Genomic DNA, 246,071 nt, shown 5'->3' with positions numbered 1-246,071 from the left:
CTTCTTTCTTAAGAAGAGAAAAGAAAAGAATTAACCAAAAGAAAATTAGAAAAATACGATATTTGGAAATTCATGAAATACGTTCTAAATAACTGATGTGTTAAAGAAGAAACTCTTGTGGAAATCACTTAGTATGCAGAAATGCAAAATAATGACAATATACTACCATATCACAAACACTCTTTAGATATTTATAGCCTTAAATGGTCGTGTTAGAGAGAAATAAAGGCTGAAGATTAAAGATCCAACCTTTTGCAACTTAAGTTGCAAAAAGGACAAAAGAAATCCAAAGAAGCTGAAACCTTACTTCATGCGCTGGAACAAGCATTCATTTTCCGTGAACCAGGCCCTTGGATCCAGTAGAGCCTCAAGTTGCAAGTTGGCAACCCGCTCATTGTGAGTCAACGTGAGAAAAGGCACTCTTCATTCTACCCCTTGATTCCAGAACCTGTATATTCTGGTTATTGGTACAATGCATAGACTGCATCCCCGGAGGAAGAAGAATGTCCTATCCCTGAATGTTGTTCCCAAGATGGTGCCAGGGCTGAGGTTTTAATGGGGCATTCCAAACATTTACCTGGCTGACTACTTTTGGATGGTCTGGTATATGGTAGAACTAGTGGATTCCGTTATTAGGTACCCACGGTTATGTGTCATTCAAATTCAAGGAAGATCGGGCATTCGGTGAGCCTTCACGGTGGTGCTGGCAGAGACACTTCAGGCAGTGAATTACATCCACGTGTGGAATAGGCATAAACTATAGTAAGAATGAATCACTGTCCCCTCCAGAATAGAAGAGATCAGATGTAATCAATTTGCCACCAAGAGGCTGGCTGTTTTCCTCCAAGGGATGGTACCACGTGGCACAGTTGCTGACATGGTAAATGTTAAGTTAGATCAGCCTTGGACAGACGGGGCCCATGCTGTCAATCACACAAGCAATGGAGTTAGACAGAGCCTAGCTGATATCCACCAGATATGTCATCCCGTCCACATGGCTGCTGAGTGCATCTTCTGATGTGGATGCTTTTGGTGGGCCCTGACTTGAAACACAAAGATACACATATCTTGTGCTCATGCACACAGGTTCATCCTCCTCCTCAGACCCCTTTGTCTCTAATCTTCCCATCTTACTCCTTCTAGGTCCCTGACCTACTAGACAAACTACTCACTCATCACAGCTCAGGAGTCCATACACATACCTACTTTAGACCTCTTCTCTTGAAATACAAAATATATGTGGACAAAACTTGTTTCCTGCCATACCAGTAAACTATAAAGGTTGCCTGCCATCAGACCATCAGCCTCTGCACAGTCCTCCCTGAGGGGAATTCTTCAGGATGGAGAAAAATAGACACTGGCTTTAGATAGTTAAGATGCATATCAAACGAATGATTTCAATGATGCAGACCCTTGCATCTTCCCATACATAGAAAAGCACTAAATTCATTAAGTTGTCTGTTTTTTTGTGATTAGCTGCAATTTTTTGATGTTCAGCTACATGGGTTTGGTTTTCTTTTTTTTTTTTTTTGCGGTACGCGGGCCTCTCACTGTTGTGGCCTCTCCCATTGCGGAGCACAGGCTCCGGAAGCGCAGGCTCAGTGGCCATGGCTCACGGGCCCAGCTGCTCCACGGCATGTGGGATCTTCCCGGCCTGGGGCACGAACCCGTGTCCCCTGCATCGGCAGGTGGACTCTCAACCACTGCACCACCAGGGAAGCCCTGGTTTTCTTTTTTTTTCTCCAACAAAAAATCCTAAATATCCTGGCTCCTCTTACCTCACTGGAACAGTTGCTCAGAGCTCTCTGAGAGGCTGTCTCCTGTGCTACAGACCTCAGTATGGCCCCCGAATAAAACATAATTTCAGGTTGTATGTTTTGTTTTTTGTTGTTGTTTTTCAGTCACTATACACTATTCACAGCGCTGATTGCTGGGAAGATTTCTCCTCATTGCTATTTTTAAGGCCACCTTGAGTAGAGCTGTAATGTGGTAGCAATCCATTTCAGCTCACACTAAGAAGGCCCAAGATTTTCTCTCATCAGTTGATCAGACAGATCCCCTGAGGTTATATGCATGAGCTGAGAGAATGGTGTCAGTGCAACAGAGGTGGATGACATAAGGATCTGGACCATTTATCCATTTAACTTACTTGTGTTCTCTGGACCTGTTCATTTCCCTTATATGATGAACTGTTGCTGCAACTTGAAAGGCAGCTCCAGTTGCAAAGTCATCGGATGCCCCACGATCAATTTCAAAGTCCCTTTTAGGGCTCAGTGGCATTACAGGAGCTGCTTGCTTCTCAAATGAATGGCAAATAGTTCTTTGTTACAGAAGGTAGAACCTCGTTCCAGATCCCTAGAGGTCTGTGCTGTAGACCTCCTACTGGACCTTCCTGAGACTCCGCATGTCATCTTTACCTATCAAGGATACCTGGGCACCACAGGTCCTGCTAAGTTGCAGTGGCCAAGGAGCAGGCAATTTGCCCTATGTTCTGGATCTACTGCAAATCTCCTCTTGCTCTGGACATTATTTGAACTAGGAAATAAATGAATCAGTGCTGTATTGCCAATGTGGTGTATGATGCCTCAAATCCAAAGAGCTCCAAAAAATACTATTTTTCTTTTTTTATACTGTTTGTCCCTTTCATAGTGATAGGGGGTACATAAAGTGCAGCATCTTGTCCCAAACCAGTGGACCTCTAAAGATTTCACCAATGTGGCAAAGACTTTGAATTTTGAGGGAGTCTTTTTTTCCCACTAGTTGGCATCTGGGCATCCAGAGTACTTATCATATTTTGTTCAACAAAGTTCAGTTAGTATCATGTTCTGTAGAATATCAAGATGATCAAGGTCTCTGTGGATAATATTGTAACAGAAAGCAGGAGAATTAATATAGCACTGGGGCTAGACAGTCGATGTATTCTTCTGGCCTTCCCACATATAAACAAAATGACTTTGAGCCTTTTTAATGATGGAGATTGACAAGAATGCATTTACCAGATCAATAGCTTCATACCAAGTGCCAAAATCTGTATTGATCTGTTCAGGTAAAGATCCAGCTCAGCGAGACTTGGTCCAGTGGCTAAGACTCTGCGCTCCCAATGCAGGGGGCCTGGGTTCGATCCCTAGTCAGGGAACTAGATCCCACATGCTGCAACTAGGAGTTCACATGACACAACTAAAGACCCCACATGCCGCGACTAAGACCCAGCGCAGCCAAATAAAGAAAGAAAGAAAAGATCCGGCTCAGCAACTACAATTGGGACTATCACTTGGTTAAGTTGATGGAAATCCACAGCCATCCACCATAATCTGGTTTTTTTTTGTGTGTGTGTGGTACGCGGGCCTCTCACTGTTGTGGCCTCTCCCGTTGCGGAGCACAGGCTCTGGACGCGCAGGCTCAGCGGCCATGGCTTACGGGCCCAGCCGCTCCGCAGCATGTGGGATCTTCCCGGACCGGGGCACGAACCCGTGTCCCCTGCATCAGCAGGCGGCCTGTCAACCACTGAGCCACCAGGGAAGCCCTATCTGTTTTTTTTTTTCATATTCATGAGAACCAAATAGGTATATGATAGGGAGTCCTGCATCTTTTAGTCTGATATAGGTGCTAATCTCTGCAATTCCACCCGTTAGGATATTATTCTTTATGTACTGTCTTGTCACTACACCCTAGGCTTTCCCTAACATAATTGGTGAGGGAACCAATATGTTAGTTCTGCTACCTGTTAATCCATTACAGTTAGGAGATGTAACTGCAGGATGGATCTGTGGGCCCAGGAGACCCACAGTGAGACAAACATGAGTCAGGATTTCATTTATTACCTTTCATCTCTCAGCTTCATTCCAGCCAGGGGAACCACAGTGGCATTTCAGATCCCCTGGTATTGGTGTCCCCTCAGAACCCAGTATTCCACAGCCCTCGAGAAATCTAGGAATTCCCTTTTCTGTAGTGGACAGTTTCTCTAGAAAATGGCCATGAGTCCCTTTAAGGAGGAACTAGAGGAATATTGTGCATATTTGCAGTGGCCTTACCAAGTCCTTCCCCACAGGGAACTGGACTGCCCATCTGGCAGTCTGAGAACTGACTCAGATCTAGGAACTGGGTGAGAACTTGTGATCTTCCACTGTAGTAAAGGCCATCAGGCTTCAGCTCCCCAGCTTCCCATGTTTTCTGGTTATACAACCAAACAATATTCAAATGCTGTCATATCTCTTTCCCAAAGACACGATGGATCATTAGTCATCGCCACAGATCTCTGTGTATCAAGATACCCTGGTTGCTACCTCAAGCTTGCTGCCCATTCCAGTAATTATGTCCACATTTCTGACAGTGAAGTAACCCCACCTGCCTCTGCTTTTTCAGAATCCTGTTATTCCCAGTAACACAAGGCAGTCCAGTTCAGTGGTACCATGTCTTAGCATCACCCCAGCCTATGGAGGACCCCACCACTGAATTTCTCATTGCTACCAGAAGCTCCCTCACCAGTGCGCTTTGTATTACACCAGGAGTTAAAGGCCATGATGTCTGCAACTTATTCTCAAATTGTTCAGGGAAAAAAAAAGTTAAGAACATACAGAGAGAGAGAGAGAACAAGCAATAAAGCAAATGAGGCAAAATGTTAGCAATAAGTAAATCTGAGTAAAGGATATACGGGTGTTTGGTTTGTTTTGTTTTACTTTTTGGTATGCAGGATCTTAGTTCCCTGACCAGGGCTCGAACCCGTGTCTCCTGCATTGGCAGGTGGATTCTTAACCACTGTGCAACCAGGGAAGCCCAGGAGATTTTTGTAATAGAGTGGCACACAGTAGTTTCCAGACAATTTCTGGTTACATTTCCTTTCTTTTTTTTTTTTTTTTTTTTTTTTTTTTTTTTTTTTTCTTTTTGCGGTATGTGGGCCTCTCACTGTTGTGGCCTCTCCCGTTGCGGAGCACAGGCTCCGGATGCGCAGGCCCAGCGGCCATGGCTCACGGGCCCAGCCGCTCCGCGGCATATGGGATCCTCCCAGACCGGGGCACGAACCCGTATCCCCTGCATCGGCAGGCGGACTCTTAACCACTGCGCCACCAGGGAGGCCCACATTTCCTTTCTAATTTTTAATGCATCTCTTTTAACTTTTTACTTTCTTTTTCCTTAATCAGGCTCCTGAGGAAGCAACTTGGAATTCATCCTTTTAAGCCTTTTTTTTTTTGCTTTTTTATTTCCTGTTTCATTAACATCAGATTTTAATTTTATTTATTCCTCCTTTCTGCTTTTTGTACCTCAAGAGCTCAGACTTGGACCAAGCAAAATCTTTTTTCCATAATACTGTCATCACTATTCTATGCATGACCTGCTTTATTTATTTTGTTATTTAAAATATAATAGAATAAACCCATGCACAGTCTGTGTCCAACTTCAGAACTAGAAAGAATAAACTGTATCTCTATGATCTTGAGCCGTTTAAGTTAAGGTGTTATCAACTGGATTGTACTTTAAATCATTAAGTTGTGTCTCAGATTTTTTTTTTTAGAAAAGTCAATCTTTTTTTAAAAAAATTATTTATTTAATTTATTTATTTTTGGCCGCGTTAGGTCTTAGTTGCTGCACGCGGGATTTCTCTAGTTGCAGCGAGCAAGGAGGGCTACTCTTCATTGCCGTGCATTGGCTTCTCATTGCGGTGCCTTCTGTTGTTGCAGAGCACGGGCTCTAGGCACACGGGCTTCAGTAGTTGTGGCTCGTGGGCTCTAGAGCGCAGGCTCAGTAGTTGTGGCGCATGGGCTTAGTTGCTCTGTGGCATGTGGGATCTTCTCGGACCAGGGATTGAACCTGTGTCCCCGGCATTGGCAGGCGGATTCTTAACCACTGCTCCACCAGGGAAGCCCAGAAAAGTCAATCTTTTTGGACTGTAGATGAAAATAAAAGGATGACAACATGGCCTGAATGACTGTTATCAAGAAGTTCTTCCCTAAAGCTTTTTATACTTTACATGTTCACTGATTTTCCTCCAATTTTTTATTTTGGAAAACTTCAAACCTACAAAATGTTGCAAAAATAATACAGTATATCCCTTACCTTGATGTATCATTAACCTTTTGATACATTTGTTCTCTCTAGATAGATATGTTTATATATAGTATGTATATATGTGTACATATGTATAAATATACCTATGTGAATGATAGGTATAGGTGTATATGTATATACCTATAGTTATAGGTATATACATATATACACTCACATTTCTTTTCTGAACTGTTTGAGAATAAGTTGCATTTATTATGAGACTTCACCCCTAGATACTGTAACGTGTATCTCCTAAAGAATTCTTATATAATTCTCATATATTAAGCAACTTTTTTTTTTTTTGGCCACACCGCACGGCTTGTGGGATCCTAGTTCCCCAACCAGGGATCAAACCCCGGGCCCAAGGCAGTGAGAGCTCGGAGTCCTAACCACTGGACTGCCAGGGAATTCCCTATAATTCTCATATATTAACTCAATATCATTATCAAACCCAAGGCACTTAACATTTATTGTCTCATATACAGTCCATATTCAAATATCCCCAATTATCCCAATAATGGCTTAGAGATGGATGGCCCAAACAATGTCTCTTTAGCACCAGTCCCTGGACTTTTTCTGTCTTTCATGACACTGATGTTTTTGAAGAGTCCAAGACAGTCATTTTGCTGACTGCCTCTCGGTGTGGATCAGCCTGAGGTTCCCTCTTTCAAGTGGGGCCACAAGTGAGATGCTTATGGCACTGCTGTGGAAACATCCAGAAGTGGAATGTGGCCTCTGAGGAGGACAGGGACAGAGAAGACTCTCTAAGGGACTCTGGGCTGAGCTCAGGTCTGAATGATGAGAAGGAATCAACTAAGCACACTGGCCATGGCGAGCAGGAGCCCTCCAGGCCCAGGTGCAATGACATGGCCGTGAGAAAGAGTGAGGGGGCCAAAGGAAATGACAGACAAGCTTGGGAAGATGACGCCTTTAGTTCTGGATGGTGAGTGTTCCCTTGGAAAATCTGAGAAAAGTCCATGTCGTCGGGGGAAGCCTGTGGCAGAGGCCTGGGCTGAAGGAAACCATCTCTGACCCAATGAATTGTTTGCAATTCTCTATAAGAAATGTCACTGCAGAGAGCAGAGAATAGAAGAGGCCTGGTTCAAGCCTTGAAGAATACCGCCAGGAGTGGGAGTAGGTGGAGGGATGGCCAGAGAGGCAGGAGGAGGCCTGCAAAGCGTGTCCAGAAAGACAAGGGAAGACGAGTTTCAGGGAATGGTTAAGAGAGCAAGGTTAAAGGTTAATACTGACACTTGTTAAAATGGTAAAAAAAGGCTTTCCTCAGGACTGTTGCAATAGGAGTACTGCAATAGGGCAGAGAGATCCGAGTCAACGCTGAATACAAAGACAAGGGGGATTTAGAGCCAAGGGCAGCACTAAGGGCTCAGTGGATGGAAAATGACTAAGGGGAGACTTCAAGGAATTCTTGCAAAACTGACCTAACAGAATTGTTGCTAAGGCAGGTGAAGGACTTAGACGTCAAAGGTGGGGCATGAGGAACTTGATCAGATGTCAAAGATGAGGGAATTCTTCCTAAACCAATATAGCAGGATCCTTTGCTGAGACTGGGTTGGGCAGACCAGACACAGGATGGCGGCCAAGGTTGAGACCTAATCAAAAAGAGGGCCTGGGGGAAACTGACTCAAGTTTGATCAAGCAGAGAGTCTTGTCAGAAGGCAACCCGTCAAGAACGGCCAAGAGGAGGACTGAAAAGTGCTCACTGCATGTGGAGGTCACTGCGGCCTTAGCAAGAGCTGTGAAGAGTTTGAGGATCCTTTGCATATAGTTCTATGTATATATGGGCTGGAAACACTTAATTTTAAATATAACTCATTTTTTATATCCATAAAAGGAAATATTATGTAGCCATAAAAAGAACAAGAGAGGGCTTCCCTGGTGGCGCAGTGGTTGAGTCTGCCTGCCGATGCAGGGTACGTGGGTTCGTGCCCCGGTCCGGGAAGATCCCACATGCCGCGGAGCGGCTGGGCCCGTGGGCCATGGCCGCTGAGCCTGCTCGTCCAAAGCCTGTGCTCCGCAACGGGAGAGGCCACAACAGTGAGAGGCCTGCGTACCACAAAAAAAAAAAAAAAAAAAAAAAAGAAGGCCAAGTACTGGCACTGCGTTCCCCTCATGCTAGCATTGGTCATTTAAAATAGTGAATATTAAATATGTGGGCTCCACATCTAACCCACAGAATGCCCACCCCAAATCTTAATGTTCTGTGTATCAAATATCCACCTCATGTGTACTATGAAAGTTTTATTTATGCCCCATTATCAAGTCGAAAGAATGTAAATAGTCAAATTATAAAAAGCTCATGACCTGCATATTTCCAGATGTGAATGGCAGTATATCTACATAGGAAATAAATGGCAATCCTATCTACCTATATAAAAAAAAAATAGACTATCTCCAGATTTGCATACTCACCACTATAAGAAGAGGTAGGCAGTTTTAAGGTTTCACAATCAGTTGTCAGAAAAACAGCAGTTATTCCTGCGGTATCTTGTTAGCATCTGACTCAAATTATTTTTAGATTGCATGATTTAGAAGACATTATAAACCCACCAAGAATTCGTAATTATGCTGAGATGGTTCCATCATTAACCCCAGAATCACTATCAGAAAGAGTAACGATGTGATGTAGGAAGAAGCTAATCAACCTGACTAAAAATATGCTCACCTTCAGAAAAACGATCTGGTCATCTGGAAAAATCACAGCTACAACCTGCGAACACGCCCACGTGGGATACTGATTCGGCCAAGACACACTATTTCTAAGCAGGAGAACCATGAGATCAGGGTGAATCAAGGCCATTTCCGAGGGGCAGCCTATACATTTCCAGACTGACCTTGGGCAGCATAATTGGTCCAATTCCTCTCAAAGGCAGTTTCATACAATCCTACCCACATCAACCCAAAGTTTGACATTAACTCAAAAAACCGAAGAGCATATTGGAGCAGAAGTGGACAGGTGTGTAAACTCTAGCACACTCTTATTGCTGTATTAAGTGTGACGGTGAGCACATTCCACCCACAACAGTGTCGTTCCAGGAAGCAGGGTAGGAGTAGTGGCACCTTAGAAAAGAGGCTATTCATTGCACAATTAATAGAAAAGTGAAAACGTTTCCAGATCTACAATAAGCCTGTATCCAAAGGAGTCTTTTACATCAGTGACGTGTTGGACTTTGAATTCTGTGCTACAGCTTTGTAATGGACTCACTCTGGCCTGCTGGCCTGGGTACGGCTTGCTTCCTGCCTGTTGAAGGGCGAATGTGCTACACACAGCTAGGATGGTTTCTACTGAGTGGTAAGATTCACACGATCATTCCTTGGGCGAAGTCTGATGCAGATGACGATAAAGTGGTTTCTTGGTCAGCAATTGCAATTTCTTTCTTTTAAAGTCAGTGGGTTTCTCGTATAGTTCTATTACAATTGGCCCAGGTTTAATTTCATCCATCTCCATGAAAGGAAAACACTTGGTGCTGGTAAACCTTTTTTTTAGGCTTGTAGTGTTTGAATTCAAAGAAAATAGCTGCACCTTTGGTTAATTTTTCAACATGCTTCTGGAGCTCAATGTCCACATTAAAATGAACATACATATCTTCTTCTCTTGAAGCCACTGGAGTCTCTTGCACAGGAGTTAAATCTTTGTCACTCAGATCTTTTACACTAACTGTGATATAGGGATCAATGCATTGCCCAGCATCTTTCAGGCCAATTTTCTCGATTCTGATAATGAGTAACGTCACTCCTGGTTCTGATGGCAACCTTGGTAATAAAGTACAGGGAACTCTTAGCAGGAAAGGCCTCAGGAGACCCTGCTCTAGCACCACCCTCGTCTTCATCTTCTTCAAATCCCAAATTCTCTTCTTCACCAGGTGCTAAAATTCTTAAGGGGACAGGCTGAACGTCAAATGGGAATTCTTTATTACATGTAAGAATATTCTTTAGGAGTGGTTCTAGCTTCTTCAGATCCTCCAGTTTAAATTCTTCTTGGGACCGTGTGGACTGTAAAGCTGCACTTCGTAATTCCAAGCATGTTGCCATTTTGCCTGTGGTCTTCTTTTGTTCTTCGCTGAATTCAGAATTGCTGTGCTGAGCTTGGGCCTCTTTTTGTAGGTGTCTTGCTAATATCTGATACTCCTCTATCGCCTCCACCAGCTGGCCCCAAGAGTCGAAGTCGGGGCCTCTCCCAAAGCTGGCACCCCAGCGCTGCAGCAGACTTCGGGTCACCTCCAACATGGCCGGTCCCCACCGCGTCCCCTCCCGCCCCTACCCCAGCGAGGCTGGGCTCTAGGGCGCCATCCTGCCCGGGCCTGGCCCCGACATTAACAGGGCCAGGAGGAACCGCCAGGCCACCGCCACCACCCGCCAAGGAGCCGCCCAAGCCCATCTGCCGCCCAAGCCGAACTTTGCGGCTCTGAAGCCTTGACTGGAATTCTGCGTCCTCAGAACCCTGAGCGTTATCCGCTCACGCAGCCCCTTCCGCACGCACACGCGTCTCCCCAACACCGCCGTCCGTCCCTCCCCACACGCTTCCCCCGCCTTCACGCCCACCACTTCTCACTGGCCTCCTGGGTTGAATGTAGCCATTCTTTGCGAAGGGAGTCAAGCATTTTGAAGGCATTCTTGTCATTTCAATACCTCCACCAATGGTGGCTATGATGGGGTGTGGTGATGGCATCAGTAGTGACAGGCAGCAAAGGTGGTCAGGATGACGCTGGCTGCTGCTGGAGCAGCGGCAGCTGTGGCCACAGGTGGCGGCCACGGAAGTGAACCCAGTGGGTGAAGCAGGCAAGGCAGCTGGTCTTTGCTGGAGAGATTCCTCTCCACCAGAGCCCACTCTGCCTGGTGTGTGTGGCAAGCGGGAAGTGGCAGGGAATTAAAAATCCATCCCCTTGGGACTCCCCTGGTGGTCCAGCGGTTAACACTCTGCGCTTCCACTGCAGGGGGCACGGGTTCGACCCCTGGTCAGGGAACCAAAATCCCGCAGGCCAAACTAAAAAAAACAAAAGACCCCACGAGAAACAAAAAACCCATCCCCTTACGTAGCCCTCCACCAAATGTAGGGTGTACAAAGGCCCTCACCATGAGAGTGGGAAGCCTACTTCCACTGCTTCCCAGAGTTGCCCAGAAAATGAAGCTGTTGCCCACAGGGATACCTTGCTTGAAAATGCACCTCTGATGGGCTGCCTTCCCTTCCCTGCCTCACTTCCCACAGCTCTACCAGTGCTTTCTGGGATCATCTCCCAAACCCTTGTCTCAAAGTCTGTTTCTGGGGGAATCCAAGCTAAGAGAATGCATCATAAGCCAGGGATTCAAGCACATATGGCACATTAACAAAAACTGACCACATGCCAAGCCAGAAAGTCTAAACAGATTTCAAAAGACTGAAATCATATGAAATATGTTCTCAACCCAATTGCAATTAGGCAAGATAACTAGAAAAATCCCCATATGTTTAGAAATTTAAAAATTCAATTTTAAACGTCTAAATAATCTGAGATCAATGAAAAAAGCAAAATAGCCATGCTTTGGGGAAAAAGTGCATATATTAGAAAAGGGAAAAGGCTGAAAATCAGTGAGCTAAACATTCAAAAAGGTAGAAAACAGAAAATTAAATCCAAGGAAAGAAGGTAATAATAAAGAAGAGATTTAAAAATAAATATATGAAATAGAGAGCACCAACAAAGCCAAAAGCAGATTCTGTGAAAAGATTAATATTGATAAACTCCTGTCAAGACTCATCAAGAAAAAAAGGAAGAGGACACAAATAACCAATGTCAGAAATGAAAAGGGGGGGAGTTCCCTGGTGGTCCAGTGGTTAGGACTCCACACCCTCACTGCCGAGGGCCCAGGTGGGAACTAAGATCCCACAAGCCACATGGCTCAGCCAAAAGAAGAAAAGAGAGAAATGAAAAAGGGGCCTTTGTTACAGGTTTGACAGACCTTAAGATAATATGAGGACATTAAGAACAAATTGATGACAATTTAAAAATTCAGATCATGTGAAAAATTCTTAGAAAAATACATTTTACCCAAACAGATGCAAGAATAGAAACTATGAAGTTTTTATGGGTAAATATGGGCAAAAATTCTTTGCAGGCAAATGCCATCAAGAGGTGGAGTCCCTTCCCCTTCCAGGGCCTTTAATCTGGGTTGGCCTCATGACTTACTTCAACTAGTAGAATGTGGTAAATGCAGTGACTTTGTTTCCATTTTTGCTCTCGTGGACCCCTGGGACCCATCGTGTAAGGAAGCTGGTCTATCCTAGTGGAAGAGAGGCCTGTTAGAGATGTTCTACAACGTCGTCTCCACCTCCATTTTGTCTGCTCTTATCACTTCTTACAGTCACATGGAGGGAACCCCACGCTAGCTTACTCAAGTAAAGACAGGTTGGCTGAAAACATACATAGAAATCTGAGGGCTCAATCCACAGCCCAAGGAAACTGGAGCTGGGAACAGAAAGTCACCAGGACCCAAGCAGCCCTTTCAGGGACCACAGGAACTCATCACAATCCTCTCTCCACAACCTGGGTTTTCTTGTTTGGGCCACATGGCATCCAAGGGCCCCTGCAACCCTGACTGCATAGGACTCCCACCCTGGCTGCTAAGCCAACCAACAACTTCCTTTGTTTTAGTTGTCAAATCCCCAGGGGAGACTCCCAGCTCATTTTTCCAAGCCAGAGCACAAGCCTTAGATTTCAAAGGGCCAGTCCGGTCAGCGCTGACCAGTCACTTCCAGCTTCTGTAAGTCAGGATTACGCTCCAGGGAAGAGCAGCTTATCTGAATGGTGAAGCTGGGTGCAGGCTCTGGGCGCTCTCTGCACGCTTGCCTGTCTACCCTCTGCCCCTTAGGACCTGCCCCTGCAGGAAGACGGATCAACCAGCTGTGCCCACGGAGCCTGTAATCCTGCAGAGAAACATTAAGAAGCTGCGGCAGCCACTGCTGGTACCTACCCGATCCACTCAGCACCCTCCTGTGTGCTGAGGGCTGCTCACTTGACTTCCCACTGCTCTCTGCTCAGGGCCCTCTCTTGGTGGCAGGAGGGCACTCGACCACGCATAGGGCAGTCAACGCCCATGAAAACATCCCTCAATGTCAGATAGGGAGTTGGTGTACGTACACCCCAACTTCCTTGCCCCTGGGATGGGGGAACTGAGGTATGTTCTGTGCCGTCTCCCAGAAGTCCCAGGTGGGACCGAACCTCAGTTGCCCACAGCAGTGACCAGCTTGATAATGCACCTTTTATTGGCTGCCTTCCTCTCTGTCACACCTCTCCACTTCCCTACAAGTATTCCTGGAATCATGCCCCCAGATACTACCTGCACTAAAATTCTCCGGGTTGGACTCTGGAAGGATGCAAACCAAGACAGAAGAGAAGACCAGTGCAGCAAACTCTAAGCCACATCCGTCAATGCAGCTGTTTTCAATACAAAAGCCAGTGTTTTCACCTGCATTGCCTCATGCCCATGTCTATTGCTCAACTGGTTCTGAACTAAGGAGGGAAGGAGGTGTGTTATTTATTGCCCCCCAAGCCTCAAGGAAACACTCAATGAAGACTTGTAAATGCTACAATTAAGGTGAGAAGGAGCCCTTCTCCGTATCCATGCAGCAGGAGACAGGAAATGGATGTTGGCAGAGCTGAGGGGGGAAGAGGGGTCGCCTTAACCCTGGTGAGCAGACAGAGCAGCTTGCCCCGTGCCCCCGGCCCCACCTTGGCACACTAGGTGAAGCTGGGGAACAGGGCCCCGCAGGTGGTGAAGGCAGGAACCAAAGTCTGGTATAGTCTTTATTTATTGTGAGTCTTGATGTCCAGGGAAGCCAGGCCCATGTCCACAGCCCTCAGGACTCCACCTGGCCATTCTTCAGGGGTGCAGGCATCAAGTCCAGTCACTCATGTCCAGTTCTCCTACGGTCTGAAGGGTCCTCAGGAGGCAGGAAGTGGCTGTGCCTGCAGAAAAAAGCCACATCAACACCTACTAGCACCTCTTGTGTACCTGGCCCTGGGACCACTGCTGGCGAGATTAGGCAGACACAGCAGAGGCTGCCCTTGCAGAGCTCACAGCCTGGAGGGAGAGGGTGTCAGGTGATGACCTCGGGTGCAGCGAGCCATCACTGGGAGCAGGGAAGGCAGCTTTCTGCTGGGTTTACACAGCACCTGCTGTGTGCCCAGCACTGTGACAGGCACTAGGGACCCAGCAGTGGATGCAACAGACACACATCTCTGACCCCAGGGAGGGACAGAAAACAAATGCACAAAAACGTGTCAGCGGGTAAATCCTACGAAGAAAACTGCATCAGGGTAAAGAGCAGAGGTGTGTGGACCGGGAGGTACAAGCGGCGCTTTACGCTGTCAGCTGCGCTAACATGAGATGTCTTTATACAGTGTTTTACGGGATGAGCCTGTGTGTTTGCTATTTTGGAGACCAGAGAAGAGAGGAGGCCTGAATTTCACTGCCCCCAATCGGAGAGGGAAAGCTGCAGCTGGGGTGCCATTACCGGGAAGGGGAAGGCAGTCAGGAGGACCTGGGTGCGGGGTTAATGACTCTGAGTGAGCTGGAAAACCACAGGCTTTAAAGGGGACAGATGTGACCCCATTTCCGTTTTTAAAAGCTCCTTTGGCTACCAGCGGGGAGACAGAGAGTAGCAGGGGGGCAGGGCAGGGGTGACCCCAGGAAAACCAGGGAGAGCCTTGGCTGCTCATTCCGGGAGGGAGGGAGCAACTGGCCCTAAGATAGGAAGGTGGGGTCTTTGTTCAGATGCTCAAAAAACTTGAAAGAAGTATCACCAAAATATAATTAATAAACTAGCATGAACAGTATGCAGTCTTTACTGAGTATTTTCTGAAAAGAATTAAAAGTCCATCTCACTGGTGTCTGCTCTTGGAACCTGAACCTTTCACTTATCTGTACCTTATTAAAAAACAAACAAACCAATGTCTACAGGGCCTGGTAGAGGGGCATTTCTCCAGTCTTTAGCCAAGAACTCCTCCGAAACAGGCGATGGGAGGGAAGCAGTTACCAGGCAGTAAAATATAAGCCATAGTGGAGGGAGCTCAGGGATCTTGGGACGATGGAGATGGGCCATGACGGGATTTTCTGAGGGAGGTGACGTCGAAGCTGGGATAAGAATTAGCCAGATGGCATGGGAAGGGCAATCCAGGCAGAGGGAAAGTGAGATAAAAGCCTGGCAGCAGGAGAGACCGGCATTCGAGTAGCTGCATGTTCACTGGGGCACGAAACACAGAGCTTGAGGTGGATGTTGGGTAGAGGCAGGGCCAGAGGCCATGTCCTGCAGGGCCCGAGAGGCTGTGCCGGGGTGTAGACTTGGCCTGGTCAATGTGAGCCATGAAGCAGTACACAGACAGAGTTCCTTTGGGATCACTCTGGGACCTTCACAGAGAACGGACTGAAGGAGTTAAGACAGACAGCATGGAGGTCCAAGAGAAGGCTTCTCTTCTGGATGCAAACAGAGAAGATGGGGCCCCAGGAACCGAGAGAGGGGCAAATGAGAGGGGGTTGAGAGGGAGCTGGTGAAAGATGTGACTTTTGCCTTTGGAGCTTGCAGGCCAGTGGGAGAGACAGTAAACATCTAAACCAGCCATTCTCAACCTTTTTTTAAAAAAAATTATTGCCCCCCACAAGGAGTCTTTTTAGACATTTTTTAAAAATTGCACCCATCCATGACACTTTAATACCATAGATATATAGTGTATATCTGTTTAGGTACTGTATACATTAAAAACAGTTAAGACTTTTTTGCCCCATCCTTACCCCCATTGCCCGGACAGCTGAGAGGCAGTGAGGGCGAGAAAGGGAGAGAGGGTAAGGGAGGAGGTGGATCAGGTCAGCCTGGGGAAGACCACAGAGAACCAGCAGGAGCCTGGGACTTTGTTCTCAGTGTGGATGAGAAGTCACCGAAGAGCTTTAAGCAAAGGTGTAATGTGACTCGTTTTCAGTTCCTAAATGTTCTCTCTGGCCACCGCATGGAGGCAAGGCAAGAGGGGATTCAGGGAGACCAGGGAGAAGGCTGGGGCAGGTACCTTGGCTGTGGAGGCGGGGAGGAGACGGCTGGACTAAAGCAGGGACTATGGAGTGGGTAAGAGGGGAACACGTTCTGATGTTCTGGAAGTGGGATGCATGGTAAAGGTCTGCGTGGGGTGGAGGCTGACTCCAAGGTCTCTACTCTGAGCAGCTAGGAAGATGAAGGGGTGGGATGAAGTGCTGAGCCGCTGTCTTACCTCTGCGGTAGAGGGGGTGTGTGTCGGCTGCACCTGCTCAGCACACTGCAGGAAGCGGCGCACATGTTCTGCACAGTTGCCCACGGCTGCCTCATTCTGTCTAAGACATTCCTCAAAGGCCTCAAAAGGCTCCGCACAGGCCTGGCGGATCTGCCGGATGACTGGGCTGCAGAGGAACGGCATTTCAGGCCCGGGGAGACTTCCACCCCACTGCCCCCCCCGCCCCCCCCCCCACCTGCCCCTTACTTGCCCACACTCACTGGGCGGACGTGCACTGAGCAATGCTCATCTTAAGGTGGTGACAGTCTCGTTGCCATGACTCAGGCTTGGCTGCCACACACTGGCCATACTGCTCCAGCTCGCGGCCACAGTAGCGAGCAGTGATCTCCAGGGCCGCCTGCCTGTGGGACGTGACAGTCTGAGGATAATTCCAGGCAGCAGGCAAGAAAGGGAGTTCTGATCTGAGTCTGGGGTGGCACCCCATGGGGTCTTGGGCAAATCTCAGAGTCTGAAGGGTCCTGGGATAGGGCCAGGGAGGTTTTGAGGTAAGGCATGAGCCTTGGGGGCTGTGGAGCAGGCTGGAAGCTTCTGGGGAGATAGTGGAGGTCCTGAAAAAAAGGTCTGATTATTCCAAGGCAGGCTGTGGAGGTCCTGGAAGAAGGGTCTGGGAGTCTGGGCATCCCCCAGTTTAGGCTTGGGAATCATGCAGAGAAGGCTGAGGGCCTTAGAAGTAACACCTAGAGTCTTCCGAGAGAACCTGGGAGCCCTAAATGAGTTCGAAGGCCCTAAAAGTGAAGGTTAGAGGTCCAAGGGGTGAGGTCTTGGGTCCTGGGGAAGGGTCTCTTGACCAAAGGGTCTTAGAGAAGAGACCTGAAGACAGGGGTACTGAAAGTGAGACTTGAGGCCCTGGGGCAGGTTTGGGGGTCCTGAGGTGGGTCTCAGGGTCCTAGGGGCATCATCTGGAAGCCCTGGGTGAGGCTGGGGCTCTGGGGTAAATCTGGAGGGTCCTACAAATAAGTTCTTCAAGTTCTTGGGAACAAGGTCTGGAACTTCAGCGTGAGATCAGTGGTGTCTAAGAACAAGTCTGTGGGCCCTATAGGTGAGATCTGAGATACTCGACAGACCCGGAAGTTCCAAAAGGTAAAGTCAGATGATCCAGGGGGAGGAACCTGGAGCTCTAAAAGGACGGCTCTAGGAGTCCTAGAGGTCCTGGGAGAAGTCTGGAGTCGTAGGGTTGCAGGGTGAGGGACGAGACCCGGGGTTTTGGGGGGCAAGGCTTGGGGTGTTGCGAGACTGGACCTGAAAGTCCTCCGTTATCACCCGAAAGAGGGGCGGAGCCTAAACGCGCAGAGGGCGGGGCCTGAACACGCGCAGAACTGAGGCTCGTGAAGGACAGCGCTGAATCCTGAGGCTCGGATCTCCAGGGAACAGAGAGGCCAATCCTTCTTCCCGGAGTCCTGGCCTAAGTCCAGATCACTGGGGAAGAGAAAGAATACGGGGGCAGGTACGGGGTAGGGGCTCCCGCTACTCACATCTTGAGGCCGAGGCCGGAGGAGGATCAATGAGGGAGGATAGCCCCGCCTTTTCCGGTATCAGGTTGTCATGGCGGCGCCCAGCCCAGCCGTCCTTGCCTCGTATTTTCCCGGTCGCAGAGCAGACAGGCAGCCCCGTCCCCTTTAGGCCCAACCCGTCATGGCGGCGCCCTACTTCTCCTTCCGGCCCCGACCTCTAATGGTGGCGCCTTGCGTAGCCACTTTCCGGCCCCAGCCGGCTCGGTACTTTGTGCCCTTCCATTTCCGGCTGGCCCTGGCGGCACCGGGAATTCACCGGAAGTACTGGGAAGAATCGCGGTACCTCCGCTCTAAGGCGAGTGCGGCGCCGGTGTGCGCCGCTCCTGTACTTGGCCGCAGCCGCACGCGCTTTTAGCCGCCTTACTGGAGCTGGTGGCCAGCGGCTGCCGCTGCTGCGACCCCTCAACATGCTGCTGTTCGCGGCTTGGTTGGGTGCTGTTGCTGCGGGCTGCTGGGCGCCCGGACACGGAACCTGATACTTGATGCCCCGCTGCATCTTCTGCTCTGCGCGTGCGCTCACTAGCCTCTGGGGACGCTGGTTGTACGCGAGGCGGAGCGGGCGGGAAGGGGGTCACCCCGGGAACAGAAGGAGGCCTGGACCTCTCGTCTACTCAGCCTGGGTTACCCAGACCGTGTCCCCTACACCTTGGCATAAATTATGAAGCCAAGGCGGCCGTGAGTTTTAGTCTTGGCTCCCTGCCACAGTGGGGAAGTTACTTCTCTGTAATTCATCATATGACAACGTTTCCGCCTCCTCGGCTGTCTTCAGGTATGAGGCTTCGTGTGAGTATCCCTTGGTCAGAGAACTGAGCGTCAGTCCTGCTGTCTTGTGTGCAGAGCTTTTTCCAGAGCCAGGGTGAGCCAAAATGAACATAAAATGTAGTTAATCATAGTGGCTTAGAGGAACAAGAGCCATTTGTGAGCAAGTGACAATTGCTTGGAGTCTCAGTACGTTACCGAACTGAAACAGCACAGGTCAGATGGGACTGGAACCCATGGGCTGGGACTCGAACCCACTGTCTTTTCATTGAGATCGCACACCTGGTTATCAGGACTTAAAGAAGCTCAGGTTTTTTCTGTCTGGTTGCCGAAAGAATTCAGTGAGACACAGTGATAGGAAAGAAGTGGATTTATTTAGAGAGATACACTCTGTAAGCAGAATGCAATCCATCTCAAAAGGGGTGAGTGGCCCGGAAATATGGGGTGGTTAGTTTTTATGGGCTGGGTAATTTCTTAGGCAAGTGGGAGGAGTATTCTAACTACTTAGGGGAAGGGGCGGGGATTTCCAGGAGTTGGGTCCCTGCCCACTTATTGACCGCCTGTGGTCAGCCTCAGAACTGTCCTGACACCTGTGGGCATGTCATTTGCATATGCTAGTATATAATGAGGTTCAGAGTCTCCTGGAAGTTGAATCTTCCTCCATCTTGGGCCTAATCGGTTCTAGCCAGTTGTTGTCATACCTGCAACGGCTCTGTCATTCTTTTACTTTTTTTTATTTGTTTGTTTTGGCCACGACACACAGCTTGAGGGATCTTAGTTCCCTGACCAGGGATTGAACCCAGGCCCAGGGCAGTGAAAGCGCCAAGTCCTAACAACTGGACTGCCAGGGAGTTCCCAGGGAAACGTTTTTAAAGACAGTGTGAGGGAGCAGGGTTGTGGGGTGTGTGATCAGCTCCAGACATTCTTCTCATTGGTTGGTGGGAGTCATTATCATCAGCTTTCTGGTTCCAACCAGTCTGGGGTCTACGTGCCTCCATCTGGTGAGGGTTTCAGTATGTGCAAAACAGCTCAAAGGGCACGGCTCAGAATATTATCTGTAGTCCCTGAGGAGGAACTAAAGGGCCTTGACTTTGTTTAATGGCTAAACTATTATTATTTTGTCTTGTTTGACTGTTTTCCTTTCTGCATTTTCTCACTTCTCTGATTTCAAGTTGTTTTTTTTTTTGCGGTACGTGGCCTCTCACTGTTGTGGCCTCTCCCATTGCGGAGCACAGGCTCCAGACGCGCAGGCTCAGCGGCCATGGCTCACGGGCCCAGCTGCTCCGCGGCATGTGGGATCTTCCCGGACCGGGGCACGAACCCATGTCCCCTGCATCGGCAGGCGGACTCTCAACCACTGTGCCACCAGGGAAGCCCCCACTTCTCTGATTAAATTTACTTTTTGGAACTTGGGGAAGGCCCAGGAGGCTAAAGTTTTTCTACAGACAGAAGGTAGGCAGAGGACATGGGGAGGAGGTGTGTTCTGGGAGGGCCCCAAAGGGTCCTGCTTGGTTGCAAGTGTGCTCGTCTGTAAAATGGGGATGATAACAGTGAAATTCTTCACATAAGATATAGTATATTTGAGCGTTTTAGCATGGAGCCTGGAAGAGAGGAAGGGAACAGCGTCAGCATCTCTTCTCTTTGGCTTCATATGTAGACTAAATTCTCAAGTTTTCCCTTCCTGGGAGAGTGAAACCTTAACCTGTCCCATGCCCTCCCCCTGAGTCTTATCCCAAAGTCCAGGTAATATGCTTCCTCCAGGGAAGGGTTTCAAACGTTTGACACTCATGCCTCCAAACTTCTAGTTGCCTTTTGGCCTGTGGCTCAAGAGTGTAACTTCCTCTCTAGGAATCAAAGGTAAGGGGGACCCAAGTGACCCTAGGGTTTGGAGCGAAGCAGATGTGGGCTTGAACCTGAGATCTCGGACAGAGTACTTCTCTCTGTTTCAGTTTCCTTGTAACAGATGTTTCAGGATTTCCTGGTGAGTAGAAACTGAGATGACATATGCAAAGCACCTGGTATGGAGCACTTTTATTTTCTTTCTAGCCTTATCAGAGTTTATGTTGACCTAAAACAAATAGGCTGCCAGTTTCTTCTCCAGCAAAAGTGGGTTTATTCGAGATCAGTAAAGAAATACAGTTAACAGGTCTGCAACCATAGCAAGCCAGATGCAAGTCCCAGCATAGCAAGGAGAGGAGAGCTCTTTTAAAGAGGGGCAAAGGAAATGGGGAGGACTGTAGTAAAGAGAGCCCATTGGAGGGATTGGGAGTTTGAAGTTTAGCGGCATTTTATTGGCTAAGTCCTGACAGTCTCCTTGGCTGAGCTCTTGCTAGGGAAGAAGAGGAGCCTCCTCCTGTTGGGTTCAGTTATGTGTGAGGGTGTGAGTGCGCCCCCTTCTGACCTCCCGACTCTTGTTTTAATTTTGGTTCTGTTTATTACTTTTTACAATGATTGTTGTATATATTTGTTGGCTTATTTTCTGCCTACTTCAAAGCCCTGTGAAGCCCATGAGAGAAGGGGCTTTGTATCTGTATCATGGTCACTGCTGGCTACCCCACAGCATGGGGCCTGGCCAAGTAATAGTGGAATGAATGAAACAGCGTGCTCATAGGATTGCATGAGGATAATGATGAAATAAAATTGTTTTTAAGGCAGGACAAGAAAATATTTAAACATAAAATTCTCAAAATAAAAAAAGGAAAGCAAAATTCTCTCTCTGCCCATTTGAGCCACTACCCTCTCCCTTTCATTGTGCATTGGGCATCTGCATTGTACCTCAACTAGATCCCCTAAGAAGATACAGGAAAAAAAAAAAAAAAAAAAAAAAGAAGATACCGAAATGCCTACTTGACAAAGAGAAAACAAAAAGCGATTTCCTCCTGGCACCAGCAAAGTAACTCCTAGGAGATAACATTCCTTTCGCAATCCTGTAAGCAATCACGATGACCCACTACTCTCCTTGTTGGACTGTGTAAACTGTCAATATGTTACTTTGATGTATAAGCCTTTGTCTCAAAAATTTATATAACAAAGCAGTTATACTCCAATGAAGTTGTAAAATAATTAAAAATTTAAAAAATAATAAAATAAAAATAAATTTATATAACTGTGCCTTGACCTCTGACAAGCAGAACAGTCCTCAGAACTTCCTGAAAGACTGTCTCCTGGGTTATAACCCTCAGCTTGGCTTGAGTAAAATTTTCCATGTCTTAGATTGATCACTGATTAATTTTTTGTTGACCGTAACATGAGATCCAGTTATTCACTGTTGACGAAAAACTGATCAGTTGATCTAAGAGAGAATTGGAAATTTTTATTTTATTCTTAAAAAATATTTATTTATTTATTTAGGTTGTGCCAGGTCTTAGTTGCGGCAGGCGGGCTCCTTAGTTGTGGCATGTGAACTCTTAGTTGAGGCATGCAGGAGGGATCTAGTTCCCTGACCAGGTATTGAACCCAGGCCCCCTGCATTGGGAGCGTGGAGTCTTACCCACTGTGCCACCAGGGAAGTCCCTGGAAAATTTTATTTGAGGCAAATTTGAAGATAATAACCTGGGAGGAGCATCTCAGAAAGTTCTGAGAACTGTTCCACCCTTTAGAAGTCAAGACACAGTTTATATAAGTTTTCTGAGACAGAGGGCTGTACGTTAAATGATGTATTATTGACAGTTTACATAATTCCAGATTTGAGCACCATCACAGTGGGTCGTGTGACCCTTTATAAGATCAAGAAGGAATGTACTTTTTTAAGGAGTTGTCTTATTTATGCTAGGAGAATGTTGCTGTTTACGGTTGAGTAGGTATTTCTGCTGAGGGGGGAGGTTTGGTCAATGCATAATGCAGATGCACAATGCACAGTGCGGTGGGGAGAGGGGAGGCCAAAGGGCAGAGAAGAATTTTTATATTCACATTTTTCTTGGGCTTCCCTGGTGGCGCAGTGGTTAGAATCCACCTGCCAATGCAGGGGACCCAGGTTCTATCCCTGGTCCAGGAAGATCCCACATGTCGCAGAGCAAGTATGCCCATGCGCCACAACTACTGAGCCCACAGGCCACAACTACTGAAGCCCGCATGCTCTAGGGCCCGCATGCCGCAGCTACTGAGCCCACGTGCTGCAACTACTGAAGCCCGCATGCCTAGAGCCTGTGCTCTGTGACAAGAGAAGCCACCGCAATGAGAAGCCTGCACACCACAATGAAGAGTAGCCCCCGCTCACCGCAACTAGAGAAAGCCTGTGCACAGCAATGAAGATCCACACAGCCAAAAAAAAAAATTTTTTTTCTTGTCATAAATATGAACTTTATTTCACACACTAATATGATACTTATTAAGTGCCGTGTATGTGCCAGGAACTGTTCTGCCAGCTGGGGAGACAGCAGTGGATAAAAGAGACCAAAAATTATACTGATAAAAAGTTAAAGAAGACAGTTCAGGTGATACAAATTTTAACACGTCATGAAGCAGACCGTCTCCAGAGAACCACAACATGGGGTGGAGGGCAGGAGGCTTTTATAGGATAAAGAATAAAGAACAAGGAAGAGAGAAACAGAAAATATCTGATAGGCTCAGGCCACATATTCAACCTTGTTTGAGGTGAGAAGGAAGAAGGAAATAAGCCCAGAGTTGGCTTGGCATTTGGGGATTGGCTAACTGGACATACTGTGCTGGTCAAGTGGAGCATTACAGGGATTTGAAAGTTACTTAAGTTTCGGTTTGCAGGCCTGGCACCCAGGGCTGAATTGGCTCTATCTTGAGCCTGTAAAGTTTTATTTCAACAGTACCAGAGTGGAACTTAACATTCTAATGGGAGAAACAGACAGTCATCACAGTAAATAAGAAAAGCATATACTGAATGAGTGATGAATGGTAAAGAGGATGATCAAACTGGGAAGGGACTGGGAAGTGTTGAGAGAGTGACAACTTTCTCGGTAGAATGTCCAGGGAAGGTGTGATGATATGATTATAATAAACATAATATTTGGTCTTCATCCACTGTTCAGCACAGAGCTCCTGAAACCCTTGGCATTTCCTACGAAATGAGAGCAACAAAGGAGTCTTTTGTTCTGCTAATGAGGTGACTTTGGGGCCACACCTAAGGATGGGGGCTGGTTGCTAGGAGAAACAACCCTGTGATTAGATGGTTGGAGCTTTCAGTCTCACCCTCCTGACTTCTGGGGAGAGGGAAGGGGCCAGAGGTTTAATCAGTTATATATGGCCAATGATTTAATTACTCATGCCTATGTAATGAAGCCTCCATAAAAACCCAAAAGGAAGGGGTTTGGAGAACTTCCAGGTTGATGAACATGTGCAGATGCGGGAGAGTGGCCTGTTGCAGAACTTGGAAGCTTCATTCAAGCCCTTTCCCCATACCTTGACCTATGCGCCTCTTCCATCTGGCTGTTCTGAGTTATATCCTCAGTTATATCCTTGGTCATATAGCAAGTTAAAATGTTTTTTTCTGAGTTCTGCGAGCCACTCTAGCAACTTCATTGATCAAAAGGAGGGGACTGTTGAAACCTCCAGTCTGTCGCCAGTTGGTCAGAAGCACAGGTGACGACCTGGACTCAGGATTGCCCTCTGAAGTGTGTGTGGGTACGGGGGGCAACGGAAGACAGTCTTGTAGGACTGAGCCCTTAACCTGTGGAATCTGATGCTATCTCTCGGTAGATGGAGAAACTCTGCCCTAATGGGTTAACAGAAACTGGTGACTAACAGAAATTCTTGAGCTTGTCTTACAGAACAGCAGGTAAGGGAACAGCGTGTTGAAAAAGTTTGCTTGGGGCTTCCCTGGTGGCACAATGGTTAAGAATCCGCCTGCCAATGCAGGGGACACGAGTTCGAGCCCTGGTCCGGGAAGATCCCACATGCCACGGAGCAACTAAGCCCTTGTGCCACAACTGCTGAGCCTGCACTCTAGAGCCTGCGAGCCACAACTACTGAAGCCTGTGTGCCTAGAGCCTGTGCTCCCCAACAAGAGAAGCCACCGCAATGAGAAGCCCGCGCACCACAGTGAAGAGTAGTCCCCGCTCACAGCAACTAGAGAAAGCCTGCCTGCAGTGAGAGACCAACATAGCCAAAAATAAATAAATAAAATAAATAAATTTTAAAAAGTTGGCGTGCCCAACGCACAGTGAGGCTAAATGAACCGAAACATTGAAGTTTGGAGCAAAGAAAGGTTTATTGCAGGACCAAGCAAGGAGAACGGTGCCTTGTGCTCAAAAACCCCGAACTCCCCAATGGTCTGGGGGGAGAAGTTTTTATATTCAAAATTTGGGTTGAGGGCTGCAGGGTGTGTGACTTCCTTCTGATGGAACTTTTAGTTCCTGCTTTTGCCCCTCCTTTTTTGTTTGTTTGCTTGCTGTGCTGTGCGGCCTGTGGGATCTTAGTTCACTCACCAGGGATCAAACCCAGGCCATGGCAGGAGTCCCAACCGCTGGACCACCAGGGAATTCCCCTGCTTTTGCCCCTTCTGAAATGATTAATTGCTTGGGTCTCTTTTCTGAAACTTGAGAAACTAAGACGGAGGTGGGGGAACATGGAGGGACCTGCAACTGGGACGGCCCTGCAGGGCTCCGCTCAATTTCATTAAGACTGGTCGAGACCACTGACCCTAAAACTGGGCCTGCACAAGTGTCAGATGAACGACTTTTTGATATCAGAGGGCTGGAAACTCCACCCTCAGATCATGCTAATGATCTGAACTAACTTTTGAACATGGATCTCATGAAGAAGCATGTAATTCAGATATGCCTGAGCAGAACACCTCCCTTTTCCCTACCTGCAGCAACCCTTTCCCCATGCCTAACTGAGGCCACTCTGCTGCTTTTCTTTTTTTTTTAATTAATTTAGTTAGTTAGTTTTGGCTGTGTTGGGTCTTTGTTGCTGCGCGCGGGCTTTCTCTAGTTGCGGTGAGCAGGGGCTACTCTTTGTTGCTGCGTGCGGGCTTTCTCTAGTTGCGGCGAGCAGGGTCTACTCTTTGTTGCGGTGTACAGGCTTCTCATTGCAGTGGCTTCTCTTGTTCTAGACCATGGGCTCCAGTCACACAGGCCCAGTAGTTGTGGTGCACGGACTTAGTTGCTCCGTGGCATGTGGGATCTTCCCGGTCCAGGGCTCGAACCCGTGTCCCCCACATTAGCAGGAGGACTCTCAACCACTGCACCACCAGGGAAACCCCTTTTTAAAAAAATTTATTTATTTTATTTTATTTATTTTGGGCTATGTTGTGTCTTTGTTGCTGCGCGCGGACTTTCTCTAGTTGTGGCGAGCAGGGGCTACTCATTGTTGCGGTGCGCGGGCTTCTCATTGCAGTGGCTTCTCTTTGTTGCACAGCACGGGCTCTAGGTGCACGGGCCTCAGTAGTTGCAGCACATGGGCTCAGTAGTTGTGACTCGCAGGCCCTAGAGCACAAGTTCAGTAGTTGTGGCACGTGGGCTTAGTTGCTCCATGGCATGTGGGATCTTCCCGGACCAGGGATTGAACCCATGTCCCCTGCGTTGGCAGGTGGATTCTTTAACCACTGTGCCACCAGGGGAGTCCCACCCTGCTTCTTTATCCCATAAATATCCCTTTGGGGAGGCAGCTCTGAGACTTGTTCCGCCATCTCCTTGCTTGGCTGCCTTGTGAGTAAACTCTTTGCTGCAAACCTCGGCATCTCAGTGCTTGGCTTGCTGCGTGTTGGGAAAATGAACCGAGCTTGGTAACAATAGGATCGGAATTCAGTTGAATTATAGGACAGCCAGCTGGTATCTGGAGAATTGCTTGGTGGTGGGGAACACTCCACCCTTTGGAATTGGGTGCAGAACTTTAGAAGACCTCCGTGAGAGAGTACCATTGAGCAGAGGCCTAAGAGGGGGTGGGAGGAGCCGCAGGGACAAGTGTCCAGGCAGAGAGAACAGCCAGTGCAAAGGCCCTTACCTGAGGTGGGAACGTGCAGGATGCGTTCAAGGACCACGAGGCCGGGCCAGTGTAGCTGGAGCAGAGGGAGCCACGTGGCGAATGAAGAGGGAGATAGGGCAGCAGCAGGAGGCCGCATGGGTGAGGCCTTCCAGGCCATTATAAGGACTGGCTCATACACTGAGTGAGATGGTGGATGGGGCCCTGGATTCTGCTTTTAGTGAGCTTCCCAAGGTAAGTCTACCCATAATAGTGTTTGAGGTTTCAGTGAGAAGCCAGAGAGGCAGAAAGGAAGCCCTTCCTTTAGGCCAGTTCATCTAGAATGGAGGTCCTAGTATTGCTGCCCTCTGAGGAGTGTCCTAGAAGCAGAAACACTCAAAAACAGATACACAAAAACAACTCCCCCTTGAATTAAAGATTCATTTAGGTTGGGCTTCCCTGGTGGCACAGCGGTTAAGAATCCGCCTGCCAAGGCAGGGGACACGGGTTCGAGCCCTGGTCCGGGAGGATCCCACGTGCCGCGGAGCAGCTAAGCTGGTGCACCACAACTCCCGAGCCCGTGTGATGCAACTACTGAAGCCTGCGCGCCTAGAGCCTGTGCTCCACAACGAGAGAAGCCACCGCAACAAAGAGTAACCCCTGCTTGCCGCCATTAGAGAAAGCCCACGCACAGCAACGAGGACCCAATGCAGCCAAAAATAAATAAATAGATAAATTTATTTTTAAAAAAGATTCATCTAGGTTAAAAAGTACCTATTCAAAAATGCAGGCCCCTCTGAGCATGGTTCATGATTGCTTTCTTTCTGACGCTTAGCTGAGAATAGCACTGAGAATTGGGGGAGATTGAGAGGGAGAGGAAGAATCCACTGTTTGATTTCATGTGAGATTTGCACATTTCAGCAGGAAGGGAGAAAGGTGTGGTGAAAGGAACGGGATAGGGGAGCAGGTTGTCTGGAAGGGGACTGGCCAGGGAAAGAGGGAAGGGGTCAGGGCACATCAGGGTTTTGTTTTTTTTGTTCCCCTCTCCCCCCAGCTTTAATGAGGTATGTATGACACATGAAAATTATATTTGTATGGTGTGCAATGTGATGTTTCAATATAGTTTAGATTGTGAAATGCTTACCACAACTAAGCTGATTAACGTGTCCATCACCTTGAAACCACACTCATTCTCGGATGGAACTTGAACCCAGCCAGAACTCAGATTGGGACTTGAACCCATGACCCCTTACTTAGGAGGGGACTCGAGCCCCTGTCTTTTCATTAAAACTGCTCACCTGGTGTCAGGACTTACTGAAGCTCAGGTTCTTTTGTTTTGATGCAGAAAGAATTCAGCGTGAGGTAAAGTGGCATTCAAGGAGTTTATTAGCATAGGACAGTTGTGAGAGAGACAAGCGGGCAGGCAAGGGAGCGCAGCCCCAGGAGCAAAGAGGGCTCCATTTTTATAATCAAAGAAAAAGTGGGGAGGGGAGACCACCTTTTTCCTCATTCCTGGGTAGACATCAAGGCTTACATCATTAGTTCCTCCTTTAACCCTATATGGTCTGAGACCGTCATGGTGCTATTTGAATCCTATGTATATTAGGGTGGTGACATATACTAAAATATGGTAATTCATCTCAGGTTTCCGTATAATGTCCCCTTTCACCTAGTTTCTTCACCCTTTCACCTGTACAAAGTCCTGTCTTGGCTACATGCAGAAGTGATACTTTTCGAGGACCATTAACTCCCCGACTTCATGTAACAAGATATAGACCCCGTATCTATAGTCTTGTGGGTTTTTTGTTGTTTTTTTGGCCACGCCACATGGCTTCTGGAATCTTAGCTCCCCGACCAGGGATTGAACCCGGGCCCTCAGCAGTGAAAGTGCAGAGCCCTAACCACTGGACCACCAGGGAGTTCCCTATTGTCTTGTGTTTTAGCTGTCAGGAGTTGTGGCTTGAGTGTGCCTGGCACTTGAATGCGCCTGGTGTTCCTTCAAGGTCGAGTAGATTGTTGCTAGATCACTGGATCCTTTTCTTGAGTGTCGTTAGCTTACAGGAGTCTCCCAGACTCTCTTAAAATTCCCTTTCTACCTTTAATCCCCTAGTGGGGTTTCTAAACCAACCATTTAATTATCCTTCTCTGTCCCTAGCAGCCTCACGTAGTTACCATTGTGTGTGTGTGATGAGAACATTTGAGATCCACTCTCTTGGCAGATGTCAGGGACGTCATACATTATTGCTAACTGTGCTCACCGTGCTGTATGTTAGGTTTCTGGGACTCATTCATCCTATACCTGGGTTTGTGCCCTTTGACCCACGTCCCCCCACCTCCCCCACTCCCTGGGCCTGGCTACGCTGCTCCTGTGAGTTTGACTTTTTAATTTATTTATTTAAATTATGTTTTAGCTCCACAGAGTTTGTTTTTATTAATTTATTGATCCATTTATTTTTGGCTGCGTTGGGTCTTCGTTGCTGCGCGCCAGCTTTCTTTAGTTGCAGCGAGTGGGGGCCACTCTTCATTGCGGTGCGCGGGCCTCTGACTGCAGCGGCCTCTCTTGTTGCGGAGCACAGGCTCGGGGCACACGGGCTTCCGCAATTGTGGCGCGCGGGCTTAGTTGCTCTGCGGCATGTGGGATCCTCCAGGACCAGCGCTTGTACCCACGTCCCCTGCATTGGCAGGCGGATTCCTAACCACTGCGCCCCCAGGGGGGTTTTACTTGTTTAGATTCCACATATCAAGTAGATCACGCAGTGTTTGCTCCGTGAAATAAGCTAGACACAGGAAGACATAATGCCTTCCAGGGAGCGCGTGTCGGAGTTGGTGAGGGGCAGGGTTGTGTGGTGGGAGGATGCACTTGTAGACTGACCCGGAGAGAGTTTTAGTTCAGGGCTTCGATCCCTGGCCAGACTGAGGGCCGTCACGGATGGCAGCACAGACATGACTTTGACCAGATGATCTCCGACCTGGCAGCAAAGTGAGTGCTGACCCTCGATCCCTTGAAGGGGCTGTGAGGCAGCCTGTGATGGTGCCTGGGCGTACAGGTGGTTTCCTGACGGGGTGTTACGAGAAGGCTCTGTAGACCAGGAGAGGGTCTGGTCTCTTGGTCCCACGGGCTCCTCTCCTCTTGGGTGGCTTCACCCACCACCCTCAACTCTTGGGCTTCCTTCTGTCTTTTCTGGAAGCTCTGCACTCCTGATCTTAGGTTGTAGGGCATGTTGGAGGGGAGGCAAATCCTGAGGAGCCCCGCGCACGTAAAGTCTCCCGGTGTGAGGACAGCGGTGAGCGGATACACCCTGCCAGCCACCTTCCACCTTTTCTCAGTGACGTGGAACTTCAGGGCCTCCCCTCCTGTGGAAGGAGTGGCACAGGAACTTGTTAGAGGAAACCACGTGCTCTGAGGGGGTCTCTTGCCCCCTTTTCTCCATCGTAGGCCCTTTAGTTTAAAAATCGGAACTGTGATCAATTCCACCCTCAGTGGGGACTTCCCTGGTGGTCCATTCGTAAAGAATCCACCTTCCAATGCAGGGGACGTGGGTTCGATTCCTGGTCAGGGAACCAAGATCCCACATGCTGCGGGGCAACGAAGCCTGTGCGCCACAACTCCTGAGCCTGCGTGCCACAACTAGAGAGCCCGCGCGCTGCAACTACAGAGCCCACACACGTCAACTAGAGCCCGCGTGCCGCAAACCATAGAGCCTACGCACCCTGGAGCCCATGCGCCACAACAAGAGAGAGAAAAACCCGCACGCCACAACTAGAGAGAAGCCCGAGCGCCGCAACAAAAAGATCCCGCACGCCACAACGAAGAGCCGACACAGACAAAAGAAAGTCCATCCTCCACTCCAGCTGCTGGATTCCAGCCGTCTGCCAGTCTAGGCAGGGCCGGGAGGCCTGAAGGAGGGTATACCTGCGGGTTCCTGCCGTGCTCTCAGGTCTGTATTAAGGTGCTGGGCAGGGGAGGTTTTGGGGAAGAGGTGGAAGCTGTGACTGTGGCCTTCCTGAGTGACGGCAGGCACGCTGCAGGTGAGAGGAGGACGCGGCGCCCTCGTGAGGCCGGACTCAGACTTCTGCCCCCTGGGAGCAGGGGAGCAGCTCCCTCCTGGGGGCCAGTCTTAGACAAGACCTCGGCCGCCCACCCACGGTAGCTCCTTCCCTCGTGCACTGGGCCGGGAGCTGCTGGGGCTCCCGTGGGCCCGGCCCCCTCCTCAGCACTGCCCGAGCCTTCCTTACCCGCCGCAGGTTCACGGGGTGCGAGGCTCAGGAGAGGTGTGGTTTTACCAGCTGCAGCTGATGAATGGGTCCCAGCACCCAACGCCTTCCTCCAGGTCCTCCAGAGCTGTGGGCCAAAAGGAGGCCAAAGGAGGCGCACAGAAACCGGTCACAGATGCAGGGCATTGCCCTTTTTTTTTTTTTTTTTTCTTTTTCTTTTCTTTTTTTTGGCTGTGCTGCAAGGCTTGCAAGATCTTAGTTCCCTAACCAGGGACTGAACCTGGGCCCTTGCTGGTGAAAGTGCAGAGTCCTAACCACTGGACTGCCAGGGAATTCCCTCTGCTTTGCCTTTAAAGTGCATTTGATGTTTCAAACAGAACTTGGCACCTCGTGGGAAGGAAAAAGGAAGCATGGGAAGGGTTCATTAGGTGGTTTGGTTCTCTGACAGCCAGTCTGGGCCCCTTCACCTCCCCCTCACTGATCCCCATGGAGGTACCTAAATTTCACTTTTAGAGCCCATGCTATTCAACGGTGTGCTCCACCAGGCACTGAGCTTCGGCTGTGTACGTTTCCTGAGGTTGTTGAACAGTCTGCCACAAACTAGGTAGGCAGAAATGTGTTCTCTCACAGCTCAGGCCAGAAGTCCAGAATCAGGGTGCTGGCAGGTAGATTCCTTCGGGAGACTGGGAGAATCTGTTCCAGGCTCGTTTCCAGCTTCTGGTGGTTGCCGGCAGTTCTTGGCCCTCCTCGGCTAGTAGACACATCACGGCAGTCCTGAGATGTGGCCTCTTTTACAAGACAGATGGGAAGGAGTCGCAAGTGGTTTCTCATTAGGAACGTAGATGAAAGAAAGCTCGTATCTTGACTGCCAGAGGGATTGAGTGCTGTGAATCTACCCCATAGATTTGTCTTTGTCTCCAAGTGGGCTGGGCCTGGAGGTCTGACTTCTAGCAGGACCCAGGGATGGGTACTGCCAGAAACCAAAATCTGTCATTCAATTGTGTATTTACTTCTTTCATCTAGGGTACTCATAATAGGGCTTCCCTGGTGGCGCAGTGGTTGAGAGTCCGCCTGCCGATGCAGGGGACACGGGTTCGTTCCCCGGTCCGGGAAGATCCCACATGCTGCAGAGCGGCTGGGCCTGTGAGCCATGGCCACTGAGCCCACGCGTCCGGAGCCTGTGCTCCGCAACGGGAGAGGCCCGTGTACCACAAAAAAAAAAAAAAAAAAAAAAAAAAAGGTACTCATAATAAATTTTTCAATTATGCAACACTTCATTCATGGTTATGAGTAACTTGTTCAGTTTTACATTTAGCTCTATCTTCCCATTGAAGATATTTTTCTCCGCTTTTCATGGAGTTGCATAAAATATTAATTCAATCTTTTGAGTATATTTTTCCTTTAAGTAGATTTTTTGCTTGTTCTATTCATTTATTGAGATTATATACCTATATATATTTACACATATGAATTTCACACACACACAGATCTTGTATATACCATTCTTACTTGAGTAAATACATTAATTTGGGCTCACCAACACTCCACTCAGATACAAATCATCATCAGTGCTGCATATGGCAGTTTGTTTCAGCAGACACCCGTTTGTTCTGCCAGCAATCCATTCACAGGGGAAAACCTTTCTTTCAGGCTCATTTCTAAATCCTTCCTTTTAATAGGTACAAGTGCTTATATTCTCATACTCCAGATCCATCATTTGTGTTCACAAACACTTCATTTATAGATAAAAACACATCACTCGTTCTCATTAGATACACTCGTTGTTACACCAACATTCAACTCAGAGATAAGTAACCTACCATTCAGTGTTGTGTACACTACTTTTGAGTAGGTATAGTCCTTTCCATTCTAACCACATTTTATTCCAGGGACCCACAATATGCATTGTATATAGGTGTTTCCTTTCTGTAGACACCTTCTTTTGTTTCTGTTTTCTACCAACATTCCATGTATAGATATATTTTGCTTCATTCTCCTTTGTGTATAAATCCTTCCTTTCAGTAGTTATGTTCATTTAGATTCATAAACTCTTCATTCAGGGAGATATAAAAGTATGACTCAATTATGTATATGGAAATGTCTTATGTTAATATATTACTGTTCTGCCAACATTCCATTCATAGAGATACACAGCATATAATTGTGTGTATAGTTTTTCCCATTCTATAATAGTTTATTCTAAAAAATACCATTCATTCTTATGTTCAGGTATTTCCTTTGAGTAGGTAATTTTGTTTTATACAAACTGTCCATTCATAGATATACTTCATATCATTCCGTGTTGAGTATAGCTCTTTTGGGATATTTTTGTTCTAGTCACATATAGAATTCAGTCTTGAGTTGTATTTTTCTATGTGTTTTAGCAGCCATTCACTCATAGACACGTTACACACACCATTCAGTTTTACCGCTCTTTCCTTCAATAAATACATCATTTTTTGTTATACCAAGACCCAGTTTCTAGAGACACATATCAATCTTTTGAACAACTGTTTTTATGGGGCGATACATTCATCTGTGTTCTATCCATAGTCCATAGGGTAGATATCAAGTTCAGTGTTCTTACCATAAAAACACCAAGAAACAAAACAAAAACGACAACCCACAGGAGCACAAGGAAGCTTTTGGAGGTGACATTTATTACCAGGGTTGTGGTGATCATTCACAAGTGTATGCATATGTTCAAACGCACCAAATTATATACATTAAATAGGTGCAGTTTTTTGTTTTTGTGTTTGTTTTTTTTATAATAGTGTTTATTTTTACTTGTTGACAGTTTGCTTTATTTATTTATTTATTTTTGGCTGTGTTGGGTCTTCGTTTCTGTGCGAGGGCTTTCTCTAGTTGTGGAGAGCGGGGGCCACTCTTCATCGCGGTGCGCAGGCCTCTCACTATCGCGGCCTCTCTTGTTGCGGAGCACAGGCTCCAGACGCGCAGGCTCAGTAATTTTGGCTCACGGGCCCAGCTGCTCCACGGCATGTGGGATCCTCCCAGACCAGGGCACGAACCCGTGTCCCCTGCATCGGCAGGCAGACTCTCAACCACTGCGCCACCAGGGAAGCCCCAATAGGTGCAGTTTTTGGTATAACCATTACACTTCAAAACTTAAACATTTTTCTACCTTTGTTTTTACTTTAATACAAAATTACATCTGTATGGCTTAAACTCACATTGTTGATGTATATTGGACAGCTCTGCTCTACATGGACAGATAAATGCTTGACAGGCTCTGCCTGCGGAAAGCAGGATATGAAGAACCTGGGGCTGGAAAGACTTTTCCCGGAATATCCTTCTATTTATCAGTGTATACTTTTTTTTTTTTTTTTTTTTTTTTGCGGTACGTGGGCCTCTTCCGTTGCGGAGCACAGGCTCCGGATGCACAGGCTCCGCGGCCGTGGTTCACGGGCCCAGCCGCTCCGCGGCATGTGGGATCTTCCTGGACCGGGGCACGAACCCATGTCCCCCTGCATCGGCAGGTGGACTCTCAACCACTGCGCCACCAGGGAAGCCCTCAGTGTTTCATTTTTAAAGAGCAACAAGTAGACTGAAAATCATCTTCAGTAGTTATTATACCAGAGCAACTCAGAAACTGTGCATTCTTAGTTGCCAGGTCTTGGTTGAGAACTCTTAACCTTGAAAAACTCCAGAGTAACTATTAACAGCTCCAATGAACTACAGTTTCATTTTGTTTTCATCGGATAGCAATCTTGACCCAAAAGGCCAGCGTCGGGCCTCCCTGGTGGCGCAAGTGGTTGAGAGTCCGCCTGCCGATGCAGGGGATACGGGTTCGTGCCCCAGTCTGGGAGGATCCCATATGCCGCGGAGCGGCTGGGCCCGTGAGCCATGGCCGCTGAGCCTGCGCATCCGGAGCCTGTGCTCCGCAACGGGGGAGGCCACAACAGTGAGAGGCCCGCATACCGCAAAAAAAAAAAAAAAAAAAAAAAAAAAAGGCCAGCGTCAAGTTAAACGATATCCAGTTTCACTTTGATGTTCATAGCTGCCAGTTCAGCTACAAAATACCGAAAGACGTAAGGCACAGAAACAGTATCGATGGTGTCACTGCGATGACACAGAGCACAGCTGTACTTCCTGTTGCGCATGGTGGACCACGATGGGGGTGGCTTCTCCAACAGCGGGGAGAGCAAACTACCACACTTCACACACACGTGGGCTACAGACCGATCCGAGCAGTTGAAGAGCCGGTCGTGAAGGAGGAAAGATGTACCGTGAGCTAAAAGAGCATCCCGCTCCATCTCCCCAAAACGGATTCCACCCTGGACATTTCTTCCCCCGATGGGCTGGTTAGTGACTTTGTCTCTGGCTCCTGTTGTCCTAACTTGGAATTTGTCTGACACCATGTGGCGTAAGCGTTGGTAATAAACCACACCTATGAAGATGTCTGCATCCAGCTCTAGCCCACTGATGCCACTATACAACCTCTCAGTGCCATAGTAGTTGTAGCCAGCAGCCTTCAGCATCTCACCAAAGTATTCCAGGGCCGAGTTCTCCTCTGAGAAGATGAAGGGCGTGGCATCATGGCAGAGACCGTGTAAAGCTGCAGACTTCCCTGCCATACTCTCAATCAACATCCCGATGGTCATGCGGGATGGAAAACCGTGAGGGTTGAACAGAATGTCCGGGACCATCCCACTCTCGGTGAATGGCATGTCCTCAACTGGCCACAGTCTGCTCAAGATGCCCTTCTGCCCGTGACGACTGGCAAATTTATCCCCGATAGTGGGGTTCCGAGGGACTCTCATCGTGATGCAAACACACTTGAATTTGCCATTTCCAGTGTCATTACTGCACACTTTGATGTTATCCACAATACAATTTTCTTTACTCCTAGGAAAAAATAAACCAGACATAATGTCAAAATGTATAGAGATACCAAGGTTTACTGATACATTTAGTGCTTCATAAAGGATATTTGCAAAACTTACTCTCACCTCTATTCTCCAATACACATAGAGCTGGTATCCCTAAAAGTATTTATGAATGGGGCTGGTGATTCTGTTCACTATAGAACTGAGTCCATCTGAAAGAATACTAGCAAGAAAGGCAGCTGAAGACCTACTACTGAAACCAATTTTACAGTTGTAAAATAAGCTTAAAATTTTATTTTTATCAAGAGGTATGATGAACTCAACATTTTAGCTAGGAAACATTACTAACAACATGTCCGAGAGAGATGCTCAAGTTTGAATAATAGAGTTTTAAAACAAATCACAGCTAACTGATCAATTGCAGTGGACTGACAAGTAGAAGAACAAAGGCGGTACGACAGACCACAGAGCTCTCTCGTTTAAGAAACGTCCGTTCAGTTAATAACTAAGCTACCACTTACGTTTTCTCCAAAAATTCTCCTGTTGAAAAATAACTTGCATTGACCTCCAGCAATTTCACTCAGAAACAGCCTTTAAAAAACAGCACTGGTTATGCGAACTTACTTATAGTACATCACAAAGCTTTCCCCGGTGTTGAGGTTTAGGTAGCTGTAATACGGCTCTCCATACTGCAGTTGTGCTCCAATATATGGCAATCCGTCATCATCCAACTTCTGCAGAATCCGTGGGTCACCAGGTTTGACTCCAAACACCAGACTATCATCTCCTTGTTTGATTTTTTCAGACAGATCTATATATTCGGACTTGTAGACACTTCCATGGGCAAAGCCTCGTTCCCAAGAGGCCTTATTCACAATCTGTGAAGTCAAAGAATCATTAAGAGACTGAGACCAAATGAGAGTTTTCAAAATAAACCCGGTTAGAATTACAACTGGTTTAGGCATTTGATTTTAAAACTATCCACATTTCCTAAATCACCTATGCTAACTATTAAAATCCAGGCACATATAAAGGTAGATATTTCCAAGACTACTTTACATTCATTCAACATCTACTCATACTATGCACTCAAATAGGCAGGCTATATGCATATGAATATTTAGTGACATCCCTCAAGACTTGTCACTTTTTTTTTTTTAATGCGGTACGCAGGCCTCTCACTGTTGTGGCCTCTCCCGTTGCTGAGCAGAGGCTCCGGACGCCCAGGCTCAGCGGCCACGGCTCACGGGCCCAGCCGCTCCGCGGCATGTGGGATCTTCCCGGACCAGGGCACGAACCCGTGTCCCCTGCATCGGCAGGCGGACTCTCAACCACTGCGCCACCAGGGAAGCCCAAGGCTTGTCATTTTAACTTAGACCAGGAGTTAACTATTTAACAGAACAGTCATGCACCAAATACTAGGCACTCGGGCACACAAGAAATACTCCTTCAGTAATCTGATGGTAAACAAAAAAGTTAAAAATGAAAAAGGATGGAACTACATCTCTTGGTAAAACTTACCATGGCATCTTCCATATCATAGCCAGTGTAAGAAATAACAGCAACAATGGCATTTGTCCCAATTGGATAGTTATCCATGTCATAATAATCATACATGTATGGTCTCACTAAAGGGCTCTGTGGAGTCTGAAGACGATACAGTTTATTATCTGACCGGTCTTGAAAAGTGAGGAGTGGAAAGCCCATAGTCTGCTTACCTACAAAGGGAAAAAAATTAGTATTTGGTTTTTTCCTCCTTGATTATAAAGGTGACATATAAAATTGGAAACTAAATATTCATCATAGGGGAATGAATAAGTAATCATGCTGGTTATGTTTACTACAGACTAATACTTGGGGTGAAAATGAAGTAGACAAATGTGTATCAACGTGACCCATGAAAACAATGCTGAATGAGAAAAAGTACAGAATGACATTTAATAGGATGCATTCATGTACATTCGCCACACATCCCAAACAATTCTAGACCTAGTTTATGGACACACATGTAATGTAATAAAAGCATAAAAAGGGGATGTAAAGGATATATACAAACTACAGGATATTACTACTCCTGGGGGAAGAGATGGATGACAGTAACTACTATCTAATTAGATTACTTTCTTACACACACACAGACACACAGACACAGTAAGATGTTGGTATTTGTAAATTATGCACAGTGAGATAGGTACGGGGGGGCAGGTAAGACGCTTCTTTGTACTACCACCTTACAGTACAGAGAATCAACTCAAAACGATTTTAAAAACTAAAATAAATAACTATATACACAGGAATTTTTTTTAAAAAGGGAGACTTCCAGTTTCCAGTATAGAGAGATACTCCTACAATATCAAGCCCAACATGTTAAGTATAAAATCCAGAAAAGAAAATCAACTACATACATATACACACTACCTGAAAGCACTGAAATGTAATAAAAAATAGAAATTAGAGAGGGATTAACATTTGGACAAAAGGAACTTCAGAGTGAATTTCCAGTTTTTTCGGTTTTTAATGTCTTGTTTCTTGTTTTTAATTTTTTGCCTGATGGCTCAGTCAGTGTAGTGGCTAAAGCTCAGAAACCCACAGTCTTATTGGCTTGAAGAATCAAGGAATAGAGTTCAGAGCATGACAGTAATTGGAAATGTAAGGGGGGTAATTTCAGAAAGGAGAGAACCATAAAGGGAGAGGCTTACATTCTGCATATAAACTGAGTCCACATCTTTGGTGGACTCTGTCCAGCACTGTGTGCAGTGGACAGATGTGGGCAGCCTCCCTAAGGTAAAACAACAGCTGTTCAGCTAGCTTCCAGTAATCTAAAAACCAGCCCTCTTCTGAGGAACAGAAGAGAATCTAGTCTTTACAACATATTTTCTGTCCACAATCCAATCCAATATTATTAGACATACAAAGAAACAGGAAAACATGCCCAAGACTCAAGAAATATGCAATCAATGGAGACTGACCCTGAGATGACCCAAATGTTGGAACTGGCAGACAATGATTTAAAAATACCTGTTATAACTCTGCTCATGTAATGGAAAATATGTTCACGATGAATGAAGATAAGACTCTCAGATAAAACAGACACTATAAAAATGAAACAAATGGAAGCTCTAAGCTAAAAAATTAAGTTTCTGAAATAAAAATGCACTAGATGACAGTGAATATGATAGATCAATAAAAATGATCCAATCTGAAGAAAAAATGACTGAAAAAAGAACAAAAATCCAGTGGCTTATGGGACAATACTAAAAGGCATAACATATATGATGCATAACTGAAGTCTCAGGAGATGAGAGAACGAGGCAGAAGCAATATTTTTAGAAATAATGGCAGAAAACCATACAGATCTAATTTTTTAAAACAGATTTAAGGGACTTCCCTGGTGGCGCAGTGGTTAAGAATCCACCTGCCAACGCAGGGGACACGGGTTTGAGCCCTGGTCCAGGAAAATCCCACATGCCGTGGAGCAGCTAAGCCTGTGTGCCACAACTACTGAGCCTGTGCTCTAGAGCCTGTGAGCCACAACTACTGAGCCCACGGGCCACAACTACTGAAGCCTGAGCGCCTAGGGTGTGTGCTCCACAAGAGAAACCACCGCAATGAGAAGCCCACGCACCTCAACAAAGAGTAGCCCCCGCTCACCCCAACTAGAGAAAGCCCGCTCGCAGCAACGAAGACCCAACACAGCCAAAAATAAAAAATAAATTAATTAATTAAAAAAAAAAATACAAGCCCTCTTCTGTGCCTACCACCACCTTCCCCTCCACCTTACCCATCTGGCACTGGTACATGTTTCTCGGACTCTGGTTGTGATCAGAGAAGGGGATGAAGTTGGCGATCACACTCAACAGGCTGTGAGGGAAGAGCTCCTGGTGGGTGGTGACGCCAGGCACAACCTCATCCTCAAAGATGGCAACGTTCATGAAGATCTGGAAAAGAGGAAGGACGAGGAAGTTCCAGGCACGAAACAACTGTGACTGCTGACACGGATTAGCTCTATCTCTCAGAGTTTAGTTCTCACAGACTTGAAAGAAAAACTTCCCACCCAGTATCGTGAACACTGAAGGGATCCACAGTTAGAAATACCACATGCCTTACACACTTCATTCTAAATCTACCCTGGTCCAACTGTGAAGGGAGAGAGGAAGGAGGAACATTTTTTTTTAAAGTAGCACAAAGCCCAGAGTTCTGCAACTGCAGAAATGTAGGCAAAGATTGAGTGCGGTTCTAACGGAATGTTTCAGTCTCACCACCCGAGGCAGAGGTGGCTGCCAAGGAACGTGGGGAGTTGAGCGGGATGGCAAAGGCAAGTAATGTGACTGCCAGCCCTCTCTCAAGCTTGATGAGCGTGAAAACTGCTCCATGCTGGTCACAGAAGAGGCAGAAAATAAGCTTTGACTTTCTGTCAAATGCCCCAACTGTAATGATAACAGCAACACTTTTAAAAAAGAAATAGTTACTAAGTCTCTGAAATTGCATACTATACAATCACACATAGTCTATGTACCTGTTCCATAGTTCCAATTAGTTCTTCTTTGCCCAATTCCAAGTTCTGCACAGGCCGCACCAGTCTACAAGGAGTGGTAAAAAGGTACAATCCTGGGTACAGACTTGGTTTTCCTGTCATGGGGATCAGGACCACCTCCATCCAGGGAGGAATTCTTTTTTCTCTCAAAACCTGTTCTCAATTAAAAAAAAAAAAAAAAAAAAAAGAGTTCAATTAAGAATAAATGAAGTATTTTACATCTATCTCCCCTGCCACCCAGGAGGTGGGTATAGTGGAGAAGCAGATCAAATGTGAAAAGCAACATCTTTAGAATTAAATCAGTTTTGCAGGTAACAAACCTAGTGCCCTGCCAGTCTCAACCCCACACAGATGGCTGTTCACCCCATATCCAGAGTTGGCAAAAGCCCTACTTTCTTGGGGGCTCAGTCCCAGTATCAGGCAAACTGCGTACAACTGAGACTGGGGAAAAGGTAAACCAAGAATGTGTGTGTAGACATACTAAATGAAATTCTATCCTCTGATGTCTAAAACATAGATTACTGGGGACTTCCCTGGTGGTCCAGTGTCTAAGACTCTGCGCTCCCACTGCAGAGGGCTCAGGTTCGATCCCTGGTCAGGGAACTAGATCCCACATGCCACAAGTAAGAGGCCACATGCCGCAACTAAAAGGTCACATGCCGCAACTAAAAGATCCTGCATGCCACAACGAAGATCCCATGTGCCTCGACTAAGAACCGGCGCAGCCAAATAAATAAATACTAAAACTATAAATAAATAAATAATATACAGATTACTGGTGTTATTTTAAAATGTATTCAGTGAAAAGGTCCTTGCACCTGGGACTTAAAAAACAAGCAAAAAAACCTTCTGTGAACTCCTGGGTGAAAGGAGATACACAAACTAAAATGACAGAAATGTGAAAAAATAACAAAACCAGTATAGCAGAACTTATGGCGATTCACAGTTAAATTATCAATAAAATGAAAGAATGAAAATAAATGAATTAATTCTTAGCTCAAAAGCTAAAACAACAAAACAAAAAAAGTACAAGAAATCAAACGGAAAGTAAAACCTGGAATTAATGAGGCAGAGTACAGAAAAACGTTGAAATTAACAAATCAAACAAGTCTCAGTTCTTAAAGTAACAGGACCCACTGCTTGATCTAATCAAAAGGGGGGATGAATATATTGAGTAAAAAATGGCAAAGGGGGGAAAAAAACATCGGAACAAAATTTTAAGTCCATGGGTCGCTTCGCATATCTCTCTGAAACCAAGATGAAATGAATAAAATTCAGGTTACCGTAACAGGCGGCGGCAGAGGTGAAAAGATTAAAGACCAACTTCTATATCAGAAATACAGGTATCAAGGAGCTATCCCCAAAGAAAGCACTGGAGCCGGATGATTTCACAGGTGAATTCTACAAGACCTAAGACCAGATGACCCGATGCTGCACAAACTGTTTCGGAGCACTGAAAACTAAGGAAAACTTTCTAATTCTTTCTGTAAAGCAGAAATTTGTAAATGTTGATTATAAAAAATCTTAAGTAAAATATTAGCCTTTAAGAAAGTATTAGTATCTATTAAGTATTAAAATAATGACCAAGTGGGATTTATTCCAGGAATGTAAGACTCATTACTCATCATTATTATTAGAGAATGATCACTGTTAGGGAATGAATTAATATAATACACTTAATGCGTCCAAGGGGAAAATCTCACAGTATTTTCTCCATGGATGCCAAAAAATTAAACATAGAATTACCATATGATTCAGCAATTCCACTTCTAGGTATACACCCAAAAGAACTGTGTGTGTGTACACACACACGCAGGACTATTATTCAGCCATAAAAAGGAATGAAATTCCAACGCATGTTACAGAACAGATGAACTGTGAAAACATTATGCTAAGTGAAATAAGCCAGACACAAAAGGACAAATGTTGTATGGTTTATTATGTACCACTTACACGAGGTACCTAGCAAAGTTAAATTCATGAACAAAGTCGAATAGTGGTTACCAGAAACTGGGGAAACAGGGAATGGGGAGTTACTCTTGAATGGGTAGAGGTTCAGTCTGGGATGATGAAAAAGTTTGGAAGATGGATAATGGTGATGGTTGCACAACAATACGAATGTACTTAATGTCACTGAACTGTACACTTGAAAACTGTTAAAATGATCAATTTTCTTCTATATATTTACAAAACAACCCAGGGACCAGTCCAGAGTAGTTCCCACTGGCCAAATCTGATACAATTTGAGCATCAAAATAAATGATCGTAAGAGAACACTCATGAAATAAAATAAGCATCTATAAATCCATGCTAATAAATGAACACATAAATAAATGGGAACAGGAAAACTCTACCTTACATAATAGCAACTAGTAAACATAGAACAAATGATGGCATTAGAAAACAACCATGTGGCAACCATTACAGTAATAAGTAACTCAGCAAAGAATCATCAATGGAATGGTAATAAATTTGCAAAGAATTCATCAACTAGTGGGTGAAAATTTGATGAGGAAAAGGGCTTTCACAGAGCTTCCAAATCTCTCTCTACATATTACTTATTACAGAAAAAATTAGTAATAGTACAGCAGACTTAATCTAAAGAAGAGAATCTTAAAGTGATCAAAGTTAATGTCACCAGCCAGAAGACCAGCCAACATCAAGTGCCTCCTGAAAAGATACCCTGAATCTCATCATAAGAAAGCTACATAAAACAACAGTGTCTACAAAACTGGCCTGTACTCTTGGAAAAAAAAAAAAAAAAAAAAAGAGTCAGACATTAAAGGCTGAGGAACTGTTCTAGATTAAAGGAGAAGAAACAGGCCAACTACATGTAACACATGATTCTGGACTTGGTCCCAGACAAGGAAGAAAAAAACTAGCTATAAAGGACGTTATTCAAGACATAATGGAATAATCTGAGTATCAGCTGTGGATTCCACCAACCTGACCTTCCCTAATTCTGGTAAGTGCACTGTGGTCAATGAAGAGAAAATCCTTGTTCTTGGAAAATCTTCATGGAAAAGGGGACACATCTGTACACTGCTCTCAAAACGTTCAGAACTAAGATGTACACAGTATTTAGAAAAAGCATACAAATGCTAAAGCACAGGGGGCAAAACCAACTAAACAGGGCAGAGCGTATACTACAAATTGGTCCTACTGCCAAACTAAGGGACATTATCTAAGCAACAGACTCTTATTAGGAGGAAATTTTAAAGATTAGTTTATTCAAAGAGTCATTCTACTTGACTTTTTTTTTTTGCGGTACGCAGGTCTCTCACTGTTGTGGCCTCTCCTGTTGCGGAGCACAGGCTCTGGACGCGCAGGCTCAGCAGCCATGGCCCACGGGCCCAGCCACTCCGCGGCATGTGGGATCTTCCCAGACCGGGGCACGAACCCGTGTCCCCTGCATTGGCAGGCAGACTCTCAACCACTGCGCCACCAGGGAAGCCCTCTACTTGACTTTTAAAAAAATGTATTTCAAGGTATCTCAAGACCCAGAATGCAACAAGTTATGACTTATATCTTGTATAGTTTCAATATTACTTGAAATATAAAGTCCATATTTCAAGGTCCCCTATATGCCACTAGTATTTACCAAGAAAAAAAAAAGTTTAAAATGTGTTAGATTAGTAGACTAGGGCCTCAATGGAACCACCAAAAAAAAAGTACAGGTCAAATACCTGTCACTGACCCAAACTGATGACGTCAGTACAAGGCAAGACGCTGCCACCAGAGAGAATGTATGGGCACTTTTGTAATTAGCTTCTGACCTCCAGACCCCTTGACACTCGAGAATGCCCTGAGGCTACCTCAACAACTAGAAAATGACTGAAAACCTAAGACGGAAGCACAGAACAATTCACAGAGACTCAAGATCACCTTAAAATGTCGGAGAGAATCGACAATGCCAGGAACGAGCTCCTTATCCACCCAGCCAACCATGACACCGTCCAGCAGGACAGGGTAGCACTCGCTGTACGGCCGATGTGGAACTCCATCAACTGGAGTGACGCCTGGTGAAGCGAGGAAACGGAATGATCACATCAGGATGCTTTTCCCAACATTTAACTTTCCCTCCAGGTTCAACAATGCTTCATCATTTTAGCTGTCTAGTCATCTTGTCTCTAAACCGGAATGTTTTTGTATTGCCTGAGTAGGTATCTAAATCATTTCAGCAAGGACCCCCCACATCTACTGTCTCTAATTGCCGGTGAGGAGAGTAGCAGGGGGACAGGGGTTTAAGGGAGGCTTTTCCCTGTACACCTTTTGTATTTTGATTTCTGAGTCATGTAAACATATTAACTTTTTTCCAAAAATCTAATTACATTCGATCCTCATTGTTCACATATCACAAATTTGCCTACTTGCTAAAATTTATTCGTAACCCCAATATCAATACTAGTGGCGTTTTTTGATCATTTGAGGACAGGTAGTGAAAATTTTGAATCGCCAGATACACGTGTTCCCAGCTGAGGTCAAACCAGGTGACGTGCTGTCTGTTTCAGCTCATACTGTAAATAAGCGTCCTTTCCGCACTCTGTTCAGTGCCATGTTTTTTGCATCTTTGTGCTTTTGTTGGTGATTCTGCTGTTTATAATGGCCTTCAAGCACAGTGTGAAAGTGCTGGTTCCTAAGCACGAGGCCATGCTGAGCCTTATGGAAAAACGTGTTAGATAAGCTTATCGTTACAGTGCTGTTGGCTGAGAGCTCAATATCAATGAATCAACAATATACATTAAATAAGGCGTCGTTAAACAGAAACACACATAAAGCAAGACTATGTACCAGCTGATGAAAACGCTGTGACAAGAGGCTCAGAGGAACCTAATCTTTTGTTTCCCCAGGAACAACGGCTCAGTATCTGCTAATTCAGTGCCAGGGGTGACTTTACAGAAGTACTGCCAATACCAAGAATCGACTCTAATTAAAAAAAGAACACTCTTCCATGAGGCATCAACACCTTCTGAAGACAGCAAGTGCTTTACAAAATGTCACAGGTTATCCACCTTACAAGAATTCTCTGCTCAACCCCCAAAGAAGCACAACTTAATAGCTTTGCACCTGTTAAAACCCACACAAGCAAACAAGACAAGACTGCTGTACACCACCTACCCAAGTTGCAGAGCAAAGCTGGAATAGATGCTGTATACACAAACTGTGTGACGACCTCACATATGGCGGTTAAGTGGTTCATCAGACCACAGGGCTCCCCGTCGGGGGTGTGCACGGGGCAAAGGAAACCCCAGGACTCTGGCAGCAGCCTGCGTACCGTGGTGGTCCGCATCTTGGCAAAATCTGCCCCTCTGTGCACACAGCGGAAATGGGAGAGATAGCGTATGAAGTTCAGCTTGTCAGCCACAACACAAAGTCCGGAATCTTGCAGGAAGCCAAGACCTTAATAAAACAAATGTCATTGAAAATGGGCTAAACTTAAGGAAAAAAAAAAAAAGCCTGTCTTTTACTGGAGGCTCTGATAAGATAAAACCTCAGAGTACACTAGAGATCACAGAGTGAGTTATCACAAAGTTTACTCAGCTCTGGTGAGGGGAAGAGCTTAAAAAACATAGTAAAAATCCCCAGATTTCACAAATTGTTTTAGCCTCCACCGTTTCTCCATCTCCTCTACACTATCTCCTTTGTGGGAAAACATTAAATGAGTAATAAAATAGCAAGTAATTAAATGGGATTCATCCAAGAGAGCTGGATAACACACAAGCATTTGTTAGCCCTTAAGGAATCTGCACCAGTATCATTTGTTAAAAAAAAAAAAAAAAAAAAAAAAGATTTCTGGGCCCTCAATAACCACTTTTTAAAGTTTTCCAGTCATTCTAATACCACTGGTTTAGGGATGCACATGTCTAAGAACCCTCCCAGGCAACCCATCTAGTTAACCTTTCCTCAGAGATCTAAGCTTTCTTTAGTTTTCTAGAAAGAGGCACAGGAAATGCATTTGATCATTAAAATTAGATTTCAACTATACAGACAGCCTGTCTACAGCCCAATATACACCTGTCAAAATTTACAACATGAAATCTGTCTTTAATGAGAGTAAGAAGTTCACTTTTGAAAAGAATCTCTCAGCAATATATAAACCTACATTACGCAAGTAATTTGAAAATCATAACTAAATGAAGCCTCTCTATTTAATTTCACCTGTTTTAGAACGTAGATTCCCAGTAGCAAGAAGATATTCAAATGGTTTTGTAAGGTCTGTTCCCAGATTTAAAATCTTCATCAAATTTTCAGTGTTTAAGGACACATTGGTCTTCTGAGCCTTCTTGTCTATAGCTATTTTAATAGATGCTAACCAAGCTTCCAATTTTTCCTGAAATAAGAAAAAATTTAAATTTTTAGGTATTTTAATGACCACAAGTTGGATATTTACTCTTACATAACCTGCACATCCATAACAAAAGCCCACTAATTCATACATTTGACACGGAAAACTTCTAAACTATAAACCTGAAAAAACAGCTTTTCAAAGTACTATTACAGTTCAGGCATTTCTTAAGACAGAAGATACAGACTTCTGCAGTGCTGAGTTTCGCCTCGGCACTGTGGACATCTGGCTGGATAGTTCTTTGTGACGAGGGGCTGTTCTGTGAGCTGTGGGATGTTACAGCAGCATCCCTGGCCCTTACCCACAAAAATGCCTCCAGACACTGTCAAAGGTCCCTTGGGGTGGAACAAAATCGCTCCCAGTCGAGATTATCCACACTAATGGAAAAGAACCAAAACTGGTTTGCTTGGGCCTTAGAAAAGTTTTTAATTCAAATGATCTTATCAAACAGTCGAAAGACCTTCAACCCCAGAAACAGGCAACAACAACAAAGCCCTGAGACAAAGCAGCAGCCCGCTGTCCCAAGAACAAAACAACTAAGAAGAGCCCGAAGTCCCCAAATGACACCCAACACACAGGACCCCTGACAAGCCAGTAGGAAAGACTGACACGTTCTTCTCATATAAAAGTTGAAACATAATGGAAAAGGAAGAGAAAACAAAAGAGAAAAGAGGAAAGAAGTCAGAGATGAGGAACAGAGATGTGGGTACAATGCTCTGGAACTGGAGACGGGGAGGCGGGAAGAGTGAACTAAACTCTCCTCCTGGGTCAGAGGCCTGCCCGTGGTCTCTTCGAGGTTACCTAGCATTTGCTGGGCACGTACAACACGCTGGCGCTCTGCATGTTTACTTCAGCCTCACAACAAACTTTTCCTCAGGAAGCACTGCAGTACAGGACCTCTGAAAACCCGTGGGCCAAATGCATTTCAGTATTAAGAATTGTTTAGGCTTCAGAAAGGTGACAGGCACACAGACCTTTTATTACCTAACACCCATGATGGAGACTGAGGCATTGGCTCATAATCAAACACATTTCTACCCTGAAACACAAACTGTCATACTAAGTGTAGCAAATGAAAGTTATAAACAGCCTCCTGTTGGTTAGGATCAGGTTTTGCTGCCAACTCCCATTTTTCTTTGGGTTCTCATACTTTCTGGATCTGGAATTGCAGGTGAGCGATTGTGCACCCGTCTGTGCGGCCTGCACACTCAGTACAAGCAGAAGCAAGCGAGAGCCCTCCAGGCAGGAAGCCTTCCCATGAGGCTCACCAGCCTCTCTGGTAAAAGGGCTAATGTGAAGAGATGGGCGGACAAGCCCACGAAGAGCGAGGCAGCGCTGAGAAGGAAGAACAGCAGCTCCCCATCTGCGCTCACAGTTCAGAGGGGAATTGCTTCAGCGTCCCTCACTCCCCAACCCTGTTAAGCAGCCTCGGACCCAATCACAGGGACCTCAGTCTCTGTGGCAACGCTCACTGAGATGGTTATACAAGCCTGTCATTCACATCAGGTCACTGTCGTGTACCTTCTGAAGATTGCTTTCATGTCCCGAGTTCAGAGGTTTAAAAGCTTGAGTATCACGGAGGCAAAGGTAAGGAAATCAGACACTTTTAAGCAATGGATTCTCTGAAAAAGTCCCAAGTTTCCTTTCCTCTGTTGCTGAAACAGGTCACCTTGGTAACGTCGTGCAACTGAAGATACTTCTAACGTGGCCGGCTCGCAACGAACCCACGTGCTTCAGTTTAAGGAGTCTTTCAAGGTGACTGAAACTTCTGCCTGATTTGAATGTGTATCAGGGAAATTCTAGGCTACCACAATTTTTCAATCTAATTTTATAGACAGAGCAGACAGAAACAAAAGTTATTACCTTCAAGTAAGAATTTAATGATGGGGCTTCCCTCGTGGCGCAGTGGTTGGGAGTCCGCCTGCCGATGCAGGGGACACGGGTTTGAGCCCTGGTCTGGGAGGATCCCGCGTGCCGCGGAGCGGCTGGGCCCGTGAGCCACAATTGCTGAGCCTGCGCATCTGGAGCCTGTGCTCCGCAGCGGGAGAGGCCGCGATAGTGAGAGGCCCGCACACGGCGATGAAGAGTGGCCCCCGCTTGCCCCAACTAGAGAAAGCCCTCGCACAGAAACGAAGACCCAACACAGCCATAAAGTAAGTACGTACGTACGTAAGTAAAGTAAGTAAGTAAAGTAAGAAAGAATTTAATGATGGACCAGATTGGGGACCTGGAGCTTTTTACTTCGGTCCTCTCCACCTTCCCTGCCGCTGTCCTGCGATCTCTTAGATTCAATCTTTTTTAGGGATGATATTCAGAACATAGAATGCTACCAAGTCAACTTGCTTATAGAATTCTTTCTGTGTCATGCCAGCATTCTCTGCCAGCACACACAGAGTCCTCATCGGGTACGGTGATCACGTCTCTGCGATCCTGTCTCTGTGAACACTGCACCGGCGAGCACAGAAGCCCTGCCCCTAGGCGAAATGCAGGGCTAGACTTCAGGGAGGCTCTAGTCGTTGACAACATTTTCGTCAACTCATCAATACATCAAGGAGCTCGTTTCCTGTGTTTGCTGAGAGACACCTGAGTTTATTCTGTTGATTCGTTACCACTGAGCTCAGAGCACACAGCACCGTAACTCATGCCTGAACAAAGCCTGCCTAATCCAAGTGTTTTCTCCAGGAGGAACGTCGCAGCCTTCTTGCGCTTAGGAACACTAGACGGTACTTCAGCGCTGAGCCTGGGGGTCACTTTAAACAGCAAAACCACCAACAGAAAGCACAAAACTGTGAAAAACATGGCAGTAGAGACCCTTGTTTACAGCTCATCAGACCTCAGCTGGGACCGTGAACATCAGGAAACTGCAATTCTTTAGCACTCTGTGCATGTCTGCAGATGATCACGAGGGTGCTGATACTGTTGGTGTTCCGAATAAATGTTAGCGAGTAGGTGAATTCACAAGTACAGACTCTGTGAATAATGGGGACTGACTGTATGTGTGTATATAGGCCATTTACACTTTATCATTAATGTTATGACCAAGATTTGATATTGTCTTTATTTAGCTTCTATAAAAACAGTAAAGAAATTTCTGAACCTGGCCAAGCTAAGATCTGTAAGTCCCTTACTGCTAAACAATCAAACAAACAAAAAGTAGGAAAAAAAAAAAAAGACTACATAAAATGCCCAAACTAAAAATTTTAAACATGCAGGAAACAATACTGCTGGAAATGGCCACATCATCCCACAAGAGGTACGACTGCTCTGGGGTGAAGCAGCCTGCATTTACCTTCAGAAACATGAGGAAGAGCTGCCCGGGGGTCAGGACCTCTTGATTCACTAAACTGTCAGGATTCTCCTCCATGCACTCTCCTTTGGCTAAAGCAAAGAGCTTCCGGGTCATGAGACAAAGCACGTAAAACTTTTCAGTGTTGGATTTCAGGTGGATACAGATGCACTGGCTGCCAAAAGAGAAAGAAAAAGCTTAAAAACGATTCAGCTGCTGATACTACTCGATGTCCTACTGAATTCAGCTTCTCAGCTGCACTGGCCATTCAAATGCTCAGCATGTGGCTTGGGGATACAGATCGGACAGCGCTGGTCTAGAGCAGGGCTCCTTTAATAATTACACAGTGGTTACAGGAGACAAAGTCCTAGCCCTGGGGAAATAAAGGGACGTGATGCCTGCAACTTTCAATGATACAAAGAAAAACGTTGATGATATGCAGAGAAAGCAACAAAGCAAAGTGGTAAAAATGTTAAGAACTAGTGAACGAGAGTGTCCAGTGTACTATTTTTGCAGCAATTCTGGAAGTCTGAAGTTATTTCAAAAGTTTTAAAGTACAACAGAAGGTATGAAGCTACCAGAAAAAAGAAAGGCGAGGATGACTGCAGAAACAAAGCTAGGCCCTACTTTGCTAAGCCAGAACCCTACCCCTAGGGCCATTTTGATTCCCAGATGACTCACCAGCCCCAGCTACATCAATACAAGGAAGCATGGACACCCTCCACCCCCAATAAACAAAAGCACACATACTTGAAGAGAAACTCTGCAGCGTGTTCATTTGGGTACCAGTCAGGAAGATTGAGTTTTACTCTGAAGCGTTCACCCAGATAGCTAAGGACCTGTTTTTGTGTGGAACATCCCTCTTCCATTACGATCCTTAACATCTGAGAAACAGAGTTCCTAAAGAAAGAGTCATCTTCCTTTCCTCTGATGACCTCCTGAAAAATCTGATAATCGGAAAAGCTGACAAGTGCCTAGAAAAGAAAAAAAGGTTCTTTTTAAAAATTGCTAATAACTAAACCATCTTAATCATTTAGTAACCATTCTGTTCTTTTTAATACCCGAGAAAAATTAGCTCTCCACTATCGCTGAATCTAAGTGAGCTCTTCAAAATCAGGGCAATGCTTGTATGATAGACACCAAGATGGTCCAATGATCCTCACCTCCTGGTATCCACAACCTTGGTCTCCTCCACATTGAGCCAGGGCTGGCCAGTGTGACCGATGGAATATGGTGGAAAAGTTGAAGCATGACTCTCAAGGCAGGGTCGTAAAGGGCACTCCAGCTCCTGCCTTGTTCTCTTGCTAACTCTCTGGGGAAGACAGCTGCCTCAAAGCAGCCTGTGGAAAGGCCCACATGGAGAGGAACTGAGACCTCCTGCCAACAGCCCACAGTGACTTGCCAGCCATGAGGGAACCACCTCGGAAGGGGATCTTCCAGCCCCGGGCAAGCCTTCTAAACAACAGCAGCCCCCGCTGACATCTCACGGCAACCTCCGGAGACCCTGGCCAGAACTGCCCAAATCTGGAGCCACTTCCAAACTCCTGACCACAGAAACTGTGAGAGAAATGTTTAGCGATGTTTTAGCCACTGCCTTTTAAGTTAACTATTTTTTTTTTGTTGGCCGCGCCATGTGGCTTGCAGGATCTTAGTTCCCCGACCAATGATCGAACCCAGGCCCTCGGCAATGAAAGCAAGGAGTCCTAACCATTGGACAACCAGGAAATTTCTTGAGGTAACTTATTATGAAGCAGTAGTAGATGCCAGCACAGCATGAACTCTGACGAGGACAACCTATCCATCCTGCACAGGACACCACTTCCAATGACTCACTCCCTAACGAAAGAAGTATATTCAGTAAGTCACACCTTAAGTGCAAATCCCAAAGGAAAAAAAAACAGTTCTTTCCGGTAAATAAAGTTCAACATAACCGTGCCATTTTCCAAGTAGTGAAGGTTCATATTGACGGCGGAATGTTCTTCCCTCACACAGTGCATTGAAACTCCTATTTAAACAAACAGAGCAAATAGTCAGAAACTCAGCAATACTACCATTAAGTATGGTATGCATGGCTACAATTAGAGACTGATTTTTAGCTCAATGATAAGAATAAATTGTTTAACTATAAGGCTCATGAATGCAAAATGCTATCTTGTGAAGCCAGGCACTGTCACAGAGAGTGATCAAACAGAGGCCAGGTCACTGTCAGCCAGAGACCGAGGGGAGTGCCACATACCCGGAACCAGAAGAGTTCCGAGGCCTGTACCTACACCTGGCCGAGTCAGCCGTCCTTCAGCACCGTAAGCAGTAACATAAATACATGTGTTCATTCAGTTTGAAAAAAACTGAACACAGTAGAAAGGTTTCCCACTATGAAATTATAACACAGAAATGCTTACCAGAAAAACAAAAAATTATACATATATGGGAGAAAAATATCAAAGACTCTGCTTGGATGCATCTACTTTTTAATATCGGGTGGACCAAAACGTGCTTCAGTTTTTAAGTAAAAATAAAAGACATATTTTTCATTTTCACCAAGAACTTTATTGAACAATGTATTCACCCTTTTGCTCCACTACCTTCTGCCATTTTTCAGGCAACTTCATAATTCCATCTTCCCAAAACTTATCTTTTTGAGCAAAGAACTGTTCCAGGTGCCTTTTGCAGTCTTCCAGGGAATTGAAATTTTTTCCATTAAGAGAATTTTGGGGCTTCCCTGGTGGCGCAGTGGTTAAGAATCCACCTGCCAACGCAGGGAACACGCGTTTGAGCCCTGGTGCAGGAACATCCCACATGCCACAGAGCAACTAAGCCCCTGCGCCACAACTACTGAGCCTACGCTCTGGAGCCCGTGAGCCACAACTACCGAGCCCACGTGCTACAACTACTGAAGGCTGCGTGCCTAGAGCCCGTGCTCCGCAACAAGAGAAGCCACTGCAATGAGAAGCCCATGCGCTGCAACGAAGTGTAGCCCCTGCTCGCCACAACTAGAGAAAGCCTGCGTGCAGCAACGAAGACCCAATGCAGCCAAAAATAAATAAATAAAATAAATTTATAAAAAAAAGAGAGAGAATTTTGTAAAGACCAAAGTAAATGGCAATCCAAAGGAGCAATTTCTGGTGAATACGGGGGGTGAATCAGAACTTCCCAGCCAAGCTATAACAGTTTTGAGTGGTCATCAAAGAATGCATGTGGTCTTGCATTATCCTGATGGAAGACTATGTGTTTTCTGTTGACTAATTCCAGACGCTTTTTGTCGAGTGCCACTTTCAGTTGGTCTGATTGGCAGCAGTACTTGTTGGAATCAATCGTTTGGTTTTCCGGAAGGAGCTCATAATAGAGGACTCCCTTCCAAGCCCACCATATACACAACATCACCTTTTTTGGATGAAGACCGGCCTTTGGTGTGGTTGGTGGTGGTTGATTTCAGTTGCCCCATGATCTCTTCTGTTCCACATTATTGTACAGCATCCACTTTTCATCGCCCATCACAATTTGTTTTGAAAACGGAACGTTTGCATTACATTTCAGTAGAGAATCGCATGTGGAAATAAGGTCAAGAAAGTTTTCTTCGCTTAACTTACGTGGAACTCAAACATCAAACCGATTCACATGACCAAGCTGAAGCAAATGATTTTCAACGCTTGATTTGGACATTTTGAGTATGTCAGCTATCTCCCGTGTGGTATAATGTTGATTTTTAAAAATTTATTTATTTTATTTATTAATTTTTGGCTGCCTTGGGTCTTCGTTGCTGTGCGCAGGCTTTCTCTAGTTGCGGTGAGCGGGGGCTACTCTTCATTGTGGTGCGCAGGCTTCTTATTACGGTGGCTTCTCTTGTTGCAGAGCGTGGGCTCTAGGCGCACGGGCTTCAGTAGCTGTGGCATGTGGGCTCGGTAGTTGTGGCTCGCAGGGTCCAGAGCGCAGGCTCAGTAGTTGTGGTGCATGGGCTTAGTTGCTCCGCGGCATGTGGGATCTTCCTGGACCAGGGCTCAAACCCGTGTCCCATACATTGGCAGGTGGATTCTTAACCACTGAGCCACCAGGGAAGTCCTATAACGTTGATTTTTCTCAATTAATGTCTCGATTTGATCGCTATCAACTTCAACTGGTCTACCCGATCGTGGAGCATCGTCCAGAGAAATCTCCAGCACGAAACTTTGCAAACCACTTTTGACATGTTCGATCAGTCATGGCACCTTCTCCACACACTGCACAAAAACTTTTTTGCATTTCAGTTGCGTTTTTACCTTTCTTGAAATAATAAAACATAATATGCTGAAAAATGTTGCTTTTTTTCCTTCCATCTTCAATATTAAAATGGCTACACAAAAATTCACTAATTTTTATAAGTTTTTTTAAATGCACGCTGATATGACAGCTGTCACATACAATCTCACAAAATTGTTTCGAATGAAGTTAAAGACAACTAACTGCTATTAGAGCCATCTTACAGAAAAAAACGAACGAACCTTTTGGCCGACCCAATAAAATAGCTTAAATTTTTCTAAAAGAACATTCCAAAAAATCACTACTACTTACCATACTGAGTATAGCCAGGCCCTCTGCTCTTCCATTTTGGTCTTACCATTGCGATGGGGAAATTTCTGCGAGGCATAATCAACATTCGGATGACTTTTTCGATGCCATTGATTATAAAATAGCCTCCCATTTCCTGCCAAAGAGACGAATTAAAATTTGTTAAACAAAGATATATAACTACCCGTAAACATGAAACTGACCAACTGCAATCACCACCCTCATTCCTAAACAGATGTGCAGAAGAGGTGCACTTGGGCAAGAGGAACTGTGGATCCCTCAGAAACTGCAGACTTTATTAAGTCTTCTTAAGCACATTAAAAAGGCTGTAGAGACTTGGGAGAAAACTATGGAAGAAAATCATAGCACTTTCTTCTACCAGACCTGGACCTAACCTGCCTTTCTGTCCCTAAAATGACTGCAGTCTTCAAATGATGTTAAAAAACAAAAACAAGTTACTCCAAAGAGAAGTCTAAAGATGAAAACAGTTATCGTTTAGCTTCCAGACAAGTATGGTTTCTTGAGTAAGTTAAAAAACTTTTGACTGTATGGAAGCTCTGGAAACCAGAAATTTGGATTAGCTAAATAGGAAAATATTTTTGATATTTAGTAAGTTAATAGAACATTTCTGTAATAAATAAGGAGCTACTATGAAGCAGGCATATCACGCTGAGTGCTCCATGTCAGCATAACATTTAATCCCATAATAATGAGAGAGCGCTACGTGCCCATTTTCAGAAGAGAAAACTGAAGCTCAGGGAGATTAAATTTCCCAAAGGTGCGGGACTGGTAAGCGGAACAGCTGGGTGTCAAACCCAGATCTGCCACCAAAACCCTCTTCCCACCACACAACACAGCCCCCCTGTTGTAAGCAGAGTCTGCATGTCTTGATTACTTCAACTTAATACTGCAAAGCCACCTAACAGGGCTTGAATGGAAGGTATATGAAGCATTTAATACGTCCACAAAATCTGACTGTGGGTAAAGCAGACATTTGAGACAGATATGTGGGTTAAGACAGCTTTAAAAAAACCAAATACATATCTCAAAATGTATCAGTTGGTAGGAAAAACCTACCAATTCTTTCCCCATAATAATAATATTCTCTAACTGGAGTGGTTTTTTTTCATACATTGTCTCATCTGAGACTCATTATGAGGCCTATGCAGTGTGCAGACAAAACATCAATGCCCCACGTTACCTATCCAGAGACTGAAGCAGAGAAAGAAATCCGGACACCCCTCCCCCACTCCCGACAAGCTTCCTGTCCTCCCTCTCCCAGCTCAGGCGCTCTCTACTGTCACCTGGCCTTTTACTGCATGGGACCCCTGTAGGTACCTCTGCTTCCTCGTGGTGCTGGATGAGGGCTTTTGGAGGAAGGTTGTATAAGTTGCAAAGCTTGGATTTCACCATGATGGGAACATAGCCAAGAAACTGTTTAATGACTCCTTTTGAGATTCCATTCACTGCCCAGCTGATATCGGCCTAAATGAAAATAAGAGAGAAAAAAAATTATTTAGTAAAAAAGGAAATATCCAGATCTACAAGAATGAGTATCTGAAAAGATTAAGGCAGAAGACCATAAACTAAATGATTTTTATGCTTTAGATTTAAAAGATGGGATCTCTTGGACGACAGCACTAAGAAAGGAGAATTCTGGTATAAACTGTATTAGGCACCAGGCTTATTCTCAAAAATGTACAGTGTGCAAGTCATACACCGTCTCTTGTACTCACTGTCAGCTTTCCCCGGTAGGTGCTCCTTCGGCCCCGGCATTCTGCTGGATAAACATTGAGCTCTTTACAGATGCTCCCTTTTGGAACTGTGGGTGGACTGATGACAGCATCCACAATAGTGAGAGAGATCCGCTCCTCTTTGAAAGCAAACTCAAAGGGAGGGATGGCCTGAAATACAATTCACACTGTTAACTGCTTGCATTTCCAAGGTATTTTTTCTGTAAGACTCTTTCAAATCCCATGTGTTCTATAAGCATGGATGGCTATAATGCTAATGTGACACATCTGAATAACAGCTAAAGCGACATCCAGTCTACTCATATCTTAAGTACCTAAAACTGTAATGCATTAACAAGATTTTTTTTGACTGTCTACTACATGTCCGATTCTGTAGTGGGTTCTAGGGATACAGCTGTATACAGAACAAAGCTGTTCTCTGAACCAAGTGCTTGACTTCTCTATTCTTATATATAAAACACACACACACACACACACACATCTATTCTTTTTCAGATTCTTTTCCGTTATAGTTTATTATAAGATATCGAGTATAGTTAGTTCCCTGTGCTATACAGTAGGTCCTTGATGTTTACCTATTTTATATATAGTAGTGTGTATATGTTAATCTCAAACTCCTAATTTCTCCCCCACCCCTCCCATTCTTACCTTGTACCCTCTGCATGCATAGCAAGACAAATGGGACTCCTGCTAACAGAGCAAGGATATGGACACACCCTACTGATTTAGCAACAGACACTCTAATAATGCCATTCTTTAGGCTGATCTTTGTACATTTCATTCCACGGTGGCCTCATACTGAAGCCAGAGCCATGCAAGGGGTTGGTGGTGGTCATGGCGGTTCATCCCCTTCCACAGCAGTTGCTTCTTTGTACCACTCCCTGGGGGGAGCGCTGCTGAACTGAGGAAGGGGAATCACTGAGTTCTCCTACGTATCAACTCTGAACAACCTCCTGGCCTTATGCTAAAATAGCAAGAATGCCAAAAACGGAGCCAAGAAGCAATTATACTCCAATAAAGATGTTAAAAAAAAAAATGGAGCTAAGAATACGAGGGAGGTTCTTCCACCTCACGTGAGTTCAACTGACCTTTTCTAAACTTTAAAATTTTATCTAAAGCTGGTATTTTAGAATTCAGTATTTTATTCTAAAATAAAAATTGAACATATTTCCTATTTCAGGATAGAGCATTAGTTTACAAAAGGAGATTAGAAGATTCATTTTCTCCAGCCATTTGCTGCACTATCTATATCTCAACACAGCCAATTCTCATTATTCAAGATAGTTATGGTCCATAAAGTGACCACAAGCGCTGAATCAGTGAATTCTGAACCTCTGTTCTCAGGGGAAATACAAAGTTAGGTTCCTGCCAGTCTCTGATCACAGCATTTCATCAACTGATCAATATATAACCTTGCTTTATGTGGGTTTCTTTCTTTCTTTCTTTTTTTAAATTTATTTATTTATGCATGCATGCATGCATGCTGCACCGGCTCTTAGCTGCAGCACCCGGGATCTGCAACACCAACAAGAAAAACATATGAATGTGAAAAACGGAAGAAACTTTGAAAAGAACACTTTGAATCTGCTGGGAAAAAATGAGTGTATCTCTCTTACTACCTCATTTTTAGTATTTAGTGTTTACTTTGAAACAAGAAGGCAAGAGTGTCACCTTATTGGAGCTGAGCTGGGATGGCTGTACAATGGGCAACTCAAATTTTTTGTCCCTGCAGGTGTTGGTGAGTACTGATTTGGGGGTTACAAATAAATTTTAGCAAGTAGGCAATTCACAAATGTGACAGACATATCAACTTGCACTCACAGATGGAGGAATCTACTCCAAAGAAACTGGGCAAAACAACATCTGATGAAGGCTATTTTCCCCTTGGTTTTGTAAACATTAGTCATTTATTGTGCTTTATGGAACATTTTCAAAAACTAAATTGCAGCGTCATTATCTGGGTCAGATTTTCTTCATGTATTTCAACCAAAACAACATATCAAAAGAGACTGACTATACAAGCAGAGTTGAGAATCCAGATGTCTTCTAATAAGCCAAACATTAAAAAGATACACAAAAGTATCATTCATCTACTAATTTCATTTCTGCTTTAGAAAATATTTTTTATAAAGAGAGTTAATATAAAATTGGTCTATTTTTCAATGAATTCGTATTTTTAAGATTTCTCAATTTCAGTTTCTAATAGAGTAAACAAAAGCTCTTCGGGAATCGCTCAAGAATTTTAAGAGTGGAAAGGGGTCCTGGGACCAAAAAGTTTGAGAACTGCTGGTCCACATATTATCCATAAAAATCTCTTGTGTAACGTGCTCCATCATTTTAGGTCAAACCTTCCTTGATCATCTCAACACTGGGCTCTTTTTTATTGTTTTCATAAACCTCAGGGCCAGTTAACTTTTAAGTAGACGTATAATTTTTCTCATAGACATGATACATGAGTCCAGGCATGACAGAAATTATTATTTCCCATCAGACAAAATATCTTGTCTTCTGCAAAGAGGTCAAGGAATAATTAAACTTCGAAGAAGCCTCAATGGCTCCATATTATTTGCGGAATAGAGTTCAAGCATCAGAGACTGGCACGGCTCTCCACATTCTCTCCACCCCTCCCCCAATGCAAGCCCTACCCAACAAAAGCACAGGGTAGAGTCCCCTTGAGCTGTGCTCCTTCACTTCCCCTGGAGGGAACGCCCTTTCCTCTTCAATGCGTGTAATCCTGCCCTTTCTCACACACCTGGACTAACTGGACCTCCTCTGTGCTCCCGGAGTACCATGCGGCCGCCCCTTGTCAGAGCAATGCTCCGGTGTACCGGCACCGACTGCCTTCACAGCCCCACCTCCTCACCCAAAAAATGATGCCAAGCAAGAACTGTCTCTTACAGGCCTGCCTCTCCCTCACCCTTAGAGCCCAGTGCCTGGAGACACGGGGATGCTTACTAATGAGACCCTCCCCCCACCATCTTCACCTGAACTCTGGTACCATCACCCTCTAGACCAATCACTTTAATGTGGAGCAAATGCTACGTAATGATGGTACCAATCACTTCCTGTGGACCAAATGGTTCCTACGGAACCTCTTTTTTATGCCTCACTGATACCTTCCTCAACACAGACCCGCGCTGAGCCTAGCACGGTCAAGGAGTTACAACTATTTGAAATTATACTGTGACCTCCCAGCCCTCTCTCTGGGACCCCTGCCCGCGGCCTGTGCCCCATTCCCCCCGCCTCCTGGATCTCCCCCTCCCAGGCCCCGAGCCTCAATCACCTCTCCCCCGGCCCTCCTCCAACGCCTACCCTCGCCAGGCCCCTCTCCTCCGCCCGCCTGGAGCAGGCGCTAGGGGCGCAGGCGAACCCAGAGCTGAGGGAGCCTGGGTTCGCCTGAGGACGCCGCGCTCACCTGCACCGCGTGGCTGAGCCCCTCGCTCACAGCGTAGTTGAAGGACTCGACATGCGCCCGCGTCAGCTCCTGCAACTCTGGCTTTTGCTGCTCCCGCGGGATCCCGTAAGAGGGGTCGGTCAAGTGCTTTAGGCTGGGCCCACTGGGTAGGTGCCGCCACCGGCCGCCGGGATCCATGAGTCCGCCTGCACACCGGATGCCAGCAACGGCTTCACACGCGCCGGAAAGCATGGCCGGCGCCGGGCGCCTTCGGCTTGCTGGGAAATGTAGTTCCTCTTGTTCCTCCGGCCTTGGGTCCTCCGATTTTACGGGGTCGACTTGAAAACAATACCGTGGAGCGAATGGGCCGGTTTAAACCTGTGCAGAGTGGGAGCGTGGCGGACTCTACAGGCCTCCTCTCTTCCACCGCCGCTTCCCATATCCCCCTTCCGCGAGACGCCAAAGGCGGGAATCCGCTCCACGGGCAATTCCACGTGTGACCTCTTTGGCTCTCATTCGTGCTATTAGGGCTGGCCGAGAGCGGTGTTCAAAGATTTCCCTCTCTTCCCTTGACCGCTTTGCGATCCAGTGCTGATGCAGACCCTTGGGGTGACACCCAGCCGGACTCTTGGCTTCAAGGAAAAAGCAGTCGGGCACCAAACTGACTGCTCTCTATCCAACTCTGAAGTCGAAGGCTCATCACGGGGACGGTCAAGCGGTGGTCCGCCCTCTCTACCCACTCCCCGCGTCGTCTGGACTGGAGTCTTGAGCCTGGCGGGGCCGGGGCGGGCCCGCGGGGTGGGAAGGCGGGTGTCCGAGGGGCCTTCCAGCCTTAAGATCCTTTGAGGATCTGTAAGTCCTATAAAGTACTTGTCTCCCCAGAATACGGATTTTATCAGGGACTGCCTGCAGCTGTCTTTCAACTTCATCTTTGGTGTGTATGTGTGTGTGTGTCACAGCTCTATTCTGTATTGAAGTATAATTGACATGCAATAAACTACACACATTTAAAGGGTGCACGTTGATAAGTTTTGACCTATTTATACACCCATGAAGCCATCACCACAATTAATGAATTAATTCACCACTCCCAAAAGTGTCCTCCTTCCCCAGTTTCACCTTTACCTGGGTCAGCTGGTAATTTTCAGTCCTCTATTGCTCCCCCACCCCCATCCCATGCCGTGTGTCTTGCAGGATCTCAGTTCCCGGACCAGGAATTGAAACGGCCTGGCAGTGAAAGCCCTAAGTCCTAACCACTGGACCGCCAGGGAATTCCTCTTATATCACTTTTTTAAAGTTATCTTCTGTTTCTGTCTTATGTTGACATCATCAAATCTCCCAAGATCCGTGCAGCTGTGACCTAAATTCTGCCTTCTCTCCCTTTACAACGTCTGCTTCTTTTAAGGAAAACTCTTCCTTCATTCCCTTTCCCTTGGTCAGGGTCTCCTGGAGGGCAGGAGAATGCAGGGTTGATGGCGGGAGCAGTCATTTCCATCAGGATACAAACTTGCTGGAAAAGCTGTTAAAACAAGAAAACAGCTCACTGATCTCGTGTCCCTCTTCAGCTACCACAGGAATTCTCCCCTTCAGAACACAAAAAGCGTCGACCATCCTTACTATCTCTCCATTGCTTTTAAGGTTCATCCATGTTTTAGCATGTATCAGTACTTCACTCCTTTCACCGCTGAAGAAGAATCCATTGCATGGATACATATTTTGTTTATCTATTCACCGGTTGATGGACATTTCGGTTGTTTCCACCTTTGGCTATTATGAGTAATGCTGCTAGAAATATCCATGCACAAGTTTTTGTATGGACATATGTTTTCAATTCTCTTAGGTAGTACAGCTAGGAGTGGAATTTCTGGGACATATGGTAACTCCATGTTTAACTTCTTGAGGTACTGCCAAATTTTTCCAAAAGCAGCTGTACAAGTTTACATTCCCTCTAGCAATGTATGAGGATTCCAGTTTCTCCATGTCCTCACTAGTATTTGTTATCCTCTGTTTTTTAAAAATTATATCCACCCTAGTACATGTGAAGTAGTATCTAATTGTGATTTCTGTATTTCTCTAATGACTAGTGATATTGAGAATATTCTCATGTGTTTATTGACCATTTGTATATTTTCAATGGAGAAATGTCTATTTAGATACTTGGTCCATTTTAAAATTGGGTCATCTTTCTTTTTCTTTTTTTTTTTTTTTTTTTTGCGGTACACAGGCCTCTCACTGCTGTGGCCTCTCCCGTTGCGGAGCACAGGCTCCGGACGCGCAGGCTCAGCAGCCATGGCTCACGGGCCCAGCCGCTCTGTGGCATGTGGGATCTTCCCGGACCGGGGTATGAACCTGTGTCCCCTGCATCGGCAGGCGGACTCTCAACCACTGCCCACCAGGGAAGCCCTGGGTCATCTTTTTTATTGTTGAGTTGTCATACTTCTTTGTATTATTTCTATACTACTTATCAGATATATGATTTGCAAATATTTTTTCCCATTTTGTGGGTTATCTTTTACTTCCCTGGTTGTGTCCTTTGAAACACAAAAGTTTTTAATATTGATGAAGTCTAGTTTATTTTTTTTCCTTTTGTTGCTTGTGCTTTTTTTTTTTTTTTTTTTTTTTTTTTTTTTGCTGTACGCGGGCCTCTCACTGCTGTGGCCTCTCCCGTTGTGGAGCACAGGCTCCGGACACATAGGCCCCGCGGCCATGGCTCGCGGGCCCAGCCGCTCCGCGGCATGTGGGATCCTCCGGGATCGGGGCACGAACCCGTGTCCCCTGCATCGGCAGGCGGACTCTCAACCACTGTGCCACCAGGGAGGCCCTGTTGCTTGTGCTTTTGATGTCGTATCTAAGAAATCATTGCCTAATCCAAGATCATGAAGGTTTACAGCTATGATGTCTTCTGAGTTGTGTTTTTTTGTTTGTTTGTTTTTTTAGCTGCAACTCTTACATTTAGGCCTTTGACCCATCTTGAGTTAATTTTTGTATATGGTGTGAGAAAGACATCCAACTTCATTCCTTTGCATGTGAATATTTAGTTCTAGCACCATTCATTGAAAAGACTATTCTTTCTCCCATTGAACTGTCTTAGCACCTTGTCAAAAATCAATTGATCATAAATATGATGGTTCATTTCTGTAGTCTCAGTTCTATTGCCTTGATGTGTATGTCTATTCTTATACCAATGCCATACAATCTTGGTTAATATAGCTTTGTAATAAATTTTGAAAACAGGAAGTGTAAGTCCTCCAACTCTGTTCTTCTTTTTCTAGGTTGCTTTGGCTATTCCTGATCCTTTGTATTTCCATATAAATTTTAGGGTTGGCTTGTCAATTTCTGCAAAAAAGGCAGCTGAGCTATTTGATAGGGATTATATTCAATCTGTAGATCAATCTAGGGTCTATATTCATCTTAACAATAATTATCTTCCAACCTATGAACACGGGACGTCTTGCCATTTATTTGGGTGTTAATTTCTTTCAAAGATGTTTGGTAGTTTTTGGTGTACAAATGAACTTCTTTTTTTTTTTTTTTTTTTTTTTTTTTTTTTTTTTTGCGGTATGCGGGCCTCTCACTGTTGTGGCCTCTCCCGTTGCGGAGCACAGGCTCCGGACACGCAGGCCCAGCGGCCATGGCTCACGGGCCCAGCCGCTCCGCGGCATATGGGATCCTCCCAGACCGGGGCACGAACCCGTATCCCCTGCATCGGCAGGCGGACTCTCAACCACTGCGCCACCAGGGAGGCCCCAAATGAACTTCTTTTGTTGAATTTACTCCTAAGTATTTAATCCTTTTTGATGTTGATGTAAATGGAATTGTTTTCTTCATTTAATTTTCAAATTGCTCATTTGTAGGGTCTAGAAATACAATTGAGTTTTGTATATGGATCTTGTTTCTGGCAATCTTGTGTGAACTCATGTATTAGATCTAATAGGTTTTGTGGATTTCTTAGGATTTTCTGTATGTTAGGTCTTGTCATATGCAAAAAGAGATAGTTATATTTCTTCCTTTCCAATCTAGATGCCCTTCCTTCTTTCCTTCCTCCCTCCCTCCCTTCCTTCCTTCCTTCCTTTTGAACCCTTAATCCAATGTTGAATAGAAGTGGCAAGATTAGATCTTTGTTTTATGCTTGATTTTAGGGAGAAAGCTTTCAGTCTTCCACCACTAAATATGATGTAGGCTGTGGGTTTTTCCAAAGATGCCTTTTATCAAATTGAGGAAGTTCCCATTTCATTCGTAGTTTTTTGAGTGTTTTTACAAAGAAAGTGTTGTTTTGTCAAATGCTTTTTCTGTGTATATTGATATGATCATGTGGCTTTTATCTTTTGTTCCATAAAAAATGATTATATTGGGCTTCCCTGGTGGCGCAGTGGTTGAGAGTCCGTCTGCCGATGCAGGGAACACGGGTTTGTGCCCCGGCCCAGGAAGATCCCACATGCTGCAGAGCAGCTAGGCCCGTGAGCCACGGCCACTGAGCCTGTGCGTCCGGAGCCTGTGCTCTGCAACGGGAGAGGCCACAACAGTGAGAGGCCCGCATACCTCAAAGAAAAAAAAAATGATTATATTGATTGAATTTTGTGTGTTAAATGAATGTAGACTTTTTAGGATAGATCCTACTTGACCATGGTGTATACAATAGTATATACAGACAGTCCCCAACTTACAATGGTTCGACTTATGATTTTTCAACTTTACAGTGGTGCAAAAGCGATACACATTCATTAGAAAACTTACTTCAAATTTTGAATTTTGATCTTTTCTCAGGATAGGGATATGAAGTATGGTAGTCGCTCATGATACCGGGGAGCAGTAGTGAGCTGACGCTCTCAGTCAGCCAAGCGATCACAAGGGTAAACAACCAGTACTCTTATAACCATTCTATACCCAGGCAGCCATTCCATTTTTCACTCTCACTACAGTATTGAATAAATTACATGAGATAGTCAGCACTTTATTATAAAATAGGCTTTGTGTTAGATGATTTTGCCCAACTGTAGGCCAACGTAAGTGTTCTGAGCGCATTTAAAGTAGACTAGGCTAAGCTATGGTGTTTGGTAGGTAAGGTGTATTAAATGCATTTTTTTTTTTTTTTTTTTTTTTTTTTTTTGCGGTACGCAGGCCTCTCACTGTTGTGGCCTCTCCCATTGCGGAGCACAGGCTCTGGACGCGCAGGCTCAGCAGCCATGGCTCACGAGCCCAGCCGCTCCGCGGCACGTGGGATCTTCCCGGACCAGGGCACGAACCCGTGTCCCCTGCATCGGCAGGCGGACTCTCAACCACTGCGCCACCAGGGAAGCCCCATTAAATGCATTTTTGACTTATGGTGTTTTCAACTTACAGTGGGTTTACTGGGACATAACCCATCATAAGTCAAGGAAGATCTATAATCCTTTTTATATGTTGCTGGATTTGGTTTGTTAGTATTTTGTTGAAGATTTTTTCATTTCTATTCCTAAGAGATATTGGTCTGTTGCTTGCTTTTCTTGTGATGTCTTTGTCTGGTTTTGGTATTAAAGTATTAATAGTGACCTTATAGGATGAATTGGAAAGTGTCCCCTCCTCTTCTATATATATTTTGGAAGAGTTTGTGAACGATTGGTGTTAATTCCTCTTTAAACATTTGGTAGAATTTACCAGTGAAGCTATCTGGTCCTGGGCTTTTCCCTGTGAAAATATTATTTATTATTAATTCAATCTCCTGTTAGGTCTATTCAGAATTTATCTTCTTGAGTTAGTTTCATCAGTTTTGTGTCTTTCTAGGAATGTGCCCATTTCATATAAGTTATCTAATTTGTTGGCATATTATTGTTCATCAGGTTCCCCCATAATCCTTTCTATTTGTGCTGTAGTAATGTCCCTCTTTCGTTCCTTATTTTTTCTTGATCAGTCTAGCTAAACGTTAGTCAATTTTGTTGATCTTTCAAAGCGCCAACTTTTGGTCTCATTGATCTTATCTATTGTTTTTCTATTCTCTACTTCATTTATTTCCACTCTAATCTGTATTATTTCTTTCTACTTACTTTGGATTTAGCTTGTTCTTCTTTTCTAGTTTCTTAAGGTGGAAGGTTAGGTTACTGATTTGAGATCTTTTCACAATATAGTCATTTAAAGATACAAATTTTCCTTTAGGCATGACTTTAACTGCTTTCCATAAGTTTTGGTAAGTTGTGTTTTCTTTCTTATTTATTTATTTATTTATTTTTTGGCTGTGTTAGGTCTTCGTTGCTGCATGCAGGCTTTCTCTATTTGCGGTGAGCGGGGGCTACTCTTCGTTGCAGTGGGCGGGCTTCTCATTGCAGTGTCTTCTCTTGTTGCGGAGCACGGGCTCTAGGCACACGGGCTTTAGTAGTTGCAGCATGCGGGCTCAGTAGTTATGGGTTGCGGGCTCTAGAGCACAGGCTCAGTAGTTGTGGCGCACGGGCTTAGTTGCTCCATGGCATGTGGGATCTTCCCGGACCAGGGCTCGAACCCGTGTCCCCTGCATTGGCAGATGGATTCTTAACCACTGTGCCACCAGGGAAGCCCTGTTGTGTTTTCATTTTCATCTCTCTCAAAGTACTTTCTAATTTCCCTTGTGGCTTCTTTCCTTTGGCATTTTTAACTTCCACATACTTGTGATTTTCCCTGATTTGTTAATGATTTCTCGTTTTATTTCATTGTGTTCACAGAACATCTGTAGTTTGATTCCAATCATTTTTAATTCACTGAGGCTTTATGGTGTAACATAAAGGTTTATTCCTGAGAAAGTTCCATGTGCACTCCAGGAAAATGTATATTTTGCTATTGTTGGGTGGCGTGTTCTATAGATATTTGTTAGATCTAGTTGGTTTCCATTGTTTTCTATGTTCTTGTTGATCATCTATCCATTATTGAAAATGGAAAGTTGAAAGCTCCAATTCTTACTGTAGAATTGTCTATTTCTCTCTTTAGTTCTGCCAGTTTTTGCTTCATGTATCTTGGGACTCTGTTGCTAGGTGCATTTGTTTGTAATTGTTATATCTCCTGATGGATTGATCTTTTTAGCATTATATAGTGTCTTTCTTTGCCTGTAATAATTTTTTTTCTTAAAGCCTATTTTGTCTAATATTAGTATGGCCACCTATGCTCTCTTTGAGTTACTGCTTGCATGGTATGTTTTTTCCCATCCTTTTACTTTCACCTGTTTGTGTCTTTGAATCAAAGTGTGTCTCTTGTAGATAGTATAGAGTTTGATCATGGTTGTTTTTTTTTTTTTTTGATCCATGTTGCCAATCTCTGCCTTTTGATTGGAGTGTTTAATTCATTTACATTTAAATGAAATTACTGATAAGGTAGGATTTGTGTCTGCATTGTGCTATTTGCTTTGTAAATGCCTTATTACCTCCCCATCCCTTCACTACTGCCTTTTCTTGTTAAATATATATTTCCTAGTGTACCATTTTAGTTCCCTTGTCCTTTTTACTACATATTTAAAGTTATTTTCTTAGTGGTTAATGTGTCTTGGTGCGGATCTCTTTGAATGTATCCTACTTAGTTTATTGAACCTCTTGGATGCATTTTAATGGTTTTCATCGAAGTGGGAAAGTTTTTGACCACTACTCCTTCCAACGTGTTTTCTGCCCCCTTCTCTCTCCCTCCTTTCTTTTAGGATTCCTGTTATGTATATGTTGGTGTACATACATGTTTCTGGAGTTCTGTTCATTTTTTTCATTCATTTTTCTTTCTGTTCCTCAGACTGGATGATCTCAATTGAATTCAGATTCACTGATTCCTTCTTTTGCCAGCTCCAACCTGCTTTTCAACACCTCTACTGAATTCTTCATTTGCATTATCATACTTTTCAATGCCAAAATTTCTTTGTTCTATTTAAAAAACAATTTCTCTCTTTAATGATGTTGTCTCTCTGGTGACACATCGTTCTGTTGCCTCCTTTAGTTCTTTAAACATATTTTAAGTAGCTGAATTAAAGTTTTTATGTAGTAAGTCCAATGCCTGGGCTTCTTCAGGTATGGTTTCTATTGACTGTTCCTTCTATGGGCCATACTTTCTTTTTTCTTTGCATGTCCCGAAAATTTGTGTTGAAAATTGGAAATTTTTAATAATATGATGGGACTTTGGAAACCAGACACTCTTCCCTCTCCAGGATTTCTTGTTGTTGTTCTTTATTTAGTGACTTTTCTGAACTAATTCTGTAAAGCTTGTATTCTTTAGTGTGTGGCCACTGAAGTCTCTGCTCAGTTAGCTTAGTGGTCAACTAATGATTGAACAGAGATTTCCTCAAATGCTTAGAACGAGTACATCTCCCAGTCTTTGTCACAGGACTGTGTGTGTGTGTCTGTGTGTGTGTGTGTTGGGCATGCCTTCATGCTCAGGCAGTTTACAGCTCTGCCTTAGTCTTCACTTCCTGCTTGTGCAGATCGTCCTAATCAGACAGAGGTGAAAGCTGAGGGAATTCAGGTCTCCCCTGGGCATGTGCACAGCCCTACACCTGTGTGTGGCCTTCCATAGTTTTAGGAATATGTTGAAACTTTTCAAAACGTTTTATGGACATCTCATTCCCCATCTTTCCCTTCTAAATTTTTTGGTCAGCAGCTTCTTTGTTCCAGCTGCTAAAGCCATCTCAGTAAGTTGAGATGTTAAACAATTGCTGCTGATTATTTTTAACAAATGCACCCAGGGAAAAGGCTGCTCACACTGGGCACACTCTGAGATAGGTCACATAAAATAAGCCCTAAGATGGGGACTTACACAGAAGTCCTTAGTGAAGTCTTAGTAAGGACTTCTTGAACTTCTAGCTATTTGGGGAAGGAACCTCACTTCAGAAGTCCCTCTACCTCCATGTTTAAAGCACACATAACTCCTTCACAACCAGGGGTCTCACCTCAAAATCTGCAGAATGATTCAGACAATACACATGACATGTGAGACATGATGGACTGGATTTTGGCAGCTGAGATTATTTCAATGCTTCACCCTGGAGCAGCTCATCACAGTTTCAAAGGACAATCTGTTGGCTTATGCATTGAGTAGCATTCTGGGGTCAGCAAACAATGGCCACATATGTGCTTGTTTTTGTATGGCCTGTGTGCTAAGTTTTTTTGGCTTTGTTTTAATATTTTTTAAGAGTTGGGGAAAAGAAAGAAGAATATGCAAAGGAGAACCAGTTTAGCTTGCAACGCCTAGAATATTTACTACCTGGCCCTTTATAGAAAAAGTATGCCTACCTCTGGGTAACAGAATCATGCATTCAAATAACCAATGATATCCTAGGACAGTCAACACTCATAATAAGGTGACAGAACCAAAAGGCAAAGAAATGCTTGAAATATGATTCCTTTAATGCTCCAGGCATTTTAAACATTCATAAAATCGCCTTGTTTCAGAAGTCATTTCCTCTTAGGTACAGATTCTGTGTCCAGGATCAGAGACAGTTTTCTCCATGGCACCCATGTGCTGTGGGGACCCACTCTGGCATCTAGTCTTCTCTGGCAGAGACCCCACCACCCACAGCAGGGCTGGACGCACCCCTGCTTGACACGACCTCCGTTCTTAACGGCAACACCCTCTGCAGCATGACTGCTGCTTGCGGGTCCTGCGATCCCATCCATTTCCAGCACTACCAGATGTCCCAAGTCTGGGATGATCACCCTGAGGCACTCGTGAAACATCACGTCAGCTGGTAAGTCCACCAGCACCTGCTCCACTGCATCAGACAGACACCGAGGTACTTCCACGTCCTGGGGCAGTGGAGTTTATAGTTACCAAGGGAGTCCAGAGGGAGGAAGGGGATTTTCTCTCAATAATTTGTTTATAATCTTAACACGTATTTAGCAGATTTATAAATTCATGTCTGTTTATATTTGCTGACAAGGCTTCACAAACTGTTTAAGTAGATGAAAGCACAGCTGAGTTTCCAAAGGCTGTGACGGGGACGGCACTCGCTGTATCACGTCAGCATCCGGTCATTCTTAAAGGAATGCCTAGCCTTCTAAAAGGAATTCTTTTTTAAAGCCCTAAACCTTATCTGATTCTTCCAAGGTAATAATGTGTTTGTCCTTCCTTCTCAATCAGTGGTTCAAGGCATCTCAAAGCATGCTGATGCCTGAGGTTCTGACTTAATGGGTCAGGGGTGAGGGAGGGGGAAGGTGTGGACACCAACATTCTTTAAAAGCTTCCCAAGTGATTCCAGCAAATAGCCAGCATTGAGAACCTTGGTTCTAGAGGTTCTCCAGCCTTCCTAATCTCATGTGTCCTCACTAAATGCCCTTGAAGTAGTCCCTGGGTCAGGCAACAAGCTCTTCCATGAGATAAGAAACTAAGGCACAGAGAGGTTCACGGGCTCCTCTGATGCTGTGCAGCCAACGACAGAGTCAAGATCAGAATCGACACCTCCAGAAAACACCACCTCCTTCCCCAGCAACTGGAGACACGAACACAGACTACAGGTATGAAGACTGACTGGGGGCGAGGCATGACCACCTGTGTCAAGGATATCATGGAAGGATATGGAACAGTTCTGAGCCAACCATTCCACCTGATCGGAAATAAATGCATAAAATAGATACTTATTTGAAACCATGCGAGGAATGAAGCAGAATTTTCTCTTTAAAGCCTTCCTTCCCTCACATATATTGCTATTGATTCAGGTTTCTTAGAAAATCCATCAAGATCCAGACTGCCTACCTGGATTCTTAGCTCTGTCACCGTAAGAGACAATTCTCGAATGTCCCTGCAATTCAGGTCCAAAAGATCATCACAAATCTGCGTTCGCGTGTGATAGCACTACAGAAACCTCCACGCTTTCCCCATCACCCTACACTTTCCACGCAGGTGTGCACCTCACCATGACCTGCTCAGAAGCCCGCAGCACTAACCCATCAGCTGTGCTGGGTCTTCACAGTTCCCTTAACACGGTCTTATTTTGCTCTGGATGGAAACTTCATTATCTATATATTCTGGGTAACCGCCCGCACGTTTATTTTGTAATTCCAAACCCCCGGGAGGGCCGAGCCAGCTGGCCCCTCCTCCACTTCAGCCCGGACATCACTCTTTCACATCCCACACGCACTGCTGCACCCATTGAATCATTTCCATCATGATTCCTTTTTTCACTGTAAGCTCTCACATCTCATCATGTGTGAGGTGTTGCTTTTTCTCCTCTTTGTAAAAAAAGTCTCCCCTGGCTGCAGAACTGTTTTCTCGTGCCACGTAGAGACGAATAACGGAGCACACACGTGCCAGAGGGAAGACCCCGCCGCGCCCTGGGGAGGAGGGAGCCTGTTCAGTGGGTCTGCTGTGATTCCCAACGCACCGTTCACTCATCTTACAGTGGACACAGATGGCATACGGGGCTTCCTCTCGCTAGTGACACGGCCTCCTGGAAAGTCTGCAGAAAATTCGTCCATCCCGTGAGTAGAAACTACATCTAACGGGACACCCGTTAACCTCTGCTGACTTAAGAGATGCTGAGTGCGGCTCTGAAACCACATCTTCCCCATTTTAAGAGACTCTCCCACTCAGGCGAGACACACAGTGATTCAGAGCCTCTCCGTGATGTCGAGAGAGGCGCAGCAGACGGAGAATCTTCCCTGGAACACAACCTGCCTGTCCAGCTCCCACAGAAGGTGCTAGAAGAGCAAGAAAAACAAAATGGGGAGGAGCCCCCTGGGGTGGAGGGGAGGGGAATTCTACCCTCTCCTGACCCCTAGAAGGGTTTTTACAAAAGTTAAATCCCCCCCAGAAAAACAGAACGAAAGGGAACTTGGCCAAAGGGCATGTAGAATTCTGGTTAAAAGAGAACTGAGAATCATATTTCAAAGACTCCCCCCCACGCAACTATTAAGTGAAGCAGGATGTTGTGTTTTTTCCTCTCTCATGCTTTTTGGATGCTTACGGATTTGCAGCAAACTTGCTGCTTGGTTGCTAAAACATGCAGAGAGCAGGCTGAGGGCAGCGTTTGCTGTTTGGTGCCCAGCCCACGCCAACCCTGGCCAGTGACCAGCCAGATGCCATCAGGACCAAGATGAGCAAGCCCCCCGATGGCAAGGCAGCGTCCGCAGAGCCCAGCACCCAGGACAGTCGGTGCGCGCTTGTCCAGATGCCTGTGGGACTAGCGGGGGACACGTTGGCAACCTCCCAAGTGCTCTCACGTCCCGCCCCTGCCCCAGACAGGAGGCTGTAGCTGGGCACAGAGCTAAGGCACTAATGCAGCAGGTGGACAGACACCAACCAGATCCAACGGCTGCCACCCCGGGCAGGAGAGGCGCTGCTCACAGCACTACCTTAGGATAAAAATCAGATTTTTCAAAGGCTGAGAACGTAAAATAAGCACATCCCTGTTTTTGCCCCTCAGAAGAATATCCTGCTCTCCCACTGGCGAAATTTGCTGCAGTTTTCGAATCTCAGTAGCAGTGCCAAGAGCTCCACCTGAGAGCCCCTGGGCAAACCACCACTCCTCGGGGAAGCTGCTTTTCTTCTTCCAGCGCGTCTCTGCGGGTTGTCTCTCTTCCTCCTGTTTGGCTTGATGACGAGCGACTCGGACACTTCTCCTTCCCCCGGGGCAGCGCCCCCTCGTGCTTCTTCCGAGGCAGCTTCGAGCACCTCCCTCGGTCACAGCTTGATGAAGGCGGCCGGCTGGGACGGCTGCTGCGCCGAGCCGGGGGGCGGGAAGAGGCTGGCGACGGCTATGTCCACAATGCCTTGGCACAGCTCCGCATAGAGCTTCCTGAAACGGGTTCAAAGAGCTATTACTGAGGATGCTCATCAAAGCGCAAGCGAACAGTCAACGCTTTTTTCACCAGGATCTGCCCTAGAAATTCCACCTCACGTTTCTAAGACTGGTGTCTGCTGACCATACAGATCCTGCAGGAGGTACTGCAGGAAGAGAAAGCAGCCACTCAACAGGTATTTCTGGAAGGTCTTGCAGGTGAACAGACAAGACGACTCCTGCTCTGACTTGAACTGCAGGGGAGACAGGCAATTCCAAAGAGAACGGGGGCTGTCTTGCCTGTCTGGGGTGGGGGGACACCTGGAGGCACAGGCTCTCCCCAGGGAAAGTGCCCACGCGGTGTGGCTGAGGGGCCTTCAGGAATGACTCCCCGGAGTGACAGCTCAGCCGAGACCCCGAGAGGGAATCACGTCGGACAGAGAATGGATGATGGGATAGGAAACAGGATGAAGGAGGGGGAGCCAGACACAAAGAACGGGGGAGAGATGCGGAGAGAAAGGAGGGGGGGTGGGGAGAAAGAGAGACCTGGGCGAGAGAGAAGAGGCGCAGTGCAGATGGAAGGAGTGGTACCCACTGAGGAGAGAGAACTCAGGGCATCTGGGGAACTGGACCATCGCGGTGCGAGGCTAGGGACAAGGCAGGGGCCAGGCCGTGCAGGGTTCTGATGCCACGTGCAGGCGTCTGGACTTCAGCCAGAGGCAATGGAACCACCATAGCAGAAAAGCTAAGGAGGAAAACCTCCCATCCAGTCTCTTCAGAGAAGCGACGAGGCCCTCTGGCTCCCCACTCACTTACTGCCTATAGGATTTTCGCCCGTTTCACATGGCAGCACATGAGGTCCCCAGAGCCAGCTCACTCAGGACTGTCTCTAACACAGGGAACAACCAGAGACATATGGTCCAAAGAGAAAACCCACATTTGGGATGATGCTCCAGGCCTGATGTGCCTTCCCAACTGACTCAAGACACATTTGGAATCCAGGTGGCTGGAGCCAAGGGTAGGAGCCCAGGCCAGCTCAACCTAGAGGAACAGAGGTCTTTACTGCCCTGATTTCCAGAAGATGCTATGTCCCAATCTCCATCAGGTAGGACGTCTTCACAAGCGAATTCCCATCCCTCCTGATGCAATGGCAAATCTCTGCTGTCATCCTCCCCAACACAGAAACTTTCTCCCACCACCCCCCATCCCCTTCTACTGCCCTTGAAGCTGGAACCTGTATGTTCTAACCTCTCATAAGGCCCTCTGGGAAGAACGCTCATGCAAAGCCATGCTTCCACTGTGTGTCTCGGGAAGTCCTAACTGCCAGCTGACCTTCATCTTTCCTGCTGGATGTCTGTTCTCCCCTCTCTCCCCTCTCCCCAGTCCCCCAGTCTCTGCCCCTCTGTCTGTGAATCAAGTCCCATTTTCAACAGTTTGGTGTGGCCACACCACTCAACCTCCCACTTCTGAAGGGATAGTGACCAGGAGGCCTGCAAGGGAGTGATAGCGGCTACTAAACTTGGGACTCGGCAAGTCACCAAGAGCCACAACCGTCAAAATACACCATGTTTGGGCCTCCCTGGTGGCGCAGTGGTTGAGAGTCCGCCTGCCGATGCAGGGGATACGGGTTCGTGCCCCGGTCTGGGAGGATCCCATATGCCGCGGAGCGGCTGGGCCCGTGAGCCATGGCCGCTGAGCCTGTGCTCCGCAACGGGAGAGGCCACAACAGTGAGAGGCCCGCATACCGCAAAAAAAAAAAAAAAAATACACCATGTTTGGTGTTTCGTGATGCTTGTCATTAGCCACCTCGGGAAGGCATTTTCCAAAGGGGATGCTGGGGGGAGGGGAGGATGCAGCTTCAACCTGGTCAACTCATATCTTCGATATTTCTGGTGTAGGAGGTACCTGACATACAGGCAAGAGTGGGCCTTTGAACGTCCTGCTCGTTTCCATACAGCAAGATGAGTAAGTCCTATTTTAACATGTACACAACAATGGAAACGGTGGTTCCTGAATAAAGACTTCCCGGGACTTCCCTGGTGGCGCAGTGGTTAAGAATCCGCCTGCCAGTGCAGGGGACACGGGTTTGAGCCCTGGTCCAGGAGGATCCCACATGCCGCAGAGCAACTAAGCCCGTGCACCACAACTACTGAGCCCGTGCACCACAACTACTGAGCCTGCGCTCTAGAGCCCGCGAGCCACAACTACTGAGCACGTGTGCCACAACTACTGAAGCCTGTGCACCAAGAGCCCATGCTCCGCATCAAGAGAAGCCACTGCAATGAGAAGCCCGCAAAACGCAACGAAGACCCAACGCAGCCAAAAATAAATAAATAAATACATACATTTATTAAAAAAAAAAAAAGGCTTTCCTCTGACTACGCCATCATGCCATCATCTCCATCGACCATCTCCCCACCGTTCGTCCTTTAGAAAGCAAGGACCCAAGAACACTCCCCACTCAAAATCATGAACCTAAAAGATAGAATCTGAGGGACTTTCCCAGTGGTCCAGTGGTTGGGACTCCTCGCTTTCACTGCCAAGGGCCTGGGTTCAACCCCTGGTCGGGGAACTAAGATCCCACAGTCCATGAGGCTCGGCCAAAAAAAAAAAAAGATGGAATGTGTTTCTTTTCTATTACAGCACCTGTAACACAGTATGATTCATAGAATAATTAACTGGGCGGGGTCTGTCTCCCTCCTCCAGTCGACTCCTTGAGGACACTCATGTTTACATGTTCCTAAAATCCCCGCTGTCTCCCTGGACCCCACTGCTCGCATCAGGACTCTGAACGAAGGGAATCCAACAGACAGTGAGTGACTGTGTGGGAGCCGCTGAGATGGAGCCCAGAGCAGACAGTGAACCCTGATGCCCAGGGGTTTATCACCGAGGCCTCTGCTGGGCTCCAGCATGACCTGATCCTGCAAAGCACCTCAGAGAGCAGGTGAGTTTCCACCAGGTGGGTGGGCGCTACTGTTGGGGAAAGAGGTCAAAGCCACTACCCGACGCTCCAGATGAACTAAGAAGTTGCTGTTTCTTTGCCCTCCCCAGCCTTCAATCCTTACACGGAACTAAAGAGGCACATTCACCTTTTCCAGTCCAGAGACTGGAGGTCCACCCTTGAGCCAAAGCCCTGAAGAGCAATGGTAAACAAAGGGTCCAACCTCTACGGAAAGTGTTCAGTTATGAGGGCCTGCACCAGATTATCTGTATCTTGACCTAGGATAATTTACACTTGGAATCAAAGAGCTACCCTGGAGGGCTTCCCTGGTGGCGCAGTGGTTGAGAGTCTGCCTGCCAATGCAGGGGACGCAGGTTCGAGCCCTGGCCTGGGGGGATCCCACGTGTCGCGGAGCAGCTGGGCCCGTGAGCCCCAATTACTGAGCCTGCGCGTCTGGAGCCTGTGCTCCGCAACAAGAGAGGCCACGATAGTGAGAGGCTGGCACACTGCGATGAAGAGTGGCCCCCACTTGCCGCAACTAGAGAAAGCCCTCGCACAGAGGCGAAGACCCAACACAGCCAAAAATAAATAAAATAAAATTTTAAAAAAAGAGCTACCTTGGAGAAAAAATGCTTAGTGAACATCTCATAAGCTTCAGGAATAAACTGGAACAGAATCACTTTCGCCCACAAGACAGTGGGATAATTTTATTACTTTCTTACCTTGTATACTTGAATGCCTGACTGCATTTTAGATTCTGGTCCTTGATTCACCATCAAGACATGATGGCATCCTTGTCTTTAAACACTTCAAGCTGCCATTTAAACATCCCCAGAGCTCTTCACAGTAAGCAAACAGAACCTGCCTGCTCCCTGAAACCCCATCCTGCTGATGTGTAAGTTTGGGCCTAATGATGAAGAAATTCTATGCATTGAAGCACCAATGTCATCAGGGAGTATTAGGAAGATAGAAAGACGTCTCTATGTACATAAAACCTAAGCGATTCCTGAGTCAGGTGAGTAAGAGTGTTAACCGGGCACACACACTATGTCCATCCAACTACTATTTGCAGACTAGGATGTGCCAGGCACGGTGCTAGGTGCTGGGACTCCAAGGTGAACAAGAAAAACAAGGCTACTGCCCTCACGGTGCATACATTCTGTAAAGAAAACAAAACTGGGTTGATTTGATGGCCATTAGTGTAATGAAGTAAACTACAAAGGCTCTGGCTTTGTAGAAAATCAAAGATAGGATTGTTCAAGACTTGTGGTTGCCAAGGGGAGGGGGGAGGGAGGGATGGATTGGGAGGTTGGGGTGAGCAGGTGCAAACTGGTATATACAGAATGCATAAACCACAAGGTCCTACTGTAGAGCACAGGGAACTAGATTCAATGTCCTGGGATAAACCATAATGGGAAAGAATAGGAAAAAGAATGTTTATATATGTATAACTGAATCACTCTGCTGCACAGCAGAAATGAACACAACACTGTAAATCAACTATACTTCAATAAAATAAATTTTTTAAAAAAGATGGGATTATTCAGGGAAGGCTTCCTGGAGATGCCATTTTGACAGAGTAGGCACAGCCTTGGTAAGACTGGGTTGCGGGGGGAGGGTGAGAGCAAGCCAAAGGCCCCACAGCAGGTAAGCGTCATCAGGGAAGCGATGCTCTGGGTGAGGCTGGAGAGGTAGGCAGGGAAGTAGCCCTGCAGGTGGAGGGGAGTCAGGTTTCGGTCCCACGCGCAGGGGGAAGGCTAGAGAACAGCAGGGCCTGGCTTCCGTTTATCACTCTGGCTGCTCACGGGAGAACGGACTCCACCGGGTCAAGAGCAGGCACGGAGACCCAGTTAGCAGGCTCTGTGCAAAAGCAAAGATGGAGGACGACCTTTGGGAGAGCAAGGGCAGCGGGCGGGGGGAGCAGGGGGCTGGCGAGGCCTGGAAGCAGAACTGACCAGGCCCCGATGGACAAACCTGAGGGTAACGGAAAGGCGGGGGCAGGGTCTCGGTCACCTGGAAAGCGGGGGGCCTGGACATTCAGTGAGATGGGGGACGCTGGCCGGGTGGGGCGCCTACTGGACATCCACACACATCCTTGCAGGACGCCGGGAAGACAGGTGCAGATACTGGCCTGCAGCTCCAGGCTGCCACGTCATTTGCTGGTTTTAAAATCCTGGAGTGCAATATGGACTTGGCGGGGGACCTAGAAAGAACAGTTTCTGTGCAGCGGCCAGGATGCAAGGCAGCCTGGAGTGGACCAGAGTGTGGATGTGGACCGAGGACCAGGAGACAGCGTGTGCACGTGTGGCTTCTCCAGAAGTGTGGCCGTGAAGGGAACGGGGGGGGGGCATCCCGGGAGCAGGGTGGGACATCAGAGGAGGGCTTTTCCTAATCGCTGGGGAAATCTGCTGAGCACCACATGCTGGTGGGAACGATGCAGCAAAGAGGGAGAAAGCAGATGAGGAAGGCATCCTCATCCCGTCCTCTCGCCTGGAGGGAGGGGATCGGGTCCAGAGCACAAGGAAGGGACAAATCTCTGACAGGAAGGACAGGAGGAGACGGACACCCCTGTGGACTTGGTGAAGGGAGGATGTGAAACATTCTGCTCTCCTCCCCCCTGGTCTCCTTAACTTTCCTTTCTCCTTCAGATCTCGGTTCAAAACATCACCTCCCACGGGGACTTTTTGCTCAATTATATTACCTTCTAACATCTTTTACCCTACGAAAGGGTGTGTCCCAGTTTGTAATCTATATTTGTCTTGTCCTTTGTCTCGCCCAGTCTCCCTCCAGGGGCCTGGGTCTCTCTGCTCAAGACTGTGACCCAGAGCCCAGTCCGGGGCCTGGCAGGTTAGGGGTATCTAACAGGTATTCGATAGCTGCAGGCACGGATGAATGAGACGGAATCCCACCTGCCAGGTCACAGCCACGAAGCAGGAGGCAAATGACAGAACTGCTTATGTGTTAACGCTGCCCCTTGGAGGTGCAGGCCTTTTTCCTTTGCTGTCGGAAGATCACCTCAATTTCTCCAAGACGTGGACGTGGGGAACCGTGATAGGGTCTTGACAGTAATGAATGTGGATCCTCAGAAGAACCAACAGCCTTTGAGGATGAAGTCCAAATGACTCCCTTACACGTAAGGCCTCCCACAGTGGGGCCCCAACTCACCTTTTCACCCTCACCTTTCCTTAGCCCCGGACACTCATGCCACGCTGCAGCCAGGCTCCTCCCGGGAGGAACAGAAGTCCCCTGAGGGCAGGGTGTGTTCATCTGTGCATCTCCCCTAGAGCCTGGCCCAGAGCAAGGTCCCACTGGATTCTGGGTTCCCTCCCCCTTAGCACACATGACACTCTCCTCTTACGCCCCAGCCTCAGCTCCACGATGTCCATGGTACCTTCTCAGACCACCTCCTGCCCAGGGAGCCTCTGAGCTGCTTGGTCATCACTTTCTCCCTGACTCACAGGACGCGGCTGACTCATCACCTTGTCACAGGAGAGGGTCTCTGCTGGTAGCACTAGCTTTGTTTAGACCTCTCACGGCATCCACCACCCACAGGTGCTAAGTGCTCAACACGTACAGGGAGGAAAAGGGATAGGAAATGACTCAGCGAAGCCCCCTGCTGGCCGGGCTCCTCCCAAAGCCCTCCCGTCGCTGGTACATCCTCCTTGACGGCACTCAAAGGGTCAGTGGTTGGACACCCAGGTAACAGGAGCTCACCACCTTGCCAAGACAGACTACTCCCCCTGCAGAACTAACTTCCCACGTGTTTTAACCCAAACCCTTCTCTTCCAGGGACTCAAGGAGACTAGGACTTTGTGTATTCGCCTCCCACCCCCCATTTTTAATTTAATTTTATTTTTAAATGCATTAAAAATTGTGCTAGTCTCCTTCGCTGCACGGACTTCCAACTGCACGAAATGCGGTAAATCTCCTTTTCGATAAAAGCAAACAAACAGACAAAAACCCAGTGGTGTTCAGGCTTACTGAGCACAAGCAGGGGCGCCGTTGACTTCAATGAGCCAGACCTTCAGCTCCTCATCCACCATGAAGTCGAAGCCGAAGAGCTGGAAGCTCTGGTAAGGGAGGTGTCGGGTGCTGATGGCGGGCTCCACGCTCACGAGGCAGCTCCTGCAGGGCAGAGGGGGCGCTCGCTGAGGATGGGGCGGTCCAGGGGGAAGGACCACTGGGAGAGGGGCTGGGATGATTTTCCGTCGAACGTGCTGATGAAAATTAGGCTTTGGCTTAATTCTCTTTTTTAAGTGTATTACCAATAGATTATTCAAGATGATGTGACTTATTTGTGAGAAGACTCTGCCACCACTCTTGTTCTTACAAGTAGTGGCTGCTTTCCCAGCAAGTGCTGAGTCACCGTGGTCCCTACAAATGCGGACTCCTCCAACAGGTGGATTGCAGCCACATTTGTTTATAATAAGCAAAACATTTCTCCGTATTTTTGCTATATATATATATATATATATATATATATATTTTTTTTTTTTTTTGGCGATACGCAGGCCTCTCACCGTTGTGGCCTCTCCCGTTGCAGAGCACAGGCTCCGGACGCGCAGGCTCAGCAGCCATGGCTCACGGGCCCAGCCGCTCCGCGGCACGTGGGATCTTCCCGGACCGGGGCACGAACCCGCGTCCCCTGCATCGGCAGGCGGACTCTCAACCACTGCGCCACCAGGGAAGCCCTATTTTTGCTATATTAAAAGAATGGACCACCATTTAGGGATGAGCAGAATTTGCAAAAAGAATGCTGACTCCATTCATTTCTTTCACTAGCTCCAGTTCAAGTGCCAAATAGTTGCTTTTAAAGCTTTATATAATGAAACAAGATATTGAAATACAGAATAGGATTTATGATTAGGATCAACGACTGTTTGCAAAAATTGGAGAATTTTAGTGACACAGAAAAGTTGAAAGTGAATCTCAGAGACATAATGAAAAAGTACATGATGCCTGAGGTCAGGCTGCTGAAGCCGGAAGCTCGGACAAATTTTTTAACCTCTTTAAGCCAAGTGTTGACTTCATTGTCTATAAAGTTGGGATAAAAATAATACTTACTCCCAGTGCTGAGATGGTTCAATGACATAATTACATAAGGAACTTGGCATGACTTCTGGTAGCTAGGAAGCATCTAATAAATGTAAGCATATTTTATGAATTTATCATTAATTATGATAATCATGAATCTATTGTTTATGAATAATAAAGAACTGTTATCTAGTACAACCATCCCAGAAAAAACCTATGCCATTTCTGTTTTACAAAGCTCTCTTCACTGATTTTTCCCTCAACTAGATGTTGGGGCAAAATATTTATCTTAGTAAATGCAATATATGTTATGATGACTCTAAGATTACCAGAGATAGCTGTCCTTCTACACAGCTGTATATTTAGAAGGAAAAAGATGTGTCCTAAAAAAAGAAAAGAAGAAGAAGAAGAAGAGGAAGAAGAAATAGAAGGGGACTTCGCTGGCGGTCAAGTGGTTAAGACTCCGCACTTCCAATGCAGAGGGCGCGGGTTTGATCCCTGGTCGGGAAACTAAGATCCCACGTGCCGTATGGCCAAAAAGAAAAAAGACGTGTCCTTTTAAGTAGCTTTTGGCTTATGACTTTAAAAGAAGAACTGAGGCTTCTGTGAACTTGGCACCAGGGTCGTGCTCCCCTCAACCTCCCTCCACCCCAAGCATCAGTTTCCTCCTTTTTTTCTCGAAGAGGAAAAATTTTCTATAGATGTGTTTAAACCTTTAAAAATCACTTTGGACAGTGAGTCACTTAAGAACCAATTGGAATAAAAATTTCTTCTCCCATTCATCTCTAACCTGCAAGCCACATAGCACATTTTTTTCTATATTTCATCTCTATTCTACGAAAGAATACCCTTAACTTTTGTTTTTGTTAAAATGCCCTTTAAAATATAATTTAGAAAAAAATTTTAATTTAATAAGTGCTCATGATTAAAAAAAAAAAACCAACAATACTGAAGGATAAAAATTGAAAGAAACATTACACTCCAACACTTACAGGAAAAACTGAAAGCCAGAACCAAATCAAAACAAAATATTTTTTTATCTGCTGTGAGTTCAAGTTAATAATTCACTTTAAAGAATTTTTTTCATCATCAGAGACTTTATATAGTACATCTTTTTTTTCAGCTGGAGTGGGAAGTTTGGGGGAAGCTAGCTGGGGAGAAAAAGAACATGAGAGCCGTGAGGAGCGTTAATAGCACCAAAGTAGCAATATTCTCTGAAGTGCACAGAACAATGAGGAGGAGGGGGTATAGCAAATATCAAATAAATCTTTTGCCTAAAATATGAATTCTTTCTTCAGTATACTTGACTTATCTGGTGTCAGAATTCTAACCACATATAATCCCTGAAGAAATGGAGCTCTGAGCCCCGTAATTATTCTGTTAGACTCTGTGTAAGAATACATTAAGGAAAAAGGCTCAGTCATCATGACAGGGTGGTAATGACAGGGCAGATAAACAGACCACGGAACAGAATAGAGATCCCAGGAACAGACCCTCACATAAACGGCCCCGATTTATAACAAAGGCACACCAAAACGCAGTGAGGAAAGGACAGTCATACGTACTAGTTACCTGGGGTCAATAGGATATACTTGTGGAAAAACATGACACGACATATAACAATTCAGATAGATTACAGGTCTAAAATATAAGAGAGAAAACCCAGAGGTCCATCAACTCCAGAAGGGATAAACCGCGGAACATTCACACAATGGAATATGACATAGAAACGATATTGAAAAAAGCTGAACACAAAACAAGAAATATAGTATAATTCCATTTACATAAAGTTTAAGAACAAGCAAAAGGAATCTATGGCATTAAAAGTCAGAAGAGGGCCTCCCTGGTGGCGCAAGTGGTTGAGAGTCCGCCTGCCAATGCAGGGGATACGGGTTCGTGCCCCGGTCTGGGAGGATCCCATATGCCGCGGAGCGGCTGGGCCCGTGAGCCATGGCCGCTGAGCCTGCGCGTCCGGAGCCTGCACGTCCGGAGCCTGTGCTCCGCAACGGGGGAGGCCACAACAGTGAGAGGCCCGCATACCGCAAAAAAAAAAAAAAAAAAAAAAAAAAAAAAAAAAAAAAGTCAGAAGAGTGGCTATCTTTGTCAGGGAGTATATATTTGAGGGAGCTCAAGGGTGTCTTTTGGGATGCTGTAAATGTTTTATATACTGATTTACATTATGATTAGGTGAATGTATGCATAATTAAAAATTAATTATGCTATGCATTTAAGCTTTGTGAACTTTACTGTTTGCATGTGATACCTCAAAAAAATCTTTACTATTGCTATATACCTGAAACTAACACAACATTGTAAATCAACTATACTTCAATTAAAAAAATAAAATTTAATTTAAAAATATTTACTAGATTTAATACACTGTAGTAAATGAATAATAACATTACAAAATTATTTCCAGGCATATTAAGAAACAGGACCAAGAGGGAAAAACAGACAACAGAAACAGACTTGTAAGTCAGGGGTTGGCAAAATTTTTCTACAAATGGCCAGACAGAATTATTTTAGGTTTTGCAGGCTATATACAGTCTCTGTTGCAAATTCTTTTATTTTTTCACAACTGTTAAAAAATGTTAAAAACCATTTTTAGTTCTAAGCTAAACAAAAACAAGCTGTGGGCCACATTTGGCCTGCAGGGTACAGTTTGCTGACCTCTGCTATAGGTAATTCAGGATTTGGAGTTATCAGACAAGGACATTAAAGAATTGCCATTAATATGGTCAAGAAAATATAAACCATAAGTAGGAGAATTTCACAGAGAATTGTAATCTAAAAAATAAGAGTCAAATGGAAATTCTAGAATGAAAATGCACAATAACTAAAATCAAGAACTCAGATGTGTTTAACAACTTTTAACTTTTTAAAAGCTATTAAAAACAGGTTTTAATAGCTGAAAAAAGAGATAAAAATGACATACAAAATCCACAGGAGAAATGTGAGACAGTGAAAAGGATTAATATCCATGTAATTAGAGACTTGTAAGGAAAGAAGGACCAGGACAAAAGCCACAATTGAAAAGATAATGGCATAAATATTCCAAAACTGATCAAAGATATTAAGCCACAGATTCAAGAAGCACCATGAAAACTGAGCAGGAATAAGTACCAAAAAAACTATACCCATCTTATAGTAGAATTTATAAAATCAACAAGAAAGAATCTTAGAAACAAAGAAAAGATACATTAAGAGCAATACTAAGATTTCAGCTGACCTAACAGAAACGATGGAAGCCACAAGATAATGGTCACCTTCAAAGTGTTAAGTAAGTTAATTGCTGATCTTTGTTTTCAAAGCAAATGTCCTTAAAAAATGATATATTATCAGATAAATAAAAACTGAGATAATTCATCACCAGCAGACCTTACTTTAAAAGCACTAAAAATTAGTTTTGTAAGAATAAGGAAAGTGATTCTAGACAAAAGCAAGGAAATGTAAGAAAAAAAGAGAAGTAACATAAAGGGTTAAAATGTATGGGGAAATCTAACAGGATATTAACTATACAAATAATAAAAATAGTGACTTATGATTTTAAAATATATGTAGCACTAATGACTACCCATATACTTACAATTCAATACCTTTAAACCCCCTCCTTGGGTCCCTCCTACTTCCCCTCCAGAGTTAACCACTATTTTGAATTTTGTGTTTATCATTACTTTGTTTCTCTCTAGATTTTTACCACATATGTACATTTCTCCAAATAATGTACTACTTAGTTTTGCTTGTTTTTCAATTTATATGAACAGGACCAATTTGTAATTTTTTACTTGACATTATATTTGTATAATTCCAGTGAAAAAAGTCCTTCAGGAATAAGGTAAAATAAAGACATTCTCAGATGATGGAAAATTAAGAGGACTTATCACCAGCAGAACTGCTCTAAAAGAAATGCTGAAGTCTGAAGGGAAATGAAACTTGGAACTTTAGGACTGAAGGAAGAGCAAAGGAAACTGCAAATATCTGGGTAAATGTAAAAGAATATTTTTCTCCCTTTATATTTAAAGTGAGTTTCTTGTAGAGAGCATACAGTTTGGTCTTTTTTTTTTTTTAATCCAACCTGACAATCTATCATATATTAAGTATGTATATAATAAACCCTGGAGTAACCACTAAAACAAACAAACAAACAAAAATACAAAGAGATATAGCCAAATACTCAGTAGAAAAATTAAAATGGAACTCTAAAAAAGTTCAAATAATTCAAAAGAAGGCAGGAAACAGGGAAATGAAAAACAAACAAAAAAGAAGGGACAGACAGACAATGAATAATAAAATAATAGACATAAATCCCATCAAGTCAGTAATTACTTTAAATTTATAATGGTATAAACACAATTAAAAAACAGAGATGATGATGAATTGGGCAATTGGGATCGACATGTATACACTGATGTGTATAAAATTGATGACTAATAAGAACCTGCTATATAAAAAAATAAATAAAATAAAATTCAAAAATTCAAAAAAAAACCAGAGATGATATATTGGATTAAAAACAAAAGAAAACAAAATCCAATGATACAATGTCTACCAAAAGCCCATTTTAAATATAGAATAGAATAGAGAAGAAGGGTAAAGGGATGGAAAGAGACATACCATTAATCAAAAGAAAGCTGGAGTGGCTATATTAGTATCAGACAAAATAGACTTAATAAGAAATTATTACCAGAGATAAAGACAGAAACTACATAATGATAAAGAGGTCAATTCCCCTCAAAGAGATAACAATTCTAAATGCATATGCACCTGACAATAGATCTTCAAAATGTACAAAGCAAAAACCTAATAAAACTAAAAGGAGGAACTTCCCTGGTGGCGCAGTGGTTAAAAATCCACCTGCCAATGAAGGGGACATGGGTTCGAGCCCTGGTCCAGGAAGATCCCACATGCTGTGGAGCAACTAAGCCCGTGAGCCACAACTACTGAGCCTGAGTGCCACAACTACTGAAGCCCGTGCATCTAGAGCCTGTGTTCCACAACAAGAGAAGCCACTGCAACGAGAAGCCCGCACACTGCAATGAAGAGCAGCCCCCCCTGACCACAACTAGAGAAAGCCCATGTGCAGCAAAGCAGACCCAACACAGCCAAAAAAATAAATAAATAAATATTTTTAAAAAAGAAAAAACAACTAAAAGGAGACACAGATAAATCCATAATTATACTTGGAGACTTTGATATTTTACCTTTCAATAATGTACAGAACAAGTAGAACAGAAAATGATCGAGGATGTGAAAGACTTGAACAACACTACCAACCACCTTTGCCTAAAGCGCATTTATAGAACACCCTGCCCAACTATAGCAGAATAAACATTATTTTTAGTGCACGTGGAACATTCACTAAGATGGACCATATTCTGGGCCATGAAACAAACTATAACAAATTTTAAAGATGTAAAACCATACAAAGTATTTTCTTTGACCATAATGAAATTAAAATTCCTGGAAAATCCCCAAATATTTGGTGATTAAGCAAAAATTTCTAAATAACACCAGTCAAAGATGAAGTCACAAGGGAAACTAGAAAATATTTTAATAAAATGAAAACAGTCTTCCCTGGTGGCGCAGTGGTTAAGAATCCACCTGCCAATGCAGGGGACATGGGTTCGAGCCATGGTCTGGGAAGATCCCACATGCCACAGAGCAACTAAGCCCGCACACCCCAACTACTGTGCCTGTGCTCTAGAGCCCGAGAGCCACAACTACTGAGCCCACGCGCCTAGAGCCCATGCTCCAAAACAAGAGAAGCCACCACAATGAGAAGCCCGTGCACCGTAACAAAGAGTAGCCCCGCTTGCCACAATTAGAGAAAGCCCATGTGCAGCAACAAAGACCCAAACAGCCAAAAATAAACAAAAATTTTTAAAAATAAAAATAAAATGAAAACAAAAACATGACATAGCAAAATCTGTGGGATGCAGCTAATGAGTACTTATAAGAAAACTGATGGCCTTAAATGCTTATATTTTTTAAAAAACTAATTCTCTCCAATCAATGATCTAACCTTACACTTTAAGGAAACTAGAAAAAGAAAAGCAAATCAAACCCCCCAAAAGCAGAAGGATGAAAATAATTAAGAACATAAATCAAAGAAACTGAAAACAGAAACGACAAAGAAAATCTATACAGCCAAAAGCTGACTTTTAGAAGAGATGAATAAAATTGATAAGCCTCTAACCAATCTGTCCAAGTGAAAGAGAGAAGATGTAAACTACCAACATGAGGTAATTACCAACATAAGGATTAAAAAAAGGGACAGCATTACAGATCCTATAGATATTAAAAGGATAATAAAGGGATATAACAAACAATTTTTGTTCTTAGACAATGTAAATGGAATAATTCCTTGAAAGGCACAAACTCCCAAAGCTCCTTTAAGACACATTTAACCAAAAGAGATATGAGTAAGTTACCTTATTATATGTTTGATTTGTAGTAAGATACTACTTTCCAGGGTGATGTTCAAAGCACTTGTTAGGTACCGATTGAACTCCTCAAAGAACATTTCGTTCCCTTCTTCATACTTCCCATAGTTCTTTGAGTACTCCTTTTGAATGCAGTGATTAGTCAAATGGCAAGTTTTATCTTGGAAATTATCCACATGATACGGTTCCGAAGCAGTCCGAAGTACACCCTCTCTATAGAGGTAGATATTATACTGATGATCCACCAAGACCCAGCTTCTGCAAGTCAATAAAATATTCAAGTTACCCAACAGTTCTGCATATTATATATATCATCCCCACACCCTGATTTTTCTGGGAGGAAACAGAGGAAGGAGGTATGTTCTAAAATTAATTGAGGCAAGCCATAACAACATTGTAAAGCAACTATACTCCAAAAAGCATTAATAAAAAAAAATATACAAGGCAAGCCATGACAGTCAGCCAAGATAGTGGATTATCACCATAATGCGGCAAAGAAAACATTTCACCATAACGGACAAGGAGACTTTGATCCATTCAAAAGATACAGCATTTCGAAGAGATCTGAGTGGCTTGGTTTTTACGGTTAATCTATGAAACCTCCAGTTGCCATGTTTGCTCCTTTAGTAATCTCAAGAAGACTTTCTGCTGAAGCTGTTCTGACAGCACTGATGTTCGAGAAGCAGCAAGTCACTGTGAAGGCACCTAAGTGACAAAGAGTCCTGGATGGGGAGATGACAGTAAGGCTCAGGGCAAGCTGGGGCAGTGCTTTCAGCTTCTGAAAGCACCGTGCAACCTCCTTCTCCTTGCAGGTCCTTTGCTCGGAAAGGTAAAGTCCAAACCCCTGAGGTGTGCTCATGAAAACCTTAAAAAGTGGGACACATAGGCTTCCCTGGTGGCGCAGTGGTTGAGAGTCCGCCTGCCGATGCAGGGGACACGGGTTCGTGCCCCGGTCCGGGAAGATCCCACATGCCACAGAGCGGCTGGGCCCGTGAGCCATGGCCGCTGAGCCTGCGCGTCCAGAGCCTGTGCTCCACAGCGGGAGAGGCCACAACAGTGAGAGGCCCGCGTACCGCAAAAAAAAAAAAAAAAAAAAAAAAAAAAAAAAAGTGGGACACTGATAATAAAGTGAGGCCATGCTCTTTGGCAGGATCACATGATCTGCTGTGACTGTATTATGTGTTCTATGTATATCTCTCTGCTTCTTTCAGAAAGCAAGCCCCCCACACTGATATCCTTTCTTTGGATCTACAAGTCATCTTCATTAAAGAGAATATTAACAAAAAAAAAAAAAAGGGGGGGCTTCCCTGGTGGCGCAGTGCTTGAGAGTCCGCCTGCCAATGCAGGGGACACGGGTTCGTGCCCCGGTCCGGGAAGATCCCACGTGCCACCGAGTGGCTGGGCCCGTGAGCCATGGCCGCTGAGCCTGCGCGTCCAGAGCCTGTGCTCCGCAGCAGGAGAGGCCACAACAGTGAGAGGCCCGCGTACCGCAAAAAAAAAAAAAAAAAAAAAAAAGAAAATTCATCATCTTAATAACATTTTCTAGAAAGACAAGAGTGAAAGAAGAACAGAAGCTCGGTTCGGTTCAGCTGCACTCAACTTGGGGGACATTAAACGAAGTCCAATACTTCCCTATAATCCATGTCACCCTCCTCATCACACACCCCTGCATTTTTTCCAGATTTGCAAAACAAAAACGCCAGACACGGAAGCATTACCGGATGTCAAACTTGCGATGACCTGGCTCCAGAAGCAGCGGGCGCTCAAGGTATTTCTGGATCACGTGCACCTGGCCCTGGTTGTCTATGAAATCCAGCAGCTCCGCAGCGTCCGAGGAGATGAGGATGCCTTCCCCTAACAGGGCAAAAGCAAACCATAATCAGTCCAGTTCATCCCAAGAGGAAAAGCTCTCTGCAAAGCCAGAAAGGAAGTTCTGATAGCAGGTAAAAACCGACAGGAGGCTGTTACTGGCCGACTCACTTTTCATTCTCCATCCTTTCCCTCCTTCCATCTCTCTCACTCTCCCCTCTCCCCACAAAAGCACCAGGGTTATCCAACCCTCTCTCCATGTAGGATTGTAAACACTGTCATGGCAGGCTCCATGAAATTTCATTTTTATGGATATTCGAAGGGTCTAAGCATCATAAATAAAGGCCGCTCTACTTTTGGTCACTGGCTACCACAGTAAAGGCTGTATGCTGCTTATGACCAATAAACCGACTGGAAACGCTATATCTAGTAGAAACATCAGGAGGTTAGGGCATAAAGGCAAATGTACAAGAACATTCCTACAGCGTTGTATTAGAAAAAACTGGATACATTCAAAGTGTCCATCAACCTAGAGATTGTCATACTGAGTGAAGTAAGTCAGACTTACTTCAGAGAAAGAAGAAATATATGATATCGCTTGTATGTGGAATCTAAAAAAATGGTACAAATGAACTTATTTACAAAACAGAAAGAGAGTCACAGATGTATAAAACAATCTTATGGTTACCAGGGGTGAAAGGGCGGGGGGAGGGATAAATTGGGAGATTGGGATTGACATATACACACTACTATATATAAAATAGATAACTGATAAGGACCTACTGTATAGCGCAGGGAACTCTACTCAATACTCTGTAATGCCCTATATGGGAAAAGAATCTAAAAAAGAGTGGAAATATGTATATGTATAACTGATTCACTTTGCTGTACACCTGAAACTAACACAACATTGTAAATCAACTATACTCTAATATAAAGTGTCCATCAATATTAGATAAACGATGCAATATCTTTTTAAACAGCTTTGAGATATTTTTCATATCCTACAAAATTCACCCTTTTAAAGTGTAAAATTCAATGGTGTTTAGTATATTCAAGAGGTTTGCAACCATCACTACAATCTAATTTTAGGACATTTTCTTCACCTCCCCCCAAACCCCATACCCACCAAGCAGTCACCCCCCATCCCTTCCTCACACTAGCTCCTGAGGACTACTAACCTACTTTCTGTCTCTATGGGTTTGCCTATTCTAGATGCTTCATATAAGTGGAAGCACACAATATGGCGCCCTTTCTGGTCTGGCTTCTTTCATTAATATAGCGTTTTTAAGCTTCACCCATGTTATAGCATGTGTCAATATGCCATTCCACCTTCCTATGACTAAATATTCCATTGTATGGATATACCACATTTTGTTCAATCAACTGATGGACATTTGGGTTGTTTCCACTGTTGCTTGGCTCTTTTTTAAAAAAATTTTATATTAGAGTATAGTTGATCTACAATGTTGTGGTAGTTTCAGGTGTACAGCAAAGTTATTCAGTTATACATATACATATATCTTTGGATCATGAATAATGCTGCTATGAAGATGTGCATTGCAGTTTTCATGTGGACATATGTTTTCAACTCTTTTGGAAATATACCTAGGAGTGGAATTGTTGGTCATATGGTAACTGTTTAACTTTTTAAGGAACTACCAAACTGTTTCCCAAAATAGTTTGGTAATGGCTGTACCATTTTACATTCCCATAAGCAAAGGGCAAGAGCTCCATTTCTTCACATCCTTGCTAACACATGTTGTATTCTGTCTTAACTACAGCCATCCTAGTGGCTGTGAGGGAGGTGGTATGTTATTATGGTTTTGATTTGCATTTCTCTAATGACTTGTAATGTTGAGCATGTTTTCACATGCTTATTGGCTATTTATGTCATTTGTTTGTTTTTTGAGAAAGGTCTATTTAGATTCTTTGCTCATTTCTTAAAGGGTTATTTGTCTTCATTACTGAGTTATAAGAGGTCTTTATACATTCTGGATACAGGTACCTTATAATATATGATTTGCAAATATCTTCTCCAATTCTGAACAGTTCCATTATTGCACAGAATCCTCATACTGCCCTTTCAAAGCCACAAGTACCTCCCCTCACCCCACTCCCCGACCCCTGGTAGTCACTAATCCATTTTCCATTTCTATAATTTTGTCATTTCAAAAATGTTACATGAATAGAATTATAAAATATGTGATCCTTGGAAGTTGTTGTCTTCACTGATACTCCCCTGGAAATTCATCCAAGGTGTTGTATTTATTAACGGTTCATTCTCTTTTATTACTGGGTAGTATTCTATGGGATCAATTCATCCCAGTTTGTTTAATCATTCACCTGTTGAAGGACAGTTGAGTTGTCTGCAGTTTGGGCTATTACACATAAAGCTGCTATGAACAATCATGTACAAGTTTTTTTGTGAATGTAAGTTTTCATTTCTCTGGAGAAATGCCCACACGTGTGGAGTTGCTGGGTCATATAATTTCAGGTTTAGTTTTATAAGAACTTGCCAAACTGTTTTCCAGAGTGGCTCTACCAATTTAAATCCCCACTAGCACTGGAAGGGTGATCTAGTTTCTCCTGACCCTTGCCAGCATTTGCTGTTGTTACCGTTTCCTATTTTAGCCATTTTAATGGGAGTGCAGTGATAGCTCATTGGTTTTAATCTGCATTTCCTTAATGGTTAATGATACTGAAAATCTTTTCATTTGCTTATTTTTCATCTGTAGAACCTTTTCGGTGGAATATGTTTTCATGTCTTTTGCCCATTTTCTAATTGGATTCCCCCCCCCCTTTTTAACTGTTGAGTTTTGAATATTGTTTGTATATTCTATATAGGAATCCTTTGTCAGATATAAGGCTTGGAAATATTTTCTCCCAGTCTGTAGCTTGTCTTTTCATCCTCGTGGCTGGGTCCTTTACAGAACAAAAGTTTTTCATTTTGATGAGGTTCAACTGATCAGTTTTTACTATTATGGATTGTACTTTCAGTATCAAGTTTAAGAATTCTTTGCCTAGCTTTATCTCTTATTTTTTTCTGAAAAATTATAACTTTATATTTTACATTTAAGCCCACAATCCATTTTGAGTTCGGTTTTGTATAAGGGGTGAGATTTATGTTGAGGTTCATTTTCTTGGTCTATGGCTATCCACCTGCTCCAGCACCATGTTGAAAAGTCTCTCCTTCCTCTATTGAATTGCTTTTGCACCTCTGTCAAAAATCAGATGGTCATAAATGTGTGGGTACATCTCTGTCCCACTGATTCATATTTCTATCCCGTCCATGAATACCACAGTGATTATTGTAGCTCTACAATACAGTTTGGGATCAGGGACAGTGTTTCCTCCCACTTTTCTTCTTCAATATTGTGTAAGCTATTCTAGGGCCTGTGCCTTTCCATATGAATTTCAGTAGAAGCTTTATGTTTACACAAGAACCTTGCTGAGGTCTTGACACCAATCACCTCAAACCTATAGAGCAATTTGGGGTGAAGTGACATCTTTACTGTGTTGAATCTTGCAATACATGAACACGATATGTCTACCTGTTTACTTAGGTCCTCTTTGACTTCTTTCATAGTTGTTTTGTAATTTTGAGCAGATAGGCCCTGTACGTGTTTAGGTAAGTTTATACCTAAGCATCTCAGTTTCTTTGGGGTGACTGTAACTGGTATTGTATTTTTAACTTTGGCTTCCACATGTTCATTGTTAGTATGAAATGAAAAAGATATGAAATGAGTTCACCGTGATTGAATCTGTCTTTGCCCATATGTAAAAGAAACTAATATGAAAAAATAAAAATAATTATGTTAGGAACTGGGTAAGGCTACGGGTAACTTTTCCGTTTCCCTTTAATGTTAGGTTTTCTTTAATGATAATACTTTTTAAAAGGAAATGAAATTGGGTCATATGTAGAGATGTGGATGGACCTAGAGTCTGTCATACAGAGTGAAGTCAGAAAGAGAAAAACAAATATCGTATATTAACGCATATATGTGGAATCTAGAAAAATGGTACAGATGAACCTATTTGCAGGGCAGGAATAGAAACGCAGATGTACAGAACAGACATGTGGACCCAGAGGGGAAGGGGAGTGTGGAATGAATTGGGAGATTAGGGTTGACATATACACACTACCATGCGTAAAATAGATAGTGGCAACCTGCTGTATAGCACAGGGAGCTCAGCTCGGTGCTCTGTGGTGACCTAGTTGGGTAGAATGGGGTAGCGGGGAGGAGGGAGGTCCAAGAAGGAGGGGATATATGTATACATATAGCTGATTCACTTCATCATACAGCAGAAACTAACACAACATTGTAAAGCAATTATACTCCTATTAAAAAAAAAGTTATAGGGCTTCCCTAGTGGCACAGTGGTTAAGAATCTGCCTGCCAATGCAGAGGACATGGGTTCGAGCCCTGGCCTGGGAAGATCCTACATGCCGCGGAGCAACTAAGTCCATGCACCACAACTACTGAGCCTGCACCCTAGAGCCCATGAGCCACAATTGCTGAGCCCGCACGCCTAGAGCCCATGCTCTGCAACGGGAGAAGGCACTACAGTGAGAAGCCCGCGCACTGCAACAAAGAGTAGCCCCCACTCGCTGCAACTAGAGAAAGCCTGTGCGCAGCAACGAAGACCCAACACAGCCAAAAATAATAAATAAAATAAATAAATTTATTTTAAAAAAGTATCTGTCTCCTTACTTTCTTCCCATTATTTTTCCATCTACTAGCATTAGAGATATTAATTTTCAATTAGAAATAGTCCATAAGGAAATTGCATAAAGAAAATAAGGTTGGAGCATACAAGATGGGATATGGCCAGACTGCGGAGAGCAAGGCATAAATAGGTGACAGAGGTAGAAATGCAATTGATTTTTGTGTGTTGATCTCATATCCTGCGACCTTGTTGGACTCACTTTTTAGTTCTAGGACCTCCCACCTACTCTTTTTTTTCATATTTATTTATTTATTTGGCTGCGTCAGGTCTTAGTTGTGGCATGCAGGGTCTTCTTGAGACGTGCAGGATCTTTTAGTTGCAGCGTGCAGGATCTTTAGTTGCGGCATGTGGGCTCTTAGTTGCGGCATGCGGGATCTAGTTCCCTGAACAGGGATCAAACTGGAGCCCCCTGCATTGGGAGCGTGGAGTCTTAGCCACTGGACCACCAGGGAAGTCACCCCCCTACACGTTAGATTTACAGCTCATCTCTACTTGGGTCTCATGCTTTCAGTAAAAATTATTATTTTTTCATATATATATATATATATATATATATATATATATATATATTTTTTTTTTTTTTTTTTTTTTGGTGCGGTACACGGGCCTCTCACTGCTGTGGCCTCTCCCGTTGCGGAGCACAGGCTCCGGACGCACAGGCTCAGCGGCCATGGCTCACGGGCCTAGCCGCTCCGTGGCATGTGGGATCTTCCCGGACCGGGCACGAACCCATGTCCCCTGCATCGGCAGGCGGACTCTCAACCACTGCGCCAACAGGGAAGCCCTCCAATATATTTTTAATTGAAGTACAGTTGATTTACAATGTTGTGTTCATTTCTGCTGTACAGCAAATTAATTTAATGATTCATCTTTCCTCAAAGCCAACCCCGTTTTCAACTACCCCATTTCTATCACTCCCTCCACCACCTGGTTAGCCTCTTCAACAAGAAACAGCAAATCAACTTGGGAAACATTCCTTCCTCTCTTTTTGGATGAACATAATTCATTCTGTTTCATTTCCCTTAAGAACCGCACTCAGGTTCCCTGGTTCCTCTTCATTCTCACTTGCCAGTTCTTCAGATCAGACTTCAGTCTCTCCTCCTCCACAGCACCTTGCACACTCTTTTTAGAATAATCATCCTAAAACACCATTTTCCTACGAATGCCCTGAAACTACCCATCATCTTATTTCCTAACATAATTCTTTTCATTTTTTCATATTACCTTCCTTTATGTAATATGGCAAAGACAGGTTCAATCAGAGCAAACTCACCTCATATTCTTTTTTCACTTCATACAGTCAATATTTTCACTGTATCTGCATTAACTTCCCAATGTTAGTGCCCAAAGAAATATCCCATTGTGTGGATGTAAAAAATGACACGTTTACTGACTGCTGGACAGTGGGGTTGTTCCTAAATACAATTTTGCTATTACAGGTAACACAATGGTAAATGTCTTTGCTGTAGATCACCCTCGTTACTTTTTAACTATCTCCCTGGAGTAAATTTTCAGGAATGAGATGAGTGAGTCGAAAGCAAAGGAACTCTTTCTGGCCCTTGCTCTGTGTGATCCTATTGCTGCTCCAAAGGGCTGTGTATCACCACGGGGAGGGAGGAGTTCACAACAAACTCAGCAACACAACCACTGAAGGGTTTTGTTTTCTTACTTTGTAGATGTAAAATGATACATAAAATCCACATTTATTTTGTAAGTTTTGTATACCAGGGTAGCATGTTTCCATGCGTTTGTTAATTGTGTTTCTTATACCGCTTGTTTCTATCCTCACTAACTACACCCGGAGGATATTTGTTTATATCCTCACTAAGTTATGAAGCTGGGGTTCTTCTAGGAGCTTCAAGGTCGCAGTCACAATGGTTTTTTTGGTTCTTTGTTCCCATCTCAACATTTAGCTAACCTGGAAATAAATGCATCATTAGCCTTCTTTCTGACTAGACTATGGGTCCCTGAGGGCAAGAGAACCATGTCCGCCTCATTTATCTCTTTATCTCCCTCCAAACGTTCATTACTTCTCTTCTTCATTCATCCATCCATTCATTCATTCACTCAATACATATATTGAACCTTTGCTGCATGCCAGGTGCTGTCCTGGCCCTAGAGTCAGGGCTGAGTACAGATGTGACATGGTCTGATTGTGCTCTAACAGGATCTCTGTCTGCTGTATTTTGTGTAGACTCTGGAGAATGGCCAAGAACAGGAGGACAGGGAGCAATGCTCCAGGTGACAGGTGAAGGTGACTCAGATCCAAGACGGGGGTGGAGGTGGTGAACAGTGGCTTGACCTGGATATAGGGTGAAGTTAAGCCAACTACACCCAGCATGTCGTAGGCACTAAGTATTTGTTTAACAAGAATAAAAGTCATTCATTCAGCCTATTGGTTTCATTTTGTAATTCCCAAACAAAACAAACCCACACCACTTATCTCCTCAACTCCTAAAGCAATATGTCTTCTTTGTTTGGCATTTTCTTCTCCTTTATGACCTCCCTCTGCTACTGAGAATCACTCTATACCTTGTGTTGGTGAGGGTCCAGGGACCACCTAGGTGAGACCACCGCCACGACCTGACAGATCCTTCTCCCCAGGGCCCTGCCTCGCTCATGGTTCTCGCGCCAGTCAAGTCCATGACACAAGGACACATGATAGCCTCATAACAGCCATCCTGATTCCAGCCCCGATCCAAAGGAGGAATCTGGAATACTGTGGATGACTACTTCCTCTTTCAATTCCCCCACTTACTATTAGAACAAAGCTAGGGGACTCTCCTGGAGAAGAAGTCCCAGGAGGGGAGGGAGAAGCAGGTGAGGTACCTGGCTTGTGGCAAGAGTCCAACTCTCCCACTTTCAGGAGATTCCAGGTGATGCCCTCCTGTCTCACGGTTGGTGGAAAAGAAGGTGAGATCCACTGGACCAGGGACAGAAATGAGTACCAATGGCCAGATGGTTTTCCAAGGCAATAAAAGAAGAAGTAAGTTCAAAATGGAGTGGTTTTTAAGACAGCCTATGATGGCAGTTACAGAGAGGGACTGTGTCTATGTGATCATTACATTGGCAGCTGCCTACATTTTAAGCCTGAGTTAGTATGACATACCTTATGCCTTCCCCGCATTCACTCAACATACATCTATTAAGCGCCTATGGGGAGGGTACAGAGATGAACAAGACAGAAAGTCTGTGTTTATATGGAGTGTGCAGGATTATGGGGGAGATGAACAGATAAACTAATATGTAATAGAGTGCTGGGAAGAGGTTAGTGCGAGGATGGAAAATAAAGCAGGGGAAAGGATAGAAAACAATGGGCACAGAGGTTATTTTAGATCAGAAAAGCCTCTCTAAAAAAAAAGAAAAAAGAAAAGCCTCTCTGACAAGGCAACATCTGAGCTGAGAAATGAAAAATAGTCCGTGAAAGCTCATTCCAGGTACAGAGATGAATTTAGGGTATTTCAGGGATGCTAGGCAGGTGTTATGGCTACAGTACAGGGAGCAAGGCCAAGAATAAGAGATGAGATCAGAGATACAGGCAAATATCAAGTGACGGAGACTTCCAGCAGGACTCGAGTTTATTCTAGTTGCCTTGGGAAGCCAGCTGGTAAGTCTTGAGGGGGGGAGTAACATGATCGCGTTTCTGTTTTTAAAACATCATTCTGTCCAAGAGCAGGAGAGCTGCTGTGAGCAGGTGCTGCAGTTACACAGAATAGAGAGAAAAGGAGCTTTGGTTTAAGTGAGAGCCGTGGAAATGGCAAGAAAAAGTCCACTGCAGGCTTTACTTTGAAGGTACAGTTAGCAAGACGTACTGATGCGTTAGGTATAGGCTGTAAAGCAAAGGGCAGCCAAACAGGACTCCTAGGTTTGGGGCTTGAGAGGCCGGGTGAAAAGTGGAATCATATACTCCATGGGAAGATGGAAAGAGGAGTAGGCTGGGGCGGGTGAAGTTGGGAAGGAAATAAAGAGTTCTATATCAGACATGTTAAGTTGAAAATGCCTGCTGTTGGATGTGGAGCTTAAAGGGAAAGACCTCAGCTCGAGTTTATTCTATTTTCGAGCTACTTCCATTTTTTAATTTTATTTTACTTTATTTCACTTTTTATTTTATTTTATTCTATTTTAACGGATTTGGAGATCCACGTTTCTAAGTCACCAGCACACAGATATTTTAAACTACGTCAGGAAACGAGGTCTCCACCCTCGAGGATTCAGATTAGAATAGCCGCTCATCTAAAGACATCGTTTGAATGTAACAAAACACAATGGGAACCTACAGGGAAGGGAGACGGGGCAGCAGAGCCGACTCACCTTTGGCTCCGGCTGATGACTTTGCAATCCAAACGTTGCCCTCTCCATCTTCTTTCTTTCTATTATAGGAAGCCAGGAAAAATTCTCTCTCATCTGTCCTTGAGCTCTGGATGGGCGGGTGGATTCCATTCTGAGCTGGAGCAACTGGGGTCTTGAGGTTAGTTGGATAAATCACATAGGACTCGGGGAACCATGTGCAGGACTCAGCCAGTTCCGGGCTGGTCTTGACGAGCCTGGCAGATGACAGAGGGTCAGTCTCTCTTCTGAGTACCCTCAGTCCCTCTGTTCAGAACAGCCAGTGCTTTGCCCCAGAGCTCTTGAAGGAAGCAGGGCACGACCAGGGCTAGGTCTCCTTTTTATCCCCCTCACGGGGCAGACCTCCAAGGCACCACAGGGCAGCTCACAGCTGTTACCCGCGACCTTATAGGCGTGCTCCAGTGAATTCAAAAGGGGCTTAATGTCCAGAACTTTAGCTCCTTTTAAAATGCATCTCTAAGGAAACTTAACTTGAAGAAATCCTGAACCGACATCTTTTCACCAAACGTGCTGTAGCTGAGCTAGACCCACCCTAAAAAAACAAAGTGGAGAACTGAGGAAACTATTTGGATTACTAGCAAAAATAACCACCTTGGCCCAACTCTGGAGAGAAAAGGCTAATACTCAGGAATCTGAATTATCTAAAGACATTTTCGTTCTTCATTTCTTGCTTTTAGCTCAGCCTGGCTTCAGTGACAGAATAAAGGAAGAATCTTTCTAATGGAACCTGGGACTCCAGTGGTCATAACTAAACACACCTCCTGCCCCCCCTCAAAAAAACCCCATAATATAATGGAATATAAAGAAAGGCCCTGGGCAGGCACTTAATAAACACAAAGGCTTCACACTGTATCTCCTCTCCAATCAGACCCCTGGGGGAAGATGCTCGCATAATGTTTCACAGATGAGGCACTGAGTCACAGAGAAGTGAATTTCCCAAGATCACAAAGGTAGTAAGGAACAAGCAGGATGCAAGCCCTGAATCACTCCCATGTCCTAAGTCTAAACCTATCCTTGGGAATTCCCTGGTTGCCCAGGGGTTAGGACTCCGGGCTCTCACTGCCGAGGGCCCAGGTTCAATCCCTGGTTGGGGAACTAAGATCCCTCAAACCGCGAGGTGCAGCCAAAAAAAAAAGAAAAAAGAAAATAGAAAGAAAAACACCTACCCTTGCTCCCCAGGAATCGGAGGAGGGAGAAACCTGCCTAAAGACATTCACAAGCCTCCCCTGAGCTGCACTCCCTCTTCTATCTAGAACAGAACTGTTAAAGCCTGGGTTATGATTCATCAGCAAAACCCAGCCTATGAGCCAATGGCAGAAATAATGAAAAGAAACTTTAAACTGAGATTTTAAATAAAGCTATTTTTACGTTACAAGCAATGGAATTTAACTTAAAGAACTCAAAGGAACAAAAAATCAATACATTTCTAACTCACTGACCATTCACCTCTATCTGCATTGTCCAATAGGGCGGCCACTAGCCACGTGGAGCTTCCAAGTGCTTCCGAGCACTTGAAAAGTGGCCAATGCAACTCGGAAACTGAATTTTCCGTTTAGTTTTAATTTAAAAGCTGAAGTATTGTAAAATGTTTCCACCAAGCAGAACATTACTGTTTCGGTAGATGACGTTTTCACTTTAACCACCACGTGACCTCAGATGTTGTTGTTAGAGCGTGGCGTGCATGTCAGGCGCGTGTGCTACTTCTGGAATTAGACATAAATGCATCACTGTTCTACTGGGGGACAACAGATGGATTCAGCTCATGTGAATTTTTTTCCAGGCACTGATGAAACATTATAATGTGTTTATTATGCACACAGCCAAGTTGCAGTGATAGCTAGGTAAATCATAATTGGTAAATAACGTATAATTAGTCTCCTAGTTAAAAAAATGAGTATGGACAAACTTTTAAGTTTAAAACAAAGGCATTCTACTGACACGGAATTGAGTGGGGATGCAGAAGCTAGAACTATGACTAGACAATAAAGAAAAAAATAAGCACTAGAAGATGTGTCACAAATTTCCTAAAAAATGGCAATTACAATTTGCTGTGGCAGGAAAAATGAAGTTTGTTGTGTAAGGAGACATTTTCAGCAAATACATAATGAATTTGATAGGTGTTTTCCTCTCAATAGTCTAAAGAGAAGCAATGGAATTAGTGGCTGAAATCAGAATTAAAAACTCAACAAAAAAACTTTAAACATATTTTTCTTAGGATCTGAGCTTGTAACTTTGGTCAGTTATAAAGTGGCTTGGATTCTTACATACACATGCAAAACGAACATCCTTTTAGATGGAAATGTGGTAACAGAAATTACTTTGAGGAAAAGACTAAAAAGATATTTTATAAAAAGTGAACAATCTTTAGTTAAGCCATCAATAATTGCCCATAGAGTACAAAGCATTTCTAACAATATTAAAGATTGATTCAAAACTGGAAAGTTTTGGGCTTCCCTGGTGGCGCAGAGGTTGAGAGTCCACCTGCCGATGCCGGGGACACGGGTTCGTGCCCCAGTCCGGGAAGATCCCACATGCCGCAGAGCGGCTGGGCCCGTGAGCCATGGCTGCTGAGCCTGCGCCTCCAGAGCCTGTGCTCCGCAATGGGAGAGGCCACAATAGTGAGAGGCGCGTGTACCGCAAAAAAAAAAAAAAAAAAAAAAAAATTTAGTACTTTGTATGTTTTGCCTCAAAAGATTTGCAAATATATGAAAAAAATATTGTCAAATTGCAGCCTAAAATATAAACTCGTGGTGAGGATATTTTCTAATCTTTTACATTTGTCCAAGAAGAATTTCATCTACATGTGACAAGTCAGCTTCTATCATAACAGACATTACTTCAGCTAGGTTGGGTTAAAATCTAGATTTACTGGGATTTTAATAGACTGACGTTTGCTTTATTGCTTTATTTTGTTTTACCATACGTATTGGAAACATTTGCTTCATTGCATGATACATATTGAAAACATTTGCACTCAGTATGGATACAGTTGTTAAAATCGTTCAGTATATGCTTGCAAATGCTACAATGGTTCGCAGGTATAGAACCATGAAAGAAACACAAAATGATGAATTTAATGATCCTGTGTTCTTTGCCAGTGCTCACTGACTGCGAGATGGAAGAGTTTTACAAGGTTTCCCCGTACTGTAAACTCCAATTCACATTTTCTTAAAATAAGAGGAATGCTTGTCAAATCATTCTTTTCATGCAACTATTACTTCATTCAATAATCAAAGATAAAAAATGCAGTGTGGTTTACATTTTTTCACCTAAAACCACGCTGCATATGAACAAGCTAAATTTAAAGCTCCAAGGAAGTTGGAAAAAAAGATCTTACTTATGATGTAGACCAACAGGTGTGAGAATTTATGTTCCAACTTCATAATATAAGTCAAAAATAATGATTTTACATAGTTTTATGATTCAGTATGCATAAGATTTTCCTTGTAATAGACAACATTATGCAAACTGGCTGCAAAAACTAAAGAAAAATTTGAAGAACACTTTGTTGATAATGATAAATTTAGAGTTTCTTTTCAATTTATTCAATACCTCCTCTGAATTCAATATTAATAATACTGAGTTGACACATGAGTTGGTGAATTTACTTAACTTGGACAGTTTTTAAAATGATATGCTTTTTGGGGCTTCCCTGGTGGTCCAGTGGTTAAGACTCGGCGCTCCAATGCAGAGGGCCTGGGTTCGATCCCTGGTCAGGGAACTAGATCCCACATGCTGCAGCTAAGACCCGGCGCAGCCAAATAATTACATAAATATTAAAAAAAAAAAAAAAGACATGCTTTTGCTTCAAAGTCAAATCAATTCTTCTAATGTTATGAACCTGCTTTGTCAACGTACATGTGAATATTAAAGGAAATTATATTTTGGTATTTAATAGTTATTGAAAAACTTCTACGTATGTCAGAATGACTTGCGTATGTAAATCTACCTTTTCAACCATACATTTTTATGAAATCTAAACATAGGACTTCCAATGAAAATTTAATATCTGAGCTTAGTTGTGCTATAAATGTAAAATATACGCACCAGATTTTGAAGACTCAGAAAAAAGAAAGAATATATCTCATTAGTTGTTTTTAATATTAATTACATGACATTTTGGATTTATTTGGTTAAATAAAATATATTATTAAAATAAATTGCACCGGTTTCTTTGTACGCATTTTAATGGGGCTACTGAGCAATTTAAAATGACGCACGTGGCCAGCAGTCTGTTTCTGTTGGCCAGCGCTGGTCTGTAGAATGCCCTTCGTCTGAAGCCCTCATTTCCGGTACAGAACCCAGTCCAGTTTCTACCGGAAATCTCTAGCATTTGTTCCCTTTCCAAAAAAGGCCCATTAGGGAAGCAGCCACAAATGGAGGTTTAGTCACATCTCACATGAGATGTGAGAAACGCTCACAAGAGGAAAAGAAAGCTCCAACCAGGGCCAGGAGGACAGCCCTTGAGCGCTCTGAGACTATGGCCACGGGGCCCTGATGAATTTCTAAAGCTTCCGGAAGTGACAGGCGCTTGCTGTACAGGGTCCAGCATGGAACCCCATCAAGGCCCTGGGAAGCCTTGAGGGATGCCCAGGCACACCGCCCACAGGGCCCATTTGTACAGATGAGAACCATCCTGGCTCAACACTAACTGCTACGGCCGTGGGCAACCTGGCTGTCTTCTCTGACTGCCACCTGAGATGACATTTTTAACTTTCTGGAGCTCTTTTGAGCCATACAAACTATGGGAGAGAGACAAAATGACAAAGGTAATCATCCCCTCCTGGAATTACTACAGTCCCTTGCAGGACACCTGAGAGACGAAGATAGCTTATGAGAATGATGACAACCCCTAGTCTGCATAAGTCATGTCGTCATTTATAAGGTGCCATGGCAGACCACGCAGCATGCTGCAGAATGGCAAAGAGCAGGTGTGATCACCTCCGTCCGCACAGATTCTGAGTGGCACCGTCCAAGGTCACAGAGGTCCGGACACCTATTCAGACCTGCTCATGCCTCCAGCTCTGTACTCTCTTCACCCTATTATAGCTGCCAAGTATGCAAATATAGAGAACATTACTTTTTACAGCACCCTCTGCTTTCTGCTTCAAAAACAGAATTCAACCTCTATCTTTAGGGAAAAAAAAATCATCATAGAATAAAGAATGAGTAAGCATTTTATAAAAATTTCTAAATGGACAATCTGGATAAATAATCGTGTCCTACTTCTAGTTCTGCTGGAACAACTGTTCGCACTCTAAATGTGTAAATATGTAAGAAGACTTCAGAAAGCCTCGTTCTCCTTCAGGATAGCTGGTAAATCATGAAAATCCATCACAGGACTAAGTGGATACATAAGTTAGTGGGGGCAGTGAGTCTGAACAAAAAGGTGGAAATATTCCTATCAGCACTCAAACTAGTAAACAGCTAGAGCCCGGAAAGCTGTGTGACTGGGGAAAAGAGCATTTGCTTTAGGTCAAGTCTTCTAGTGTCCTCTTACCTAAATGATTCGTTTGGCTACACACACATGTTCACTAGCCACTGTGGACGGAATGCTGGAGACCTGACTTTAGGGGCCACACCCACCTTTCATTTATACAGTGTGAACTCTGACACGCGCATTATTCCGAGCCTTTATGTAAAGTAACTCAACTAATCCTCCCAACAACCCTGAGGAAGCTGCTATTATTATCCTCATTTCACAGAAAAGGAAACTAAGGCATAGCGTCAAACGCTCACTCTGGGTCACTGTGTTACATGCTTTACATGCATCACAGCCTCTTTATGAGGGATGCACCGAGGCTTAGAGGCATCAGAAAATTTGCCCAAGCTGCTGAGAGCTGAAATTAAAACCCAAGCTGCTGATCCTAGATCTTAATCACTGTATAAGGCTGCTTCCTTCCACCTTATGACACGGTTCTTTTGGCACCTGGCTGTAAGCCCACTGCTCAGAGATGGGTGGTGCAGTAGACACCGGTATATTCTGCCCAGGCGTCCCTTCTTAGGGACCCCTGGCTGCTGAGCTTTGGCCGCCAAGGGCTTAGGCACGCCTCTTCTCCAGGGACCAGCCCTGCCTAGAAGCGCTGGGGAAGCTGCGTCCCGCCCACAGCCGGTGGCTGGGCGACGTCAGAGTAGAGAACATCGAGGGGCCGTTCACTGCTGTTCAAGCTCCATGGAGTCAGGCAGAAGCGAGACTTCAGCTGAAACCACCTCCTCGCTTCGTGTCTCCCCCAGATGCCCTGCCCTTGGTTCTGAGCGCATTTCTCCTGCAAGCCCTCCCCTTATAAATCACTTATGCCAGAAGCCCCGCCTCAGGCTCTGCTTCTAGGGAGCCTCAACTTAAGGGACAGACAGGCACGTGCAGCCAAGTTTGGACTGTGACTAAAGCTGATCTTTGCTGGCTTTTTAAATAAAAGTGTTTTCTCCCTTTAAAGACGATCTCACACTTTTGCTTAAGTGCTTCAGGATGAAAGCTCAAAAGGTTCAGGTGGAAAATGGAAAACACGGGTCTTAAAGAACACTTACTTCACTAAAGAAGCTTTGCGACACAGTTTGTCAGCTCCCCTGTAGTAATTCACCAACTGCATCAGGCCAGGCTCATGACCTGTGAAGGGAATAAGAGGCTCAGAAGGGAAACAGACAATTTCTCAAGTGGGAAATGACAATGTCAGCACCAGCACGCAGGAGGGAGAGCAGGGTCCTGCTTAGCTGGTCTTTCTCCCCTTTCAGGACTGGGTGTTGGAAAGGGAGCGATTCAGTTGCGCGGCCCCTCTACGTCCCTTTGCTCAGCATCTCACTGGCAATTCTCACCCTCCCCAGAGAGGCTATTATGATATCGCCATCGTAGGTCTGCCAAAGACCACTACTGCCTCTGGTTTTTCTCCTTTGGGTGGGAGAGTATTTTCTATTTCTCCCCTCCTGGATTCCCACTGCACCCCACACTTGGCTTAACACATATGGATTTAGTCATCTCTGTATAATAAGGACTTAAAAACAGTCAGGCTTTTGATGTTGCTACCCTTGCTTTCTACAGTCATCAAGGAAGGCAGGAGAACTACGATCCTGCTGTTCTCGAGCATGTCTCCCTGTGCAAGCTTCTAGGAGGGCCACTAGAAGCTGAGGGGAGGTAGTGGAGAGGACGTGTCTGTAAATTCAGAAGCCCTGAGGTTGTTCTGTGTGTCCTTTCACAGGGAAACCCATTTTCAATAGATTGTACTGCATGCCCCCTCCTCTTTAAAATTAGGGCAGGGCTTCCCTGGTGGCGCAGTGGTTGAGAGTCCGCCTGCCGATGCAGGGGACGCGGGTTCGTGCCCCGGTCTGGGAGGATCCCACGTGCCGCGGAGCGGCTGGGCCCGTGAGCCATGGCCGCTGAGCCTGCGCGTCCGGGGCCTGTGCTCCGCGGCGGGAGAGGCCACGGCAGTGAGAGGCCCGCGTACCGCAAAAAAAAAAAAAAAAAAATTAGGGCAAAAGGATACAAATAAAAACAAAAGCCTCAATTAAAAAAAAAATTTATTATAGTATAGTTGACTTACAATACTGTTAGTTTCAGATGTACAGCAAAGTGAGTCAGTTATACATATATATATTTCAGATTCTTTTCCATTATAGGTTATCACAAGATATTGAATACAGTTCCCTGTGCTATCCAGTAAATCCTTTTTGTTTATTTTTTATGTAGTAGTGTGCATCTGTTATTCTCATACTCCTAATTTATCCCTCCCCCCCTTCCCCTTTGGTAACCATAAGTTTGTTTCCTATGTGTGTGTTTGTTTTGTAAATAAATTAATTTGTACTATTTTTTAGATTCAACATACAAGTGATATCATATAATATTTATCTTTCTCTGTCTGACTTACTTCACTGAGTATGATAATCTCTATAAAAGCCTCAATTTATGTTTAACATCTTAACAAAATGCAGTTTTCAGCAACACAAAAGTAGAACCCAACAATGGGAGCTTGAACTGAAGATGCCAGAGGTAAGAATAATTCATCTGAGAACAGCATACAATCAAATAAAAAGTTTCAGGTGCTAACTAGCTCTCACCATCTCCCTGGACAGATGGACTGGTTCACACCTGAACTACCCACCTTCACATCACCAAGGCAGCAGCATTCTTTGGCCTTTATCCGCTGGGCCATCTCCTTGGGTTTCGAACTGTGTGAAAGGTAAATATCCTTAACAATGAAGGCATATTATAACCATCTGGTTGTGGGATGCTGGTTTTTTTGTTTTGTTTTTCTTTTTGTTTTCTTCTTTTTTTTTTTTTTTAAGATGCTAACCTTTTTAAAAATGTTTACTTTATTGAACTATGGGAGTTTTTTGGCTGACATTCTTTTTAGAATTTTTCTTTTTTTAAATTTTATATTGGACTATAGTTGAGTTACACTGTTGTGTTAGTTTCTGGTATACAGCAAAGTGATCCGGTTATACATATGTAATAGTTTGAATCTGCTAATCCCAAACTCCCAATCGGATGCTGTTTTCTTTCCCATAAAAACCAAATGTTTCCTGAGCAGCTGCTGACTTCATGGTACCTGCTTAGGATTTGGACCTTCTAGGATTCTGCTCTGAACCCTAATCCTACACCCTAGTCCTGAGCCCCACAGCAATGTCAATCACCCCTGCAAAGAGCCATTTTTGTCAGTTTTTAATTTTACGATTCCACCTAAGCTCTTTGAGCCAGGCACTGAGCAGTCCAAAGAGGAAAGTCAGGCAGGCAGGGAAGCAGACAGAGCAAGGAGGAAATAAAGGTTCTCAACTCGAAGCAGGTTTTCTTATTTCAGGGAAGGTATTCTTCTGGCTGAGGGCTTCCTGGGGGGACAGTTTAACAAAAGGGAATCAACCTCCAGGCACATTCTCTGTATTCGAAGATTTCTGGGGGTTGGAATCAGCCCTTCCATGGAGTCCCCAACATACATCATAAATTTGTATAACAATAAAAAGTTGTCCATGGTCTCATTTCAAAGAAAAAATATCAGGAAGGCTAGGCTGAAACCCCCTCCATTCCTCAAATCATTACGATTCTACAGGCTCCCACCCGACTGTGCTCTGTCAGCTCACCAAGGGCTAGTCAGTTCCAAGTGGCTATTTTCAGCCTTTGCCTGTTCAACCTCTCCAACCCGCTGACCACACCTATTTCTAAAAACTGTCTTTTCTCCTGGACATAGAACACTGTTCTCTCTGGGATGCCCTCCAAGGCAGAGCTGACTTTTCCTCATTATTTTCTCCCCTTCTATCTTTGGCAGTACGATGGGGTGCCCACCCCAGGGGAATTTTGGCAGGGCCCACGGCGACCCCGAGTGAGGCCGCAATTCCGGATGACTGTGCAGGGAGGAGAGGCCGTGAGACTATGTGCAGGTCAATGGGATGTAAACGGCAGTGATCTGCACAACTTCTGGATTACGTCATCTAAAAAGGAGCCCTTGGTCCTCTCCTTCCCCCTGCCTCTTCCTACAGGGGAAGATGTAGACATGGGGGTGCCAGCTTCAACCGTGTGAATGAAGGGAACTCCCTCGGAGAGAGTAGGGCAGAGAAACCTGGGTCACGTAAAATCTGCATTCAATGCGCAACTGTGAAAACGTGTTCTTTGGTGAAACTAAGGGAAGGTCTAAAATCAGACACCCTTCCGCCCTTCCCCGGGCTGGGCTCCCTGCTGAAGCTCCCGTTTTCGGAATCCAGAGGTCTTTTCCAAATCCCCTGACGCTTTATCTGAGCCTTCGGGGAGCTGAATCCTCAGGGTTTTCAACACACACAAGCTCCCCTCCCGAGCCAACACAGACAGGGCGGAATCCCCGGTGGAGGAAATTTGCAAGATGATTCCAGCCTGATGTCAGCCGCCGGCTCCGCGGAGCCTCTCGCCCGGCCCGGCGATCTGCCCAGCCGACCTGCCCGATTTGGGGGCGTCGGGACCGGGGAATCCGGGGAACGCGCGGCATTGGCTCCCCGCTCCCGAGGCCGACGCCCCCGGGGCTGCAGGGCCGGGTCATTGTCAGGAGGCAGCCGCCGTCCCGGGGGCCCGCACCGCCACTCCCGCCCCGAATTCGATTTGGGACCCGAGAAGGCATGAAAAACGACGGGCTTGGCCCTTTAGGGATGCATTTTTTAATCCGCCCGAGGAACGACAGAGGGGAAGGTTTCTGACCTTAAGACAAAAGCGCTCGTTCTACCGGGAGGAGCGGGAGGGCGCGAAACGGGGAAGCTCACCCAGTCTCCCGAAGGGCAGCCGGTTCCTTTCTCCCAGCATCAGGTTGAACCTGGGGTTGTCCCGCCGCAGCCTCTTCCAGTGGCCGGTGGCGAGCAGCAGCCGGGAGACCTCGGCGTAGACGCTGCTGTTCTCGTCGCGCACCACGAAGGTGTACATGGCGAAGGGCCGCGCGACCGGGCCGCCCCGGCAGCCGCCGCAGGAACCAGCCGGCCAGTTGGCGGTTCAGCCTAGGAACCGCCCGGGGGCCAGCCGGTATCCGGCCCCGCCGACCCCGCCCCGCACGCTCCGGCCGCGCCGCCGCGCCCGGTCCGCGTGCAGCTAGGGTTACCCTGGCGGCCCGCGCCCGGGTGCCCTCGCGTCGGCCCGAGCGGCGAGCGCAGCCCGGACGCCGCGCCCACCGCCGGCGCAGCCCCGCCTCCGGCCCGTGATTCCGCGCGGCCAGCCCGGCGGCGGGCGGGTGGGCGGGGGAAGCCTGTGAGCCGGGGGCGGGCCCCGCACCCTCGCTGAGCCGGCTGCCGGCGGCGGAGGGTGCGGGGGCTGGAGGAGGGGCGCGCGGCTTGATCCGCAGCCTCGGGAGCCGGTCCCCAGAGGGACCGGAGAGTGGGGCAGTCCTCCCGAGCCCCGGGTCACTGCCGGGGGCGGAGGGGGGCGGCGGTGCCAGCGGAAGATCCCTTTCTAGGGGGTTTGCTCCGGTAGCTTCCCACCTACTATTTCAAAGGGACGTTTTATGGATAAAACCAAAAAGTTCTACGGCCCCATCCTGTGTCCAAGATGCGCTTCTTTGGCTTTCCTGCTTAAAGACGGCGGAGAACCAGAAGCGTTCCGGTGGCTGTTGGTTTCCCTTTGGGTCGAATGCTCCTTTCACCTGCTGAGACCTCCTGCGTGGCACACAGCCAGGGGGTGACTTCAGATTCCGCAGGGCGCTCGCACACAGGCCCTGGGGAGCCCTGGACTCCGCCCTGCGGTTTACCGGCGTTGGGTCACTCGCTTTCTCTTCTCCGGAGCAATTTCCCCTTCCGAGTGTGTGCATGGCGGGGTTCTTCAGAGCCCCTTCGGTCCTGATCTCACTCTGACTTCCTTTTAGGAAACGATTTTTGGTGCATTTGAGGGACAGCGAAAGGACTCTATCAGATTTCCCGTAAACTTCCTACACTTCCCCATAAGATAGCCGCATCAGCCACGCGCCTCATATCTTTTACTCTTCTTTAGAGAAAGCATCCTGGGACGTCTCCCCATCCTGCTCTCCCTGTGCTCATGGTGTCTAATTAGCATATCGTAAAGGCGCTCTCCTCTCTCCCATTTTGCCCACGTTCCCAGCGGCGAGTACTCGCCTATTCTACGCCCAAGCCTCCAGCTCGGCAACCGCCTGGAGGCGTTCACTGTCGGCGGTAAGCTCGCTCAGAGGAGGAATGCGGCAGACTCGGGAGTGCCGGGTTGGTTACATTTCCTCACCCCCCCCAACCCCGCCCCCAGCAGTCAGACATCCAGGAGGAATAAGAGTTGGTAGAGGGCTTCCCTGGTGGCGCAGTGGTTGAGAGTCCGCCTGCCGATGCGGGGAAAACGGGTTCGTGCCCCGGTCCGGGAAGATCTCACATGCCGCGGAGCAGCTCGGGCCCGTGAGCCATGCCCGCTGGGCCTGCGCTTCCGGAGCCTGTGCTCCGCAACGGGAGAGGCTACAGCGGTGAGAGGCCCGCGTACCGCAAAAAAAAAAAAAAAAAAAAGAGTTGGTAGATAGTCCTCCAGCGAACAAACCGGCAGGGAGGCATATATCGTGCACTCTACTTCGAGGTCATCTGCAGAAGCGTTCCAGTTGTCCACAGCTTGTAACCTGTTCATTCACACACCTTCTTGTTGGAGTCCTTCCTTTTCCTGGTTTACTATCCCACGTCTCTTGGGATCACTTCCCAAATAAACTACTTGCTCTCAAATCCCTGTACCAGGGCCACCGTTTTGGGGACCTCAGGCCCAGACATTGTACCTGCTGCTCTTCACAGCCAGTCATCCCGGAAGTGACCCCCACTTTTATCGTGCCCCCCCCTCCTCTTCACTCACTCAGCCCTCCTGCATCACCCACTCACCCCGGCAAGCTGGCTTCTCTCTCTGCCACTCCGCAGCCACGGACGTCATTAGGAACATCAGCGATCTCTGAATTTCCAAATCCAATAGTACTTTTCTCCTTTTTCTCACCTACACTTTGTAGTGAACATCTTTTTTGTTTGTTTTAGTTCTTGTACGGCACCCCTTTTCTTAAGAATAGAATCCATCTTTCTTCTTGGAGTCCATTTTATGTGATTCTGTTGGGATTGACACTGTCCATTCTGGGCACAGGAAAATGAACATCCAGGCTTGGCCCAACAGGACTACTCCACCCCTTTTGCCATTGTGATCGGTAAAACATAGGAGAGTGATCCAAATTTGACGAATCTGATTCTCTCCGGGATTTTTCTACCTGAGCTATGGAGAAAGACTCTCTCTTTTTTTCCCCAACTGGAGTTGCTTAGCTGGAAGATTGTGTGGGACAGCGTGCAGCTCTCTTGCTATCTTACAGAGGGAACACCCTGTCTGAGAATTCAGCTTCCCATCCTCCTTTGCATTAGGCCTGGCCATGTGGATATATAAACATCTTCATTTACTACATGTAAATGAAGTACTGTGCATTTCTTCCTAGTCTGGACCTTAGAATTTGCACTTGCCTTCTCCTTCTTCTCTTGGAGGCAGGATACACAGTCAATAACAATAGTGGGACAAAACGTTGTAAGACGTTTACCAAAACTCATTATATGCTGCGTTATAAGGTAAGCCTCAACAGATTTCAAAGGACTGATATAATTCTGAGCACTTTCTCTGACTGCAGTGGAATCAAGCTGCTTGGACATCAAGTAAAACCCTTCAATAGCCCATGAGTCAATGAAGAAATCGCAACAGTATGAAAAAAAAATTTTTTTAACTGAATGGTAATAAAGATATGGTGTATCAAAACTGGTAGAACACAGACTAAAGCTGTGCTTAAATGGAAATTTACATTCTACGGTACATATGTTAGAAAAAGAAGAAAGACTGAAAATCAATTATCTAAGCTTTCAGCTCTATTGTCATCTGTTTCATCTATGAAACTAGAAAAGAATATCAAATCAAATCCAAAGTAAGTGGAAGGGAAGAAACAATAAGGGAAGAAGCCAAGGAAATAGAAAACGGAACAATTTTGAGAATTGACAAGGCAATTCTAAAACTTACATGGTAATGCAAAGGACCAAGAATAGCAAAGACAATCTTGACCAAGAAAGTTGGAGGACTTAACACTACCAGATATCAAGAACTGTAAAATTATAATATTTAAGCACAAAGCTATAGTAATTACGAAAGTATGATTTTGGTACAAGGAGAAACAAATAGATCAATGGAAAGAGCCTTCACATATATAGTCACTTTGTTTAGAACAAAGGCAACATTGCACATCAATAGGAGAAAGGATGGACTTTTCAATAAATGGAGCTGGGTCAATGGATATGCACTTGGAAAACAAAATTAATCTTGACCTCTACCACACACAAAAATCAGTTGCAAAAAGAAAAATATTAGTTGCAGATTCATTGTGATATAATGCATCTAAATGTGAAAGGTGAAGCAATAAACCTGCTAGAGGAAAACAGAAAGAAGAAAAATCTTTATGATCTTCTGCTAGATAAAGATTTCTCAAAAATCTCTATGAATAAAGGAAAAAACTGATAAACTGGCAACCTTAAAATTATGAACTTTTATTCATCAAAAGACATCATCAGGGCTTCCCTGCTGGCGCAGTGGTTGAGAGTCCGCCTGCCGATGCAGGGGACACAGGTTCGTGCCCTGGTCCGGGAAGATCCCACATGCCGCGGAGCAGCCGGGCCCGTGAGCCATGGCCGCTGAGCCTGCGCGTCCGGAGCCTGTGCTCCACAATGGGAGAGGCCACAACAGTGAGAGGCCCGCGTACCACCAAAAGAAAAAAGAAAAAAAAATTGTATCTTTGAAGAATGGAATAATAATGTGACATTGGTGAGGATTAAGTGACATGTGAAACGCCTAAGGCATGCCTGGCATATAATCAACTCTTCATAACTGGGAAGTTACCAAGTTTGGATGTTGCGTGTACGTAATAACCTAAAATAACATTTCCGTTAGAAGGAAAACAGAGTCTGTAAGGCGAGGATATCCTTGCTGGTGAGCATGAAACCTCCGTTTCCAAGTCTTCAAGATGAGCAGTCTCCAGACACAGAGTTGAGATGGTGATATTCAACTTCACATACCTTTTAACACTCTCTCTAGCCCAGATGCTCAGCCCGCACCCCACAGCAGCCAGGGCCCCACTGCATGTCCTGGCGCTGCCCTTTTAAGGCAGTGCCCTTTTAAGAGGTGAGCTCTGGACAGGACAGCTCCCTCCCCATCAGATTCCTGCCAGACTCTGAGAATGGGCTGGGTATGCAGCCCGTGAACACAGACGAAGAAGAGACCTACATCCAACCATGGAAAGGATCATACAGAGCCATGGAAATGGGACCAGTAGAGGCCAGGATGTACCCACAATTATGACTATGGAACAGAAGGATTGGAGGAAGCTACGAAGTTTGTCAATGGTTGGTAATACCAGGATTGGGCTTTTTGCATTGCATTTTATGTCAAGAGGTGTCTGCTGATTAATAGCTTCAACATTGACTGAACGAATCTGCTCCAACAGTGTCGCACTCTGCTGTTCTCACCCAGCTCATTCATGCAGCCGAAGGACACCAAAATTGACGCACTAGGTTGTGAAGTCCTTGGAGGAAGGCACCTTGACTTTCTCATCTTTATGTCCATCCAAATATTTCTCAAAACTAGGACAAAAGTATTTTCCATTTGAATGAACTTATTAATGCTAAGATTACGATGACTGATGTGTTGGTATTTCTAGCAGCATTGGTGGTTGAAACAGAGACTCTGGAACACAGGAAATGCCTTCTTCTCAAGGCATGAACTGCTCATTCAATATTTAACAAATCCTTGTTCTAGACCTCGCTTGAGGCACGAAGGACACAAGACAAAGTCCCTGCCCTCGCAGAGCTTCTGTTCCTGGGGAAGCTTGTATTTTACTGGATGCAGCGAGAGGAATTTTAACTGGAGGATCACACATTCCCACAGTCTCCGCAGCTGCAATTCTGGGTTGGGGTGACAGATGTAAGGGACAACAATATCTTCTGGAAACCTCACATCTCACCATGTAGGAGGAAGCCACTTATGTCCATGTGGCACCTAAGTAATTTCTCCTCTTATTTCCTGTTCTTTCTGGGATGAATACAATGGCTCCCACGCAGAGATACAGGAAAATAGAAAATAACTCGGTGAATTGCATTCACAGGACATTGTGAAATCTCCGAGAGTTACAGGGTACCAATGACTGAGGTGACATCCATGCCTCCTATCTAGAGGCCTCTGATGGAGGCCATACTCTCCTTCTGCCTGGGTCAGGTTTCTGCCATGTGATGCCTGCTTAGAGTTTGCACACAGGGTTACAGGCCTGTGAATAACAAACTTAACTAGATGTTGGTGGCATCTTTTCAAACAAAGACATCCAGGAAGTAGCCACTCAGCATGCCAGCAAATAATTAGGTTTCAAGGGGGAAAGGCTTAAACTGTAAGAGGGCATATGCACAGAGTTTTAGGAAAAGATATGTCAGACTGTCCTTAAACTGTGGAGGAACTAAGGGCATCTCAGTAAAGAGAGAAAGTAACATATATGTCAGTTTCCAGTGTTATTTATCTCCCAGAGTGGGGAATGGTGACAGAGAAAGAGGGCGGGAGAGGAAAAAGCCAAGCTTGCACTGCACACACATCACCAGTCAAGAGCTGTCCCATTTCAAGGGGGTTGTGGTAGCCAGCCTGTATATTGGAGCCAGAGATCCCCAACTCCTGGTACTCATACCCTTGTGTAGTCCCCTACCATATTATACCTGGGTTGGTCTGCGTGACAGATAGAATATGGCAGAAATCCTAATAGACCATTTCCAAGATTAGGTTTAAGAAGACATTGTAGCTTCTGTCTTGATCTCTCTCTCTCTCAGTTCATTCCCTCTGGGGAAGCTAGCCACATGTTTGAGCATCTCTATGGAATGGGCCACATGGCAAGGAACTGAGGCCTCTGACCAACAACCACAGGAGTGACCTTGAAAGCAGACCCTGCATCCCAGTCAGGTCTTCAGATGACTGCAGCCCCCGGTGATGGCTTGACTGCAACCTTGGAGAACCAAGGACCACCCCGCTAAGCTGCTCCTAGATTCCTGACTCTCAGAAACTGCACGATAAAACAAATGTTTGTTGTCTTAAGCTGCTAAGTTTGGGGGCAATTCATTAGGTAACAGTAGATAACTAGAACAGAGGCATTTTCCACAAAGTCTGGGAAATTAACAGATGCAACTGAAAATGATAGTTGAGTCAGAGCTTAGTGCCAGGAATGCCCCAGGCTACCTGTGCTTTGGCTAAAGATAGTTCCTGTTATTCTAGCTCAGAGAATAGGATGGAGAAGAGTGAGTAGCAACAGAGCTTTCCAAATGACTCCCTATAAAACTGGCTTTTAATCGGTCGGACTGAGGGGGCTGAAAAGACGGGAGATGTTTCAGTATCTGCACTCAACTTCTAACAGCCACCCATCAGACCCAACACAAGGGACAACCCTTCTGGTTAGCCTCCTTGGCCCTTGACACTCCACCCCTTAGAGTAATACATAATGATGAACGAAGCTGAAGCTCCCCAAACCCAGAGAGGATGTTCAAGAAAGCCAAACCAAAAAGGGAAAGAGAGTCAAAGTCGGGGCCCAAGCTGGGAGTGTTTGGCCAGGAAGACGAGAGCGAGCCCATTAGAGTCTACAGTGATTGAGGATGGGGCTTGGATAATTGCCTAGAAAGGGCTTCTCTCTCATCATCTTAGTTGGCCAGGGCATGAGTGGATCAGGTGCACCCCAATGCCCAGCACTGACACCCAGCCCAGATGTCTCTGGAACTAACCTTCCCACTGGATCCCAGCATGGATTGTGCACAGTTGCTCCCAGTGCAGATTCATTTCTCTGGAGTTCTCTGACTGTTGCCAGCTTTCGGCATGGTTTAGAGACCGGAGGCCTAGACTCTTTCCACATCTCGCCCCTCTACTGACTGTCTTTGTAACTCTGAGCAAGCAGTTTTATTTTACCTTTCCAGACTGTAGTGTTCAAGCCTGTAGCATGAGGCTGTTTGGCTTGTCCATCTCAGTGAAGCCAGACCTATGTCTGGGTCTTTGGCATCATAGCTTTGGCGGCTGGGGGTCTCATTGGGTCATGACCAGCAGATGGTCCATGAGAATGGATTCGAACATAAGGATGCATTTCTCTCTTCTGTTTTGCATAATTAGTAGACGTTTTGATCTTTCCAGTTCCTGACTCATTTACTTAATGAATAGTCCCATTATAGAGGAGAATGCCCTATTTTCTCAATTTATTTCAGTACCCTCATGGGGTGAGGTAGAGCCCCTACCTTTTCCTTGAATCAATGGTCGATTTCATGTCTGCCTCACAGTAGGCATTAATTAATTTTCCATAGAAGTTCTGTTGACTGAATCTGGTTCAGTCCTCCCAGGGGAGAGCCCTCAGTAAGTGCGCCTGATATATATATATACACAGTTTATTTGCAAATTTTTCATTAGATCTTCACAAAAAAGATTCTAGAGCAGATAGCATTTCCATTTTACAGATGTAGAAACTGAAAGGTAAAGTGAGTTTTCTTAGGCCTTGACAAATCTAAAAATTTAATCAAGGCCCTTAGATGCCAAATCCCATATCCTTTCTGCTATGCCAAATCTTAAGAGAACATGGTGAGTAAGTGGAGTCTTAAAATTTTCCACTTTTGTTTAATACTCCTACTAGCAATTACAACGCTATTATTGTTATTATTCAGCAGATTATCTATGCTAGGTACTTGCTAGGCATTTTATAAATATTTTTTCAATTAATCCTTACTATAGTCCCATGAGGTAGGTTTATGAGTGTCCTACCCATGTTACAAAAGAGAAAATGAGGCCCCAAGACATTAAGTAACTTGCTTGGGCATTGGTCCCCATGTCTCCTGACTTTGCTCTTAACCACTCCCACTTTTAACCTGTGTTAGGGCAACAGTAGCAAAAAGGAACACAATCTCAGAACCCAAGCAATTTACAGTTTAGTTGGCGAGATTAAGCATGCACAAAGGAAACCATTATAGAAAAATCACAAATGAAAATCGTAATAAATTTAAGATAATTTATAGACCTAAATAACTAGAGGTGCTAAGGAGATGGGAATACAAGAAGCATTTGCGAGAGGGGGAAATAATCAGGGAAAACTTCTTACCTCAAATCAGTTTTTTTTTTTTTTTTTTCCTTTTTCTTTTGCGGTACGCGGGCCTCTCACTGTTGTGGCCTCTCCCATTGCGGAGCACAGGCTCCGGACGCGCAGGCCCAGCGGCCATGGCTCACGGGTCCAGCCACTCCGCCGCACGCGGGATCCTCCCGGACCAGGGCATGAACCCGTGTCCTCTGCATCGGCAGGTGGACTCTCAACCACTGCGCCACCAGGGAAGCCCAATGAAATCAGTTTTGAAACAGATCTAGTATGGCAGGAAATAGTCCCATCTCTATTGACCAAAGGAAAGGCCAAAGGCTACATCTTCCTCTACCCAGTTTATCCCTCTCCCACCTGACTTTGGGTATCTCTAAGGAGTCAGTTTGGCAATTTGTACCTTTTTAGGAATTTTTCCATTATGAAAGTTATCCAATTTTTTGTCATGAATATGTTTGTAATATTCCCTTACATTCCTTTTAATTTCAATAGAGTCAATAGTGATGCATCCTATTTTGTGCCTAATTTGACTTCTCTCTTTTTTTTTCTTGGGCAGTCTAGGTAAAGGTTTGCTAATTTTGTTGATCTTTGCAAAGAACTAATTTTTAGTTTTATTGATTTTTCTCTATCATTTTCCTGCTTTCTATTGCACTGATTTGTGCTCTAATCTTTTTTATTTCTTTTCCTTACTTTGGATTAAGTTTGCTCTTCTTTTTTAACTTTTTAAATGTGGAAGCTTAGATGATTGATTTAAGATTTTTTTTCCCTTTTTCTTTTTTGTTTTAAACTAAAAGCGTCTTTTTAATTGTGGAAAATAGTTAAACATTTTAAAGGTGAAAGACAAAGTGGGGGGAAATGTTTGTAGCCCATACAATAAGCAAAGGGCTAATTTCTTTAATATATAAAGAGCTCTTATGGGTCAATTTTTTAAAGAACAATAAACCAATTTTAAAAATGATCAAAACAGGGCTTTTCTGGTGGCACAGTGGTTGAGAGTCCGCCTGCCGATGCAGGGGACACGGGTTCGTGCCCCAGTCTGGGAAGATCCCATGTGCCGCGGCTGGGCCCTTGAGCCATGGCCACTGAGCCTGCGCGTCCGGAGCCTGTGCTCCACAACGGGAGAGGCCACAACAGTGAGAGGCCCGCATACCACGAAAAAAAAAAGATCAAAACATATAGACAGGCTTTCAGATTTTTTTTTCACAACTCTCACACACACACTGTATTTTATTTTTACAAGAGATAAATAAACTGATACCAAGCATTGTAAATGGATGACCACAACAAAAGCAACAATGATTGCAATTACCAAACACTTTTTTCCCTTTTTCTACTTTAGACATTTAAAGCTATAAATTTCCCACTAAGTACTGTTTTATCTGCATCCCACACATTTTGATCCATTGTGCTTTCAGGTTCATTTAACTAAAATTTTTTTCTAAGTTCTCTTGTGACTTCTTCTTTGACCTATTGACTATTTATCAATGTGTTTTAATTTTCATATATTCAAGAATTCCCCAAATTTCTTTCTGATGTTGTTTTCAAATTTAAATCTACTGTGGTCAGAGATCATACTTTGCATGATTTCAATCCTTTTTATTTATTGAGACTTTTATACTTTTATGGCATAGCATGTTGTTTTTCCTGGAAATGTTCCATGTGTTCTTGAAAAGAATGTGTATTCTCCAGTCATTGGGTGGTGTATTCTATATATACTAGTTAGGGTGCACATGTTGATAGTACTGTTCATGTTTTGCTCATTTTCTGACTAGTTGTTCTATTAAATATTTAAAATGGGGTCTTGAAATCTACAACTGTATATGTTGAGTTGCATATTTCTCCCTTTAAATCTGTCAGTTTTAGCTTCATGTATTTTTTCACTGACCAGGGATTGAACCCGGGCCCCAGCAGTGGAAGCACCTAGTCCTGACCACTGGACCACCAGGGAATTCTCTAGCTTCATGTATCTTGGAGTGCTATTGTAAGTGCATTTACATTTTAATTGTTACATCTTTCTGACAGATTGACCCTTTTTATCATTATGAAATGTCCCATTTTGTCTCTGATGATATCTAAACTGGGTAGCTTAAAACAACAGAAACTGATTCTGTCACAGTTCTGGAGGCTAGAACTCTGAAATCAAGGTGTTGTCAGGGTCATGCTTTCTTTCAAGGCTCTAGGATTCTCAAGAGAAGAATGTTTCCCTGCCTATTCCTGGTATTTGGTAATTGCCAGTAATATCTGATGTTCCTTGGCTTGTAGAGGCATCACTCTGATCTCTGTCTCCATCATCACATGGCGTTCTCTCTGTGTGTTTGTGTCCAAATTTCTATTTTCTTATCAGTACATCAATCCTTGGATTAGAGCTCACCTTAATTCAGTATGACCTTGTCTTATCTTGATTACATCTTCAAAGACTCTATTTCCAAATAAGGCCATATTCACAGATTCTGAGTAGACATGAAATGTGGGGGGAATGCTGTTCAACCCCATACAGCACCCTAGCTCTCTTTTGGTTACTATTTGCAAAGAGTATCTTTTCCCAAAATTTTACTTTCCATTTATTTGTGGTTTTGAATCAGGGTTGTGTCTCTTGTAGACAGGATTGGACTTTGCTTTTTTATGAAGTCTTTCAATTTCTGCCTTTTGATTAGGGTGTTTAGATAATTCAGATTTAATATAATTATTGATATTGTTTGTTATATATTTGTCATTTTGCTATTGGTTTTTTATTTTCTCCTTCTTGATTGTCTTCTTTTGTGTTAAATATTTTTAGTATGCAATTTTAATTCATTGTTCATTACTTTTAGTATTTTTAAAAGTTATTTTCTTAGTGGTTGCTTTAGGATTGTAATGTACATCTTAACTAAAAAAAATCTACTTCAGTTTAATAATAACTTAATTCTGGTAAAATAACTAAAGTTTCCTTCCATGTAGTTTCATTCTGTCTTTTCTCCCTTATGCTTTTATTGTTATAAATCCAACAATATGGTCTCATAAATATTCCTTTATATAATCTTATATCTTTTAAATCAGTTATGAGGAAAATTGTGTATTGTTTCTGATACTTATGTAAGTACCTTTATAGAAATTCTTCATTTTTTTTCTGTTGATTTGAGTTACCATGTGGTGTCATTCCCCCTTCAGGCTGAAGGACTTTCTTTAGTATTCCTTATAAGACAAATCTGCTAGCAATGAATCCTCTTAGTATTTGTTTATCTGGAAATGTCTTCATTTCACCTTCATTTTTGAAGGGTATTCTTTCTGGATATAGAATTCTTGGTTGATTGACAGCTTTTCCCCCCACTGGCACTTTGAATATATAATACAGCTACCTTCTGGTTCTCATTGTTTCTGATGTGAAGTTAGCTGTTAATTGTATTGATGCTTCCCTGTACATTCTGCTTTCAGTGATGAAAGGGTCTTTGGCTTTCAACAGTTTGACTATAGTGTGTCTAGGTATGAATAGCCTTCTTGGAATTTGTTGAGTTTCTTGGATTGATAGATAAATACGTCTCTTTTAATTTGAGAAGTTTTTGGCCATTTTTTCTTCAAATATTTTTCTGTACCTCCTTCTCTCTCCTCTCCTTTTGGGATGCCCATTAAGTATATATTAGGACACTTGACGTACAACAGAACCTTGAGGCTCTGTTCATTTTTCTGCACATTTTATTCTTTCTGTTGTTTTTTGTTTTGGGTTATTTTTTTTTTTTTGCAGTATGCAGGCCTCTCACTGTTGTGGCCTCTCCCGTTGCGGAGCACAGGCTCCAGACGCGCAGGCTCAGAGGCCATGGCTCAGGGGCCCAGCCGCTCCGCGACATGTGGGATCCTCCCGGACCGGGGCATGAACCCGTGTCCCCTGCATTGGCAGGTGGACTCTCAACCACTGCGCCACCAGGGAAGCCCCTTTCTGTTTAAACTGGACAAGTTCTTTTGATCTATCTTCAAGTTCACTGATTCTTTCTTCTGCCATCTTGAATCTTTGTTGAGCCCTTCTAGTTTTTTTATTTCAGTTATTGTACTAACACCAAAATTTTTATTTTTTAATAATTTCTCTATCTTTATTGAGATTCACTGTTGATTGTTGTCTTAATTTCCTTTGAGTCTTTGCACATAGTTTTATTTGTTTGAACATACTATATCTGCTTTGAAAACTTTGATAAATCTAACATTTCTAGTCACTTAGAGACAGTTTCTATTGACTGCTTTTTCTTCTTAAATATGGGTCACACTTTCCTTTTTCTTGCATGTCTCATAATTTTTGTTAAAAATTGGTCATTTAGGGACTTCCCTGCTGGTCCAGTGGTTAAGACTTCACCTTCCAATGCAGGGGGTGTGGGTTTGATCCCTGGTCAGGGAGCCGGGATCCCATATGCCTCACGGCCAAAAAACCAAAACATAAAACAGAAGCAATATTGTAACAAATTCAATAAAGACTTTAAAAATGGTCCACATCAAAAAAAAAATTGGTCATTTTAGTGACTCTGGATTTATTTTGTCTCCTAAAGTTGTTTTTTTTGTTTTGTTTTGGTTTTGGTTTTTTTTGTGGTACGCGGGCCTCTCACTGTTGTGGCCTCTCCCGTTGCAGAGCACAGGCTCCGGACGTGCAGGCTCAGCAGCCATGGCTCACGGGCATAGCTGCCCCACGGCACGCGGGATCTTCCCAGACCGGGGCAAGAACCCATGTCATCTAGCATCGGCAGGCAGACTCCCAACCACTGTGCCACCAGGGAAGCCCTAAAGTTGTTTTTGTAGCGGTTTATATGTTTAGTGGTTTGCCTGAACTATATTTGTGAAATCTGTCTATCTCCTTTGTGGTGTGTGACCACATCTTCATAGATGGCTTTACTCAAGAATATATTTTTGTTTTTATTTTTTTAGCCTTGCTTCTATGGTTTCACTGTGTCTGCATAGCTCAGTGGGTCAGCCAATAATTGGACAGAGACTGTGCTCCAACACCTCAAAGCAGTTAAGCTTCATCCTCTGCTGATGCATTTGTATGTAGAGAGGGGAGCACATTCATGGTTTAGTCTGTTTGGGGTTTGCTTTCTGATGGGCCTTTTGAGTCTTCTATGCTTATGCACAAGACCTTAGTGTCAGCCAGGAGTCTCTAAATAGCTTGAGGATTCTTGGTCTCTGCTACATACGTGCAAAGCATTAGCAGGGAATGTGCTTACCCCAGTTACAACCTCAACCTCTGGCCGGTAGAAATGAACGCTTGGCCCTCCCCAGCTGTCCTGCCTCTGGGAAAGCACTTTCACTGACAAGGACCCTGAGTGTGGGCATCATCCACTGCTCCAGATGGAGTGAGCCCCCTTTGACGGTGAGAGCAAAGTTGCTGGTTCTCACAGTCCTTCCTCCCTGACAGTACTCCACATCAAAGGGATAGACAGGATCAGCCACAGACTAGAGTGCCATAGATTTCCACCAAGTCCAGCATTTGCTAAAGCATAAACACTTCTCAGATTGTTGAATGCCTATGGTCAATTTCCAGAGTGCTGAAATGATTGTTTGGGGGCAATTTTGTCCATCTTTATAGTTGTTTTTAGGGAAGAACGTTTGACAGTCTCCTCACTCGACCGTAATCAGAAGTCCTGCCTGAAATCATTATCCTTCCCAACACTTTTGGATTTAATTCTTTGAATCAAATTCCCTCTGGTTTAAGTACCTAAAGCGCTTTCTGTTTTCCTGATCAGACACAACTCAAACATCATATAGTCTTTAGGAACTTACTGTAAATCAAGGAATGAGTGATAATTTGAATAGGAAATAATTCTCAAAGGTTTGGCCCCATTCACCTGCCCCAGTCTTTGGTTTCCTCACTTGTAAAGAGAAGTTCATAATACTTAGCTAATTAAGTTGTTCTAGGAAGTAAGTGAGATGACATATAGGAAACACCCAGGACACAGTACAAACCTTAAATACATATTTAATTCTATTTTCCCTCCAGTTTAAGACCCCATTTCTTTTATTGTTCCCGGCAAACGGCAGCCTGAATATTCACTCACAAACCAGATTCTTGTGAAAATCTACACATGAGGAAACTAGAAAGAAGCCAAGTTAATTAAACTGCTTAGTGATTCATCATCTGGCTTTCAGATGCCTAATTTCCTTTCAGTTGCCCACAACAAAACTTTTTGAAGACCCATAGTTGAGTCTTATTTTTATGACTGAATTGATTAAAACATTTGGATTCTTTCTCGGACTGTAATCTGGTTCCTATTGCTGTGAATAAGCAGGACATTCAATACTGCAGACACAGCAGACTTTGAATAGCTCCATGCATAAATTATGATGTTTGCTTGTTAGCAATACTGTCTGTGACGTCAGTAGCAGAGTCAGCTAACAGATGGTGGGAGATGCCACCGTTTTGAACAGTAGTATGGATGTAAATAGATTCCTGTTGCTGGTTTTAAAAAACTGGATATTTTACATTTAGAGTGAATCCAGTATTCTGCTCTTTGGCTTAGAGAGTGGAAAGCGTCTTCCCATCAAGGTAAGCAACAAGGTCCATGTTTTCCCCCTTGTTGGTTCTCCATGGGTGGCTACGCTCTCATGATTGTCAATCAAAGATGGATCATAGGGTTTTTACAACTCATGCTCTTGGCATAAGATGATGCTGGCTGATCTCTAGGCATACTCAGAAGCAGGAATATCCATGTTTTCCTTTTTCTTATGCGTTAAACTCTTTCTTATCTGGAATAACTTATTTTATGTTTTTTGTTTTTCTGTTTGTTTGGTGGTTGTTGTTGTTGCTGTTGTTTTGGCCACGTTGGGTCTTCGTTGCTGGCTGCGCGCGGGCTCTTCTCTAGTTGCAGTGCGCGGGGGCTACTCTTTGTTGCAGTGCTCGGGCTTCTCATTGCGATGGCTTCTCTTTTTTTTTTTTTTTTTTTTGCGGTATGTGGGCCTCTCACTGTTGTGGCCTCTCCCGTTGCGGAGCACAGGCTCCGGATGCGCAGGCCCAGCGGCCATGGCTCACGGGCCCAGCCGCTCCGCGGCATATGGGATCCTCCCAGACCGGGGCACGAACCCGTATCCCCTGCATCGGCAGGCGGACTCTTAACCACTGCGCCACCAGGGAGGCCCATCTTTTTGCAGAGCACGGGCTCTAGGCACACGAGCTTCAGTAGTTGCAGCATGCAGGCTCAGTAGTTGCAGCACACAGGCCCTAGAGAGTGAGGGCTTCAGTAGTTGCAGCGTGTGGGCTCAGTAGTTGTGGCACTCAGGCTTAGTTGATCTGTGGCATGTGGGATCTTCCTGGACCAGGGCTCAAACCCGTGCTCCCTGCATTGTCAGGTGGATTCTTAACCACTGCGCCACCAGGGAAGTCCCAGGAATAATTTATTTTATAATACATTTTGGTGTGTTAAAATCTTTCATGAACAGAGTTCACACTAGAAACATTGTGTGGGTATCCATTTAAAAATGAGAAAGGAGATTTTTATAAAATAAAAAAAATACTAAATAAAAACAACCTAACTGAGACAGTGGGCCAGGATTCTGTAGCTCCTCCCTGCTACTCTCTAAGCACTACAGGTGGTGTTGACCACCTGTAGCTATGCAGAGGGAGGGGCCTCATTCCTCTAGGAGGTTCCCAGGTATGTCGGCTGAGTCTCCCAAATGTGACCAAATGGTTTAAGCAAAACAAAAAAAGTGTGTGTTGGAAGACAACATTTTACCTGAATCCGAGGGCGTAAGCAACGTCTTCAGGACTTGGTCTTACTTGCTCCATCCCTTGGCTACCCTTGCTGTCTCCCTCCAAGAGCAGACACCACCCACCACGCCATCATGGGGGCAAAATGGCTGCCAGCAGTTCCAGGTGCATAGTCTGGCTCTCAACGGGTTTTGGGGGTCAGCTTTAATTGGACAGGCTGAGATCATTTGCCCTCCCTGAATCAATACATGTAGCCAGGGGAAGAGACTTAGCCCGGCTTCCCCAGAAGCAGAGACTGAGATAGTGGTTTGGGGGCACAGGATGTACTGAAGGAGTGCCCTTCAGGAAAAGCCTGAAGGGAGGACAGGGGAGGGGAAGGAGCAAGGACCTGGTCTCAGGATCAAGTCTAACCTGGTCTGACCCACAGGATATGACCATGGAGCACAAACTGCATCCTAGATTTGCCTCCCCTAAAGGCAAGGGGGCCTGACCATTTACACTTCATATCATTCAGTCATTGGCTACAGTCTGCTCTGCCCAGGGGGAAGGAATTACTCCCCAGGGAAAGCAGCTCTGTCAGCTCAGAGCAGTTCCCGGGAGAGGGGATTTGGCAGCTCATACTCACAGCACCAGCTGCACTGCTGGTGACAGTGTCCGAGTGGGCACCACTACCTTAATTTTAGAGGGACTCTTCCTGTATCCCTGCACACCCCACCCCTGTGGGAGCATGCCTGCTTGGCTGACACAGATTTCTCAAAAAACTTGTGGGTTTTCTTTGTGTGTGTGTGACTCTCCTTGGGATTAACTCCATTAGATGAAACACTCTACAACTCTTTGAGATAAACCCTTCACTACCTTGAGCTCCTGCATGGAGGCTGAGGAACACTGCTCTTAATCTCCCCTTATTGTTTGATTGAGAGGATCACCCAAAGCTCTTTAAAGGGACGTTTGTATGACTGAACAAAACTCGGATCCTTTGATTTTCTTGAGGTATTACAGAAGGTTGTATTTACACAGATATAGATAACCAATATGGGGGGGGGGCGATAAGTAGCCGTCTCCACCACACAATGGTTTTAAAGGCAATTCCCTCTTAATCTTTGCCTTAGCTTCTTGGTTATTTTCAAGCACTTATTTTTCCATATGAACTTTTCTGTCATTACTGTTGTTCCATATGACTATTTTTAGCTAGCTCTAAACTCATTGTGATAGAATGGCAGTAATGTCCATACATATTAATGTTGGGAGGATTCTTATTTCTATGATACTAAGTCTTCCTATCCAGACGTGTTATATCTCTCAATTGATTCAGTTTTTATGTCCTCTAGAAGATTCTATTTAAGTTAAATCATGCCTTTCATGTTAAATTTACTTCACGTTGGATATTGTTACTACTACAATGAGATGTTCTTCCATTTCCAATTTTTGTTAATACAGAAAATATATGCAACCATTTAACCAAATTTTCTTTTTAAAGATTTTCTTTCCTAAAATATCATGGATGATTCTGCCTATTTTTAAATTTAATTTTAACTTAATTTTATTCTTTTGGTTTAATTGCATTCAATAGAACTTTGGGAACTGTTGAATTATAGTGATAGATGGCATAAGTAGTTTGAAACTGATTTTGATGAAATTGGCTCTGCATTTATATTCTTTAGTCTAAAGCTTTCTCTTGGTAAATAATCTTTATCATATTTAAACATTTTACTTGGAAACCTTTTTAAAGATTAGGAATAGCCTTTTTACTATTTATTGATTTCATATTATCATATTTAATTTATTGATTAAATATATTGTGATCATTTATTTTTTAAAAATTAGAGTTAATTTTCTTAAAGAGTTTTGGATTTACAGAAAAATTAAGAAAGTAGTATGAGCTCCCTGAACCCAATTTCCCCTATGATCAACATCTTATATTAATGGTATATTTGTTTTAATTAATGAACTAATATTGATACACAATTATTAAATTTTTATTATTTATTTATTTATTTATTTATGGCTGCATTGGGTCTTCGTTGCTGCACACGTGCTTTCTCTAGTTGTGGTGAGTGGGGGCTAGTCTTCATTGCCATGCGCGGGCTTCTCATTGCGGTGACTTCTCTTGTTGCGGAGCACGGGCTCTAGGCCCACGGGCTTCAGTAGTTGTGGCACACGGGCTCTGTAGTTGTGGCTTGCAGGCTCTAGAGGTTTAGTTGCTCCGCGGCATGTGCGATCTTCCTGGACCAGGGCTCAAACCCGTGTCCCCTCCATTGGCAGGCAGATGCTTAACCACTGCACTACCAGGGAAGTCCCCACAATTATTATATAAAGTCAATTCTTTATTCAGATTTCCTTAGTTTTTACCTAGCATCCTTTTTCTTTTGCAAGTTTCCATTCAGGATGCCACATTAAATTTAGTTGTCATGTATCCTTAGATTCCTCCTGGCCATGACAGTTACAAAGGTTTTCCCTGTTTTTGATCACCTTGATCAAAACAGTTTTTTTTTTTTTTTTTTTTTTTTGCGGTATGCGGGCCTCTCACTGTTGTGGCCTCTCCCATTGTGGAGCACAGGCTCCGGACGCGCAGGATCGGCGGCCATGGCTCACGGGCCCAGCCGCTCCACAGCATGTGGGATCTTCCCAGACTGGGGCATGAACCCGTGTCCCCTGCATCAGCAGGCGGACTCTCAACCACTGCGCCACCAGGGAAGCCCGATCAAAACAGTTTTGAGGAATACTATTTAGATTCATCACTGTTGGTGTTGACCTTGATTGCCTGGCTGAGATAGCATTGTCAGGTTTCTCTACTGTGAAGTTACTCTCCCCCATACCCGTTCCTTACAGTTCTCTTTGGAAGGAAGTTGTTATGCACAGCCCACACTTAAGGACTGGGGAGTTATTCTCCCCCTCCTTGAGGGTGGAGTTGCTATAGAAATTATTTGGAATTCTACTGCATGGGAGATTTATCATGTCTATGAAGTAACCCTCTTCATCTCCAGTAATATTTCTTGCCTTTGGTCTACTCTGTAAGACATTAGTTATAGCAAAACAGCTTTCTTTTAGGTAACATTTCCATGGTACGCTTCTTTATTTTACTTTCAGTCTCTCTCTGTGCCCTTAACTATGTCTCCTGTAAACAGGATTACTGTATTATAATTAGAATGAATTTGTTTTATCTAGACTGACAATTTTAGTCTTTTACTTGATGAATCCAATCTGTTTACATTTTATGTAATTAGATGTATTTGTGTGTGTGTATATATATATATACACACAATATACACACAAATATATATATATATATATACTGTCTTACTGGGATGACTTTTCTATTCGGTATCTGTTTTATGCCACTTTTCTCCTTTTCTTGACTTTAAAAATCAATCAAAATTGTAATTTTTCTGTTATTTCCATGTAATAACTTTTTAATTACACTTTCCTTCACTTTTTTAGTGGTTAAGCTAGAGATGATAATATGTGTCCTTACATTATTATAGTTTAACACAGATGATTATTTTTACTAATTTCTTAATGATGCTGCAACCCTAGAACACTCTGACAACATTTACCCCATCCTGCTCTCTGTGTTATGATTGTCATGCATTTTATTTCTTTTTTTGTTTTTGGCCATGCCTCATGGTTTGAGGGATCTGAGTTCCCCGACCAGTGATCGAACCCAGGCCCTCGGCAGTGAGAGCACCGAGTCCTAACCACTGGGCCACCAGGGAATTCCCTGTCATGCATTTTATTTTTTTTAACACCTTTATTAGAGTATAATTACTTTACAATGGTTTTCCCTGTTTTTTGTTTTTTTTGTTTTTTTTGTTTTTTGCGATACGCGGGCCTCTCACTGCTGTGGTCTCTCCCATTGTGGAGCACAGGCTCCGGATGCACAGGCTCAGCAGCCATGGCTCATGGGCCTATGGTGTGTTAGTTTCTGCTTTATAACAAAGTGAATCAGCTATACATATACATATATCCCCATATCTCCTCCTTCTTGCGTCTCCCTCCCTCCCACCCTCCCTATCCCACCCCTCTAGGTGAACACAAAGCACCGAGTTGATCTCCCTGTGCTATGCAGCTGCTTCCCACTAGCTATCTATTTTACATTTGGTAGTGTATATAGGTCCATGCCACTCTCTCACTTCGTCCCAGCTTCCCCCTCCCTGTGTCGTCAAGTCCATTCTCTACGTCTGCATCTTTATTCCTGTCCTGCCCCTAGGTTCTTCAGAACCATTTTTTTTTTTAGATTCCATGTATATGTGTTAGCATACGGTATTTGTTTTTCTCTTTCTGACTTACTTCACTCTGCATGACAGTCTCTAGGTCCATCCACCTCATGTCATGCATTTTAGATCTACATATATTTTAAACTCTACAAAATATACCATTATATACTATTATTGTTTTGTATAAGCAATATCGTATGTTACCCTTCTGCTGTTCTTTTTCTTCTGCATTTGTTTCCCTCTTTGGATCATCTTCCTCCTGCCTGATAAACTCCTTTTTTTTCTTTCAGTGCAGTTCCTGCTGGCAACAAATCCCCTTGGTTTTCATTTGTCTGAAGATGCCTTTGTTTCCTTATTTTTTTCATAAGAAGAAAGCACAGTTTACATACAGTAAAATTTACCCTCTTTTAGTGTACAATTCTGCAACTTTTGACAAATGTACACATTTACATAATCACAACAATCGAGATTTAGGACTGTTCTATCACCCCAGCACATTCATTTTTTTAAAAGCATATTTAAAATACAATTCTAGGTTAGCAATGATTTTCTTTTATCGCTTTAGAGATGCCATTCCATTATCTTCTGTATTTCTTTGTTTCTATAGAGAAGTCACCTGTCAAATTTAATATTGTTCCTTTAGAGATAGAGTGCCTTTTTCTCTGGATGCTCATAAATTTTTTCTCTTTGTGTTTAATTTTCAGCAGTTGGACTATGTAATGTTTCTCAGTGTGAGGTTTTTTTTATTATAAAAGTTTTCTTTTTATTTGTTTCCCCCAGCAATTCTGAATTGTCCAGGCCCCGTTCCTCAGCCTGTGCCCAGAATAACAAATTCCCTTAAGAAAATAGTCATCTACACTAACCAATCTCTGAAAGATTCTCTCATTCCTGGAATTTTAATCTGTCTCATAATCCTTGCTGCCACAGCTCTCTGATGTATTTGGAATATAATTTTTATAATTTATCTGACTTTTCTTAATGTTATAGCAGGCACTTTGACCTGTTGTAATCTATTATGTCTTAACTAGAAGGGCAAGTCTGAGCCTTCCTCTTTTCATCTCAGCCATGTCATATTTCTGTCCACAGATGGAGTCTTTCCTCTTGGATGACATTGGCTCCATGATACAGAACAAGGCCATTGAGAGAATCATCTCACCAATGACTGTTCAGCTTTGCCATCTGATCATCTCAATGGAGAGGAAAGACATGGACAATGAAGTATTTGCCTCTTTGGAGAAGATGGCAGAGGAATTGGCTCAAGCTAGTGAAGAGTTTGTGCAAATTGCCCAAAGGTAATAAATTTAAACAACTCAAACTCTTTACTCTGACAAGTTTGCAGAAGAACAGTATAAATAGAGCCTTATTATAGTCTCCTTAGATACTTTTGGAAAGAAGTCAGGTGTGACAAGTAAATTGATAAAACATAAAGCAAAGCTACTGAATATGTTGTTATTTATTAGTCGGGATGTAATTTCAAAAGGCAAACATTTCAGGGGCTTCCCTGGTGGCGCAGTGGTTGGGGGTCCGCCTGCTGATGCAGGGGACACGGGTTCGTGTCCCGGTCCGGGAGGATCCCACATGCCACAGAGCGGCTGGGCCCGTGAGCCATGGCCGCTGAGCCTGGGCATCTGGAGTCTGTGCTCCGCAGCAGGAGGGACCACAACAGTGAGAAGCCCGCGTACCGCAAAAAAAAAAAGAAAAAAGGCAAACATTTCAGAATTAGCTGACTGAGTTTTCCACTAAGAATACATGTTTTCATCCAACATGTATTTATCTACCACCTCCTAAAGTGTCAGGCACTATTCTAAGTGCTGAAATGTAGCACGAATAAGACATTCACAGTCCTTGCTCTCAGGAGCAGTGGATCAAACAGAAAGGAAACATACAACAATATCAACAAGGAAAAGCCAAATACATAAATAGAAAAGTAAGCTATTTCAGTGAAAAAGAAATAAAAATGAATTTTAAAATCTGGAATATATATTCAATCTTACTAATCCTCAATCATTCTTTTACCAAACATTTAGCAAACAAAGAAATGAAAATTAAAATGGTAAGATACTATTTTTCTGGACCAGCATATCAGCAACTATTAAAGAATAATGATAATGCTGTGTTGGCAGACATGAGTCATCTCATATACTCATGATAGAAATGGAAATTGGTGTTTTAGAGGGTAATTTGATAAAATAGATCCAAGACTTTAGAAATATGTACCTGTTGACTCATTAATTCCAATCTTACTAATTTATCCAAAGGACATACTCACAAATATGAGCTAAGATGTATTTACAAGGACATTTGTTGTGTCATTATTTAAAATTGTGAAAAAGTAGAAACAAGCTAAATGACTTAGTTTAGTAAACCATGATATAACCTTATGGTGAAACAATAAAACAAAATAGATGCTTAAAATGTCAATTAACATTTACTAATTAGGGGAAATACTTGTAGTATTGCTTTACATGGGGAACTGGGCTATCAAACAAAAATTTTAAGCTAATATAGAGCTAGAATTAATATGAACAGAGAATGCACCTATCATAATAATAACTGTTCCAGGCAAGGGTCATCAGTGGATGCTAAAATTAGTGGGCAAAAGTTTAATGGGGAGCAGGATATTTGTATTGTCTCTAGTTATCTTCCGGCAGAGTATTTATTATTTACAAAGGGGAAATAGTAGTTTTACAGAGGAGAAGCCTGGCAGATATCACTTTACCCAAGTGATCAAGGTTAACATTACTGTTATTGGGACAAAAACAACGCCACATGCCCACTGATGTGGGCCATTGAGAAGGACACAGCACCACTTCTGTGGAATCAATTGCCAAGATGTAGAACCTGAATCTATTAGTAAAATATCAGGGATTTCCCTGGTGGTCTAGCGGTTAGAATTCAGAACTTTCACTGTTGTGATCCGAGTTCAGTCCCTGGTCGGGTGACCATGCACGTGGCCAAATATATATATATATATCAGAAAAACCCAAATTCAGAGACCTTCTACAAATAAATGGCTTGTATTTTCCATAAAGTGTCAGGGGTCAAGACAAAGTCTCAGGAACTGCTCCAGATTCAAGGAGACTGAGGGGATGTGTATTAGTTTGTTTTTTTTTTTTTGCTGCTGTAACAAGTTATCACAAACTTAGGGACCTAACACAACACAAATTTAGTACCTCGGAGTTTTGAAGTTGGTGGGCTTGGCTGGTTCCTCCGTTTTGGGTCTCATAGGCCAAAATCGGGTGTCCATGGGCCGGGCTCTTCTGTAGAGGCTCTGGGAAGAATCCGTTTCCAGGCTCATTCAGGCTGTCCCTTGTGGTCATGGGATTGAGGAACCCAGTCTCTTGCTGGCTCTCAGCCAGAGGCTCATCTTTGCTCTTCAAGGCTGCCTGCATTCCTGTGGCCCCTCCAGCAATGGCGGGCCAAGTTTGCCCACGCTTCAGACCTCTCTGACTTCCCCTTCTGCCTTATTCTTCTGCTTTTAAGGGCTCATGTGATTACTTTGACCCACCTGGATAGTCCAGGATAAGTTCCCTATTTTAAGGTCACCTTAATTGCATCTGCAAAGTCCCTTCCCACAGTACCCGATTAACACTTGATTGACTTACCAGGGGATGGGAACGTTGGGGTGGGGGCATCTTTAGAACTGCCCACCACAGGACTCGACAATTAAATTTCATACATGTCCTCAGATTGGGAGCAATTAGCAAACTTAGAATATGGATTTTGGATTACATAATGGCATTGTACCAATGTTTAATTTTCTGATTAATTTCTGATAATTGTGTTGTGGTTATGAAAGTGAATGTGCTTGTTCTTAGGGAATCCACACTAAATCATTTCAGGGTAAAGAAGCATCATATCTGGAACTTTCTATACACACACACACATACATACACAAAAAGAGAGAATGATAAAGAAAACGTGGCAAAATGAGAACAGTTGGTGAATCTTATTGAAGGATATATTGGAGTTTGTTGTATTATTTTCGCAAAAATTTTTGGAAGTTTGAAATTATGAAGAGCTACAAAAACATTGTTAAAAAGATACTCATGGGGGCTTCCCTGGTGGCATAGTGGTTAAGAATCTGCCTGCTAATGCAGGGGACATGGGTTCGAGCCCTGGCCCAGGAAGATCCCACATGCCGCAGAGCAACTAAGCCCGTGCGCCACAACTACTGAGCCTGTGCTCTAGAGCCCGCGAGCCACAACTACTGAGCCTGTGTGCTGCAACTACTGAAGCCTGTGCGCCTAGAGTCCATGCTCTGCAACAAGAGAAGCTACTGCAATGAGAAGCCTGCACACTGTAACAAAGAGTAGCCCCCGCTCACCACAACCAGGGAAAAAGCCCATGCACAGCAATGAGGACCCAACGTAGCCAAAAATTAAAAAAAAAAAAACACCTCATGCTCAAAAGTTAAGTGAATTAGAAGCAGAGAGGATTCAAAACTGTACATGAGTCCTCAAAAAACCAAAAATGGAATTACCATATGATACAGCAATTCTACTCCTGGTTCTATATTAAAAAGAATTGAAAGCAGGAACTCTAACAGATATTTGTATACCCATGTTCACAGTGTATTATTTTCAATAGTCAAAAGGTGGACACAACTCAAGTGTCACTAGACAGATGAATGCATAAACAAAATGTGGTGTACACATACAGGGGAGTATTAGTCTTAAAAAGGAAGGAAATTCTGACACATGCTACATCATGGATGAGCCTTGAGGACTTAGTGTTAAGTGAAATAGACCAGGCACTAAAAGACAAATACTTTGTGATTCCACTTATGTGAGGTTCCTACAGTAGTGAAATTCATAGAGACAGAAAGTAGAATGGTGGTTGCCAGGGGTGGTGAGGGGCGGGCTCAGGAAGGGGGAAGATGGGAAGTTATCGTTTAATGGCTATGGAATTTCAATTTGAGGGACTTCCCTGGTGGTGCAGTGGATAAGAATCTGCCTGCCAATGCAGGGGACACGGGTTCGAGCCCTGGTCCGGGAAGATCCCACATGCCACAGAGCAACTAAGCCTGTGCACCACAACTACTGAGGCTGCACTCTAGAGCCCGCGAGCCACAACTACTGAGCCCATGTGCTGCAACTACTGAAGCCCACGTGCCTAGACCTCGTGCTCCGCAACAAGAGAAGCCACCACAATGAGAAGCCCACTCACAACGAAGAGTAGCCCCGCTCGCCGCAACTAGAGAAAGCCGGCATGCAGCAACAAAGACCCAATGCAGCCAAAAATAAATAAAATTAAATCTTAAAAAAAAAAGAGTTTCAATTTGAGATGTTGAAAAAAGTTCTGGAGATGGATGGTGGTGATAGTTGCACAACAATGTGAATGTACTTAATGCCACAATACCTGTGCACTTAAAAATGGGTATGATGGTAAGTTTTATGTTATGTATATTTTAATACACACACACAAGATATGCAGCCAGAGGCACTGTACATGGTGTGACCCCAGTGATGTGAAAGGAAAAAAAGATTCATGGAAAGAAACTTCCCAAAATTTTTACAATAATTTACTTAGGAGTTTGAGAATAGAGTGATTTTATACTAATTTAATGCTCTTTTGTACATTCTAAGTTTTTAATGCAATGCATTTTGTAATCACACACAAAAAAGGGCACAAAAAACTTTGGGAGAAGTTAAATATCCTTTTTGTCTGCTTCATTATAAATGCATTTACTGTATCGTCTGTTCCGGGCAAGTAAATTATTTATAAAGAGAATTATCTGTGCTCATGATCATGGGATATGGTCCAGCCCATCAAATCCGAGTGACACTGCAAATAATTCATATTCTGACTTGGGTTTGGTTCCCTTGGCTTTCAGGACAGCTCCTCCAGCAGTTCTCAGGAGAGGGCAAATGGAGGCAATCTGTACACAACGTGCTAAGTGTTTCTCTCTGGCTGGCAAGTTCCAGTGTTTCTCTCTGCTGTGTAAGCTCTCAGGAGGCCAGAAGGAACTTGCCACATCAGCAGACCAGCACTGGCATCAGGACGGGGCTACAGGGAAGACCCCACAAGAAGAGGCCAACACAGCATATGTTCCCTTTTGCTTAAAAATGTATCATACGATGAACATTTAGAAAATATGAATGAGATGAGGAAGAAAAGAATTACCCATAAGTCTACAGCCCATAGGTAACCACTGTGAACATTTGGTATATATTGATTCCAGATATTTTTGCTTTCTCTCTCTCCTTCCCACTCCTTCTTCCCATCCTTTTTTCTACCCTACCTCTCCATTTTCATTTAAAAAATTCATATAAAGCATATCTATCCATGGATTGCCAGCAGTATGAAGGAATGAACTACAAATGACATGGATGGATCTCAGAAAGAATGATGTTGCATGAAAGAACTCAGACACAAAAGAGCACATTTTTTTCATGTACACAGAACTTTAGATAATGCAAGCTGATCTATGGTGACAGAAAGCCAGGGATAGGTGGGCTGGGGGGCCCAGGCTGTAAGTCAGGAACGAGAGAGCACAAAGGGCATTAGGAAAGTTTCAGAGGTGTTGGATAGGTGTTCACTATCTTGTGGTGATGCTTTGATGGGCGAATACGTGTCAAGCTTATTAAAATTTATACTAAATATGTGTATGTCACTTCTACCGCAAGAAAGCTGTTAAAAAATAATAGAGTTCAGGTACATACATCACTTCATTTTCCCTAATGTTAACAACTTATATATCCATAGTGCAATTTTCAAAACCAGGAAATTAACATTGATACAATACTATTAACTATACTGTAAACCTCATTCAAACTTCGCCAGTTTTCCTCCTAATGTTCTTTTTCTGTTCCAGGATCGAATTCAGGGTTCCACATTGCATTTAATGGTCTCTCCTTAAGATTTTCCAATCTGTGGCAGTTCTTCATTCTTTGTCTTCTATGACCCTGATACTGTGATTAGTCTTGGTCAGTTATTTTGCAGTCAGTTATTTAGTACTTTCATATCTATTAATTTGGGTTTGTCAGATTGTTTTGTCATGATTAGATTAGATTGAGGTTATGCATTTTTTGGCAAGAATATCACAGAAGTGATGTGGCCTTCTTTATGCATTCTATCATGATGTTGATCTATCTTATTACTAGTGATTTTAAACTTTATCATTTAGTTGAGTTGCTAACTAACCGATAGATTTCTCCACTATTTTTCCTTTTGTAATTCATAAGTGTCTTGGAGTAATTTCTGTAACTGTTCTGTTTCTCTTCAAACTTTCATCCATTTATCCATTAGTGTATCTTGCCTGTAAGAATTGTTACTATGATGTTTGCCTAATAATTTTTAAAATTTCTCTCATTTCTTCTATGTATGTAAACTGGAATTCTTCTGTGCAGAAATAATATCCTTTCTCCCTCATTTATGTGTTCAATTATATGTATATATTCAATGATTTATACTGGATATTTATTTCGTTCTATGGCTTATAATCCAATACTGTCATTATTTTACTGTTTAATTCAATCCAGTTTTGGTCATCAGGAGTTCCTTCCAATCAGCTCTTGTGTCCTTTTGAAAATGTCTCCATTTTTTTAAAGCACCCACTTATTTTTCAGACTCATCTTGCATTTTTCCAGCCTGAGGCCTGGAATTAACTTCTTCCCCCAAAGAACCGTGGTTTCCTTTACTGAAGGATAAGAGCATTTAGAAACCAAGATCTGGGCTTTAAATATACTCATTATTACTGGTGTGTCATTGCTCCTCGGGCCTCTCAGCAGACAGAGCTAAGAAATATATGTATGTATCCTAATCCATGGGCACACATACATTGACTATTTATTTCTATGTCTCTGAATGCATATATATATATATATATATATATATATATATATATATATAATCGCATATTCATATCTCCAAGTCCAATCCAACCTCACAAGGTTCTTTCTTATCTTCTCCTTTCCTTATTTGCAGCTTCTTTCTCCAAAAATGAGACTCCTGGTACTCATTACCCACAATATATCCACTTATTTTCAGCCCTATACACGTGAAGGAATAGCAAATTTAACCTGTAACTATATGAGAAACAGATTACTAGAGGGAAGCATTTTTATGTAGTTCTTACCATTTTTATCCTGACCCTCTCCTGGAAAAATATTGTTCTCTAGAGTTACTTAGGTTAGTTTTTTTCTTCCCCATCCCCTTCAGTGTTATTCATTTGAAATCGTATTCTTTTTCTACTGCTGCGTTACAAATTACCACCGGTTTAGCTGCTGAAAACAACACCCATTTATCATCTCACAGTGTCTGTGGGTCAGGAGTCTGGGCCTGGGGTAGCTGGTCTGCTGCTGTGGGTCTCATCTGGCTGGGTGAGCCAGATGACCCAGGTGTCAGGTGGGCCCCAATCTCATCTGAGGCTCAGGTCCCCTTCCAAGCTCACTGGCTGCTGTCAGTATTCAGTCCTCTGGGATTGGAGAACTGAGGCCCTAAGATATGGCCTTCTCCGCAATGTGGCAATTTGCTTCTTCAAGGCTAACAGGAGAGTGTCTCTGCTGCTTCAAATCTGTCTCTTCAAGAAGGACCCACTCGCCCTTTTAATGGCTCATCTGCTTTGGTCAAGCCAGCCCAAGATAATCCTCCTTTGATTAACTCAAGCCAATGACTAGGGGCCTTAATTATATCAACAAACCCCTTTTTCCTATAATATAACATAATCACAGGCTGCCATCCCATCCTATTCACAGGTCCCACCCACACTCAAGGGGAGGCCATTACACAGGGTGTGTACACCAGGGGATGAGAGCCTTGCGGGCGATCTTAGAATTCTGACAACTTCAGTGATTAGTTAGGTTCATTTGTTACTTCATATTTTATTTTGGGATTTCCCCACATTCTGGTTAATTTTGACATGTGTATTTTTTAATATCTTCTTTCTTACATGAAGGGTATGTTACAGATATTGTTGTGCACTTTGATTATTTTACTTAATATATCATGGAGATCACACATATCATTTCATAGAAATTTTCCTTACTTTTTTATATGGAGTTGTATAACTCCATTATGTGTATGAATGCACCATAATTTATTCAACCACTGTTGTATGAATGCACATTTAGGTTGTTTCCAATATTTGAAATTATAAACAATGCTGCAGTAAATAACCTTGTGCATATGTACTTTCATATTGTTGGAGGTGGTAGATTCTTTGTAGTGAGATTTCTGGGTTGAAACATATTATATATTACATGTTGGATCTATTGAAATATAATTAGGTTATTAGCCCTTTGTAGTGTATGTTAGGTTATGTTATTAATCCAAAACACATACACTATTAAGTGATAAAAGCAAAGTGTATGGTGCAGAGTTATATCATTAGGTTTATAAACATTGAATATATTATACATTAAGGTTAGTAACTTTGTCTGTCATATATATTGCAAAAATCTTTTCCCAGCTTACTGTATGTCTTTTGATATTTTAGGTGTGTTTTTTTTTTTTGCCATGGAAATTTAAAAATTTTATGTAGTTAAATTTATCAACCTATTCTTTTATTGCCTTTTGGTTTTGAGTCATAGTTACAAAGGTTTTCTCACACCAAGATTAAAGAAGAATTCACTCACATTTTCTTCTAGTACTTGTATAGTTTTGATTTTATATTCAGATTGCCTAATCTACTCAGAGTTCAGTCTTGTGTATGGCTTAAGATAGGAATCTCACTTTATATTTTTCCAGATGTCTACTCAGTTGTCCCAGCACTATTTATATATGTATTTATTATTTTTTTGGTCACGCAGCTTGTGGGATCTCAGTGTTTTGACCAGGGATTGAATCCGGGCCGCGGCAGTGAAAGTGCCGATTCCTAACCACTAGACCACCAGGGAACTCCCCCAGCACTATTTATTATAAAGTCTATCTTTACCAAAATAATTTGAGATGCTACCTTTATCTTTTCATGTGGGCTAATAAAAAAAACTGAATACAATACATAATGTATAAAAATTGTAGTATTGTCTCCTTCCAGAGAGAATTTAATTTTATTCTGATGGGCAGGTAAAGTAGGGAGAGGTCACTCTTCTCCAATCAAAACCTTGAGATGCTTCAAGACTAGTTTCAGTCTTTGTTAGGAGATGTCTATTTCCCATTCTTACTTCTAAGGTGTAGCCTTTGGGGTCTCAGCTGAAATCCTGGGATACTCATCAGGTTTCCTTCACATTGATGAGACCCAAACTCTAATTTTTATTTTCTCAGTACCATGAGACTACTGAAGTCTTGGCATAGCTGCTACTTTGTACATGGCTTTTGTGCCTCTTGGCCTGCGTTACTTGGGAATAAATCTTGGCTGCCTTGGTTGATCTCTAGCACCTTAAAGTATCTGGGTTTTAAAAAATATTTCATCCATCTTTTACCAGTGTTCTTGGTGGGAAGGTTGGTCTGATACTCTCATGGCTTGAAGCAAAAGTTTGAGAATATTTACTATTTTATTTATTTATTTATTCATTATTTTTGGCTGCATCAGGTCTTACTTGCGGCACACGGGATCTTCGTTGAGGCATGAGGGATTTTTCATTGCAGCATGTGGGCTCTTTGTTGTAGCACATGGGCTTCTCTCTAGTTGTGTTGCATGGGCTCTGTAGTTTGCGGTACTCGAGATCAGTTGCCCGTGGCATGAGGGATCTTAGTTCGCCGACCAGGGATCAAACCCACGTCCCTTGCATTGGAAGGCGGATTCTTTACCACTGGACCACCAGGGAAGTCCCAAGAATATTTACTATTATGACTCAATTATTGATCTGAAAGAGCAAGCTATCAATATAATTTGGCCAAAGAGCAAAAGCAGAAAGATATAGAAATCACACATGTAAAATAGAGTAGAATTGAAGGACAGATCCAGGAGACCCAATTTTCAGCTAATGGGGCTTCTAGAAGGAGAAACATGAAGAGATTGAGGAGAGGCAATAATTAAACAAATAATAGAAGAAAATTTCTCTGAGCCAATTAATGACCCAAATCTGTACATAAAAACTGCTCCCTGGGTTCTGGGTGAGATTGTGGAGGAAAGATATATATAAAGCATATGTTGGCATAATTCCTGAACTCTTGGTGCTTCCAGACAAAAGAAAAACAAATTACTTATAAAGGAAGGTCAATTAGACTGGCATCAAATAGACTGGCTTCATATTTCTCACCTGTAACTCTGGAGGGCAGAAGATGCTGGTAACAAGTCTATGGGCTGCGAAGAGGAAAGGCCTGCGATTAAGAACGCTCTATCCAGACACCTCATCATTAACCTGAAACAGGAAGTATATGAATGCAGATAAGCAAGGATTTAGTGACCATATCACCATGTACCCCAACTCAAGAAATCAAAAAAACCCAGAAAAATACTGATAAACAACACAAACAGAAACCAAAGACCTCAAGATAAGGGAAGATGAAGAAGAACAGAACTTTGTAAAGGATAATAGTACTGCATCTTGGAATGGTTAAGAATCAAAATTCTTGAAAAAGAGATGCAATGCTAAGGGGAATTCTAACTGAGTCTTCAAATTCAAAACATTAAACTACCTCAGCCGAATCTAAAAGTAGGGAAGAGAGTGAGGGGAGAAAGGATTGAAAAATGTCCCAAAGGTCTCAGGAAGAGGGAGGAGAGTTGGGAAGGTCAGCAGGTCATGAGAAGATTCATTTGGGCAGATCACTGCAGAGTTTCTATTCTGTGTGAAGTAGCTGGTACTCAAGGTCATATATTTGAACACAGCTATTAATTGCCTTAAGACTGGACTCCACAACCTCATTTCACATATACAACCCTGATTCTTGACTGCTATGTTTCTCTCCCATGAGAAAGCCCAGGAAGTTAGCAAGTGTGTGAGGGCCCCAGCTCTGCAACTGAACAGCTGCCAGGATGTGGCACAGTCATATTTATGGGCTGAGCGGCCTGAGTGTCAAATTTATGGGCTGAGCAGCTGATGTGCAAATTCTCCGCAAGGAGTCAAAAGTAAAATAAGGGAAGACAAAAGCTGTCACATATTCTCTCCAATATTCCTTTCCCCCAGTGTTTCGACGTTTTGCTGTGCTGGGTTTTTTGGGTTGGTGTGATTCTGCACACTGGGAACTCGGGATATTTTACATGAGGGTAGCTGGATTGTTTGGGGCAGGAAAGAATGAGGGGCATTGAAATCAGCTGCCATTAGGTAAGGGACCAAAAGCTGAGAGGAGCTTCTCTGAGATCACTCAAGTTGGCACTCCTGTGTCCTCCCAGCCTGCAAGTCCAAAGGCACAGAGCTCAGCCTCATTTGCAAAGAATAACCATTATATGATCAGGCAGGAGGGGGTGGGACTTTTCTTGTTTTGTTTTGTGTGGTTAGGGATTATTATTGAAAAAGAAATGTTTGCAATCACATGAACAAAACAGCTGCTGTGGACATCTGTGTTCATGGTAACTGATTTTTGTTACACAAAACATCTCCTCCTGATAACATGGATTGCAATGAGATTCTAGAGAGTTCTTCCTTGGGAAAAGAGGCTTATTGTTTTCTGTAGTAATTGTATGTGTTCATTGCAGAGAGAATGAGAGCAATTCAAAAAGGAACAAAGCATATTTTAAGACACCAAGATAGAACCACAGTTTGATGATTATCCTTCTCGATAAATGGCTCTCGATGTAGATCTACACTTAATTGAAAACAAATTAAATCTCGCCATACACACTGCTCTGTAGTTTGGTTTTATTCACCCAATATCACATCTTGGAGAGGCTCCTGTCACCTTACATACAGACCTACGTCACCACGTTAATGGCTTCATCGTGCTCTGTAACTGCTATGCGTCACAGTTTCCTCACTGGGATGTTTCTTTTTTGTAACATTACGTTCATGGAGTGTTGGTAAATGCTGAGCGAAGAACATGTCTGTCCAGGTTGGCGGGAGACTCTGAGGAAGTGTGGCTCCAGGAGGAAATGGGGGTTGCCGCGGAGTCTCTGATCCTGTCTTCAAGGAATATCACGCTGGTAGCTCAGAAGCTCCATCTTCAGCCGGAATGTCAGAGCCACCAGGAGGAGCTAGTGACCACGGCTCAGCACATCCTGGTAGACACCACGAAGGTGAGGCTGATGTCAGAGCTGGCTGGCCCGTTGGTCTGCACAGAGAGCTCATTGCTGGGAAGCATGGATGGGGCATGTCATTCCCACAAGGGATGCCCACCCCAGAGAGAGAAACCTGCCCAAGTTTACGCCAAGATCGCAGAGTTCATTACCAATTTAATAAATGCTCATTGTGGAAGCTGCCATAGGGAGCTGGGTAGACGTACTGAGTCTCTGTTCTTAAACCCACATGCAACCCCTGATCCCCACACTTGGCCACCAAACCATAATGATAAGGGATGCATTTCCCACCCTACCCATGGCCAGGAGCTACCTGGGGAGAAGTTACCAAAACCTGGGCAACTCTCAGCCTATTTGGCTAACTTGCTGAATTGCCTTACACCTGGGAGGATCTCAGGGGCCAGGATAACCCCCTCAGCCTCCAAATACTCCCCATTCTCCATCCTGACATTCCACCATCTGTCACAACTCTTTTAGCTCGCTACATCGCTCCCTGTTACAATGTTATATGCCTCAACTATTATCAAATATTAATATATTAATAATGTTCATCATTTAAACTTTAATACTGTGGGTTATTGGGAGGGGGTGTAGTTGTAATTTAGCAGATCCTCATTAAAGAAAGATTGAAATGGGGAAATGAGAGAGGCACAGCCAGAGGGCTTTGGCACCTGCTGATGGGAGGAGGAGAGGGGAAGAACGGCAGGCTCGTGGAAGTGGCTGGGTACCAGCTCTGTTGAAGGGGATGAACAGAGCAGTCAGGGAGCGACAGAGTCAGACCAGGAAAGATTTCTTAGAGGCACTTCTTGGACAGGCCATCTCGCCAGCCCCCATCATCCTCATGCAAACAGTAAGTGCTTCCTAAACACTCTTTCGTTCGTGATGTTTTGGTTACCGCGTGGACGGTTGACTGCTCCTCCTGTAATGTGAAGAGAAGGGCTCTTCAAAGCCAGATTGGACCCCACATTAAATGTAGCTCAATTTAGAGGGGCTTACATTTTCAGTTAAGCCAAATGTTTTCTTTAAACGTCACTCTTAGGTGACATCGTCATCATTAGTATTACTGTTATTATCTCAGATTCTCTTTAGTCTTTTGGAGGACCTTTATTTGCACAATGGGGGAAAAGCAGCTGCCGTTGCTCTCGCTTCGGCTCCAGAAACGTGTAGGCATTTTCCAGCTTCTCTTCCCCCGATTGCCCAAACAGGTCCTGCTGCTGGAAGACGCGGCGACGGCGAGGAAGATGGTGCGAGCGGCGGGCTGGTGCCTGACTTGCCTGGACGCGCTGGAAGCGGCGGGCGACGCGGCCTCGCTGCGCGGCCCCTTCGCCGACCTGGCGGTGGCGCTGCAGAGCCTGGGCGGCCTGACCGCGCGCGGGTCCGAGGAGCGCCTGGGCCGCGCCAGCCGCCTGCTGCGGGGCTGCGTCCCCGCGCTGCTTGTGGCCGCCCGCGGGCACCTCCGGCGTCCCCGCGACCCGCGGCTGGCCGCCTCCCGGCGCCACGTCTTCGCTCTGGCCAGGAAGACCCTGGGCGAGCTCCTAGGGCGCCTGGAGCCCGGCGCCGCCCCAGCGGCCCGCGCCGCGCACGGCGCGCTCCCTCGGAGCCTGCGGCAGCTGCGGGAGCTGCTGGCGGCGCCCGGACCCAAGCGGCTGCGCGGCGAGCTGGACGCGCCGCTGGCGGCCGTGGTCTGGCACTGCATGCGCCTGGCCGCCTGCTCTCCGCCGCCCGAGCGCCTGCGCCTAGTGGCCCGTTGCCGCCGGCTGCTGGAGCTGCGGAGCGCCGGCGTCCGGCGCCTGGACCCGATTGACGGGCCTCCGGGGACGGGCGGGAACAGCCAGGAGCCGGGGGAGGAGTGCGCAGCGCTGTGGGCCGCGACTGAGGACCTCTCCCAGGGGGTCCGCACCGGGCTGCTGCGCCAGATCCTGGACACGTTCACCGACACGCAAAGCCCTCTTCAAAGACTGGTCCGGGCCGCCTTGGCTACTCCCTCAGTCTCCTCCCGGTGCGATGGCGAGGCCTTGCCTGAGAGCCTCCAGCTTCTCCTCGCTGCTTTCCATGACCAGGCCAACCGGATGTTCAGAGTGGCTCACTTGGTCTTGGTTTGCTGCCCACGACAGCAAACTGGCAAAGACATGGAGGCCACCATGGCAGGCCTTTGGGGGCTTGTGGTCAGAGTGCAACAGCTTTTTGCACAAAGCCCCCAAGGGTCTGGTCTGGACTGGAGCCCTGCTGCCCTGCAGGCTTTGCTTCAGGAGTGGGCCAGGGCATCTGAAGGCTTATTAGCATGTTTTGATGATGTTCTCGATATTCCTGAGTTCCTGAGTGTGTCCATTCAGGAAATGACCAAGCACTTGGACTTTTTTACATGGGCTTTGAGGAGTGGAGATTCCAGAGAGTTTTCTCCACTTGTGGCATATTTACAGGGTCGAGGGACACACATAGTGCAGGTGATGAGCAGGTATGTGGACCAAGATCGAGATCCTATTTTCCGGAATGGCCTGAGAGTCTTGATCCAGCAGCTGGAGCAATCCTCCCGGGTCCTGGGTGCAACTGGGGATCACTGTTCAGGTGGGCACGGCTCTCAGGACACAGATGCACTATTAACCTTGGCGAAACATGTGATCTCTTCAGCTCAGAGCATCCAAGAGGGGCTGGATGGAACTAACCACCCAGATATCCTCAGTCCCCTTCGGGACCAAGTCCAGAGGTTTGACATGGCTGAGAGACGCTCTTATTTCATTCTCTCCAGCCTCCAGAATTGCACAGCTCCTGCACTGAAACACCAAAGGGAACCTGGGTTGGGGAAAAGCGACCAAGGCACCTCCTATCCACCTAGGGATCATCTTTTTTGCCCCTTGATTCTTGACACCGGTCTACAGAAGGTGGGCTCTCCACTCCCTGCCATCGGCAAACCCATGCTTGCTGTAGACAGCCTGAGCCACCAGGGAGTGACCTCAGCTCACACCATCCTGCAGGACCAGGATGCAGCTGTAGAGGCAGCTCAGGAGGCCCTGGCTGGAGAGGGACCACTGGGGTCAGAGAGGATGACTGGACTCCAAGAAATCCCATCACTGGCACCTTCTATTATTGACCTAGCCAGGGAGATAGAACATTGCACAACTGCTAGAACTGATAGGCTTCTGGAAGTGGCTCTCCAACTGTCTGGGAAGACCAGGAAAACCAGGCAAAGTTTGGTAGCCATAGCTGGTGACTGGTATTCTCTGTGTCAACAGCTGTTTTGCAACAACCCAGCAGCTGATCTTCAAGAGAACATGACAGTGTTCATGGAGCTTCAGCAGAACTTAGCCTCAATGGTTCAACTAGCAGTCAAAAGTGGACCCATGGATTCGGGTAAGAAGGATTCTGACTCAGCTGGGCATCCAGAAGCACATTTACAAGTGCAAGGCAGATTGGAGGAGGTGGAGACCCATGCCAAACAGCTTTTGGACAAAGTTCTGGCCTCTGATGGTTTCCAAGCCCCCAGGTCGTGGGAGGAGAGCATTGAGGATGGGTGCCTTCTATGGTCAGTGGCTGTGCAAGACCTGCTCCAGTGCCTGGAGAGGCTCAGCGGGAGACAAGGCCTGTTCCTACTGCCACTACGACAGGCTGTGAAGGACCAGCAGGGGCTGCAGGAAGGGTTGGCTCAGGCAGCAGATGTTTCTCAAAGGCTCCAAGAAGCTGCTAGGCTGTCTTGTCTTCTGTGTGGGGATGAGCAGGTAAAGGCTGAGATCTCCTTTCTGTGCAGGGAGGTTCACGTGCTCACAGATGCTCTGCTGGATGTGGCACAGATCCTGGCCTCCTTCCCCAAACCATCTCCCAGCCTGTCCACCCGCTTTGAACTTCTCTGCTTGGAGCTCACCCTTCAAGCCAAGGCCCTGACTGGCCACCTCAGCAGCATCAATGCAGACTATGAACATGTCCTCCAAGGTGCCTTCGGCCCAAGGCTCTCTGTCTGCAAAGACCCCCAGACCCGGCCAGAAGGCTCTCTGGAAAGAATGGTGTCTGGTATCCAAGCTGTGCAGGGAATTGTGGCTGGAGGTCAGGAGTCTGGGCCCTGCCAGGAAGACCTTCTCATGGCTCTGGAGAGCATTCTCGTCCTCACGAAGGAGGTAGCCCAGCGGGTCCCTGTGCTCCGAGAATGCCCAGAGGACTGGCTTCAGCAGGAGTGGGCAGCCAAGGCCCACCATGCTGTGGCCCAGCTCCAGACCTGGAAAGGTGGTCACACCAAGGCTTGGAGACTCCTGGCCCAGTGCTTGAAGCCCAGTGATGAAGAGGACCCCACCCAGCCCCAGCTCCACCGTGGGGAGGGTGCATCAGGAGCCGCTGAAGCCAGCAGTGTAGACTCTCAGGGTGCTGCTCCAAGAGACACCGCAGGGAGCTCAGTGGGGACCTGCACTGCTGATCCAGGCATCACCGGGATCGTCGCAGACCTGGGCACGGTAGGAAAGTCAGCATCTCTCCTTCTCCCCCACCTCAGCCTTCTCTCTAGTCACCAAAGCCCTCTGTCAAGTCCCAGAAAAAGCTCTCTTGGTGCCCACGTGTGTAATTCACAGCTGGCAGGCAGCACAGGGCACCCTTTGAGAATCCAAGGTCAGGAACCACACTGCCTGCACTGTGCCTGCCTCTACCATTTCCAAGTTCTGAGATCTCAGAGAAGTTTCTTAGCTATTTTGGACTTTAAGATCCTAGTCTAGAAAATGGGAACATTGATAATTTCCTGGCAGAGGGTTTATGAAAGCATCCATGGAAAATACTTGCACTTGCCTGGAACATAATTAGTGCCCTGTGGTAGGGCCTGTAATGATTGACTTCCATGAAGTTTTTCCCATGGCCCCATCTGGAGGGGGTTCCCCTTGCTGTGACCCACAGCACTCCTCCTGTGCATCCGGCTACTTCATGCCACCTTGACCTCCACGATGTTACCTCCCTGCTCCAGTCAGGGGTTCTTTGGTCTGCAAGTGGCAGGAATCCAACTTGAATCCTCGTAGGCAAAAAGAAGGATTTATTGGAAGGCTTCTGGGTCTGTTGAACACCTTCCACATATAGTCGTTTCCTTCTGGGGCACCAGACCATGTCAGGGATTGTGGAGCCCAAACATTTGATTTACTTAACATCAACCGTGGGAGATATAATAGGTTGGCAGTGACGGCCCAAGAAGTTCCCAGGTAGATGTGCTCAGCCCAGCGTTTTGTGCATAACCTGATCTGTCCCCTTCGTGACCTTATGCTTGGCTGTCCAGACTCCCCCAAAAACCTTTCCCTGGGCTTTCTCCCAAGATAAAGTGGACCAGACCATGTGTTTCTCCACCCCATTACTCTTTACTTCATTTTTCTCATTAAAATGTCATTACCATGAGAAAGGCCCTGTTCCCAGATTCGCTGGGAGCCTGGCAGGCACGGTTCCCTTGCTCCTGCAGCCTAAGCCCTCTTTGCTCAGACTCCCGCTGTCTTCTCATCTCTCCTGCTCCGTGGCTCCTGGTCTCATGAGTTCAGACATCCTGCCAGCTCCCCCTGATCTGTTTTTCCACAGGGCCTTTCTGACACATACTTAATGCCGCTGACTTCACTGACAACACACTCTGTTTCTCTCAGTTCAGCTGACACAGTCCCCTTCTCAGCAAAGCCTCCCGACACGAGCATTTTAGAGAACTGACCGCCCAGGTCAGCCGGCACCCAGAATGGTGAGAAGAGCAGGCTCATTCAGCCCCCGTCACCCCTTCTGTCCACGAAGGGGTGTCACCTCTCCTGCTGCAGTCTGCTTTTCTCTGGGTGAAGAGCAAGGCCTCACATTCCAAGGTTCCTACCCCAGGGAAGCATTCTCCTTCATACGCATAAGTCCAGCGCATAGAAGGGCACAGTAGGGACCGTGGTCCTGCTGGGCTACCCCCGGGTGGGAGGGCAATTGGAGAAGGGAGAATCACCATCTATGGTGTGTGTCTGCTCCACTGTCCTACTCCCTGGGGCTCCTGGGGGGTGGAGACACCCTCCACACAGCCCAGAACAGCACCTCAAACTGTGAGCCCCTGAGGGAGGGCATGGCCTCGGGAAGGTGCATCTTTTGGGCACTTGTAAGTCACGATCTGGAAATTCTTTATTCCAGTTATGGGCTCTCCAACAGAGTCCTAGCCTCCTTCATTACTGAAGAGCCTGGAGACACTGCTAGCTTTGGATGCTGAAGGTCCCTGACAGTTGAATACGAGGCATGAGTTGAAAAGAATATTTCCTAGTAGCCTATCCCTTGGCTCAAGGCCCACCAACTCCCATATTTGCCATTTTCACCCTGGTTTTTAGTCACTACGGTTGAGTCTTAGTCTCAGTTGAGTTCTCACCTTTCTCTTCATGTCACATAATCCCGGGTCCCATCTGGGCAGCCTCCTGGCCCTCCGTGTGTTGGTCCTTCTCCAGAAAAGGCTCCGACTTGCCCCTCCCAGCAGTCGGGGCATCCCAACCTGTCTAAAACGAGGCCAACAAACAGTTTTCAGAAGGTGGGGCATTATTTAATTGAAGATGTAATACAAAAAAAGCCAGGTGACTTCTCAATGTGCACTAGCACAGAAAGTCTAAACTCTCAGCCGCTAAAGGTCAAGGACTTCATCTTACTCATCTTTAGATCCTTCAGGACAAGCACCGTGTCTGGGGCATCGCAGGTGCATGGTAAGTGATTTAGATTGCTTGCTGGGACGCTAAAGACAGCCTAGAAGGGCAGAAGGGGTTCAAATTTGGGGCAAAATGGTAATGGGAGGGATAGAGCAGATATTCTAGATGTCTCCTGAGAGGAGGGTGGTCTTGAGTTGAGCTTCAAAGGCAGTTTGGGATTTGTATTTGCCAGAGAAGAGAGGAAGGACATTGCAGGCAATAAGAGCTCTGAAGTGAAATTGGTTTGCAAGTGGCTGTGAACCCGGAGGGCGCATACCTGTGCTCAGATGTGCTCCCAGTGTAGAAGTGAATACTTTATGGTCGGAGAGGAAAACAGCCTGCAGTTAAGCCTTCACTATGGATGCCCTGTGCCACCTCCAGCCACCCACCTGGCTGGTTGCTGTTTCCAGCATCTGGACAACTTCTGAGTCAAACCCAAATGATCAGGGCTTTCCCCACATGCTTGGCAGCTGTTGCCTCTGCTTGCTCCTGGGCCAAGCTTGGGTCCGAGCACCACGATGTGGAGCACCCACACCCCAGGGCAGGTCACTTAGATCCCAGCCTCCACGCTCTCCTGGTCCCAAACTCACATACGTCCCCTTGTCTGTCACATGGCAACCGCTCGCTTAAACACCCACCTGAGCTCTACAGCTACAGCCAAATGATGCGATTCATCCAACCCCTTCCTTGGATCATTGGTCTCCTGATTTCACATCTTTAGCTCAGCACCCTTCCTGTGTGCTCGGCAGTGAGTGCAGCATGACAAAGACTGGACAAAGTGGCCAACGAGGCGGGGGTGGAAGGGACACATGCCTGGAGCAGTTATCCTTTGATTTCCATTCCTCTCCTGGTCAAATATTTGCTACCTATATAGCCTCAGACCAAACAGGATCATGAACTTATATCTCCCAATTTAGATAGAATTTGCTATCACACTCATACTTTTCCAACAGCTATGTTACGACCCTTCTGAGACATCAGTATGCTACACTGGGGTCTTGGGGGAGAAGTCAGGGTGTAGGAAGGCCCAGAGGTTCCTCCCACCCATGTTCTCCTTCCCACCTGCACCCAGGGCACAGCTCCTACCCCCAGGAGCTCAGGATCTGGTGCGTGAGGCCGAGAGAAGATCAAGGTCACTCTTGACACTTTGTTATTGGGTTTACCTTCAAGGGCAGTACACCTGGTCTCGATTCCAGAGTCTGGAAAAGGCTTAGGGGAGGCCCCACTTAGGGTCCAAAAAAGAATAACATGGCCTCGCCCACTTCTGGTTGGCAGAAGCTGCTGTTTTTCTCACTAGAAAATAATAAGCAAGTTAATGCGGGAAAATAATTATTCATACCAGAACTGTAAAGTCCTTTCACATGGAATAATTGATATGAAACTGTCCCAAAGTAGGGACATTCAAGGATTCCCGAATTTCTTCAAGGAGCTAGAGATTCTCCCAGGTAAGCCCTGAAAATTCACCAAAGGAAAGAAAATGTGATATTTTAACTATACGGGGGATCTGAGTCTGCCCGGTTGCAGTTTATGCAAATTTTGGGTGAAAGGAGCACAGAGCAATAGGGATTCATTGTTTCCTCTTCTCACTTTTTTCCTAGGTATTTGGAGGAGATTGTCAAGAGCTGCTGGCATGTGGGGATCAGGAAACCCTCTTGATTCCCACTCTTCTTTTAAAAATGGTGAAGCCATTAACATCCCCCCTGCAGTTAAAAGATCTGAGCATCTTGAATTTCATCAGTTCCACCCTGTCTTCTTCTTACAGCACCAGCATAGTGGCACCCCTAGCAGCTCCCCCGGCTGTCCAGCCTGGCCGCACACTGAGGTGGATCTGCCCCTCCCAGAGGATGGCAGCGTGAACAGAATCACCCAGGTTATCCAGGAGATGGCCAAGGAGGTGTTCCTGATGGCTCAGAGTCTGAGGAGGAGAGGATGCATCTTGGTACTTGACCTTCAGTGGGTGGTGGGAGGATTGGGCACCACGGGGGGAAACGGGTCTCCCAGCTGCTGCCCTGCAGGAGCCAGGACAGCCAGGCAGCACCCAGGACAGAGGGACCACGAGCGGGGGCCATCGGGCACGTAGCATTTTTCTGCGCTGTCTTCTGTCTCAATCTGGGTGTATCATAGAGCTCACTTCATTTTTCTCTTCCCTCCTCCTGTGGGCTCGTTACTAAGGCTTTGTCTTAGTCCGTCAGGGAAGATAATTTGCCGGAAGCTGCAGTTTAGTAAAATCAAGACCCATTCCTATCCCAGAGGATGAACTGAAGGGAGCCATTTACATCTTTAAAAATTCCCCAAAAGAGAGGTAACAGGGCTGCAAGCTCCTGAAGGATGGCCATTCAGGGCCAGCACAGCCTGGAGAGGATGGGGGCTACTTTCCACTGGCTTTGGGATGGGGGGCAACTTCAACCACAGGTCACCTGTTCTGATTCTCTTTAGCCATCTCCTTGATTCAATGTAGTTAAGCATCATTTACCGTCCACACACACATCAACATTGAAAAAAATAAAAGAAGTCCATTTACTGAGTGTGGGGACCAGAAGGAAGAGATCGAATGGCACCAAGAGCCATTTAGAAAATGCCTTCTAGGGGCCTCCCTGGTGGCGCAAGTGGTTGAGAGTCCGCCTGCCGATGCAGGGGATAAGGGTTCGTGCCCCGGTCTGGGAGGATCCCATATGCCGCGGAGCGGCTGGGCCCGTGAGCCATGGCCGCTGAGCCTGCGCGTCCGGAGCCTGCGCGTCCGGAGCCTGTGCTCCGCGACGGGGGAGGCCACAACAGTGAGAGGCCCGCATACCGCAAAAAAAAAAAAAAAAAAAAAAAAGAAAATGCCTTCTAGTGTAGGTCTGCTGGGTACTCATGGCCCCCAAGCCTGTGGCTGGGCCACACGCGGTAGAGGAGCGGGGCCCGGAGAGAAGCTTGGATGTCAGGGCACCTCCAGACTAGGTGACTGCAAAGCCCTGCCCAGCAGCCCTACCACACCCAAGGCTCAGACGTTTCATTGGCCTCTTCTTTCTCCCAACCCATGTCCACTTCAGTTAGTTTCTCATTGGAACAGTTACCCCAAGGTCACTAGGTCAAAAGTGGGAGCAGTTACCACTTCTTGCTGACTTACGTTTTCCTTCCAAACATCTCAGATATTCTAATTTATATAGGACTTGGGTGCCGATGGCGCCATGTGGCTGAGGGCCCAGGAATGTGCAAATCCTCCAGCCCGTGCAGTTCCCTGGGGAAATGTGCGCTACAGGGAAATGACAAAAGGAAAAGCAAATGGTGATTTTTAACAGTGAGGCTAGTGCCTGGTAAAATGGAGTGACTATGCAGAATTTCCCCCCGAATCCTCCAAATCTCGACCTTAATACCAATCAGATTTTAACAACCAAAGTCCCTGGTGCTCTTGAGTCAAACAGAGAAAAGAGTTTAAAATGGCTGGTTGGGGGGCGCGGGTAACAGGCAGCACAGGCACGGGGGCAGAGCAGTAATCTTGAGTCAACTGTATTAGCAACTCTTCAGCCCTGAGGCTGGGGGCAGAATTGGAGGAAGCAGGGAGGAAGACGGGAAGATTGGATGAAGGTTTCCCTTGGAGAGGCAGAAAAGGTACGCACCTCCTTTCCTGGCAGAGGTCTACAAAAGATTATTCTCATGTGGTTTGAGTTTTCTCTGGCACCTTTGAGACCCAGGTTATGAGTTCTGGAATATTCCAGCTTGACCTACTCAGTTGAGCCCTCCCCCTTCACACATGGAGATGTTCTTACTAAAGACTTTCCAGCATCACAACCTCATCAGCACTGTCTGTGTGCCAGCAGAGAACAATAGCCATTCCTCACGTCATTATCTAGGTCAGGGAAACTGCCGCAGTAATGTGTACAAAATAAAATACCCACAGGAAAAAAGAGGGGTTCTCTCACCCTCCTCTCTCCTATTTCTTTAGTATTCCTTTTCATTCTTATCCTAAAGACCAGTAATTCTGAAATCAGGTAATCAAACCCACATTTGGTACAGGGAGAGAGCTGACAGATGCAGAGCTTGCCTAAACCCAAGCCTTATCCAAAGAGAAGTGAAGTACATATTTTCGGACTCATTTGCTAACTGGGGTGGCATATCATAAAACAAAAACAAATTCTCGAGGGTGTGAGGACTCATGTATTCTCCTGGGACATCATAAAGAAGTGTGCTGCCTTGGATGTTTGGGATGGGGCTTGGTTTGGGGTTGCAACGTCAGGTTTTTTTTCTTTTTTTTGTGGTACGCGGGCCTCTCCCGTTGCGGAGCACAGGCTCTGGATGCGCAGGCTCCGCGGCATGTGGGATCTTCCCGGACCAGGGCACGAACCCGCGTCCCCTACATCGGCAGGCGGACTCTCAACCACTGCGCCACCAGGGAAGCCCGCAACGTCAGTTTTTTAAAAAGAAGGAGCAACATAGTGTCAAATGACCTGGCACAGATTTGACTAATTTAGGGCTGGCTGCTTGAGTTCTGTGTTTCAAAAAGGCTCTCCCATTTGAAAGGGAGGTTTCTCGGACTGGTCTGCTGTGGAGCTTGGAGTTGCTTGAATTAGGCATTGTACACATCTGTACCCACTCCTTTCTTATCTGGAATTGCAAATACCTTTAATAAACTAAGCCTCTAACATAGGTTTATTAGGATTGTTTTCTTCCTTCCTGGAGAAGCTGAGACAGCATGATACGTGCAGGAGAGGGAGCCGGAAGTGGCTCCCCACCAGGGCTGGCCATTACAAAAAGAATGGGGCAGACAAAAGTAAGTTCTGTCCATTAAGTTAATGTCCATCCTCATGGAATTTAGGGGCCCCTCAACAGGGCAGGTACAATAATATGAGTCTGATTCCATTGTTAATGTTTGCTGACAGCTTTCAAGCCCCACCCACTCCTCCTTCTTCCCCTCGTGCTCCACATCTGGGCAAGCCAACAAAAAGGTCCAGGCACGGTCTCCTTTGGTGCTAGTGGGAAGTTCAAACCACACAAGCCCTGACTGTTGAGTGGAAACTCCCACCCTGGCCCCATTCCCTGACCACAACAAAAGCCAGGCCGGTCTCCTTTCCTTGTTCTCTGAAGCCTTTTCAGACCTGGTTAGGAAAAGGCTTCTGTCACCAACCCATTAATTATCAGTTCCCAACTGGGAAGCTCTACATGTGGCTATAGGCCTTTGACCCTTTGGTCAAGCCAAGACCTCCTTCAACCTGCACGTTCCTCATACCTGGCCCTTCTTAGGGACCTTATTTCTGCCTCCGGGCTGCTGAAAACTCTCTCTGAGCCACTGCAGGCCACAGCTCCTGTGCAGAAAATCTAGCCCAAGACCAGGAGGCTGGGCCACCTTCCCTTCAGCAGTCCCCACGGACAGATGGGCCTGGACCACCTCATTCTGTGGTTTTAAAGAGAATAAGCTTCTTGCTAACCTGGAGTGTCTGGTCTTGAAGCCTCTGGAGGAGGTTCAGGACATCACAGTTTTAGACCAAGCTAAAATATGTTCATTCTGGGGCTGAAATAAGTTGTACCAAGCAAGTTTGGGATGTTTACCATTTGCCACCGATTTCTTAGGGAAGACTTGCGGAGGCGTTGTTCACCTACTTCCAACTCTTTCATTTCTTTTGGTATAGACCAAAGAACAGCTCATTACCTCTGCCAGGAAAATTGCGACTTCCGGACAAAACTTCGCCAGACTTATCCGCATCATTGCTAAGAACTGTGTAGACCAAAGATGTTCCCAGGAGCTTCTGTATATGGTAGAGCAGATTCAGACAATGAGCAGCCAGCTCCGCATCATCTCCAGGTAGGAAATGGCTTTGAAGGGAAGTTGCTGTCTTCTTCCTCGAGACCCAAAGGGGGGGCTTGGAGGGGGGAATATAATTCCTTCTTTTGTATACTCCTTTTAATGTTTTTTATCCTCCAAGAATCTACATTTATTTGGAGAATATCAAATGTTAAAAATACACAGTATAATTACAGAGCACAAAAAACACATTTAGGCTACTGTCATTTCTCACTGTATCACAAACATATCTGATAATATACTTAAGAAAGAAAAAATATTTAACATGGAAAACTAGTTCCTGAGTAGGTGTGAGGAAAAGTAACCATAGGGATTTTTAAAATTTTTTTTCTATTTTTTTGGCGGCGTTGCGTGGCAGGTGGGATCTGAGTTCCCCGACCAGGAATCAATCCTGTGCCCCCCACAGTGGAAGCATGGAGTCCTTAAGTCCCCATAAGGATTAAGAATCAAATACATCAGAACTTAGGCTCTCCTTCAACATCGGTCCCTCCTCCCTTCTTAACAGTGACTCCAGTGGTGCTGCTGGGCTCACCACACTTCAGGGTTAATATACAAGCATAGATGACTGATTGATCTCTACTTTACAATCATGTTTACATTTTCACCATTAGCTCTCTATTTGTTTTTTTTTTTTTTTTTTTTTTTTTTTTCTTTTTGCGGTATGTGGGCCTCTCACTGCTGTGGCCTCTCCCGTTGCGGAGCACAGGCTCCGGATGCGCAGGCCCAGCGGCCATGGCTCACGGGCCCAGCCGCTCCGCGGCATATGGGATCCTCCCAGACCGGGGCACGAACCCGCATCCCCTGCATCGGCAGGCGGACTCTCAACCACTTGCGCCACCAGGGAGGCCCTCTCTATTTGTTTTTATACGAATCATATCTAACAAACAAGCTGGTTATCTCTAAAAATACACTAATTGCAAAGTGAAAGCATTTTAAATGTCATTTGCCTAAGAAGAACTATGCCAGCACAAGGCTTATGTTAAGATTAATTCATTTAATGTGCCCAAATTCTGGAGTTGAGCAGTTTTTGGTCATTGTCTCCATATAACAGTTTTCACGTTGATAATATAGAACACCAGAATAGAAGTATAGGATGGTTTCATTTCCACCCAAGTCCCTTAACACCTGCAGTGGCATATTCATCAGTAACAAACGTTTATTAGTAATATATTATGGGAAAGCTTGGTAGTTAAGACTATTATCAATTATTGTGAGGCATAAAAATAACATCACCAAGACCAGGGTATATAAATTGTTTTAAAACTAAACATAAAGCCTGGTTACTGTTCTCTAGGAAATAATATTTCAGGCACAAAATCATCTCACAGTTAGCTACCAAATTTTTTCTACTTAAGATACAGGAACTGTAATTAATTTTAGCATTTCAAATATGGGTATTGTTGTAAGGGTACTCCGGATTTGTTTAAATCAGGTATAGTAGGACATGCAAACATGGACATGACAAGGAAGAAGGAAGAAAACAAGGAAGAGAATCCCTCACGGACCCTTAGAAACAGGAGTCATGTCGGTAGGACCACATAGGGAAGCACCAGGGTCAGTCAAAAAGCAGAAGGAGTGAGGGGAAAGCGTGGACAAATCTTTTACTGTGTTCTTGTGGGAAGGAATGGACAAGTCAGGGGAAGTAGGTGAAACAGGTTTAGGATCGGTTAATTTGAATTTGGGCTCTGGAGTATAGAGATTATCTCTAGCTGTCCGGCACCTGGCCCTGGGGTGATTAGGGCAGGGGAATAGTGGCCCAGAGTATAAGAGCGCTATAAAGGAGAAGGTTGGGGGTGTGAACTTTGGATTGGTTGGTTTGCATGTATAAGTGCACTTGCAGGCAAGTGGTTTACTCTAAGAATTGGCTAACCCTGGGAGGGGCAGTCTTTCCAACATCAGATGGCCCTAAGATAGTGCATCAGAAACACAGAAAATAAAAGGGCATGATTAATACAGGTACATTTATCAAGCTCTCAGTCCTCTAAAGGATCTGGAAGTCCTGAGATTTTACCAGAGTTAGTCACTTAAGTTTCACAGCATCTTCATTTTCTTTTTAATTTTAATTTTTATTGAAGTATAGTTGATTTACAATGTTGTGTTAGTTTCAGGTGTACAGCAAAGTGATTCAGTTTTATCTAAATCGATCAATCTATCTATCTGTTCTTTTTTTTCAATCAGTTTATTTATTTTTGGCTGCTTTGGGTCTTCGTTGCCGCGCACGGGCTTTCTCTAGTTGCGACGAGCGGGGGCTACTCTTCCTTGCGGTGCGCGGGCTTCTCATTGCAGTGGCTTCTCTTTTTGTGGAGCATGGGCTCTAAGCGTGCAGGCTTCAGTAGTTGTGGCACGCAGGCTTAGAGCACAGGCTCAGTAGTTGTGGTGCACAGGCTTAGTTGCTCCGCAGCATGTGGGATCTTCCCAGACCAGGGATTGAACGTGTGTCCCCTGCATTGGCAGGCGGATTCTTAACCACTGTGCCACCAGGGAAGTCCTATCTATCTATTCTTTTTCATATTCTTTTCCACTATAGGTTATCACAAGATATTGAACATAGTTCCCTGTGTTACACAGTAGGTCCTTGTTGTTTATCTATTTTATGTATAGCATTTTCATTTTCATTGGTGAAAAACAACTTGTCTCACTAAATTCAGTTACACTCAGTTTAAAGCAAGTATCATTGAGATTCAATTAAGAAACAGCAGTCTGATCTTTGATTAGAACTTTTACTTTAAGTCCTGAATGCAATTCTAGACAAAATTTCTTGTTCCCTTTCATTATGTATGGATGTTGGCATTTATTCTGCTAGTTCTCTTCAGTTATTTTCATTAAAAATACTTCTTAGCAGACTCACGGATATACAGAACAAAATAATGGTTATCAGTGGGGAGAGGGTAGTGGGGAGAGGCAATATAAAGGTAGGGGATTAAGAGGTACAAACTATCATGTATAAAATGAGCTGCAAGGATATATTGTGCAACATGGGGAATATAGCCAATATTTTATAATAACTATAAATGGAGTATAAACTTTAAAAATTGTAAATCAATATCATACACATGTAACATAATATTGTGCATCAACTATACTTCAATAAAAATTTTTTTTAAAAACATACTTCTTGTTAATTTATAGATACTATATGAGTCATACTTTCTTAGTATCAAAATATAAATTTTATGTTAAAATGTTAAATTATACCTTAAGAACTTGCTTTCTCTGAATAGTCCCTACAAAGGCATCCCAGCTTTCTGGAAGAGCCTCACATTGTAAAACCATCTGGTATTTGTTTATTTGAGATTACGCCTCTTACCTGGTATAATGTTAACTGCTTTCCTCCTGTCAACTCCCAAGAGTAAAGGCCTCCTTGGCAAGAAGCAAGTCCTCTGAAGAGCTCCTGGTGGAAAATGCACAGCAGCTCCTCCGTACTGCCTCTAAGACTGTGAGGGCTGCAGAAGCTGCCAGTCTCCGGGTAAGTGCTAATCCCAAAGGTGGACACTGGCACAGATATGCACAGGACCATGACTCAGGTCACAGGCTGAGAGCAACATTGCAGACATTCATGAGGAAACTCTACCTGCTTCTTAGCTATTAAATTCAACTTCATTTCTTACCCAAACCTGTCACCTGACTTCTTGTGCATTTTAGTTTGGTTAATTTCTATCAACCTACCTTCAGTTCCACTGATTCTTTCTTCAGCTGTGTCCAGTCTGCTGATGAGCCTGTCAAAGCATTCTTCAATTTTTTCTTATTTTTAGCATCTCTGTTTGATTATTTCTCATAGTTTCTGTCTCTCTGCTAAAACTCACCATCTGTTCATGCATTTTGTCTACTTTTTCCACTGAAGTCACTAATATAGAAATCATAGTTATTTTTAACTTCCTATCTGATGGTTTCAACATGTGGCTCATATCTGAGTTTGGATTTTTTGATTGCTTTGTCTCTTGACAGCAGATCCTTCTTCTTCTTTGTGTGTCTTGTAATTTTCCATTGAAAACTTGACATTACGCGTAGACTGGTAGAGACTAAATGAGTACTATGTATGCCTGAAAATGGGCCCACCTCTTCTTCTAGGCCTTTAGTGTGTGTGTGTGGTGGGAGGTGGGGCTGTGAGTCAATATAGTCAGGAGTTGAGATGAGTTTGGGTGGCACTGTTACAGTCATCCTTGGGGAACCACTGGATTCAAATGTTCTAGCATTACTTTGTGTGCCATGCGGGGTCTGGGTTACCAGAGGGTTTTCATCAATGTTCCTGTTCCACTGTCAGCTTGAGGCTTTCCTTGTGAGTGTGCACCTCAGGGGTGTTCTCTCTCAATGTTCTTGCCTCTCCGTAGCCTACTTGTTACTTGTGACTCGATGATTGCTGGTCTGGAGAGGAGGTGGTAGTGTCCACTGTTGTTCTCACTCAGCCTCAATTGTAGGCAGGCCTGGTGTCCCTGGATCTCAGGATTGGGGTTCTTAGTGATCCTGTTCCTCCTTCAGCAATAGGAGACATTTAACAGTATGAATTCAGCATGGTTTTCTGCTTCTTCCCCCGAGGTAGAGGGCTGTATACTGTTTTCTTTCTCCTCTTGCAGTGGTCTTGACCTGTGCCCTGGGGATGACGGGATTTGTTGTCCTTCCTTCAGTGACTTGAGCTTCTGTGCCATGAAGAGACAGATGTGGGCAGAGATTTGTGCCTTTGTTGCAGCGATGGCTGCTCCTCTTCCCAAAGCCTGCTCCATAAGGGAGACAGTCCCAACCTCCTGCCCTGTCCCAAATCTTTGTCATGAGCACCAGGTGAGGTCCTGGAAAAAGCCTGTGAACAGGTGTGGATTTTTCTTAGTTGTGGTTCTCATGGGTCCTATACACTCACACTCATCTACAATTGGCCACAGCAATTTGTTAAGAATTTTAGCTAAAATCTTCTGATCAGGTATATGATAGTCTCATCTTCCTCCCATGCTCTATCCTAAGGAAGCCAGTGCTGGGCCCCTGCCTCTCCCTGAAAGTGGCTGTCTTTTCTTAGATTTCAGTCCAGTTAGTTGCCCTTCAACCTCAGCTCTCTAATAAGTTCAAGAAAAGTTATGATTTTGTGGATTATCTGACTTTTTCTTGTTGTTAGGGTGGGAGCAACTCCCTTTCCAGCTTTCTATGTCCTAAGTGAAGGCAGGAAATGGGAAATATTTGGGTGGGTGCCCAAAAGAATACCCTGCCAGGGCCTTCACATGTGCTATTCTACCTGTGTGAGATGCATTTCTGCCCCTCCACTTCTACCAAATTGTCTTATGTCTGTCTCCTTCTTATCTTTTAGGCCCAAACTTAAATTCCACCGCCTCAAAAGGGATGAAATACCCCCACTATATCTAAATGAAATCGCACCAAGTGTCCTCTGCTTTAGTACCTTGTATGGTTCCTTCGTAGCACTTACCACATTTTGTAGTTGTCTGCTTCTTTTCCTCACTTTTATGTGTTTGTCCGGCTCTGTTATTAGAACGTATACTTCATGAAGCCAGAGACCTAGAATAGTGGGCCAGTGCGTGGAGGCACTAAATAAATAGAATGGGAATTTTCATTTCAAGTTTAAAGAAACTTTGTACTGATTAAATTCAGAGAGTACATAAAATAGACACACCCAGTGAAAAGCATTTGGAAAATGTGCATACTTGAACTGTAAGTTCCAGAATTTCTTGAATATAAAGAAGGCTGAGAGAAAAGCTCAGGACCGGCCCTATGGATCAGTGAGCATCCCTCCCACCAGCACGCCGGTGTGGCCACAGCTACAGCCTCCCACAGATCCTGCAGCACCACCCAGGGCAGGGCCAGTCTCCATGTCCCAGTGCCCAGGCCATGTGAGTGCAGGAGAACCTGAGGGCCAGGCTGAGTGCTTGCCGTGTATACCTGTGTCCTGGCTCTGCTTAGGCCCCTGGCTAAAGACCCATGGATAGTTTGCATAAAGCAAAATGAATAAAGCAAGATCCAGGAGGCAGAATTTGGGTTAGAGAGAGATTTGTTTTTAATTGACTACAGTCCCAGAACATTCTATCGTGATAGACAAGATCCTTTGTTCTGTTGTGCTTGTCCTTTAAGAATGAGTGGGCTCCGGGCTTCCCTGGTGGCGCAGTGGTTGAGAGTCCGCCTGCCGATGCAGGGGATACGGGTTCGTGCCCCGGTCTGGGAGGATCCCACGTGCCGCGGAGCGGCTGGGCCCGTGAGCCATGGCTGCTGAGCCTGCGCGTCCGGAGCCTGTGCTCCGCGACAGGAGAGGCCACAACAGTGAGAGGCCCACGTACGGGAAAAAAAAAAAAAAAGAATGAGTGGGCTCCAATTCAGAGGACCTCTCCAAACACGATTCCTTGCTCTCTATTCAATTTAGGGCTAAAATATCAGAAAACCAGCCCCAGCATCACTCAGAAGAATCCCCTAGGAGCTCCAATCAGCTGACACTGGGAGAGAGTGCACAGCGCCTCCTAGTAATTAATCATCTCTCTCTCCTCCAGGGTTTGAGACAGCCTTCCCCAGATCCGGAGGAACTGGAAGTTGCTGCCTTCTGCATGCAGTGGAGAAGAAAATTGCGAAGGCACAGACTTCAAGAAACCTCAGACCTGGACTGTGATGAGCTGGGCCTGCGAAAAACAAGCACTAAAGGGTCCCCGACACTCGTGGCCCTGGTTCAAGAAGCATTATAAAAGCTGAGCAATATTCTCCAAGTCAGACTCTCTGTTGAGAGTCTGCACTGGCCCTGAGACTCTGGGAGCCCATGGAAAGTGCCTTTTAGGCCAAATCAGCCTGTGGGGACACAGGGGGACACGGTGGGTTGGGTGGGTGCAGGGCAGCCAGGGCTGGGCCTTGAGCAGAGCTATCCTGACAGTATTCCCAGTCAAGGGGACAGCTCTGGGCCCCTGGTGAGACTGCTATCTTCCTGGGAAGGATACTTAGCTTTCTGGGTTTAGAAGGAACATTACACATAGACTGTGAAAGGATGGGGAATAAAACACCCAAGCCCTATTAGCTTAAGCCTTTATTAAGATGTTGCAATGTGAAAACAGTCCCAGTACATTCTATAGGGATCCAGGAACTGAAAGATTTATGGATTAGATTGGTAGTCAGTCAGAGTTCACCTTGCTTGAATAATTTGGCACTGTTCAAATTTTCAAGGTGTGGGGAAACTGAAGATGTGCTACTTTGGGATACAGTGCAGGAGCTGCAAGTCTGAAGGCCCTGAGTTGTGATTTGGTGAATCTGGGTTTAGCATCTGGGATGGAGAGGAACAGTTGGGCATTAAGGTCTTGGAGAGTCAGTGGAAATTTTTCAGTTCTCAGTATCTTTCACAAAACCTATTTGGTAAAGGAATGAGGAGACCAGTGACCTTCACCTCAGGGGTTGAACTGCATGGGCCAAAAGTGGAGAACTGGGTCTGGAGGAGGGGGATGCAGACAGGGACTGGGTACATGGTCTGGGAGCAGGGATGCCCTGGGGGCTGGGGTCTTGCTTGTTTGGGGGACATCATGCCACCCTCTTATATTCTGGTACAGCCCATAGGGAGGAGGGCTGACACTAGATGAGATAGAATTTCCCACAACCCAGTGGGATTGTGGTTCAGATTTACAGTAAATAAAGATAGGGATTTCTTTTCACTTAAAAAAAAAACAAACAGAATACAATGTGATGTTGCCTTGTATACACCCATTAAATCATTACTACAATTGGGATAATGAATATATGCATCACCCCAAAAGTGTCCTCACTCCCCTCTGGGGTCCCTGGAATGACTGATCTGCTTTGGCACTTAATGATTCATTTGAGGGACTTCCCTGGTGGTCCAGTGGTTAAGACTCTGTGCTCCCAATGCAGGGGGCCCAGGTTCAATCCCTGGTCAGGGAACTAAATTCAACATGCCACAACTAAGAGATCTTGCATACTGCAACAAATATCCTGCATGCAGCAACGAAGATCCCACGTGCCACAACTAAGACCTGGCACAGCCAAATAAATAAATAAATACTTTAAAAATAAATAAATAAAATTTGTCAACCTAACCTGCTTTAAGAAAAAAAAATTAGTTTGATTAGTTATCTGCAAATCAATCAATGTTATACACCACGTTAACAAATAGAATAAAAATCACATGATCATCTCAACAGATGCAGAAAAAGCTTCTGACAAAACTCAATATCCATTTATGATAAAAACTCTCAGTGAAGTGTGTATAGAGGGAACATACCTCAACATAATAAAGGCCATATATGACAAGCACATGGCTGTCATTGAAAAATTAATCAGTCAATCTAAGAAAGAAATGGAAGATTTTATTTGAGCCAAATTGAGGATTGTTACCTGGGAACAGACTCAAGGAAAGTTCTGAGCACTGTTCTGCCCATTAGAGGTCAAAGCACAGTTATGTAAGTTTTTAAGACAGAGGCTGTACATTAAATAACGTATTGTTGACATTTTATACAATGTAGTGAATAGTGTGGGTCATGGTTCATCGTGGTCCCTTACAAGATTAAGAAGGAATGTTATCTTTTAAGGTGCCTTGTTGGTGCTGGGAGAATGTTGCTCTTTATGGTGGAGCAGATATTTCTGCTGATGGGGAGGTTTGGACAATGTAATATAATGCAGGTGCACAAAGCACAGTAGAGAGGAGAGAGGAGGCCAAAGGGCAGAGAAAATTTTTTATGTTTAAATTTTTCTTGACTTGTCATAAAATATGAATTTTATTTCACACAGCTAACATCATACTCAATGGTGAAAAGCTGAAAACATTTCCTCTAAGAGCAGGAACAAGACAGGGATGCCTATTCTCACCACTTTTATTCAACATAGTATTGGAAGTCTTAGTCACAGCAAATCAGACAAGAGAAAGAAACTCCTTTTATCTAAATTGGAAAGGAAGAAGTAAAATTGTCACTGCTTGCAGATAACATGATACTATATATAGAAAATCCCACAGATACCATCAAAAAACGATTAGAACCAATACATGAATTCAGTAACTTGCACAATACAAAATTAATATAACAGAAATCTGCTGCAGTTCTATACACTAACAATGATATATTTGATAAAGGGCTAATATCCAAAATATACAAAGAACATATACAACTCAATATGAAAGAAAAAAACAAATCAAAAAACAAATTTAAAAATGGGCAGAGGCGGGCTTCCCTGGTGGCGCAGTGGTTGAGAGTCCACCTGCTGATGCAGGGGACATGGGTTCGTGCCCCGGTCCGGGAGGATCCCACATGCCGCGGAGCGGCTGGGCCCGTGAGCCATGGCCGCTGAGCCTGCGCGTCCGGAGCCTGTGCTCCGCAACGGGAGAGGCCACAGTGGTGAGAGGCCCACGTACCGCAAAAAAATAATAATAATAAATAATGGTCAGAGGACCTGAATAGACATTTTTCCAGAGAAGACGTACAGATAGCCAACAGGCACATGAAAAGACGCTCAACATCACTAACTGTCAGGCAAATGCAAATCAAAACCACAAGGATATATATCACCTCACACCTGTCAGAATGGCTATTATCAAAAGACAACAAGTGTTGGTGAGGACGTGGAGAAAAGGGAACCCTCGTGCACTGTTGGTGGGAATGTAAATCGGTGCAGCCACTATGGAAAACAGTATGGAGGTTCCTCAAAAAATTAAAAATAGAACTAGCTTACATCCAGAAATTCAAATTCTAGGTATTTTTCCAAAGGAAAAAAAAAAAACCCACTGATTTGAAAAGCTATATGCAGCCCTATGTTCACTGCAGTACTATTTTTTTTTTTTTTTTTTTTTTTTTTTTTTTTTGCGGTACGCGGGCCTCTCACTGTTGTGGCCTCTCCCTTTGCGGAGCACAGGCTCCGGACGCGCAGGCTCAGCGGCCATGGCTCACGGGCCCAGCCGCTCCGCAGCATGTGGGATCTTCCCGGACCGGGGCACAAGCCCGTGTCCCCTGCATCAGCAGGCGGACTCTCAACCACTGCACCACCAGGGAAGCCCTGCAGTACTATTTATAATAGGCAAGATATGGAAGCAACCCAATTGTCCATCAACAAATGAATGGATAAATATACATACACAATGGAGTATTACTCAGCCATAAAAAAAGAATGAAATCTTGCCATTTGCAACAACATGGATGGACTCAGAGGGTAATATGATAAGGGATATAAGTATGACAGAGAAAGGCAAACACCATATGATTTCACTTATATGTGGAATCTAAAAAACAAAACAAATAAACAAAACAAAATGAAAATAGCCTCATAGATACAGAGAACAAAAGGGTGGTTGCCAGAGGGAAAGGGTGAGGGGATGAGTGAAACAGGTGAGGAGATTTAAGAGGTACAAATTCCAGTTGTAAAATAAATAAATCACAGATTTAATGTGCACGATAAGGGATATAGTCAATAATATTGTGATAACTTTGTATGGTGACAGATGGACACTAGACTTACTGTGGTAATCATTTTGCAACGTATAAAAAATTGAATCACTCCGTTGTACATCTGAAACTAATATAATATTGTAAATCAATTACACTTCAATTTAAAAGATTAGTTTGCATTACCTAGGATTTGTGTAAAAATGGAATCATACAGTAGGTGTTCTTTCCCCCTCTAGCTTCTTTCATTCAGCATAATTATTTTGAGATATCCATGTTACTATGTATATCAAGATTCATTCTTTTTCATTGCCTAGTAGTATTTCATTATATGGATATAGGACAATTTGTTTATCCACCCACCTGTTGATGGACATTTGTGTTACTTACAGTTTGGGGCTGTAACAAAAAAATCTGCTATAAACATCTTATGTAAGTCCTTGTACACACAAATGCTTTCATTGCTTCAGGAACATTTCTAGTAGCGGAATGGCTGGGTGGTAGTGTAAGTGAATGTTTAAATTTTTAAGGAAACTGCCAATTTTTTTTTCAGAATGTCTGTAGTGTTTAACATCCCTACCAGCAATGTTTGAGAGTTCCAGTTCCTCCACTTCCTCTCCAATACTTGGTATGGTCATTCTTTTTCATCTTAGCCTTGTAATAGGTGAGCAGTGGTATCTCACTGTGGTTTTAATTTGCGTTTCCCTAAAGACTAATGATGTTGACATCTTCTCATGTACTTATTTGCTATCTACACATCTTCCTTGCTGAAGTATCTTTTCAAATCTGCTGCCTATTCTTTTTTTCTGTTTTTTTTTCTTATTGTTGAATTTTGAGAGTTCTTTTTATATCCTAGATACAAGTTCTTTTGTTGAGTATGTGATTGCAAATATTTTCTTCCAGTCTGTAACTTGTCTTTTCATTCATTTAACAATGTCTTTTAATTTTTAAGTACAATTTATCAATTTTTTGGGGGGGGGTATATGGATTATGCTTTTTGTGTGCTAAGAACTCTTTGCCAAACTTAGGTCACAAAATTCTCTCTGTTTTCCTCTAAAAGACTGATAGTTTTACATTTTACATTTAGATATATAACACATTTTGAATTAATTTCTGTTTGAAGTGTGAGGTAAAGGTCAAGATTTGTGCGTTTGGGTTTCTTTTTTTTTTTGTATATGAATGTCTCATTGTTCCAACACTATTCCTTTAAAAGACTATCTTTTTGCATCAAATTGTGTTTGTACCATTGACAAAAACCAACTGACCATGTTTGTGCAAGTCTGTTTCTAAAATCTCTATTCTTTTCTATTAATCTATATGTCTATCCTTTCATGAATATCACACTGTCTCCATTCTTGTAGCCTTATTGCAAGCTTTACAATCCAGTAGTGTAAGTCCCCCAACTTTGTCCTTTGCAAAATGATTATGGCTATTCTAATTTTTTGGCCTTTCATATACAAGCTGATTCTAGAATCAGCTTGTCTGTTATCTCCAGAAAATTATGCTGGGATTTTGATCGGAATTACATTAAATCTATAGATCAGTTTGGAGAAAACTGACATCTTAACTATGATGAGACCTACAATCCATGAGCACAGTGTATCACTCCAGCATTTTGTAGTTTTTAGCATAAGGTTCCATGCATATTTTATATACTAAACCTCAATATTTCACTTTATAGAGTTGTTGTAAATGGTACCATTTAAAAAATGTTTGTTTCCAAATCTTATTACTAATATATAGAAATACAACTGATTTTTAAAAATGTTGACCTTGCATCCTGCTACCTCCCTAAACTCACTTATTGCTTCTAGGAGCTTTTTGTAGATTCCTTAGGATTTTCTATGTAGATATTACTGTCATTACTGTAATGTTTACTTCTTCCTTTTTAATCAGTCTGTCTTTTATTTCTTTTCCTTGTCTTACTGTGCTGGCTAGAACTTCCAATATAATGTTGAACAGAAGGAGTGAGAGTGGACATTCTTGCCTTGTTAGGGGGAAAGCATCCAGTCTTTCACCATTAACTATATTGCTAGCTGTAGGCCTTTTTGGTGAATGTCCTATATCAGGTTAAGAAAGTTCCTTTCTATCGTTATATGTGAGAATTTTTATCATGAGTGAATGTTGAATATTGTAAATACTTTTAATGCATTAATTAATATAACTACGTGGGGGTTTTAATTTTTGTTTTGTTTTTGTTTGTTAATATGCTAGATTACATCAATCAACTTTCAAATGTTGAAACAACCTTGCATTCCAAGGATAAACACCACGTGATCATGACATATTATTCTTTTGATGTATCGTTAGATTCTATCTGCTAGTATGATTTTGTTGAGGATTTTTGTGTTTGTGCTCATGAGGAATATTGGACTGTAGTTTTTGGTTGTTTCTTTGTACTGTCTTTGGTTTTGGTATTAGGGTAATACTGGCCCCATATAATGATTTGGGAGGTGTTCTCTTCTATTTTCTAGCAGAGAATTGGTGTTATGTCTTTTTTAAATGTTTGATAAAATTCATCAGTGATACTGTATGGGCCTGGTGTTTTCTTTATGGGAAGATTTTAATTAAAATGTTATTTTAAAATAGGTATAGGATATTCAAGGTGAATATTGGTAGTCTGTGGAGTTAACGGAATTGTTTATTTCTTTTAAGGTCAAAGTTATTGGCATAAAGTTATTCATAATATATTATTATTCTTTTACTATCTATAGGATCTGTATTTATGTCACTTCTCTCATTCCTGATATTGGTAATTTGTCTTTACTCTTTTTTTCCTAATAAGCCTCTGTAGAGATTTCTCAATTTTATTTATTTTTTTATATAACCAGCTCTTGGTTTTGCTGACTTTGTCTTAGATTTATGTTTTCTATTTCATGAATTCCTTCTCTTATCTTTAACATTTATTTTCTTCTGATAACTTTTGGTTTAATTTTCTCTTCTTTTTCAAGTTTCTGAATGTTGACGGTAAGGTGTTTTGTGGCATTCTTCTTTTCTATTATGGGCATTTACCGCTGTACATTTCTAAGCCCTATTTTTGCTTCATCCCACCAATTTTGATATTTTTTTGTTTCTCATTATACATTCTCATTTCCTTTTTAAATTATTTGTTGACCCATGGATTACTTGGAGCTGTGCTATTTAGTTTCAAAATATTTGGGGGAATTTCCAGAGATTTTCTGTTTTGACTTCTGATTTAATTCCTTTGTGGTCAAAAAACAAACTTTGTAGTACTTGAATCCTTTTAAATTTATTGAGCCTTGTTTTATGGCCTGGGTTATAGTCTATCTTGATAAATGTTCCATGTACACTAGAAAAGAAAGTGCATTCTGCTGTTGTTAGTTGGAGTACTCTATAAAAACCAATTAGGTCAAGTTGACTGCACTGTTGCTCAAGTATTTGATGTCCTTACTGATTTTCCTTCTACTTGTTCTATCAATTTTAAGAGTAGGATATTGAAATTTGCAAATATAATTGTGAATTTGCCTATTTTATAATTCTATCAGAGTTGCTTCATTTATTTTAAAGCTCTGTTATTAGGTGCATGCACATTTATATCACTTTGATGAATTAACTCTTTTATCGTTAATAAATTAATCTCTTCATTCCTGGCAATATTATTTGCTCTGAAATTTGATTTTTAAAATATTTCCTAAGCTTTTACTTAACTTACGAACATGTGGGATACAATTCTAATAATTTTTAATGTCTTTTTCTCTACAAATTCTTACATCTGTGCCCGTTCTGGGTTGCTTTCAATAGATTCATTTTTCTCCTCATTATGGGCAGTATTTCCTGCTTCTTTGCATGCCTGGTGATTTTTTTACTGTGTGCCAGACATTGTGATTTTGCCTTTTTGGGTGCTGGCTATTTTTGTGTTCCTATAAATATTCTTGAATATGTTCTGGGAGACAGTTAAGTTACTTGGAAGCAGTTTGATATTTTTTGTCTTGCTTCTAAGGTTTGTTAAGTGGGATGAGAGTAGAGTTCAGTCTAAGGTGAAATAATTCCTTCTGAGGTAAGACCCTTCTGTGTACTCTATCCAATACTGTGTACTCTATCCAATGTAGATTTTTGAAAAGGCTGTGGGACCTGGGAGTGTGCACCTGTGGCCTCTGATTTGGAACCCCGGTCTGTCCTACACCATAGTGAGTATTCAACGAGCTCCTGCTGAGGAACAGACACTGTGTGAGGTCCTGGGGAGATGGAAGCAAATGGGAATACAGTTCACAGTGCACCTGAGAAGACAAATTTGCAGCTCATTAGAATGGAATGTGATTGATACTATGGGAGCACAAAGAGAGACCGATTAGTTCTCTGCAGAACTAACTGGGTCTGGATCTGTGGATCTAGGGGTGTGACAGCTAAAGTCTGGAAGGCACTTGGAAAAGGAGCCTCGATTGCAAAGCCAAGGAGTTTGGACCCATCGTACAGATAAGCGAAGTCCCTGTGGGCTTTTAAGCCAACGACTGGTGAGGTATTAGCTATGCTTTATGAGAACTGGTTGCCCTGTGGGGGACTTGCTCCTTTGGGGTGATTCAAGTGTGCGATCCAGCACCCCACCCCAACTTGAGCCAGAACGTCTCTGCTGTCATCCATTTTGTAGGCTGGATTCCACATACATTTTTCATTTGAGAAATGTAGGATAGAAACTCCCTGAGGACCAGGTCTTTTTGTTCACAAATGAGCCTAGAATTGGCAGAGAAGGTGCTAAATAAATATTTGTTGAATGAGTATGAATGTTTGATACAGAGAATTGATTCAAGTGTTCTGACAGTTTAGACTATTATTCAGCAATTTCTCACCCCACTCCCCTTCCCACTGTGGACAGACTGTATTTCCCCAGATTAAGATGTTAGTTTTGGCCATGGAACTTGTCTTAGCAATGGAATGTGGCTGATACGATGTGTTAGTTGAAATGTGCTTATATAGTTGGGTTCCTCCTTCTGTGCTCTTGCCTTTTGTGATAAGAATAATATGCCTTAACTAGACTTATTGTGGTGATCATTTTTCAGTTCTTACAGATATCAAATCATTATGTTGTACAACTGTAAGTAATTTAATGTTACATGCCCATTATACCTCAATAAATTAAAGAAGGAGGAGGAGGAAAAGGAGGAAGAAGAGGAGGAAGAGGGGGAAGAAGAATGAGAATATGCCTTAATTAGCTGTTGGCCAAGGAGAATAAGATGTGGACCTGAACTGCCGCTTGACAAATGTATACACCTTGCAACCACGGTCACACTGTAGAATATTTTCCATCATCCCCCAAAGCTCCCTTGTGTTCCTTTACAGTAAAATTTCACCCATCTCTGGGCCCAGGCAACCACTGATCTGTTTTCAGTAACTACAGATTTGTTTTGACTACTCTAAAACTTCACATAAAAGGAATCATATGGTAAGGACTGTTTTGTGTCTGAATTCTTTCATTCAGCACAACCATGTGGCTTTGTGTATCAGTAGTTTGTTACTTTTTATCACTGAATAGTATTTCAGTTATGGATATAGCATAATATCTTCATCCATTTGCATGCTCATAGATATTTGGATTCTTTTCAGGTTTTGTTATTTGGGAAAAAAAGCGAACGTACAAGATTTTGTGTGGACATGTATTTTTATTTCTCTTGAATAAATACCTAGGAGTGGAATTGCTGCATTGGGTGGTAATTATACTCTTACTTTTATTGGAAACTATGAATATTTTCAGAAGTGGTTGTACCATTTTATATTCCCACCACTTGATATTGTCAGTCTTTATAAATTTAGTCATCCTCAAGGGTGTCTAACGGTATGTCACTGTGGTTTTAATTTGCATTTCCTTGTTCACTAATAATATCAAGCACCAAGGGACTTCCCTGGTGGTCCAGTGGTTAAGACTCTGCACTTCCACTGCAGGGGGCATGGGTTCAATCCCTAGTCAGGGAAGTTCCAAGTGCCACATGTGGAATAAATAAATATTTATTTATTTAAATTAAAAGATAAAATAAAATAATAATAATATTGAGCACATTTTCTGGTACTTATTGGCCATTTGTATCATTTTTTTTCATTGCCCATATTTTTTGGTTGCTTTTTATTAACCAGTGAGTTATAACAAAGTTTCTTATATATCTTATATACAAATCCTTATTGCAAGTATTTTCTCCCAGTCTGGGGCATGCCTGTCTGTGTTCATAAAGATATCTCCTGAAGAGTAGAAATTTAAAAATTTTAGTGAAATCAAATTTACCATTTTTTCTTTTATAATTCATTCTTTTTATATCTAAGAAACCTTTGCCTATCCCAAGATTGCAAAGATTTTCTATTTTTTTCTATAAGTGTATATGTAATTTTAGCTTTTACAATTAGGTCTAAGATCCATTTCAAATTACTCTTTGTGTGTGGTGTCAGAAAAGGGTTAAGGTTTATTTATTTATTGCATATGAATATCCAGATGTTCCAGCATAATTTGCTGAAGTGACTGTCCTTTCTCCATTGAATTACTTTAGCTTCTTAGTGAAAATCAGTTGGCCGTATATATATGGGTCAACTTCTAGTGTCTCTCCTCTGTTACATTGATTAGCCTATATGTCCATCCTTAAGGCAATCTGACTCTCTCTTGATTATTGTGGATTTATAGTGGATCTGATAATCTCTGTAGTTTAGTTGGAGTGTTTAGACCATTTACATTTAATGAAATTATTAACAAGGTTTGTTTTCCTCCTTTTTCTCCTCTTTTCCTGCCTTCTTTTGGATTACTTGAATATATTTTTATAATTCCATTTTATCTCCACATTGTTTTATAAGCTGTACTTCCCTGTTGTATTTTATGCTAATTGCTCTGGGGTTTACAATATTCATTGTTAATTTATCACAGTCTACTTTTAAATTATATTATACCACTTCATGTACTGTATATCTCTCTCTCTCAAAAAAACAAAAACAACAAAAAGACAACCTTCCATTTCCCTCTCCTTTCCCATGTGCCCCTGTTGTAACATATATTTTATAAACACCACAATCCACAGTTATAATATTTTCTTTAAATAGTAATTTTTCTTTCAAAGTCTTTAAAAGTCAAAATTTTAAATATTTTCTTACATATCTACCATTTCTGATGCACTTCATTCCTCATTTATTTCTGCCCAAAGAACTTCCTTTAACATTTCCTATTGCACAGGTCTGACGGCAACAAATTCTCTCAGCTTTTGTTTGTGTGAAACTGTCTTCACTTTTTCTTGATTTGTGAAAGGTATTTTCACTAGTTACCTAATTCTACATTGATAGTTTCCTTTAGTACTTTAAAGATGTCTTTCCATTGTCTTATGGTTCATTTGGATTCTGGCAAGAAATTTGCAGTTATTGCTAGGCTTATTTCTCTGTACATAATATGTCTTTTGTTTCTGTCTCTCGAGTTTCCCTTAATCACTGATTTTCAGGAATTTGATTATGTGCCTTGGAGTGTTCTTCTTTGTGTTTATTGTGCTTCTTGCATCTGAACTTATAGCTTTCATCAAATTTTGAAAATTTTCTGCTATCTCTTCAAATATTTTTTTCTGCTACTCCTTCCCCCACCAATCCTCCTCCTGGGAGTCCAATTACATGTATGACAGACTGCTTGGTATTGCCCACAGGTCACTGAAACTCTTGTTCTTTTGGTTTTTTTTTTTAATTTATTTTTTCTTTGTGCTCCATTTTGGATACTTCCTATTGCTACATCTTCAAGTACACTAATATTTTCTTTTGCAGTGTCTTATCTCTTTTTAATTGCATTAAGTGAATTTTTTACTTCTGATGTACTTTTCAGCTCTAGAAATCTCATTATTTAAAAAATTATCTTCCATTTCTCTCCTCAATATGCTAATATTTTCCCTTAAGTATGTAAACGTATTTATAATGGCTGTTTTTATATCCCTATCTGCTAATTTCATCATGCTAAACTTTCTGGATATGTTTCTACTGACTCACTGTCTCCTAGTAAAAGACAATACTTTCCTGCTTCTTGGCATGTCTACCAATTTTTAGTTGGATGCAGGACATGGTAGATCTTATGTTGTTGAATGTATGGATTTTACTGTCTCACTTTAAAGAGTGTTGAGCTCTGTTCTGGCAGGCAGTGCAGTCACTTGTGGTTCAGTTTCATCCTTCTGAGCCTTATTTTTAAGCTTTGTTATATCAGACAGAGAGTAGTCTCTACCTTAGGGATAATTTAAACCTACTATTAAGCTTCAGCCTTTCTGGAGTCTCTGCTGCATACTCAAGTGATCAGTGAGAACTCTACCCTCTGACTGGAGGAAGCCTGAACAATTCCTAGTGGTGGTAAGAGTTCCTAGAACAGTATAACTCACAGCTCCCCAGCCACTCTTTATCCAACCTTGTGGAGTTTCACTCCACAAATTCACATTTTAGTGTTCAACAAAGACTCAAGGGGACCCCTATACATATTTCTGGAATTCTGTTTCTGCTAGCTCTCTCCTCTCCAGAACTCTGCCACACAGCTGCCTCTGCCTCCTGCTTCCATCTTTGCCTCCATTTAGTGAGACTGCTGTGCACTGCCTAGGATCCTCCTCCCTACTCTGTGGTCCAGAATGTAATGACAGGCAAAGAGCTGGGGTGACTGCAGGGCTTCCTTAGCTGTTTTTCTTCTCTTAAATATCAATGTCTTTCATGGACTATGGTCCAATGTCTATTAGAGTAATTTCATATATTTTTATCCAGTTTTCTAGTTGTTTAAAGGAGGAGGATAAATCCAGTCCCTGTTACAACATTATGACCAGAAGCAGAAGTCATGTTCAGTAGTTTTCACTGGAGGGATATAGCACACATGTAGGTGAAGTTGCTGCCATACAGAGCCTGAACAGAGAAGGGATGCCTGGAAAAGCAAATCCTTAGGGGAAGGAGGAGACAAATCAAGATTTGAAAGTGGGGAGGTAGGATGGACAATCCCTTCTCTAAGACAAAATGAAGTAAAAACTGGTAAAAACCTACGTATGGCTGGAGATCAAAAAACAGAAGAGGGCAGGAGGAGGGGACTTAGAAGGAGTGGACAGGCAGGCCAGTCTTCCTCCTCCTCACAACCCTGCACACTGAAACTGGAACACTCAGGAACTTGTATGTTGAGGAGATAGAAAACATTCTTTTCCTTCTACATTTCTTAACATTATCATGGGACTTAGTAGCCTCCTGAGATAATTTACACTTAATTCACAGAAGAATATTAGGGTGCTTCTCTTAACTTCCTACATTTAACTCTGAACTGAGCTGGTACCTTGTCCTGATTATATGGACCTAACAGGCAACTGGCACCGATTCCAAAACTAAACTAAACACAGGGACATCTGGTGTGTCAGCACAACACACACACACACACACACACTTAAACAAAAAATGGACACAGAGATCCAGAAACATACATATTTATAATTTTGAATCTGGAACAAGAAATTTCATTCCTCAAATTAAATGCATTATTTTACTGAGGAGACAACCAAATCCCATAGATGGGGCCTTGATAGAATACCAACTTAAGATTTCCAAACCAGTCTTAGAGCCGTTGTAAAAACGAATGCAAACCTTTGTGAGGCTGTCTCACTGCTTCCTAGGTCAACTACCTCCATTTCAGTTGTACTTAAACTTGTATTCAGTTCATTAAATGAAACCACAGTTTAGCCTTATTCATAGCCTTTATTTTTCCTCTGAGACTCATTTAAATGAATTTTCTATCTAACCTATCTTACAACTATGCTTGCTTGGCCTCACCCATGACACTCTCTTCCTTTCTATGTATACTGAAGCCCTCTTGAACAACACATTGCCAAATTTCAGGGTCTGCTGCCTTCCTGGAAATGGGTGGCAGTAACTAAACTGCCAACACCACCTCCTGGAACATGTAATGAGATAATGTCTCAGTAAACTCTTGGGCTCTGTGTAAGAAGTGGACATCTGGTGAACTCTCTCTGAGCCAGTGTTCAATGGAAATAGTGGACGAGGCCTCAGAGTAAACACTGAACTTCTGTTGCCCCATCTGCTGTCGTGAGCTTGGGGGAACTACAAACTCCAGATGCTTGATGGAAAGTAAGCTGCTCTTCAGTAAGTATCTCTTGGGTTGAAGATTTTAGCTCACACAACTCAGATATGGAAAGGTTCTTAGTTTGCTTATTTTGTCTATAACCTGTCTGGCCTTTCTCCTGAGCTCACACCCAATGATCAGCAGGAGAAAATTAGATGTCCAAGCTGGTTTAAAAGCTTAGTAGGATTCAGTCTCTCCTAAGATGGCATCTAGGTGTGTGTGTGTGTGTGTGTGTGTTTTGGCTTGGGGGTAGGGGTAGTGAGCCCTGTAGCTTTGTGCTGATCCTGGAGTGACCACTGGTTGAAATCCATTGCTCTGATCACTGTCCACAACACCTGCTGGCCTCTCATGCCATATCTACACCTGGGTAAACTGTGGCCCTTTCTTCAGCTTGGGAAGTGCTCCCAGGGAGCATAAAACAACTGCCCTCACAGCCTTTGCTTCTCCTTGGCTCCTAATGGCTTAAGCTCTTAATGACCCCGTCCTTGGCTTCTGCTGTGTGGTCACCACAACTTATCACAGAGGGCACCCATGGACACACAGGTTTGAGAGTGCCCCAGGAGAATCAGGACATCCTGAGCAAATACTTCCATGTAACCTTGGCTGCCCCACATCAGTGATGGGACCTCTGCACTACAGTCTCCTCCCAGAATCTCAGACAGAAATCAAAGCTCTCGTTACCCACAACCCCCAAGAAAACAATTCTGGACATCCATCTGATCAATCCCCTCTTCTCCTTTCCTCTTACGCTTTTTCTTAGAATTCTCCAGGGACAGAAAGAAAAAGGCTTCCTTCCTCCACCACATTTCTCTTTTGTTTGCCCCCTTTTTAAGCAAAACTCTGGTCACTGATATATTGAAGGGGTGATAAAGGAATTCAGACAATTATTTCAAATCAGGTTATGATATTGCTGCAAAATCCCATTTTTGAGTGTTAAAGCTGAATATTACCTTCATTCTCTTTGTATTCCTTGTAACAAGCAATAATGGTCTCTTCTCTTTCACTCCACTATCCCAGTTGGATGGCTGTCACAAGCCAATGAGGCAAGAGTTTGCAAACTCCAAAACACAAAAAAGAAAGTCCGTTAATAATTTGAAAAATGACACATCTTTTAAAGACTGTTTCTGATGTTACTTAGGGGGAGGAGGTAGATATCAGGGATGTAGAGAGGCTTGGCTCACTTTTGGGAAAAGAGCTTCTAAGGATAATTAAAGGCACTTAGGGATCCTTGAGAGACCTGCCGGGTTTCATGCCTGTAAGATCAATGGAAACATGTGCTCGTCTGTGGTTATGGCTAATAAATCCTATGTTGGAATTTTGCTTTGTTTTATAGGAACATTTTGGTCTTTTCACTTCCTTGGATGCCATCAATATGACAGTGGTGACCATATTTCACTGGTCTAATTCCAGCTTCAGCAGCTGATTGGAGATCTGAGAACAAGACCAATCTGCATTCTTTCTCACTCTCTAGGTACTCCACATACAGTAGAAGATAACTGCAAGTGTGTGAGTCTTTCCAAAGCCTTTCTAAGTTGAAATTAGTCTATTCAGTCAATAAATATTTATCGGCCATCAACAAAATGAAAAGGCAACCTGCAGAATGGGAAAAAATACTTGCAAACCATCCATCTGATAAGGGGTTAATATTTAAAATATATAAAGAACTCATGCAACTGAATAGCAAAAGAAAAAAAACCAATCTGATTAAAATATGGGCAGAGGATCTGAATAGACATTTTTCCAAAGACATACAGATGGCCAACAGGTACATGATAAGTTGGTCAATATTGCTAATCATCAGAGAAGTGCAAATCTAACCCACGAGATATCACCTCACCCTTGTTGGAATGGCTATTATCAAAAATACAAGAAATAACAAGTGTTAGTGGAAATGTGAAGAAAAAAGAATCATTGTGCACTACTGGTGGGAATGTAAATTGCTTCAACCACTACGGAAAACAGTATGGAGGTTCTTTAAAGAATTAAAAATAGAACTACCAATGGTCCAGCAATTCCACTTCTGGATATTTATCTGAAGGAAACAAACAAACAAAACTAACAGGAAAAGGTCTATGCACCTTGATGTTCACTGCAGCATTATTTGCAATAGCTGAGACATGGAAACAACCTAAGTGTTCATCAATGGATGAATGGATAAAGAAAATGTGGTACATATGCATAATGTGAAATATTATTCAGCCATAAAAAGAAGAAAATCCTGCTATTTGTGACAACATGGATGGACTTTGAGGGCATTATGCTAAGTGAGGTAAGACAGACAGAGAAAGACAAATACTGAATGATCTCACTTATATGTGGAATTTAAAAAACAAAAACAAAAAGCCAACTCAGAGATACAGAGAACATATTAGTGGTTACCAGAGGCAGGCTGGGGCAGGGAGGGGTGGGGTGCAAAGCTGGTGAAGGGGGTCAAAAGGGACAAACTTCCAGTTATATAATAAATAAGTCCTGTGATGTAATATACAGCATGGTGACTGTAGTTAATAACACTGCATTGCACATCTGAAAGTTGTTGAGAGTAGATAAAAAATTCGTAGGGCTTCCCTGGTGGCGCAGTGGTTGAGAGTCCGCCTGCCGATGCAGGGGATACGGGTTCGTGCCCCGGTCTGGGAAGATCCCACATGCCGCGGAGAGGCTGGGCCCATGAGCCATGGCCGCTGGGCCTGTGAGTCCGGAGCCTGTGCTCCGCAATGGGAGAGGCCACAACAGTGAGAGGCCCGCGTACAGAAAGAAAAAAAAAAAAAAAAAATTTGTAACTGCGGGGTGATGGATGTTAACTAGAGTTACTGTGGTGATCATTTTACAATACATATATAAATTGAATCATTGTGTTGTACACCTGAAACTAATAGAATGTTCTATGTCAATTATATCTCAATAAAAATATTTGTTGAGTATTTTATTGATGGGGTATCCAAGAATATATTGTAGTAAAAAAAAAGTAACCAGCATGTTCGTCACATGGTGAATATTTAATTAATCCCCACTGCACACTGCCCATCACTAAGCTAGCATTTATTGAGGTTTTACTGTAATTATCATAAACACTTTTGGGCTCTAAAATGCTGGGCAGACGAATGTGCCATTGTGGAGGATGAAGTCAAAGGGGCAGAGCCACAACCAGTGTGAGGATGTTAGAGACGGGCATGGTTTGCTTTGAAAGAATTATGTAACATTATGTCCACCATACTGTTTTTTTTGTTCCTTGTAATTTTCTAAAATATATCCCTGTGCACTTGATCATTTGATACTAGCCGCAAAGCAATGTGACCTCATTCACTTTGTAGTAAGTCTGATTTAAAAAGCAGTCTATCTTATCCATTCTGTAACTCAAAACATAATAGCAAATGCTGAGTGCTCAAACCATCTTTCTTAAATAAGTGATGAGTTCCCATTTTGTCCATGAGGAAAGTGATACTCACTGAAGTCCTAACTTGCCCCGCGTTGCACTGCTCAGGAGAGACTGCACCAGGACCAGATCACGCTAGCTCTCAAGGAAGAAGTTTCTGATAATCTGAGTTGCTCCGTAATTAAATCCAGTAATCTACTAGGTTCCCTTATTTGAGACAGGGTGCCCTTGGCCATTGAACATACTAGAACAGAAGTCAGAAAACACCTTTTAATGATACTTCCTGACCTTTGAGGGAAGCATGACTAGCCACTTCTTGTTGCTCCTGATCTTGGAGGGAAGAATGACCAGTTGCTCTCTGAGTCTTTCCTGCAATGAGATCCTATTTTGACCCTGAAGAGCTCTTGTTCTACTCTAAGCATTACATTTGCTAGCAACCTCTCAGATTCAGATCTTTTAACAGAAAATTAATTTAAGCTCATGTAAGAGATACTCCCTTACGCAGGATAGGGCCTTAAATGCTGTTAATCTCTGTGGTTAAGTGAAGCACACTCTCTGTGTACTAAGGATAACCTGAAGGACAGTTTCCTGCCGTCCCCTTCTTTCAGGAAGACCTGGAGGTGTTCCATTTACAAACTCATATGAGTACACGGCTCCCCAATGCTCTATATCTTTAACTACTGAAGATTTATTAAAGCAAAGCAATGCACTGCCAGACAGATATTATTAGAAACATTTTTATTTAAAGTCAGACAATAGAAAGATGTCACAGAAGAAAACTACAGAAACTTGCAACAACAGAATGCAACTTGAAAAAGTTTTTAGTAAATGAGAAGGGAAAAAAAAGATATTCCTGATGTTACCAAGGGATTTGTTAGTCCTCATGTAGAATAATTTATCAATTCAGCAAAGTATACCCTTTGCTTGTGTCTTTTGAACAGACAGTAGATTAATAATTTAGTTAATCTACTAAATTGGTATCAAAACCCTCCAAAGTGAAACAGTCAAGGCAGCATTTCCCCACCATTTGAGATACAATGTGGGGAACTGAAATAATAACAGTAGGAAGTTAAAAAAAAAAACCCACTACTTCATACTGCATAGGTTTAATCTGGATTTCAGCCTACCTTACAGATGGTGCTTGTAAATCTGATAGAAAGTGGGCGACCAGGAATCTGGACACAACACTACCTCCTACCAAACACACAAACACATGACGTCCTAGGACACAAGTGCCATCAATGCCCTTACCGTGTGCAAGTAAAGCAGCCCTAGACTAAAAACAAAATGGCCTAGAACCCTGGATTTATACTGAGCCCTTTCTGAATCCTTGGTGGAGGAGCACTGGGTTTACGGTAAGAAACATAAAAATTTTTAAAAACTTTGGCAAGTAAGTATAGAAATGACTATTTCTTGATTGTCACTTTTAAAGGAAATTTCTTTCTACTTCAGGAAAAGATATTCTCCTATCTTATTTGACTTCTCTCTCAAACATTTGGAGGGCAAATTCCTACAAAATAGAGGTGGACTAAAACCTCTTATCTGTAATACTAGTTAATTATTTTTCACCTTCTCTATTTAAAAAGCACATAAAATGTACAGTCTATCACTGACAACAAACCCCAAGATCTTGCTTGTAATGGAAGTTTGGGAACAACATGACTAATTTTCAAAAACTGGGTCTGTATGTATTTAATTCCTTTACAATAACCTATATATCACATCACTGACAAAATAATATTATCTAACACAAATTTCACCATTCCTCTCAACCTTAATGCCCTCACAGAGGTATTAAAATCAGTAGAGTAATGAGCCAAGGAGCATGGAGCCTGATAATTCACAGGGTTGATTTTTTTCTAAAATGCTATTACAAGCTATATATTAACTTTTTTCTCATAAATTCTAAGTTTAAAAAACAAGAGATTCAATGATAAACCAAGCTACAAGATATTATTCCAAGAACTCATAGTTGTTTGAAAAAACAGATATCCTTTATGCTCACAACTGTAGCACGTGACTGTTCTATTCTAAAGGGTAATGAAGGGTGTTTAGGACAAGACACAAGACCCAGATTTAGAGTCCAATTCATGACTTGAAAGGGTAAGTTCATGTTAATGGTCTTAGGATAAAATGCTATTGGAAATTCACTAGGTTAGGCATATCTTCATAATTTTGGTTGAAATTTGAGGAGAATAGGAAGGGAGAAATTAGAGAAATATATTTTAAAATCAAAACGTAAGACTCTAGCATGTAGTTCTCTCAGATTACAGAAAGAATCCTTCATAGATCTATGGGGATAAATTATTGATCTATTCAAACTTCCACAATGAAGTAGTAAAATTATCTTGTAAGTCTGGAGGACTCTTAGAATTACGAACTATTGTAGAAACATATATCTCCTAAGTAAAGCTGCCATAACCCTACTTTCACATTGTTTGGGTGGGAGGTGGGGAGGGGAGACAAAAAAAGAGAAGGTTGGTGCCCTGTGTCTACTGAAGGAGGTATAATTTATGATTGTACTCTTTCTAATACGATCATGGAATGGCTCTGTCGCATCTCCTCTGACAGATGACAGCACCTGTAAAATCTAAACTTGGATGGACGTTGGGAGCAAAGCACCCACTGTGTGCGTAGAACTAGGCTTGCTGCAATGGGAAAACAGAAAAGCAAGGAGACACATATGGGTTCTGCCTCCAAACGCATAAAATACAGTTTAAAATGTGCTTTTTATTTCTTATTTTAAAATGAGAAATTCTAAATGTTATGCTGACATTAACTTAAAGTCCTTTCTTAGGTATGTATCCTTTCCAAGAAAGGCAGGTTAATTTGGATTTTGTTACAACTGGCAGATACTGCTAATAAATAACATACTCGAAAACATAACGCCAGCAATAACAGTGATTGGTAGCTACTGGCGCTGGTTCTGCAAATCACATAAGCTACTTCGGGAAAAGACATTACATAGACACTAAGTCCTAACACATAAGTGAGAAAAACAGCTTTAAACACTCAGACCCTGTTTGGTTACATTTTGTCAAAGCTTCAATTTCCTAAACTCAGCCTTATTTAAACTAATTAAATTTACTAATGACCACTAAATTTTGAACATAACATTATCAAGTGCTGCCAAACCATTTCTGAAAAGATAATTACAACTCTTCATTCTAGAAATTCACAGAAAGCCCCATATTGAAGGTTGCAGGCACCCTATCAATGGACGGCTTGACTGCAGACCACCTTGCCGAGGTACAGCCTTTAGCACAGACAACCCCTCTGAGGTGCAGCCCTCAGCCCAGAAGGGTGAACTCAGGGAGAACATCTCCACTGTAAGACTCTGTCCTGTGCAAATGGAAATACATTGACAAGCCCTCACGTCTAGATCCCTAGGAACTTCCGAACGTCAAGATGCCATTAACCAAAGGAAAATGTACCTTTATCAATATCAAGCAAATGGTCACTAAGAAAGACCTCAATGTCACATGCTTGCAGAAATATATATTAAGAGGTGGGAGTAAATATCCCTAGTGTTTCTAAAAGCCAACAGCCCTTAGATTGACTGAGTTGGCCACTTCACCCACAACACACATGCTATGATTCAAGCAAATACGTCATACGACACTATCAGAGGATTTTCACCCTCCATCAATATCCAACTTGCATAAAATGGGCAGAGTGGTCAGATCTTGAATAGACACTACAAGTCCATAGAGCTCTAAAATAGGAAAGTCCTGTGTTTTACTGATGCACAAAATGTTTAAGGAAATCACCAACTTGATGGGTTAATATTCTCTGAAACAACTTCTCAGGCAATTCTACTGTGTCTCAAATGTGTATCATCTGAAACTTCATAGAACTGGTGCACCACACAACCCACATCATGTTATTTTGGAATCTGTACAACTTAATGCAAACCCAGTGGGAACATAATGATTATGTTTGTGAAAGTCATAAAGCAATTTTATATTTACAAATACTTAAAAATGATAATTACTTCGCTCCTTACATCAAATCTGTGAACAGTCAAAATTATACCCATTTCACAGAAAATGAACTAGACATTACGATAAAACACCTATAAATCAATTCAGAACAAGAATATGAATTCATTGTCATAAACCTCTAGCCCTCATAAGTTCTCCTTTCCTCCCTCTCTCTCTTCTAATTAATTCAGCAAGTAGCTTATACGAACACTCATACAGGATTTTTTTTTTTTTTACTAATCAACTATTCTTCTACTCTTAAAGTAAATACGACTAGCAAGGAAAACTACTAAACTCCTACGGCAAGTTAAAAGACAAACAAACCTAAGCAAACATCATTTCATAATTAGGCTATGGTTGCAACCTAATTCTGGGGTTTAGTGCATACGGCTGGGTAACACAGAGGGTCTGTACAGCAACAGACCTAACTGCTGAGGCAGAGTTTGAAATCACTCCAACATTTGGTTCATTTTCAAGATTCAGAATGAGGTCCTAACTAGGAAAGCTCCAGAGACAGGAGTTGGGAGCAAACTAAACAAGACATGGGAAAGTAGCTGCTCAATCTAAATTATGATCATCTGGGTATACTAATTCAACACCCTGATATATCCCACTCTATTCAACATCAAAGGGAACAGGTATTAGACTCTCACAAACCCGTATGAATAGTTAAGTTACATCTCAACCAATGAGTCTAGCAGACTCTTTAAAGACACAGTTATTTCTGTTATCTGTAAATGTTTGGCTTCTAAGAATAGGGACATAATGTACTTTTCAGTGTAATAGTGTAAATCAAATTAGATGCATCCTAAAAACACCAATTCACCTTACAAGGAGCTTGCTTATTAATTAGAGAGAATGGCTACTTATTAAATTTTGGTAAGAAAATGGGAAAAAAGAATATTAAGATAATCCAGGTTGATAGGATATAATAGAATATTCCCTAAAGTTATCTCAATTAAAAAGCATTATAAATAAAAAATCATTATTTTAAACATAAATAAAACATTTTCATAAAAAATATATTGTTAAATTTGAAGGTAAGTTCAAACTTTCTTGTAAAATAGCCTCTAGGCCACTAGCTGATGTAATAGGGGCTCAAGAATACGAAGTAAATGAACTTACTTAGTAAGTAAGTATTAATGGTTTTTAAACCTTACTTTTAAATTAATCTTTTAATATCTCTCTTAGTAAAAAGGATCTTCTGTTAAGAATCTAGAAAAAAATTTGGATTCCATTTTGATCTTTAACAATCCAAATTATCTTTTTTTGTGTGATATTTTAAATGTAAACAGCATCACTTACAATAATTATAAAATCATGAATTAAAGATTTGCTAAAATTTTCAATTTAATTACTAAAATTCAGCAATTTTACTGATTTTTATCCTGATAAAGGAATATTATTCTTAGAAATATAAATGTGTCTATATATTTTTTTCTGTCAGTTTTATCCATTTTATTGACTTTTCAATTAACAATAAAGTTCGTTCGGATAGTAAGTCAGAAAATTCTTTCTATAATGGCTTTAAACTGCATTTTTTAACCCAAAAACATTATCCAGAACCATTTTAGGCTACAATGTAACCAAAGTATAAACAGTAGGAACTCACATTCCCTTGAACAACTGTCCTTCCACTTAGAACACAATGAACTTCTTAGGTAGGCAGGCACAATTCTTGTTCACTTAACTGCAACCCCATTTAAGCACGGAATCAGAGCAAAAAAAGTAAAAAGTGAAGAAGGGAATAGAAAGGATATACATTAGTATTAAACCATATGCTATCTGAGTGTTAGGTTCCCACATAAATATTTTGCTGTATATTTTAAAAATCACTTCTCAAGGACTGATTTCCTCTACTTCCATTATCTTTTATAATGAAATACTCCTTTTCAAGTTACTTATTAGAGTTGTTACTAGCAAATACTGTCACATACCTCTAGTTCAAGATATTAATATATACACTTAGCCTGAAACTAAGTGTACTACTTAGTTTTAGTTATAAATAATATATGTATAAAACAGGTAGGGTTGCCATTATTTATATACTGCAATAAATATACAAGAATGAGTACAAATTATTTTTCATAAAAATACAACCTCTAATCAATTCAGGAGGTTTCCAAACTATGAAGACATTGAATACATTAAAACACCAGGCAGTCTCCTCTGTTATAGAATGCCAGTCAGGTGAGATCTGAAAGAGATTTTTTATTGGTAGCCATATACAGTTGACTATACCATCTCTGTGTTTTCTCACTATTTAAGAAAAAATATAGAACCTGGACATTTAAAACATTATCAATGAAATAATCACCACAGACTCACTGGATCTTTTAAAATTTTGTTAAAAATTGCCAAAGTCATGATGAATACAATTATTGCAGCTACATCATTTGAAAAAGTAATATAAATTATGCTGCTAAAGACAGAAAACATCGAAACGCATAAACATCGTAATGTAACACAGCAGTAACTCATAACTATTAATATGAAAAATTAAATTTAAAAAGTTATGTTAGAGAACTCGGGAAGTTTTCACTTTAGCAAAACACTCTATTTATATATCTCCAACTTCTATGATACAGTATACCATAAAATACTTTTAAAAGGTACAACATTCAAATGCTTCATTTACACAAATAATATTGCCAGTACTAATAAAAGTGATGCCCTTAAACATGAACTGCTCTGCTAATTATGATTTTAAAAATGTTTTACTTCATTTTACATTTTAGCTAGCAGTTAGCATTACATATTAATCAGTTCTGGGTTGACAAATAGGATCCTAGTCAAAATACTGTTTCTGAAAAGTAATGTACATTATATTGCTTGAAACTAATAACCATATAAAAGTGGTAATCATTTATCTAAACACTGATTATGAAAGACAACTGGCATATATTCAGGCAGAGTGTTGAGTTCATGGTGGTTTATTTACAATAAAAGTACTTTTACTGAAGCTAACATGATATATAGGTTTCTATGTCAATTACTACAGTCCCTTAAAATTATAAAAATATTATATAAAATACCACAGGCTTTAGAGGATATAACTTCATGTGGTTCTGATACTAGCAGCTGAAAAGTGTTTATAATTTAAAAATAAATAAACTATAGAGGTAAACCAGTTACAAAACAGCAGGGGACTGCAATAGTCACAAGAGTGAAAAGAACTGCTTAATTACACAATAGCTAACAAAACGGTGAAGCAGTTGGATCAAAAGTTTTAAAAACCTCTTTCAGAGATTTGTCATCTGTTGCTCTACGAGGATCATCATCTGGGGTGGGGCTCACCTGACCCGGCTGCTTTGACTGTCTTGGATCGCTGTACTGGGGTCTAATTAAGCCTGTTAATGCCTGAATCGGAAGACTGTGCACTGCTGGGACCTGAACGGTACCGGAACTCCCAAGAATATCTGCCTGTGGGTCAGCTGGCCCATCAACAGGGACGTCCACGTTTGGAGCGATTTTCTGTGGTAGGACCGCTTCTCCGGGAGGAGGCTCGTTTTTATCACTACTTTTTAAACCACCACTTTTTTTCTGGTTCTCTGCATTTTCTGTTGCTAGCTCTGATGTAGATGATGAACTATGCTCCCTAGGGTCATACAAACTAATAGCACTAAGGACTGAACCTGGAGTTCCCAGGGGAAGGCCAGCTGAAGATGAGAGTTTAGGGGCATATGGAGGCAAAGCCCCAGGACCAGAATTGCTAGATACTACCCCTAAGGGCTGTGATGAACCAGAGTTTGATCTGGCTAAATGAGGGGCACCCTTTGATGTATGTGAATCCTTCATAACTGCTTGATGAGACTCTGTATTATGCAGTCTGTGAAGTCTAGGATCAAAATTTTTTTGCAGCCTAGGATCTCCTAATTTACTTCCTGAACTATGTAAGTCTCCAAATTGTTCCAGGTAGCCTTCTCTGTTTGCTGTGTTAAGTTTGGCTTTGGCTGCTAGTTTTGCATCAGTGGGCACTGTGCTCTGACGAAGATCACTTTTTGTATTCCATAACCTACTGAGCCTCTGATCAGCTATAAGTGGGGGCAGAGGTAAATTGATTGAAGATACTGGGTCGGGTTTAGGTAAAGGGACTGGAAGTAAGTCTTCTGGAGCCCACACGATGTGTTTTGCAAAGTTGGGTTTGGTTAGGGTAATATCCATTTTAATGTGACTAAACTGTCTCAGTTGTGACCTTGGATCCTGGAGCGTTATACCAGGGGAAGAATCCAAAGGTATTAAGAAAGCTTTTTCTCTCAGTTCTCTTTCTGTATCTTCATCGTCATCGTCTCCTCTTTTGTGTTTGACATTAGGGCCAGCATTTCCATGATGTAAATCAAACTTTGCTCCACCAACAGAAGAACCCACGTGACCACTTCCATTCCCTCTTAATTTCCTGGGATCCCACGCAAGTCTAAGATCCGGTGGGGTAGACTCAGAAGATTTTCTAACGTCTTGCCTTGAGATAGTCCTAAGTCTAGGGTCAACAACTTGGCTTCCTTTATTTTTCTCTTTGGCAAGTCTTGGATCAGTCGGAGTGCTGAGTTCTGTGGAAGGTTGTTGTTGACTCCTTAAAGTTTCTGTTTGTTTCTGCAATGTTTTCAGTATTGACTTGACACTGCTTCCTTCCTCCTCTTCACTACTGGAATACCAGTTAACAGTATCATCTAAATGCAGACAAAAACTATGGTAAAGAATGACGCATTCATATTTGGCCTTAATTAAGATGAAAAAAACACATATACTATTTCTGAAATAAGTGTAGTCTAACTTCAAGAAAATGCATCATAGAAATGACAGAGTTTCAACGCTGGAACAAGATAAGATGTGGTATAACAATTAACAATTCAGTCACTATACTTTATAAAGAAAGAAGTATGATATTAGAACATGTGTAATGTCCTTCTAGTCAGAGAACAGTCTGAACCTTTCATTCCAACTGGCCAAAGGGAGCTCAGAAATGTGTGGTAAGATAGAGCTGGGGGAGAAGGGAAAACACTCTTGAAAAGGAATACCAAAATGTTTTGGCTCTCTTTAATTCAAGCAATCCCTTAAACTCCATAGCTCTGGATTTATCAGGATAACAAGGGAGAGCTATAAAAAATAATACCTGGAAAGAAAACAAAACACTAACAATGATGGTTAAGGGAGCAAAGGGAACCGAGCAAGTGTGGGCTCAGGTGGGGACTTTTCACTCATACTATATTTTTAGAAGTTTGACCTGTGTGAATATATTAATTATTCAAACATTAAATTAAAAACAACAAAGAAAACTAACAGCCTAAAATTTATATACTTTAACTTTACGAGAACACTTTGGGCCTTACTCTTAAAGCCTATGTAACCCTAGTGTATCAGACACAATATTAAGATGCTTAACCATTAGAGGTCTTCTCTCTAGTAGAGAAGGGAATGAAACCTGATGCTTCAGGAGGGCGAGTCTCCTTCCTCTCCATTAAAACACACATAGGTTATCTCTGAATTGGCCATACATATATATGTGTATATATATATATATATATATATATAGAGAGAGAATACCTTGGACCAATAGAATAGCATATATATTCTCACTTTTACCTCATCTCACTGCTCACTAATGTGTTTCCACAACATCGAACTTTAGTGTTACACACTTAGTTTGAACAGAACAGTGCTGACAAAACAAGCACTCGGTAAAGCAATTATACTCCAATAAAGATGTCAAAAAAAAAATACATAGAACAGATCCTTCCCTCACAGCCCTCAGAAGGAATCCACCCTGCCGACACCTAGATCTCAGACTTCTGGCCCCCAGAACTGTGAGACAATAAATATCTGTTGTTTAAGCCCAAACCAAAACCAAAACAACAACAACAACAAAAACAAGCACTCGTATTTAGGCTGGGGATGTGACTTAAAATAGTATATATCAATATTATATCACAATGGCAAAAAGTTTTACTCATATCTCAGTGTCTGAAAAAACTACTTCTAGACACCGGATCCTCTTTTTTTTTTTTTCTTTGACTCTAGAGCTAGACTTGTGATTCACTTTCAGCTGTTGTAGTTATTTTAAATATTTCTGTATAGGTGCTTCACTCCTCATAGAATTTGGTACTTGATCCAGATAGGTAAGACAATCCAAATCTGATCCAAATAGGTAAGATGCTATTTTATTTTCACTTTCATATCAATATATTTTATAAGCAGTCTTAAATTCTTTCTGGAATAAGAATGAATATAGAGCAGAAAGAAAGTAGAACAGTAGAGAAAGGTCAGTGGAAAGCAGATATTAGATAGAAAATGATAGTTAAGAGGTTTCTATCAGCATTTTATCAAAGGACAAATAAAATTTATAAAGGCAATAAAATTTCTAACAATGAACAAAAACACAAAAAACCTAGCTGTTTAAGAAGTTTTCTGTATTCCAAGAAAACAAGCCTCGTAAAACATTACCAATTTTATAGTATTATAGTATAAAATTTTATATCATGTTGAAAAGTTTTAATTTTCTTATTTATGAAAACATAAAGCTTTGTTACACTTTAAAGAAAGATTACCATTAAAATGGTTGCGTATTAAAATTAGCACCTAAAAGAGTACACATAATAAATTTTACATGAATTAACTTATTAGAAATTCCTCATTTCCCTGTCATGCTAAATAAATGAAGAGTTAATAATACCTTTTTTGAAAACATAACAATGTTTATATAATAGCTTGTAGCTACCTAGTGTTATCTAGTTTTACATAGTTATTCATAAACTTCATGTTTTTTTGGGGGGGGCTGCACCTAGAGGTATGCAAAACTTTCCAGACCAGGGATCAAACCCGTCTCCCCTGCAGTGTAAGTGCAGAGTCTTAACCACTGGACTGCCAGGGAAGCCCTAAATTTCATGTTTAAGAGTGGCCAAACACATCAATTTTGTAATTCATAAGAAGAACTGGGTTATTTAAAGTTCTCTGCCCTTAACTGAGTTAACTAATTGCTGTACATTTATCAATATCAAAAATACTGAGGGAAACTTAGTGTCCCTACGTAGTCTTTTACATTAAAAATAATATTCTTTAATAACATAGCAGAACCTGAAGTATACAGCCTCTGCCCATGAAAATCTAATAATCAAATAACTTTGAGCTTGAGTTAAGGTTAAAATTCCTGAACTGGAAGGTATCTTGTTCCTGTTCTATTTCTTTTCTTTAAAAAAAAAAAAAGAAAAAAGAAAAAAGGCTTAATAGCAAGTCTGCTTGCCCAGGCCTCACACTCCAGCTTCAGATCTCTTTATTGCTTCAAATCAAACCCTTTGCAATTAACTACTAATGCATCAATGGCACTGGAAACTACAATCAATCCCAAGAAGATAGGAGCTATGAGATAAATTGGAAATAGAATAGATAGTTCACAGGAACTCATTTTTCAAATTTTAACTATTCAAGACCATTTCAGGAACTGAGTGATCCAAATAGGTAAGATGCTATCATACCACCTGACACACCTTCTTCCTTGCTTGGTGCCCTCTGAGGTTGGGTGCTGCCTGGTTCTTCATCTTCTTGGTATTTCTGAGTAAGTCTAACAAAAAGAGCTCTCTGCACTGCAGGGAGGAGACCTGGTGCAGGCAGGGGGCCATGGCCTGTCACATTACTGCTGCTGTCAGACCCACTCCCACGGGTAGGTGAGTCTTGAACGATAGGAGGCTGATGCTGGGCAAATTCACCATGCCACGTCCCATCTACATACATAACACAGAAAGAGACACTGATTTAGCATAAAACTCCACTAGACAAGTACCACTGTGAGTTGTAAGAAATTGAGTTACAATAATATCACATTTGATTATCAGATTATTATGTGATTGTAAGCACTTTTCAAGGTTATCTAAAGGTCTATTGTTACAAATATTTGGTTAAATTTAAATCATATTTTAATGTTTCAATTTCATCACATTTTACATTGCTTTATTTAAAACATGCATTCTTTCCATGCTTTTAAAGAAAAATAGGACTCCAGATATTTTAAATTAGAAATGAGTTATTTCAAAAGGTAAGCTTACCACCAGAGTTATTGGGTGGCTGAAAATTATGTACAGCATGCTGTGAATAGTAATTATCATAAAACTCAGCTGGGTTTTGTAAGGACTCATAATTGGTATTGAGCTGCATTTCACCAGGACTTTGCAGGTGTGATGAACCTGGAGAACAGTGATTCTCTCTAGGTACTTTCATCATGTGTTCTGGAAAGCCAGGGCAATGGTAAGCGCCACTCATATTTGGTGGTGTCAAAGGTGTATCCGGTTGAACAAGTACTCCCGCTTGACTGTGAGGGCCTACAATTCCAGGTGGACCAGGCGGCAAAGGTGGGCTCTGCGGCATTGGTAGACCAGGAGGTCCTGCACATGGATGATGTCCAGGGGAACCTGGGTGCATCACAGGACTATTGTGTCCCTGAGACATATTAGGTCCGGGACCTGGACTTGACCCAGAACTATACATATGTTGAGTATGTGGGCTGCTTTCCTGAAATTGTGGTCCTGGTGGTGAGGCACTGTTATAAAATGCTGGTGGCCTGTAGACAAAAGAATAATATTTCTTAGTTCAAAGAAAAGAGGCAAACAAGAATGTTACATTTCTAAATAGGTATTGGTTGAATGTTTTACAGTATCAGAAGAGAAAACTTTTTTTTTTTTGCGGTACGCGGGCCTCTCACCGTTGTGGCCTCTCCCGTTGCGGAGCACAGGCTCCGGACGCGCAGGCTCAGCAGCCATGGCTCACGGGCCCAGCTGCCCCGCGGCATATGGGATCTTCCCGGACCGGGGCATGAACCTGTGTCCCCTGCATCGGCAGGCGGACTCTCAACCACTGCGCCACCAGGGAAGCCCAGAAAACTATATTTTTAAGAAGGAATTTATTCCATATTATCTATAAGTAGAAACACCAACATATGTATCTTGCCTTCATTTTAGCACACAGTTTTCTAAATTGCTGCTTACTATCATCTGTTCTAAAACTTAATATTGATGTTTTGAAAAATATAGACAAATACAAAGATAAATAAGATTCATCTCTAATCCTATCACCCAGAGATAAAAGTTTTGATTGGTTCTCTTCTAATCCTTTTTCTAGGCGCACACACACCTTTTTATAACAAAATTAGAATTATACTATATAAATGTACTGCTTGTATTACAATTTCTAATTGGTTATTGCTTGATATAAAAAGATTTTAGTTTTTGAATGTTGCTCTTCTTTCTGGGCATCTTACTAATTTAATTACAGTTGGGCCTCCATATCGGCAGGTTCTGCATCCACAGATTCAACCAACTGCAGATCTAAAATATTCAGAAGAAAAAAATTGCAAAAAGTTCCGAAAGCAAAACTTGATTTGCTGTACTCCAGCAACTATTTACACAGTATCTATATTGTATTTACAACTATTTACATAACATTTGCATTGTATTAAGTATTATAGATAATACAGAGATTATTTAAAGTATACGGGAGTATATATGAAGGTTATACGCAAATACTTCACCATTTTAATATAAAGGACTTGAGCATCTGTGGATTTTGGTATCCATGGAGTTCCTGGAACCAATCCTCCTCAGACACCCAGGAACAACTGTACAACTTCTAATAGTTTTGTCAGTGATTCCTTTGGGTTCACTAAGGGAAAATGCCCAAATAATGAGTCTGCCCCACCATTTCTAATCATATCTATTATCATATTTATTCTATCTTTCTCTTTTTGCATTGACTAGGATCTAATCTATAATATTTAGCCAAGCAGTGGACAGACTTGTCTTCTTCTTGACTTTAATAGAAATACTTATTTTTTTCTTTTTTTTGCGGTACGCGGGCCTCTCACTGCTGTGGCCTCTCCCATCGCGGAGCACAGGCTCCGGACGCACAGGCTCCGGACGCACAGGCTCAGCGGCCATGGCTCACGGGCCCAACTGCTCCACGGCACGTGGGATCTTCCCAGACCGGGGCACGAACCTGCGTCCCCTGCATCCGCAGGCGGACTCCTAACCACCGCGCCACCAGGGAAGCCCTAGAAATACTTTTAATGGCTCAAATTAACTGTGATATTTGCTACAGATTTCTTATTCCTCAATTGCTGAGATCTCACTGCTTCCCCGAGTCTTCAGGATTAAAAGAATAATCAACACTGGGACTTACAGCCCAGGTACACAGACCCTGGTGGATGGGAAGCAGGACTGGAAAATGCGAACCTGGGTGCAGCCTTATCCAGAGGTTTTCCTCTAATAGTCCAAGGAATGACTTCTCTACAAGAATGAATATGCTGGAGACATGTCACCCACTACGTGGAGATGTTATCAACGACAGTGCTGCCTCCTAACAAGGTGGTAGGAACGCCAGTTCCATCCACCGGGCAGTGCCCTTCAGGATTAGTGTGTGGAGAGGGTTCTGAAGCTGTGTTAAGGATTCTGTACAGAAAAGCACTGATGGCAGGCAGCAGAGGGTGGGGCAAAAAGGAAGTGGGAAGCAGCAGTTGGGGTGCATGCCAGATATCTGCTACCTCTACCTAAGTTTAATTATATGATTGACATGGAACACAAGTTAGTTTCTTAATAAGAATTTTTAGGGGGAAAATGCAGCCATTGTTTGAAAAATTTAACTTACTTCTTCCCAATTTTATGTGCTAAATCCACAGTAGGTTTTACAACTATTTCAAAGAGAGATGGAATTTTCTTGAAATCATCAGAGAGATCTGTCTGAAAATCATCTTCGGGATCAGAAAAGGGAAAATGCTCGGGTGGGGTTGGCAGAAGCCCAACTCCTGGAGGCGGTTTGGGAAGAGGAGTTATGCCACGCTTTCTAAGTTCTTCTAACTCTCTTTCGTCTTCATTTGTAGCTTCTTCTTCAGTATTCAACACCTAAAAATAATTGGCAAGGATTACTATTTCAAAACAAGCTTTCTTCCTCACATTTAAAACTGTGAAGACTTGAGTAAATTAATTTTGTTAATAGAAAAATACAATATTAAAGTTGAAATAGATCAGAGACAGCTAACTACTTTTTTATAAAGAATATGAGGTTCAAAGAGGTAAAGGGTATTTCTTAAAGTAAATTAGCTTTTTTAGAGGTCAAATTTTGTGGTTACCAAGGTAGTGGGAGGAAGAACTGGATGAAAGTACTAAAAAGGTACGAACTTCGAGCTATAAGATAAATAAGTACTAGGGATGTAAAGTACAACATGGTAAATGTAATGAACAGTGCTGTATATTATATATAAAAGCTGTTAAGAGAGTAAAGCCCAGGAGTTTTCATCACAAGGAAAAAAATCTTTTCTACTTCTTTAATTTTGTATCTATATGAGATGATGGATGTTCACTAAACTTACTGTGATCATCATTTCAAGATGTATGTAAGTCAAATCATTATGTTGAACACCTTGAATTTATATAGTGCTGTATGCCAATTATATCTCAGTAAAACTGGAAAATAAATAAACTGCATTTGAACAGAAGCTCAAATGAGAGAAATAAAATTTATGAGGGACTGGTTGAAAAAATTAAGTTTTCTAATGGCAGAACAATGATAAGAACAAAAGATTCTGGGTTTTTTTAAGGTTAAGGCAATTATATTACTTACTATCATTAATAAGTAAAGGATACTACAATAGGTGCCACTATTGAGCATTTACTATTTACTAGGAGTGGTATGAAGTGTTTCATATACATCACATAATTTAATCTTTTAAGAACAAAAGATTCTTAATTCTTAGTCCAATATTCCTGCTTTTCTAACACATTACATTAATAGAATAAAACATAAACTAACAAGTCCTTGATCTCTCAGCAGAGTTTTATAAACTATGACTTATAAAACATGATTCAAGTCAAATGAATCTGTAATCAAGGTGCAAAAATATTACTCACTTTGTCCAAAAGTTTCTTTGTTTCTTTAGTCAGATCATCATGTGAAAATTTACAATTGTCTCCTTGGTAACATTTTGCTCCACTATGATAGAACTTGCATGGAAATTCATGTAAATAAAAATATTAAGGAATAGACCACGTAAAATCAAACTCTCATATTTTTATACCAAAAAACATAACTGCTGAATCAATGACTTTATTGCTATATATTGTACTAAATTTTCTATAATCACACAATTTATTTAATTTTTAATTTTAAGATTAAATATTTTAAATACATGGCAAAACATTCAAAAAATTTTAAGTCTCCTCTACTCTATTAAAACTAGAAAACATTTTTTAAGAGCTTAACTTTTTTATTTAAAAAAAACTTGACTGCACAAACTATATTACCTGTTATTTTTTTCTGTCAGTGATAGATGTTTATATCTTCTATCATAGCAGAGTTAGTAATGTGGGTGATTAACACAGACTTCCTTAGAAAGAGCTTCGGGTCAAGATTTCACAAATCATCTCCCAAATTACCATCATATACATTATGCCAAAAATTCTGTGCAAAATCTAGATGCTTTCACCACTGATCAAAAGAGTCATGTTAAAGTTTCAATAGTTTGTTGAGAGTACCATGATACTGAAGTGTTAAGTATAAATGTTAAGCTTGGATAATTAGCTAATTCCATTAATATTCTTTTTTCTCAATAACCATTTTTTTAATTGAAGTATAGTTAATTTACAATGTTGTGTAAGCTTCAGGTATACAGCAAAGTGATTCAGTTACACATATATGTATCTATTCTTTTTCAAGACAACAATTTTTTAAAGTAAAAATATTTATGATGGCTATAGCAAATATTATAGTGTAATTTAATTATGTAAACTCTATTACTTTACTCAATAAAATAAAATATAGAACAAATAAATTTTGTAGCAAGAGCTCATATCTATGAAGAAAATAAAGGGGTCTGATATGTCAAATATCCCAAAAATGAAAACTACAGGCTAATCTTACTTAAAATTTTGGAGACAAACTTCTAAAGAAAATATTAAATATAGGGCTTCCCTGGTGGCGCAGTGGTTGAGAGTCCATCTGCCGATGCAGGGGACACGGGTTCGTGCCCCGGTCCGGGAAGATCCCACATGCCGCGGAGCGCCTGGGCCCGTGGGCTATGGCCACTGAGCCTGCGCGTCCGGAGCCTGTGCTCCGCAATGCGAGAGGCCACAACAGTGAGAGGCCCGCGTAACGCAAAAAAAAAAGAAAAATTAAATCTAAAAGTATAGTGAAAAATATACCATTTTCAGGTAGTGTATGTTCTGGAAATTTCTGGGTAGTTTTAGGAAATGTATTATTGTAATCATCACATTGATAAGGTCAAGAGAGAAAAATCATGTGATCATCTTAGCAGATACAAAAGGCAACTGATAAAATTCAAGACCTTTTTTTGATATTAAAAACTCTTAGTAAAATAAGGATACTTGAGTTTTTTAATAAATCTTAAAACTATAGCCATAAGCCAAAGCAAAAGGGCATTATCTTTGAAACATGTATTATGCTGCCACAATCACTATTATTTAACATTTTTCTGGAAGTATAGACAATACAGTTGAAATTGTCATGCCACAGATGGCATGACTATGGAGAAAAATATAAGAATAGATGGAAAACTTTAAAAGTTCAGTAAGGTATCTGGTTTCTAAAGAAGTATGTCAAATCTGAAAAAAATTTTCTTTGCTTGAATAAGACAAATTTATCATAACATTTTGATAAAGAAAAAAGGAGTATTTGCCCTAGTAAATATCAAATATAATATTACAGAGGGGAATGGTCAAAGAGCACAATGTGTAATAGTAGTATAGAAGCAGAATTATGCACAGAGGAATTTAGAATATGGTTAAGGTGACCTTTTAAATCTGTGAAGAGGGGACAATGAGCTAACCATCTGGAAAAAAATAAGGTCCTTACTGAAGGACAGTATAAATATATATATATTTTTTTTTTTTTTTTTTTTTTTTCTTTTTAAAGGACCATATACAGTGAAATGCCATGGGGTAGAGGTAGGATTACAACTGAAATGTATAGATTTCCAAAGGGAGAAGTAGGGAAGAATATATAGTGCTTATCATTAGGTGGTAAGATTTGATAAGACTTTGGTTTTATAATTTCCAACAATGACAATTTATTACTTATGAACCTAAGTAAATAATCATTTAGTCACAGAATAAATATGTTGTGAACTACTCCTTCAGGAAGCACAGTCTCTTGAAATACTTATAAGCTGAGTATATTAAATATAAAGTACATTTATTTGATAGATTTTTTTCCAAAGGGAAGTTATTTCGTTTCCCTAAAGAAAAAAACTCAGTTTGCCCTTTTGAAGTGCAAAGCCTGATTAGACCTGGTTTATATAACGTACTGTTTTAAATTTAAAACCAAACTAGGCTTTCCGGGTTGTACTTATGATTTTTAAAGCCTCAGGGATGCTTGAAAACTGCAGTATTTTGGTTAACATGTTTTTAATAAAGGATATTATGCATGTAAATGCAGTTCTCTCCTTTGGTACAATATCCTTGTAAATAAAATTTGCAGATCTCTTTTCTCTTCTCCAACTCTGCATCATGATCAAATTTACATTGATCTCCCTGTTCACAAAAAAAGAAAAGAAGAAAGAAAGAGAAAAAAAAAAGAAACCACCGAATTGAATTTTCTCCATGGTGTTTCATGGTAGAACTATGGTCATATCTCCAGTCTTTAAATAATGAGCCAATAATAATTCAAACAGTCCTTAGAATTCTTGCCCAAGACAGTGGATGTGGCTCTGTGCAGAGAGCCAGCAGAGTCAGCATGACCTCAGAGGATACTGCCTGGCTCCACCAGCACTCACCGTTTCTAGGTGGGCTACTCTGGGGACTTATTTAACCTCCTGGTTTGGCCATGTTAAAAATGAGGGTAATAACAGCAACTACAATTCACTGTGTCACTGTAAAGATTAAAACGTTTAATATTAGTAATCTACTTAGAACAGTACTTGCCATACAGTCAGCATCATGGGTTTGTTAAATAAAATGTCATTTCAACAAGTTATATTACTGCCCCAGAATATAATTAAATGAGTTCTGATATACAGTATTCAATGCAAGATACATTTTGAAGAACCAGTTTTATTACAACTATATGAGAAACGAAAAAACTAACCACTCCCTAAAATGACTTTAAATTTTAAAGATTATTTCAGAAGTTAAAACGATTTATGATACCCCTATAAATTTACCTTAATACATCTCCCTTCCAGAAAGTATTTACAGATTTGTTTTCCTTTATGTTCCACTGTGTGTTGATTAATAAATTCCTGAGTCATAACCTTCCATTTTTTCCCTGGTTTACTATACTGCAAGAAAAAAAATTATTTAAATAAAACATATGAAGTAGTAAAAAGGTATTAAAATTTATAGTCAAATGAATCTAGAAAGCAGTATACATTGATTATTAAAAGTAGTGAAGACTGGACATTCTGATGCTATTCATTTACTTGGAGAGAGATATGCTTCTAGAAAAGTGCTTATTGCTATACTAGTAGTTGCAAAGAACCCTATTTCTAATTTAATGAGGACACACAACTACGTTTTTCAAAATAAAATTATGAAAATCTTGAAAATTAACAATAGTACTTTGGCAAAGGTACAATAAAATATTTACTCTCATGTACTGTTAATAGAAGACGTAAAATATCCATACTGTTTGACACAAAATTTATACTTTTCAGGATTATTCTGAAGGAATTATCAGGAAGGCACACAAAGATTTATTCACAAAAATAACTGCTGCAGAATTATTTACAAGTAAAACAAACAAACAAAACAAAATCTAGAAATACTGTACCCATCCAAAACTAGGAGACAAGTCAAACACATTATGATACATTTAGGTGGTAGAATATTATACTGTCATTAAAAAATCATGGGATAGAAAGACAATTTGGGGACATAAGAAAATGTTCACAATACCTTACCAAGTGAAAATGTGACCCCAGTTTATAATAATAAAGACAAAGAAAAAGACTAAAAGAATATACCTCTACCTTTGACAGTGTATGTCTCTAGATGTATCTCTAAAAAATTACAGATTGCTTGTGTGTGTGGTTATTTTGTACTTTCTATAGCAAAAAAATGGAGGATGTATTATCTTTAACTTTTAAATTAAAAAAATTAAGAAAAACTAGTATGTGGTAGAAAATCTCACAGCCCTACTTATTTTTCTTAGTTCTTCTCCTCAGTCCCCTATTCAACTTTTGCTACAAGTATAAGAGGGTTGAGTAGCAAGAGAGTATGATGCTTAGCCAAGCTAAGGACTTCCACTCATGAGCGCTATAAAACATCACTGTTTTTCAGGCTCTTAGCATGCATAGTGCCTTGAACATCGAGGAGCTTAATAACTATTGATATTTGCTCTTCTGATTTGATATCAGTTTTCCCTTTTCCCTCAATCTGTTAGAAGATGGAGAACAAAGCACAATCTACTGAAAACAGGAAACTGCCTCACAGCAAACACTTAAGGAAACAGATGGCTACACTTAAATCTGACCCTCAGCACTCCCAACTGATGAAATATATATTTTACTAGAAGAATTCTGAAAAAAGTATAAGAATACCAGGAAAATAGATAATCTTTGAGGTTCTTTTAAAAATATATATATATACCCAAATTGCCCAAGGAAAACGCAAAGAAACTGCTTATACTCTACTCTGATAGGATCATTTAAAAAGTCTTAAATCTATGTAAATTTTACTTACAAACATTTTCTATTTCTAGGCTCACTTAGAACAAGTAGATATAAATGACCAGTTCACATATGCCTTCTGTACAAGGAATTGTGGCTGTAATAAAATAGGCAGCCAGGGCTTCCCTGGTGGCACAGTGGTTGAGAGTCTGCCTGCCGATGCAGGGGACATGGGTTCGTGTCCCGGTCCGGGAAGATTCCACATGCCGCAGAGCGGCGGGGCCCGTGAGCCATGGCCGCTGAGCCTGCGCGTCCGGACCCTGTGCTCCGCAACGGGAGAGGCCACAACAGTGAGAGGCCCGCGTACCGCAAAAAAAGAAAAGAAAAGAAAAAAAAAGGCAGCCAAAGAGAGTGCATTGTGCAAAGTCAATGAGCCAACTTGAGGAATATAACTCTGAAATTAAAAAGTAAAAATATTAGGTAATCATCCTCCCCCCCAAAAAAACGCTGAAAAATGTACCAAGTTGTACCTATGTTTCTTTAATAACTCACTCTTTCTGTCTATGTTACTTTCTAATGATACACCTCGTTGTCTTAATGGAGGACCGCAGGGGGCTGTTTTTTTCCAGTTTAGTTCTGTTTAAACGAGTAGTAAGTATTGCAGTACCAATAACTATGGGAAAACTGACTATAATCAAGGTATTCTAGAAAATCTAAAGCAACTTAAACAAAATTTCAGGATAAAATAAAGTGCCTAGAAGGTCTGATCTTTTAAGCTTGAGCCTACAGAAGAACCACAAATGTTCTCTATCCTTTTTTAAATTTTTAATTTACTTTTTATTTTATATAGGAGTATAGTTGATTCACAATGTTGTGTTGTCCTCTATCCTTAAGATCTTTTATGAACTATAAGAGCTGGAAGAATGACAGAAGTAATCTAGTTCATCACCCTTATTGGACTAATATGAAAACTGAAGATTAGTGAAGTTAGTGACTTGCCAAAGGTTACGCGTTTCATGTTAGTAGAATCAGATAGAACTCTTTGCACTATATCACACTGTTTCAAAGAAAACACAATTCAAGAAAGAGGGAGAAGGAATTCCCTGGTGGTCCAGGGTTAGGACTCTGCGCTTCTACCGCAGGGGGCATGGGTTTGATCCCTGGTCAGGGAACTAGGATCCCGCAAGCTGTGTGGTGTGGTCAGAAAAAAAAAAAAAAAAAGAAAGAAAGAAAGAGAGAGAGAAGGAAAAGACAGAGAAAGGGAGGGAAAAACCAAACTACCCACTTGGTGATTTTAAAATTTATTTACTCTAGAGGATGTATTATATTGGTATAGGGAACAAGAGCATAAAGGATTTTTTAAATATACTAAAAGGAGGAGGAAATTAAAGGATCTACTGGGAAAAGAATATGTATTTATAAAAAAATTTAATAGCTACTATAAAGACTAAAAAATTTTAGGAGTTTTATGGCCAAAAGAATGAATAAGTCTTTAAAATCCATCAAAAGTTTGCATGTTCTGTGACTATACTTGAGTTTTCAAGAAAATTAGTGTGACATGCAGGTATTCCTAAATTTATCTGGCCTTTGGAGGATCTTTTTTTTTTTTTTTTTTTTTTTTTTTTTTCTGGGGAAGGGAAAGGTATTTTTTTTTTTTATATAATTTTTTATTTTTATTTTTTTTTATTTTACAAATTTAATCAGTTATGGAGGATCTTATACTCCTTGAAAAGGCAAGGGTAAAAATGGATCTATGTTGGCCACTCCAAGTATGTTCACTCTACCCTGGATGGGCCTCCACCAAAGCACTCCTGAAAATGAGCTGCTTCCTTGGACTCTGACACGCTCCTGCTTGTTTCTGGAACCGTAAGAAGAATTCTCTCATGAGAGCCAATAAACTGACATAGTGTTGATAACATATTTTAATCTTGATAAAGGAAAAATATTCTAAATCTGATAAATGTAAAAGAAAGAATTTATTCTGATTTTCTACTACATGATAAAGAAATCTTTTAGTTGCAGCCCAGATCTGCAAACATCTAAAATATTAGTGCTTGAAGAGGCCATTAGAGTTAGAGGCCATTAGAGTTACTGTACTCTAATTTTACAGATCGATCAAACTGAAGCTCAGAGATAGGCAGTAACATGATCAATGCCATACTTTCTTGGAAGCTAATTTTTTTTCACATATAGGGTATAAGTACTGAATATAGGAGAAGGCTTATTTAGAAAACATTCATATTAATTTGGCCTAGTGAAAGCAGCACATACTAGACATCTATACGTGTCTAGAAAGATGGACAGGCAGGTTATAGTCACTCAGAAATTCTAAGTTTGTTTCCATGGAGCGGTGAGTTAAGAGTAAATGTTAGTAGGTGTATAGGAAAAAAAGAGTTCATGGTCAAGTAAATTTTGAAAATGATGGGTTGAACAAAGTAAAACAGACTTCTTTATGCCTAACCTGCTCAGAGCGTTTAATACATTAATGTTGACTGAGAATCCCCAAGAGTAGCGTAGCATGTGCTAGGTTTCACAAATTCATTTGGGCCCAAACTTCTTTTTTCTGTTAACAACTCCCTAAGTAGTACATTAATGAGTACATATTAAGAAATCTTTGGGGCCTCCCTGGTGGCGCAAGTGGTTGAGAGTCCGCCTGCCGATGCAGGGGATACGGGTTCGTGCCCCGGTCTGGGAGGATCCCATATGCCGCGGAGCAGCTGGGCCCGTGAGCCATGGCCGCTGGGCCTGCGCATCCGGAGCCTGTGCTCCGCAACGGGAGAGGCCACAACAGTGAGAGGCCCACATACCGCAAAAAGAAAAAAAAAAAAAAAAAAAAAAAAAAAGAAATCTTTGCCCATTATCTTTAAACCCATAAATGAGAAAACTGAGCATTTTCCAATTACAATATGTTACTATCCCTTTTCTTTTTCTTTTAATTTTTAAAAAAACTTTGGCCGCATTGGGTCTCTGTTGCTGTGCACAGGCTTTCTCTAGTTGTGGTGAGCGGGGGTTATTCTTCGTTGCGGTGCACGGGCTTCTCATCGCAGTGGCTTCTCTTGTTGCGGAGCACGGGCTCTAGACGCATGGGCTTCAGTAGTTGTGGCACGTGGGCTACAGTTGTTGTGGCACGTGGGCTCAGTAGTTGTGGCGCACGTACTTAGTTGCTCTGCGGCATGTGGGATCTTCCTGGACCAGGGCTCGAACCCGTGTCCCCTGCATTGGCAGGCGGATTCTTAGTCACTGCACCACCAGGGAAGCCCCTACTATCCCTTTTCTATCAATCAAGGTTGCAGTTACTGATAACCCACCCTTGCTCTGTACAATTCAATCAAATCTTACTGGAACAGTGGCAGAATACAGGAATTGGACCACTCTAATCCAGAAAGTCGCTACAAGGTTGAAATGTACTGTTAAATTCAACATATATTTATTCAATATCTAATACACATAGTTCATAAATTCATCTTTCCAACCATTTATACCTCCTTTCTTCTCTTTTAATGATTTTAACTGTAATAAGTAAGTGAATTTACCACTATCTCCCCTCTTGGTCCTGCTACGTATTGAGCTGTTAGCATTTTATTGCCATTTGCATCTAGGGACCATGACTCCTAGGAAAGGAAAGTACAACAGAGAACTCATAGAACAAACATGTTTGCTTCCAGACGTATCAATTTTATTTTGAGCTGCTTTGCAACTTACTGATTTTATTTCGAGGGCACCAAAGCGTGCATCTGTGTACTGCTATCAAAACTAATTAAAACAATACTTCTTTTCTGGAATTCATCTATACTCATTCGATCTGAACTGGAAATGTTTCATTTACTAGGAAAGTAGCATTAAAATCACAATGCTGGGCTTCCCTGGTGGCACAGTGGTTAAGAATCCGCCTGCCAATGCAGGGGACACGGGTTCAAGCCCTGGTCCGGGAAGATCCCACATGCCACGGAGCAACTAAGCCCGTGCACCACAACTACTGAGCCCACATGCCACAACTACTGAGCCCGCGCACCTAGAGCCCGTGCTCCTCAACAAGAGAAGCCACCGCAGTGAGAAGCCCGCTCACGGCAACGAAGAGTAGCTCCTGCTCACCGCAACTAGAGAAAGCCCACGCGCAGCAACGAAGACCCAGTGCAGCCAAAAGTAAATAAATAAAATAAATAAATTTTAAAAAATCACAATGCTTTCTTTTGCAGCCAAATAAGTTACAAAATGGAAAAGCTCCTCTCCTCATTATATATAAATTCTCAGTACCTCTTGAAAGTCATCCGTTCCTGAAAACACATTAGGCCCTTTATTGGCCCTTCCTCCACGGTCTTTGCGTTTGATTTTCTTCGGCAAGCCGCGTCCACGAGCAACATTAAAACTTTTAACCCTCTGTTCAATACCTAAAAAAGTTAAAATGTACTTCAGATAGTTAAAAAAAACGGCACACTAGACAATCTACTAGTTTACAGGGAATAGCATATTTTAAATAGTCTATAATGTACAGTGTATTCTTTTTTTCCCTTTAGATTCAGTGAAAAAAATTAATTGTCTTTACATTTTGCTTCATGGGTACTGCTCCTTATTGTTTTGTTTCTTAAGGGATGTTATCAACATAAGGAAGGCAAGAAACAAGAATATATACATGGCTGGAGAGGTCAAATCTAGTTTTATTCTTCTCAATTTTCCTTAGAATAAGCAATTAACAATATTTTCTGTTTTTAAGAGAATTAAATAGTACATTCATCTCTAAGGAAGACATTGTAGGTATTAGTGATTAATTTGTGGCAAATTGAGTTTCTACTGATAATGTTGAATAGACATCACATATATCTCCAAGCAAAATTTATACTTGTCTTTTACTTTTGAAAAACTTGATATTTAAAAGTCTCTAAAGAGATACTCAAATGACTAAAATTATATATTTGAGTAGTAAGTTACAATACAAAGTGATTTCTCATTATACCAAAGTCATATTGAACTAATAAGTTTTCTAATGGTATTAAACCTACAAAATAGCCAATAGATATATAGAAAAATGTTTCACTTCATTAAAGAAATAAAAGAAATTAAAAATTTAAAGATAACATAACTATTTTCACCTCAAAGAATAATGTTGGTAGGGATTTGGAGAAATTGGCATTTGCACACACTGGCAGGGGTGTTATAAATTGCTACATCACCTTTTTGGATATCAACTTTGTATATGGATCAAAAATCTTCAAATGTAGCTATGTCTTTTGACTCAATTCTACATTTCAGCATTTACTCTCAAAAAAAAATGTTTGCCAAGATATGTATAGATATGCAGGGTTAATCACAGAATTTTTAAAAATGGGTGCAACTTAAATCCCAAATAATTACTAACAAACAAACCTAACAGTTTATTAGACAAATTATGGCATATCTATTTAATTGAATAGAATGTAGACATTAAAATCTACTCATTAACATAAGAATGACTGAGATACAATTCACAGTTAAGGGAAAAAACCAAGTTATAACAGTGTATAGTTTTTTGTTAAAAAATAATTGTCAAAAAATTCTAGATGGGGCTTCCCAGGTGGCGCAGTGGTTGAGAGTCCGCCTGCCGAGGCAGGGGACATGGGTTCGTGCCCCGGTCCGGGAAGATCCCACATGCCGTGGAGCGGCTGGGCCCGTGAGCCGTGGCCGCTGGGCCTGCGCGTCTGGAGCCTGTGCTCAGCAACGGGAGAGGCCACAACAGTGAGAGGCCCGCGTACGGCAAAAAAAAAAAAAAAAAAAAAAAAATTCTAGATGAATGTATACCGGGGAATTCCCTGGCAGTCCAGTGGTTAGGACTCCGTGATTCTACTGCAGGGGGCCTGGTTGGATCCCTGGTTGGGGAACTAAGATCCCACAAGCTGTGGCACAGCCAAAAAAAAAAAAAGTATACCAAAAATATTAATAGTAATTGTCTCTGGGAGTAGGGATTCAAACTGCTTTTGTTTTATCTTTGATCTTTGCTGGGTTATCTTTTCTACACATAGAAAAAGTTTTCTACATTTGACCATATATTATTTTCATAATTCTGGGGGAAAAAATGAAAGTCAAAATAAAATGCAATACTCAATTCTTTAACAGAACAAACAGAAAGAGTTTGAAAGGAAGAACCCCAGGTGGGAAGGGATGAACAAGGCCTCTACATTCCCCTTATTCCCCAAGTGGAATGATCCCTGACACCACTATGTCTGGACTCCAGGAACAAACTTACTAATTACAATAGCATATGCATAGACAAATTCCTGCCTCTTTAGTTCAACAAAGCCTAGATCCACATTTTTCAAAGGAATTTTGCTTGGAAATCAAGAAAAAATAAAGCCATAAAAATAACCAAATTTACTCATAACTGATTCCTTTTTTCAATGATAATTAAATGATAGTTACATAGGGCTTGGGTGCTCACTACTTCACCTCAGCCTCATCTCGCTCCAGTTTTCTTGAAGCAGACATATTGAGTGGACAGTTCTTAAGGCTGATTTGACCCTGATGTGACCCATAATTTCTATGGCAATCTTGTACTGGTCTCTCCAGGGACGATGTACCTCAATATAGCAGATGAATAGGTTATCACTCTAGAAATTTCTTTAGATTATGTTCTTATTTCTGATCCTGAAGAATGTCTATTGTCCTGAGTACATTTACATAGCAAAGATGATCACTACATTTTAAAGCCTAGTAAAAGAATAGCTTCCCAGGATTCTGTCCTTACAGGTCTAAAACATAAAGTAATACAGAGTAACAGAGACAGCTGAAAAAGGTAGGTTATTTCTTTCAGTATACTGATACCATATAGAAGGGAGGGGAAAAACATAACAGGAAAGTTGTTTTACATTTTTATACACTTTAAAAATATTAAGAAATCTTTTAAATTCAAATTTTAAGATATCATGCAGATTGAAATATTTGTAGATTTTTGTCCTCAAGGTCTACAAAATAAATAAAAACGAATTCAGGAAGCACAGGAATAAGCTGATCATGAGAAAGGGCAAAGAAATTTAAGATTTTACTTCATTTTTACCTGTGTTAATAAGGTTCTCATATTAAAAAACAGACAATTTCAAACTTACCTTGCTGAATTCCTTTCAATCTTTGTTTTTTCCCTGGTTCTTTAGAAAATGATGATCCTAAAGTAGTATTTGAGGTTTCTTTAGCTTGCCTGTATTGTTTCAGCTGACTGGCAAAATCTTCCTCTGTTTCCTGACTGTAGTTACCAAAGTTGTCATCACTGTAGTTACCAAAGTTATCATCACTGTAGGTACTGTACTCATCATATTCTTTACTTTTAAATTTTCTGTTATGTTGACTCTTCTTTGATGCCATGTAGCTTCCTGATATATGTCCATGCTAAGTGAAAACGCACAACCATTATCAAGATTTTTCAGTTATATGTAGGAATTGATAGTAACACAGGACATCTTTTTTCCCCCAGAAATTTGGGAGAAAGAAGGGGAAAAGACAGTTATTAGTTCTGCCTCTTGGTTAGAACTTATCTATGGCACTATTTAAAACTAAGTTCAAAAAGCTAAATGCTACTCTGATGTTATTAAACATTATAATGTGCATAGAACATTGCTGGAGAGTGTGTCTTGTTCACTTTTTGTTTTCCATGTCCATGTCTTATGTTTCTCATGCTCCATGCCTCGATATTTATACACATAAGAGTACTTTAAAATCCATACTGTCATACAGAAATTCCGTCTCCAAAAAACTGAAGAGGTCTTTTTGAAAACAGAAAAAAAAGAATAGTGAAATAGCTTGGAGCAAGGGTAGAAAATATATAGAGTCTCCTAAGATTCAAAAATTCCCAAATGACACGTTTAAGCATATTATATTTAATTAAAAAACTATATGTAAAGTCAAATTTGTAAAAAGAAAATATTTATATTTGAGGTCTAATAGAAAAAACAGAGATTTCCCTAATAGTAAAAAACATCTAATGAATAAATTGCTCATTAGAAATTATTTATTGCACTTATACATTATTAATTTTATTGCTTTTTACTAAAGCATGTAAAAACACAAAATACATTGTAGTCCTAGAAGTTCATTTAATGATAGTATTCAAGTATAACTCTATTCACTGAAATATTTTATTACTTCTATCATATCTATTCTCAATCTTTTTATAAGAAAGCAAGAAAAAATTGCACATAATTATAGCTTGAGGATCTAGAAAAAGTCAGACCATGACTCATTTACAGTTTAGTACATTTTAAATGTGATATAAAAATACTGCCCTGGCAGAATACCAACATGAGACTGTGTTTTTAATAAAATGCAGAGAACATACAGAGTGAAGTAAGTCAGAAAGAGAAAAACAAATATTGTATATTAACTCATATATGTGGAACCTAGAAAAATGGTACAGATGAACCAGTTTGCAGGGCAGAAATAGAGACACAGATGTAGAGGACAAACGTATGGACACCATGGGGGGAAAGTGGGGGCGGGGGCAGGGGGCGGTGGTGGTGGTGGTGGGATGAACTGGGAGATTGGGATTGACATATATACGCTAATATGTATAAAACAGATAACTAATGAGAACCTGCTGGATAAAAAATAACAATAAAATAAAATTCAAAAATTCAAAAAAAATAAAAAGTAAAATTAAGAGAAATACTAAGTCCTTTTCAGCAATTATAAAATAGAGAAAAAGTGTATAACTAAAGCAATCAAGAAAATCAATTAGCTCATCAATTTGAAATTTTGAAGACATTATATTAGATTTCCAAATTTTTTTAAGCAACATTTTTAAAGTTTATAAACTGTTCTCAGTCTAGCACTTCAGAAATTCAGAAGGGGATTTACAATTATAGCCAAAAGGCAGTTTCTTACGTTTTAAAAAAAGCCACTATGAAAATAAAACAAAAAATAATTGCTTTGATTAAGTTGAAGATTAATTAATTAGTTGAGTGGTACTTACATTTCCTTTTATAAAAACTGTGATTACATTAATTCTTCAATAATATATTTCAATGCCTAATGAGCAAGGATTACTCTCTGTTAATGGGCGAGTATGAATTTTTCTCTAGAGATTAGATGCTTTTCACAAAAGCTTTAAGTCTTAATATTAATCCAATTCTCTGATTTTTCACAGCCTTTACAAAAATAATCTCCATAATTCCTACTTTTTCAAGCAGAATTATCCCTAAACTTTCAATCCATCCCTCCCTTGTTTTCCCAACTGCAAATAATCCTAATAGCCCTCTAATTATGCAAACCTCAGGGCTTCTTCTGCAGTGACAGACTCTAATGTGGCTTGCTTCAGTGCTTAGTGTTTGCATCAGGGCACCACCCATGCGGTGCAAGCTCTCCAGGAAGCGCTAAATGAATGAGGGGTTACAGAGCAGCCCCAGTTCTCTAGGACAGTATCTCCTGCTTCACATGTTCACCATTTGGAATGAACAAAATGTACTCACCAGCAAAGATCTAGCAAGTATTTTTAAAAGCCCTCCTGAAGATAAAAGAAATGAAAAAGACTATAAATTTTACTGAAGGATATAGTTTCTCTCATCACTTTGCTTATTGATTATTAGGCTATCTACCTGCTAGAATGTCTGTGGGGGCAGATTTGGTTTCTGTTACACAGGCTATCACTCTAAGCATGAAATAAGAGAACAGGAGACCCTGAACAAGGATGAGGAAAAAGGAGATATATTAAGTCCTCTAATTTAATAGCTAGATGCTAATACTATATTCTATTGTCGGCCTATAACTGTAGAAGTGTCATACAGTAGATACTTGTTATCTAATTAAATGAGATTTTTAGGATATACTTTCTAACCTCAGTGAGTCAACACTAAACCATATGTGAAGGAAATGATCCTGAACTTTCTCTTCTAATGGCAGACTAGGTAATTTAATTCAGATCAGTCCTCCTCCTAAAAAAATGCAGCAGAGATAGACAAGATATTTTTTTCAGACCACTGTAGACATCAGAGAGCTAACAAATTAGTGAAGGATTACTGAACTGTTACCCATGGAGTAGATGAAAATCCCCAGAAGTGAGCAGTATTTGGAGCCGTTTTTGCTCTGAAAGCATCAGCCCAGCATGAAAAATCATCTGAAAGGTTCAACAGCATTTCTGACTATCCTTTCAATCTTTGGGAACAAAAGGAGTCCAGAGTCTGGAAAAAGCGGAAGTCTTAGCGACCCCCACCCACCAGAACTCAGAAAGTCTGGGGTTTTTCAGATACATGCACACTGACCTGAATACTGCTCAGTGCTCCTGAGAGCATCAGGATTTTTCTAGCACAAAATAGTATTTAGATTGAAGATTCTGTTCATACAGTGCAACATATTTAAGGAAGACATAAAGTATATCATGTTGTTTTAATTTCTTTTCTGTTTAAAACACATCAAATAATGTTTGCACTTGAAGAGGTAGGTGGCATAAAATTCCTATACTGAAGCCCTAACCCCCAGTACCTCAAAATATGAGTGTTTAGAGAAAGGGCCTTTAAAGAGGTGATTAAGTTAAAATGAGGATGTTAGGGTGGGCCCTGATCCAATTTGACTGCTGCCCTTATAAGAGGAAATGTGGACACACAGAGACACCAAGAGTCCACGTGCACAGAGGAATGATCATGTGAGGACAAAGCAGCATGAAGGTGACCATGTACAAGCCAAGGAGAAAGACCTAAACAGATCCTTCCGCTGTGGCCCTCAGAGGAAACCAAACCTGCCAGCACCTCGATCTTGGACTCAGATCTAGCCTCCAGACTGTGAGAAAATAAATTTCTGTTGTTTAAGCCACCAGTCTGTGGTATGTTGTTATGGCAGCCCTAACAGACAAATACATGACGTATTCTTTACTTTCAAAGGTTTAAAATTTGTAGCATATGTCTTATAAAATATTTTTTTAAATATCAGAAAGCAAAGAATGAAACTGAAAGTTTAATTTTTCTCTTTAAAAAGCAGTAACTCAAAACCACAGTGAGATATCATTTCACACCAATTAGGAAGGCTGTTATCCAAAACAAAACAAACAAACAAAAACAGAAAATAACAAGCTTCACAAGGATGTGGAGAAATCAGAAAAATCTCATGCATTGTTGGTGGAAATGTAAAATGGTGCAGCCTTTGTGGGAAACAGTTGGTAGTTCCTCAGAAAGTTAAATGTAGAAGTAACATATCATCAAGCAATTCCACTCCTAGGTCTATACTCCAAAGAATTGAGAGCAGAGTCTCAAAGAGATACCTATACACCCACGCTCATAGCAGCATTATTCACAATACGCAAAAGGTGGAAGCAATCCAAGTATCTATTGACAAAATGTGGTATATACATATAATTGAATATTATACAGCTTTGAAAAGGAAGGAAATTCTGATATGTACTACAACACAGATGAACTTTGAAAAATTTATGGTAAGTGAAATAAGCCAGACATAAAAGGACAAATACAGCATGATTCCACCTATATGAAGTACCTAGAGCAGGCAAATTCACAGAGATGGAAAGTAGAATAGTGGTTACCAGGAGTGGAGGGAGGGGGAAATTAGGTATTATTGCTTGATAGGTACATGGCTTCTGTTTAGGAAGATGAAAAAGTCCTGGAAATGGACAGTGATGGCTGCACAACATTGTAAATAAATTTAATGTCACTGAACTGTATATCTTAAAATGGTGAAAATAGTGTATTTTTCCAAAGACATACAAATGGCCAACAGACACATGAAAAGATGCTCAGCATCACTAATCATCAGGGAAATGCAAATCAAAACCACAAGGATAGGGCTCCCCTGGTGGCGCAGTGGTTAAGAACCCGCCTGCCGATGCAGGGGACACGGGTTTGAGCCCTGGACCAGGAAGATCCCACATGCCGCGGAGCAGCTAAGCCTGTGCGCCACAACTACTGAGCCTGTGCTCTAGAGCCCGTGAACTACAACTACTGAGCCTGTGCGCCACAACTACTGAAGCCCATGTGCCTAGAGCCTGTGCTCCACAGCAAGAGAAGCCACCGTGCACCGCAACGAAGAGTAGCCCCCGCTCCCTGCAACTAGAGAAAGCCAGTGCATGGCAACAAAGACCCAATGCAACCAAAAATAATTAATTAATTAAAAAAAAACAAACCCACAAGGATATATCACCTCACACCTGGCAGAATGGCTATCGTCAAAAAGACAAGAAATAACAAGTGTTGGTGAAAATGTGGAGGAAAGGGAACACTTGTACGCTGTTGGTGGGAATGTAAATTGGTGCAGCCACTGTGGAAAACAGTACAGAGATTTCTCAAAATATTAAAAATAGAACTACCAAATATCCAGCAATTCCACTTTGGGGTATTTTCCCAGAGAAAATAAAAACACTAATTTGAAAAGATATATGCACCCCTATGTTCACTGCTGCATTGTTTATAATAGCCAAGATATGGAAGCAACCTAAGTGTCCATTAATAGATGAATGGATAAAGAAGATGCAGTACATATATATATATATATATATATATATATATATATATATATATATACACACACACACACACACACGCAGTATATGCAGTATATATACAATGGAATATTACTCAGCCATAAAAAGAATGAAATCTTGCCATTTGTGACAATAAGGATGGACTTAGAGGGCATTATGCAAAGTGAAATAAGGCAGATAGAGAAAGATAAATATCACTATTATTTCTCTTACATGTGGAATCTAAAAACCAAAACAAATGAGCAAACATAAGAAAACAGGAACAGATTCACAGATAGAACAAACAAGTTGTTACCAGAGGGGAATGGGGATGAAATAGGTGAGGGAAATTAAGAGGTACAAACTTCCAGTTGCAAAATAAATGAGTCACAGGGATGAAATGTACAGCATAGGGAAAACAGTTAATAATAATGTAATATCTTTGTATGGCAACAGATGGTAACCAAACATTGTGGTGATCATTTTATGTATAGAAATATTGAATCCTATGTTGTGCACCTGGAACTAACACAGTGTTGTAGGTCAATTATACTCCAATTTAAAAAAAAGAGAGAGAGAAAAAGAAATAGTTAAAATGGTAAATTTTATGTTATGTATATTTTATGACAATAAAAATAAAGGCAATACCTGAGGAAATGGAATGTCATAATCCCTGTAGAAACCACTTCTTTTTCTGTGGGAACTTTCTGTATGTTCGACCTCTGAATCAAGGCTGTAGTCTGAACTATCATCACTGGATGGAGAATTATGCTAAAAGAAGGAAAAACCAAAAATGTTACATTTACAAAAGGAAGAAAATTTAACTAGTAACTAGATAAGCTTGTTTCAGCCAGAGGTGCCAACCAATAGATTATATTATCCTAGTAGGTTCTGAAGTATTAACTGGAAAATTCTTGCTCCAAAGACCACCTCCACCCCAACTTCTCTGAAATTTTCTGAGGAATAGTACATCTTCCTCTTTTCTCAGGGATTTTAATGGCAGCATTTTCCCCATCATCCCTTTGGCCCAAGGACTTCAAATAGAAAACACTGCACCTCTATGCTCTAAAGTGATCTTAAATTTAAGTTAATCTTTATTTTTAAAATTTTTGGCTGCGCTGGGTCTTTGGTGCTGAGCACGGGCTTTTAGCTGCTGCAAGCGGGGGCTACTCCTCATTGCAGTGCACGGCTTCTCACTGCGGTGGCTTCTCTTGTTGTGGAGCATGGGCTCTAGGCACGCGGGCTTCAGTAGCTGTGGCACGCGGGCTCAGAAGTTGTGGCTCGCGGGCTCTAGAACACAGGCTCAGTAGTTGTGGCGCACGGGCTTAGTTACTCCGGGGCATGTGGGACCTTCCTGGACCAGGGCTCGAACCCGTGTCCCCTGCATTGGCAGGCAGATTCTTAACCACTGCACCACCAGGGAAGCCCCTAAGTTAATCTTAAAGGAAATAAAATTGGTTCCTCATCACCAAAAAGAGTCCTAGAACATGAATAGAGTATGAATTAATTTATTTTTACCTAAAACAGCTTTAGAGTTCTTAATCTATTGCGTAAGTACCCTAAATCTAAAAGATATCAAAACATTCCAAATTATAAATATAACATAAATCCAACCCACAAAATTGAACAAAGATGAAATGCAAACCACAAGTAACTGACAGTGATTGACAAATATCAAGAATAAGCTTTTTCAAGTATGAATGCAATTTCAAAAAAAAAATCACCAAATATCCTCCATCTAGCCAAAATAATTACCTTCCCAGGTTGAGCACCCTCTTTTTTTGTTTGTTTGTTTGTTTGTTTTTGTGGTACGCGGGCCTCTCACTGCTGTGGCCTCTCCCACTGCGGAGCACAGGCTCCGGACGCGCAGGCTCAGCGGCCATGGCTCACGGGCCTAGCCGCTCCGCGGCATGTGGGATCCTCCCGGACCGGGGCACGAACCCGTGTCCCCTGCATCGGCAGGCGGACTCTCAACCACTGTGCCACCAGGGAAGCCCTGAGCACCCTCTTTAAAAAAATTTTTTGAAGTTCTTATCAACAAAGACACTGCCTCTGTATTTTATCATCCTTGCATTCCCAGCATCTAAGACTAGAACAAACTCAGTGAAAATGTGCTGAACTAAATTGACCTCTTGATACTTTTACAGTAGAAGGATCTGTTTTCTTCTACTCCATTCTTAAATGCTGGTTTAAGAAGACAAACTGTGTTCCTCTACCTTGTTCTTAAATGTTCTGGGGTTTAGTTTTGGGGTGCTGTTAATTCTGCTTTTGTTGATTTGATAGGTGATATGAAGATCTTTTAATAATTATGTTATGAAATGCTTCAAGCTTAACTACCTAATCTTTTTGGTTAGGACTTGAAATAAATATTGTCCATTTAAAAGCCAAGTTTGCTCTGTTACTAACAGAAGTCAGCTCTGGCTCAAAAGAAAACCTTTCATTTGAAGAACACTAAAGGGGTAAGGCTTGCTTAAGAAGAAGTTCAAACAAAGGCACTGATTCAGGGCTTCCCTGGTGGCGCAGTGGTTGAGAATCTGCCTGCTAATGCAGGGGACACGGGTTCGAGCCTTGGTCTGGGAAGATCCCACATGCCACGGAGCAGCTGGGCCCGTGAGCCACAACTACTGAGCCTGCGCGTCTGGAGCCTGTGCTCTGCAACAAGAGGCCGCCATAGTGAGAGGCCTGCGCACCGCGATGAAGAGTGGCCCCCGCTTGCCACAACTAGAGAAAGCCCTCGCACAGAAACGAAGATGCAACACAGCAAAAATAAATAAATTAAATTAATAAACTCCTACCCCCAACATCTAAAAAAAAAAAGGCACTGATTCAGGAAGAGCCATCAGAGAAGAGAAGATTCTGTTTAAGGGAGTAGATTCTTCAGGCTAGCCCCCAAAAATGAGTCTAGAACACAGACTTTAAGAAGTCATTAGGAAGGCTATTAAAAAAAATATGTATGTGGCTCACCTACAGTAATAAGAAGTAATTATTAACCCAAAATTAGCAATTGGACTACATTAAAAATAGCTGGAAATAGTAGAGAGTAATTAAAAATTATTAAATTTTTAAGTGAAAAGGATAGTATACTTTTTTAATTTCAGAATTTTTGAGTTTCTTTTTTTTGGTTATTGTTTGGTATCTGTTTAGTGTTTGAAAGTGTTCCTTTGCTATTTTACCTATCATACACTGGTGGATTATTTCTTTCAATACACTTGGTTGGTAAGTACTAAAGTTCAAGTCTAGGGACTTCCCTGGTGGTCCAGTGGGTAAGACTCCATGCTCCCAATGCAGGGGCCCCTGGTTCGATCCCTGGTTGGGGAACTAGATCCCTCATGACGGAACTAAGAGTCCGCATGCCCCAACTAAGAAGTCCGCATGCCCCAACTAAGAAGTCCGCATGCCCCAACTAAGAAGTCCGCATGCCCCAACTAAAGATCCCGCATGCTGCAAAGAAGATCCTGCATGCCACAACTAAGACCCGGCCCAGCCAAATAAATAAATGTTTTAAAAATAAATAAAGTTCAAGTCTCAGTGATTATGCTTTCTATAGAACTCTTAACAAACATGACACCACAACGTGGTGAGTAAAGAGGGCAAAAGACATAGTCAAGAACTAATTAACAGGATAGCCATTTAGTGACCCCTTTAAATATTCAAACAGTAACAGAAAGAATTTAGAGACTTCAGTGACTTCCCCAAACCATGCCAGCCTTTTCACACTTTTTGCTTTTGTATTCTCTGTGTCTCTTTGGTCAACGAGCTAATTCCTACCTGTCCTTCAAGATTTATCACAAAAAAATCTCCATGTCCAATAGTAAGAGAATGATACTAAAGTATAATACAATACAGAGCAATCAATTAAAATGGTATTTTAGAAGATTTTATAGAAACAACAAAATGTTTATCTGTACTATTAAGTGAAAATGCAAAATATAAAATCAATTAAATGGCATTTCTCTAATAATAATTGTCCACAAATTCATTATTACTCCTACCCTCAAGAGGTGGAGATTCATTCCCCTCCCTTTGAGTGTGGACTAGACGTAGAAGCTTGCTTCTAGCAAACAGGATTTGTCAGAAGTGATTAGGTTATAAAAAAGACTGTAGCTTTCATCCTGGGTGCTCTCTCTTGCTCTCTTGCTGTGGAGGAAGCCAGCCAAAGCACGAGGTCGAAGAAGTGGTATGTAAAGGAGTCCACGTGGTGAGGAACGGAGGCCTGCCAAGAGCCACATGCCCGAACTTGGAAGAGGATCCTGCCTTAGTCAGGAGATGATTGCAACCTCGCAGGAAGCGCTGAGTCAGAATACCAAGTGAAGCCGTGCCCACGTTCCTGACCCACAGAAACGAGGAGACAAACTTTTGTTGTTTTAAGCTTCTAAGTTTGGGGTAGCATGTTGCGCAGCAATAGTTAACTAATACAGGTTTTGGTATCTGGAAATGCGGTGCTGCCAGTACAAATATCTAAAAGGTAGAACTGGTTTTGGAACCAGGCCGTGGATAGAAACTGGAATGATTTTAAGAGGGCGCTAGTGAAAGCCTAGATCACCCTGAATGATTGTTAGCAAAATTTTAGACTTTGGGGCGACTTAAAGGAAAGTGAGAGAGATCTTATTAAAACTGGAAAAAGGGAGATCCTTGTTATGCAGTGGCAGAAATCTAGCAACACTGTTACATTCAACAATATGGAAAGTAGAAAATGTGTCTAATGAACTAGGTGATCTAGTTAAGATTTTCAAGCAAAATGTGGAAAGTACCTATCTATGAGGGAAGATAGATGAATTAAAGGAAGAACTGTTAAAAAGGAACCAGGACTTGATGGTTTTAAAAGTTCTTAGCCTCAAAATATCTAAGTTTGTTTTTGCGCTTCCTTTTTTTCTTAATTAGTTTGGCTAACCCGTGCTGCAGGGGGCACAGGTTCGACCCCTGATGGGAGAACTAAGATCCTGCGTGCCGTGCGGCATGGCCAAAAAAAAAAAAAAAAACTACTGACTTTTCATTCTAATTTGTTAAATTCTGCTTATAACTTAAGCCCTTCCTTTTTGTTTCTGTCTTACTTTGCTGTTTTCAAGATTTTAATACTATAATAATTTTTCTTCTGATAATTTTTTAGCTATCTTCCATATGTCAAATTCTATTATTATTTTCATGAAATTCGGCAGATTTCGTCTGCATTCAAAGGCGTTTCTGTCTTTCGACTTTGTTATTAATGTCTAGTTTTATTGCATTGTGGTTTGAGATTGCTCTTTGTACTATTTCTACTCCATCAAATTAATTGGAGTTTTTTTTGTTGCCTATGACATGGTCTGTTTTTATGAATATTCCAAGTATACTTGAGAGGAAGATATATTCTCAGGATTCAGAGCTTACTATATATTTATAATATTTCTTTAATATCCTTACCACCTTTTCATCCATTTGATTAATCTCTTTGGGTTAAGAGAGGTATACTGGTGTATCTCCTATTATTACTGTATTCCTGTCTATTTCTTCTCATAGTTCCTATAGTTCCTGCTTTATGAAAACTGATGTTTAAGGGGATATTAAATATTAATAACAATAAATAAATAAATCTTCACTGTGAATTATAACCTTAACATTATAAAATGCCCTTCTTTGTTTCTTTCAATGCCTTTTTGACCTAAATTTGACTTTTTCATATATCAACACTGTGATTTCTGCCTTTTCTTTCTTTGCATCTGCCTGGTATAGCTTTACCCACTTTGCATTTTTTTATTTTTTAACATCTTTATTGGAGTATAATTGCTTTACAATAGTTTTACTCACTTTTTTTTTTTTTTTTTTTTTTTTTTTTTTTGCGGTATGCGGGCCTCTCACTGTTGTGGCCTCTCCCGCTGCGGAGCACAGGCTCTGGACACGCAGGCTCAGCGGCCATGGCTCACAGGCCCAGCCACTCCGCGGCACGTGGGATCCTCCCAGACCAGGACACGAACCCGCGCCCCCTGCATCGGCAGGTGGACTCTCAACCACTGCGCCACCAGGGAAGCCCTACCCACTTTTTAAATCTTTCTCTTTTACATAGCTTAGAGTTGGATTTTGCATTGTTGGGAGGTATATCTTTTGGTATTAGAAAGATTATATTTTTGTTTCAGTTATTTCTTTCAAGTTGTCTTTTTCCAATAACCTCAGTCCCTATCCCTTCTTTGCATACTATCTGTTTACTAGTAGGACCAATATTGAAATTAGACAGTAACCTCTTCTTCTACTTCCTCTCCTTCATTACCAGGATAATAATTTGAAGTATATTTAAAAATTCTCAGTTAATAACTAAAAAACTACCATGAAGGTTATCCTGCTTACCATATATTCTTCTGCTTTCCCTGACACTTTTTACAGCTGTAATGTTTTGATACATAATATACTGCCCCCCATCTCCATCATTTAGTCTTAGCTTTACAGACTAATATGTAGTGTATGTAGATCACTCTCACTTTTTCACCCATTTTGGTTATCTGAACGTGTGCTCTAGGAGATCCTATGAGAAGTCTTATAACATTTCCTGACTTCTATTATATACAGTTTTTCTGAGGACTTTATATTTGAAGTTCGGTATTTAGCTGGATATAAAATGCTTGGCTTGCATTTTATTCAAATATGTTACTCCATTATCTTCTGGCATAAAATGTTGATATCAAAATTTTTTCTATAAATCTGATTTTCCTTTCTTAATAAGTGGCTTGGTCTTTTTGCCTAAATGACCAAAGGATTCCCTTTTCCCCCAGTTCTGCTGATGCTGTTTGATCATAGTCTGTATTATTTTCTTAATTTTTAAAAATCATTTTGAAATGTTAGGTTAAGTTTTTCATGTTTTGTGGGCATTCTTTCCTTTCTGGAAGAATATTATTCTCCCCATTTTCCTCTTTTTTTTAATAAGAATAACTTATATGGAATGTGATCATGGTCCAATCTTGTTGCTCATGTGTCAAAGGAGGAATGAGCCAGGAAAACTTTCCTAGCTTCACTCTCTAGAGTTATTTCTTCTGTTGTTAGCACATGAAGTATTAAAAAACATGGCTGTGTATCTTCTGAGATATGCCACCCCTGCTCCCTTCCCCCATTTTCTTTCCTTGGCCCTAGTATTCTTGTCCTCTCAACTTAGATTCTACTCCTAGCAGTTTTCTCCTCAAAGTGGGACCCTGTCCTAGAAGAGATTTAGTTGATTAGTATTCATCAGGCACAGACCATTCTAGCACCATCCAATTTTACGTGGTCACCTTATACTCATGGGGGAATTGGGAGCTAGTAAAGCCCCCCTCTCAGTTTCCATTGCTGTTTCTCAGTTTGGCTGACAGGCTTTCCATGTTCACTGGGGACTACTTCATTGAGATGAATACCTGTTGGTAATTTGTTTTCTGGAAGTTCTTTTTACCTTTCCTCTGCTTCATTTCACACAATTGCTGATCCTGCTCTGGTCTTGTTGCTCTCTGTGGTTTGGCCTTATCCTTTTTCATTTTTGAGGTTTGTGGAGATAACTTGTTACTTCATTTTTTGGTAGATGTTGCCAATGAATTTTTGGTTTTGCTATTCTAATTGCTCTGTTTTTATGGGGGAAATTCAGGGAGTTTCAAAAACTACGCCACCACTGCTGCCAACTTTTCTCTGAGTTCTCTGTCAGTATAGGTTTCCCTTCTTCTCAACCGCAATCCACATTATTCTGTATCCAGCACTCAGTTGCTCTCTTGATGGCATTTGTTTTTCAATTGTTTACTGCCTCTCTCCTTCCCTTTTCAGTGTAACCTCTATAACAGCAGAGACCATTTCATTCATTACTATAACCCCCAGCATATAGCTCAGAGATTTCCATAGCAAGCACGCAATAATACTTACAAATGAATAAATAAATGAATGGATGGACAATGCCAGTGCTGTTAATCTACATCTGTAGAGAATGAAACTTTCTTTCCTTAAGCTTTCAGTATTCTTGCATACAATCTTCCATCAATTTAAAAGATTTATTCTGATTTGCATTAAAAGTTACTTTATTTCATTTTTTTTATTGGAGTAGAGTTGCTTTACACTGTTGTGTTAGTTTCTGCTATAAAGCAAAGTGAATCAGCCATACGTATACATATGTCCCCTCTTTTTTGGATTTCCTTCCCATTTAGGTCACCACAGAGAACCTAGTAGAGTTCCCTGTGCTGTACAGTAAGGTTCTCATGAATATTTTTTAAATCTTTAAAACATTTCATATAATCTTTATGTTCAGAAAATTTCTTAAGCACATGAAAAGATCTAATCCATATATTTTATAAGAAAATAGGCAATGATTTATACTTTATAATTTTCAGTGTTTTATATTTCATAAAAACTTACCAAAAGAATAAAAAGTAGATTCTAACTAACCTTATGTTTCTCACGTTTTCTCCTTTTGGACTTTTTCTTCTCTTTTTCTTTCTTGTGTTTTTTCCTTGATTTTCTGTAGGCTTTCTCATTTTTCTGCTTTTCATCCTCTTTTGCTTCCTGTTCTTGTGCTTCTTCAAATCCTGCATCATCTATTTCACCATCTTCTAATTCACCATCTTCTCTGTAAAAGACAATGAAAATTTTAATTTTCAAATGTCAATTCTAAAGAGAATCTTACAGAAACAGTTCCAAAAGAAAAAAAAAGCATGAGCCAAGAATTTAAGTTATACTCATTTAGATCAGGGGTTGGCCAATTTTCTATAAAGGGCTAGATAGTAAACATTTTAAATTTGCAGGTCACATATGGTTTCTGTTGCAAAATCTCTCTTTTTTTACAACACCCTTCAAGAATGTAAGAAGCAATTTCAGCAGCCATAGTTTGCCAACCTCTGATTTAGAGTTAAGAGCACTGACTCTCACTCAACAAACGAATGAATGCATGAATGCAATACTATCCCAAGGTAATACAGCAATAGTTACCATCTAAATACTAAGCTACCATAAAAAAGAAAGAAAGAAAGAAAGAAAGAAAGAAAGGGGCTTCCCTGGTGGCGCAGTGGTTGAGAATCTGCCTGCTAATGCAGGGGACACGGGTTCGAGCCCTGGTCTGGGAGGATCCCACATGTCGTGGAGCAACGAGGCCCGTGAGCCTACAACTACTGAGCCTGCGCTCCGCAACAAGAGAGGCCGCGATAGTGAGAGGCCCGCACACCGCGATGAAGAGTGGCCCCCGCTTGCCACAACTAGAGAAAGCCCTCACACAGAAACGAAGACCCAACACAGAAAAAATAAATAAATTAATTAATAAACTCCTACCCCCAACATCTTCTTTAAAAAAAGAAAGAAAGAAAGAAGAAAGAAAGAAAAAGAGGCAGAGAGGGAGGGAGGGAGGGAGAAAGGGAGGAAGAAAGAAATTAAAACACTTTAGGAAGCAAACATTCTAACTATAGGAAGGAATTTAACTTATTAGTGGCCTGTAGACAGCTATAAATAGCTTTAAAATAAAAGCAATGTAATATATTAATTCTCACCATAAGAGTAAACTTCAATAAGAAGATAAATTTCAATAGATAGATAAGTAATCTACCTACTGAAACCTGAACCACAAAAGCAGAATAATAAATTCCTCAACTTGAATCTGTAAAAAATATTCAGAGTAAAACCAAAAATCTATAATTCTTTATATTAATTATGACATTTTTATAGTTATAGAAGCCCAAATGTTCACTAACAGTATTTTAAATGCAAATTAACCAACTGATCTACATGGGAAGATAAATACATAAAATAATTTTAATTTTATCCTGTTCCCATACAGCTTGAAAAAATGCAAACAACTACAAATATTACATGGTGATACAGAAAGATAAATGTCTTTTGTGACTGGAAGCAAATGAGAAGCACACAAACTATGGTGTGTGCATTTTTTTTTTTTTTCTTTTTGCGGTATGTGGGCCTCTCACTGTTGTGGCCTCTCCCGTTGCGGAGCACAGGCTCCGGATGCGCAGGCCCAGCGGCCATGGCTCACGGGCCCAGCTGCTCCGCGGCATATGGGATCCTCCCAGACCGGGGCACGAACCCGTATCCCCTGCATCGGCAGGCGGACTCTTAACCACTGCGCCACCAGGGAGGCCCTGGTGTGTGCATTTTAAAGATACTTTTAAATTACTAGAAATGTGTGATTTCTAAGAGGCAAAACTGATCATGTAGCACTCTCCTGCTAAAAATCTTCAATAATGATGTGATGTCTCAAATTTGCTTCAAACAATCCACTGAGGATGAAGGAAGTGGTCTCAACAACACTGGCCATGAGTTGGTAATTGCTGAAACTGTGGGCTGTGTATATGAGGATTCATTCTACCATTCTATCAATATGTGTTTGAAGTTTTCCATAATAAAAAAGACAGTATCAGTGATTCCCTTCTGACCTGAGGATGATGTCAACACTCCTTGACTCCAAAAGGTCCTTTATAATTGAGTCCCTGATTAACCAGCTAACTTCAATTCCTCAAGTCCCCAAGCCTTAAACATTGCCTTAAAAACTCTCATTGCCCTGCTCCTCTCAACGTCCACCCTCTCACCTCCTTCACCTGGCTAAGTCCAATTCAATCTTTAGGACCCGGTTTAGATGTCCCTTCCTGCAAGATGCCTCCACTGACTACTCAGGATTAGGTGAGCTGCTCCATCCTAAGCACTCCCCTAATAATTCTCATTTCTTTATCTCTGCACTCTACACGTTATGTCTGAATGACTTGCTTCTTGGTTGGTGAAAGCGGGGTATGTGACTGTGTCTTTCATAGATGTATCTCCTAACCCCTAGCACGGTGCCCTGCTTTTTACTGAATGACTGAATGTAAAATATCCAGGGCCTCCCTGGTGGCGCAGTGGTTGAGAGTCCGCCTGCTGATGCAGGGGATACGGGTTCGTGCCCCGATCTGGGAGAATCCCATATGCCGCGGAGCGGCTGGGCCCGTGAGCCATGGCCTCTGGGCCTGCGCATCCGGAGCCTGTGCTCCGCAACGGGAGAGGCCACAACAGTGAGAGGCCCGTGTACCGCAAAAAAAAAAAAAAAAAAAAAAAAATCCATAACCCTTGCAATTATAGAACAGGCACATAATATCACCCTGTATTGACTGTGAAGTCCATGTTGTTTTTCTCCAGTTTCCATCATAAAATCAGAGGTATATGTCTATTTAGGTGGACTTGAAAATTTCATGTGAGGCAGGTTCAGCATACTGGCTGTTTTAATTTAAAAAGTTTTGAGCTTTCGTAACACTGTAATACCTATGGCCCAAGAAAAATGAGTGCATATATTCACCCAAGGACAAGTATAAGAAAGTTTTTTTAATAGCTTTAGTCATGATGGTAAAAAACTGTAAACAACCCAAATCTCCAGGAACAGATGAATGGATAGTGTTTCATTTATATAATGGAATACTATAAAGCCAAAAAAAATTAACTACTGTACTGCTACACATAATACGATGAATGTTATAGACATAAGCAAAAGAAGCCAGACACAAGGGACTATTGTCTGACTCCATTTATATGCACTTCAAGAACAGGGAAAACTAATCTATGGTCATGTGAGTTAGAACAGCGATTACCTCTTGGAGGGCTATAGCTGACAAAAAAGGAGTACTAAGAAGCCTCCTAGGATGTTAAAATACTCTCTATAGATGGGTATGGTGATTACTACATATACACGTGTGTAAAAATTCATCAATTCTTAAAAAGTCATTTAAGAATTGTGCATTTTACTGTCTATATGTAAAATCTAAATGCAAACAACAACAAAATCTACAGGTGTTCATCCTTTCTTTTACCACCATGCTCCTCCAGCTTGAGCTCCTTAAAGTATACCTTAAAACCACTAATTCATAATTAGCTTTTTGGACTAGAGCTATTTAAATAAAGTACTCAAGCTGAAAATGCTGCACATGATTATGTTCTACTTTACTTAAATTCTTTACCTGTCACATACGGGAATTTATATTTGTTATTAAACATAAAACACTGAAAGTTTTAAAATTTTTCTTTCTTTTCCTTTAGCCTCTTTATCATTTCAACATTCATACAATAACACATTTAAATTTGTAAATTTATGTTTGGTTACAAAAAAAGGAGAGTAGAAGGAAATGAAGAACAATGATCCACACTTCTATGAGCTGCTTCCAATGCTTTAAAACACCACCTTTAGGCACAGATGGAAAGCATGTGTGGCATAATGGAAAGAGGAGACTTAGTAGGAGGAAAACTGGATTCTAATTCTAGCTCTGTCACCAAAATAAAATAAAGCTTTCTTAATCGAGCACCTACCAATGTATCAGACACTAATCCAGCTCTGTGAAAAATCAAAAATAGAAGAGATAATAGAAGTAATTAAGAGTGCTTGGCATTCTCTAGATTTTGAATTAACACTATTATGAAAGCTGTTGTGGTTACTAAACCCAAGATAATTTTTTAAAATTTAATAAATAAAAAATAAAAGTTCCTAAGTCAACCATATATGGGTGACTTTTTATTAATGTAAAAATAGGGGGCTTCCCTGGTGGCGCAGTGGTTGAGGACCTGCCTGCCAGTGCAGGGGACATGGGTTCGAGCCCTGGTCTGGGAGGATCCCACATGCCGTGGAGCAACTAGGCCCGTGAGCCACAACTACTGAGCCTGCGCGTCTGGAGCCTGTGCTCCGCAACAAGAGAGGCCGCAATAGTGAGAGGCCCGCGCACCGCGATGAATAGCGGCCCCCGCTTGCCCCAACTAGAGAAAGCCCTCGCACAGAAATGAAGACCCAACACAGCCATAAATAAATAAATAAATAAATAAATATTTTAAAAAATAGAATGATTATGTCCTTTTTAGAAGGAATCATATTCATGTCACAGACATGTACATAACCGTCCAGTTAATAAACAAAATTATTTTTAAAAGAATTTCTCTCAGGCATATCCATAAAGACAGTTAGACTAGAGGGAAGAATGGGGGATGACTGTCAATAGGTACAGAGTTTTTTTTAGGAGTGATGAAAGTGTTCTAAAATTAGAGAGTGGTAGCAGTTGCATAACTCTGGAACATCCTAAAAATCAGTGAAATGTATACTTTAAAAGGTGAATTCTATCTCAATAAAGCTGTCATTTTAAAAAATAATAAAATAAAATTTTAAAAGATTTTATCTCTAGATTTAAATATCTAGACTGGAGACAACTAGAGAAAATCATAATACACTGTAGTATAAATTAAAGACTCCAAAACTGGTCAATGCCCTCACTGTTTTTATTCTGAGGTAATTAGTCACTAAATCCTTACAAATTGATATGCCTCAATAGAGAATTCTACTTTTCTCCATTTTGATATTGTTGACTATTAAAATAAATTAACCTGAACCATTCAGTCTTACCTCCACAGGTAGTGTCTGCTTTTTCTTTATGCTTGCCTAAAGGCTCCTGTTACAAGCTATAGTTTAGAAACTGAGTTTTCTGGAAGTAACACAAAAGCCTCAATAAAAGACTATAGGGCTTCCCTGGTGGCGCAGTGGTTGAGAGTCCGCCTGCCGATGCAGGGGACGCGGGTTCGTGCCCCGGTCCGGGAAGATCTCACATGCCGCGGAGTGGCTGCGCCCGTGAGCCATGGCTGCTGAGCCTGCACATCCGGAGCGTGTGCTCCGCAACGGGAGAGGCCACAACAGTGTGAAGCCCGAGTACCGCAAAATAAAATAAAATAAAATAAAAGACTATACAAGTGCTCCTGATGGATGATATTACAAAGATATTACTCATGAACACAAGCTTCCTGGGATAAGTTGATAATGATCACTACAAAAAAGACATTTTTCAGAGTAGACAAGTTTATAGAAGTAGACTGATTATCCTAAAACCAAGAGAACACCAATTTTCTAGATGCTTGAAAATGATTGCTTGTAGCACTTTTCATGCTTTGTTCTAATTCATCCTGTCATTTCTCCCTTACCATGGATGATAATGTAGGGGAACTGCTCTGTACCAGCGCCCTGGCAACCCTACATGTCTCCACATAGGCCACACAGGCAAGGCTCAACCACAGGCTGACCTCAACCTTAGCAGATGCCCTGTGGTCCCCCCAAAGTATGGAAAGATAGGTGCTTCTGCAAGGCTATTTCTCACCCACCTCCTTACTTCGTGGGAGGCTGCTATAAGGCAATTTCTCACCCACCTTCCCTGCTTCCATTGAGGACTTAGATTTTCCACCTTGTCCACTCCTAAGTGTACAGCTGCAGGCTGAGAAAACTGCGTAGCTGCAGCATGGAAACTGTTCCTCAGCAACAAGAGTGCCCTACCACTCACATAACCTACAATCCTCTGGCCTCTTTGATTTCAGTGTTATCCTGTAGGACAAGGGACACAAGAAGCTGACCCTATGCTGATATTGAATTTGTCGTCTATGTATGAAATAAACTCTCTGAATCTTACTCGCTGAACCTGTAAGCAGGTGTCACAAAAAACTTGCTTGGGTCTAGGATTTGCCCATGCCTACTCTGATTGTTTCCCTCAATCTGTACAGTTTATGTATGATCCTCTTGATTAAGCCTGAACCTAACTCCCTACCTTATACCTCCAAATCTAGGTATTTCCCCTCAAGGAAAACACTGGCTGGCCATATTGGGGTCATGAAAGAGCTACCTAACTTGAGTTTTTGTGCTTTTATGTTTATCCCAAACTGGACCTTGAACATTTACATCCTAGATGGTTTATCACCATTTGTTGCAGAGAAAGTTTGTCTTTACAAATTACCAGTGGTAAAATCTGGATACCTACCAGCCTTCAAGTCACTTTTATCCTTATCCTTTACCCAATACATTCTTACACCCTCTGGAATGTACTGGTTTGCAGAAACTCAGCTTATCCCTTTAAAATGACTATCTACAGCCATGGCAATTTTCACTTGGTTTGTTTTACTCCCCAAGCCAGTCTTAGAACTTAGTCAAAGTCTCAACCCAAATACAGATTCCTTCAGGAATGGGATTTTGTACAAATATATGGGCAAAATTATATATTTTAACTAGCCTAATAGCCTTCATAGTCCTATGACAACCTCTGCAAATTTTGTTTAATTCTATGTATGTTATCTGTACCCCAGAGATAACTGAGAATTCCTTTGTTACTTTTGTTACAAGTAATTGCTCTTTTGTTTTTAAAACTATGTGTGACCCTTCTAATCTTTATTTCCTGAATCAACAACATGCTTTCTCATATTTACTTCATCAAAACCTAACTTGCATATATAAATAAAAAGTATATATAACAATGTAATAATTAGACATTTTTAGATATTTCCTTCCTATCTCCTTCGGGAGACCATGCTTCTCTGGGAGTGTCAGAAGGGACACTGATCTCCCTAGAGAAAAAAAAAAACTGTTACTCCCTTAAAGCTAGAATCCTTAGGGCTCTATATTCAACTAAGGGGGTCATATAACTTGAAAAATATATCAAAAATGTGTTATTAACATTGACTAAAAGAATAAATAATACTGTAAAGCCCTAAAAGTACAACAAACTAAAGTCATTGATCCAAGTGGTTGTAGATAACAGCATAGCCCTAGACTTCTTCCTGGCAAGCCAAGAAAAAATATACAATATGGCTGATACTTCCTGCTTCTTATGGAATAATTCCATAAGGAAAGTTGACCAACCTATACTCAAACTAAAAGACAACTTGGCTATCAAATGTGGACTCAGCAGGAGCCTTAACATCTGACCTCCTGGTCAAGTGAGGAATCTTTGGTCATCATTCTCAAGTGCCTTCCAGTTTCTCCTTTTAACAGTCATGGCTACTCTTACTTTTCTTTCAACACCTGGTCTCCAGAGTCAGATACGCTACTGCACAGCTGTTATTTCATGAGATGGTACAAAAATTTATTTTTATAACAGAAGGAAAACAAAGGGACTCAGTTAAGCCAAGGCCTTTAATCAGAGTTCCTACAAGATCGTAGTGTACATGTTAATTTGCTGTTTATGTGAGTAGGACAAGGGGATACTGTTAAAGTTCTGCCAAGTTCCCAACATGCGCATACAAAAAAAGTGCTGTGTGTCCTTGAGCCTAACAGACACTTTCATATCCCTCCTCAGACATCGTCATAAAACAATGCCTGTGCTTTTGTGACAGAAGCAGAAAAAAATCAAAAGGAAGAATTTCTATTTCCCAAATGAACCAATCAGAACTTAATACCTCGAATTCCTCCTAATATGTAATAAACATTTTATATTCCTCTTTATTCCTTCCACTTTCAGCATGGAGAGACCCACTGAAATTGTTTCTTAGCCAGCAAGCAGATTAACAGATTAATTTTGCCTTTTTTTTAAAGATTCTGATAGAGTTCTATTATTCCTTGGAAGCTATTTATAGAGACTTTTATTGAACAAACTATAAAATATATAAAATAACAGATTAATTTTGCCTTTTTTTTAAGGTTCTGATAGAGTTCTATTATTCCTTGGAAGCTATTTATAGAGACTTTTATTGAACAAACTATAAAATATGTAAATAAATCACAGTTAAAATTATAAAGATTAAAACAATGCTAAGAATAAGATTAGGTTACATAGCGGCATGCCAGAAATCCCTGACTAGTTTCTAGATGTAAGCTGCAAATCTGACCCTGAGCTTTAGGAAACAAGATAAGGTATAAGACAACAGTGCTTTTAGGACAAGAACAGATCAGTTGCTCAAGAGAAGCACAATTTTGTTTCTAGGAGTGAGAAGGGAGAGAAATTTCTCCTCTGAGTCCTTATAAATATTATCAGATACAATGGGCAGTACTCGATACAATGTACACTATCTTCAATAGTGTTCATACAACAGTTTATCACTTACAGCATACCCCAATTTGAACCAAGGGCATGATGCCAAAGTTCAATTGAGAAGAAGCAATTATATGAGGAAACAAAGTAATATTGTCCAAGTATACAACTGTCTGGTGTTCTGATTTAATCCAGGGATGAAAACCACAACATCTAGAGCAGCATTTCTCAAAAACTATATGTTTATAAGAATCTTCTGCCCTCCCAGCAAAAAAAAAAAAAAAAAAAAAAGTGCCATTCATTCATTTAACATATTTATTCACTACTGTCTAACTGGGGATACGAAGGTAAACAAAAAAGACACGGCTTTCTTCTCTCATGAAGTTTTCAATCTAGTGATGGCGGAGACAGACATCAAAGAATCACACAAATAAATATAAAATAACAACCATATATGAAGGAGGTAAAAGTGCTACGAGTGTATACAATAGGGAAAAATCATCTGTCAGGGAAGTCTGGAAGGCTTTCCCTGAGGAAGTCATGAATGAACTGAGATGATGAGTTAGCCTAGGAGAACAGGGGTAGGGCCTCTGGCAGACAGAGAAAATAGGATGAGCAAAATTTCTTTGTATGAGAAGTGAGACAGGAATGGAGACAAGGCCAGTGTCACTGGACCACAGAGGAAAGGGGAGAAGCTGGTTCATAATTATACTGGAGTGACGGGTAGCACTAGGTCATGCAGGGCTTTGGGCATGTTTGGAGTTTATCCTAGAGAAATGAAAAAACACTGGACGTGTTTCCAGGAAAGGAGGCATTGTAATTAGATCTCCACTTTGAAATACAAATTTAATTGAGAGTAAAAAACAGATCTAGAGGAGAGACAAAACAGATACAGGAAAAGCAGGATGCCACTGCAACCATCCAACGTGAGTCCAAAAGAAGAATGGAACAGATATGGAAATGCTGATACTAGACGCACTCCACTCGAATACAGTCACTCTGTTACTGATAGGAATGTTTTTTCTCCAACAGTGTTGAGGCAAAAAAAAAAAAAAGAAAAGAAAAGAAAAAAAATTAGCTGAAAGCTACTAATATCGAGAAATGAATAGACTATTATCCTTCAGGCAATCCTCTGTGAATATTACAAACATTCCCATGATTAATACCTTTAAAATGTCACCTCATTATTGCTGAGACCATTCCTTTGAATAGGGTCAAGATTTCCCTTAAAAATAGTAAGGATATGAATGAATAATATGTTAATCTTCTCTATCATAGCAGCACGTAATCCCAATCATTTAAGCCTCAAATTATTCAAAGAAGGCATTATAATTACCTGATGCAGTAATGAATGTATCAGTAGCATAATAAAGAAACATCTAAATTCAAGCAATGTAACTTCCTGGTGAACTTCCCAGTATAAATTTGGTGCAGAGTACACCATGAAGTTATTAAATTAAAAACCTTTTGAACAAAGAAAAGGAGTCCTTAGAGGGAGATTTATGCTTTTATTTAAACACATTTTCAGGGAATAACAAAGATTAAAAACAAATGATCTATACATTCAACTAAAGCACTTGGAAATGGGTAAACTGAAAAGAAGAGTGAAAATAATACATAAGAGGACATAAATCAACAAAATAGAGAAAAACAATAGAGAATACAAATAAAACTAAAAGTTATCTTTTAAAGAAGCATTACAAGTCCCCATTCACTACAGTACCAGGTTGTCTTAGTCCTGCAAGCATTCAAATCTAGATAGGAACAAACAAAAAGTGTAAATGATTCCATTTTAGCTGTAGTAAGTTAACTTTGTTTCCCCATAAAGGCCAAAATATTGCCTGGAACAGAACCTTTCAAAAGCTTGGGGCCATCAGAGGATTATGTATATATGACTTCAACAAATAATTTAAAAACATTCCTCAGCAATTTTTTGTCTATACTTTTTGTCATCTAATTATTTCACTATTTGTCTATCTTCAATTCCACCTAATGTGTTCATGATAAACTAATATTAATTCTGAAGTAAAATAACATCTCAATCCAAATTTGTAGTGAAAAAATAAAATTATTTTTATATCATCATATAATACGATTGCTAACAATTACTGAGCACTTACTAGGCTGCCAGGCATGTTGGGTCAGTTCATTGAACCCTCATGTTAACTCTATGAAATACAGCTGACCCTTGAACAACACGTGGGTTAGAGGTGCTGACCCTCCACATGTAATTTATAGTCGGCCCTCTATATCAGAGTTCCTCAAAATCATGGTTCCGTATCTGCAGATTCAACCAACCCAGGTTCCTGTAGTACGTAGTCTTCCCTATTGGAAAAAAAAAATCCAAGTGCCAGTGGACCCAGGCAGTTCAAACCAGTGTTGTTCAAGGGTCAACTGTAACTATTATTATCCCCATTAAACTGGTGAAGAAAGGAGACAAAAAGCTTAACTAACTCTGCTAGTAGACGACAGAGCTAGAACCCAGCCTAGGCCGTCTGATTCCCAGGCCCATCTTTCTTAACCCTGTTGCTATGATAGTCACAACATGTGTTTGGTCTTAGGAAGAAAGTGCAAATAGCTAAACCCCTTAATAGTAGCTGATATAGAGATTAAGAATCGTACCAAATGGTGGATAGCACATGAGGGTGTTTACTGTAAAAATCTTTTCAACATTTTTGTATGTTTAAAGTAATAAAATTTGGGGGAAAAGAAACTTCATCAACACATGATTTGGGTGGTATTTTAAGAGATGATACAGAGAAACTGTTGCAGTCTGGAAGTTGCATTTCTGACATGTAAAGTAAATGTGCTATATATACTCCAATAAAAATTAATTAAAAAAAGAGTAGGGCCTCCCTGGTGGCGCAGTGGTTAAGAGTCCGCCTGCCGATGCAGGGGATACGGGTTCGTGCCCCGGTCTGGGAGGATCCCATATGCCGCGGAGCGGCTGGGCCCGTGAGCCATGGCCGCTGGGCCTGCGCATCCGGAGCCTGTGCTCCGCAACGGGAGAGGCCACAACAGTGAGAGGCCCGCATACCGCAAAAAGAAAAAAAAAAAAAAAAAGAGTAAATGTGAGTTACTTCAATTCCACAGGAGTTATTTTAATATTTGTCAGGAAACAGAGCCACCAGGGTAGACCAGTTGGACTGATGCTATAGGGTTTTCTTTTTAATGAATAGTATGTTTTTAAGTGCTCAAAGGAAAACTTTTTTATTGAACAGATTAAAAAAAAGAGGTAAAAAGACTTGATCAAATCATGAGAGCTGGAAAATGGGTCTCCCTATTTCATTTCAGGGTTCCAAGCAAGCTGATAAAAAGGGGTGCAGTTCAGGTAACCGCCTACCAAATGAAATTCTCTACATCAAAGTCAGAGAGGGGAAGAAAAGAGAGGAATGTTGAAAGAAACGAAAATTGCTATGTTATTACTAAGGCCTGCCATTCAATTAAAACAAGATGGGGCTAAGCATCAACATCCAGAAAAGAATGTGTAATACTTAATAAGGTAGTTGGCTTTGACCCAAACCAAAATCAAAGAGCCAAAAAACCTCTCTTATTTAATGAGGACCCAGGGCTCTGGCAAAGTGAGGTCACCTGAACCTGGAAATTAAAGTAGGAGTGTTAAACAAGAAAAGTAACCAACAACAGATTTCTTAAAAGGACTATTTAATGCTTTAAACTTGTGATATGTTAAAACTGAATACTTAAAAAAAATCATAGTAGGGCAGAAGAAGAAAGGTTCTAGAGCCGGAAGGATGCGGGTTCAAATTCTACTTCTAGGTACATGACCTTGAACAAATGATCTCAACCTCTAATATTCAGTTTCCTCAACTACAAAATGTAATGAATCAATTTACCAGCACAGAATTAAGGACTAAGTGAGATAAAGTTAGGTAATTACTTAGCACTGTACCTAGTAGACAGCCCTCAACAAGTTTCCTTTCTTCTTGTGATCTACTTGAAACACATGCATTTGAATAAAATGGGTATGCTAGACTACAGGGACTTCCACAGAAACTGGGAAAGGTTATAAATCCAAGGAGCATGGATTCTAACGGGAAATTTTTCTTGTTTTCCTTCAGAGAATAACAATGAAAAACTATCTGAAACAAGTAGAAGCAGAAAGGAATCTGGGGTAGACTAAGTTTGGAGTCTGTTCCTGAGGGTACTTCTACTTATCCTGTCATTAAGCAACACCTAGCAGCGACAGTCTGTGTGAAAGCTTCCATATTTCCAAAGTCTCCTGAATGCAGCAAGACACAAGATGGAGTATAATACCTAGTATTCAGAGGGATTATGATGACAATACATATTCATGATGATCCTAAGTAACTAAGAAACAGCTAAGTCAGTAACTGTCTATTTAGTAAGACAGGAAGGCATGCCATGTATTTTTTTTGAGTTCCTTCAAAAAAATTCACAAATTTGGTTTCTGATAAAATCTTTGTTAATGCTTAATTCCCTGTCCCCATCCAATGCCAGCTAGAATAGGTACTGCTGTGTATTAATTTATGAAATTAAATTTTTTTAACACATCCTTAAACTTGTTATGTTTAACATCATGAAGGAAAACCATACCATTCCTCAAACTTCCTTCATGCCATGAGCAGAGACTATAACATAATTAAAACTGAACTAGCTTGCCATAGTTCTTTTTGAGACTACATTTAAAAAATTCCTTTTTTTGGCCCCGCCATGTGGCTTGCACAATCTTGGTTCCCCGACAAGGGACTGAACCCAGACCACGGCAGTGAAAGCCCAGAATCCTAACCACTAGGCCTCTCCCTAAAATTCTTTTTTATATTTCATTCACTATCTTTGCTATCTCACTAAGCTAAAATTCATTTACTTTCATTCCCTTTCAATTTATCCTTTTGATTTAGGTCCTCTGATGTTGACCAGAGAAGCTAGAAATCCAACAGAAATGAACCTCAGCAAATAAAAGACCCTTAGAATTTGAAAGCCAGAAAACAATCTTCTAGGCATCATGATATCAAAACAAAAGTTGAAGAAGTCTTGTTGAATGAATCTATAATGAGCTGGGTAAAACTGCCTGTGACCCAATAATATCCAAAAAGGATACTTGGTATATAAGTGTCCAATATCCCAAATTAACTGATAACCAGATTAACTATGAGGAACTGGGGCTCCAGGATTTGGGGAGTGTGGTGGGAGTATATATATTTTTTAAATCCAAAATAGCCTTTGCCTGAAGTATCCAACTAAAGTACCTTTCTTCGTTCTGCCTTGGCCTGCTTCAGGTCAGCTCTGGTATCCCTGAATGTGACATGATCAGGGATTGTGTGGTCATTAGTTTAGTGTAACAAGGTCATATATTAAAAGGCCATATCAAGTGAATTTACTGTCAGTATCTGAATATTCAATTTCCAAGTTAAGAAGGTATTTTAGGTACAGTTTAGAACTAGAATCTCCTTGTGTGTTTTATATATTGACATGTTATGAATTAGATGAAGTATAAATGTACATTATTAATGCAAGAGAAAAATGTCACAATTGATGATTATGAAAGCTATTTTACGTACAAAAGAAATTAATTTTCAAATAGTCAAACAGAAAAATAGAGAAATAATATTGCAAGAGTTAGCTGATGACTTTAGAAAGAATATTATATCCTTTTTGAACTGACAAATTATAAAAATTTAAATAAAAAATGCAAAGTAGAATAATAGAAATTATGTCATAATTCTAACTTTGTTCAATTATTTGGCATACTAATATTCACATCATTCAACAAAATAACTTCTAAAGACTATGTTTAGTTTTTAATTATTTAATTCCATAAATCTTTCAAGAAAAAAAAATCCCATTTGGGAATTCATATCTTTGGTGGATAAATGAAAAACAAAATGTTAACTTTGCTACCTCAAAATTTCATGAGGAAAAAACTCCAGTTATGTGCAACATAATCAGTCATGTTTGCCCCAGAGAGTTAAAAAATATATAAAAAAGAAAATGTTAGAGGAAAAAAATTCCGTCAACTATCTTGAATTCCACTAATCTCAGTTGAAAATGACCCTCCATTCACGGTCATGTGCATTACAGTAATCACAGGAGCACCTAACAAGAGGCAGTGCTGAAAATTATTGTTACTGTACTGTAATGTCCTATTTTAAAAATTAGATCACTAAAATTTCTAATAAAAAATTGTAATAATTTGAGGGACAATATTTCAGATTTATTCACATATTTCAAAAGTTTAATCTATGGCCTCAGCCCTAGCTTTAGTCAAATACTGCTTTTCACACTTGGACATTTGGCATTCGGAAAAAAAAATGTATATATATATATATGTAATATATATAAAGTCAAATATGTAGGTATTTCTAACTTAGATGCGTTATTCTATTTCATTTTTATTTGCTTGCACAAAACATAATTTTAAAACAGACTCCTATGTACTCTAAGGGTGTAGAAATCAACCCATAACCTCCTTTATAGGCCAAAGAGTAGAGGTTATAAAGAACTTAACCCCACACACAAGTACCAGTGATCTAACATTTTATTGTCAGCTGCAAATATTCAAGGAAAATCCAAGCAAAGAGGTATCGGTTCTTCTGACCTCTTACGAACTTTCAATGAATTCCCTTAATAGTTTGAAACTTATGTTTTCTATAGTTAAAAATTTGTAGATTTAAGTTAGTTAATTTCATTGATTTCCTAATCCCTTTTAAAATAATGTGAAAAAAGTAATATCCTTTATAAATTCAACTTTTAATGTTTTAAGATTTAGTAAAACCCTTTGTCATATAAGATGAATTTATAGTGAACTAGGATGAAATTGCCTGTGATCAATACCTCAAAACAAACAAACAAACAAACAAAATTTTTAAGTGTCCCAAATCCAACCCAGCATCTGGTATCAGATTTCCTATCTTTATGACAAAATAGAGGCAACAGAGAGTACTGAAACCGAATGCCATAAGACACAGATTGTGCTTCTCAGCTGCTTAGCCACCTTGGTCAAGTTATTTACCCTCTAAATCTGTTTCCGAAACTATAATATGAAGACATTAATATCTGTTCTTTCTATATGGACCAAATGAATTCAAGTACGTTAATGATAAACAGCAACATATGTATAATATTGAGTATCATGAGTTCTAAATCTAGGTTATTTTTGTACCACTTTTATAAACAGATTATTTTTATGTGGTTTTACGTTATAGTTTTAATGATAATTAACTTAGGACACCTTAAAAACTCCTCGTTTTACATGACTAAATTGGCATTCTGATATATATATACATCCTGTGATGAAGATGTGTATTCTACCATAAAAGTGTGGGCTCTGGAGTCAGATTATTTGTGAATTTGGGAAATTTACCAATCTCTTGTTTACTGGAGTCAATGCCTTCCCTCACTAGGCAATTAGTTAATTTATTCTTCCAGTTTCATTGAGATATAATTGACATACAGCACTGTGTAAGTTTAAGGTGTACAGCATAATGATTTGACTGGTTGTTTGTAAAACCAGACATTGTGTAGGACATCAAAGTGAACTCTGATGTAAGAAAAGGCATCTGCAACTGTTTAAATGAAAATTATTGACTTCTTAAGGTAGGAAGGGAGATTGGAAGTAATCTAGTTCAACTACCTTATTTCACAAATAAGAAAAATAATCATGAAAAAGAAGAGAGCATTAACCAAGCTAGAGGAAAAACTGGGATCAGAACCAAGGTTTCATTCAGAAAACATAGCTCTCTTAAATATACCACATTTCAATCCCAAACAATTCAAGAAGTAAAGGCTAGAACTTACTGGATTACTTCCCCATGCAAACTTAATGAAGGGTTAAAAATAACACTGCAGGTAGGAGTTTGCCTTCTGGATTCTTACCTAGGCTCTATCTGTGGGATCTCAGAGAAATTACTGAACTATAAATTACTATACTATATTACCTCATGGGATTAATGTGCGAATCAAAGGAAAGCCCCGTTACAAATGGAAAGTGTAATCATCTTCTTCACCCTCACCTCTTCATACTCTCCGGTGTAAGGTTTCAATTGCTATGTGGGGGAGAGAAGGGAAGGGGAAATATAAACGACTACAATTCTGACTAGCTGGAGTTTTGGTGATCTCAGTTTACATGAGGAAGGAAAGCGGGGAGAGGAGGGAAAGAAGGTGGGAAGGTTGTTCATCATGGGCAAAGAATAACTTCCTCCCAAAGGAAAGTATTACCCATACCTCCTATCAGTTAGACTCTGAGAATCACAAGCTCTCATACTGATCATGTTAAAATTATCCTTTTCCCCAGTGTAGGCCCTTAAAACTTTTTACCTTTAGCATATTTCAAAAAATATGTAACAATTACTTGGGCACATAGTTATCTTTCCTTCTCAACTGTAGATGTGTCCAGAGCAGGGCCTCATAGTATTTAGCCTTTAAGAGTTATCTGTGAGTTGTTTTAATTAGGTCAACATCCAGCTGAAATATAAAGCTAGGTGGCTGGAGCTGTGCCTAAGAGAACTGGCTGAAAGGGAAGAACTGAATGAAAAGAGAGACAAGAACTTTAATCTCCCTTTGACTTGCTCCAACTCCTCCACCTCTATTAATTAATTCTAAAGATCTATGCAGAAGTCCTCTTCTAACAGTCTACAAAAATATTTAAAGGAAAGTACAAATGGGTGTTTTTTTTTAAAGTTAACTCATTTGGCAAACACATCCTATGCAAAATGTTCACCATGTAAAACATGTACAAGAAAATTTTTTAAAAGAAAAAATTGTGCATTCTGTGAATTTCCATTTACATGTAGAATCTCATTCTCATGTAAACCATCACAGTAATATTTTAATTTGTATAATCATAGCAGTTGTAAATAAAAATCATAGATTTAACTTTTTTCCTGTATCTTTTTTCCAATATGTTTTCAAAAATGACAAAAAAAGAATATCCTTTAGACAATGCCAAGCTCCAAATACCAGAATTCATATATCTTCTCCAACTAATTCACGGAAAGTTTTATTACAGTATAAAATAACTATAATATGAAAGCACAGAATATTTGGGGATTCCACAGATTAGTCCATTTTTTCCCAAATTTCTTAAGAATTACCCAGGGAGCCCATTAAAAATACAGATTACCACAATCCTCCCCTAGAGATTTTTTTTTTCCCCCTAGAGATTTTGATTCAGTTGCTCTGGACAGGACAAAAATCTTTATTCCTCAAAGTGATTCTGATGATTAGCTAATATTGATTTAGTACAGTGGTTCTCAATCTGATACATGTTAGAATTAACTGAGGAGCTTAAAAAAATCTTAAAGCTCAGACCAATGGAAACAATTTCAACATTTTTTAAAAAGCTCCTCAGAGAAGGTTGAGAACCACTGATTCTGTAGAACTCAAAAAATTCTTACACAACCCTCTTAACAATTAAGAAACTAAGCCTGCTCAAGTTCACAAAGCTAAGTGGTAGCAAAGTTGGAGCTAGAACCACTTCTCCTGAATCCTAGTTCACTTTGTTTTTAGATATAGTTGCTTTGTTTTTCATGTAGGTTGACTAAAAAAGGTGTGAAAAAGATAAAACTTCTTGCCTCAGAATAGTACGGCCACTTACCAAATGGATAAATTAAAACAGAGCTAATCTTTTTGCTTCAGAAATCACTAGAAAATATTTTTCTTAATCCTAATATAAAACAAAGAAAAGACTAAATACACTACTGCTTAATCCCTACTTCCTACCACCAAGCTGGTTATATATCTTACAAAGAATTATTTAAAATTTTATTTTAAATTTCTAATTCAGTATTTTAAAATTTCAAATTCTTTTTAAAGTTTGGCATCACAGTTCCTTACTAGAAAATTAATTCGATATCTGAATTGGGCAACATGGTTGCTTCCTTATGTAGAATACATAATTCTACATATTGAAGTTGCTCTGTGAACTAACAGAGGAGAAGAGATTTCCTTCTTTCACACAAAAGAAAGAATTTTAGGCTGTATTTGCAAAACCCCATCATTGGTTTGTCCACAGACAGTCAGAGTGGGAAACTTCGCAGGTTATTAGTTAACCCATTCCAAGAATTTCCTCATTTTAATAACAGGATAATGTAAAATAATTATGAAAAATGTGTCAAGTGCAAGCTTACATACCCATAATTTTTTTAAGAGCATTTTTGACTTTCTAAAAATTACGACACGTTTAATTAACTTCCTTCTGGCTGTCTACATTTATTATTACTGTACCAAGATTGTTAAAGTAACATTTTTATCCCTCTCAAAGTTGCCAGATATTTCGATATTTCAAATTTCAGTAATGTTTGTGATTTCTACTTTTGGATTAAAAAAAAAAGTGTTTGGTATACTTTACCAAAACAGGTCACATTACTCCACAGGCAAAACTTCAGCAATTTGTATACAGCCTAGAGTACAACGTATACTTTTGATTAATGCTATTCACAAGGGAGTAACTGCCGGGTTCTGGATCTTTTAAATATTCTAAATAAGAATCAGATGCAATGGATTTTGTTCCAGCAATTTTAATGAATGAAAGCCCACCCTTTCTTTTTTAACGATTAAGATGGATATCAATATGAATTCAAAACCTAACCGAAACTTAAGGATGCTACTTGCGCTATTTAAAATAGTAAATACCCGCAAACCGTTAAACGGAACGAAGAACAGGCCTCTTAAGCCATAGTAAAGATAAAAAATCAGAATCTCAGTTAAATGTTCAAATGATACACCACAGTATTTAGAAAATCGGGCTAGACTGGACGATCCGTGGAGTTTTTACTTTAGGAGAGATCTGTGCTACACTCAGGTTTGCAAAGTCTAACTATTTTGTGTTAACATTTGAAACTTGCCATTTCGAACTGCGAGGGGTAAGCCTGTACAGATACACGGCCTTTAGGAGCTGCTTAAAATTTTCCTAGAAAAACACCAAAAAACCACACGTTTATTTTTAGGAGTGTACTAGGGTAGTAGTCAAATAAATCACCAGTTATTGACAATTCTTGGCGGGTCCTCGTCGGACTGGGACGCCGGGGCCCGCACCGGGAACCGCTTCCTCCGAGCGCGGACTGGACCGCAGCCCCGAGCCGGCGCGCGGGAGCCGCCCGGCGCCGCCGAGCCCGCCCGGGGGCGGGGGGCTCGCACGTGCGGCCGGGGGCGGGGCCGGCCGGGAAGGACCCCGCGCGGGGAGGCGGGCGCGGCCGGGCCGGCCTCCCCGCGGCCACGGGCCCGGGCTCTCCATCCGGGCGCACGTCATGGGACGGATGGAGCCACACAGAGACGTCTAAGTCATGCAGGAGGCGCGCGGCCCCGGCCCGCTCCCGCCGCCCCAGACCCCTCCTCTCAGCCGACAGAAAGACAGACAAGAAGGGTTCCCGACCTGTCGTGCCCTGCATGTTCAGAGTCTGTCATGTTTGGTCAAGAACGGGGCGGGGCTGGAGGGCAGGTCTGCGAGGCCGGCGGCGGCGGGGCGCGGGGAGGATCCCTGCGCCGCCTGCGGGTACCTGCTCCCGGCCGCCGCCGGGAGGTGACGAAGTGGTAAAAACTCACGGTTACTAGTGAGCGACACAGACACAGACTTTCCAGTCTATTAACAACCACGCCAGAGAGGTGGGGCTCTAACTGCAAACACTGGGCCACGGCCCCGCGCTGCCGGCGCTGCCGCTTTAGTCTCTATTCGCCGCCGGTGGCTGAGGCTTGGGAGCGGGCGGGCGGCGCGCAGCGACGCGGGGATTTGGACAGTGGCCGTAACGGTGATTTCTCCTCACCAACATGGCGGCACCCGCGACAGGCGACTCGGTAAAATGGCGCCTGCCGCAACACCTAGCCCGGGACTAAAGGGCAGGAGAGATTCCTCCGCGTGCCGCGGCCCTTGCCCAGCCCGCCGGGGCCGAGCGCGCCGCCCATTGGAGGAGACGCCCCGTCAATCACCTCCGGGGGCGAGCTCTCACGCTTCCCCTGCGAAGCGGCGGAGGAGGCAGTCTCTGATGGCGGTGCCGGGCGGTGCTTGTAGTTCAGGGAGGGGGTGGCGTCCCGCGGGACCTGCAGTCCTTCCGCGCCTCCAGGGCCGGTCCGCGCCGGTCCGAGGCTTTCCCTGCGAGACGCCGCCTCCCAGTGATGGGGAGTTTCAGACGTGTCCTAACAAACGGGCCCTTAAAGCCATGAGCGGTTGTGAGCCCGGGTGGGGTAATAATAACTCGCGGCTGCTGAGTCGTCATTTATTCCGTTTCTTGAGTCGTCATTAAAAAACAAAAAACAAAAAACCTTGGTTGCTTAAATAATGGGGAAATGTACTTTCTCGTTCAAGGTTGTAGCCAATGTCTCTTTTTGTAATGTTTAATACTCAGAATCACGTTGTGAGGAAAACTTGGCATGTAACTTTTTCTGATATTTAATATTAAATTTACCTACCCGGTTATTAGTTAATAATGACAGAAAAATCGTTAAAAGAATCATATAGGTTTTGTATTATTTCATAAAAACGTTGATATTTTATATGCAAAATACATACGAATATTTTATAAATAAAAACAACTAGCTATTACATTTCTTTACACTTACGGACGTGATCTTCAGAAAAAGAATTTTTAATGACAACATTTAGGCCTGTTTAGTGTGCTACTTAGTTTTGAAGGAAGGTCCTTGTTTTTTATTAACGTGATGGATTGATTAATCCTCTCAAATATCTGACTTCCTTTGAGTAAATGTGTTTTGCTGATGCATAAGTGCAGTGCATTTAGAAGCAATTGCAATTAGATTAAATTTTCAATTAAAAAATGTGGATATGTGTATTGAAAAAAAATCGCGCTTTTTTCTTTTTTTCTAAGTTGAATGCAGCCGTTGACAGGAGATGTACACTGATGGATAATTCTGGAGGCACTTGCCACGTTTGGACGTAATACATTTCTAGGAAACTTTCAAAAGCAGCTATATGAGCGTTTGGAGTTGCATTAGAATCTCTACTTTGTCTCTATTGTAGCTATGTTACTTAGATCTTACTGTAGCTAATTAGGAGAGACATTTCTTTGCAGTTTTCCGAGGACGTTTGAGGTAAACAGTTGCTGTTCCTTCTTTGCACTTCAGTTTTTCCTCTCCCCTATAGGTGGGGGCATCAGGATCTCTTTCGAACTTTCTTTAGGGCCTTTGGTTTGCTGTGGTGTGGAGCAATGAATACAGTTCTCCCTAGATGAAAAGCCTCCTTCCTAACCCTTGATGCACACCACTTAATAGGGCATCAGGCCCTGGTCTTTTCCCTTGGGTAGCTGAAAGGGAGTGACAATGTGGGTGGTATGGAGGGCAGGAGGTGGTGCTCCTTTGAAGCTATGTGTTTCTAATCTAAAAGTGCTCAGAGATGTTAGATAAAATATATTTAAGTTGAGGGCTAATCCAAACTCAGCATTCCTCACCTTTAACTGCTTAAATTAAGAAGGGGGGGCTTCCCTGGTGGCGCAGTGGTTGAGAGTCCGCCTGCCAATGCAGGGGACACGGGTTCGTGCCCCGGGCCGGGAAGATCCTACATGCCGCGGAGCGGCTGGGCCCGTGAGCCATGGCCGCTGAGCCTTTGCGTCCGGAGCCTGCGCTCCGCAACGGGAGAGGCCACAACAGTGAGAGGCCCGCGTACCGGAAAAAAAAAAAAAAGGCATGCATTCATCACAGAGATTAAACGAGGTCATTAGTTTTCAACCTCGTAAATGTTACCTAACATTGAAAGATGGACCATAAGAACTGCAGAACTCTCTGCACATAACAACTCCAGGGAAACCTCTGCCCCAAGAGACAGCTGTATTCTAGCATGACTTCTAGTAGCATAAGACCAGACCCTTAGGAGGACTCCCACCTCCCATTAAAACGCCCGTCTGAGAAAGCTCAATGCTGCCAGGAGAATTACTGTTTGTTCTAGCCAACACATGACACAGGCCCCTGACCCCTGTACTTTTGTTTCTCCTACAATTCAGGAGTGTCTTTCTCAAGGACCTAAAAGCCATTCCTTTGAAATGTAATCATCAGGAAGATAAGCCCCTGTCTCCCAGTCTCTGGCGGGGGTGGGGGTGGGGGTGGGGGTGGGGCATTACAAATACCTGTTTTAATCACATTCTTTGGAAATTTTCCAAAGAAAAACAAGCACCTGGATATTAGCCCAGGCTTTGCAAAAGTGCTTTCAAAATGTTGCCTCCAAATAAGATTAAGAAACTGAGACAGATGGCAGGCTCCATCTCCAAAAAAGACGGCGGTGGTCCCTTCTCTAGTTCATGCTCTCTGATAGCCTCAGATGAAAAAGGTCAGGATTGGTCCATAGAACACTTCAGGTGTCTGTCTCAAACGTAGAATTCAGAGGTCAATAAGTCATATCAGGGGAATTCCCTGGCCGTCCAGTGGTTAGAACTCGCAGCTTTCACTGCTAAGAGCCAGGGTTCAATCCCTGGTCGGGGGACTAAGATTCCCAAGCTCCACAGTGCAGCCAAAAAAAAAAAAAAAGTCATCAGAACTTCCTTAAGCCTGTTTCTTAAATACTTGCCTCCAAATTCTTTATTATTCTTCCCCAAAGATAATGAACTCAGAGGCAGCTCTCAGCAGTTGTGAAAGCATTTTCTGATGCAAAAAACAAAAAAATAATAGTCTTTATTTTATGATATCACTTATGTACACCTGCAGTAGAAATGTGGGTTTGTTTGTTTTTTCCAGTAGTAGGAATGGTATGTTCTGAGCTCTATATATCCCTGACCCCCACCTTTTAATCTTAGAAGAATTGAATCACTGATTTGTTTACTCAGCAAGGATTTATTGATCATGTCAGTATGCTTTAGATATTGTGCTATTTTCTGAGCACAGAGTTGTGGATAAACTACTTGGGATGTCTGTTCTCATGGAGCTTAGAGTCTAATAATTTGCACTTGTGAAATTTGCATTTATCAAAATACTAATTGGGGTCAAGGGTGCTTACTCAGTTAAAATTGAACTTGACTGCATATAATGAAAACTCAGCTATATGGCTTAACTTAAAACAGGTTTTAATTTTCTTTAATTACAATATATCTGGATGTAGGAGTCCAAGACTGATGCAAGTGCTCACAGAAGTCATTATAAACACAGGCTCCTGTTGGCTTCTTGCTCTGAAATTCATAGCCCAAAGCTTTCATCCTTAACTTCTAGCTCAACTATCATGTGTTCTAGGGCATGGTCTATATAATATCTATTCTTTAAAATGTATTGATGCTTTATGTACATGATTAATTTTTATAAATATTCCATGCATGCTTAAGAAAATATAAATTCTCTCAAATGTCCGTGATTCTGTTTCAGAAAAGTTTATTTTTTATTTTCTCCTCCCACGAACCTCCCAAGCTGCCCCCATCCCAAGCTCAAGACACGCACCATGGACAACATTTCAAAGTAGCACCTCCTCCTGTAAACTCCACCATTACCCTTGGATCCCCAGTGGTTTCTTACAATTTTCTGTTTCTTGTTACTTTGTTAATATTTTACTCTATTTGCTTTAGTGTACTACTAGTTTGACACATTTACTTGTTTTTTCTGTGGCTGATTTCAAATTTTTCTCTGCTTTTCTGCAGTTTCACTATGATGTGTCTAGGCGTAAATTTCATTTAAGTATTTTGCTAGGTATTTGTTGAGTGTCTTGATGTGTGGATTGGTATGTTTCATCAGTTCTGGAAAATCTTAGCCTTTTCTCTTCAAACATTTCCTCTGCCTTGTTCTCTTTCTCGTCTCGTGATTAAAGTTAATTATATTTAGACATTTTGATTTACTATTGCTATTTCTAATAGTCTCTTTTGTAGATTCTTTTTTTAAAGGTGGGGAGGTCTCTCTGGATAGTTTCTTCTGACTTGTCTTCCAGTTCACTAATTTCCTCTTCCACCCTGTCTAGTTTTCTATTAAAGAGTGTCTTATTAATCAAGGTTCAGTCAGAGAAGCAGAATCACTAAGAGATAGATAGGTTTACAGGCAGTTGGTCTTATGCAGTTGTGGGAACTGTTTAAAATAATCTCTGTAAAGTTTTTGTCTGAGTCTAGAACTTAAGATCTTCAAGGCAAGGGTTCAGGAAGGGAAGTTGGATGTAAAGAAGGACAGTAGAAATGAACTGGAACCCTTAAGGACAAACTAGAACCTGTATTAGTCTCTCACCACATCCAACTTTTATGATGTGGGTGCTTTGAAGGAGAATCTTGTGCCTTTTATCATGGAGCTAAACATACCTTGCCCAGAATTTGGAGAAGCTGAAGGAAGATCTGTGAGAAAGTGTGTCAGCTGAAGGTCTGATTGTTGCCCCATTTCAGCAGGGTGAACTAGCAGATAAATGATAATGTGCATGTGTTGCACCAGCATCTGTCACCCCTGCAGTAACTTCCTGAGTATAAAAACAATATGACTGCTCTTTCACTTCCACCTTCCAAATTTTGTGCAAAAATCTCTCTGATAGCCCATTCTAACTGGAAACATGCAAGGATAGGAATCCTGCAAAATGTAGAGCAGCCCAGCCGAGATGACACACTAGAAAACCACCAAGTACACACTTTTCAACTAGGCATCCATATGTACCACTTTAACTCATACTTAACTTCCATCCAGAATAACAACAATAGTAAAGTCATGCCTTTGCCTATTATGATGCAGCTACACAATGTTCAGCCAAAAACATGTTAACCCTTTCCCCTAAAAAGGATAAAAACTCTCTTTTCCATCTTTGGGTGATATTTATTCTTCTAGTTTTTCCTTTAGCTCAGTCACACTCCTTTCATATCAAATAACTTGAGTAATGAGATATAAAGTTAACTACTATTAATATATCATGTGTTAGTAGGAGAATGGGAGAGGGGAAGATTTCATATATTATGTAAAATATACATATTTATATTTCACACACATGTATGTGTACACATACACATTTATATCAAATTGAGCATGAAATATTCATAAACACTACAATCATTTTTGCTACTGGCCATTTGGGAATCAATCTACCACAAACATATGTATAGCTTTTTATAGTCTTTATCTGAAAAGGCTAGTATCTGAAGCCTTTGCAGGTAAGTTTTTCTTGCTTGCTGATCTTCCTGTGTGTGTGTGTTTTTTTTTTTAACCTATCACTTTAATTTCCTTTGGTTGCCTGGTTATCTTTTGCTGTATGCTGGACATTTTATGTGAAAAAGTATGTATGGTAATAATTTTTTTTTTTAACTTGGGATCTTAGCTCCCCTACTGCAGATGGAACCTGCACCCCCTGCAGTGGAAGCGTGGAGTCTCAACCGCTGGATCACCAGGAAGTCCTATAATTTGAGTTTTGAAATACAGCACTTTCCTCCAATGAAAGGATACTAAAGGTAGCTTAATTCAATTTCCCTCTTAATTTTTAGTAATGATTCATGTACAAAAGAAGGTGACTGCCAATAATATAAACAACAGGGGAAAGTACAGCTTCTCTGGGAAGATGTCTGTCTTCAAAGAACTTCCCTTGTCTTGTCTGTGAAGTGGACCCTGATTCCTGCCAGGAGTCAAACAGTCCTTCACTAAGAGAAGCAAGTCAGGCTCTCTATCGTTGGTCCAACCTACCTTTTGAGGTTTTTTTCCCCACGATTCCCTTATACTGGCATTATATTAAGCAAAACTAAATAATTCCCCATTTTTCAGACTGTACTTTATTTTCCTGCCTTGATACATTTCTCTCCACGTGTGATGCCCATTTAACTTCATCTCTTCGAATGGAAATTACCTCAAGACCAAGCTCAAATATACCCCTTTTAAGAAGCCTTCCCAACCAATGTGCTTTTTTCTCTTCTGAATCCTCTTGGCACTTAGTACCCACTTTTTTCCCCCCAACTAACCCTGGGCATCTTCATTTCAGAAAAGCCGCCATCAACTGTTTTTTTTTTTTTTTTTTTTTTTTTTTTTTCCCGGTACGTGGGCCTCTCACTGTTGTGGCCTCTCCTGTTGTGGAGCACAGGCTCCGGACGCGCAGGCTCAGTGGTCATGGCCCACGGGCCCAGCCACTTCGTGGCATATGGGATCCTCCCGGACCGGGGCATGAACCCGCGTCCTCTGCATCGGCAGGCGGACTCTCAACCACTGCACCACGAGGGAAGCCCCTATCAACTGTTTTTTAATAGACTTTGTTTTAGAGCAGTTTTAGGTTTATACAAAAATTGAGAAGTACAAAGTTTCCTTGCCCCCGCAAAACAGTTTCCCCCATTATTTACATCTTATGTTAGTTTGGTATATTTGTTACCATTGTTGAACCAATATTGATACATTAACATCCACAGTTTACATTGGATTCACTCTGTGTTGTACATTCTATGGGTTTTGACAGACATATAACAACACGTGGCCCTCATTACTGTATACGGAACAGTTTCCTGACTCTAAACATCTGCTGTGCTCTTACCTATTCGTTCCTCCTTCCCTACCCTACCCCCACCCCAACACTTGGCAACTGCTGATTCCAAATAATTGACCCAAAATCCTGGAACTAATAAGCAATTAAAGCAAGGTTACTATACAAAAGTCAATTGCTTTCCTACCTACTAGCCATGAACAACTGAAATGTGAACTTAAAATCATTTACATTAGTACCAAAAAAACCCAAAAAACCCTCAAGTGTAAAGCTAACAAAATATGTACATAATCTATATGAGGAAAACTACAGACCTCTGATGAAAGAAATGAAAGAAAATCTAAATAAATGGATATTCCTTCATTGAATTTTTTTTTTTTTTTTTTGCGGCACGCGGGCCTCTCACCGCTGTGGCCTCTCCCGCTGCGGAGCACAGACCCCAGACGCGCAGGCCCAGCGGCCATGGCTCACGGGCCCAGCCGCTCCACGGCACGTGGGATCCTCCCGGACCGGGGCACGAACCCGCGCCCCCTGAATCGGCAGGTGGACGCCCAACCACTGCGCCACCAGGGAAGCCCCCTTCATTGAATTTTAAAAGCAAACTCTCCACTCAGTGAGAATCGGTGACTGGCAGAGCAGAGGGGCAACCATTCATTACAGCCCTTTATTGGCTTGGGCTGGTTACACAGGACCCACCTCTTAAATCAGAGATTTAGAAATGCCTTCCTTCACAATGATGGTTAACAAAAAAAATCCCCCAAACAAAGGTAGCCCCACAGGTGTGCAGCTTCCAGTGAAAAGCCCAGGGCCCTCACCCCTGTTAGTTGCAGCAGGGAAAGAGGCGCCAAGATAAAATACAAACAAGCGTTTCGTATACATGTATAAGTCCTAAATATTGCCTGGAACGTACTCATACTAAAATGTAAAAAAGTTATTTGTAGCTTAGCCAAAATTCAAATGTGTCTCCTGTATTTCTATTTGTGATATCTGGCAACCCTACTCCAAGGCCTCACTGT

The 246,071-nt window shown here is 42.2% G+C and overlaps 5 protein-coding genes, 1 non-coding gene and 1 pseudogene across 7 annotated transcripts; 2 read left to right on the top strand and 5 right to left on the bottom strand.

Annotated features, from left to right (window-relative positions):
• Window positions 1-8,717: 8,717 nt before the first annotated feature.
• On the bottom strand, window positions 8,718-10,287 carry LOC132501760 (axin interactor, dorsalization-associated protein-like; annotated as a pseudogene).
• A 3,315-nt stretch (window positions 10,288-13,602) lies between these two features.
• On the bottom strand, window positions 13,603-18,182 carry CHCHD5 (coiled-coil-helix-coiled-coil-helix domain containing 5). The gene is made up of 4 exons (XM_060117853.1): window positions 17,822-18,182; window positions 16,550-16,690; window positions 16,290-16,455; window positions 13,603-14,000 (listed from the first exon to the last, which is right to left on the bottom strand). Coding segments are annotated over exons 1-4 (333 nt in total). The 5' UTR covers window positions 17,824-18,182; the 3' UTR covers window positions 13,603-13,976.
• Window positions 18,183-34,654: 16,472 nt separating this feature from the next.
• On the bottom strand, window positions 34,655-59,660 carry POLR1B (RNA polymerase I subunit B). The gene is made up of 15 exons (XM_060117151.1): window positions 59,431-59,660; window positions 55,998-56,165; window positions 55,600-55,746; window positions 54,265-54,397; window positions 51,588-51,724; window positions 50,470-50,693; window positions 49,723-49,894; window positions 46,247-46,418; window positions 45,206-45,487; window positions 43,973-44,106; window positions 40,070-40,240; window positions 39,335-39,491; window positions 37,075-37,271; window positions 36,178-36,431; window positions 34,655-35,572 (listed from the first exon to the last, which is right to left on the bottom strand). Exons 1-15 carry the CDS (start codon window positions 59,605-59,607, stop codon window positions 34,690-34,692), a joined length of 3,408 nt encoding a protein of 1,135 aa, XP_059973134.1. The 5' UTR covers window positions 59,608-59,660; the 3' UTR covers window positions 34,655-34,689.
• A 9,045-nt stretch (window positions 59,661-68,705) lies between these two features.
• TTL (tubulin tyrosine ligase) lies at window positions 68,706-107,967 on the bottom strand. Its single transcript, XM_060117454.1, has 7 exons — window positions 107,606-107,967; window positions 103,925-104,003; window positions 97,364-97,596; window positions 88,231-88,366; window positions 86,501-86,770; window positions 79,017-79,160; window positions 68,706-72,112 (listed from the first exon to the last, which is right to left on the bottom strand). Exons 1-7 carry the CDS (start codon window positions 107,760-107,762, stop codon window positions 71,998-72,000), a joined length of 1,134 nt encoding a protein of 377 aa, XP_059973437.1. The 5' UTR covers window positions 107,763-107,967; the 3' UTR covers window positions 68,706-71,997.
• A 667-nt stretch (window positions 107,968-108,634) lies between these two features.
• Window positions 108,635-159,951, top strand: LOC132501423 (uncharacterized). The gene is made up of 12 exons (XM_060116996.1): window positions 108,635-108,642; window positions 108,924-109,039; window positions 110,325-110,401; window positions 122,393-122,449; window positions 128,908-129,113; window positions 140,695-140,878; window positions 142,084-145,314; window positions 149,273-149,449; window positions 153,117-153,289; window positions 156,638-156,755; window positions 158,965-159,114; window positions 159,763-159,951. The coding sequence occupies exons 1-12, from the start codon at window positions 108,635-108,637 to the stop codon at window positions 159,949-159,951; spliced, it is 4,686 nt and encodes a 1,561-aa protein (XP_059972979.1).
• A 1,122-nt stretch (window positions 159,952-161,073) lies between these two features.
• On the top strand, window positions 161,074-161,146 carry TRNAG-CCC (transfer RNA glycine (anticodon CCC)). The gene has a single exon. It is a non-coding gene; the product is annotated as a tRNA-Gly (tRNA).
• A 22,339-nt stretch (window positions 161,147-183,485) lies between these two features.
• ZC3H6 (zinc finger CCCH-type containing 6) lies at window positions 183,486-238,518 on the bottom strand. 2 transcript variants are annotated; one of them, XM_060117431.1, is made up of 12 exons: window positions 238,090-238,518; window positions 218,407-218,587; window positions 210,697-210,819; window positions 204,704-204,980; window positions 201,885-202,018; window positions 196,185-196,301; window positions 195,444-195,555; window positions 192,919-193,028; window positions 191,660-191,913; window positions 189,070-189,581; window positions 188,506-188,748; window positions 183,486-185,703 (listed from the first exon to the last, which is right to left on the bottom strand). In XM_060117431.1, exons 1-12 carry the CDS (start codon window positions 238,119-238,121, stop codon window positions 184,232-184,234), a joined length of 3,567 nt encoding a protein of 1,188 aa, XP_059973414.1. In that variant the 5' UTR covers window positions 238,122-238,518; the 3' UTR covers window positions 183,486-184,231. The 2 variants fall into 2 exon arrangements, with proteins under 2 accessions (XP_059973414.1, XP_059973415.1); XM_060117432.1 differs by having other exon boundaries at window positions 183,487-185,703; window positions 188,515-188,748.
• Between the last annotated feature and the right edge of the window lie 7,553 nt (window positions 238,519-246,071).

This window comes from Mesoplodon densirostris, chromosome 14, assembly GCF_025265405.1.
Source record: "Mesoplodon densirostris isolate mMesDen1 chromosome 14, mMesDen1 primary haplotype, whole genome shotgun sequence".
In the NCBI taxonomy this organism is placed as follows: Eukaryota; Metazoa; Chordata; class Mammalia; order Artiodactyla; family Ziphiidae; genus Mesoplodon; species Mesoplodon densirostris.
Note: the sequence above shows the minus strand (reverse complement) of the source record. Positions and strands in the feature narration are given on the sequence as shown.

Excerpts from the sequence above, each read along its gene's own strand:
- ZC3H6 (XM_060117431.1), bottom strand. The coding sequence starts at position 238,121 with ATGACAGACTCTGAACATGCAGGGCACGACAG. Across the intron at positions 196,302-201,884 it reads GAACGGATGACTTTCAAGAG|TATAGTAAACCAGGGAAAAA; the intron begins GTACTGAGAATT and ends TTTTTCTTGCAG. Across the intron at positions 189,582-191,659 it reads GCACATAAAATTGGGAAGAA|GCCACCAGCATTTTATAACA; the intron begins GTAAGTTAAATT and ends TTTTGTCTACAG.
- TTL (XM_060117454.1), bottom strand. The coding sequence starts at position 107,762 with ATGTACACCTTCGTGGTGCGCGACGAGAACAGCAGCGTCTACGCCGAG. Across the intron at positions 97,597-103,924 it reads CGCAAAGCTTCTTTAGTGAA|GCTCGTCAAGACCAGCCCGG; the intron begins GTAAGTGTTCTT and ends GTCATCTGCCAG. Across the intron at positions 79,161-86,500 it reads CAAATCAAACATATAATAAG|GAGCTGCCTCGTGAGCGTGG; the intron begins GTAACTTACTCA and ends TCTGCCCTGCAG.
- CHCHD5 (XM_060117853.1), bottom strand. Across the intron at positions 16,456-16,549 it reads GCTCAGTGCACGTCCGCCCA|CCCAGTCATCCGGCAGATCC; the intron begins GTGAGTGTGGGC and ends GTTCCTCTGCAG. Across the intron at positions 14,001-16,289 it reads ACACCCCCTCTACCGCAGAG|GCACAGCCACTTCCTGCCTC; the intron begins GTAAGACAGCGG and ends TTTTTTCTGCAG.
- POLR1B (XM_060117151.1), bottom strand. The coding sequence starts at position 59,607 with ATGGATCCCGGCGGCCGGTGGCGGCACCTACCCAGTGGGCCCAGCCTA. Across the intron at positions 51,725-54,264 it reads GCCTGGCTATACTCAGTATG|GAGTTTCAATGCACTGTGTG; the intron begins GTAAGTAGTAGT and ends TTGTTTAAATAG. Across the intron at positions 37,272-39,334 it reads CATGTACCAGTGCCAGATGG|GTAAGCAGACTATGGGCTTT; the intron begins GTAAGGTGGAGG and ends TTCCCTTTGTAG.
- LOC132501423 (XM_060116996.1), top strand. Across the intron at positions 140,879-142,083 it reads TCCTGGTAGACACCACGAAG|GTCCTGCTGCTGGAAGACGC; the intron begins GTGAGGCTGATG and ends TTGCCCAAACAG. Across the intron at positions 153,290-156,637 it reads CAGCTCCGCATCATCTCCAG|AGTAAAGGCCTCCTTGGCAA; the intron begins GTAGGAAATGGC and ends TCAACTCCCAAG.